The 288358-nt window shown below is 50.1% G+C and overlaps 1 protein-coding gene and 1 pseudogene across 1 annotated transcript; both read right to left on the bottom strand.

Moving 5' to 3' along the window:
• Positions 1-52722: 52722 nt before the first annotated feature.
• LOC119966504 lies at positions 52723-195765 on the bottom strand. Its single transcript, XM_038798307.1, has 22 exons — positions 195528-195765; positions 185419-185560; positions 123144-124084; positions 119730-121650; positions 116665-116712; positions 112578-112696; positions 110226-110403; positions 106742-106881; positions 105361-105487; positions 99599-99634; positions 97704-97840; positions 96162-96288; positions 93350-93501; positions 91970-92087; positions 76163-76195; positions 73914-74026; positions 70853-70982; positions 61182-61321; positions 59695-59818; positions 59208-59366; positions 56239-56401; positions 52723-53480 (listed from the first exon to the last, which is right to left on the bottom strand). The coding sequence occupies exons 1-22, from the start codon at positions 195707-195709 to the stop codon at positions 53392-53394; spliced, it is 5319 nt and encodes a 1772-aa protein (XP_038654235.1). The 5' UTR covers positions 195710-195765; the 3' UTR covers positions 52723-53391.
• A 2723-nt stretch (positions 195766-198488) lies between these two features.
• On the bottom strand, positions 198489-210462 carry LOC119966500 (annotated as a pseudogene).
• Positions 210463-288358: the final 77896 nt, after the last annotated feature.

Raw genomic sequence — 288358 nt, 5'->3', positions numbered from 1 at the left:
TGGACCAGTTTTGTGTGCCCGGGATGCTTCCGGAGGAGAACCGGGCCCAGTGTCTTCAACCAGGATGGGAGCGAAGCCCCCGTGGTAGTGCCCCTTGAAAAAACAAATAGCCATTCGTGAGGGGTCTGGTTGGTGGCTGTACATAGGAGGGTCCTAATAGCATGGAGCGCGTCGGGGAGGACCTCCTGCCAATGAGAAGTCGGGAGATTCCTGGACCGGAGGGTCAGTAGGACGGTCTTCCAGACCGTCGCGTTCTCCCTCTCCACCTGCCCGTTCCCCCTGGGGTTGTAGCTGGTAGTCCTGCTCAAGGCGATGCCCTTGTCGAGCAGGTACTGACGCAGCTCGTCGCTCATAAAGGATGAACCCCTGTCGCTGTGTACGTAGCTGGGGAAACCGAACAGGGTGAAGATACTGTACAGGGCTCTGATGACTGTGTGGGAGGTCATATCGGGGCACGGGATGGCAAAGGGATAACGGGAGACCTCATCGATGACGTTCAGAAAGTACACATTCCGATTGGTCGAGGGGAGTGGCCCTTTGAAATCGATGCTCAGGCGTTCAATGGGCCGGGAGGCCTTTACCAGGTGGGCCTTGTCTGGTCTATAGAAGTGCGGTTTGCACTCCGCGCAGATCGGGCAATCCCTGGTGATGGCTTTTACCTCCTCGGTGGAGAAAGGCAGATTTCGGGCTTGGACGTAGTGGGCGAGCCGGGTGACCCCCGGGTGGCAGAGGTCATTGTGGATAGCTTTCAGGCGATCGTCTTGCGCGCTGGTGCACGTGCCGCGGGACAGGGCATCTAGGGGCTCGTTGAGCTTCCCCAGTCGATACATAATATCATTTTTTAAAAAAATATAAATTTAGAGTACCCAATTATTTTTTCTATTAAGGGGCAATTTAGCGTGGCCAATCCACCTACTCTGCACATTTTTGGGTTGTGGGGGCGAAACCCACGCAGACACGGGGAGAATGTGCAAACTCCACACGGACAGTGACCCAGAGCCTGGGATCGAACCTGGGACCTCAGCGCCGTGAGGCGGTTGTGCTAACCACTAGGCCACCGTGCTGCCCCGATACATAATATCATAATTGTAGGTGGAGAGTTCGATCCTCCACCGCAGGCGGGCCTCAGCAAACAGAGGAAAGAGTGTGGCCTTAAATAGTGGGCGGGCTTTGTCCGCATACTGAGGGACACACTGGGCATAATACGAGAAAATCCCAGGCACCTTTTGAGGGCCCTGGGACAATGAGGGAGAGGGAGTTGTAAGGGGGGGGTCCGGGTCGGGGCCCAGGACTCTGTTTTCCACCACATAGCTGAGGGTGGCTAGCCTGGTCGTGCAGAAAATGCATTTCTCCGTGTTATATGTGAGGTTAAGTTTCTGGGCAGTCTGGAGAAATCGATGGAGGTTGGCGTCGTGGTCCTGCTGATCATGGCCGCAGATGGTGACGTTATCCAAGTACGGAAACGTGGCCCGCAGCCCGTACTGGTCCACCATTCGGTCCATTGTTCGTTGGAACACCGAGACCCAATTCGTGACGCCAAAGGGGACCCGGAGGAAGTGGAAGAGGCGGCCATCTGCCTCGAACACCGTGTAGTGGCGGTCCTCCAGGCGGATTGGGAGCTGGTGGTAAGCAGACTTCAGATCCACCGTGGAGAAGATGCGGTACTGGGTGACCTGATTCACCATGTCTGCAATCCTGGGGAAGGGGTACGCATCGAGGAGCGTGAACCGGTTAATGGTTTGGCTATAGTCCACTACCATTTGGAATTTTTCCCTGGTCTTGACAACCACCACCTGAGCTCTCCAGGGGCTGTTACTGGCCTCTATGATCCCCTCACATAGGAGCCTCTGGACCTCGGTTCTGATAAACACCCTGTCCTGCAGGCTATACCGCCTACTGCGAGTGGCTACGTGTTTGCAGTCCGGAGTGAGGTTAGCAAAGAGTGGAGGGGGATCGATTTTCAGAGTCGCTAGACTGCAGATAGTGAGTGGGGGCAGGGGTCCGCTGAAGCTGAGTGTGAGGCTTTTGAGATTACACTGGAAGTCGAGTCCCAGTAAGAGTTGGGCGCAGTGTTTGGGGAGTACGTACAGCTGGAAATTAGAGTAGCTGGCGCCATGAATCGTTAGGGTCGTGACGGTGCGCCCTTGGAGGTGAAGAGAGTGTGAGCCCGAAGCGAGGGAGATAGTTTGCCGTGCAGGGAAGATAGGGAGCGAACAGCGTCTTACCAGTTCTGGGTGTACGAAGCTCTCGGTGCTCCTGGAGTCGAAGAGGCACGGTGTACTGTACCCGTTGATTTTAACGGTCATCAGAGACTTCCGGAGGTATTTCGGACACGACTGGTCCAACGTTGCAGGTAGTCGGCGGCTCGATCAGCTGTGCTGGAGTGGCCCCGTGATGACTGTCCGCTGAGGTCGTAGTCTTCGAGATGAGTTTCAGAGGTTGGAGAGGATGGAGCCCAAGATGGCCACCCCCGTGGATCGCACGTGGCAGGCGGCGAGGAAGATGGCGTCCAAGATGGCGGCCCCCATGAGTCGCACGTGTCCGGCCGCGTGGAGGAGGGTTGCCAAGATGGCGGCCCCATGAGTCGCACATGTCGAGTGGGGGCGGAGTCGGCATACATGCTGCAGCATTACGGGGCCTGTGGGCCTGTGAGTTTGGGAATCGAGTGTTCTGGGCTGCGGGATGGTTTGGAGTTTTCTTCGCTAGGCATACCCGGGCATAGTGTCCTTTGCGACCGCAGCTGCTGCAGGTCGCGTTGCAGGCCGGGCAGTGCTGCCGTGGGTGTTGGGGCTGCCCACAAAAATGGCACACTGGGGCTGCGTAGTGAGTGGGTGGCCGCGCGGCGCAGGCCTGGGGCAGTCGCTGGTCGGGGGCCCATGATGGGGTCGCTTAGTCCGCGGGGAACGAGGTGAGGCTGCGGAATGAGACCTCCATGGTTGTAGCTAACCGTACAGTGTCCTCCAAGTTCTGGACCCCTTTCTCAAGCAACCGTTGGTGCACATAGTTGGACCTGAGCCCTGCCACTTATACATCACGGACAGCGAGTTCCATATGCTGGGCGGCTGATACAGCCTGAAAATTGCAGTCCTGAGCTAGGGCTTTTAAATTGCGCAGAAAGTCTTCCAGCGACTCCGCGGGGCTCTGGCGGTGGGTCGTGAAAATATGGCGCGCGTAGAGCTCGTTGATGGGCCGCACATACATTCGGTCGAGCATGGCCAGGGCCTCCGTATACGAGGTAGTACAGTTAAGTTGCGTAGAGATACGATGGCTCACCCTTGCGTGCAGTAGGCTGAGTTTCTGCTCCTCCGTAGTTTCTGAAGTGCTTGATTCAGCCAGGTAGGCCTTGAAACATCTGAGCCAGTGTAGAAAGATTTATTTCGCCTCTGCAGTCTGCGGGTCGAGTTCTAGTCGGTCAGGTTTGAGGGCTGATTCCATAGTAGTTTTCTTCAAGTTTTCTAAGACTATTAAATTGATGTGACCATCAATTCACTAGACACGTGATTGGAAGTAAACTGTGGTTTTAATAGTCTTACAACTAAGCCAGCCTGCTACCAGAGGAACTGAGAGCAGGCTTACAGCTGCAGTGTTTTATACTTTCGGTTAGTGGGAGGAGCCATGGGCGGAGCCATGGGCGGAGCCAAGGGTGGAGCCCAGTACAAACTCCTCATCTCCCCCTATGGGCAGAGCCGCGCAACGGCTCGTATACAGAACCCACAAGGACACAATATAACGCAAGGCAATACAGTGTGAATTACGATGGCATATAATTCACCACAGGGCCAATTAGCATGGCCAATCCACCTACCCTGCACATCTTTGGGTTGTGGGGACGAAACCCATGCAAATACGGAGAGAATGTGCAAACTCCACACAGACAGTGACCCGGGGCCGAGATTGAATCTGTGACCTCAGCGCCGTGAGGCAGTAGTGCTAGCAAATGCGCCACCGTGCCGCCCTTCTGTTTCAAATATTAACATGCTCCCAGAGATTGTAACACGCTCCCAAAGTCTGTGTCAAACACATTTTAAAAATAAATTTAGAGTACCCAATTCATTTTTTCCAATTAAGGGGCACTTCAGTGTGGCCAATCCACCTACCCTGCACATCTTTGAGTTGTAGGGGTGAAACCCACGCAAACACGGAGAGAATGTGCAAACTTCACACAGACAGTGACCCAGGTCCGAGATCGAACCTGGGACCTCGGCGCTGTGAGGCAGCAGTGCTAGCCTCTGTGCCACAGTGCTGCCCTCTGCGTCAAATATTAACAGGCTCCCAGAGTCCATGTCAAATGTTAACACGCTACCAGAGACTGTAACAACCTGCCAGAGTCTGTGTAAAATATTAACACACTCCCAGAGACTGCAACATGCTCCCAGAGTCTCTGTCAATATTAACACACTCCCAGAGACTGCAACATGCTCCCAGAGTCTCTGTCAATATTAACATGCTCCCAGAGACTGTAACAAGCTCCCAGAGACTGAGTCAAATATTAACACACTCCCAGAGACTGTAACTTGCTCCCAGGGTCTGTCACAAATATTAACACACTCCCAGAGACTGTAACATGCTCCCAGAGTCTCTGTCAATATTAACACACTCCCAGAGACTGTAACATGCTCCCAGGGTCTGTCACAAATATTAACATGCTCCCAGAGTCTCTGTCAATATTAACATGCTCCAGAGACTGTAACAAGCTCCCAGACTCTGTGTCAAATATTAACATGCTCCCAGAGACTGTAACAAGCTCCCAGAGACTTGAACACATTCCCAGAGTCTTTGCCAAATATTAACACGCTCCCATAGACTGCATCAAATATTAATACGCTCCCAGAGGCTGTGTCAAATTTTACACGCTCCCAGAGACTGTAACACGCTCCCAGAGTCTGTGTGAAATATTAACACGCTCCCAGATACTGTCAAATATTAACATGCTCCCAGAGACTGTAACAAGCTCCCAGACTCTGTGTCAAATATGAACATGCTCCCAGAGACTGTAACAAGCTCCCAGAGATTGTCAATTTAAAAAAATATATAAATTTAGAGTACCTAATTATTTTTTTCCAATTAAGGGGCAATTTAGCGTGGCCAATCCACCTACCCTGCACATCTTTGAGTTGTAGGGGTGAAACCCACGCAAACACGGAGAGAATGTGCAAACTTCACACAGACAGTGACCCAGGTCCGAGATCGAACCTGGGACCTCGGTGCCGTGAGGCAGCAGTGCTAGTATCTGTGCCACAGTGCTGCCCTCTGCGTCAAATATTAACAGGCTCCCAGAGTCCATGTCAAATGTTAACACGCTACCAGAGACTGTAACAACCTGCCAGAGTCTGTGTAAAATATTAACACACTCCCAGAGACTGTAACATGCTCCCAGAGACTGAGTCAAATATTAACACACTCCCAGCGACTGGAACAAGCTTGCAGAGTCTCTGTCAATATTAACATGCTCCAGAGACTGTAAAAAGCTCCCAGAGACTGTAACAAGCTCGCAGAGTCTCTGTCAATATTAACATGCTCCCGGAGACTGTAACAAGCTCGCAGAGTCTCTGTCAATATTAACATGCTCCCAGAGACTGTAACAAGCTCCCAGAGACTGTAACAAGCTCGCAGAGTCTCTGTCAATATTAACATGCTCCCGGAGACTGTCACAAGCTCCCAGAGACTGAGTCAAATATTAACACACTCCCAGAGACTGTAACATGCTCCCAGAGTCTCTGTCAATATTAACATGCTCCAGAGACTGTAACAAGCTCCCAGAGACTGAGTCAAATATTAACACACTCCCAGAGACTGTAACTTGCTCCCAGGGTCTGTCACAAATATTAACACACTCCCAGAGACTGTAACATGCTCCCAGAGTCTCTGTCAATATTAACACACTCCCAGAGACTGTAACATGCTCCCAGGGTCTGTCACAAATATTAACATGCTCCCAGAGTCTCTGTCAATATTAACATGCTCCAGAGACTGTAACAAGCTCCCAGACTCTGTGTCAAATATTAACATGCTCCCAGAGACTGTAACAAGCTCCCAGAGACTTTAACACATTCCCAGAGTCTTTGCCAAATATTAACACGGTCCCAGAGGCTGTGTCAAATATTACACGCTCCCAGAGACTGTAACACGCTCGCAGAGTCTGTGTGAAATATTAACACCCTCCCAGATACTGTCAAATATTTACATGCTCCCGGAGACTGTAGCAAGCTCGCAGAGTCTCTGTCAATTTTAACATGCTCCCAGAGACTGTAACATGCTCCCCGAGACTGTAACAAGCTTGCAGAGTCTCTGTCAATATTAACATGCTCCCGGAGACTGTAACAAGCTCCCAGAGACTGGAACAAGCTCGCAGAGTCTCGGTCAATATTAACATGCTCCCAGAGACTGTAACAAGCTCGCAGAGTCTCTGTCAATATTAACATGCTCCCAGAGACTGTAACAAGCTCCCAGAGACTTTAACACATTCCCAGAGTCTTTGCCAAATATTAACACGGTCCCAGAGGCTGTGTCAAATATTACACGCTCCCAGAGACTGTAACACGCTCCCAGAGTCTGTGTGAAATAGTAACACACTCCCAGAGACTGTAACATGCTCCCAGGGTCTGTCACAAATATTAACATGCTCCCAGAGTCTCTGTCAATATTAACATGCTCCAGAGACTGTAACAAGCTCCCAGACTCTGTGTCAAATATTAACATGCTCCCAGAGACTGTAACATGCTCCCCGAGACTGTAACAAGCTCGCAGAGTCTCTGTCAATATTAACATGCTCCCGGAGACTGTAACAAGCTCCCAGAGACTGTAACAAGCTCGCAGAGTCTCGGTCAATATTAACATGCTCCCAGAGACTGTAACAAGCTCGCAGAGTCTCTGTCAATATTAACATGCTCCCAGAGACTGTAACAAGCTCCCAGAGACTTTAACACATTCCCAGAGTCTTTGCCAAATATTAACACGGTCCCAGAGGCTGTGTCAAATATTACACGCTCCCAGAGACTGTAACACGCTCGCAGAGTCTGTGTGAAATATTAACACGCTCCCAGATACTGTCAAATATTAACATGCTCCCAGAGACTGTAGCAAGCTCGCAGAGTCTCTGTCAATATTAACATGCTCCAGAGACTGTAACAAGCTCCCAGAGACTGAGTCAAATATTAACACACTCCCAGAGACTGTAACTTGCTCCCAGGGTCTGTCACAAATATTAACACACTCCCAGAGACTGTAACATGCTCCCAGAGTCTCTGTCAATATTAACACACTCCCAGAGACTGTAACATGCTCCCAGGGTCTGTCACAAATATTAACATGCTCCCAGAGTCTCTGTCAATATTAACATGCTCCAGAGACTGTAACAAGCTCCCAGACTCTGTGTCAAATATTAACATGCTCCCAGAGACTGTAACAAGCTCCCAGAGACTTTAACACATTCCCAGAGTCTTTGCCAAATATTAACACGGTCCCAGAGGCTGTGTCAAATATTACACGCTCCCAGAGACTGTAACACGCTCGCAGAGTCTGTGTGAAATATTAACACGCTCCCAGATACTGTCAAATATTTACATGCTCCCGGAGACTGTAGCAAGCTCGCAGAGTCTCTGTCAATATTAACATGCTCCCAGAGACTGTAACATGCTCCCCGAGACTGTAACAAGCTTGCAGAGTCTCTGTCAATATTAACATGCTCCCGGAGACTGTAACAAGCTCCCAGAGACTGGAACAAGCTCGCAGAGTCTCGGTCAATATTAACATGCTCCCAGAGACTGTAACAAGCTCGCAGAGTCTCTGTCAATATTAACATGCTCCCAGAGACTGTAACAAGCTCCCAGAGACTTTAACACATTCCCAGAGTCTTTGCCAAATATTAACACGGTCCCAGAGGCTGTGTCAAATATTACACGCTCCCAGAGACTGTAACACGCTCCCAGAGTCTGTGTGAAATAGTAACACACTCCCAGAGACTGTAACATGCTCCCAGGGTCTGTCACAAATATTAACATGCTCCCAGAGTCTCTGTCAATATTAACATGCTCCAGAGACTGTAACAAGCTCCCAGACTCTGTGTCAAATATTAACATGCTCCCAGAGACTGTAACATGCTCCCCGAGACTGTAACAAGCTCGCAGAGTCTCTGTCAATATTAACATGCTCCCGGAGACTGTAACAAGCTCCCAGAGACTGTAACAAGCTCGCAGAGTCTCGGTCAATATTAACATGCTCCCAGAGACTGTAACAAGCTCGCAGAGTCTCTGTCAATATTAACATGCTCCCAGAGACTGTAACAAGCTCCCAGAGACTTTAACACATTCCCAGAGTCTTTGCCAAATATTAACACGGTCCCAGAGGCTGTGTCAAATATTACACGCTCCCAGAGACTGTAACACGCTCGCAGAGTCTGTGTGAAATATTAACACGCTCCCAGATACTGTCAAATATTAACATGCTCCCAGAGACTGTAGCAAGCTCGCAGAGTCTCTGTCAATATTAACATGCTCCCAGAGACTGTAACAAGCTCGCAGAGTCTCTGTCAATATTAACATGCTCCCGGAGACTGTAGCAAGCTCGCAGAGTCTTTGTCAATATTAACATGCTCCCAGAGACTGTAGCAAGCTCGCAGAGTCTCTGTCAATATTAACATGCTCCCAGAGACTGTAACAAGCTCCCAGAGACTGTAACAAGCTCGCAGAGTCTCTGTCAATATTAACATGCTCCCGGAGACTGTAACAAGCTCCCAGAGACTGTAACAAGCTCGCAGAGTCTCTGTCAATATTAACATGCTCCCGGAGACTGTAACAAGCTCACAGAGTCTCTGTCAATATTAACATGCTCCCAGAGACTGTAACAAGCTCCCAGAGACTGTAACAAGCTCGCAGAGTCTCTGTCAATATTAACATGCTCCCGGAGACTGTCACAAGCTCCCAGAGACTGTAACAAGCTCGCAGAGTCTCTGTCAATATTAACATGCTCCCAGAGACTGTAACAAGCTCGCAGAGTCTCTGTCAATATTAACATGCTCCCAGAGACTGTAACAAGATCCCAGAGACAGTAACAAGCTCGCAGAGTCTCTGTCAATATTAACATGCTCCTGGAGACTGTAACAAGCTCACAGAGTCTCTGTCAATATTAACATGCTCCCAGAGACTGTAACAAGCTCCCAGAGACTGTAACAAGCTCGCAGAGTCTCTGTCAATATTAACATGCTCCCGGAGACTGTAACAAGCTCCCAGAGACTGTAACAAGCTCGGAGAGTCTCTGACAATATTAACATGCTCCCGGAGACTGTAACAAGCTCACAGAGTCTCTGTCAATATTAACATGCTCCCAGAGACTGTAACAAGCTCCCAGAGACTGTAACAAGCTCGCAGAGTCTCTGTCAATATTAACATGCTCCCGGAGACTGTCACAAGCTCCCAGAGACTGTAACAAGCTCGCAGAGTCTCTGTCAATATTAACATGCTCCCAGAGACTGTAACAAGCTCGCAGAGTCTCTGTCAATATTAACATGCTCCCAGAGACTGTAACAAGCTCCCAGAGACTGTAACAAGCTCGCAGAATCTCTGTCAATATTAACATGCTCCCGGAGACTGTAACAAGCTCGCAGTCTCTGTCAATATTAACATGCTCCCGGAGACTGTAACAAGCTCCCGGAGACTGTAACAAGCTCGCAGTCTCTGTCAATATTAACATGCTGCCGGAGACTGTAACAAGCTCCCAGAGACTGTAACAAGCTCGCAGAGTCTCTGTCAATATTAACATGCTCCCGGAGACTGTAACAAGCTCGCAGTCTCTGTCAATATTAACATGCTCCCGGAGACTGTAACAAGCTCGCAGAATCTCTGTCAATATTAACATGCTCCCGGAGACTGTAACAAGCTCGCAGTCTCTGTCAATATTAACATGCTCCCGGAGACTGTAACAAGCTCGCAGAGTCTCTGTCACTATTAACATGCTCCCGGAGACTGTAACAAGCTCGCAGAGTCTCTGTCAATATTAACATGCTCCCGGAGACTGTAACAAGCTCGCAGAGTCTCTGTCAATATTAACAAGCTCCCAGAGACTGTAACAAGCTCCCAGAGACTGTAACAAGCTCGCAGAGTCTCTGTCAATATTAACATGCTCCCAGAGACTGTAACAAGCTCCCAGAGACTGTAACAAGCTCGCAGAGTCTCTGTCAATATTAAAATGCTCCCGGAGACTGTAACAAGCTCCCAGAGACTGTAACAAGCTCACAGAGTCTCTGTCAATATTAACATGCTGCCGGAGACTGTAACAAGCTCCCGGAGACTGTAACAAGCTCCCGGAGACTGTAACAGGCTCCCAGAGACTGGGGGCACGAAGCTCCAGTTTCCCGGAGACTGTAGCAAGCTCGCAGAGTCTCTGTCAATATTAACATGCTCCCAGAGACTGTAACAAGCTCCCGGAGACTGTAACAAGCTCGCAGAGTCTCTGTCAATATTAACATGCTCCCAGAGACTGTAACAAGCTCCCAGAGACTGTAACAAGCTCGCAGAGTCTCTGTCAATATTAACATGCTCCCGGAGACTGTAACAAGCTCCCAGAAACTGTAACAAGCTCGGAGAGTCTCTGTCAATATTAACATGCTCCCGGAGACTGTAACAAGCTCACAGAGTCTCTGTCAATATTAACATGCTCCCAGAGACTGTAACAAGCTCCCAGAGACTGTAACAAGCTCGCAGAGTCTCTGTCAATATTAACATGCTCCCGGAGACTGTCACAAGCTCCCAGAGACTGTAACAAGCTCGCAGAGTCTCTGTCAATATTAACATGCTCCCAGAGACTGTAACAAGCTCGCAGAGTCTCTGTCAATATTAACATGCTCCCAGAGACTGTAACAAGCTCCCAGAGACTGTAACAAGCTCGCAGAGTCTCTGTCAATATTAACATGCTCCTGGAGACTGTAACAAGCTCACAGAGTCTCTGTCAATATTAACATGCTCCCGGAGACTGTAACAAGCTCCCGGAGACTGTAACAAGCTCGCAGTCTCTGTCAATATTAACATGCTGCCGGAGACTGTAACAAGCTCCCAGAGACTGTAACAAGCTCGCAGAGTCTCTGTCAATATTAACATGCTCCCGGAGACTGTAACAAGCTCGCAGTCTCTGTCAATATTAACATGCTCCCGGAGACTGTAACAAGCTCGCAGAATCTCTGTCAATATTAACATGCTCCCGGAGACTGTAACAAGCTCGCAGTCTCTGTCAATATTTTTTTTTTTTAAATAATTTTTATTGAAAGAGTTTTTCCATACAGACATTTACCCCTACTAATTTTTAAATTATTTACAACACAATCCCTCTAGGCAAATGTCCCTCCCTCGCCCGCCCTCTCGCGCGCACCAGTCCTCCCCCCCCCCCCCCCCCCCCCCCCAGGCAACCTTAACAACCAAGGCAGCCTACAGTTTCAGACATGAGCAGCGAGCAGGCTTGCCCGCGTTACAGTCGTGCGTGTCCCCCCACGACCCTTGCTGCCCCCCCCTCCCCTCCCCCCCCTCCCTCCCCCCCCCTCCCCCCCCCCCCCCCCCCCCCCCCGGGTTGCTGCTGCCACGACCCCGAACGTCTATCTCTGATCTAAAAAGTCAAGGAAAGGTTGCCACCGCCTGGCGAATCCCTGTACCGACCCTCTCAGGGCAAATTTGATCCTTTCTAGCTGAATATAGCTAGCCATATCGTTAATCCAAGTTTCAACGCTTGGAGGCCTCGCGTCCTTCCATTGAATTAATATCCTTCGTCGAGCCACTAGGGACGCAAAGGCCAGTATTCCGGCCTCCCTAGCCTCCTGTACCCCCGGTTCTACCCCGACCCCAAAGATCGCAAGCCCCCATCCTGGTTTGACCCTGGACCCCACCACCTTCGACACCGTCCTTGCCACCCCCTTCCAGAACCCTTCCAGCACCGGACATGCCCAGAACATATGCACATGGTTCGCTGGGCTTCCCAGACATCTGACACACCTGTCCTCACCCCCAAAGAACCGGCTCATCCTTGTCCCCGTCATGTGAGCTCTATGCAGCACCTTAAATTGAATGAGGCTCAGTCTCGCACACGAGGAGGAAGAGTTGACCTTCTCCAGTGCATCCGCCCACGTCCCGTCTTCTATCTGCTCTCCCAGCTCCCCTTCCCACTTGGCTTTCAGCTCCTCCCCCGATGCTGCTTCCGCCTCCTGCATTATCTTGTAGATGTCTGATATCTTCCCCCCTCCGACCCAGACCCCCGAGAGCACCCTATCACTCGCCCCCTTACTGGGGAGCAGGGGAAACCCCTCCACCTGCCGCCTAGCAAATGCCTTCACTTGTAAGTATCTGAACATGTTTCCCGGGGGGAGCTCAAACTTCTCCTCCAGCCCTCCCAGGCTCGCAAACCTCCCCTCTATAAACAGGTCCTTCAGCTGCCGTATGCCCACCCTGTACCAGCTCTGAAATCCCCCGTCGATGTTCCCCGGGATGAATCTATGGTTCCCTCTTATTGGCGCCGCCAACAGACCTCCCATTTCACCCCTATGTCGCCTCCACTGCCCCCATATCTTGAGGGTGGCCGCCACCACCGGGCTCGTGGTGTACCTCGTGGGGGGGAGCGGCCATGGTGCCGTTACTAGGGCCCCCAGGCTTGTGTTGCCACAGGACGCCCTCTCCATCCTCTGTCAATATTAACATGCTCCCGGAGACTGTAACAAGCTCGCAGAGTCTCTGTCACTATTAACATGCTCCCGGAGACTGTAACAAGCTCCCGGAGACTGTAACAAGCTCGCAGTCTCTGTCAATATTAACATGCTGCTGGAGACTATAACAAGCTCCCAGAGACTGTAACAAACTCGCAGAGTCTTTGTCAATATTAACATGCTCCCAGAGACTGTAACAAGCTCCCAGAGACTGTAACAAGCTCGCAGAATCTCTGTCAATATTAACATGCTCCCGGAGACTGTAACAAGCTCGCAGTCTCTGTCAATATTAACATGCTCCCGGAGACTGTAACAAGCTCCCGGAGACTGTAACAAGCTCGCAGTCTCTGTCAATATTAACATGCTGCCGGAGACTGTAACAAGCTCCCAGAGACTGTAACAAGCTCGCAGAGTCTCTGTCAATATTAACATGCTCCCGGAGACTGTAACAAGCTCGCAGTCTCTGTCAATATTAACATGCTCCCGGAGACTGTAACAAGCTCGCAGAATCTCTGTCAATATTAACATGCTCCCGGAGACTGTAACAAGCTCGCAGTCTCTGTCAATATTAACATGCTCCCGGAGACTGTAACAAGCTCGCAGAGTCTCTGTCACTATTAACATGCTCCCGGAGACTGTAACAAGCTCGCAGAGTCTCTGTCAATATTAACATGCTCCCGGAGACTGTAACAAGCTCGCAGAGTCTCTGTCAATATTAACAAGCTCCCAGAGACTGTAACAAGCTCCCAGAGACTGTAACAAGCTCGCAGAGTCTCTGTCAATATTAACATGCTCCCAGAGACTGTAACAAGCTCCCAGAGACTGTAACAAGCTCGCAGAGTCTCTGTCAATATTAACATGCTCCCGGAGACTGTAACAAGCTCCCAGAGACTGTAACAAGCTCACAGAGTCTCTGTCAATATTAACATGCTGCCGGAGACTGTAACAAGCTCCCGGAGACTGTAACAAGCTCCCGGAGACTGTAACAAGCTCCCAGAGACTGGGGGCACGAAGCTCCAGTTTCCCGGAGACTGTAGCAAGCTCGCAGAGTCTCTGTCAATATTAACATGCTCCCAGAGACTGTAACAAGCTCCCGGAGACTGTAACAAGCTCGCAGAGTCTCTGTCAATATTAACATGCTCCCAGAGACTGTAACAAGCTCCCAGAGACTGTAACAAGCTCGCAGAGTCTCTGTCAATATTAACATGCTCCCGGAGACTGTAACAAGCTCCCAGAGACTGTAACAAGCTCGGAGAGTCTCTGTCAATATTAACATGCTCCCGGAGACTGTAACAAGCTCACAGAGTCTCTGTCAATATTAACATGCTCCCAGAGACTGTAACAAGCTCCCAGAGACTGTAACAAGCTCGCAGAGTCTCTGTCAATATTAACATGCTCCCGGAGACTGTAACAAGCTCCCAGAGACTGTAACAAGCTCGCAGAGTCTCTGTCAATATTAACATGCTCCCAGAGACTGTAACAAGCTCGCAGAGTCTCTGTCAATATTAACATGCTCCCAGAGACTGTAACAAGCTCCCAGAGACTGTAACAAGCTCGCAGAGTCTCTGTCAATATTAACATGCTCCTGGAGACTGTAACAAGCTCACAGAGTCTCTGTCAATATTAACATGCTCCCGGAGACTGTAACAAGCTCCCGGAGACTGTAACAAGCTCGCAGTCTCTGTCAATATTAACATGCTGCCGGAGACTGTAACAAGCTCCCAGAGACTGTAACAAGCTCGCAGAGTCTCTGTCAATATTAACATGCTCCCGGAGACTGTAACAAGCTCGCAGTCTCTGTCAATATTAACATGCTCCCGGAGACTGTAACAAGCTCGCAGAATCTCTGTCAATATTAACATGCTCCCGGAGACTGTAACAAGCTCGCAGTCTCTGTCAATATTTTTTTTTTTTTAAATAATTTTTATTGAAAGAGTTTTTCCATACAGACATTTACCCCTACTAATTTTTAAATTATTTACAACACAATCCCTCTAGGCAAATGTCCCTCCCTCGCCCGCCCTCTCGCGCGCACCAGTCCTCCCCCCCCCCCCCCCCCCCCCCCCCCCAGGCAACCTTAACAACCAAGGCAGCCTACAGTTTCAGACATGAGCAGCGAGCAGACTTGCCCGCGTTACAGTCGTGCGTGTCCCCCCACGACCCTTGCTGCCCCCCCCTCCCCTCCCCCCCTCCCTCCCCCCCCCTCCCCCCCCCCCCCCCCCCCCGGGTTGCTGCTGCCACGACCCCGAACGTCTATCTCTGATCTAAAAAGTCAAGGAAAGGTTGCCACCGCCTGGCGAATCCCTGTACCGACCCTCTCAGGGCAAATTTGATCCTTTCTAGCTGAATATAGCTAGCCATATCGTTAATCCAAGTTTCAACGCTTGGAGGCCTCGCGTCCTTCCATTGAATTAATATCCTTCGTCGAGCCACTAGGGACGCAAAGGCCAGTATTCCGGCCTCCCTAGCCTCCTGTACCCCCGGTTCTACCCCGACCCCAAAGATCGCAAGCCCCCATCCTGGTTTGACCCTGGACCCCACCACCTTCGACACCGTCCTTGCCACCCCCTTCCAGAACCCTTCCAGCACCGGACATGCCCAGAACATATGCACATGGTTCGCTGGGCTTCCCAGACATCTGACACACCTGTCCTCACCCCCAAAGAACCGGCTCATCCTTGTCCCCGTCATGTGAGCTCTATGCAGCACCTTAAATTGAATGAGGCTCAGTCTCGCACACGAGGAGGAAGAGTTGACCTTCTCCAGTGCATCCGCCCACGTCCCGTCTTCTATCTGCTCTCCCAGCTCCCCTTCCCACTTGGCTTTCAGCTCCTCCCCCGATGCTGCTTCCGCCTCCTGCATTATCTTGTAGATGTCTGATATCTTCCCCCCTCCGACCCAGACCCCCGAGAGCACCCTATCACTCGCCCCCTTACTGGGGAGCAGGGGAAACCCCTCCACCTGCCGCCTAGCAAATGCCTTCACTTGTAAGTATCTGAACATGTTTCCCGGGGGGAGCTCAAACTTCTCCTCCAGCCCTCCCAGGCTCGCAAACCTCCCCTCTATAAACAGGTCCTTCAGCTGCCGTATGCCCACCCTGTACCAGCTCTGAAATCCCCCGTCGATGTTCCCCGGGATGAATCTATGGTTCCCTCTTATTGGCGCCGCCAACAGACCTCCCATTTCACCCCTATGTCGCCTCCACTGCCCCCATATCTTGAGGGTGGCCGCCACCACCGGGCTCGTGGTGTACCTCGTGGGGGGGAGCGGCCATGGTGCCGTTACTAGGGCCCCCAGGCTTGTGTTGCCACAGGACGCCCTCTCCATCCTCTGTCAATATTAACATGCTCCCGGAGACTGTAACAAGCTCGCAGAGTCTCTGTCACTATTAACATGCTCCCGGAGACTGTAACAAGCTCCCGGAGACTGTAACAAGCTCGCAGTCTCTGTCAATATTAACATGCTGCTGGAGACTATAACAAGCTCCCAGAGACTGTAACAAACTCGCAGAGTCTTTGTCAATATTAACATGCTCCCAGAGACTGTAACAAGCTCCCAGAGACTGTAACAAGCTCGCAGAGTCTCTGTCAATATTAACATGCTCCCAGAGACTGTAACAAGCTCCCAGAGACTGTAACAAGCTCGCAGAGTCTCTGTCAATATTAACATGCTCCCGGAGACTGTAACAAGCTCGCAGAGTCTCTGTCAATATTAACATGCTCCCAGAGACTGTAACAAGCTCCCAGAGACTGTAACAAGCTCGCAGAGTCTCTGTCAATATTAACATGCTCCCGGAGACTGTCACAAGCTCCCAGAGACTGTAACAAGCTCGCAGAGTCTCTGTCAATATTAACATGCTCCCGGAGACTGTAACAAGCTCGCAGAGTCTCTGTCAATATTAACATGCTCCCGGAGACTGTAACAAGCTCGCAGAATCTCTGTCACTATTAACATGCTCCCGGAGACTGTAACAAGCTCGCAGAGTCTCTGTCAATATTAACATGCTCCCGGAGACTGTAACAAGCTCGCAGAGTCTCTGTCAATATTAACATTCTCCCAGAGACTGTAACAATCTCCCAGAGACTGTAACAAGCTCGCAGAGTCTCTGTCAATATTAACATGCTCCCAGAGACTGTAACAAGCTCCCAGAGACTGTAACAAGCTCGCAGAGACTCTGTCAATATTAACATGCTCCTGGAGACTGTAACAAGCTCCCAGAGACTGTAACAAGCTCGCAGAGTCTCTGTCAATATTAACATGCTCCCGGAGACTGTAACAAGCTCGCAGTCTCTGTCAATATTAACATGCTCCCGGAGACTGTAACAAGCTCGCAGAATCTCTGTCAATATTAACATGCTCCCGGAGACTGTAACAAGCTCGCAGTCTCTGTCAATATTAACATGCTCCCGGAGACTGTAACAAGCTCCCAGAGACTGTAACAAGCTCACAGAGTCTCTGTCAATATTAACATGCTGCCGGAGACTGTAACAAGCTCCCGGAGACTGTAACAAGCTCGCAGAGTCTCTGTCAATATTAACATGCTCCCAGAGACTGTAACAAGCTCCCAGAGACTGTAACAAGCTCGCAGAGTCTCTGTCAATATTAACATGCTCCCGGAGACTGTAACAAGCTCCCGGAGACTGTAACAAGCTCGCATTCTCTGTCAATATTAACATGCTGCCGGAGACTATAACAAGCTCCCAGAGACTGTAACAAGCTCGCAGAGTCTCTGTCAATATTAACATGCTCCCAGAGACTGTAACAAGCTCCCAGAGACTGTAACAAGCTCGCAGAGTCTCTGTCAATATTAACATGCTCCTGGAGACTGTAACAAGCTCCCAGAGACTGTAACAAGCTCGCAGAGTCTCTGTCAATATTAACATGCTCCCGGAGACTGTAACAAGCTCGCAGTCTCTGTCAATATTAACATGCTCCCGGAGACTGTAACAAGCTCGCAGAATCTCTGTCAATATTAACATGCTCCCGGAGACTGTAACAAGCTCGCAGTCTCTGTCAATATTAACATGCTCCCGGAGACTGTAACAAGCTCCCAGAGACTGTAACAAGCTCACAGAGTCTCTGTCAATATTAACATGCTGCCGGAGACTGTAACAAGCTCCCGGAGACTGTAACAAGCTCGCAGAGTCTCTGTCAATATTAACATGCTCCCAGAGACTGTAACAAGCTCCCAGAGACTGTAACAAGCTCGCAGAGTCTCTGTCAATATTAACATGCTCCCGGAGACTGTAACAAGCTCCCGGAGACTGTAACAAGCTCGCAGTCTCTGTCAATATTAACATGCTGCCGGAGTCTATAACAAGCTCCCAGAGACTGTAACAAGCTCGCAGTCTCTGTCAATATTAACATGCTGCCGGAGACTGTAACAAGCTCCCGGAGACTGTAACAAGCTCGCAGAGTCTCTGTCAATATTAACATGCTCCCAGAGACTATAACAAGCTCCCGGAGACTGTAACAAGCTCGCAGAGTCTCTGTCAATATTAACATGCTGCCGGAGACTGTAACAAGCTCCCGGAGACTGTAACAAGCTCCCGGAGACTGTAACAAGCTCCCAGAGACTGGGGGCACGAAGCTCCAGTTTCGGGACTGAGTGTTGCCGCCAGTGGGAAAACTGGAGTGGCTCTCAGAGCACTGCAGAGGTGAGAGTCAAAGCATGGAAGTGGGTTATCTCTGCCTGATTTCTTAGATGAGTGATTCGCGAGGGCCAGCACTGACCTTGTTAGCCTGAGAAGCTGGAGCAGCTTTTAAAGGCTCCACTCACCCCTGACTGTCACTCCAGCTAGGAAGATGGCCGCATGGAGACTAGCTGTAAGGAATCTGGGAGCAGATATTGTCCACATGCTGGACGCTGCAGTGGGGAGCAGGGGCGTCCTCTTCCCCAGGGTGATGGGAAGACACCTGTCAGTAGTGATTAACCAAGCCTGGGAGAGGGTAGCATGGTGGCACAGTGGTTAGCACTGCTGCCTATGGCGCTGAGGATCCGGGTTTGATTCCCGGATCTGGGCCACTGTCCGTGTTGAGGTTGTCCATTCTTCCCATGTCTGCGTGGGATCCACCCCCACAATCCAAAAGATGCGCGGGGTTGGTGGATTGCCCACCCTAAATTGTCCCTTAATTGGAAAAATTAATTGGGTACTCTGAAATAAAGAAAAAGGAAAAAAGAAAAAAAAATGGGAAAAGATGGCGGATGCTGTGAATGCTGACCTTTTCAACAGGAGAACCATGTAATGATATCTATATTGACTGGGATGTAAAGGGTTTTAATGATAATGAATCTACCACCAGAGGGAACCACAGAACACTCATATACATATCATGTGACTAGGGGATTCTGGGATTAGATTAGAAGATGATTAGATGATTAAGAGTTAATAGTTAGGAGAGAGCTGGATAGGATAGTCAGGCAGGGTTCTCTGAGCATCCGCGCCGATCGCGACTTTCTGGTCCCCGGAGAATTGCCGCAAATCTACACGGCGCGGGTAGGGGGCCATTGACAGAGGCACCCGCGGCGATTCTCCAAGTTTAACTGGCCGAGTTCCCGACGGCGTGGTTCTCTCATGGTCCCACCTGTTGGGAACTCGGCGTGGAGGCAGCAACACCAGGGCAGCCATGGGACCCTTCACCGGGGTGGGCCTCACAGACGGCCAGGCTATAGATTGGGGGCCATCGATCCGCGCACGCGCGATCTCGGGGAGGCCTATCTTTTTGGTGCCGGTCTGCGGAGTGGGTCTGCCGTGTCACGTGGGGTGGCCGACGCGGGCCGCTTTGTGCATGCGCGGACCCCCGACCGGAAGTGCAGGGCCCCGTATTGGCAGCCGGAGCTGCGAGGAGCACTCCGGGGCCCTGCTAGCCCCCTCCAGGTAGGACACATTTTCATGCTGGAGTGGGGACATAGCCCCGTTATTGGAGAATCCTGCCCCAGTTGTATACTTGAGTGTTCTGTCAGTTAGAGATAGCATAGTTTTATATAATAACCTTCTACTTTAGGAATGTGAACAAATCTTAGTAGCGTAATAAATTTATGGTTTTGTTTATTAACAAAGCTTTGTGTTCTTTATTCAACACAATACATCCGAGCCATCCAGGTAAAATAGAATAGAGAATACAACAGACTGGAATGCATTGTAGGAAGAGGATAAGTAACGTCCTTTGAGCTGATAAGTAACCACATGTGAGGGTGGCACAGGGACCCAGGTTCAATTCCGGCCTCGGGTCACTGTCTGTGTGGAATCTGCATGTTCTCCCTGTGCCTGCGTGGGTTTCCTCTGGGTGCTCCGGTTTCTTCCCACAGTCCAAAGATGTGCAGGTTAGGTGGATTGGCCAGGCTAAATTGCCCTTACTGTCCAAAAGGTTAGGTGGGGTTACTGGCTTCCGGGGATAGGGTGGAGGTGTGGACATAAGTAGGAAGCTCGTTCCATTTGTCGATGGGCTGAATGGCCTCCTTCTGCACTGTAAATTCTATGTATTCTATGTGTCTATGTGTGACCCTGGCATTACTCCCAGCCATCTGCCAAGACCCTAATATAGAACATAGAACATAGAACAGTACAGCACAGAACAGGCCCTTCGGCCCTCGATGTTGTGCCGAGGCATGATCACCCGACTCAAACCCACGTATCCACCCTATACCCAACAACTACCCCCTTAACCTTACTTTTTAGGACACTACGGGCAATTTAGCATGGCGAATCCACCTAACCCGCACATCTTTGGACTGTGGGAGGAAACCGGAGCACCCGGAGGAAACCCACGCACACACGGGGAGGACGTGCAGACTCTGCACAGACAGTGACCCAGCCTGTAATACTCCAGCCTATCCCTCAAACCCACCCTCCAGGAATCCTCAACACCACTACCCTATTTTGCCAGGCGCCTTGCCCATATATATCACTAGCTAGAAATCCCCCCCAAAACTGGCACGTCGGCATCTCACAATGTCCTTTCTGTGTCCCCAAGGATAAACCAGGACATAATTGAAGGGAGTGCCAGAAGACAGGCCTGGGCATGCCGGAGCTACGTGTCCACCTTCTCTTTGAAGAACAGGACATGGAACATGGAGGGCGAGGAGCGGTCTGTAGCTCACATAGGGGTTGGTACGTGCCGAGGTAGTGAGGGTCCAATGAAACTTTATCCAAATGTTCCATCTCAAGTGAGTCTTTCTCACAGACGAAAGTCCTGTCCTTTCCAAGCGGCGATCTCATGTCCTTTGTCGTTGAGTGGGCTTCATTGTACCCGGTCTCTGCCTTGATCTGGGGCCTCCGCCCAGGCGCTGTTAGACGTGACCTTAGTGGATAGGCCATATCATTGAATAGCTAACCCCTCACCCGAGGGAGTGCCTTGAAGGTGCCGGGAACCTCAGAGTATGCCAGGATATATGCATGCTACCTGGATATCGTGCACGTACATGCATGTGCAGCTGGTGATCACACACCACTGCACTTTCAAGAGTGCAACCCCTTTCTGCTGATGAAGAGTGCTCCCTATCGAGCCGATACTTCGAGGGCAACATGAGTTCCATCAATAACCTGGTGGACCTGGAGCATGGCAGCAATGGCTGCAAATCCTGCAGCCCGGGCATCCTGGTCAGCCTTGTCCAGGTTAAAAGTGATGTAGTTACTTCCGATTGCGGCAATGCGGAGCTAAGCCGCACGTTCGGAAGCTCCCGCTACAAACGGACTTTGGGGCTCTTTTCAGGGCCCCCAACGGAACTTCTTCGACGATTCCTGACATGGGAAGGGGTCTGGAGTAGATCCCTCGGGTCCTATGGTCCGGACCAGGAGTGGGGTGAGCAGTGAAGGAGTGGAAGCGCCCCTGGAAAAGCGGGGGAAGGGAGACAAAATGGCGGCCGGCGGAGCCCTCGAGGAGCTGAGGCAGTGGGCGCAGGAGCAACAGGAGACTCTGCTGCGCTGCTTCCACGAGCTTAAGGTGGAGTCGCTGAAGGCTACCTCCAGAGAGCTGATGGAAACCCAGACAGCCCAGGGGGCCGCGATCCGGGAGCTGCAAAAGCAGGCCTCTGAAAGGGAGGATGAGGCCGTGGCCGTCGCGGGGAAGGTGGAGATGCACGAGGCGCTCCATAAAAGGTGGCAGGAGCGGTTCGAGGAGCTGGACAACCGGTCGAGGCGGAAGAATTTGCGGATCCTGGGCCTCACGGAGGGGCTGGAGGGGTCGGACCTGGCAGCCTACATGGTTGTTGTGCTGAACTCGCTGATGGGAGCTGGGTCCTTCCAGGGGCCCCTGGAATTGGAGGGGGCCCACAGAATTCTGGCCAGGAGGCCTAAGCCGAATGAGCCGCCGCGGGCGGTATTGGTGCGGTTACACCGGTTCGTGGACCGTGAGTGCGTGCTCCGGTGGGCCAAGAAGCAGCGGAGCAGCAAGTGGGAGAACAGGGAGGTGCGGATCTTCCAGGACTGGAGTGCAGAGGTAGCTAAGCGGAGGGCCGGGTTTAACCAGACGAATGCGGTGCTCCACAGACGGAGCGTGAAGTTTGGCATGTTGCAGCCGGCGAATCTGTGGGTCACCTACAAGGACCGGCACCATTATTTTGAGTCCCCGGAGGAGGCGTGGACCTTTGTGCAGGCTGAGAAACTGGACTCAAACTGAGGGTCAAAGATGGGGGATGTTGTATGACAATGTAACTGTGTTTTAGTTTTGCTCTGGAGGGGGGGTTCTCTGTTTAATGCAAGATGTGTGTTGGCTTTAGGGTGGGTGGGGCGATGTATTTATGTCTTTTTGTATGGGTCTGGTGGACGGGTTCGGGCAGGGAGGTAAACTGGGAGTGCGGGGAGCTGGTGGTGGGGACTGGTAATGGGAGTTGCCCTAGAGGAGGCGAGGCTTGGCAGGGTGAAAACGCGGGATTTCCTCTGGTTTCCCGCGTTGCGGGGTGATGGGGGCAGGGTCGGGGCTGAGAAGCGCGGGCCTTTGCTGGCTGTTATTTTCCCGCGCAAGAGCGGGGGGGGGGGGGTCTGCTGATGGGCACGAAGGAGGAGGAGTAGTCCCACGTGGGGAGGGGTCGGAGGTATGGCGGGAGTCGCCGGGGTCAGCAGAAGTTAGCTGGCTCACGGGAGTGCTATGGAGGGAGGGGCGCGGCTAGGAGGGGTCCTAGCCTGGGGGCGGGGGGTGGGGGGTACCGGGTTACTGCTGAAATGGCCAGGAAGGAGCTGGAGAATGCCGGGAGTGCGGGGGGGGGGGGGGGGGGGGGGGGGGGGAGTTGATGCCGTGGGGAACAGGCCGAGCGGGGGACGCTGGCCAGTGGCGGGCAGAGGATGGGTTATGGCTAATCGGCAGGGGAGGGGGGCAGGGAGCCCTCTGATCCAGCTGATAACCTGGAATGTGAGGGGGCTGAACGGGCCGGTCAAACGGGCCCGGGTGTTTTCGCACTTGAAGGGACTGAAGGTGGATGTGGCCATGCTCCAAGACACACACCTGAAAGTGGCGAACCAGGTTCGGCTGAGGAAGGGGTGGATGGGCCAAGTATTTCATTCAGGGCTGGATGAGAAGAATCGAGGGGTGGCGATCCTGCTGGGAAAGAGGGTGTTGTTTGAGGCATTAAATGTGGTGGCTGACAGTGGCGGGAGATATGTGATGGTGAGTGGTAAGCTGCAGGGGGAGCGGGTGGTGTTGGTGAATGTTTACGCCCCAAATTGGGACGATGCGGGGTTTATGCGGCGTATGTTGGGCTGCATTCCGGACCTGGAGGTGGGGGGCCTGATCATGGGGGGGTCTTCAACATGGTGCTGTATCCCCCATTGGATCGATCCAGGTCCCGGACAGGTAGGAGGCCGGCGGCGGCTAAGGTGTTGAGGGGATTTATGGATCAGATGGGAGGGGTGGATCCCTGGAGGTTTGCGAGGCCAAGGGCCAGGGAGTACTCGTTTTTCTCCCACGTGCATAAGGCCTTTTCGAGGATTGATTTTTTTGTCCTGAGCAGGGGGTTGGTTTAGAGGGTGGAGGATGCGGAATACTCCGCCATTGCCATTTCAGATCATGCCCCGCACTGGGTGGACCTCGGGCTGGGGGAAGAGAGGGACCAACGTCTGCTCTGGCGCTTGGAGGTGGGGCTGCTGGCAGATGAGGAGGTGGCCGGGAGGGTTCGGGGGTGTATCGAGAGTTACCTTGAGGCCAATGACAACGGGGAGGTCCGAGTGGGGACGGTCTGGGAGGCATTGAAGGTGGTGATGAGGGGGGAATTGATCTCCATCCGAACCCATAGGGAGAGGGGGGAGCAGAGGGAGAGGGAGAGACTGATAGGGGAGATGGTGAGGGTGGATTGGAGATATGCGGAGGCTCCGGAGGAGGGATTGCTGGGGGAGCGGCGTAGCCTTCAGGCCAGGTTCGACCTATTGACTACCAGAAAGGCGGAAGCTCAGTGGAGGAAAGCACAGGGGGCGGTGTATGAATACGGGGAGAAGGCGAGCAGGATACTGGCACACCAGCTCCGAAAGCGAGAACCCGCCAGGGAGATTGGGGGAGTGACGGATAGAGTTGGGAAGGTGGTGTGGAGGGGGGTAGTTAATGAGGTCTTTAGGGACTTTTATGGGGAACTGTACCGGTCTGAACCCCCGGTGGATTGGGGGGGGGGGGGGGGGGGTGGAATGGGTCGCTGCTAAATGTAGACGCCAAGCTGCTGGCAAAGATCTTAGCCACAAGAATAGCGGATTGTGTGCCGGGGATCATTCACGAAGAGCAGACGGGGTTTGTGAAGGGAAGGCAGTTGAATACAAACGTACGAAGGCTCCTCAATGTTATTATGATGCCGGCTGTGGAAGGGGAGGCGGAGATAGTGGTGGCATTAGATGCGGAGAAGGCCTTTGATAGGGTTGAGTGGGGGTATCTGTGGGAGGTGTTGGAAAGGTTTGGGTTTGGGGAGGGGTTTGTCCGCTGGGTGAGGTTGCTTTATGAGGCCCCGATGGTGAGTGTAGCCACGAATAGGAGGAGGTTGGAGTACTTTTGGCTGTACCGGGGGATGAGACAGGGGTGTCCCCTGTCCCCCTTGCTCTTTGCGTTGGCAATTGAGCCCCTGGCCATGGCGTTGAGGGAGTCAGGGAACTGGAGGGGCCTGGTGCGGGGTGGGGAGGAGCATCGAGTGTCGTTTTATGCGGATGATCTGTTGCTGTATGTGGCGGACCCGGTGGGGGGGTGCCGGAGGTGATGAGGATGCTCAGCGAATTTGGGGGCTTCTCTGGGTATAAGCTGAACCTGGGCAAGAGCGAGTCGTTCATGGTGCACCCGGGGGATCAGGAGGAGGGGATTGGTAGGCTCCCACTGAACCAAGCACGGAAGAACTCCAGGTACCTAGGAGTCCAGGTGGCTGGGAGCTGGGGGGCCCTGCACAAGCTCAACCTCACAAGGTTGGTGGAGCAGATGGAGGAGGAGTTCAAAAGGTGGGATATGTTACCGCTATCACTGGCGGGGAGGATGCAGTCCGTCAAGATGACGGTGCTCTCGAGGTTTTTGTTCCTGTTCCAGTGCCTCCTCATCCTTATCCCGAAGGCCTTTTTTTAGGAGGGTCAACAGGAGTATTACGGGATTTGTGTGGGCGCATGGGACTCCGAGGGTGAGAAGGGTGTTCTTGGAACGGGGCAGGGATAGAGGGGGGCTGGCGCTGCCCACCTCTGTGGGTATTATTGGGCTGCCAACGCAGCGATGGTGCGTAAGTGGGTGATGGACGGGGAAGGGGCAGCATGGAAGAGGATGGAGATGGCGTCCTGTGTGGGCACGAGCCTGGAGGCGCTGGTAACGGCGCCGTAGCCGCTCTCTCCAACGAGGTATACCACGAGCCCGGTGGTGGCGGCTACCCTCAAAATTTGGGGGCAATGGAGACGGCATTGGGGAAAGCTGGGGGGCTCGATGGAGGCCCCGATACGGGGGAACCATCGGTTTGTTCCAGGGAGCATTGATGGCGGATTTCTGGGCTGGCACAGGGTAGGGGTTAGGAGGTTGAGGGACCTGTTTGTGGAGGGGAGGTTCGCGAGCTTGGGGGAGTTAGAGGGGAAGTTTGGGCTCCCCCAGGGGAACATGTTTTGGTACATGCAGGTTAGGGCGTTTGCCAGATGGCAGATGGAGGGGTTCCCCTTGTTGCCCCCACGTGGGGTACGGGACAGGGTGCTCTCGGGGGTGTGGGTTGGAGGAGGGAAGATTTCGGACATATACCGGGTAATGCAGGAGGCAGACGAGGCATCGGTGGAGGAACTGAAGGGAAAATGGGAAGAGGAGCTGGGTGAGGAGATTGAGGAGGGGACGTGTGCGGATGCCCTGGAAAGGATGAACTCCTCCTCTTCCTGTGCGAGGCTTAGCCTCATACAGTTCAAGGTGCTGCACAGGGCCCACATGACTGGGTCGAGGATGAGTAGGTTTTTCGGGGACGAAGACAGGTGTGCTAGGTGCTCGGGGAGCCCAGCGAACCACGCCCATATGTTTTGGGCGTGCCCAGCGCTGGGGAAGTTTTGGAAGGGGGTAGCAAGGACAGTGTCGAGGGTGGTGGGATCCAGGGTCAAGCCAGGCTGGGGACTCGCAATTTTTGGGGTTGCAGTGGAGCCGGGAGTGCAGCAGGCGAAACAGGCTGGTGCCCTGGCCTTTGCGTCCCTAGTAGCCCGGCGGAGGATTCTTCTTCAGTGGAAGGATGCGAGGCCCCCAAGCGTGGAGGCCTGGATCAATGATATGGCGGGGTTCATTAAATTGGAGAAAGTGAAATGTGCCCTGAGAGGATCAGTACAAGGGTTCTTTATGCGGTGGCAGCCTTTCCTGTACTTCCTGGCGGAATGGTAGGGAAATAGGCCGACAGCAGCAGCAGCAACCGGGGGGGGGGGGGGGGGGGGGGGGAGAGGGGGGGGAGGGGGGGGGGGGAGGGAGGAGGGGGGAGAGGGGGGAGATTGAAGTGTGGACCTGGGTGTGTGGGATGTGGCTGGTGTTATCTCTTTCCTTTCTGTTGTTTGCTTTTTTTTTTTGTTTTCGAGTTAATAGTTGTTTTTGTAGTGGGGTGGGTGTTGTTCTTGGGTTTTTACAAAGGTTATTCTATTAATATTGTTTTGTTGTTTATATTTTGTGAAAATCGTAATAAAAATTATTTTTAAAAAAAAATGAGATGTAGTTAAATGCCCGGTACATGGGGCATCCTGCACCTCGCTGATGAACCTGTGCGTAGATGTTTGTGATATCTCGCTATCATGACACCCTGGTAGAGTGCCCCACTGGACCCAGGGTTGCAACACAGGTGAAACAGGTTAGTTTAAAAAAAATAAATTTAGAGCACCCAATTCATTTTTTCCAATTAAGGGGTAATTTAGTGTGTTCAATCCACCTAACCAGCACATCTTTGGGTTGTGGGGGCGAAACCCACGCAGACACAGGAAGAATGTGCAAACTCCACACGGACAGTGACCCAGAGCTGGATTAAACCTGGGACCTCGGCGCTGTGAGACGGCAATGCTAACCAATGTGTCACCTTGCTGCCCCAAAATTAAAGTTAAGTTAAAAATTCAATGTCTTTGGTTTGATGCCGATTAAGTACTGGCTCCGGGTTTGTAAATTTTAACACAAATATCTTTTTATTATGTGTTCTCTGCCGTGCTCTATCAGGATGGCTTCGATGTGTAGTGTTGATCAGAGAACAACGAATCTTGGAAACTAACAAATCAATTTATTTAATACGACAATTGGATTCAACACTTATCCCTAAGAACTAGCATTTGATTAAACACACATTAAACTATACTCATCTAACATCTAACTCACTAACTCCCCTCTTGCTTTCTCACTCTCTTCAGTACTCCTAACTCAGCTCATGCTCCGACCACCTACTCCAACCTCCTGTCCCAATCGGCTCTGCATCCTCTCTTACATACCTCGGAGACTAGCTCCCTCTAGTGGCTCTCTGTATACAAATATTAACCCTTAATTTACTGGCATATATGATAATTCCACAATTATTTAACAGCAATTAGTATTAAAAAGGAAACAATACAACTGGTTAACAACTATTATCCAATTCCCAACTTTCCTAACTCGCCCCACTCTAACACACAGACAGACACAAACACACACACCGACAACAGAGGGGAAGGATTGTGGAAAAGAATAATAAGAAATAAAAGATACACCCCCAACACCTTTACCCCCATACCACACTCACCCCAGCCCCTACCATCCTAACCTCCACCACCCTCATCTCCCCCACCCCCCCCCCCCCCCCCATCCATCCCCCCCCCCCCCACCTCCCAACATGTGGTGGTCAAATCATGCATTTTGTCTTGTGCTTTGCGGGATCTGCTGGAGATGGGGCAGGCCCATCTGGTGGCCCCAGTCCCAGCAAGTGCCATAGCCGAAGACCCCAGTCAGCCGCCAAGGACCGACACTGAAAGCAGCTCAGGACACAGGACGCCCTGGAGCCCGAATCTACGGATGACACTGACTTTCCGTCACAGCTGCCTCCAATTCCCGATGGCGTGGGACACATGTGGTCTCACCCATCGGGAATTCGGCATGGCGGCTCCGGACTCAGTCCAGCGCCGCCACAGTCGGGGGAGGGCTGATCCACGGGTAGGGGGGACATTTTCTGAGGTTTGGGGCACTGTGGGGGGGGTGGTCAGGGCACATGAGCTGGCTGAAGGGGGGACTATTTAGCGGGCTGGGTCCGCGAGCAGCTGCCGCCATGTGGCACGTTGCGGCCGCTGCAGGCCACCGCCTTGCGCATGCACCACCATGGACCCGGCAATTCTCCGGGCCGTATCAGCAGCCAGAGCCGGGTGCTCCACGCTGCCAGCATGCTAACCCCCCAGCAAAATGGGGAATTGGTGGCAGTTGTGCGGCAGTTCTTCTGGCGTATTCCCATGTCGGCGTGGAGACATAGCCCCAGAAACGGAGAATCAAGCCCATGGTGTCCGTGCCCATTGCCAGCATCCCCTTCCACATCCTCCCTCCTAGTCGGTAAACCTGGAGGCGACCAGAGCATCCCGTGCGCAGAGGCTCTGGCGATAACTTCATGCGGCCTCTTCCACTCCCATATCTGAGGTGGCAGCCGGGTTGATGGGGGTGGGGGGGGGGGGGGTGGATGGCAGAGGGTGGGGTACGGGGATGGGGAACCCATACAGCCGGTGTCACTCTGCAGCACCAGGAGCCAAGCTGGGTGGTCAGTGGGGTGCGCAGCAAGATAGCTGCCTTACAGGCCATGGCAATGATGGTCCGTGACTAAGGGCAGCACGGTGGTCAAACTGGAACCGACTGATAAGAGAGAGATTACCCGGTGAGGTTGACCAGGCATCATGTATGAACTGTTGCAAAATAAATGTCTTTACTTTAATCTCGCTGTGTACTTACAACGCCTTATTAAAGATTCCATTGTTCAGCTCGTGGCCAAAAGCATGGCCTGGGACAGTGTTACATAAGAACATAAGAACGAGGAGCAGGAGTAGGCCATCTGACCCATCAAGCCTGCCCCGCCATTCAGTGAGAGCATGGCTGATCTTTCGTGGATTCAGCTCCACTTTCCCGCCCGAACGCCATAACCCTTTATTCCTTTATTCTTCAAAAAACTATCGATCTTGATCTTGTGTCCTGCCTGGAAACACCTGGGGCGGGAATCTCCACTTGCCAACTCCGAAATCACGAAATGCGATTGGGCGAATCCAGCACCGTTTCTCATTGGAATTGATTGTGTTCCACGTGGAGCTGGTGTGAGCCACTTAACAGTAGCTGAATCGGTCCAGGTGCGGCGTCAGTTTTGTTGTCCTGGAACTCCATGAATCCTGCGGCAACACTTAGCGCTGGATTCTTCGATTCTGCGGCCATGTCCGCAGGATCCATCTGACTTTATGACCAAAATGTTGCCACCACCCCCGGACCGATGCTCCACACGGTGGGGGTGCTAGCATCTTCGCCAAGTAAAGTCCCCAGCTTTACCTGCCGATACGGACGCAGAATGGATGAGGCCGTGGCCGCGCATGCGCACGATGGCAGCCTGCGGCGGCCGCACCGTGCAACAAGGCACCGGCCGCACGTGCACTCGGCCTACCAAAACCTACCTCCCTGTAACTCTCTTTGCCATCCCCGGACCACCCACCACCTATCCCCCCAGCGGCTGAGGCCGATTAGTGGCCCTTCAGGGAATCCCCTTCTCTGTATATAACATGGAGTGTCAGATCTTCTGCACTCCCAGCGTAGACAGCAAGCTGAATGCACCTGGTCGCACTGCAGTTGGTTTTGTAAATAAAAGATATTCTGGTGATGAGATTTCTGCCTCCGTGGACTTATTACAACCCGAAGGAACCTGCTCATTAGCAGCCACCACATATTGAGAGTAAGCCACTGACAGGCAAAATGCCTTTGTTTGTGAAGTTGGACTCTTTTGACCCTGTAGTGGAAGATTGGGCCCAATATGTAGAGTGGATGAAGTACTTTTTAAGAGCAAACAATATAGTTCCGGATGAAAAACAAGGGATCATTCTGCTGACCGCGTGTGGGCCAGCAGCTTTTGCCATTATGTACAGTCTCACTTTCCTGGAGGCATCGGATACGAAAACATTCCAGGAACTGACAGACTTAGTAAAAGAGTATTAAGCCACCATTGAAGGTACCGGTTTTACTCAGCATTCCGAGACATGGGGGAGTCAGTCACTAACTTTTTAACAAGATTAAGGCGATTAGCAGAGGCTTGCGCATTTGCCCTGACGCTAAATGAGATGCTCTGAGACCGGTTGGCATGCGGAATAAATAATTTAGCAATACAAAAACGTTTGCTAGCAGAGGCCGAGCTGGATTGCAAACAAGTATTGCAGCCTGCTTTGTCCTTAGAAAAAGCGGCAAGCAGAGCACATGAGTTACAGGGTGATGTACCATCAATTGGACACGAGGCATGATGAAGGTCCAAACTTAGGCTTTAATCAGCTAGATGGTGTTAGCCCGGTGGTCGACTACAGAGAAAGGCCAACCGCCGGGAACTCTGGGTACTTATACCCCGCCTCGGAGGAGGGGTCTACTTGCCTCTCGACCAATTGGTGAGCAGTCACATGACTAGTCCCAGCCAATCAGGCGAGAGGCACATGACTAGCCAGAGCCAATGGGAAACCAGTGCTCTGCACCAATGGAAGTGCTCCCATTCATACCACCACATTCACCCCTTGTGGAGAAAGAAGGCGGGGGGGGGTGTTGTAAGAGGGAGAGAGAGAGAGAGGGGGTGGGGGGGGGCAAGGACTGGTGGTATGAGTAGAGACAATAGAGAAGATGGGGGCTGCCCACTAGCTCGTGGCAAAATGAACAAAACTGAATACAGTAGGGTGCAAAAAAATTACAATAGAGTCCAATAAAGTCCCATGGTTGCATCAGATGGACACGATCAGCCTGTCGGGTGCCCGTGGTGTTCTGGTGGACCGTTGCAGTGGAGCCGGTGATGTCGGGCCGATGGTTGTCCTTGCCTCTGGGAGCGTCGGTCGTAAATGTGTCTCCGTACCCCGGGCCGGTGGTGGAGACGCTGTGATCGGGGAAGAGGGGGTCTGTGCGCTGGGTCGTGGGGGCGCGGGAGGCACTGGGGAGAATTGGGGTTGGGGGGGAGGTGTTGATGGAAGGAGAGAAGGCCTCATGCCGGCAGGTGCCAGGTCCCGAAACGAGACCGTATCCTGCCGACCGTCGGGATACTCCACGTACGCATATTGCGGGTTGGCGTGGAGTAACTGGACTCGCTCAACCAACGGGTCGAACTTGTGCACCCGCACATGCTTCCGGAGCAAGGTGGGCCCGGGGGTGGCCAGCCAGGTCGGGAGAGGGCATCCTGAGGCCGACTTCCTGGGGAAAACCAGAAGACGTTCATGAGATGTTTGATTAGTGGTTGTACAGAGGAGAGACCGGATTGTGAAGGGTGTCGGGGATGACCTCTTGCCAACGGGGGATAGGGAGATCTCTGGACCGTAGGGCCAGCAGGATGGTCTTCCAGATGGTGCCATTCTACCGCTCGACCTGACCGTTACCCCGGGGGTTATAACTGCTAGAGGCTATGCCCCTGCTGAGCAGGAACTGACGCAGTTCGTCACTCATAAAGGAGGACCCCCGGTGGCTGTGGATGTACGCGGGGTAACCGAACAGGGAGAAGATGGAGAGGAGGGCCTTTATGACGGTTGTTGTGGTCATGTCGGGGCAGGGGATGGCGAAAGGGAAGCGGGAGTACTTGTCAATAACACTCAAGAAATATATGTTGCGGTTGTTGGAGGAGAGGGGACCCTTGAAGTCTATACTGAGACGTTCAAAGTGGCGGGATGCCTTGATCAGATGCGCTTGTTAGGGGCGGTAGAAGTGCGGTTTGCACTCTGCGCAGATGTGGCAGTCCCTGGTGACGGCCCTGACTTCCTCAACGGAGTAGGGCAGGTTGCGGGTCTTGATAAAGTTGTAGAAAACGGGTGACCCCTGGATGGCAGAGGTCCGTGTGGAGGGAGCGGAGGCGGTCAATCTGCTCGCTCGCGCATGTACCACGGGATAGGGCATCCAGAGGCTCGTTGAGCTTCCCAGGACGATACAAGATATCGTAGTTGTACGTGGACAACTCGATCCGCCACCGCAAGATTTTGTCGTTCTTGATCTTGCCCCTCTGTGCATTATCGAACATGAAAGCTACTGACCGTTGGTCTGTGAGGAGGGTAAACTTCCTGCCGGCCAAATAGTGCCTCCAATGTCGCACAGCTTCGACTATGGCCTGTGCTTCCTTTTCCACCGAGGAATGGTGGATTTCGGAAGCGTGGAGGGTTCGTGAAAAGAAGGCCACGGGTCTGCCCGCTTGGTTCAGGGTGGCCGCCAGAGCTACGTCAGACGCGTCGCTCTCGACCTGGAATGGGAGGGACTCGTCGATAGCATGCATCGTGGCCTTTGCGATATCCGCTTTGATGCGGCTAAAGGCCTGGCGGGAGGTGGACTGGATGAGGGGGCGGGCTTTGTCGACGTAGTTGGGGTCCCACTGGGCGTAATAGGAGAAGAAGCCCAGGCAGCGCTTGAGGGATTTGAGGGTGTTGGGGAGGGGGAGCTCCATCAGGGGGCGCATGCGTTCGGGATCGGGGCCTATCACTCCGTTACGCACTACGTAGCCAAGGATGGCTAGACGGTCGGTGCTAAACACGCACTTATCCTTATTGTAAGTTAAATTAAGGAGTCTCGCGGTTCGGAGGACTTTTTGGAGGTTGATGTCGTGGTCCTGCTGGTCGTTGCCGCAGATGGTGACGTTATCGAGATACGGGAAGGTGGCCCGTAAACCGTGCTTGTCGACCATTCGGTCCATCTCCCGTTGGAAGACCGAGACCCCATTTGTGACACTGAATGGAACCCTGTGGAAGTGGTAGAGGCGCCCATCTGCCTCAAACGCGGTGTACTTGCGGTCACTCACGTGGATAGGGAGCTGGTGGTAGGCAGACTTAAGATCCACCATGGAAAAAACGTTGTACTTTGTGATCCTGTTAACCAGGTCGGAAATATGGGGGAGAGGGTACGCGTCCAGCTGCGTAAACCTGTTGATGGTCTGACTGTAATCAATGACCATCCGGTTTTTCTCCCCAGTCCGAACTACCAGCACTTGGGCTCGCCAGGGACTGTTGCTGCCCTTGATAACTCCTTCCTTAATGAGCCTCTGGACCTCGGACCCGATGAAGGTCCGGTCCTGGGCTCTGTATCGTCTGCTCCTAGTGGCGACAGGTTTACAATCTGGGGTGAGATTAGCAAACAAGGAAGGGGGGTCCACTTTGTGGGACGCGAGGCTGCAGACAGTAAGGGGGGGAATAGGGCCGCCGAATTGAAAGGTCAAGCTCTGCAGGTTGCACTGGAAATCCAGCCCAAGAGTGCCGGAGCGCATGGATGGAGGAGAATGAGGAGTTTGTAGTTTTTGAAAACCCTCCCCAGGACCGTGAGGTCCGCTATGCAGCACCCGGTGATCTGGACAGAGTGCGAACCCGAGGCTAAATCGATCTTATGTTTGACTGGGTGGATGGGGAGCGCGCAGCGTCTTACCGTGTCGGGGTGGACGAAACTTTCCGTGCTCCCGGAGTCCAGTAGGCATTTTGTCTCATGCCCGTTGAGCTGGATCGTTGTCGTAGTCTTGGCGAGTGTGCGTGGTCGCGACTGGTCGAGCGTGATGGAAGCAAGTCGTGGCGAGAGTTCCAGATCCTCCTCGGAGGCAGAGTAATCGGTGGCAGAGCCTTCTGTGTTGGCCCAAGATGGCGGCGCCCAGGACCCGCACGTGGAGCCGGGGCCCCAAGATGGCGGCGCCCATGACCCGCATGTGGCGTCCGGGGCCCAAGGTGGCGGCGCCCGTGGGAACCTCGTGACGGCTGGGGGCAATGTCAGCGGTGTCTGCGGGCTGGTCAGGGTAGCCGGGAGCGGGGGTAGGGACGACCGTGGGCCTGTTGCGGGGGCCGGGAGGCGGGTCGGAGAGGTTGGTGCGCGGTGCGGGGCCCTGGAGGGGCCCGGGGGGGGGGGGGGGGGGTGATCCGCGGTCGCTGCGCGGAACAGTAGCGACTGACTTGGTCTGGCAGACCACAGTGTAATGGGCCTTCTTCCCGCAGAGCGGGCTGGGCAGCACGGGCAGGGGTGTTCGGAGGGGCCGCAAAAATAGCAGCGGGGCCCCGTTAGCTTGTCAGAGCGTCCTGCAGCGCAGGCCTGGGGGGGGGTGTCGGGGTCAGCGGAGGACGGAGGTGGCGCGTGCCATGAAGTCCAAGGGGTTGCCGCGCGGCCGGGGGCGTATGCACGGGCGTTCAGGTCGGCGACCTCCAGGGAGGTTGCGAGGGTTCGTGCCTCAGCTAGGCTGAGGGCATTCTTCTCCAGCAATCGTTGGCGGATAGAGGAGGATTGCATGCCGGAAATGTAAGCGTCTCTAATTAAAAGTTCCATGTGCTCTGTCGCAGAAACCTGGGGACAGGCGCAAATTCTCCCTCGAGCCGTGAGGGCCTGGTAAAACTCGTCGAGGGACTCACCAGGGAACTGTTGTCTAGTAGTCAGGAGATGCCGTGCGAATACTTCGTTGACCGGCCGGAGAAAGTGTCCTCTCAGGAGATCCATGGCCGCATCATAATCATTTTCGTCCTCAATCATTGAATATACCGCCGTGCCCACGCATGAGTGGAGGATGTGGAGTTTCTGCTCCTTGGTGGGCTTGCTGGCAGCAGTTGTCAGGTAACTGTTGAAACACGCCTGCCAATGTTTAAAGATTGCAGGCGCATTTGAAGCATGCGGGCTGGTGCGGAGGCAGTCAGGCTTGATGCATAGCTCCATTTCAAAATTCTAGCTAATTAAATTGATGTACCATCAATTGGATGCGAGGCACGATGAAGGTCCAAACTTAGGCTTTAATCAGCTAGATGTTAGCCCGGTGGTCGACTACAGAGAAAGGCCGACCGCCGGGAACTCTGGGTACTTATACCCCGCCTCAGAGGCGGGGTCTACTTGCCTCTCGACCAATTTGTGAGCAGTCACATGACTAGTCCCAGCCAATCAGACGAGAGGCACACGACCAGCCAGAGCCAATGGGAAACCAGTGCTCTGCACCAATGGCAGTGCTCACATTCATACCACCACACAATGTACTCCGATGGAGGTAGACCCCCACACCAGTGAAACTGAGTTAAGAAACTACTGCTGGGGGATAGGCAACTGCATAGCCACCTTCAGGAACGACTCGGACACTAAGGAACCCATGCCCACTCGCAGAACTGCTCCCAAGCAAGGGTAAATTAGGTCCAGACAGGTGGCAGCCCCTGCAGCTTTTCACGCGGCAAGATATTATAATTGTTGCCAGAGATCGGAGCCAGAGAGAAGAAATAGAAGCCCAAAACCAACATTTTGGAGAAGGACATGTAAGCCGGAATACAGGAGAATGCACATCCTAAAAGCCCCACCTACCTCCGATGAGGAACAACTAAATTGTGTAACGACGGTTAAATCAAAACGCATTAAATTAACCATAAGGTTAAATGGACGTCCCACATTAATGGAAGTCGACACGGGAACAGCCGTATCAGTGATAGGGGAAATAGTATTTAATAAAATTCACACTGGACTCCAACCCTTATCCCTAACCATGACCTAGGCAAAACAGGACACACAGGGAAACCACTGAGAGTGTTCGACACAACCCATGTACCTGTGATTTATGGAGAGCAAATGTTTAGGCTGCCTTTAATGGTCGTGAAAGGTGCTGGACTGAGCTTATTGGGATGAAACTGGCTAAAAGGGATCCAGCTCGGGGCAGCACGGTGGCGCACTAGTTAGCACTGGGACTGCGATGCTGAGGACCTGGGTTCAAATCCTGGCCCCGGGTCACTGCCCGTGTGGAATTTGTACATTCTCCCTGTGTCTGCGTGGGTTTCACCCCCACAACCCAAAGATGGGCTGGTTAGGTGGATTGGCCACGCTAAATTGCCCCGTAATTGGGAAAAAAATTATTGAGTACTCTAAATTTATTTTTTAAAAAAAAGATCCAGCTGGATTGGGTAAACATTTTCCAGCTGGAAAATTGATCGCCTGAGCGAACTCTTGTGTAGATACCCAGAGGTTTTCCGAGAAGGGCTCGGAACAATAAAAGGAGCAAAGGCAACATTACATGTCGATCCAGAGGCAGTCCTAAAATTCCACAATGCCCGACTGGTAACCTTTGCGTTAAGGCAAAAAGTTGATACGGAAATCAAAAGATTGGAGCGTGAAGGAATAATAAAACCGTTCCAGTTTGCAGAATGGGCAGGACCCGTGGTGCCTATACTTAAGCCGGACGGCTCGATCTGCCTTTGTGGAGATTGCAAACAAATGATTATTCACCACTCACAACTGGGCAAATACCCAATTCCCCGGATTGAGGATCTGTATGCAAAGCTGGCTGGATAACTCCTATTCTCAAAGCTGGATATGAGCCACGCATATCTACAGCTGAAGCTGGACGAAAAGTCGCAAAAATTCTCGACGATAAACACACTGAAGGGCCTTTTTCAGTATACAAGATTATCCTTTGGGTATCAGCCTGTGCAATATTCCAGAGGACAATGGAGAATATATTGCAAGGGTTACCATAGGTCGCCATTTACCTGGATGATGTCCTCATTACAAGAAAAACAAAGGCAGAACACCTGCAAAACCTGGAGGAAGTCCTTAGGAAGTTTTCAGCAGCAGGCGTGCCCCGAAAGAGGGAGAAACGTGTTTTTCTGGCACCTCAAGTACCTTATCTGGGGTACAAGGTTGACAAGTCAGGGCTACACCCCTTTGGAGGATCGGGTTAGGGTGATTAAAGATGACCCGGCCCCCACCACAAATCAGGAGTTAAGGGGCGGGATTCTCTGGGTGGAAAATAAACAGAAATCGCGGCAACACATTCATTTTAACCGCCTGTACCCGACCCGCCAGTGACAGAGGGAGACCATCCCACCTTGCCAGGTCAGCTTTCACCCTCCCCACCAAACTAGTGATGTTGTACCTGCGAAGCCTTCCCCACTCCCGGGCAACCTGCACCCCCAAATACCTAAAGTGAGTCCCTGCCCTACGGAATGGCAGCCCCACCACCCCTGCCCCCACCCCCGGTTGAGACACCACAAAATACTCACTCTTGTCCAAGTTCAGCTTGTACCCAGAGAAAGACCTAAATACCTGCAGCAACTCCACAATTCCTCCTATTGACGCACTCGGTTCCGACACATACAGCAGCAAGTCGTCGGCATACAAGGACACCCAATGCTCTATCCCCCCCCCCTCACTATTCCTTTCCATGCTCCCGAACTTCTTAATGCGATGGCCAACAGCTCAATCGTAAGCGCAAACAGCAGGGGGGACATAGGACTCCCTGCCTCGTCCCACGGTGGAGAGAGAAGTATCTCGAACTGATATTGTTCGTGCGGACACTCGCCTTTGTCTCCTTATATAATAACTTTACCCAGTTCACAAATCTTGGTCCACTCCCAAACTATTCCAGCACTGCCATCAGGTACCCCCATTCTACCCGATCAAACGCCTTCTTGGCGTCCAGTGCCACCACCACCTCTGTTTCCTTCCCTTCTGCCGGTGCCATAACGACGTTCAAGACCCTCCTAATATTCAAAAACAGCTGCCTCCCTTTCACGAACCCTGTCTGATCCTCACCTATCATCTTCGGGAGGCACCCCTCCAGCCTACTCGCCAGTACCTTTGCCAATACCTTTGCGTCTACATTAAGAAGTGATATGGGCCTCTGCGACCCACACTCCGTCGGATCCTTATCCTTTTTAAGCAACAGTGAAATCAAACATCCCTACCATCACGGGTGCCAACTTATCCTTACATTTTTTATAATATTCCACCGGAAACCCATCCGGCCCTGCCACCTTCCCCGACTGCATCCTCCCAATAGCGTCTTTTATCTCCTGCTCCAGTATTGCTCCTTCTAATGTAGCCCTGTCCCCCTCCCCTAGCCTCGGGTACTCCAACCCATCTAGAAATTCCTGCATCTCACGGTCTCCCCCGGGTGGCTCTGACCTGTACAACTTCTCGTAGAATTCCTCAAAAACCTTGTTAATCAGCTCCGGAGCCACCACCAACTTCCCGGCCCTATCCCTTACCTGAAGCATTTCCCTTGCTGCTACCTCCCTCCGGAGCTGACCTGCTAACATGCCTTGTCTCCATGTTCAAAAACTGCACCCCTCGCTCGCCTCAGTTGGCGCACCGCCTTCCTGGTGGATAGTCGGTCGAAGCTCACCTGTAGTTCCTTCCTCTTTTCCAGCATCGCTGGGTCCCCCTCCTCCGCATAACTCCTATCTGCCTCCAACATCTCATCTATTACCCTCTGCCACTCCAACCTCTCCTCTTTGTCCACCCTGGCCTTAATCAAATTGACCTCACCCCTCACTACTGCCTTTAGAGCCTCCCAGACGACTGCCATTGACACCTCACCCGTACAGTTGAATCTTACATATTCCTTAATTACCTTTTCAATTTTCTCACAGAATACTTGGTTCCCCAAAAGCCCCACATCCAGTTTCCACCCCGGCCTCTGCACTACCTCCTTCTCCAACACCATATCCACCCAATGTGGCGCGTGATCTGACACAGTAATTGCAGAGTATTCCCACACCTTGGCACCAGCCAGCAAAACCTTTCCCACCACAAAAAAGTCAATCCGCGAGTAAACCCTATGGACTGCTGAGAAAAACGAGTACTCCCGTTCCCTTGGGTGCAGGAACCTCCAAGGGTCCACCCCTCCAATTTCCACCATTAGCCCAGCTAGCGCCTTTGCCCCCCCTGATGGGACCAGCGAGCACAGCCGTGATCTGTCCATCCTTGACTCCTGCACCAGGTTCCAGTCCCCCCCCACAATCAACTCGTGTGTGTCCAAGTCAGGAATGGCTCCAAACACCTTCCTCGCAAATCCCGCATCGTCCCAATTGGGACCGTATACACTTACCAGCGCCACTAATCTCCCGTCCAGCGCCCCGGCCACAATCACATATCTACCCCCCTGATCTGCCACTACCTTCTCCATCTGGAAGCGTACCCTTTTGCTGACCAACACCGCTACCCCACGAGCCCTTCCATCAAATCCAGAGTGAAACACTTGGCTAACCCAACCCTTTTTAAGTCTCACCTGGTCCTTCACCCTCAAGTGAGTCTCCTGCAGCATTGCCACATTGGTTTTCAAATTTTTAAGATGCGCAAGCACCCTTGACCTCTTGACCGGACCTCCTCGCCCTCTCACGTTCCACGTAACTATCCTTACTGGGGGTCTCTCACCCCCCCCCCCCACCTTTCTTATCCACCATCAACACACCGCCGGGCCCTGCCCCATAAGCCTGACCCGCCCCTGTCCGTTGTTAACATCGAACCCCTTTCCCCCCTCCCGAAAACCACCCCTACCTTTTCCCCAGAAACAACATCCCCCAGCATCCAACCCTTCCCCCCCCTCTCGCTCGCCTCATAGACCCATTGACGCCTGCTATCCAGGCTCCAATGTCCGCAGCCCTCCTCTCCTCTCACCTCCGTTTACTAGCTGACTGACTTTAGCTAGCTAGTGCGGGTGGCTCCCCCCCGCCAAGACATATCCTCCCCTTCCACCCAGTTCCAGAGAAAAAAAAACCAAACCCAACAATCCAACCCATACAATTCACTAACATAATATTTAACCGTCGCAACACAGAGCGCCCATCAACCCACCATTAACTTAAACTCTATAACAATACAAAGAGGAGTAGATTACAATACAAATCCGTAAAAAGAAAGTTATAATATTTATACATTTTCCGGCTGTTCAAACACAGTCCACAGTCTCTCTTCCAGCTCCGCTCTTCATCTCTGTCCCAAGCCTTCTTGCCTTCACGAACGCCTCAGCAGCATCCGCTGTCTCAAAATAAAGTCTTTGCCGTTATACGTTACCCTCAACCTGGCTGGGTACACCATACCAAACCGTACCCCCTTCTCATACAACGTCGCCTTCACTCGCCCAAAAGCTGCTCGTCTTTTTGCAAACTCCACCATCTAGTCCTGGTAGTACCATCCCATAGTATCTCCCGCTTCTGCTTTGCCCAGTTTAACACCTTCTCCTTCACGCAAAACTTATGGAAGCAGATAATTACTGCCCTTGGCGGCTCGTTCACTTTGGGTTTCGGCCTTAATGACCGATGGGCTCGGTCTAGCACGTACTGGGAGGGGCTCTCACCCTCCCCCATCAGCTCCGCCAACTTCTTAGCGAAGTATTGTGTTGGCTTTGGGCCCTCTGTCCCTTCGGGCAAGCCCACAATTCTCAAATTATGCCGCCTTCCAGCTTTGCTCGGAGACCTCTATTAATCTCCACAGCCCTTCGCAACTCATCTCCCATCGAGGTGACCTGGTCGGTGTGTCGTGACATGACTTCCTCCACTTCTTTCACCTTCTCGCCCTGCTCTCTCACCTCGGCCAATGCCACCGCCACCTTCAACGGGGCAATTATCGGGGCGATTGCATCCTCCACCAGTAACTTCAATGCGGCCACTGTCTGCTTTTTCCAGGCCTCCATGTGCCTCGCAAACTGTTTTTCCAGCTCCCCTGCCATCACCTCGGTCATCTTGTCCACCGTAAATAGTGCGGCCCCGCTTTGCAGTTCGGCTTCCGCCATCCTATCACCACTTTTATTCGTCTTCTCCTTCAGTGGTGACCCCGCGTTTCCTCCTTTCTTCGATGCTATTTTTCCCATCCTTCAGCAGCTTATTGTTTTTCACTTTCTTTCTCTTCTCCTTTCTCTCCCTCCACCCTTCTGTCCTTCATCAATCTGAATTATTCTTTTTTTTAAAGACAAAGGGGAGGAAAAAAAAAACTTCACCAAACTTCTTTAAATCTTCCAGCTCTCTTCCTTTCCCCTCTGTACTCATCCAGAGCTCCCCTGGGACCAGGTTCCAGCCTTCTTTCTTCCTCCTAGGTGGGAGCCATCTGTCGTGGGACACCGCTCTTACATGGTGTCCTGGACTCGGGCCTGCCTCCTAGTCCTCCTCGTAGCTCCGCCCCTGCTGCTCTGGCCCTGATGCCGCGCTGGGCCCAGGACCTCAGCCCCCGCCGCCCCAACACCCACGCGGGGTTCTTCACTGGTTTTTAAACCGGCCTCGCTGGCTGCTTGCGACGGCCCCAAAGGCCAACGGTAGTCGGTGGGTGCGTTGAAACTCGGGGATTTCCCCGAAATCGCCACGACTCGCGGCCACCGGCGGGAGCTCTTCACTTCACGCTGCCGGGGGGTGGGTATGTGTTAATGGTGACCATGGGTGATTCCTGATTCCTTTTTGTTATTTGTTTATGTTAACAAGCGGGCAATTGTTTGGGGGTTGTTGTTGTTGATATCGGGATTGACATTATATTCATTACTGATTATTGTTTATTGTTGGAGAGTGCAAATTTGGGAGAAAATGGGAAAAAGGAGAATAAAAATATTTACAAAAAAAAACCCGGCATTTGTTAAACATGGCCTCATGGTAGCATGGTGGTTAGCATCAATGCTTCACAGCTCCAGGGTCCCAGGTTCGATTCCCGGCTGGGTCACTGTCTGTGTGGAGTCTGCACGTCCTCCCCGTGTGTGCGTGGGTTTCCTCCGGGTGCTCTGGTTTCCTCCCACAGTCCAAAGATGTGCGGGTTAGGTGGATTGGCCATGCTAAATTGCCCGTAGTGTAAGGTTAATGGGGGGATTGTTGGGTTACGGGTATAAGGGTTACGTGGGTTTAAGTAGGGTGATCATTGCTCGGCACAACATCGAGGGCCGAAGGGCCTGTTCTGTGCTGTACTGTTCTATTCTATATATTATAATTTAAAAAAAAGCAATTTTAGAGTACCCAATTATTTTTTTTCCCCAATTCAGGGGCAATTTAGTGTAGCCAATCCACCTAATCTGCACCTCTTTGGGTTGTGGGGGTGAAACACACGCAGACACGTGTAGAATGTGCAAACTCCACATGGACAGTGACATAGGGCCGTGATTCGAACCCAGATCCTCAATAGGCAGCAGTGCTAACCACTGTGCCACATGTCGCCCGGTTAAACATTATAATGATGCCCCTGGAGGAACTGAAGTGGAGGCGACAGTCGCTATGGACACGGCAAAGGCCTTTGATTTTGGAGTTTGTGTGGGCAGGAAAGCCCCACGGGTAAAGAAGGTGCTGCTAAAGCAGGGAAGTGGGGGGTACGGGCTGGCACTGCCAAATTTGCTGAGCTATTACTGGGCAGCAAATATAGCCATGACGACGAATTGAATAGTGGGGGAGGGGTCGATATAGGAGCGGATGGAGGCAGCCTCTTGTAAGGGCACCTGTTTAGGGGCACGATTGACGGTGCCTCTGCCGTTCTCGCCAGCCAGTTACTCCACAAGTCTAGTATTGGTGGCAGCCCCGTGAGTGTGGGGACAGTGGCGGCAGCACCTGAGGCTGGAGGGGGTCTCAGTTTGGGCAACGATCTGCGTAAATCATAGTTTCATACCGGGTGGGCTAGAGGCTGGGTTCCGGGGCTGGCGGTGGGCGGGGATTGTCCGGTTTGGGGACCTATTCGTTGGGGGTAGCTTTTCGAGCTTGAAGGGGCTAGTAGAGGAATATGAGCTGCCCAGGGGGAACGGGTTCGGGTACTTACAGGTGAGGGACCACGTGAGGAAGCTGATGCAGTCCTTTCCCGGTCTGTCGCCCCTGGAATGTGTCAAAAACAGGGGTGGGTAAGGGCAGAGTGTCAGAGATCTACAAAGAACGAATGGACTGGGAGGGCAACCCGATGGGAGAAGTTAAGCGCAAGCGAGAGGAAGAGCTGGGGAGGGACTGGAAATGCTCTGAACACGAATGCCGACTCTAGCGAATCAGACGCCTGCGGGCTGGGAATTGAGCGGACTGCATGTAGGCAGCATGCTGGCCAATTTGGATGACATGAACTGCTCCTCGCCGGCACTCAGTGCAGTTACCCCCGTTTCTCCACCGGCGGCAGAACTTCTGCAGAATGGAGAATCCAGGCTAAAAGTTAAAAATTAATTTCTAAATTTAGAGAACCCCATTCATTTTTTCCAATTAAGGGGCAATTTAGCGTGTTTTAGGTTGTGGGGGCGAAACCCAAGCAAACACGGGGAGAACGTGCAAACTCCACACAGACAGTGACCCAGAGCTGGGATCAAACCTGGGACCTCGGCACCATGAGGCAGCAATGTTAACCACTGCGCTGCCATGGGGGGGAACATCTACAGGGAATCTTCCAGATTTGATATCCTGGAAGAGGTCCATCTTCCGCCCTCAGATTGTCCTGGAGATTCACCTGCTTTCACAGGAGGCCCAACTTCTTTCTTCAATAGTGGGTCAGTGATGTTGGCCCCTTTTCAATACGGCTCCCAGATAGGACAGGGGACCTTGCACCATCATTCCTGCTCATCATGGGATATGGAGCAAACCCCCAGGTGCATAATTAATGGAGTTGGGCTGGAACCTTGCCTCTTTAGTCAAGCATTTGGTCAAATGCCCTAACTCCCAATATCTCCTTGCGTCACTTGGTGTCAATGAAATCTGTGTAAGTTACATATATCTTCTTGCACAACTGGACCCAGTTAGAAGGAATACCGGATGGTTGGGGCAACCCTGGGTATTGGCCCTTGGATCTTTCCATATTTCACCTCAATGAAGAATTCTAGTTTTATTGTGGATACTTGCTGCCACCTTGTGGAGAATGTTGGCTAAATTTGAGACAATTTTATTGGTGGCAACACGGGCTTTTTAACACTATGGGCAGAATTGTCCCTTCCTGGGACTAAGTCCCACGCAGAGCAGGATCGTGGAGTGTTTCCCACTGTAAACGCTGGGCTTTTTCTCCATATTCCATGGTGGGCCTGGCCTGATGGAGTGTCCATTGTCCTATCCAGGCGTCTTATTGAAAGGGGGCCCAACATCACTGACCCACTACTGAAGTGAGAAGGTGGAGCTCCTAACGATGAAGATGGGTCTCTGGGACCCTCTGAGGCTGGAAGGTGGACCTCCTTCAGAAAATGAAATGAAAACCGTTTATTGTCACTAGTCGGCTTCAAATGAAGTTACTGTGAAAAGCCCCTAGTCGCCACATTCCGGCGCCTGTTCGGGGAGGCTAGTACGGGAATTGAACCGCGCTGCTGGCCTGCCCTGGTCTGCTTGAAAAGCCGACACTTCAGCTTGTGCTCAAGGACAACGAATCTAGACAATCCACCTGTAGATGCTACCCCCACCCCACTGCTGTGGTGTTCCCGGGGTCCAGGGTTGCCGGCAGGCTGCATCCTGAACGCCGGGGGCAGCCCCAGGCATTGTTCAGGTAAGTCCTGCCACCTGCACACCACATTGTTCCTGGTGTGTGTTGCGCCAACGTGTCTCCCCGCTGGCGCCACAGAGAATCAGGCGGGGGGGGGGGGGGGTGGGGGGCAGCGGGGTTCAGCTTTCATCTGCACCCCATGAAAGAGATTCAGGTGAGTTTCATGCCAGTTTTCAGTGGGTTTCCTGATTTGCGAAGGTGGGCACCAGCAGATATTTCCGCTGTGAATTCACACTGGCGTGACCTCTTAACCCCCCTGCCAAAGAACCCACCGGTAGGGCTTAGGCGAATTCTGGCCTGTTTTTTTCCTGAAAAAAATGAACCAACTGGCATTTCTCTGGTACCTGTCACACCCCTGGAAATCCCAAATTATTGAACAGTCACTGAATTACTTTAAGTGTTGTCCCTGATCAATGTCGGTTTAATTTCCAAATCCTTGGTGAAAGAGGTAAGTTATAGGTAGCATGTTGGCACAGTCGTTAGCACTGCTGCCTCAGTGCCAGGGACCTGGATTCACTTCTGGCCTCAAAAGGTCACTGTCTGTGTGGAGTCTGTAGGTTCTCCCCATGTCTGCGTTGGTTTCCTCCGGGTTTCTAAAGATGTACAGGTTCGGTGGATTGGCCATGCTAAATTGCCCAAAAGGTTGGGTGGGGTTATGGGGATAGGGGTGGGGGATTGGGCCTAGGCAGGATGCTCTATCAGAGCAAGGGTAGGTGCAGACTCAATGGGCCAAATGGCCTCCTTCTGCACTGTAGGGATTCTATGATTCATTCTGGGTTGTGAGCATCACTGGCAAGGCCAACATGTTTCACCCTTTCTTAGTTACCCTTCAGGATTGTGCTAGACCTTCTTGAACCACCCCAGACAGCCTGGTGTTGGTACATCCACAATGCAGTTGAGGAGGGGCTATCAAGAGGTTGACCCAGTGACAATGAAGGAACAGGAACTGGTGCCAAGTAAGGATGTTGTGTGATTTGGAGGGAAATCTGGAGGTGACGCTGTTTTCATGCATCTACTTTCCTTATTCATCCAGATGGTAGAGGTCGCAGGTTTGGAAGGTACTGCCTAAAGAACCTTGATGAGTTCTTTCAGTGCATCTTGTCTATGGTCACCTGTGTGGAGCGATTGAATGCTTAAGGTGGTGGATGGATGCCAATCAAACAAGGTACCATGTCCTGAATGGTGTTGAGCCTCTTGAGGTTTTGGAGCTCCAGTCATCCAGGCAAGTAGGTGGAGGAGTGGGCTTTGGGAGTCATGAGGGGAGTCACTTACAACAGAATTTCCAGTCTCTGACCTGCTTTTGTGGCTATTGTATTTATGTGGCTGGTGTGGTTACGTTGGGGACCAAAGAGGCAGCATGGTGGCGCAGTGGTTAGCATTGCTGTCTCACAACACCAGGTTCGATCCCGGCTCTGGGTCACTGACAGTGTGGAGTTTGCACATTCTCCCCGCGTTTGCGTGGGTTTCATCCCCACAATCCAAAGATGTGCAGGGTAGGTGGATTGGCCACAATAGTAAATGCCCCTTAATTGGAAAAAATGAATTGAGTACTCCAGATTTATTTTTTTTAAAGTTGGGGACCAAAGTTGATGCTGATGGTGGTGGAGATGTTTAACTCTCTCTTATTAGAGATGATCATTGCCGAAAAATCTTACAGTTGGTACAAATGATATTTGCTTATCAGTAGAAGCCTGAGTGTACAAAATGTGCAATGTGAACCGTGTGCAATTTCATGAAAGGTGTTTGTAATGAATATAGAAATTATTATATTTTACATTTTATGGACTTCCGGTGGTGACGTTGAGCTGAGTGGTCGCACGAAAGATGGCTCTCATCTAAGAACTTTGACGCTGTCTCTTAACCAACAGCACCAAAAGTACCCATAATCCCCCAGACTAACCCCCCCACCAACCGCACTGCCAAGTAGGATGGGAAAGAATCTGCCCCCCCAGCTGAAAAGACAGTAAAGACAAGGGGAGGGAATCCTCAGCCCCTGAGCAGGGACCCGCCCGTGGGAGTGCGGAGTCGGTGAGGGTCGGCCCCACAGAGCTCCCAGCACAAATCCAGGTGCTGATGGAGAAATTGACAAACTTCAGAACCTCCGAGCTCCAGCGACATAGGGAGGAGATGAGAAGAGACCTCCTGACAGTCGTCAAGGCGGCAATGGAAGGCGCAATGGCCCCCACGTGGGAGGCAATGGATAATTTGGAGCGCTGGCTCGAGGCCCAGATAAAGATGACACGAGACCATGAAAAAGCAGCCACAGGCCAAGGGGTTGGATTGCGGCACTCGAGGCCGAGGTAGTGAGCCTGGTCAAGACCCACAAGGAGTTGAAGAATAAAGTCGATAACCAGGAGAATCGATTGTGTTGGCAAAACCTGTGAATTGTGGGGCTTCTGGAGGAATTGGAGGGGAGAAACCTCACAGAAAACGTAGCAGCGATGCTTAGGAAGCTGGTTGGCGCGGAGAGCTTTGCCAAGCCCTTGGATGTTGACCGTGCCCCATCACAGGTACCAGGACAAAGAGCAGATCACGAGGTGGATGAAGAGTGTGAGAGGATGCAATGGGGAAGGACATTCCATCGCCTGCACCAGGACATTGGGGCTGACCTGGTCAAGCAGCGGCCAAAATTCAACAGTGTCAATCCCGCACTGTACAGAATGAGGTGTGGATTGGCATGCTCCGCCCTGCCAACTATTGGTCACATACCAGAGTAAAGAACACTACTTTGACATCCCAGAGAAAGCCAAAAGGTTTGTCCAGAAAAATGGACAGGGCAACAATGGCAAAAGGCAATGACCAGAACATAGACTGCAAGAATTCGAGAGGTCCTGCGGCGACCACAGGCACAGGCATGTAAGGATGGGCCGGGGGGGGGGGGGGGGGGGGGGGGGGGGGGTTTAATTAGGGGAATATGACTGTTCAAGGAGCTGCTACACTAATGAGCAGGCTGGTGCATGGCTGGACAGCAAAGAAGGAGGCCTGGCAGAGGTAAAGGAAAACAGAACCTCAGGGGAAACAAAAGGTGAAAGGGGGAATTCAGGGGAGGGGAGGGTGAAGACCACTGGTTGCAGCAGACAACACGTGAAGATGGCGAAAATGAGGAAGTACTGGGCGGCAACCTTGAATGGCCCCTGGGCAAGCTTGGAATACTGTGTTTCATGCCATTTCTCACAGATATCCGTAACGTTTAAGGCCCCAGTGCACTGCAGAGATCATTCCATATATCCTCCCCAATGAAAGCGCGATGGGAAAGCGAGGGAGGGCAACGGGCATGATGGGGAAGACAGGGCAAAGCGCACGATGGGGAACAGAGGGCGTGGACCGCGATACGGAACAGAGGGCGTGGACCGCGATACTGAGCAGAGGGCGTGGACCGCGATACTGAGCAGAGGGCGTGGACCGCGATACGGAGCAGAGGGCGTGGACCGCGATACGGAGCAGAGGGCGTGGACCGCGATACGGAGCAGAGGGCGTGGACCGCGATACTGAGCAGAGGGCGTGGACCGCGATACTGAGCAGAGGGCGTGGACCGCGATACTGAGCAGAGGGCGTGGACCGCGATACTGAGCAGAGGGCGTGGACCGCGATACAGAGCAGAGGGCGTGGACCGCGATACAGAGCAGAGGGCGTGGACCGCGATACAGAGCAGAGGGCGTGGACCGCGATACAGAGCAGAGGGCGTGGACTGCGATACAGAGCAGAGGGCGTGGACTGCGATACAGAACAGAGAGCGTGGACTGCGCGAGTAACATGACTCGGAACAGAGCGCGAAAAACACGACTCGGAACAGAGCGCGAAAAACACGACTCGGAACAGAGCGCGAAAAACACGACTCGGAACAGAGCGCGAAAAACACGACTCGGAACAGAGCGCGAAAAACACGACTCGGAACAGAGCGCGAAAAACACGACTCGGAACAGAGCGCGAAAAACACGACTCGGAACAGAGCGCGAGAAACACGACTCGGAACAGAGCGCGAAAAACACGCCTCGGAACAGAGCGCGAGTAACACGACTCGGAACAGAGCGCGAAAAACACGACTCGGAACAGAGCGCGAAAAACACGCCTCGGAACAGAGCGCGAAAAACACGACTCGGAACAGAGCGCGAGTAACACGACTCGGAACAGAGCGCGAGTAACACGACTCGGAACAGAGCGCGAGTAACACGACTCGGAACAGAGCGCGAGTAACACGACTCGGAACAGAGCGCGAGTAACACGACTCGGAACAGAGCGCGAGTAACACGACTCGGAACAGAGCGCGAGTAACACGACTCGGAACAGAGCGCGAGTAACACGACTCGGAACAGAGCGCGAGTAACACGACTCGGAACAGAGCGCGAGTAACACGACTCGGAACAGAGTGCGAATAACACGACTCGGAACAGAGTGCGAATAACACGACTCGGAACAGAGCGCGAAAAACACGACTCGGAACAGAGCGCGAGTAACACGACTCGGAACAGAGTGCGAATAATACAGACCATGAAGACTACTATACAGAAAAGAGCGCAAAGATCGTGATACAGAACAGAACTTGAAGATCGTGATATGGAACAGACACAAATAACACGATTCGGAACAGAGCGCGAGTAACACGACTCGGAACAGAGCGCGAAAAACACGACTCGGAACAGAGCGCGAAAAACACGACTCGGAACAGAGCGCGAAAACACGACTCGGAACAGAGCGCGAAAAACACGCCTCGGAACAGAGCGCGAAAAACACGACTCGGAACAGAGCGCGAAAAATACGACTCGGAACAGAGCGCAAGTAACACGACTCGGAACAGAGCGCGAAAAACATGACTCGGAACAGAACGCGAGTAACACGACTCGGAACAGAGCGCGAGTAACACGACTCGGAACAGAGCGCGAGTAACACGACTCGGAACAGAGCGCGAGTAACACGACTCGGAACAGAGCGCGAGTAACACGACTCGGAACAGAGCGCGAAAAACATGACTCGGAACAGAACGCGAGTAACACGACTCGGAACAGAGCGCGAGTAACACGCCTCGGAACAGAGCGCGAGTAACACGACTCGGAACAGAACGCGAGTAACACGACTCGGAACAGAACGCGAGTAACACGACTCGGAACAGAACGCGAGTAACACGACTCGGAACAGAGCGCGAGTAACACGACTCGGAACAGAGCGCGAGTAACACGACTCGGAACAGAGCGCGAGTAACACGCCTCGGAACAGAGCGCGAGTAACACGACTCGGAACAGAACGTGAGTAACACGACTCGGAACAGAACGCGAGTAACACGACTCGGAACAGAGCGCGAGTAACACGACTCGGAACAGAGCGCGAGTAACACGACTCGGAACAGAGCGCGAGTAACACGACTCGGAACAGAGCGCGAGTAACACGACTCGGAACAGAGCGCGAAAAACACGACTCGGAACAGAGCGCGAGTAACACGACTCGGAACAGAGCGCGAGTAACACGACTCGGAACAGAGCGCGAGTAACACGACTCGGAACAGAGCGCGAGTAACACGACTCGGAACAGAGCGCGAGTAACACGACTCGGAACAGAGCGCGAGTAACACGACTCGGAACAGAGCGCGAAAAACACGCCTCGGAACAGAGCGCGAGTAACACGACTCGGAACAGAACGCGAGTAACACGACTTGGAACAGAGCGCGAGTAACACGACTCGGAACAGAGCGCGAGTAACACGACTCGGAACAGAGCGCGAGTAACACGACTCGGAACAGAACGCGAGTAACACGACTCGGAACAGAGCGCGAGTAACACGACTCGGAACAGAGCGCGAGTAACACGACTCGGAACAGAGCGCAAAAAACACGACTCGGAACAGAGCGCGAGTAACACGACTCGGAACAGAGCGCGAGTAACACGACTCGGAACAGAGCGCGAGTAACACGACTCGGAACAGAGCGCGAGTAACACGACTCGGAACAGAGCGCGAAAAACACGACTCGGAACAGAGCGCGAGTAACACGACTCGGAACAGAGCGCGAGTAACACGACTCGGAACAGAGCGCGAGTAACACGACTCGGAACAGAGCGCGAGTAACACGACTCGGAACAGAGCGCGAGTAACACGACTCGGAACAGAGCGCGAGTAACACGACTCGGAACAGAGCGCGAGTAACACGACTCGGAACAGAGTGCGAATAACACGACTCGGAACAGAGTGCGAATAACACGACTCGGAACAGAGCGCGGAAAAACACGACTCGGAACAGAGCGCGAGTAACACGACTCGGAACAGAGTGCGAATAATACAGACCATGAAGACTACTATACAGAAAAGAGCGCAAAGATCGTGATACAGAACAGAACTTGAAGATCGTGATATGGAACAGACACAAATAACACGATTCGGAACAGAGCGCGAGTAACACGACTCGGAACAGAGCGCGAAAAACACGACTCGGAACAGAGCGCGAAAAACACGACTCGGAACAGAGCGCGAAAAACACGACTCGGAACAGAGCGCGAAAAACACGCCTCGGAACAGAGCGCGAAAAACACGACTCGGAACAGAGCGCGAAAAATACGACTCGGAACAGAGCGCAAGTAACACGACTCGGAACAGAGCGCGAAAAACATGACTCGGAACAGAGCGCGAGTAACACGACTCGGAACAGAGCGCGAGTAACACGACTCGGAACAGAGCGCGAGTAACACGACTCGGAACAGAGCGCGAGTAACACGACTCGGAACAGAGCGCGAGTAACACGACTCGGAACAGAGCGCGAAAAACATGACTCGGAACAGAACGCGAGTAACACGACTCGGAACAGAGCGCGAGTAACACGCCTCGGAACAGAGCGCGAGTAACACGACTCGGAACAGAACGCGAGTAACACGACTCGGAACAGAACGCGAGTAACACGACTCGGAACAGAACGCGAGTAACACGACTCGGAACAGAGCGCGAGTAACACGACTCGGAACAGAGCGCGAGTAACACGACTCGGAACAGAGCGCGAGTAACACGCCTCGGAACAGAGCGTGAGTAACACGACTCGGAACAGAACGCGAGTAACACGACTCGGAACAGAGCGCGAGTAACACGACTCGGAACAGAGCGCGAGTAACACGACTCGGAACAGAGCGCGAGTAACACGACTCGGAACAGAGCGCGAGTAACACGACTCGGAACAGAGCGCGAAAAACACGACTCGGAACAGAGCGCGAGTAACACGACTCGGAACAGAGCGCGAGTAACACGACTCGGAACAGAGCGCGAGTAACACGACTCGGAACAGAGCGCGAGTAACACGACTCGGAACAGAGCGCGAGTAACACGACTCGGAACAGAGCGCGAAAAACACGCCTCGGAACAGAGCGCGAGTAACACGACTCGGAACAGAACGCGAGTAACACGACTTGGAACAGAGCGCGAGTAACACGACTCGGAACAGAGCGCGAGTAACACGACTCGGAACAGAGCGCGAGTAACACGACTCGGAACAGAACGCGAGTAACACGACTCGGAACAGAGCGCGAGTAACACGACTCGGAACAGAGCGCGAGTAACACGACTCGGAACAGAGCGCGAGTAACACGACTCGGAACAGAGCGCGAAAAACACGCCTCGGAACAGAGCGCGAGTAACACGACTCGGAACAGAGCGCGAAAAACACGACTCGGAACAGAGCGCGAGTAACACGACTCGGAACAGAGCGCGAGTAACACGACTCGGAACAGAGCGCGAAAAACACGACTCGGAACAGAACGCGAGTAACACGACTCGGAACAGAGCGCGAAAAACACGACTCGGAACAGAGCGCGAGTAACACGACTCGGAACAGAGTGCGAATAATACAGACCATGAAGACTACTATACAGAAAAGAGCGCAAAGATCGTGATACAGAACAGAACTTGAAGATCGTGATATGGAACAGACAAAAATAACACGATTTGGAACAGACACAAATAACACGATTCGGAACAGACACAAATAACACGATTCGGAACACAGTGTGAAGACCACAATACAGCACAGAGCGCGAATAACACGATGCGGAACAGAAGGTGAAAACCACGATAAGGAACAGAGCATGAAGACCACCATATGGAACAGAGTACGAAGAACTCTATACAGAACAAAGCACGAAGGCCATGATATGGCTTGTTTAGAAAAGCCAATTGTTTCATTTGGATTCTTCCAGTGAACAGGCCTCTTCATGCAGGGTAATCTGTGCGAGTAACTCCAGCCCCACACTATGCTGCAAACTGTCAATAGCCTCAGGCAAGAAGGGAAGACAATAAATGCCAGTCTCACCCACAACCCAAGAAGCAAGTGGAGTTAACAACAGCGATTTTTGAGTTTGTTTAACATTCCTCTTTCATTGTATCCAAGTCAACAATGCATTTAAAATAAATGTGTTCAGTGTATTAAAATTACATTTGTAAGAAAGTTACACATGGCTGCAAGTAATTCTGACAATAGTTACTTCTGACTAGTACAGTTAAAAGGCCATAAAGTAAAAAAATATATATACAGAATTTCCTCTCACCCCTGGATCACTATCCAACTCCCTCTTCCAGGATCCAGGGATTCCCAAATTGCAATTCCTGGTAAGAAATTCGAAACTCTCAGTACATTAAAATATTAGTTTTAAAAACTACACAGGGCCCTCCTCTAGGTGTGTGTTCTGCCCCTTGTTGATACGCATTCCTTTGCCCAACTTCCTCCTCCAGCCACCCCCATTCCACATCAGCACCCTGAGGTGGGGGTGTCTCCACATGTGTCGAGGACAATAAGTTGGATGCAGTTGTAATGAGGGATGACGCACACGCACATCCAGGGGAGGAGGAGCCCAAATCTCAGGAGGTTGCCTGTTAGAAAATGGAGAACACCCTTGTCCCAAAGTGAGGTGGTACAAGGGTCAAAGGGATCAGTGGAGCGGGTGATCATGGGGGGGGGGGGGGGTCAAGAGTTCTTGTGTCAGCTTCTTTAATCTGCTCCTCAGTCATTTATATCGTTACATCATCTGAATATCCCACTGTTGAGTCAGTTTCTCCTCATCGCATTTACAGATCATCGCAGAGTCCCGGTCATAAGACTTGCCGCCTAAAGTGAAGGAGACAAGAATCATGTCAACAGGTTGATAAAAACAGCAAACAGCCACTCAAGCACACAAGACATCTTTCTGTCCCAACCCCACTCCAGTTTTCTCCTAAAGTCAATACTTAAAGTACATTGGCATAAATACGGACAGTTCCCCACTTAACTGCTATCCCTGGAGAGGATCAGTTGGTTTAGCACAGGCTTGGGGATTGTACTCCACAGAGATCAAAGGTTAGAAGGAATATTTCCACATCCCTGGAATCGGATGTTGGGAGAGGCAAACAGCAAGAGCAATGGAAGTGGAGAGGCTAAGTGAATTTGGTAACAGATTGGTGTGCGTGCGTGTGTGTGCGCGCAAAGGAGTTCAAAGGTTGTGAGGCACTTGACTGTTGATCAGATGACAATTCTGATCTACAGCATCTCATTTCAAGCCTAATCCACTCTTCTTCCTGTTAACCTCCACCTCAAAGTGGAGGTTGAGATATTGGAAGGGCAAAACAAAGTTCATTGTGGCATAGAAGGCGACACTGACAAGTATTTGGTACATTTGATGCAGGTGGCACAACGGTAACAGTGTGGTCTGCTGCAAAGGGCAAAAACATCCCGTACTGGCTATCCTGTAGCTGCCAAGCTGCCTAGACATCTTGGATCTTCCTCCATACTGGGATCATCCTATCAGCCAAGAGAATGGGGGCAGCAGCACACAACAGAATTAAATTCCTTGGAGTAAGTTTGGCTGTACTGTAACCTACAGACATTTTGTTCTGTGCACCCCCATGCCGATCTCACATTGGACATTTCAGTCATAAGATCACTGACAGCTTCGACATAATCGAAGAGTCAACCAACATGTGGAGGTTATGGGGGAGGTTAAATGGCTTGGCAGTGTCCATGATGGAACAGTGTGTACATAGGCTGTGTGGAAAGAATAGGAGTGATGGGCCGAATGTTTTTGACTCTTTGGATGTGATTTTACTGGCCACGTCCCACCGGAATCAGGATGGGACACGGCTGGGATGGGACGCGGCCAGTAGCTCCCGGGAGAGGCCTCTCCCAGGATTCCCAATGGTCACTATGCCTCGCGAGATCTAATGAGATCTTGTGAGACATCGCAATCTAGATCCCGCTCATTGTTTAAAAACTCACATCTCTGCCTTCGCCAGATTGAACTGGCTCCCGGGATCTACTGGCCTCACCAAGGAGATCCCAGCCGGGAGCCGATTAGTACCAGTCCCCACAAACGAGGTCTAGGCGCACCAGTATTTGAGCAGGTCTCCCAGGCAATCGGAGGCCCCATTGGTTGACTGCTGTCTGGGCAGGGGGGCATCCTGGCACTGATGCCACCTGGGCACCTTGGCACGGTACGCTTGACACCCTGGCAGTGCCACATGGGTACTGACAGGCCAGCAGGAGCACTGCCAGGTTGCCAGGCTGGCTGCGCCAGTGCCCAAGTGGCATTTTGCCCACAACCAGGACCCCCAAACAGTCGAGTTGGGGCATTGGGGGTTCGAGGCATCCCGATCTCTTCTTGCACGGAGGAGCGCCTCATGGCAGGAAATGTGGCTGAGTGCGGCCTTGGCGAGGCGTTCCGCATCGAGGTCCGAAGAAAAAGTGCTGTTAGATAGCGGGAGCAACCCCTTTAATCCCGCCCAGAATGGACGCTGTTTTATACTCCAATCAACTCATCAATTTGTCAAAAGCAGGAAGTGGCTGTGTTCGGTTGCTGAAGTGTAGCCTCTTCATTCCACTTTTGTTGACATGTAAAGTACATATGAACAAACAAATTAGAGGCAGGAGTGGGACACTTGGCTCTTTGAGCTGCTCCTCCATTCAGTAAGAATTGGCTAATCTGATTTTAACCTTGATTTCACATTCCCACGTACTCCTGATAACCTTTTAAACCTCGGCTTACCAGGATTTCTCTCACTTTGCCTTTGTTTTAATAAATTTAGATTACCCAATTATTTTTTCCAATTAAGGGGCAATTTAGCATGGCCAATCAACCTACTCTGCACATTTTTGGGTTGTGGGGGTGAAACCCACGCAGACACGGGGAGAATGTGCAAACTCCACACAGACAGTGACCCAGAGCCGGGATCGAACCTGGGACCTCAGCGCCGTGAGGCGGTTGTGCTAACCACTAGGCCACCGTGCTGCCCTTCTCTCACTTTGTCTTAAAAATATTCAGACTTTGCTTACACCAGCTTTTCCAGAAGCGAGTTCCAAAGGCTCGCAAGTCTGAGAAAAAAGTTCTCCTCGTCTGCGTTTTCAGTGGATGATCTGTTATTTTTAAACAGTGACTCACTAGCTCACAGTCGGGGACGGCCGATCCACGAGCAGGAAGAGCTTTAATATGGGGCTGGGGACACTGGGACACTGGGGTGGGGGGGGGGGGGGGGGGGGGAGAGGGGGGGGGTGGTTTGGGGCACGCAAGTGTCCGAAGGGTGATACTATTTTTGCAGTCCGGGTCCGCAGGCTACGTTCGCCATGCGCATGTGCAACCACAGACCCGGCAATGCTCCAGACCATATCGGCAACTAGAGCTGCCTCCCTGATCGACCCCTCCCCCCGGATCAGGGAAACCGGTGGTTGTTTTTCACCAGTTTTCCTGGCGTAAAACACCACAGTTTTCACGCCGGTGTGGGGACTCTTACAAACGGAGAATCCAGCCCAATGTTTTCGGTTTTCCCAATAGTTTGGGGCATTGAGGCTGGGCTCCAAGACACTATGTTCACAAAGTAACAGTTCAGACAACACTCACCTTTGATGTCAAGCACCAGCCCCTTGTACAAGAGACTCTGGATTGTGCCACTGAGTTCAAAAGTCCAGCAATGCCTCGACATCCGTTTCTCAGACCATAGAACAACCTTACTGCCGTCATCAGTCACTGTACCAATGGTTTGAAGGCTCATTTCCGGAGAAAACTGCAATACAGGGAGGAAAGGTATATTAAGTAGGAAATGGACAGAGGCACAATGAAGGTTTGTCTGTTGATCTATTGTCAAACAGACTTTGGTGCTTGTATTACAAACTCTTCTCAACATATTGGCTCTTGTTGGTTTCATAGAGGTCTACAGCACAGAAAATTCCCTTCAGCCAATTGCATCTGCGCCGTGTCAAAAACGATCACCTAAATATTCTAATCCCATTTTCCAGCACTCGGCCCATAGCCTTGTATACCTGGCATTGCAAACGCACATTTAAATACTTAAATGTTATGCGAGTCTCTGCCTCCACTGCTCTTTCAGGCAGTGAGTTCCAGATGGTTTTCCTCACGTTCCCTCTAAACCCCTTTGGCATGGATTCCCATGTTACCGAGCTGTTCTGTGACACTAAACAACTTTTCTTGATGATGCAAGTCTAGTGAGTGAGCATCATTGGATTACATGACTGTGGAGGGCATTATCTTTGAGGCCAATCATATTCTCAGCCAGCAATCAGCTGTGGCTCAGTGGGCTGCATTCGTGTTTCTGAATCAGAGAGCTGTGGGATCCAGCCACTCCATTGTGGTATTGGCTGCTTGCTGCACTGTTGGAGGTACTGCCTTTCAGATAAGATATCAGCTGCTGTGTCCTAAATGCAAGTAATGAATACAAACCTAAATGGTCGTGGTCCTCGTCCTGAACCCTGGGGAACACCACCGAACAGCCCCCTCCAATTTCAGAAACAGCCATTCCCGCGACTGTTTTCCATCCTGGAGCCAGTTTTTGTATCTGTGTTGCTGCTGCCCCATGAGTTTTAAATTTTGCTAAGAGGCTTAACATGTGACGCTTCATCAAAACCCTTTCAAAATCTCCATACATATCATCTACGCTACCCTCATCAAACCACACTTATCTCATCAGAACGCAATTTTCTCTCAACAAATTAATGCCAACCTTTCCTTATTAGTCCACATTTGTCAAAGTAACTGTTAATTTTCACCCAAATTATGGTTTCTAAAAGCTTCCCCATCACTAATGTTGGACTACCTGGCTTGTAAGTACAAGAATTATTCAGCTCCCATTTTATGAACGACAGTTAAATCCTGCAGCCCTATGGCACTACCCTTCTTCCTGGGTAAACATGCAATATGCTCATTTAGTACCTCGGACAGACCTTTGGCCTCAACCAACAGATCTTCATTTGGTCTCGAATTGGCTCTTGCATTCCTCTGGCAATAATTTATTTATGGGATCTGGGCATTGCTGGCAGTGCTAGAATTTATTACCATTCCCTAAACAACTGATTACAATGTCCTGGCAAGCCAGAGGACAGTTAATAATAAATAGCGTGTTGGTTTGGGACTGTAGTCACATATCGGTCAGACCAGGTAACAAACCTGTTTTTATGAGGAAACGGTACTTTCATGATCATCATTACGGATACTATCTTGTTATTCCAGATTTTCTAAAATGATCTGAATTTATGTTACCCAACGAACTGCCAAGGTGGGATTCAAACTCGTGTCTACAGATTATTTGCTCAAGATCTGGATTATTAGTCCAATAACAGAACGACTATGTTTGTTTGTTTGTTTTCCAGTTTGTTTTCCAATTCCTCCTTCATGTTGGGAGTTCTATTTTTCGATGCCCTCCCTTCACCCTGGTCAATGATTACCCTGACTGTACCCGGACACTATTTCTTGTCTGCCTTTGACTTCTGCCAGATTCCTCCTTGGAGAGTGTCCAGTTCTGGGTCAACATGAGGGAACAGGCTCTCGGGGCTGAATTGCCTACTCCCTGTCTCGATGTCAGCAAGGTGAAGTCATTGGCCTTGTTCTGCTTGTAGGGATACAGGTAGGGAGGAAGTAGGAACACAGTGTAAGGGTCCTTCCTGTTATTCCCTTATTTCGCCTTTCTTTTATTTTGCCATTATCATTTTTGATCCACGGGTGATTAATGGAGATGTGTTTCTTTAAGTCAAGTAGCAGAGAGAATCAGAAATTTGAAGAGGAGCATGGTGCTAAAAACCACCATCTGAATCAAAGATTCTTTTTTCTCTTTTACTTATGATTTTTACCCTTTTCATTCACTCTGTGTTTGTCTGTCTTGTGTGTGCGTGTGTAGAGGGTGGGGCAAGTTAAAGCAGGAAATTAGGAATTAGATAATAGTTAACCAGTTGTATTCGCTGTATGTTTCATTATAGTTCTTGTTATTAAAAAAAAATTGTGTTTACATTTAGGGCAGCACGGTGGCGCAGTGGTTAGCACTGCTGCCTCACAGCGCCGAGATCCCAGGTTCGATCCCGGCTCAGGGTCACTATCCGTGTGGAGTTTTCACATTCGCCCAGTGTTTGCGTGGGTTTCGTCCCCAAACCCAAAGCTGTGCAGGGTAGGTGGATTGGCCACGCTAAATTGCCCCATAATTGGAAAATATTATTTGGGTACCCTAAATTTATTTTTTAAAAATTGTTTACATTTACAACCTTGGTGACTGTAATTATTGGACAGCCAAGGGCCAAAGACTTTGAGTATTTTTCTAAGAATTATTGGTGAATTCACTCGTGAATGCGAGTCCGGGTCAAGTGTCCAGCTGGAATTCACCACGCACTAGCCCACGATGTTGTAACAACAGTCCGAATGCCCAGCGATTTTTAATTTCCTGCGTCGCCATGCCAACCCTACCGCACAGCTTGAGCATCACTGCATCACTCAAGCACCCCAAACTATGTGACATTCAAAGAAAGGTTGTCAATCATGATCCCCTCTTTATATGTGGGATCAGCATAACTGAACAGCAAGCATCTTACTTTGGGTTTCAGCATCCCTTTCTCATAGAACCAGAGCTGCTCAAGTTTCTTATTCTCAGGAGCAATGATGACTCGACCAGACTTTACATCCTCCAGACACACAGTAACCGATAGGAGACCCTTGGTCTCTTTATTCCTGATTTGAAAAAGTGCAGGTTTCTGTAAAGACAAAGACAAAGGATTTAACCTTGAGGATCAGCTGGAGTAATGGTCCCTCTTTGCTTCCCTCATACCTGTGTTGCAGCAGGAGTGAGGGAATCAGCACAATATAATTTAGGTCAGGGAACTTTGTACACTCGAAGGAGAGAAGCTGAAGTACTGAAACCTCTAGTCTGGGATCCCACGACTGGGAGAGAAGATCGGAGTCAGCAAGTTTTAATAGAGAGATAGCAAGATTTGGTTTTAAAAAGGACAATAGATTGCAGGTTGAGTTTTGGGCTTTAGGTTTGACTGACCATTGACAAGAAGCACCTAGCCTTGCACTAACCTGAGAGACTGGTGATATGGATCCAATCCTGGAGAAGCCGCTGTACTTTGGCCAGTTTGAAATCTCAACTGGCTCCAGGAGAACTTGCCGACCTCGAAAGTTGCTGTGCTCGTATACCACCCAGCTGAAGATTGCAAAGAGAAACAGGTGAGTCACAGCATGACAACATCAGCTCTCTTAATACCCTTTAACTTCTGGGCTTCCATGCCACCTGTCACTGACTGGTTCGCGGTGTGGAGCGCCTGGGAACCTTGTATCACGATGCAGTCACAATGGAGTTGTTGGGCCAGAGATGTTCGTGCCTGGGATCTTGGTAGTTCTGCCCACTGTGTTCATGTTAGGATACTACTCACTGTCACAATGCTCAGAAACTGCCACGTGGAACCAATCTCAGGCTGTATAACCAGCCACAGTTTGAAACTGTCTCAATTGCACAATAGGAGACTTTCCCCAAACTTCAACATTGTTCAGAGTCTCTGGAAATCAAAGAGCTAACCCCAGAACAGAGCTTCAGGCAACACAGGAGCGCATTCAGAACAGTGTTTTTAAAAAATATATGTTTTTTCCCATTTTTCTTTAAACTATTTTCCTCAATAGTTACAGAAATATAGAAACTGAGAAAGAAGTCCGTTTGACAGTCGAGAATATTCCAAACAGATAACAAGGAGCTTTTCTAATTGTCTGTGGGACACGTGCTCCATAAAACAATGCATCAGATAAGTGAGACAAAATTTGTCTCACCAATCATGTTGCACTCTTCTAAAATAACCTCCTTTAAAGTAGGAATAGTCCTTGCTTTGCAATTAAAAAGTGATGTGACCACAAGTTTCTGGTTTTGGGGTTTCTCCCCCAATTATCCGGTGGGTTGCCTGATATTGAACTTGGAAACGGGCTCTGCTCTCTCCCATAACAGGCCTTGTTGCAGAAGGAGGGACACTCAGCTGTGACAAAATCATTAATGCCACTGGTAGGAAAATCCCATTCCCTCCATTCAATACCAGCCTATTTAATGCGACTTAAATAGGAACTGGACAGTGAGCATCTCGTCGCTCATCTCTGTCACACTATCTGATCTGATCAACACAGGTGACTAATATATATATAAAATATATATATTCCAGGATGCAGCAATCACAGATGTCAAAGAAAAATATATTGTGACACCACAAACCCCTGTCACAATGGAGGTGAATGAGTAATTCCTGACACCCATGTCTGGACACTGGACTGCTGATTGATTTTACGCACATAACCCTTATTGTGTAACTATCCTCCACTAACAGCATTTTTGCTGGAGAAATAATCCTGCTTTTATTGGGATACTTTGCTGTAGTTTGGAAATTCTGTTTGCCGCAGTTTATGAGTAAATGTTCCACTCCCACCTCCAACTCATTGACTGACAATATTTGCTCCGCAAAATAAACAATTTCACTTTCCAAAAAGAGTCACCAAAGTATTATTATTCAGTAAAATCACTCAATACTTACACACCGCCACTGACATGGAGAGACAGAACCAGATTGTTGTAACCATCCGAAAGCAGATTCTTCACTTCCGAGTCCAGCTCAATCTCCTTTCCTTCCAAGTTCTCCAAACTATATAAAGTGAGTGATGGCTCAGAGAAGACCTACAGGAGACAGACTGTTATCAAATGGAGAACACACTAACTCCATTACTCTCTTTGATCCGCCATAAACAAATCCTGGTTTTCAGGCACGCTTTTCAACTCAATTCTTGTGAGAGATGAAGATATTTTTAAAATTTAACTGGGAAACTGTGGGACAACCGAGGCAAACACTGTCTCATCAAGAAAGAACTTGCTTAGAGATTTATTTTGTGTTTATTTAATAAGGACAATTAAATGAAAGACAAAATAAATCTCTGTACAATAAAGTACAAATGTGATGTACATATATGCACATTTGTTTATAAATAGGAGAAATGCCAATAAAAAGATTTAAAAAAAAAAGAACTTGCTTGAATATAGTGAGCTCAGATGGGCTCAAAGCCCTTCACAGTCAATTAAGTACTTAAATGTGGTCACTGTTGCCAGGTTGCTGAGGGCCACCTAGGTGGGATGACCCATTGGAGGTCTTTGGTGGGAGATACCATTATCTTCACTCAATACATACTTCCCCAATATGGCCGAGATAGGAATTGGAGAGGAAACTCTGAACCTTTCCCTTGCTCATCTTTGAGAAGCTGAAAAAATCTTATATTTCAGACCAAGCACTCAGTGGGATTTAAATTCACCTTGGGTGGTAACACAACACAGGAAGCCTGACATTTTGCTCTAATTCCTTTTCACGTTTCAATTCATTGTTGCCCGAGAGGAATTCATAGGCCAGCAACCTCCTGTACCTGGCGGTAATGGCTGAGTAAGTTGTTGCAATGTGTCGGTTTTAAGGCTAAATATTGACCAGGAGATCATTGAAAACTCCCCTCCTTTTCTTCAAAAAAGCACTGCCGTATATTTTTCAGCAATTTGGATGCAGACAAACCCTCAGCTTAAACTCTCATCCAAGGGACTTCCAGTTGCGGCTATGCGGAGCTAAGCCACACATTCGGCAGCTCCTGCTATTTAGGGACTTTTGGGCCGTTTCGAGGGCCCCAAACGGAGCTGTTTCTACGCATCCCGGTGGGGGAAGGTGCCTGGAAGAACTTGCCCCACACTATATGGTGCTCACCTGGAGTGGGAAGAAGAAAAAGGCTGCAGTAACTCCCCCAAAAAAACGGGGGAAGAAAAACAAAATGGCGGCCGGCACTCCTGCTATTTAGGGACTTTTGGGCCGTTTTGAGGGCCCCAAACGGCGCTGTTTCTACACATCCTAGTGGGGGAAGGTGCCTGGAAGAACTTGCCCCACATTATCTGGTGAAAAAGGCTGCAGTAACGCCCCCCAAAAAACGGGTGAAAAAAAACAAAATGGCGGCCGGCGCTCCCGCTATTTAAGGGCTTTTGGGCCGTTTTGAGGGCCCCAAACAGTGCTGTTGCTACATATCCCGGTGGGGGAAGGTGCCTGGAAGAACTTGCCCCACACTAGATGGTGAAAAAGGCTGCAGAAACGCCCCAAAAAAAACGTGGGAAGAAAAACAAAATGGCGGCCGGCGCAACACCCGAGGACTGGTGGAAGTGGGCGCAGGAGCAACAGGCCTCGCTCCTACGTTGTTTTGCTGAGCTGAAGGCTGAGCTGCTGGACTCCATGAATGTAACTGCGACCAAGCTGCTTGGGACCCAGGCGGCACAGGAGGAGTCTATTCGGGAGTTGCAGCGGCAGGCCGTTGAAAGAGAGGAGGAGGCCGTGGTCCTCGTTGGGAAAGTGGAGTTGCACGAGGCACTTCATAAAAAGTGGCAGGACCGCTTGGAGGAGCTGGACGTTCGCACGAGGCGAAAGAATCTGAGGATCCTGGGCCTGGCGGAGGGGCTGGAGGGGTCGGATCTCCCGGCGTATGTGACCACGTTGTTGAGCTCGTTGATGGGAGCAGGGTCCTTCCATTTGCCCCTGGAGCTCGAGGGAGCGCACAGAGTGATGGCCAGGAGGCCCAAGGCAGATGAGCCCCCGAGGGCGGTGCTGGTGCGGTTCCACCGATTCAGTGACCGGGAGTGTGTGCTGCGCTGGGCCAAGAAAGAGAGGAGCAGTAAATGGGAGAATTCGGTAGTGAGGATCTACCAGGACTGGAGTGCGGAAGTGGCTAAGCGGCGGGCCAGGTTCAACCGGACGAAGGCGGTGCTTCATGCTAAGCAGGTCAGGTTTGGAATGCTGCAGCCTGCGCGCCTGTGGGTGACATACAAGGACCGGCACCATTACTTCGAGTTCCCGGAGGAGGCGTGGGCCTTTGTACAGGCGGAGAAGCTGGACTTGAACTAGGGCCTGGGAACATACTTTGGCCGGCGTTGTTTCCGCTGTGGCTGTTTTGTTCCAACTGTTTCAACTTTTTCAACTTCGAAATGTGTGTTATGTATGCTGGTTTTCTTTTTGCTCTGTTTACGGGTGGGTTTGTCTGTTGGGTATGGTTGTGGGGTAGGTGGGGAGTGTTGGGGGTTTGTGTTCTATATGTTCTCTTCTGTACGGGGCTGGGGATTGAGGGGAAACTGGATTTTGGGGAACTGCGTCAGAAGGATGGGGTGTGGCATTGTGAAAGCGCGGGCTTTCCTCTGGTTTCCCGCGCTGCGGGGCAGGGGGGTGGAGCTTGCGATGGGGGAAGGGCCTCTACGGGTCTTTTTTCCCGCGCTGCAATAATGCCAAGGAGGTGTGGCAAGAGGGGGATGACCCCAAGCCGGGAGGGGATAGGTTTTGGCGGGAGCTGCCGGGGTCAGCAGAAGTCAGCTGACTCACGGAAGTACCATGGAGGGTGCGTCGCGGCTAGGAGGGGTCCTAGCCTGGGGGGGGGAGGGGGGTGGGGGGGGATACCGGGTTGCTGCTGGAACGACTAGGAAGGAGCCGATGAGGGCCGGGGGGGAAGAGGAGAGGCGCTATCGCCATGGGGAACGGGTCGAGCGGGGTATGCTGGCCTGGGGCGAACATCTGCCAAGCTATGGCTAGTCGGCAGGGGAGGGGGGCGGGTTGCCCTCTGATCCGGCTGATTACCTGGAACGTGAGGGGGCTGAACGGGCCGGTTAAGAGAACCAGGGTGGTCTCCCATCTAAGGGGGTTGAAGGCGGACGTGGCTATGCTCCAGGAGACCCACCTGAAGGTGGCGGACCAGGTCCGTCTGAGGAAGGGGTGGGTGGGGCAGGTTTATCATTCAGGATTGGACGCAAAGAACCGGGGGGTGGCGATTCTAGTGGGGAAGAGGGTGGCGTTTGAGGCGGCTGAGGTGGTGTCGGACAAGGAGGGCAGATATATCATGGTGAGGGGTAGGCTGCAGGGAGAGAAGGTGGTGCTGGTGAACGTATATGCCCCGAATTGGGATGATGCTGGCTTCATGAGGCGCTTGTTGGGCCGCGTCCCGGACCTGGAGGCAGGGGGCCTGATCATGGGGGGAGATTTTAACACAGTGCTGGATCCCACACTGGACCGGTCCAGTTCAAGGACGGGTAGGAGACCGGCGGCGGCCAAAGTGCTGAGGGGATACATGGACCAGATGGGAGGGGTGGATCCCTGGAGGTTTGGGAGACCGAGAGCGCGGGAGTATTCCTTTTTCTCTCACGTCCATAGGGTTTATTCCCGGATAGACTTTTTTGTCCTGAGCAGGGGGTTGATCCCGAGGGTGCAGGATGCCGAGTATTCGGCCATAGCGATTTCGGACCATGCCCCGCACTGGATTGATCTGGAGATGGGGGAGGCGCGGGACCAGCGCCCGCTCTGGCGCCTGGATGTGGGGATGCTGGCGGAGGAGGAGGTGTGTAAGAGGGTTCGGAGAAGCATTGAGGGGTATCTGGTTACCAATGATACGGGGGAGGTCCAGGTGGGGATGGTCTGGGAGGCTCTGAAAGCAGTGATCCGGGGGGAGCTGATCTCCATCCGGGCCCACAGGGAAAGGAAGGAGAGGAAGGAGAGGGAGAGACTGGTGGGAGAGCTTCTGGAGGTGGACAGGAGATATGCGGAGGCACCGGAGGAAGGGTTGCTGGGAGAACGGCGCAGGTTGCAGGCCAATTTTGACTTGCTGACCACCAGAAAGGCGGAGACACAGTGGAGGAGGGCGCAGGGTGCGGTATATGAGTATGGAGAGAAGGCGAGCAGGATGTTGGCGCATCAGCTCCGTAGGCGAGATGCGGCTAGGGAAATTGGGGGAGTGAAGGATGGGGGTGGAAATGTAGTGCAGAAGGGGACAGAAGTAAACGGGATCTTTAGGGACTTTTACGAGGGATTGTACCGGTCGGAACCTCCGAGGGGGAGAGAGGGGATGGAGAGCTTCATGAACAGGCTATGTTTCCCAAGGGTTCAAGAGAGGCTGGTTGAGGGGCTGGGGGCGCCGATAGAGTTGGAGGAGCTAGTCAGGGGGATCGGGCAAATGCAGTCAGGTAAGGCCCCGGGGCCGGACGGGTTCCCGGCAGAATTTTACAAAAAATATGCGGACCTGGTGGGTCCCCTGCTGGTGCGAACTTTCAATGAGGCGTGGGAGGGGGGGGCTTTGCCCCCGACGATGTCGCGGGCACTGATCTCTTTGATCCTAAAACGGGATAAGGACCCCTTGCAGTGCGGATCATATAGGCCTATTTCACTCCTTAACGTAGACGCTAAGTTGCTGGCGAAGATCCTGGCTACCAGGATAGAGGATTGTGTGCCAGAGGTAATTCATGAAGATCAGACAGGGTTTGTCAAGGGGCGGCAGCTCAACACGAATGTGCGGAGACTGCTCAATGTTATCATGATGCCGGCAGTGGAGGGGGAGGCGGAGATAGTGGTGGCGCTGGATGCAGAGAAGGCGTTTGATAGAGTTGAATGGGGGTACCTATGGGAGGTGCTGGAGAGGTTTGGATTTGGGGAGGGATTCATCAAATGGGTGAGGCTGCTTTACGCGGCGCCGATGGCGAGTGTAGTCACAAATGGAAGGAGATCGGAGTATTTTAGGCTTTATCGTGGGACCAGGCAGGGGTGTCCCCTGTCCCCCCTGCTCTTTGCACTGGCGATTGAACCGCTGGCCATGGCGTTGAGGGAGTCAGGGAAGTGGAGGGGTCTGGTGCGGGGGGGGGGAGGAGCACCGGGTATCGCTGTATGCAGACGACCTGCTGTTATATGTGGCGGACCCAGAGGGGGGAATGCCGGGGGTGATGGAACTGTTAGCGGAATTTGGGGGCTTCTCGGGCTATAAGCTGAACTTAGGAAAGAGCGAGGTATTTGTAGTGCACCCGGGAGATCAGGAGGAGGGAATTGGGAGGCTCCCCTTCAGGCGGGCAGTGAAGAGTTTCAGGTACCTGGGGGTGCAGGTGGCCAGGAGTTGGGGGGCTCTTCATAAGCTTAACTTCACCAGACTAGTGGAACAGATGGAGGAGGAATTTAAAAGGTGGGACATGGTGCCGCTATCGCTGGCGGGCAGAGTGCAATCCGTCAAAATGACGGTTCTCCCGAGGTTCTTGTTCCTCTTCCAGTGCTTGCCCATCTTTATCCCTAGGGCCTTTTTTAAAAGAGTGACCAGCAGCATCATGGGATTTGTTTGGGCGCATGGCACCCCAAGGGTGAAGAGGGTCTTCTTGGAGCGGAGTAGGGATGGGGGGGGGCTGGCGTTGCCCAACCTCTCGGGGTATTACTGGGCGGCCAACGTGTCGATGGTGCGTAAGTGGGTGATGGAGGGGGAGGGGGCAGCATGGAAACGGATGGAGAGAGCGTCCTGTGGGGATACAAGCCTGGGGGCCCTGGTAACGGCGCCGTGGCCGCTCCCTCCCACGAGGTATACCACGAGTCCGGTGGTGGCGGCTACCCTCAAGATTTGGGGGCAGTGGAGGCGACATAGGGGAGAAGTGGGGGGCTCGATGGAGGCTCCGTTAAGGGGGAACCATAGGTTCGTCCCGGGGAACATGGATGGGGGATTTCGGGGATGGTATAGAGCGGGCATTAGACAGCTGAAGGACCTGTTTATCGACGGAAGGTTTGCGAGCCTGGGGGAGTTGGAAGAGAAATTTGGGCTCCCGCCGGGAAACATGTTTAGATATCTGCAGGTAAAGGCATTTGCTAGACGGCAGGTGGAGGGATTCCCTGCGCTCCCCGCGAAGGGGGTGAGTGACAGGGTGCTCTCGGGGGTCTGGGTCGGGGAGGGGAAGATATCCGATATCTACAAGCTTATGCAGGAGAAGGAAGAGGCGTCAGTAGAGGAGCTGAAAACGAAGTGGGAGGGGGAACTGGGGGAACAGATCGAAGACGGGACATGGGCTGATGCCCTGGAGAGGGTAAATTCTTCCTCCTCGTGTGCGCGGCTTAGCCTCATCCAATTCAAGGTGCTGCATAGGGCCCACATGACTGGGACGAGGATGAATAGGTTCTTTGGGGGTGAAGATAGGTGTGCCAGGTGCTCGGGGAGTCCAGCGAACCATGCCCATATGTTCTGGGCATGCCCGGCATTGGAGGAGTTCTGGAAGGGGGTGGCGAGGACGGTGTCAAGGGTGGTGGGATCCAGGGTCAAGCCAGGATGGGGACTCGCGATCTTTGGGGTTGGGGTAGAGCCGGGAGTGCAGGAGGCGAAAGAGGCCGGTGTGCTGGCCTTTGCGTCCCTAGTAGCCCGGCGAAGGATTTTGCTACAGTGGAAGGACGCGAGGCCCCCAAGCGTGGAGACCTGGATCAATGACATGGCGGGCTTTATTAAGCTTGAGAAGGTTAAATTCGCCCTGAGAGGATCGGTGCAAGGGTTCTTTAAACGGTGGCAACCTTTCCTCGACTTTCTGGCTCAACGATAGGGTACTGGGACAGTAGCAGCAGCAACCCGGGGGGGGGGGGGGGGGGGGGGGGGGGGGGGGGGGGGGGTGGGGGGGGGGGGGGCGTTGATTATGTTAGCTTATTTTATTTAAATTTGATTTATCTAATTTTAATTTATGGTTAAGTTCTCTTGTTTGGGGGGGGGGGTGGGGGAATGTGATACATGTGATGTTACGGTATGGGGGGAATTGTGGGTGTTATGGGGCTGTTAGTTGCATATTACTGCTTTTTGCTATACTTTTTGTTATATTTTCTGCAAAAAATTCCAATAAAAAAATTTAAAAAAAAAAAAAAAAAAAAAAAAAAAAAAACTCTCATCCAAAGGATGGCATCTCTGCCAGTGCTGTACTAGAGTCAGCCTAGATGCTGTGTTCAAGTGTCTGGGGTGAGGCTTGCATTACTGATCCAGAGGCAAGTGCTCAGCAAACAGTGACACGTCTGTAGGTGAGCTGTGAATCTGTCATCCCATGCACTCTTCCTTCTTGTAGTTTCACAATGTTGAAATGAAGGGAGTTGTTAACATCTGGGCAGGGAACTGGTAGGATACCAAGGCCATCTTCTGAGGGGCAGTGGGAGATCTGGTCACTTCAATAGCCGAGCCTCACTGCATGAAGTTTACAGGACAGAAACAGGCCATTCAGCCCACTGATGTATAGAGCATAGATGTTTACAGCACGGAAACAGTCCCTTCGGCCCAGCTGGTCCATGCCGCCCAATTTCTACCACTAAGCTAGACCCACTTGCCCGCATTTGGCCCATATCCCTCTATACCAACCTGCCCATGTAACTGTCTGTTTTTTAAAAGAAAACAATTGTAATCCGCCTCTACCACCGTCTCTGGCAGCTCGTTCCAGATGCTCACTATCCTCTGTGTGAAGAAATTTCCCTTCTGGTCTCTCCCTTCTCACCTTAAACCTATGCCCTCCAGTTCTAGACTCCTCTACCTTTGGGAAAATATGTTGACTATATCCCTTATCAATGCCCTTCATTATTTTATAGACCTCTATAAGATCACCCCTAACCCTCCAACGCTCCAGGGAAAAAAGTCCCAGCCAACCCTGCCTCTCCTTATAGCTCAGACCATCAAGTCCTGGTAGCATTCTTGTAAATCTCTTCTGCACTCTTTCTAGTTTAACAATATCCTTCCTACAATAGGGTGATCAGAACTGAACACAGTAATCCATGTGTGGTCTTACCAATGTCTTATACAACTTCAACAAGACATCCCAACTCCTGTATTCAATATTCTGACCAATAAAACTTAGCATGCTGAATGTCTTGTTGATCTTTAATCTCAACAGAAGCCGCCTCACATCCTACCAGTATATCCTTCCACTCCTTTCTCCCATGTGTTTATAGCCAGCTTTTTAAGCTATGAAGAGAGGCTGGATAAGCTTGGGTTGTTTTCTTGGAGCAGAGAAGGCTGAGAGGGGACCTGATTGCGGTGTATACGATTGAAGGGCATGGTGGATAGAAAGCAGCTGTTCCCCTTAGTTAAAAGGTCAATAACCAGGGGGCATAATTTTAAGGGGAAAGGCAGGATATATATAGGGGATTTAAGGGAAACCTTTTTAGCCCAGAGGATGGTGGGAATCTAGAATGCACTGCCTGGGAGGGTAGTTGAGACAGGAAACCTCAATTTAAAAAAAGATACTTGGATGAGCACTTGAAATGTCATAACATTCAAAGTCAGGGCCAAGTGCTAGGAAGTGGGATTAATGTAGATTTAGTTTTTTTGTTGGTGCAGACTCAACAGGTCGAATGGCCTCTTCACTGCTGTATGATTCTATATATGCATTCTATTTGCTTTGTGGCAGTGAGGTCCATATTCTCAGCACTCTCTGGTTAAAGAGATTTCTCCCAAATTCCACGTTGGATTCATCAAAACAAAATCCAAATCCAATTATAAATCCAATCCAAAATTAGAAACTATCTTACAATTTATGATGCCAAGTATTTGTCTTCCCCACATCTACCCCTCAAACCCTTTCATTAAAGGAACCCTAGTCTAATCAACCATTTCTGACAATTCGTAACATCCCACCGGCCAGTTGTTTACTGGTTCTGGGCCTGTGAAGACTGTGTTACTTAATGCCTGCCACGTCTGCAATCAGGCCAGTCACAAGGGTTTGAGGGTTCAGGAGAACTCAGTGGGTCAGAATGAGGTGTGTGTGTTGGGGGGGGGGGGGGGGGGGGGGGAGAGAGAGAGAGAGAGAGAGAGAGAGAGAGAGAGAGAGAGAGAGAGTGGCCCTGGAGCAAGGGCAAAAGCCCAAACCTTTTTTGTGGGAACTCCTGGTTCCTGTTGACCTCAAAAATGCAATTTTTTAAGCTTAACCAACTGGGACTCCACCAGATGTGGCTGAGCAGAGTCATTGTTCAATAGGCTGTAATCAAGTTCCTAATGATTTCGTAGAACCCCAAGTTGCATTTACTAAGGAAGCTCCTGCTGGATGCCCAGGAAAACAGTGGTGTCAAAATAGCCATTGGGGAAGGGAAAAAACAGAAAGCTCATTGCTTGGATTTTAACTCCCATCCCATCAGATTTTCACTGGGGTGAGGGGGTTAAAATTGCCCCTCAAGTCATATTCGCTGTCTACAATTGTAAACTAAACCTTTAACCAACTGAGCCATTTAGTCAGGATAAATGAGCAAGTTTCTCTATTTGGAGATCCACTTTAAAAAGCACCTTGCATTTATATAGCACGTGAAACAAAGCAAAATGTCCCAAAGGTACTTCACAAGAGCATAATCTAGACTTGGTCAAAGAGGTAATTGCTTAAGGGAGCAAGTGAGCGATGGTGGATACCTACATGTGGTACGGCCTTGATACTTCGTACGTGAGTGGTCATCCTGCAGCCCATCGATTGGAGGTCTGGGTACTCTCCTTCACCAACCACAAAGACTTTCCCATTGTAGTCCTGGCCCTCATATAACGCCCAGCTGAAATACAAAGCATACTTGGATTAGTGCACACTGCACCAACCTGCAACATTGAACCGTAGCTTTCAGCAAGATCGCAAGAATAGAATTGTGCAGAAACCCATCGGGCCATGTCAGTAATTATGCATCACATGAGCCTCCTCCCAAAGGTTTCTTGACCTAACCCTATTAATCTGCACTTCGATTCCTTTCTCCCGTATGTACTTCACTAGCTTCTATTTAGTTACGAAAGGATTCAAAAATGAAAGGTCAATTTTACGTCAAAGGGGTTGCCCAGTTGAACAAGAGCCTTAGTCGGGGACCATTGAGTTTTATGTTACTGGACAAGAACCCAATCTATGTAAGAAAACCGGACGAGATCTCAACAATTTTTCAATTTGTGAAACTATGAGGAAAGGATACTTAATAATAATCTTTATTGTCACAAGTAGGCTTACATTGCAATGAAGTTACAGTGAAAAGCCCCTAGTCGACACACTCCGGTGCCTGTTCGGGTACATAGACGGAGAATTTAATGTCCAAATTACCTAATAGCACGTCTTTCGGGACTACTGGAAGGAAACCAGAGCACCCGGAGGAAACCCACACAGACACGGGGAGAACGTGCAGACTCCGCACAGACAGTGACCCAGCCGGGAATCGAACCTGGGACCCAGACGCTATGAAGCCACAGTGCTAACCACTATGCTACCGTACTTCGCCCCAGGAGTGATTCCATCTTTCATATTACAACAAACTTTATTATTAACATAGTATTAACCACATCATAGAAATATTACTTTTCAATCAACAGTTAAACAATTCTTAAAATAAAGGGAAACACTTTAACAACTAACTTATACTTTAGAATCATAAAGATTCTGCTATGTAGGGATTCTTCTATCTTCAATTAAACAAAGCCCCTCCATTTGCAAACACAGGGATACTTGTTTTTAAAAAAAAATATTTGTTATTCTCCTTTTTCACATTTTCTCCCAAATTTACACTCAACAATAAACAATAATCAGTAACGAATGTAATGTCAATTCCCATATCAATAACAACAATCCAATTCTCCCACCAAACCCCAGACATTAGCCCGCACGTTAACATAAACAAATGACAAAAAGGAATCAGGAATCACCCATAGTCACCATTAACACATACAGTCCCTCTCCCCCCAACCCTAACCCCCCTAATGTTCGATGTGATCCAATTCTCGAAAGTGCATAATGAATAACACCCATGAATTGTAGAAGCCCTCCATCCTTCCCCTCAGTTCAAATTTGACCTTTTCAAGCGTTAAGAATTCCAGCAGCCCCCCCCCCCCCCCCCCCCTCCCCCCGTCACGCCAAGGCACAGGGTGGAGAGATTGAACTCCACCCTAATAGGATCCGCCTTCGGGCGATCAACGAGGCGAAGGCTACAACATCTGCCTCCGTGCCCGTTTCCAACCCTGGCTGGTCCGACACCCCGAATATGGCCTCCCGGGGCCTGGGTCCAGTTTCACGTGCACCACTTTAGAGATTGCCCTAAAAACCTCCTTCCAGTAATCCTCCAGCTTTGGACAGGACCAAAACATGAACGTGGGCCCCGCAACTTTCACAGGGGTACTTGTTGTACCTTTCGGGCACAACCTGCTGCCCTTGTCAGACTAAACAAATCCCACAGCCAAAAACTGCTTGCAATATTGAAGCTGAGGTACAGGTCAACCAGAATATGATTATAAATGATGGAACAGTTGAGAGACTGAATGATCTTCTGTTGTTCTTACAAAATAGAAGATTAGCACTTCGAACACGCAGTGCTTTCGAATGCCAGTGTGGGGAGCCACAGAGCAGAGATGCAGATGACTGTGTCCTCCTGGGGAAGTGGGAAAATTCCAAAGGAGAGTTCTCACTGGGCATGAGAGTAATGAAAGAGCAACATCAGCAAAGGGCTTGGACCACAATTTAATGTTGCATTCTCGATCAGGGAGAAAAATTTAAAAATTACTATTTAAACACCAATATTCAAACCTCTCTGTCTTGGTTGCACTGCTCCACTATTAGCTGGCTGAAAACACTATTTTGCTGTCTGCTCATGTTTGAACAGTGTGAAGTTGCTATGTTTGTAGTTGATAGAAACTCAACTATTTACAGGTACTAGAGCCAGTAATCATGAGGTAAATAGTAAATACCAATGACAATTTGACACTGTACATATGGATTCTCATCCCTTCATGTTCAGAATCATTAAAAAAAATGTAGACATGTAAAATAATTTTTTTCAAATTTATTTTCTTATTTTGCCATCTCTCTTCCCCTCATTCTCCTTCCATCCAATTTTTAATTCCTCTTCCATTTATCTTTCTATATCGGATTTGACATTGAAATCAATCTCCTTCTCAACTCTTCCACTTTCTAAAACATTCAAGCTGATTGATTAAGACACCTAGTTGGACACAATGTTTACTCAGGTCTCTGATTCCGTGTTTCCCTCAGTGTGGCTTCCTTCACAGCTCACATTTCAGTAACTGGTGGGCAAGTAATCTTTGAACTGGAGGGAGCAGGGGGATAGTCTAACAGCAGACATTGTTATGGGGTCGGTGTATGAACCTGGTCCCAGATAGCAAACCAATGGGAAGAGGGAAGACCGTGAATGTAAAAAGACTTGCATTTATATAGCATCTTTCACAACCTCGTGACATTCAAAAGCGCATTGGCAGCCAATCAAGTACTTTTTTTTTGAAGTGCAGTCATTGTTGTAAAGTAGGAAACATGGCAGTCAATTTGCACAGAGCAAACTCCCACAAATATCTGTGTAATACTGAGTAGTAAATCTGTTTTACTGATGTTGATTGAGGGATAACTATTGGCCAGAACACCAGAGGTAACTCCACAGCTCACACAACAGGTCAATTTCATGATACACAGCGTGTTACAACATACGGGCAATCAAGTGCATATTTACCTGCCGTTTAGGACCCTGCATGACTGCACCTTAAAATCTTTTGGGATCCCCAGCTTTTTCTCTTCGAGTATCAGGCAGGATCCACTGAATTCAAACTCAGAGTAGACCTTGATCTTTGGAAGAAAATAATTTGTACTTTAATTTCATCATACCTGGATCAAGACAGCAACAGGGCCAAGGGAAAGATTAATACCAGCAACTAGCAAAATGAGTAATACAAGAGTGAAGGAAAATTCATGTGACCGATCACTAATCTATTGTGGCGCGTGGTCTCTTTGTTTTGTACTCTCTTGTGTGTGTCTAAGTGTGTCTTTGAGCTTGAAGAAAAAAAACATGACTTGCAGTTATACAGCACTGTCACATGTCCTCAGCAAATCCCAAAGCATTTCATAGCCCATGAAATATTGTAATGTCGTCATTGTTGTAAGGTCGCAAGTGGGAACCCAATTTGTATCCAGCAAGCTCCGGCAAACAACAATGTGACTTCGGTCAGATTATCTGCTTTTAGAGATGTTAATTGAGGATAAATATTGGCTGCCTATCAATCTAATCTTAAATGTTGACATAGTTTGAAACTAACTCAAAAAGTGAATGCCACAGTCTCATTGCTGTGCGTGTGTATTGGCTGTCTATCCAATTTAATCTTAAATGTTGACGTAGTTTGAAACCAGCTCTAAAAGTGAATTCCACAGCCTCATAGCTGTGCGTGCAAAGAACTTTATCTTGCTCCCTGGTCTCATTCTCTTAATATAATTTTCTATCTATGGCTCCTTGTTCCTGGTTCTCTCAGCTACTGGAAACAGTCTGTTTCGATTTTCCTTTATTCGTTCATTCACAATTTTAAACCCTTCTATTATATTGCCCAGATTTCCCCATAATCTGTTGGTTGAATGGTGGCCATTTTGGGGATAAATGCTGCGGTGGGGTTGAGGTAGTGACAGCCATAATGGTCTTGAGGGAGATCGTCCCACTTTGGGCGAGGTGCTGTCCATGTTCTGACACATCTTATGGTGTATGTGCTGCTTGTGAGCGATGGCACAGAGCCAGGGTACGCTGTCATGGGAATCTGAACTGTGCAAGGCCATGGTGACAATTAGGCTCCCAACCTAGTTCAACAATGGAGTTGGGACTTCGCCCAATTCAACATACCATTCCACATCTAATACTCTGTCGCACATCTCCTTTTCTGAGGAACCCAATGGTAGCATAGTAGTTAGCACAGTTGCTCCACAGCTCCAGGGTCCCAGATTCGATTCCCGGCTTGGGTTACTGTCTGTGCAGAGTCTGCACACTCTCCCCGTGTCTGCGTGGGTTGCCTTCCACAGTCCAAAGATGTGCACGTTAGGTGGATTGGCCATGCTAAATTGCCATTAGTGTCCAAAAAGGTTGGTGGGTTACAAGGATAGATTGGAAGTGGGGTGCTCTTTCCAAGGGCCGGTGCAGACTTGATGGGCCAAATGGCCTCCTTCTGCACTGTAAATTCTATGATGTCGCTCCAAAGGAGAAGTTTGCATTAGTGCAATACACCCAAGAAGTCACCTGAGATTGTGTGAACCTTGCAAGTGTAGGCTGGTTATGTAAGTGGGTTATCACAGCCAATGCTTATCCTGTCACCTATGTCCACACGTGCACTTTCTGCCAGAGAACATTCAGGAGTCAGATGGGTTCACTACAGAACCCGGGGACACTGAAGCTAATTGTAGCATCCCTACCCCTAACCTAATGAAAGTATCCAACTTATTAAAGACCCGGGATAAACCCCTGGTACCTCCCAATAGGTTAATTGAATCAAAACTGCACAAAAAGTGTTCATTTGGTCAATCATACATTTGTTTGCTTTTTGATTGGACTGCCTGGCTAGTTTCAGTCCTATGATCTTTCCCCCCAATACTCAATCTGGGGTCTATCTAAAACCAATGTTTTGTACAAGTTCAGTAAGAAGTCTTACAACACCAGGTTAAAGTCCAACAGGTTTTTTTCAAACACGAGCTTTCGGAGCACGGCTCCTTCTTCACCTGAAGAAGGAGCCGTGCTCCGAAAGCTCGTGTTTGAAAAAAACCTGTTGGACTTTAACCTGGTGTTGTAAGACTTCTTACTGTGCTCACCCCAGTCCAACGCCGGCATCTCCACATCATGTACAAGTTCAGCATACCTTCCTTGCTTTTGTACTCCCTGCCACTATTGACAAAGCTAACTTAACCTCACTTATAAAATAAATTCAGTGGGACAATCTGGAGAATGATACTTGCCTTCAGGCTCAGCTGCCGACCAATTGGCTCCACCTGAATACATAAAACACAAGATGGTATCACATTATCATTCAGTCTGTGCTTATGTCTCACTGCATTGCCCTTCTCCCCCCACTTTCCTGGGAGATGCACTGTGAAGCACTGTAAAGCATGGAAGATCAGGGCTTGTCCTTCCAAGGACCACCTCCAATATTGTCAAAATTCCACAATCCTCCCCAGAGCACAATATAACATTTTGTCGGTGTAAAATTTAGTTAGGCAATTAAAGATTATATATTCATTATTATTTAGTTTTCCTGAATGTGAAACTAAATGGGTCCGACATTTTCAACGGTTGAAAATACATGGCCACTGCTCACATGCAGACTGGTACAAAGCTGCTGGGGACAGCACGATGGAGGGCTCATCCACTCACACGAGACTGACTGCAAAGCGCCCATCAGTTTTCTGGCTTTGCCTGCACTGCCCGAGGAGTTATTGTCTTTTCCTCATGACAGAACATGGAAGGTGATGCACCATCAATTGGACTCGAGTCGGGAAAAAGTTCCAAATATCAGGCTTTAATGAACTAGTTGTGTGGCCGGCAGTCGGCCTTAGTCAACTTACAGAGAAAGGCCGACTGCCGGCTGATACGGGTTCTTATACCCCGCCTCGTAGGAGGGGCTACTGGCCCCTCGGCCAATCGGCGAGCAGTCACATGATTGACCTCAGCCAATTGGCAGAGAGACACATGACCTGCCTGAGCCAATGGGCAGCGAGTCCTCTGCACCAATGGCAGCACTACTCTGAGGTACCGTAAACCTCCTAATCATACCACCACATTCACCCCTTGTGGAGAAAGAAGCCGGGGGGGGGGGGGGGTCGAACTGGTAGTATGACTAGAGAGAACGAGGTGTACCGAGGTGTCTGGTGGCTGCCCACTGGCCCGCGACGAATGTACAAAAGAACAACAATACCGCGCACAATGCACTTATGAACAATCGAGGAACAAACAAGCAAAAAAAAAAGAAAAGGAAGATGCAACAGTGGATAAAGGAACGCTGAACAACACAAAGAATCCGACAAAAAGTCTAGTGGAACATCAAATCGACTCGATCAGTCTGACGGGTGCCTTCAATGTCCTGCTGGACCTGCGCAGTGGCGCCGGTGACGTTGGAGCGGTGGTCGTCCGTGACTCCGGGAGCGGCGGTCGTGGTCCTGTGTCTGTACCACTGGTCGGTGCTAGTGAAGCTCTGGCTGGGGGAGAGGGTTCCTGTGCGCTGGGTTGCAGGGGCGCTGGGGGTGTTGGTGTGGGGGGTTGTGGCCGCACGCCGGCGGGTGCCAGGTCCCGAAGGGAGACCGTGTCCTGCCGCCCGTCGGGATACTCCACGTACGCGTACTGCGGGTTAGCGTGGAGTAACTGGACTCATTCAACCAACGGGTCGGACTTGTGCACCCGCACATGGTTCCGGAGCAAGTTGGGTCTGGGGGTGGCCAGCCAGGTCGGGAGCGGGGATCCTGAGGACGACTTCCTGAGGAAAACAAGAAGATGTTCATGAGGTGTTTGGTTCTTGGCAGTAGAGAGGAGAGACCGAATCGAGTGGAGGGTGTCTGGGAGAACCTATTGCCAGGCGGAGATAGGGCGATTTCTGGACCGTAGGGCCAGTAGGACGGTCTTCCAGACCATACCGTTCTCCCGCTCGACCTGTCCGTTACCCCGGGGGTTATAACTGGTCGTCCTGCTGGAGACGATGCCCCTGCTGAGCACGAATTGACGCAGCTCGTCACTCATGAAGGAGGACCCCCGGTCGCTGTGGATGTATGCGGGGTAACCAAACAGGGAGAAAATGGAGAGGAGGTCCTTGATGACGGTTGTTGTGGTCATGTCGGGGCAGGGGATGGCAAAAGGAAAGCGGGAGTACTCGTCAATCACACTTAGAAAGTATATGTTGGGGTTGTTGGAGGGGAGGGGACCCTTGATGTCCATGCTGAGACATTCAAAGGGGCGGGACGCCTTTAGCAGATGGGCTTGCTCGGGGCGGTAGAAGGGCGGCTTGCACTCCGCGCAAATGTGGCATTCCCTAGTTACAGTCCTGACCTCCTCGATGGAGTAGGGCAGGTTGCGGGTCTTAATGAAATGGTAGAAGTGGGCTACCCCTGGATGGCAGAGGTCCGCATGGAGGGTGCGGAGGCGGTCTATCTGCGCGCTGGCTCGTTGAGCTACCCAGGATGATACAAGATATCGTAGTGGTATGTGGACAACTCGATCCGCCACCGCAAGATCTTGTCGTTCTTGATCTTGCCCCGCTGTGCATTATCGAACATAAAGGCCACTGACCGTTGGTCTGTGAGGAGGGTAAACCTCCTGCCGGCCAGATAGTGCCTCCAATATCGCACAGCTCCGACAATGGCCTGTGCCTTCTTTTCCACCGAGGAATGGCGGAGTTCGGAAGCATGGAGGGTCTGGGAAAAGAAGGCCACGGGTCTGCCCACTTGGTTTAGGGTGGCCGCCAGAGCTACATCGGACGCGTCGCTCTTGACCTGGAATGGGAAGGACTAGTCGATAGCATGTATCGTGGCCTTTGCGATATCCGCTTTGATGCGGCTAAAGGCCTGGCGGGCCTCCATCAACAGTGGAAACGTGGTGGATTGGATGAGGGGGCGGGCTTTATCGGCGTAGTTCGGGACCCACTGGGAAAAGAAGCCCAGACAGCGTTTGAGGGCTTTGAGGGAGTTGGGGAGAGGGAGTTCCATTAGGGGGCGCATGCGTTCGGGGTCGGGGCCTATCACTCCATTACGCACTACGTAACCGAGAATGGCTAGACGGTCGGTGCTAAACACGCAATTATCCTTATTGTATGTGAGGTTAAGGAGTTTTGCGGTACGGAGGAATTTTTGGAGGTTGGTGTCATGGTCCTGCTGGTCGTGGCAGCAGATGGTGACATTGTCGAGATACGGGAAGGTTGTCCGTAAACCGTGTTGGTCAACCATTTGGCCCATCTCCCGTTGGAAGACCGAGACCCGATTTGTGACACCGAATGGAACCCTTAGAAAGTGGTAGCGGCGCCCATCCGCTTCGAACGCAGTGTACTTTCGGTCACTCGCGCGGATGGGCAGCTGGTGATAGGCGGACTTAAGGTCCACCTTGGAGAAGACTTTGTACTTTGCGACCCTGTTAACCAGGTCGGAGATAAGGGGGAGAGGATACGCGTCAAGCTGCGTAAACCTGTTGATGGTCTGACTGTAGTCATGACCATCTGGTTTTTCTCCCCAGTCCTAACCACCAGCACTTGGGCTCGCCAGGGACTGTTGCTGGCCTCAATGACTCCTTCCTTCAGCAACCTCTGGACCTCGGACCTGATGAAGATCCGGTCTTGGGCACTGTATCGTCTGCTCCTAGTGGCAACGGGCTTGCAATTCGGGGTGAGGTTCGCAAACAAGGGGGGTCCACTTTGAGGGGGGAGAGGCTGCGCACAGTAAGGGGGGGAATAGGGCCGCTGAATTTAAAGGTCAAGCTCTGCAGGTTTCATTGGAAATCCAGTCCTAAAAGTGCTGGTGCGCAGAGACGGGGAAGGACGAGGAATTTGTAATTTTTAAAAACCCTTCCCTGGACCGTGAGGTCCGCTACGCAGCACCCGGTGATTTGGATGGAGTGCGAACCTGAAGCCAGAGCGATTTTGTGCTTAACCGGGTGAACAGGGAGCGCGCAGCGTCTTACCGTGTCAGGGTGGACAAAACTCTCTGTGCTCCCGGAGTCTAATAGGCAGCTCGTCTCGTGTCCGTTTAGGAGGGGCCGCGATTGGTCCAGTGTCACAGTAGCGAGTCATGGCAGGAGTCGGAGTCGTCTTCTCCCATGGAGTATTCACAGGTGGGGTCCTCCGTGCCGACCCAAGATGGCGGCGCCCGTCGGCCGCACGTGGAGTCGGGGTCCCAAAATGGTGGCGCCCGGGGCCCGCACGTGGAGTCGGGGCCCCAAAATGGCGGCGTCCGTGGGTCACTCATGGTGGCTGGGAGCGGGGGCAGAAAGGTCTGTGGGCCGCACGGGGCCTTTGGGGGGCGCGGGGGGGGGGGGGGGGGGGGGGTTGATCCGTGGTCGCTGTGCGGAACAGCAGCAACTGACCTGGACTGGCAGACCACTGAGTAGTGGCCCTTTTTACCGCAGCTCTTGCAGACTGCGGAGCGGGCCGGACAGCGCAGGCGGGGGTGCTTGGCCTTGCCACAGAAATAACAGTGGGGCCCCGTGGGCTTATCGGGGCGTCCCGCAGCGCAGGCCTGGGGGGGGGGGTCGGAATAGGCGGGGGTGAGGGGAGGTGGGTGCCAAGTTGCCCAAGGGGTCGCCGCGCGGCCGGGGACACATGCGCGGGCGTTTCGGTCGGCAACCTCCAGGGAGGATGCGAGGGTCCGTGCCTCAATGTCCTTCTCTAGGAGCCGCTGGCGTATCTGAGAGGATTGCATGCCCGCGCCAAAGGCATCCCTGATTAGCAGTTCAGTGTGCTCCACGACGGTAACTTGCGGGCAGGCGCAATTTCTCCCCAGGACAATGAGGGCCCGATAAAACTCATCAAGGGACTCACCGGGGAACTGTTGCCTTGTTGCCAGGAGGTGCCGTGCGTAGACTTGGTTTACAGGCCTGAGAAAATGTCCTTTCAGGAGATCCATGGCTGCGTCATAGTCCTGTTCATCCTCTATCATCGAATAAACAGCGGTGCACGTGCACGAGTGGAGGATGTGGAGTTTCTGCTCCTTTGTTGGTTGATTGTCTGTAGTGGTGAGGTAACTATTGAAGCACGCCAGCCAATGTTTAAAAGTTGCTGACGCGTTTGTAGCATGCGGGCTGACGCGGAGGCAGTCTGGTTTGATCCGAAGCTCCATTTCCAAATACTAGTTCATTATATTGATGCACCATCAATTGGACTCGAGTCGTGAAGAAGTTCCAAATATCAGGCTTTAATGAACTAGTTGTGTGCCCGGCAGTCGACTTACAGAGAAAGGCCGACTGCCGGCTGCTACGGGTTCTTATACCCCGCCTCGTAGGAGGGGCTACTGGCGCCTCGGCCAATCGGCGAGCAGTCACATGACTGACCTCAGCCAATTGGCAGAGAGACACATGACCTGCCTGAGCCAATGGGCAGCGAGTCCTCTGCACCAATGGCAGCACTACTCTGAGGTACCGTAAACCTCCTAGTCATACCACCACAGAAGGTTTGAGAGAATCCGAATGCGGTCAGAATATAACTTAGCCCAGAGATTTGACAGGTGCTCGCTGGTTCCCAGGATGCTGTAGCATCCCAAAATTGCACATACTAACCTCCAAAGGAAATTTTTGATCTTTTGGTTCCTCCCTTTTTAAAAAAAATTATTTTATTTGTTTTTTTTTCTCTGCACCATGCCTGCTTATATTTAAGAATGCCTCACTGTCATTTTAATTTCAAAATAAATTTAATTTCACTTGAGGCCCACTCTTTGTGTATTATTTCTAACCCTCTCCTCTGCCAACTACAGCAGCAGAGACTCTGTCAGTCATCGGCCAGCAACACTGCTTCCCTCCCAGGGGCGGCACGTGGCACAATGGTTAGCGCTGCTGCCTCGGGTGCGAAGGATCTGGGTTCGAATCTCGGCCCTGGGTCACTGTCTGTGTGGAGTTTGCACATTCTCCCCATGTCTTCGTGGGTTTCACCCCCACAAAGATGAGCAGTTTATGTGGACTGGCCATGCTAAATTGTCCCTCAATTGGAAAAATAAATAATTGGGTACTCTAAATTAAAAAAAAACTGCTTACCATGTGATTGGCACGTAGCTGCTGGAAGCCCAGTCTAAAACAAGGTCATCGTTGCAGGGAAGGAACCATTCTCAATCTTGCTCTTGGATCCCATGCAAACACATGATGGAGGTGATGAGTTCCTCCATCTCCCTTCCCCCCATTGGAACACCTTGAAACCTTTTCCTGGATCCCCACTTAACAGCCCCTGTGCAAGCAGTGAGATACACGCTTAAACCTGCTATAGGCAGGAGTATTGAGGAACCTGCATCAAAATGGGGATCAGGTACCAATGGTGAACTCAATGCTGGTATGGGATTGGGAGCAAGGGGGACTGAATGTCCTTCCCTCCTGATGACATAGAATCTACAGTGAAGAAGGAGGCCATTCACCATTATGTCTGCACCAGCTCGACTTCCGGTTGCGGCTATGCGGAGCTAAGCCGCACGTTCGGCAGCTCCTGCTTTAAAAGGACTTGTGGGCTCTTTTAAGGGCCCCAAACGGCGCTGATTTGACGATTCCCGGTGGATAAAGGAGTCTGGAGCAAAACCCCCCGGGATTTATGGTGCGGACTCGGAGTGGGGTGAGGAGAAAAACGGCAGCAGCTCCCCTGGAAAAGTGGGGGAAGGTGGACAAAATGGCGGCCGGTGGAGCCCCTGAGGAGTGGAGGCAGTGGGCTGAGGAGCAGCAGGCGGCCCTTCTGTGCTATTTCACGGAGCTGAAAGGGGAGTTGTTGGAATCACTGAAGGTGACGACGAGTAAGCTGCTGGAGACCCAGACAACCCAGGGTGCAGCGATACTCGAGTTGCAGCAGCAGGCCTCTGAGCGCTAGGAGGTGGTTTCGGCCCTCGTGGGGAAGGTGGAGATACACGAGGCACTTCATAAAAAGTGGCAAGATCGGTTCGAGGAGATGGAGCTTTGGTCACGGAGGAAGAACCTGCGGATCCTGGGCCTCGAGGAGGGGCTGGAGGGGTCGGACCTGCCGGCCTATGTGGCCGTGATGTTGAACTCGCTGGTGGGGGCAGGATCCTTCCATCTGCCCCTGGAGCTGGAGGTGGCCCACAGAGTACTGGCCAGACGGCCTAAGGCGAATGAACCCCCGCGGGCGGTGCTGGTGCGGTTCCATCGGTTCAGTGACCGGGAGTGTGTTCTCCGATGGGCCAAGAAGGTGAGGAGCAGTAAGTGGGAGAATTCGGTAGTGCGTACCAGGACTGGAGTGCAGAGGTGACCAAGCGGACGAAGGCGGTGCTCCATGGAAAGCAGGTGAAGTTCGGCATGTTGCCGCCTGCGCGCCTGTGGGTCACCTACAAGGACCGGCATCACTACTTGAGTCCCCGGAGGAAGCGTGGGCCTTTGTGCAGGCTGAAAAGCTGAACTCGAACTAGAGATTGGGGGCTGTGGGAGATTTTCTATTTATGTATCATTGTTTATGCTGTAGCAGGTTATTCTGTTTGTTTTTGTTTTTTCTCTCGCTTTCGGACGATGTGGGTTATGGTTTTGTGTTCTAACGGGGGTACTGGGGTTTGTGGTTGATCTGTGTCTCTGTTTGTACGGAGTTGGTGGATGGGTTGGGACTGCGGTTTGGGAGCTGCGTTGGTGGGGTGGGGCAGTGTAAAAGCGCGGGCTTTTCTCTGGTTTCCCTCGCTGCGGGACGAGGGGGTGGAGCTGGTGGTGAGGGGCATGGTTATTAGACTGGGTTTCCCGCGCTGAAGCGGTGCCCAGGAGCTGATGAGGGGACGAGGGGGACCTCATATTGGGAGGGGTCGGAGTTAGAGCGGGAGCTGCCGGGGTCAGCAGAAGTCAGCTGGCTCACGAGAGTACAGTGGAGGGAGAATCGCGGTTAGGAGGGGTCCTAGCCTGGGTGGGGGTGGGGGTGGGGGGGGGGGGGGGAGATACCGGGATTGGCTAGGGAGGAGTTGGTGCGGGTCAGGGGGGTCGGGGTGAGGTTCTATCGCCGTGGGAAACGGGCCGAATGGGTGATGGCCAGGGGCGAGCAGTCGATGGGCTATGGTTAGTCGATGGGGGAGGGGGGAGGGGGGGGGGGGGAGGGGGGGGGGGGGGGCGGGGGGGGGGGGGGGGTGCCCCCTGATCCGGCTGATTACGTGGAACGTGAGGAGGTTGAATGGGCCGGTTAAGCGGGCCCGGGTGTTTTCGCATCTGAAGGGGCTGAAGGTGGACGTGGATATGCTCCAGGAGACCCACCTGAAGGTGGCGGAACAGGTCCGTCTGAGGAAGGGGTGGGTGGGGCAGGTTTTCCACTCAGGGCTGGACTCGAAGAACCGGGGGGTGGCGATCCTGGTGGGAAAGAGGGTGGCGTTTGAGGCGTCGGAGGTTGTGGCTGATAGTGGCGGCAGATATGTGATGGTGAGCGGTAAGCTGCAGGGGGAGAGGGTGGTGTTGGATAATGTGTACGCCCCAAATTGGGATGATGCTGGTTTCATGAGGCGTATGTTGGGCCGCATTCCTGGCCTGGAGGTGGGGGGCTTGATCATGGGGGGGGGACTTCGATACGATGCTGGATCCCCTACTGGATCGTTCTAGTTCAAGGTCAGGCAGGAGGCCGCCAGCGGCCAAGGTGTTGAAGGTGTTTATGGACCAGATGGGAGGAGTGGATCCCTGGAGGTTCGGGAGGCCGAGGGCTCGGGAGTAGTCTTTTTTCTCCCATGTGCACAGGGTTTATTCCCGCATTGATTTCTTTGTTTTGAGCAGGGGACTGGCCCCAAGGGTGGAGGAGGCCGTGTATTCGATTATTTGGGATTTCGGACCATGCTCCGCATTGGGTGGATCTGGAGATGGGGGAGGTGCGCGACCAGCGCCCGCTTTGGCATCTGGACGTGGGGTTGTTGGCTGATGATGAGGTGTGTAGGAGGGTTCGGGGATGTATCGAGAGGTACCTCGAGGTCAATGATACTGGGGAGGTCCAGGTGGGGATGGTGTGGGAGGCTCTGAAGGCAGTGATTAGGGGGGAGCTGATCTCCATCCGAGCTCATAGGAAGAGGGGGGAGAGGAGGGGGAGGGAGAGACTGGTGGAGGAGCTGTTGAGTGTGGATAGGAGGTACGCGGAGGCACCGGAGGAGGGATTGCTGGGGGAGCGGCGTAACTTGCAGGCCAAGTTTCATTTATTAACCACCAGAAAGGCGGAGACACAGTGGAGGAAGGCGCAGGGAGCGGTCTATGAGTATGGAGAGAAGGCGAGCAGGATGCTGGCGCATCAGCTGCGTAAGCAGGACGTGGCTAGGGAGATTGGTGGAGTGAAGGATAGAGATGGGAATGTGGTGCGACAGGGGGCAGAGGTCAATGAGGTCTTTAGGGACTTCTATAGGGAACTGTACCGGTCGGAGCCGCTGGCGGTGGGAGGGGGAATGGAGAGTTTTTTGGACAGGCTCTGATTTCCAAGGGTGCAGGAGGAGTAGGTGGAGGGACTGGGGGCGTCGATCGAGTTGGAGGAGCTGGTCAGTGGGATTGGCCACATGCAGTCGGGGAAGGCGCCGGGACCGGATGGGTTCCCGGTTGAATTTTATAAGAAATATGCGGACCTGCTGGGCCCCCTTTTGGTTAGGACCTTCAACGAGGCATGGGAGGGGGGTGTTCTGCCCCCGACGATGTCTCGGGCACTAATCTCCCTGATCCTGAAGCGTGATAAGGACCACTTGCAGTGCGGATCATACAGGCCGATTTCACTGCTGAATGTAGACGCCAAGTTGCTGGCGAAGATCTTGGCCACCAGAATAGAGGACTGGGTGCCGGGGGTGGTACATGAAGATCAGACGGGTTTTGTGAAGGGGAGGCAGCTGAACACTAACGTGCGAAGGCTGCTAAATGTGATAATGATGCCGGCAGCAGAAGGAGAGGCGGAGATTGTGGCGGCATTGGATGCGGAGAAGGCCTTTGACAGGGTTGAGTGGGGGTACTTGTGGGAGGTGTTGGAGAGGTTCAGGTTTGGGATGGGGTTTGTTAAATGGATGAGGTTGCTGTACGAGGCCCCGATGGCGAATGTAGCGACAAATGGGAGGAGGTCCGAGTACTTCAGGCTCCACCGTGGGACGAGGCAGGGGTGCCCCCTGTCCCCCTTGCATTTTGCGCTGGCAATTGAGCCTCTTGCCATGGCTCTCAGGGAGTCGGGGAGGTGGAGGGGTCTGGTGCGAGGTGGGAAGGAGCACAGAGTGTCGCTGTATGCGGACGACTTGCTGCTGTATGTAGCAGACCCGGTGGGGGTAATGCCGGAGGTGATGGAGATTCTTGCTGAGTTCGGGAGTTTCTCGGGATATAAATTGAACCTGGGCAAGAGTGAGCTGTTTGTCGTACACCCGGGAGATCAGGAGGAGGGGATTGGTAGGCTCCCGCTAAAGAGGGCAGTGAGGAGTTTTAGGTACCTGGGGGTTCAGGTGGCTAGGAGCTGGGGGACTCTGCACAAGCTCAATTTTACTAGGTTGGTGGAGCAGATGGAGGAGGAATTTAAAAGGTGGGATATGCTGCCGTTGGCGGGTAGAGTACAGTCCGTTAAAATGACGGGGCTTCCGAGGTTTTTGTTTTTGTTTCAGTGCCTCCCCGTTTTCGTTCCGAGGGCCTTTTTTAGGAGGGTGAACAGCAGCATTCTGGGATTTGTTTGGGCGCACGGGACTCCGAGGGTAAGGAGGGTCTTTTTGGAGCGGGGCAGGGATAGAGAGGGGCTAGCGCTGCCCAACTTCTCTGGGTACTATTGGGCGGCTAACATTTCGATGGTACGTAAGTGGGTAATGGATGGGGAGGGGGCAGCATGGAAATGGATGGAGATGGCGTCCTGTGGAGGCACGAGCCCGAAGGCACTGGTAACGGCGCCGTTGCCGCTCCCTCCAACGAGGTACACTACGAGCCCGGTGGTGGCGCCTACCCTCAAAATTTGGGGGCAGTGGAGGCGACACAGGGGGGAAGTGGGGGGCTTGGTGGAGACCCCGATGCGGGGGATCCACCGGTTTGTCCCAGGGAACATGGATGGCAGGTTCGTGGGGTGGCACAGGGCGGGCATTAGGAAGTTGGGAGACCTGTTTATTGACGGGAGCCTTGGTGAACTGGAGGAGACGTTTGAGCTCCCCCCCGGGGAATATGTTCAGGTACCTTCAGGTCAAGGCGTTTGCTAGGTGACAGGTGGAGGGGTTCCCTTTGCTGCCCCCGCGGGGGGTAAGGGATAGGGTGCTTTCCGGGGTGTGGGTCGGGGATGGGAAGGTGTCTGACATCTACCAGGTAATGCAGGAGGTGGGGGAGGCGTCGGTAGAGGAGCTGAAGGCTAAGTGGGAGATGGAATTGGGGGAGCAGATTGAGGAGGGGACATGGGCGGACGCCCTGGAGAGGGTGAACTCCTCCTCTTCATGTGCAAGGCTTAGTCTCTTCCAGTTTAAGGTGCTGCACCGGGCCCACATGTCCGGACCTAGGATGGGTAGGTTCTTTGGGGGCGAAGACAGATGCGTCATGTGTTCGGGGAGTCCAGCGAACCATGCCCATATCTTCTGGGCATGCCCAGCACTGGAGGAGTTCTGGAAGGGGGTGGCGAGGACGGTGTCGAGGGTGGTGGGATACAGGGTCAAGCCAGGCTGGGGACTCGCGATATTTGGGGTTGGGGTGGAGCCGGGAGTGCAGGAGGCGAAAGAGGCCGATGTCTTGGCCTTTGCGTCCCGAGTAGCCCGGCGGAGGATCTTGCTGCAGTGGAAAGATGCAAGACCTCCGAGCGTGGAGACCTGGATTAATGACATGGCAGGATTCATTCAGCTGGAGAGGGTCAAGTTCGCCCTGAGGGGGTCGGTACAAGGGTTCTTTAGGAGGTGGCAGCCTTTCCTCGACTTTCTGGCTCAACGATAAGGTACTAGGTCAGCAGCAGCAGCAACCCGGGGGGGAAGGGGGGAGGGGGGGATAGTGTTTAAGTTAATTTACTTATTGTTAATTTATTTTGTTGTTTATTGGGGTTGGGGGGGGGGTTTGTTATATGCGTTGTTACGGATGCCGGGGGGGGTGTTTATTATTATTGTTTTGTTGATATATATTTTTCAAAAAATTCCAATAATAATTATTTTTAAAAACAAATGTCTGCACCAGCTCTAGGAAAGAGCACCATACTTAACCACAAACCTACAACCTATCCCCGTAACCCTGCAGCCCCATCTGACCCAAGGGCAATTTATCATGGCCAATCCACCTAACCTGCACATCTTTGGACTGTGGGAGGAAACCGGAGCACCCGGAGGAAACCCACGCACACACATAAGAACATAAGAACTAGGAGCAGGAGTAGGCCATCTGGCCCCTCGAGCCTCCTCCGCCATTCAATGAGATCATGGCTGATCTTTTGTGGACTCAGCTCCACTTTCTGGCCCGAACACCATAACCCTTAATCCCTTTATTCTTCAAAAAACTATCTATCTTTACCTTAAAAACATGTAATGAAGGAGCCTCAACTGCTTCACTGGGCAAGGAATTCCATAGATTCACAACCCTTTGGGTGAAGAAGTTCCTCCTAAACTCAGTCCTAAATCTACTTCCCCTTATTTTGAGGCTATGCCCCCTAGTTCTGCTGTCACCCGCCAGTGGAAACAACCTGCCCGCATCTATCCTATCTATTCCCTTCATAATTTTAAATGTTTCTATAAGATCCCCCCTCATCCTTCTAAATTCCAACGAGTACAGTCCCAGTCTACTCAACCTCTCCTCATAATCCAACCCCTTCAGCTCTGGGATTAACCTAGTGAATCTCCTCTGCACACCCTCCAGCGCCAGTACGTCCTTTCTCAAGTAAGGAGACCAAAACTGAACACAATACTCCAGGTGTGGCCGCACTAACACCTTATACAATTGCAACATAACCTCCCTAGTCTTAAACTCCATCCCTCTAGCAATGAAGGACAAAATTCCATTTGCCTTCTTAATCACCTGTTGCACTTGTAAACCAACCTTCTGTGACTCATGCACTAGCACACCCAAGTCTCTCTGAACAGCGGCATGCTTTAATATTTTATCGTTTAAATAATAATCCCGTTTGCTGTTATTCCTACCAAAATGGATAACCTCACATTTGTCAACATTGTATTCCATCTGCCAGACCCTCGCCCATTCACTTAACCTACCCAAATCCCTCTGCAGACTTCCAGTATCCTCTGCACTTTTCGCTTTACCACTCATCTTAGTGTCATCTGCAAACTTGGACACATTGCCCTTGGTCCCCAACTCCAAATCATCAATGTAAATTGTGAACAATTGTGGGCCCAACACGGATCCCTGAGGGACACCACTAGCTACTGATTGCCAACCAGAGAAACACCCATTTATCCCAACTCTTTGCTTTCTATTAATTAACCAATCCTCTATCCATGCTACTACTTTACCCTTAATGCCATGCATCTTTATCTTATGCAGCAACCTTTTGTGTGGCACCTTGTCCAACGCTTTCTGGAAATCCAGATATACCACAGGTGAGGACCTTGAGAGGATTGTTATCACTAAGGAGGGAGTGATGGGCAAGCTAATGGGGCTAAAGGTTATCTACTGCACTGGTAATGTCCTCAAAAAATTCCACTAAATTAGTTAGGCATGACCTGCCTTTTACGAACCCATGCTGCGTCTGCCCAATGGGACAATTTCTATCCAGATGCCTCGCAATTTCTTCCTTGATGATAGATTCCAGCATCTTCCCTATTACCGAAGTTAAACTCACTGGCCTATAATTTCCTGCTTTCTGCCTACCTCCTTTTTTAAACAGTGGCGTCACGTTTGCTAATTTCCAATCCACCGGGACCACCCCAGAGTCTAGTGAATTTCGGTAAATTATCACTAGTGCATCTGCAATTTCCCTAGCCATCTCTTTTAGCACTCTGGGATGCATTCCATCAGGGCCAGGAGACTTGTCTACCTTTAGCCCCATTAGCTTGCCCATCACTCCCTCCTTAGTGATAACAATCCTCTCAAGGTCCTCACCTGTCATAGCCTCATTTCTATCAGTCGCTGGCATGTTATTTGTGTCTTCCACTGTGAAGACCGACCCAAAAAACCTGTTCAGTTCCTCAGCCATTTCCTCATTTCCCATTATTAAAACTCCCTTCTCATCCTCTAAAGGACCAATATTTACCTTAGCCACTCTTTTTTGTCTTATATATTTGTAAAAACTTTTACTGTCTGTTTTTATATTCTGAGCAAGTTTACTCTCATACTCTATCTTACTCTTCTTTATAGCTTTTTTAGTAGCTTTCTGTTGCCCCCTAAAGATTTCCCAGTCCTCTAATCTCCCAGCAATCTTTGCCACTTTATATGCTTTTTCCTTCAATTTGATACTCTCCCTTATTTCCTTAGAAATCCACGGTTGATTTTCCCTCTTTCTTCCGTCCTTCCTTTTTGTTGGTATAAACCTTTGCTGAGCACTGTGAAAAATCGCTTGGAAGGTTCTCCACTGTTCCTCAACTGTTCCACCATAAAGTCTTAGCTCCCAGTCTACCTTAGCTAGTTCTTCTCTCATCCCCTTGTAATCTCCGTCTGCACACGGGGAGAACGTGCAGACTCCGCACAGACAGTGACCCAAGCGGGAGTTGAAACTGGGACCTTGGTGCTGTGAAGCCGTAGTGCTAACCACTATGCTACCGTGCTACCGTAAAATGAAAGACTAGTTTTAAAACACTAGAAAGATGATGTTCTGCTGGATTACAGTACTTGGCTTTGTTAAAAATTAACCATGCCTGCCCCCTTGGAGAAAATCTCACTAGAGTACCCAATTCATTTTTTCCAATGAAGGGATAATTAGGCGTGTCCAATTCAACCACCCTGCACACCTTTGGGTTGCGGGGCGAAACCCACACAAACATGGGGAGAACGTACAAACTCCACACGGACAGTGACCCAGAGCCGGTATTGAACCTGGGACATCGGCACAGTGAGGCAGCAGTGCTAAGCACTGCGCCAACCTGCTACCCCTGAACACTTCAATGATGCCCTAAGTGTCTCTTATCATCTGACTGAGCAAGTCAAGGCTGAGAAGGCCATGCACACAGCTTCTAAAATAGGATCCAATGGTAAATAAATATCCTGTTAGACGTCTGCTGTGCAGAAGGGATTTTTGAGAAGAATAGGCTTCTCAAAAATACAGGGCACGATCTACCGGCCGTTCACGGCGGTGGGATATTCCGGTCCCACACCGGCGCACGGGTTTACCGGTGACGAGTGGTGCAGTCACCGGGAAATACCATTGCCAACAACGGGGTCGTTAAATCTCGCCCACAATGTTTTCCTCAAAACTTTATTCCCCAATCTTTCCTCTCTTCCACCTTTGCTCCAACAAAGAATTGATCCCTTTCAGAGTGGAGGTTCTCCAGATAACAAACAGACCAGCTTCACCAGCTCACGCCATCTTAGCCTGGACTGCACTGTTAGCTGCCTATTCAGTGCTTGAAGGGGCATCAAGATCCGTTTGAACCCTCTATTTACCTGACGTCCATACAACACTTCTCCAGGGGGTCAATTTATAGCAAACGGGAATAGAAACACTGATTAATTCTTGTATCGCTTTTCCAAGACCAGGGTAGAGTTGCCAACTCCAGTTGGCAATTGTCCACCCAGCATGTCCACCTATGCGGTGTCCCTCCTTCCCACAGCCAACTGGAAGGCGAACAGACTCTTTTACCCGATTAGATAATTCTTGACTTTGACTATTTCCCATCAGCAATACTTTCCGCAGAAATAAACAGGAGACTTCCGAGAAAATGCAACAAAAAATATCAATTTTTTTAATGCCTCGTGATTTGTCTTCAGTACCTTGTTCATTCATTTTCAATTCTTGGAAGACCTCGAGGTAATCCTGGAGGGTTGGCAACCTCAATCCAGTAGTGCTGAGGCCAATGATGCTGCTCCTCATTACTTGCTGAGGTCAGCCAAATCTCACCCCAGACTGGTGATCGGGCTTCGGAGGCTCCATGTGTGAAGTAATCAGGTATAAAGTGGAGTGTGTATTTGCCATTGAGCCACTGTGGCAGCTCTGCACACATGGTTTAATCATCACAGGGCAAGGGAGTGCATTATCAAGATTATAAGATATACAGTATTCAGGTAATTATTCTGCTTACCAGTAAGATGGGGTGCAGGGAACTAATCTGGGCACCCCAGTCCTGAGGGTTCCGATAAGTTCCTTTCTCGACAATGTACTGTGATCCGGAATAATGGACACCCTCGTAAACTACCCACCTGAAAGAAGAAATTGTGAATATTTGGCAGCAAGGAAGCTTCTCAATGCTGAGCATTGAAAACAGGTTGTGGACCCCGACGCAGGGCGTTGATCCACAACCTCCGCAGTTGCCCGGATAAAAGTTCTTGAAACGATTCACTTTTACGGTAAGTCCATTTGTTTTTTTTGTAGGATTTTCTCCCTGGATTGTTGGCCCACCCCATACCACACTCAAGGTACCTTCTTTTTGCAGGTGTGGACAATCAGTGGTGACGGGTTGTTTGACTGTGGAGCACTTGGCAGTGTGTACCTGAATTCATCTGCTGCCACACCCATTGGCAGCGCAGGTCACTTTGTCGCAAGCAAGGGAAAACTCCACAGATCCCCTATCCATATACAAAAAGAGAAAACGCTGGACCATCTGAGCAAGTCTGATAGAATCTGTAGAGAGAGAACAGAGCAGAATATGTAGAGAGAGAACAAAGCTAAGGTAGAGTCTGGAACTTCCAGACTCGAAACGCTAAGCTCTGCTCTCTCCCCGCAGATGCTGTCAGACCTGCTGAGATTCTCCAACGTTTTCTCTTTTCTTTCAGACTCCAGCATCTGCAGTAATTTGCTTTTATCCCCTACCCACATACTGGAGACAGATTATGGTGCCCAACTTTAAAAAAAAATAGAATTTACACTGCAGAAGGAGGCCATTCGGCCCATCGAGTCTGCACCGGCCCTTGGAAAGAGCACCCTACCCAAGCCCACACCCTATCCCCATAACCCAGCAACCCCACCCAACACTAAGGGTAATTTTGGACACTAAGGGCAATTTAGCATGGCCAATCCACCTAACCTGCACATCTTTGGACTGTGGGAGGAAACCGGAGCGCCCGGAGGAAACCCACACAGACACGGGGAGAACATGCAGACTCTGCACAGACAGTGACCCAAGACGGGAATCGAACCTGGGACCCTGGACCCTGGACCACTATGCTCCCATGCTGCCCAAACTTGCAATCAGATCATTTAGCAACTGGTCAGAGATCAAACTGGAGACTATCCTGGTCATCCTGGCTGCAACATTGTATCCTTTGCTCTAATACAAGCGAGCAGTAGATTGAAACAGAGTTAAGGAATAGCAAACTTTGTGAAACAAAGGAAATAGCAATAACAGTGTGCATTATAATATCAGCTCTGTTGTATATTGCACACTTGCAGCCCAAGCCAACTCTCTTGTCATTTTGTTTAATTAACTTGTTCAGACTTCTGCAATGTGGTTCCAGTCACTTACACTCCGCTCAAAACATCAATGGATTGTATTACGTCCACAACATCAACTAGCTCCAGATCTGACACTGAATCATCTATCACGAAAGGATCTTTCTCCTCATGGTCACTTGTTTCACTTGTTTCTTTCAGAACAATGGCAGGGTTGGAAAAATCCTTTGAAAAAGAAAAGATATGAAACCAGGTCACCTGCAAACACACTTTCTGCTCAGTTACTGCCAATTAGCATTTTTTCTATGAAATTATTCCACACCCCTTCCATTCCCATTCGCCGTGCTCGATAGGACACGTGATTGGCGCAGACTTGAAGGGCCAGAGGGCCTGTTCCTGTGCTGCATTGTTCTTTGATGAAGGTGACATTGCTGGCAGCACAGGTCTACTCATCATCCTGGTATCCGAGCCTGGTCTATCAGTAGGTTGTTCTGACAATGTGGTCACCACAGTGGGCCATCAATCGACATTATGCACAAAACTACTCCCCTTCCTCCACACCACAACACTTGTGAAAGTGCCCCTGCACGCCCTACCCCAGCCCCCAATTGTTCTCTAAACAGCAGAGGCATCAAGAGCAGGAAGATAATTTCCACCAAAGCCCCAACCCAGAATCAAATTACATCCCGCCGAATAGAATCATTAAAAAAAAATAGAGTATCCAATTCATTTTTTCCCCCCCCAATTTTTTTTTTTTAAATTTTAGATTACCCAATTATTTTTTTTTCTATTAAGGGGCAATTTTAGCGTGGCCAATCCACCTACTCTGCACGTTTTTGGGTTGTGGGGGCGAAACCCACGCAAACACGGGGAGAATGTGCAAACTCCACACGGAGAGTGACCCAGAGCCGGGATCGAACCTGGGACCTCAGCGCCGTGAGGCGGTTGTGCTAACCACTAGGCCACCATTCTGACCTGCCTAATAGGATCATACGACATGGTCCAACGGCCATGCTGCGTCTGTAAAGCAGCGCACCACAGCACAGCATGGTCAATAAAAGCCGGGATCCTCTGCGCACGGGATCTACCTGGCTCGTAACGTCTCGCAAAATTTAATGCGATCTCACAGGATGTTGAGATGTAAATCCCGCCTATTGTGGGTGAGAACACATTTTAGCAAATCTGCATATTAAAGTAAGAAGTCTTACAACTCCAGGCTAAAGTCCAACAGGTTTGTTTAAAATCCCTAGCTTTCGGAGCACTGCTCCTTCCTCAGGTGAAAGCAGTGCTCCGAAAGAAAGTGATTTGAAACAAACCTGTTGGACTTTAACCTGGTGTTGTAAGACTTCTTACTGTGCTCACCCCAGTCCAAAGTCGGCATCTCCACATCATGGCTGCACATTAAAGTGAGACAGCTCGTTTCACTTTAGCGTGTAGATTTCTTAGGTACCCTAGCCATTGGGATCTATCCCCTTCACTGCCATTCAGCGCTGGTCTCCATAAATGGGAAACAGATGGAATGGCACTCATGGGGGGGGGGGGAGGGCTCCCAGGGGATTGGAGGCCCCCCTAGTGCATGCCCTTTTGGTGGAGTGGTACCCTGGCTCTGCTGGTGTCAGCCTGGCACCCTTGCACTGCCAAGGTGCCCAGGTGGCATTGTCAGCTGGCAGGGATACTGCCAGGTTGGCATTGCGAAGGAGATCTCTTGGGAGATCGGGATGCCATCTCCCGCTACAATGAGGGGTTCTGGCGAGTGGAGCTCCTCGGTGTAGAAAACAGGGCTATGTGCAGCCTTGACCACCCGTTCCCCGCTGAGACCCCTTAATTAATTTCAGTGCTGTTGTGTAGCCATGTGTTTCTTGGTGCTGCAAGCACTGGGAAACACAGCCAAACGCGCTCCCTATGGGACATTGTTCCCTTTAGTTAAATCACGATCATAGAATAATACAACACCATCATTTATGTGATGGCTCTTTGAAAGAGATATCCAGATAGTCCTATTCCCCTTGAAGTTTCATAGTTCAGCAGATAATGTAATTTCAAGTGGATATCCAATCCCCCACTGAATGTTTCTATTGGATCCATGTCCAACACCCTTTCCAGCGCATTAATCCATGTGGCACTGTAGTGCTACACGGCCAAGATAGCAGGCTGGATATTGATTATGGAGCACCTCTTCTCCATGCCAGGGCAATTCTCCAGCTAAACTGGTGGGGGAGAAGCTTGGGCGGAATTCTCCGACCCCCCGGAATCGGCGGGTGCAGGAATCGCGCCGCGCCGGTCGGCGGGCCCCCTGCACCAGTTGGCGGGCCCCACGCGGCGATTCTCCGGCCCGCGGTGGGCCGAAGTCACGCCGCTGACAGGCCAATCCCGCCGGCGGGAATCAAAACACTTCTGGTGCCAGCGCGATTGGCAGCGCGGGTAGGCTCTGGGGTCCTGAGGGGGGGGGGCGGGGCGCCCCCACGTGGTCTGGCCCATGATCGGGGTCCACCGATCAGCGGGCGGGCCTGTGCCGTGGGGACACTCTTTTTCTTCTGCGGAAGAGACCTCCCCCCCTGCGCAGGTATGACGTCAGCAGCCGCTGACGCACCGGCGCATGCGTGGACTTCCGCCGGCCGGCGAAGGCCTTTTGGCCCCAGCTGGCGTGGCGCCAAAGGCAGTTTGCACCGGTCGGCGGAGCGGCAACCACTCCGGCGCGGGCCTAGCCCCTCAATGTGAGGGCTTGGCATCTCCACACCTTTGGGGAGGCCAGACGCCGGAGTGGTTGACGCCACTCCAATACGCCGGGACCCCCCGCCCCGCCGGGTAAGGGAGAATCCCGGCCCAGATCTTTCAGCATAGCTGTCCCTTTGTAAGAAATGTCTCTCTCAAATCCCAATACTTACTGCCCGGATGAGGCGGAGTGACTTTAAATCCTCATCGCAGCCACCCCAAGACCTCCAGTCCAGAAACTCGCCTTCTTCCAAGAGATACTGATGACCCCTGTATCCTTCCTTCGAGTAGCCAACCCAACTACAAAAAATGTTAAAGAAAACAGAAAGCAGCTAGTCAGTGGAAAATAATTAAAGAGCAGCATCTTCGTGAGCGAACATCCAAACAACATTTTGAGGACAGCATCGGAGAAAAAGTTCGCATTTGCACTTCCACTGCACCTTCCATGACCTCAGGGTGACCCAAAGCACTTCACAAGTAATGAAGTATTCTGGAGGTGTAGTCACTCTTGTAATATAGGAAACATAATTGCCAATTGCACAGTGAGATCCCACAATAGGGAATGAAAATGTGCGATCAGATCGATTATTTTAGTGATGTTGGCCGAGGGGTAATCAGTGACTCGGGATATCGAAGAGAACTTTTAGTTCTTCGAAACAGCACCCACGACCTTTTACATCTTTTAAAAAAAATTTAGAATATCCAATTATTTTTTCCAATTATGAGGCAATTTAACATGGACAATCCACCTACCCTGAGCATTTTTTTGGGTTGTGGGAGTGAGACCCATGCAGACACAGGGAGAACATGCAAACTCCAGGGCTGGGATCGAATCCCGGTCCTCAGCGCCGTGAGGCAGCATTGCTAACCACTGCACTACCATGCCGCCCTGGACCTTTTACATCTGCCTCAGGGGGGCAGACGGAGCCTTTGTTTAACATCTCATCTGAAAGACGTCATCTTTTAAAAAAAAATAAATTTAGAGTACCCAATTATTTTTTGCCAATTAAGGGGCAATTTAGCGTGGCCAATCCACCTAACCTGCACATCTTTGGGTTGTGGGGGTGCATAAATGGGGAGAATGTGCAAACTCCACACGGACAGTGACCCAGGGCTGGGATTCAAACCCGGGTCTTCAGCGCCGCCGACGTCACCTCCTTGAGTGAAGCACTCAGTCGATGCTGCACTGGATAGATCAGCCTAGGGTTGGTCAACCGTCAGACCCAGGGTGAGTGTGTGATCCACCAAGCCACCACTAACACAAATATCAGGAATGCATCACCTTTCTGGAAACCATTACCCTGTCAGTAATGAACAATTATACAGGATACACTGTGCAGAAACAGGTCATTCAGCACAAATAGTCCATTCCAGTGTTTATGCTTTACTCAAGCCTCCTCCCTCCTTTCATCAGCTAAATTTATCATTGTAACCATCTATTCCTACTCCCTCACAGTTTCTGTTTAAATGTAGCCAAACTATTTTCTTCAACCACTCCTCCTGTGGTAGTGAGTTACTCACTGCCAGCCCTGCTTTGCAAATAGCTGCTGACCTGAGATAATGGATCAGGCAGTGGGAAGGGAGATGTTGGAAATCTCAGTCTCAACCCCTCGCTTTCCCGAAGTGGAAAATCCCGGCCGAACGATCAGTGATTAGCAAGCTGTACTCCCACCCAGGCCATTTTAACCCTTTCTGTACTGTGCCGAGGTACTCACATTCCTCCAAGCACCTTTATGGAGCCAGCGTTTGAGAGAGCAGCACCATTGTTCGGATATCTGGACAGGAAATCTGGGGAGTCATTGAACACTTCTCTGCTTCTCCCTGTAAAGTACGGTTTCTCAAAAATGCTGACCTGGAAGAAAAAGCATGTATATTTTTTAAACCAGGAATGCCAGGTGAAGGGTAAGGGATCCATTCTAGAGGAGAGCAGCGAGGCTGGAGAGTGTAGCAGAGAGTACATGTTACAGCTGTCTGCTCCTGGAGACTCCCTGCATCAGGCCAGCGTGGAGCACAAAGGGGTAATATTGTGGTACTGGTATTGTAGAAATAATCAAAAGAAGTGGGCTAATAACCAAAAGAAGGGGAGGCAGTGGCGTAGTGGTATTATCGCTGGACTAGTAATCCGGAGACCCAGAGAGTCATGTTCTGGGACCAAGGTTCAAATCTCACCATGGCAGATGGTGAAATTAGAATTTAATACAAATCTGGAATTAGAAGTCTAAAGGTGACCATGGAACCATTGTTTTTTTTTTATAAATTTAGAGTACCCAATTCATTTTTTCCAATTAAGGGGCAATTTAGCATGTTCAATCCACCTACCCTGCACATCTTTGGGTTGTGGGGGTGAAACCCACGCAGTCACGGGGAGAATGTGCAAACTCCACACGAACAGTGACCCAGAGCCGGGATCGAACCTGGGACCTCGGCGCCGTGAGGCTGCAGTGCTACCACTGTGCCACCGTGCTGCCCTGCATGGAACCATTGTTGATTGTCGTTAAAAACCCATCTGTTCACTCATGTCATTTAGGGAAGGAAATGTATCATCCTTAAAAGGTCTGGCCTACATATGACTCTAGATCAGGGGTGGGCAAACTACGGCCCGCGGGCTGCATGCGGCCCGCCAAAGGTCTTTATGCGGCCCACCAAGTCATTAAAAAAAAAATTTTCTTTTAAATTTCTTTTTAAATTTAAATTTTTTTTAAGGTTAATGGGGGGGGGGGGGGGGTTGTTGGGTTACTTACTGGTATAGGGTGGATACGTTGACTTGAGTAGGGTGATCATTGCTCGGCACAACGTCGAGGGCCGAAGGGCCTGTTCTGTGCTGTACTGTTCTATGTTCTATATGAGGCGCCCAGAATCATAACCGGGTGAAGTAATTATTTTACTTAATATACTATGCGGCCCTTTAAAATTGTGAATTTCTGAATGTGGCCCTTGCACGGAAAAGTTTGCCCACCCCTGCTCTAGATCCACAGCAATGTGGTGGACTCTTAAATGTTCTCAGGGTCGGGCAATAAATGATGGCCCAGCCAGTGACGCCCACAACCCACAAACACATTTTAAAATAGTTTGAGGATCTTAAAAAGAATCTAGAAATTAAAATATAATATCAGTGAAAGTGAATACAAAGCTGTCAGGCTGCAGTTTAAAAACCAAAGTTCTTTCACAAATGTATTTTCTGGGAGGGAGACCTGCTGTCCTTATTCAGTCTGATCTCAATCCTTCTGAATGTGGTTGTCATGTCATTGCCCTCTGAAGAGGCCTAGCAAGACCCTGAGTTATATCAAACTGCTACATTGCAGACATTCAAGGCAATGATTCACTACTACCACCGCCATCAGGGCATCCAGTGATGGCAAATATATGGTGAAGTTGTGAGAAGAATGAGGGAAGATAGAGAGCGCGAGAGCAGTAAAGGAAGAGACAAGGCTGAACGGAGGAAATGAGAGGGACTAGAAAATAAAAGGAAAACATTTCCTCCAATGGCACTCACAATTTTACAGGGATTTTATGTGTAACATTTTCCCCCAAGAGCCGCCTCCCCCAAGCTGCATAAACATAACAAATCTGTAATGACAAACACGATTAGCTCCATTCGCTGTTTTCATACCTTGGGTTCGAAAGGTTTCTCCACCCTGGGAGCTCCCTGAAAATAAACCACACAAGACATTAAATCCTAGGCAGTTCAACCGGGAACATTTGACCTGTTGGACTTGATAAGCAACCTAGGCTACTGAGTGGGTCGCATGAGTGACCCTCCTTCTTTGTGGGCGGCAAGATTGAAATCAGGCGTGTGCACTAACCATGACCACATGAATAAGATTGAAAACATTCAATATATGCCAAATATTTTGTAAAGAATTATAGGAACTGCTTAATCATTCATATACTAATAGAGCTGTCATTGTTTCCAAATGGTAAAGATAAAAGGAAAATATTTATGTTTACTTTGCCTGCACCACGTTTTGATTAGACACACAGCTCTCACAATGTTGTGTAAAATCAGCATGCACCTCACTTCATGTGCCCTTGTTTTACGTGCTTTAGTAATACCAGTAGGAAAAGAAGTACATGGACAAAAACCAGCAGAATCTGTCAACCCTGCATATGGGCAACGGTCAACAAAATATCTTGCAGGCTGTACTCAGAAACCGGATGGGCCATGGGTTGCCCACCACTGTGTTAGAGGGCAATTATATTTAAGGCAGCTTTTTCAGGTCTTACCTGCAAATGGGTTCAATTTCTCCACAGCCCCCACTCAGCCCCCTCCCCACCTTTATTAAACTGCTTCATAATTTTGAAGAATTCTATTTGGTCTCCTCCCAGTCTTCACTTTTTCAGAGACAAGGACCCTAAGGTGCTCAAATATTCCAGAGAGATTGACTTCCTGGGATTGTTTGTTCCTCCCAGTTGGTGATATCGAGGGAGCAAACCAGAGTTGGTCTCCTAATGCATGTTTGTTCCTATATTAATATGCTGGGGAAATTGGCCTGGATTGACACCTCTTTTGCCATCTCTGCAATTATATTTTTCTGTTGCTTTTAATTGCACATGTACCATGTGGTGATCCACTGTGTTAACTGTGTGCATCTGTATTAGGGGATGTACGGTAGTACCTATACTACAGGTTCGCCGGTAGCCCCTGCCGGCTAGCTCCACCCACAAGGAGCCGTATAAATATGCATGAGTTCTCCTGATCAGCCATTCTGCCAGCTGCAGTAGGAGGCCACGCATCTGACTGTAATAAAGCCGAGTTGCATCAATTTATTACAGTCAGATTTTCTGCATTATAGACATCAGGATCAAACCAGATCGCCTGCAGCTGGATCCGTACTCGCCAGACGTCAGAAAGGACTTTAATCACTGGCTGGCTTGCTTTGAGGCCTATATCAACGCTGCGACCCCCGCGCCGACGGAAGCTCAGAAGATCCAAGTTCTATACTCCAGGTTAAACTCCAGCGTGTTCCCGCTGATCCAGGATGCCCCGAATTACGCAGACGCCATGGCACTCCTTAAAGAGAACTACATTCAGAAGACGAACACTCTCTTCGCAAGGCACGTACTCGCCACTCGCGTACAACTACCTGGTGAGTCGATCGAAGACTTCTGGCGGGCACTTATGCAACTCGTACGGGACTGTGACTGCCAGGCCTTTACGGCCATGGAACATTCCAATCTCCTCATGTGTGACGCATTCGTGACGGGGATTGCGTCGGACCCCATCCGACAACGACTGCTGGAAGGGGCCACGCTCGACCTAGCGGAGTCGAAAGCTTTAGCGCTCTCCACGATGGTCGCATCTCGCAACGTCCAGTCCTACCCCGCTCACCGCGCGGCCCACCCCTCCTACTCCTCTTGGACCCCGCAAACGACCCCCCCCCCCGACTGGGGCCCCTCCTGCTCAATATGCCTGCGCTGCCTGCCACGCCATGCACTCTGGGGGTCCCCGCTGCTACTTCTGCGACCAACAGAAGCACCCCCACCAGCGCTGCCCAGCCCGCCTCGCCACCTGCAGATCATGGGGTAAGAAGGGCCACTTTGCGGCAATGTGCCAGGCCCGCGCAGTCGCCACTATCGCGCCCGGATTTGCTCCCTTCCCCCGCCGATCGCACAATGGGCACTGCCATCTTCTGCTCCCGGGACCATGTGCGACCAATGGGCGCCACCACCTTCTCCCCTCAGGTCCACGTGCGGCCCGTCGGCGCCGCCATCTTGCCCCGCGCCCGCAACGTGCGCTCCATGGATGCTGCCATCTTGCCCCACCCCTACAACGTGCGCTGCATGGGCACCGCCATCTTCTCCCCCACAGGTCCTCCGGACATCACCATCACCGCCATTTTGTATCCCCCTCGGGACTGGAACACTGGACCCGGATCGCCGTCACTCCCCATCTGACTTCTTGGACGACCACCCGCTGCTCGCCTCTATGATGCTGGACCAGTCCCGTTCTCACAACCTGGCCACTGCTTCGACGACAGTGCTGATCAACGGCCACGCGACCTCCTGCCTACTGGACTCCGGGAGCACCGAAAGCTTCATCCACCCGGACACGGTAAGGCGCTGCTCCCTCGCGGTCCACCCCGCTAAGCAACGGATCTCCCTGGCCTCCGGGCCCCACTCTGTCCTGATCCGAGGTTTCTGTGTGGTCAATCTCACTGTCCAAGGCGTAGAGTCCAGCGGTTTCCGCCTCTACGTTCTCCCCAACCTCTGTGCTGCACTATTGCTGGGTCTGGACTTTCAATGTAACCTCCAGAGTCTCACCCTCAAATTCGGCAGGCCCCTACCCCCACTCACCGTTTGCGGCCTCACGACCCTCAAGGTTGACCCTCCCTCCCTCTTTGCCAATCTTTTTTTTTTTTTAATTTAGAGTACCCAATTATTTTTTCCAATTAAGGGGCAATTTAGCGTGGCCAATCCACCTATCCTGCACATCTTTTGGGTTGTGGGGGTGAAACCCACGCAGACACGGGGAGAATGTGCAAACTCCTCACGGGCAGTGACCCAGAGCCGGGATTCGAACCCGGGTCCTCAGCGCCGTAGGCAGCAATGCTAACCACTGTGCCACCGTGCTGCCCCTCTCTTTGCCAATCTGACTGTGGATTGCAAGCCCGTCACCACCATGAGCAGACGGTACAGCACCCAGGACAAGGCCTTCATCAGGTCCGAAGTCCAGCGGCTGCTTCAGGAGGGTATTATCGAGGCCAGCAACAGTCCCTGGAGAGCCCAAGTGGTAGTGGTTAAAACTGGGGAGAAACACAGGATGGTCGTGGCCTACAGTCAGACCATCAATCGGTACATGCAGCTCGACCCATACCCCCTCCCTCTCATATCTGATATGGTCAATCAGATTGCACAGTACCGGGTCTTCTCAACGATTGACCTTAAATCCACCTACTACCAGCTCCCCATCCGCAAATCGGACCATCCATACACTGCCTTCGAGGCGGACAGTCACCTCTATCAATTTCTTAGGGTTCCCTACGGCGTCACTAACGGGGTCTCGGTATTCCAAAGAGAAATGGACCGAATGGCTGACCGGTACGGACTGCGGGCCACGTTTCCGTACCTCGACAACGTCACCACCTGCGGCCATGACCAGCAGGACCACGATGCCAACCTTGCCAAATTTCTCCACACCGCCTCTCTCCTCAACCTCACCTACAACAAGGAGAAGTGCGTGTTCAGCACCAACCGCCTAGCCACCCTCGGCTACGTAGTCCAAAACGGACTCCTGGGGCCCGACCCCCACCGCATGCGCCCCCTCATGAAGCTCCCCCTCCCCCACTGCCCCAAGGCTCTCAAACACTGCCTTGGGTTCTTCTCCTACTACGCCCAGTGGGTCCCAAACTACGCGGACAAGGCCCGCCCACTTATACAGTCCACTCAATTTCACCTCATGGCCGAGGCACAACATGCCTTCGCCCGTATTAGAGCAGACATAGCCAAGGCTGGGATGCACCTGTAGATGAGACACTCCCCTTTCAAGTAGAGAGCGACGCTTCAGATGTCGCCCTTGCCGCCATTCTAAACCAGGCAGGCAGACCCGTAGCATTCTTTTCCCGCACCCTCCATGCCTCTGAAATTCGACATTCGTCTGTTGAAAAGGAGGCCCAGGCTATCTTTGAAGCGGTGCGGCATTGGAGGCATTACCTGGCCGGCAGGAGATTCACTCTCCTCACTGACCAACGGTCGGTAGCTTTCATGTTCAATAACACACAGCGGGGCAAGATCAAAAATGATAAAATCTTGCGGTGGAGAATCGAGCTCTCCACCTACAATTACGAGATTTTGTATCACCCCGGCAAGCTCAACGAACCCCCAGACATCCTCCCCCGAGGTACATGTGCCAGCGCACAGGTAGACCAGCTCCGTGCCTTGCACGACAGCCTTTGTCACTCGGGGTTCACTCGGTTGTACCACCTAGTCAAAGCCCGCAATCTGCCCTACTCCGTCGAGGAAATGCGGACAGTCACCAGAGACTTCCAGGTCTGTGCGGAATGCAAGCCGCACTTCTACCGGCCAGACCGCGCGCGCCTGGAGAAAGCGTCCCGCTCTTTGAACGCCTCAGCGTGGATTTCAAAGGGCCCCTCCCCTCCACCGACCACAACACATATATCCTCAGTGTGGTCGATGAATTCTCCAGGTTCCCCTTGACCATCCCATGCCCGGATAGGTCGTCTGCCACCGTCATCAAGGCCCTCAACTCCATCTTTGCTCTGTTCGGTTTCCCCGACTATATCCACAGTGACAGGGGTTCCTCATTCATGAGCGATAAGCTGCGTCAGTTCCTGCTCAGCAGGGGTATCGCCTCCAGCAGGATGACCAGCTACAGCCCCCAGGGAAACGGGCAGGTAGAGAGGGAGAACGGGACGGTATGGAGGGCCGTCCAGCTGGCCCTATGGTCCAGGAACCTCCCAGCCGCTCGCTAGCAGCAAGTCCTCCCGGATGCACTGCACTCCATCCAGTCTCTACTGTGCACCGTCACAATAACACACACCATGAACGTGTTTTTACCTTCCCTAGGAAGTCCACATCCGGGGTGTCGCTCCCGACTTGGCTCGCAGCTCCAGGACCGGTTCTACTACGTAGGCATGTCCGACTCCACAAGGCGGACCCCTTGGTGGACAGGGTACACCTGCTCCACGCAAACCCCCAGTATGCCTATGTGGAGTTCCCCGGCGGCCGCCAGGATACCGTCTCACTCAGGGACCTGGCCCCATCGGGTTCCAATCCCACACACTTCCCCACCCACGCGCCACCCTCCCCTCCCCCGGCACTCCCATCATCAGCCCCACCAGGTCCATTCCCCCTTCCCCTGCCCACGCTAGAGGACAAGGAAGATTTTGGCACGCTCCCGGAGTCAACCAACTACTGGCCAGCACCAACACCGCCAGCACCGATGCCGTTGACGCCGACACCGCCAGTACCGACATCGCCACCACCACTATGTCGCTCCCAGCGAACCGTCAAACTACCGGAGAGGCTTAACCTCTGACGGGCACCAGACTACAAGATGGACATCTACTTTTCCCCTCCCCTCTGTAAATAATTCACAATTCTGTATATAGTTCCACGCCACCCCCGCCGGACTCATTTTTTAAACAGGGGGTGAATGTGGTGATCCACTGTGTTAACTGTGTGCACCTGTATTAGGGGATGTACGGTAGTACCTATACTACAGGTTCACCGGTAGCCCCTGCCGGCTAGCTCCGCCCACAAGGAGCCATATAAATATACATGACTCCTCCTGATCAACCATTCTGCCAGCTGCAGTAGAAGGCCATGCATCTGACTGTAATAAAGCATCTGTTGTACCAATCCGAGTCTTTCGTACAATTGATAGTGCATCATACCATTTGTAGTGCATCATACCATTTGTACTGGCATCAGAGAGCCCACTTCTGCTTTTGTTGCTCCCCATTCCTCCAATGTTCGATAGCCACCTATTTCCAAAGCACATTGCTGGCCTTCGAAGAAAGCTCCAGCGTAAACAAGCCACCTGTGGAGATAGAGACACATCAGTGTGGATCCTTTTAAATCCATTTCAAAATTCTCATTCTTGTACTCAAAATTCTCTCAATAGCTTTCACCCAACCCCTGCCCCCCAACTCTGGAACCTCCTCCAGCCTTACAACAATTTGAGATATTGGTGTTCGTCCTATCTGACCTACCTCCCGATTTCTATCGCTCCACCATCAGTGACCTTGCTTTCAACTGCTTAGGCCGCAATCTTAGAAATTTCCTCCTTAAACTTCTCCATCTTATTGCCTCCTTCAAGATGCTTCTGAAACTCTGTGGGCAGAATTTCTCAAATGGTGGATTTTCCCACCCAAGAATCAATGGGGAATGCAGCCTTGCCAAGCACAAGCCCCACAATCATTTGACGCTTCAAGGAGGGTTAATTGGCACGAGATGGAACCTCTGTACCACACGCAGGTGGAAGTCCCATCTCAGAGAGCTGCCAGCAAATCTGCTTGGTCATTGGCTCTGCAGTCCCAGAAGCACCAGTGGTCAGGACTGGAACTACAAGCACTCCAAGATTTTAAGCCATGGGGTCCAGTGTGTGCGGGAGGTTTCATGGCAGGAAGGAAAGTGAGACCCGAGGGAGGGTGGGGACAGAAGATTGGAAGTTTCGATGCAAAGTCCATGGGGAAAGATGTGGAGGGCGCTCAATGTGGAAAGGGAGTCCTTGATGGAGACTTTCACGTGAGGGATAAGCAGGGTGACCTGCTGTGCTCCCTCCTCTGCCCCTGAACCTCGCCTACCAAACTCTAAATTGAGGCCAGGGTGGGAAGAGGCCCTAAGTGGGCAACGCTCGAGTTATCCTAAATGTCATGGCTAATGCTTTACCCCTCAGTCAACATCACGTAAAACAGATTACTTGGCCATTATTGTAGTGCTGAATATAGGAGCTTTCTGTGAGTAAATTGACTGCCACATTTCCTACGTTACAAGTGTGACTAAACTTTAAAAAGTGCTTTATTGGCTATGAGGCACTTTGGGATTGCCTGAGGTTGCAAAAGGCACTGTGTAAATTTAAAGTTTTTTTTCCTTTGCTTCCACTGCCCACACACATCTCAATGGCATGGACATATGTTCGGGTGATGCAGGACAGTGTATGGTAAAAGGGACATTTGTAGGAATGAGAGAAGATACAAACAAGAAGGCACACTTGGCGCACAGTTAAACCAACTTGAGCCATCAATACTCATCCAATGAGACCCTTTAATAACAAGAGTGCAGAGAGACTCACAGTCCAGAATTCACAACGACTGAGGTTACTCTTGGGGGATACCCATATATCCGAATATCCTCGGATTCACCATAAAATGACATCTTCTTCCCCTCACCGTTGGCATCTGAGAACAGAGATATTTGTGGTCTGGTGTAGTCCTGAAAAAGAGCAACCAAAAAAACGATGAGTGATGGAATTGCTCTGATTAATGAAGCTCAATCAGAATGGAAGGACAGTGAACGATCACCTCGTGGTCGACCTTCCTCTGGTTACAATGCTGCGTATCAGTGTGTACATCCCTATACCACTCTGCAGAAGCATAGAAACAGGAGACGACCATTCAATCTAATTTCACAATGAAATCTAACGAGAGAGAGAGAGAGGTAACGTTCCTCTGTGCACTAACTGCCATCAATATTCTTTGCCAGACAAGTAGGAGGAGGCCCTTCGGCCCTTCAAATCTGCTGCCATTCAGATTTGTACCTTCATCCATCCCCATGCCTCGGATTCATAACCCTGAAAACTTGCCTAACAATAATCTATCAATCTCAATTTTACATTTTTCAGCTGACCCTTAGAGTCAACAACTTTTTGGGTGGTGGGGAACATTCCAGATTTTCTCAATCCTTAGTGTGAAGAAATTCTTCCAGAGATCACCACTGAATGGACATTGCTTAAATTCTGCCTCTTCGGAAAAACCTCGCGTCACCAGTCTTCGTATTTCGGTGTGGGTTTGTGCCTGAATACTGCACAATATTTTACATTCTTCAAGATGCTATACAAATGCAGGTTGTTATCTTGCAACCATAGTTTGGGGATGTGATATTGCAGATTCCTAAATTCAAGTCCCACTGCAAGAGAGCAGCCAGATTTTAAGGACTTTTGAATAACACTCCAATAGGGGTGAACAACACTCCAATAGGGGTCCTGCACTAACCCTTGAATGGCACCCTTTTCACAAACACTTTTTTTTAAATTTAGATTACCCAATCTTTTTTTCCAATTAAGGAACAATTTAGCGCAGCCAATCCACCTTCCCTGCACATCTTTGGGTTGTGGGGCTGAGACCCACACAGACACTGTGACTCAATGCCGGGATCGAACCCAGGTCGTCGGCACCGTAGGCAGCAGTGCTAACCACTGTGCCACGGTGCTGCCCACCTTTTCCACAAACATTCACCCCCTCCACCCCGACGCACAGTGTTAGCAGCGTGTACCATCTACAAAATGCACTGCAGGAGCTCACCAAGGCTTCTTAGACAGCACCTTCTAAACCCATGACCATTACCACCGAGAAGAACAAGGGCAGCAGACACATGGGAACACCACGTCCTGGAAGTTCCCCTCCAAGCCACTCACCGTCCTGATTTGGAAATATATCGCTGTTCCTTCACTGTTGCTGGATCACAATCTTGGAACTCCCTTCTCAACAGCACTGTGGGTGTATCGACAACTCAGGCACTGCAACGGTTCAAGAGGCAGCTCACTACCAACATCTCAAGGGAAATTAAGGATGGACACTAAATGCTGGCCTAGCCAGCAATGCCCACATCCCATAGAATAATTAAAAAACGTTGGGACAGGGCAGCATAGTGGCACAGTGGTTAGCACTGCTGTCTCAGCCGAGGACCCAGGTTCGATCTGGGACCCAGGTCACTGTCCGTGTGGAGTTTGCAAATCTTCCAGAGTCTGATGGGTCTCACCCCCAAAACCCAAAGATGTGCAGGGTTCGTGGATTGGCCACGCTAAATTGCCCCTTAATTGGAAGATAGATAGACAGACAGACTGGAGGGTTTAGCTGCAGTTTGGGAATTGTAGTGAAGGGAGTTGTGTTCATTCCAAGTTAGCTATTGTGCTGGATGGTGTTTGTCAACTGTCTTGCTCAGTCCCACTCTCTAGCATACTGGCCTCGCTCAGCCCCACAGTGTCCTGCTCCCTGATGGGCATTATCGGTCTCATGTGAAATAGTTAAGATACCTCAAAAATCAAATGTCATAGGAACACAAGTCAGCCATTCAGCTCCTCGAGCCTTTTCTACCATTCAGTTACGTCATGGCAGATCTACATCTGACCTCCATTTACTTGCCTTATTCCATATTCCTCAATACTCTCATCCATCAGAAATCTATCACTCACAGATTTGAAATTTTCCATTGACCCTCAGCATCTGCCTTTTGGGGAGAGCAATCCAGTTTGCCACAAGTTTGGATATTAAAAATGTTTCTCTTCACTCCCAATTTGCCTCATGTTTGTTATGCCCCTCCCTACCTCCAGCACTGAATCCTCAGAGATCGCTGTGTTCCTCGAATTCTGGCCTCTTGAGCATCCCCAATTTTAATCACTCTACCATTGGCTGCAATGTCCTCAGCTGCCTAGGTCTCAAGTTCTGGAATTCCTTCCCCAGGTCTCTCAACCTCCCCCTTTGCTTTCACGTTCGTCCTAAAACCTTCCTCTTTGACCAAGCATTTTTGGACCCCTGTCCTGATATCCCCTAATGTGGGTCAGGGCGAATTTTACGAAATTTATCAGAGTCAGACACAGACTAGAAACTGGTGTTTATCTCTCCAGCTGCACAGCCAAGTTTTCAATCCAGATTTTCTGGCACTCTGTGCATGGTTCATGCTACCACTCTGGTGGGGCAAGGTCTGATAGTGTGGGCAAGACTGGCTCCATAGAGATCGGCCACCTTTAAAGGCACCACAATCTGCACTGAAAATATACTCACTCCCCCCCAATGGACACGGAGGACACCCACTAAAAGCATCGGAGCGACTTCCCCCAACACAGCAGTATCGGGGGCAACCCCACCCCTGCCTCCCAACACCCAAGCAATGCAGATATCAGGGTGCAGCCTCCAAGAACTGTGAGACAGTGCCACCCGACCAGCCTCAGTTGACATAAAAACACTCAAAGGCCCTCCTACACCCTCACCCCATGCCCCATCTGTGCCACCTCATGACACCCACCAACCCCTCTTATGGTTCCTCATAATCTTATGCCAAGCTATGCTCCCTATCCACCCCAATGCTCCTCATGCTCCGTATTCCAAACCATGACCACCCTCACCCATTCCCTACAGGCCAAGAATCGGGACCCACCCTGTCATTTTAAAAGAATTCCTTAATCATCTGGACCCAATAAAAATTCAACCCATAGAGCTGGTGACTGTAAAAACCACCATGAAACTATTGGATAGTTATAAAAACCTTACTGACTCAGTCATGTCTCTTTAGGGAAGATAACCTGCCGTCTGTACCCAGCCGAGGTCCATATGTGACCCCAGTCCCACATGGATGTGATTGAAGGTAAATGATTTCCGAAGTGACAAAGCAAGTTGTTTGGTTGTGCCAAACTGATGCACAGAATGACCAGGTTGCAGTTGTTCATGGCACTGTCTCCCACCTCTAAGAATGGCCAATAATTATGGCCTTGCCAGTGATACCCATTTTTTGAGAATTTAAAAAAAAACACAAAAATAAATCAGTTTTCATGCTTCTCTTACCCTTACTCCTCTCCTGAGGGAGCCGATGATGATGGGGTTGGTAGGAGGTGGCTTAGAGTCAGGGTCTTCAGTCTCTTCTTCACCAGCTTCCTCTGACCAGGGATCTTCCAACTCTATATCCTCCTCTCCAAATACGAACTTCTTCCCTTTATAATCTGGCTTCTCGTAGGCCACCCAGCTGAAGGTGATCAGAACAAGGCCAAAAGCTTTAGTAAGCTATTTATATTGTCAAATGTTTCGTTTGACAATCACATGACCTCCCAGTGATGGGATCCAATATAAATGCATTCACTTATTCCACCTCTCTGTTCATCTTTCATTGCTTTGGGAGAGGGGGAAGCAGGCTGGGTATAAGTTGCATTCCCAACTTTGATTGGATGTATTTTAAATCACATGACCACCTGCCACCACCAACTGTCCCCTCCCCCTTCCGCCATTGGCCGTCTATCCTCACGGTCATCCCATTTTCCCCTGGTTAATTACCCGACTGTGACTAATGTAGTGATATGCATCACTGTATATACACAAGGGGTTAATGTAAATACACTACAACTAAGTAACCACTAGAGGGAGTACCAGAGATGTCATGACATGCAGACGTGCAACCAATGGGTCATTAGAACAGGACACAACCAATGGGTAATCAGGACACCGAGAGGTGGCATTACCACGAGGGGGCACTACACGACCCTTATAAAAAGGACAAGGCACACATGCTCTGCCTCTTTCACTGGCAGAAACCAACCTATTGGTCGACTGTCTGTGTCATGATATCTCTGGTGCTCCCTCTAGTGTCTATCGTCTATCTAATCTACGTGTATTTACATTAACCCCTTGTGTATTTACAGTGATGCATATCACCACAAGCAGGACAGGGTTGATTATCAGCAACATCACACCCTAGCACATGGTCGAGAGCAACTTGGACAGTTCACAGAATAGACTGAATTACTAGAGGCAGATTAGTAGTGTTGAACTCATTTAAGAGCGTTGTTAATCATTCAATAAATACGTTAAATTTATCTCCGAGTCTGGAGCATCTTTCAGCAGAGCCTACATCAATTGGTAGCTTATGTTACCAGCAATAACATAACACAACAACTAACACTACTTTTTCCATCTCCCAAATATTTGAAATTAATAAACCGAAGTGTTGAAAGAAAATGAAAAAAAGGTATATTTTTAAAAACACCCCTGTGATTTTTCTCCTGGGTTTTAATTGCAGCAGCATTCTGAAGATTACTCTTTGATTCCTGGAGATTCCAGAACAATCCTGGAGGGAGTGTTAACCAACATGATTGTGTTCTTCACAATGTTATAAATTTCAGCATCCATTCATCAAAAAACAGACTGACATTCTGTGTACTATGATAGGCCTATGATCCCAGAATGACATTTGTTGTGCCATTAGATGTCCCTTTAACATTTACTGAACATCTGGAATTCTATATCTGTTTCTCTCTCCCTCAGCAAATTTCCATTTCCTCTCTGAAAGGGATTGATATTTACTAGGTACAGCACACCGGGATCTTCTGGAATGTAATGGTGACTGACGCAGCACCAGATACCTGCCTTTTTACCCCAAACACTTTTGTTTTTAAATTAACTGATCTCACATAATCTTCCAATTGGAGAAGAGAGCTCCAAACTTCGATACCCTTTGGTGAAGTGTTTCCTGAAAGGCCCCCCTCTAACTTGGTGGCTCTGTGCCCTATCCAAAATCCTCAACTGACAGAAATAATTAATTTTCATCTATCCTCTGTCCCTCTGGATTTCTTCAAAACATTGATTGAACATGTAAGAGCAAAAATGCAGGAGCATGAATGGGGAATACAACCTATTGATTGAATCAATGTACTTTATTCCCTGGTGCACATACAATGGAGGTCCAAGGAGCTCTGAGCATTGAGTTTCAGATACCATCATAGTGAAGCCAGGGCTGTGGGAGGATGCAACAACAGTTGTTGCAGTGAAAACCTGAAGCAGGCTTCTGGTCCCTTACTTTCATATACAGATGGCCTAATGACTGCAGTGCGGTGAATCAAGGACACCTCATTTATCCTTTTGTAATATGGCAAGCAGTTCACTTTGAGGTCAGGTGTGGCAACACTTCTAACCCATTATGGTGGAACCTTAGAAGGTTGTGTGGTACTTGAGAAATGAGTGTTGCATACCCCAATTTAATCCCCTTAAATTTAACAATGAATTCAAAATTATTTTTTTGAAACAAGAGAGGGGAAGGGGAGAAACAAAAAATTGGTGGAGCCACAGGATTAACAGTTAACATACCCCCTCCCCCCAAAATATATAATATGACAGTAATCAATTGTGAAGTGTTTGTTTGGCACTTACCACCCTCGAATAACTCTGACTGAAATGACAGCAGGAAACGTCCATGACGAGCAATCAGACACATCACAACTAATTTCTCTTTGAAAACCAGAGAAGTTTGGCTTGTCGTAAATGATGATCTAAATCATGAACAATGGGAGGTTGAAAAGAAAACAAGTCAGAATTAAGAGGAGTTGATCTCCACAGACAGGACCAGTTACAGGCTTCATCACCCACCTACCAACAAGTTTGTGAGTCTTTGCCCATCGCAAACAATGTAGAGTTATATAAAATTTATGGTACATAAATAAGTCATTCAACCCAACTACGCTGGATCAGTGTTTATACTCCATGAGAGCTTACTCCCACCCTTGTCCATTTTTTTTAAATATAAATTTAGATTACCCAATTATTTTTTCCAATTAAGGGGCAATTTTAGCGTGGCCAATCCACCTACACTGCACATTTTTGGGTTGTGGGGGCGAAACCCACGCAGACACGGGGAGAATGTGCAAACTCCACACGGACAGTGACCCAGAGCCGGGATCGTACCTGGGACCTCAGCGCCGTGAGGCGGTTGTGCTAACCACTAGGCCACCGTGCTGCCCTACCCTTGTCCATTTTAACCTCATCAACATATCCCTTATTTATTTCTTCCTCATGTAATCATCTAGATGCCCCTTAGATGCATTTGTGGTGCTTGCCTTAACCACATGGGTGGTACGGTTAGCACTGTTGCTTCACAGCACCAGGGACCCAGGTTCGATTCTCGGCTTGGGTCATTATTTGTGCGGAGTCTACACATTCTCTCCGTGTCTGCGTGGGTTTCTTCTGGGTGTCCCGAAAGATGTGCTTGTTAGGTGAATTGGACATTCTGAATTCTCCCTCAGTGCACCCTAACAGGCGCTGGAGTGTGACAACATTACTTCTGGAGAAAGTAATGGGATTATGAGCTGACTAATCTTATGGACCTGATATCGAAGGGTCAAAAATAGATGGTTGCCAAGATTCATGGTTGTGATCTTTCAAAATTGCTTGGATCCTAGAATGGTCCCAATGGATTGCAAGGTGGCAAATGTAACACCAGTATTCAAGAAAGCAGAGAGAAGACAGGAAACCATAGGCCAGTTAGCCTGACATCTGTCATGTGGAAAATGCTGTAATCCAATATTAAGCAGGCTACCAACGCTCTTGGGAAACCATGATTAGGCAGAGTCAACATGGTTTTAGGAAAGGCAAATTGTATTTGAAATATTCCATAAATTTACTGGAGTTTTTTGAGGATTTAACGAACAGCATATTTAAAGGGGAAATTACAACATTTAAGAAGCATTTAGATGAGCATTTGAAATGCCACAGCATACAGGCTACGGACTAAGTGCTGGAAAATGGGATTAGAATAAATAGGTGCTTGATGACCTTTGCAGTCACGATGGGCGAGATCTTCCGGCTCTTCAAGCCAGCAGGATCTTCTGGGATTCTCAGTGGCTTAGGGTGGATCCAATGAGATAATCCACCAATGGCTATGCAATCAGAAGATCCTGCTGCTGACCAATGGCGAGCCGACTACCAACGCCGAGAAACACTCCACAGGGAGGCCAGAGAATCTCGTCCCATGACTCTAGAAGTAGTACATCTGGATTTCTAAAAGGCATTCGATATGGAGCGATATAAAAGGTTATTATACAAGATAAAGGTTCATGAGGTGTGAGGTTTTTGCCTGCAGATTTCATTCCTCATCATCGCTGGTTGACTGGAGTAGCTCACCTTCCTGTGGTTTGGAGGGGAACGGGTTCAAGAGCCATTCCAGTACTGGAGGAGGCATGGAAGTAGCACTCATCTGGATTCATTTTCTTTAGCTACAGTACTCATTTTTGAGAAGTTGTTGGTTTCATCTCCTTCACCAACTGGCTACAAGGAGTTGAACACCTGCCTGATTGAGTGGAGGCAAAAAATGCCCAAGACACGATTGAAAGAAGAACAAAATTGACCTCCTGTTGATGAGACAAACCCTCCTCCTTCAAAATGTTAGCTGCTGATTTGCTTCACCCCAAAAATGGGACCTTGATGCACGCAAACTGGCTTACCATGTTTATCCACAAAATAACAATGAATAGACAAAGTGATGACACTTGGGAAGTCCTGAGTGGGTGAAAGGAACTATGCTTCATTTTGATAAACTTCAATTGCCCATAGGCCTGTATAAAATAGAAACTCTTTAACAAATACAAATGTTTCGCATTTCCCGATTCGGCTTCAAGTTTTAGCCTTGTTGCCACTTATTTCACTCATAAAATCTTACAACGCAGGAAGAGGCCATTTGGCCCATTCTGCCTGCTCCAGTTCTTTGAATTTGTCCCATTGCCCTACTCCATTTCCAAAAGCCGTGAAATTTTCCCCCAAGTATTTATCCCAATTCTTTCTGGAATGTTATTGCTGATATTGCTCCTGCCATTCTTTCAGGCAATGCATTCCCGATCATTATGACCTACTGCATAAAGAGCATTCTCCCAGTCTTCCCTCTGACTCTTTTGGCAATTACAATATATCTGTGTCGTCTGGTTCCTAAAACTTCTAACAGCAGAAACGTTATTCAAAACCGTTCATTATTTTCAACATTTATCTTAAATATTCCCTTATCCTTATTTGCTTTAAGGAGAACAATCCTAGTTTCTCCAGTTCCTGCATGTAACTGAAGTCCCTCGTCCCAGGGCATCATTTTGGTATATCTCCTCTCCACTCTCTCCAGGTTTCTGACAACCTTCATGGAGTTCAGAAGTATTTCACTGATCAAATTGCTCCAGGGGAGATGCTGGGGTATGGGTAATGTCGGTGGATCAGTAATCCAGAGGCCTAGTCTAATGTTCTGGGGACATGGGTTCAAATCCCACCATTGGCAGCTGGTGGAATTTAAATTCAAATAATAAATCTTGAATACAATGGTGACCATTCCAACTATCACTGATTGTAATTAAAAAACCATCTGGGTCACTAATGGCCTTTAGGGAAGGAAGTTGGTCGTCCTTACTCAGTCTAGCCTACATGTGATTCCAGACCCAGGTCGTCCTTACTCATTCTGGCCTACATGTGACTGCACAGTGGTTGTCTAGCAAGCCTCTCAGTTCAAGGGCAAATAGGGATGGGTAACAAATGCTGGCCTTGCCCATGATGTCCATATCCCATGAGAAAATAAATTTCTCTGAATGGCATCAATTTGTCTTCTTAATGCTACTTAGTCTTCTTAAGACTACTTAATGGAACCAGATTATCAAGACTGCTGTAGGCCAAGAGCAGGTGTTAACATGGACCTAGGCCATTTCTCTTATAAATTAAGAAACCTCTCAATGCCATTGGTCAAGCAGAAGACCACCTGCTTGAAGAATGGGCATGGTGGCAAGGTAGGTCAAAAAGTGAAGATTATTGAAGTGCAAAGTGTTCAAGATCCTGAGGCTTTGGCCAGGGTAAATAGTGAGAAATTGTTCCCGCTCAGGAGTACATCAAGAACTAGAGAGCACAGGCTAAAATATTGGACAAAAGGAGAAATGATGTGAGGAATAAAGTTTTCACCCAGAGGTTGGAGTCTGGAGCAAACTTCCTGAGAGTCGGAGATGCAGGTTCATTCGAGGTGCTTGAAAGGGAATTTGATTGCTTTCTGAAAAAAGAGAATGTGCAAGGTTATGGGATAAGGCAGGGGAGTGGGACTAGGCAGAATGCCCTTTCAGAGAGCCAGTGCAGATTTGATGGGCCAAATAGCCTCCTGCTCTGCAAAGATTATGAGAGTTGTTTGTTTTTTTAAAAACAGGTCCTATGGAAGGAAAGTGATCAGAAGGGTGTTGCAGGGGGACAGGCAAGTTCCTGGGAAAGGCCAAGCCAGAGTAGAAAATAGAGTGATGAGATTGGGTTTCAACACACGGAAGAGGGTTTGTATAGTGTCACTGGGGCCCATAGAGGGTCATCAGATGAAATCTCCAAGGGCCACTGATCTTTGTAGCATCAATGAAAGAAGCAACAAATATTGGCATAAAGGAATAGTGCACTGAGACAACATGTACATTTAATTTGAGCTGAGCGGGTTTAAGAAACTTTTTATGCAATTTATAATCCTTACCTTGCTAGGTCGTGGGTTAATTTTTCCTTGGTCCTTTGGCACAAATTTCTGTAAAGCAAAATATATATATTACGTTTTTGATAATTAGAGCTGTTTCACAGTGAATGACACACGTACCTGTCAAATGGGCAGTCAGGGTTGAAGTAGAGGGTGACTATAGCATGCACGATCAAAGAATTAGCATAGATATCAATATTAACTATTTGCCTAGAAAATTGAATACACAGAAAAAAAATGAAAAGAATATCCATTACTTGCTTTAAGCTACATTGGCATTCCACAGAGCCTGACTGATGGTTGAATCATTGAAATTAAAAGAGCCTGAAGTGATAATTGGGATTGGTTAATTAATACAAAATGGAGCACACAATGGAATGGAGCACACGATGGAAAGTAAGAGTGGCTGATCGCCTGCTCAAGAGTTCAGCGCAGTGAGTGAGATGACAAAATTAGCCATGATTAAAAAAAGAGGATAAAAAGGCAAGTCAGAATTCTTGCTCCTGATTACAATCAAATGACTCCTGACAGAGTGTGCACAAGTGAGGATGTTGCAGGAACGACAGGATTAGGCTCAGTAATGATACGTTTCAGAGCCTGTCAACACTTAGTATCTAGGTGAATACCTGAAGAATGATCACTTAGATGTGGTATGGGAAGGGAGCCATCACTTATGAGGCGTATTAAGAGTTAATATCTGAGGTTGCATGAAATGGACACTGATGCTATTCAGCTTCCCCAGACATTTTCCTTTTGAAAAACCCACAAATCCGTCAAAATAAACAAGCTCACATTATCCTTGACAGCTGCACCAACAAACCCTCATGAGCAGAATTTATTGGCATCCTTGAACACATCCAGAGCTCAGCATATCTGGCAAATATGTCAAAAAGTGAAACAGGTGGCAGAGCTAAACTTCAAAGAGAAAATTGAAGCAATGGAACATTTCACACTCTCAAAACGAATTTCAGAATTGTACAATGCATTATAACACTTTTTCCAGTGGATAATATACAATGTATGGTGGAGTGGATCCTAATGCATCTGAACATTTTTGCCCTAAAGCCCATCTGACACACAATCGGCCTTGTGTTGGGACAGGAAATCTAGGCCTTAGGAGACAGTTTGCTGGGACACAGGGATCCAGTGGAGTGGCAATTTATGGAGTGGCATGGGATTGGTAAAAAAATCTTGAGGGAGGATTGGATCTCAGGCTGAAAACAGAACAAAGTAACCCGGGAACAGTTTCAAAATAATTCCCCTCTTTTCCTTTATTTTGATTCCTATCTTCTTCTCATCTTCCCTGAAAGCACACAATGAAACTTTCAATCTTGATGGGGAAGTAGAGCCAGCAGTAACTGACTGGCCACCTATTATACACCCTTGCCCATTTCAGATTGTGGATGGCATTCTGGGATGCCTATTGGTGGAGTTCTGAAAAAATGAACGGTCTTGTTTGTTTTTGTTTCCCGTGTTTATTGAACAATGTCAAACTCAATGAAGCCATTTTATAGAGCAAAACTAACCCCATGTTCTGTCAGCTTGTCTGCCCCTTCCAAGAATTGATTTTGGTTCTGCTCTTGGTGTGTAGCAGTTTACCCATGTAGAAATCCAGCTCCATAACACGAATTGTTTAGTGACTGATGTATTAACACTGGGTGATGAATGCGGAGAAGGTATGGGGTTGGAATAGGGAAGCGGAGGCTTTGTGGGTAAAGAGGGAGGCGGGTTCGTGTAGGGGGTTGGGGTTGCATTCACTGGCGATGGTGCCACTCCGTTGGCTCCAGGCAAAGTATTTGGGAAGTCCGGTGGTGATGGCCACACTGAATTTTTGGAGGCAATTCCGGCAGCACTTTAGGTTGGGAGCGGGGTCAAGGGTGATGCCAATCAGGTGGAATGACGGCTTCGAGCCGGGGAGGATGGATGTGAGGTTCCGGGGATGTGAAGAGAGGGGATTAGGGAGATGAAGAATCTGTTTCTAGGAGGGCAGTTTGCGAGCTTGGAGGAATTGAATGAGAAATTTAGATTGGCGGGAAGGAGCGTTTTCGGTACATGTGCGTGCGGGACTTTGAAAAGCAGGTTTTTCCAACCTTTCCAATAGTGCCCACCTCCTCATTGCTGGAGGAGGTGCTGTCAGTGGGTGTCTGGAAAGGGGGGTCATCTTGGCGATTTATAGGAGGATTCTGGAAGAGGACAAGGTGTCCATGGAGGGGATTATGGCCAAGTGGGAGGAGGAGTTGGGACTGGCATTAGAGGAGAGATTGTGGTGTGAGGTGCTGCAGAGCATGAATTAGCACCATTCGGTGGTCTTATATGTAGATGTAGAGGCCGGTCCCCTGGAGGCCATATTCGGGTTGCCGGACCTGCCGGTGTTGCAGATGAGTGTGGAGCCAGATGTTTCAGCCTTTACCTCACTGATTGCTCGCAGGCGTGTTCTGTTGAGGTTGAGGTCAGTTTCTCTACCCTGTACCTTGGCGTGGCTAGGGGACCTAATGGAGCTCTTAGCACTGGAGATGGTGAAATTTGCCATGGGGGTGGGGAAGTGATGGATTCCACAAAAGTTGGGTTTGTTCATTTTGCATTTTGGAGAGCTGGTTACCATCGGCCTTTAAGGGGGGAAAAGGTGATGGGGTCTTCCTGTGTAGGAAGTTTAATATGATAGGTATGTGTTTTTGTTCTCGTAAAATGTTGAAAATTGGAATAAAAATACATAATTAAAAAAAAGTAGTTTGACATTGATATATTAAATGTTGAATGCAGTCCTCCAGGAATTGTTCGATCCTGTCCCCCGGTCACTATCCGTGCGGAATTCGCACATTCTCCCAGTGTCTGTGTGGGTATCACCCCCACAACCCAAAGATGTGCAGTATAGGTGGATTGGCCACGCTAAATTGCCCCTTAATTGGAAAAAAAAGTATTGGGTACGCTAAAAAACTTTTTTTTTTATATAAAAAGGAAATGGGAATAGGCAGATTATTAGGAAAACGCATCGAATCCCTGTATGGTGATCAGGAATAGGAATTGTCAGGGGGAAAAAAAAGAAGGGAGGGTGTACACTTTCTACTCACCCGTGCATCTGGAAAAGCCGTGACTTTTCTTGGATATCCATTGGCTGAATGCTGATCTAAATTAGAAGGTAAAGAAATTCTGGGGAACTGAACATTCTTGCCAGTATCTGACAGACTATGGTACCCGGTCATCAGCCTGTCAGGGATGCTGGAGGGCAGACTGGGACTCTTGGTACCCTCTTCAAACATGCCAGCAAGGAAAGTTGTTGTTGGAAGGGGGCTAGGGACCATTTCTTTTGTGCCAGTATCCTCAAGAGACAGAGTTCTGCGTACAAGGTTTGGCAGTGTGGTCGATGGACCCGCAGTTGTTGATTTCAAGTTACGATCCAATGACCTGCTGGAGAAAGATTCTATGGGTTTTTTATACTCGGAGTACAACATGCTGCTATTAATTCGAGACCACCTGTTTTCTGCACCCAGCGCTTCTTTGTTTTCTAAATCTGTATTTAACTCCAGCTTGGTCTTTTCCAGAAAACTCAAATGGAAGGCTGTGCTGCTCTCTGCAGAGGAACGTTGGGTGCCAATTATCGGCTTATCCTTGAGTTGCATCTTCATCATCTCTAAAGGGGTGAGACTTTCTTTTTTCGGAGTTTTTGAGAAATCTTTTCGAGGGACTGGTGAAACAGGTTGGGAGGGGAGGCTTGGCAAAGGTTTTCTACTGAGAGCCAGAGTGTCCGACAGCTGCTGTGGTGCCTCAGCGCTTGACGACAAAGGTAGAGGATTCTTTGAATTGGTTTGATCTTCTTCTATTGGAGGCAGCATGGAAAAAGGAGGAGGGATAGGATGTGCCCTCTGGCTTCTCGGACTTCTGTTACGATTCAGGAGCATGGGAGAATCCAAGTTACGAATGGCATCCACAAACCCATCTATTTCCGACAGACTATCAGGGTCGTCCGAGACATTTGTGGGCCATTTCTCACTTTGATTCTGACTGAAGGAGTCAGTAGAAGACCATTCATTCTCCAGAATGAGATTTCCAGATGGTTGGAGTCGTTGCTCATCACTTTTCTCTTGTCTTGGTTTATTGGATGTGTACTGGATTGTCTGTACTGGAGACTCTGGATTGACTACAATGGAACTTCCAGCCTGGAAATCTTTTGAATCTTCAGCAGGGTCTTGAACAAGAGCATTTCTTGAATGAAGACCAGATTTTTCAGTGGTGTCTTCTTTGAAGGAATCCAAAGAGTATTTTGGGGTGCTTTGAAGGGACCCATTTTCAGGATTAAGAAGAGGGGTTCCAAGCAGCTGTGGTCCAGGAACTTGATCAAATTTCAATGCTGCTGGTACACTTTCCTCAGTGGCTGGAGTTTGAAGTTTTTCAAACACAAGACCATTCTGGTCAGGGTTCTGTTGATGGAGAGTATTTATCAGTTGAATATGTCCAGAGGAATCCACATTCTGCAACACATCACCTCGGCCTTGAGACTCTATACTGGGCTGTTGCGCCGAATCACTTCCAATTCTCCCACTGTACAGAGGTGAATTCACAATGCTTTGGCTGGCAATGTTTTCTGCAATGTTACACTGTGCTGGAATGCCTGACAGAGGGAGATCGCTTCCATTCACAACACTGCCTTCATTCGGAGTGGATATTTGAGAAACTTTGTGTTTCGATTCTGCAACGCTCTGTTGCAAGGAGCTATTTTGAGATTCTGACACTCCGCTCCTGGTGTCACCGAGCCCTCCATTACTCTGTTGCTGCACACTGCTGTTTGAAATGGCAGATGAGTCAGGACTCACTACAGTATGAAAAGACACATGTGTGGAGAGGGGCTCCGCAGTTTCAGCTCCTATTTGGCTGCTGCTGTTCATTGTCCCAAAGTTACCAACTGCCACTCTTCTTGCACTCTCTTTGTTGCTTTCTGAGCCTCCTGCTTGATGAAGTGGCCCAGGAAAACTCACCGACTGCAGACTTGTTTTGCTGGGAAACAAAATTGGCAATGTGTTTTTAGAAAAAGTGTTGTGACAGAGACTTCAAGACACAAGCAATCTAGGCACAATGCTTCAAAACGGAAAAGAACACTTAAATTTATTGAAAGAACAATGTCAAAAGCCTGGAACTTTTTTAATAAAATGAAAAATGCTGTGGAGAGACCTGACTGTGCTGTTGAGATTCAGCGGAGAATCTCTAAGGTACATGTGAAGAAAATATTCCCACTTGTGGGGCATCCAATGCTGGAGGCAATAAATGTATTAGTGACTGTCTGTAAAGCTGCATTGTCAAATTAAACTAGGCGAGCTCAGTCCAAGCACAAAATATTTTCACATTCAACAGACCCTCCTCAAACTCTCACACAGACTGTCAATCCCTCTTTAAAACTCTCACAGGCCCTCATACTCTCTCAGACCCACAATCCCTCTTCAAAACTTTCACTGATCCTCAATCCCTCCTCCTACTCTCAAACCCGCAATCCATCCTCAAAACTCTCACACGGACCCTCAATCCCTCAGAATTCTCAGAGGCACTCAGTTCCCTCCTTAAAACTCACAGATCCTTAATCCCTCCTCAAAACGTTTTCAGACCCTCAATCCCTCCTCAAAACTCTCACAGATCCTCAATTCCTCCTCAAACTCACACAGACTTTCAATTCCTGCTCAAAATTCACATTGACACTCAATCCCTCCTCAAAACTCACAAAGACCTTCAATTTCTCCTCAAACTCACACAGATCCTCAATCCCTCCACAATCTCACACAGATCCTCAATCTCACAGACCCTCAATCCCTCCTCAAACTCACACAGATCCTCAATCCCTCCACAATCTCACACAGATCCTCAATCTCACAGACCCTCAATCCCTCCTCAATCTCACAGACTCTCAATCCCTCCTCAAACTCATACACACCCTCAGTTCCCTCCTCAAACTCGCACTCCACCTCAGCACCTCCTCAAACTCTCACACCGACCCTCAACAAGTGCGCCCTCAAACTCTCACACAGGCCGAGGCAGTAACTCTTCCAAACTCACCCTTAGTTCCCCACCCCCCCCCCCCCCCCCACCCCCCACAAAAACTCGCAGACACACCCAGCAACAAATGCGCCCACGGATCCCTTATCCCATTAACACCAAACAGCAACTTCCTCTGACAGCCAGGCAGGTGTATTTTTCCGTAAAGTTTCTTTGGACACATTCCGGGTGCTGGCAGGGTAGGCAGGAAGCTCTCAGCGAGAACACGGTCACCGCCTCAGCACCCCACCTCGGTAGCAGCAATCAGGTAGCAGGTATCAAAGTGATGGGACAGCAACAATGGTATCACCAGTAATACCTCCTCGGAGCTTTCCAACTAACAAAAGCTGACAGAAGCAGAGAGTGAAACAGAAGCAGAGAGTGAAACATCACCAGAGGTCAGACCCAAATAAACCAGTGTCTTTAACAGAGGATGGTGGTGGGTTAGATCAGTGTGGAGCACTCACCTTGCAGTCTGTTTGCTGGGGGTTTGCTGTAGGAAGCGGCTGTAACCCGGTTCCCTCACTCTGGGAGCTGGTTGGAAAGCCTGTCCCCCGGGATGTGTGGAATTCTCTCCTCTTATTCCGTATCCCAGGCCGGTGTAATGACTGAACACACCGAGAGGCGTGTCCGGTACATTCCTCTGACATTCCTCAGCACGGCCAGTGGGAACTGGGCTGACAGGTTTACCCTCTCCCTGGAGGTGTGCGTCTGCCATCGGTACCAAGTGGGATCCCGCTCTCTCCGGAACACCTGTCTCCTCCTGGACTAAGCCACCCGCATCCCAGTCGTCCTCCCTACAATCTTCCTCCTTGGTCAGGGTGATGAGAATGTCGTACTTAGTCCTTGCACTGCCTTTATTGCGGGGCTGCCTCTCTGGGAGCTGGAGTGACTCTCTGTACTGGGCAGATAGAGTTGTGGATTGCTCCAACTGGGGGGCAAAAGGCAGCAGTCGGGACGTGTGACTGTGTCCCTCCTCCTGTTTACCTGAGCAAATATTTAAAACATCCTCGGCCCAGCCAGGGAGTTTCTGCTCAGCAACCGAGATTATTGGAGAACTGGTTTGGTGTTGGCTGACAGGAATGCGGTCGTTGCTGCTTTCGGGGTGTGACTGGAGCCTTTCGGTCTCCCAAACCCGCTGCTCACAACTACCACCATCTTCAAAGTCCCCGCCCCGGCTGTGTGGCCGCTGACCCCGCTTTGACCTGGTGTGTGAGCGTGCCTCCTCCTTCCCGGATTGTTTGCCTCGCCTGGCTGCAGCTGCGGCCGCCTTGCGGGGTAAGGCAGCGAGGGAGCCCAGGGCACTGGCGCCGCTCTCCCGCCACCTCTGCCCACTCGCACCTCCAAACACGCTCAAAGTATCCCTCCCGCTTCTCAGGTCCGACTCGGACAAGCTGAAGTAACGTTTCTGTGTAGGCAAAAAAAATAAAAACACAAGAGCATTAAAAGTGGGTTTTTAACAAAAAAAATCAACACATTCCTCCTGGGGGTAATTTGTCTGTCTCGCTACGCTGAATTTCCTGTTGATTGTCAGTAGTGCTGTCAGAATCAATTAGGTAATTATCAATATCATGGTGGGTGTTGTCACCCTTCCAGTATGGGCGTTAACCATTTCACTCACCAATCTAAAACGTTTCAGAGAGTCAGATTTCAGCAACAAAACTCCCTCTCTTCAGACCTGCTTGTTAGGTAATTTGGACATTCTGAATTCTCCCCGTGTACCCAAACAGGCGCTGGAGTGTGGCGACTGGGGGCTTTTCACAGTAACGTCATTGCAGTGTTAATGTAAGCCTACTTACGACCCCAATAAAGATTATTATCCTTGCAACCTCCTCCAGATCTACAAACCTCCAGGTTTTCAGCCCTCCAAATTCAGACTGCTTGTACATTCCCAGTTTTAATCCCCTCGCTTTTGGCAGCCAATGCCTTCAGTTGTGTGGGTCCTAATGAAATCCCTCCCGAAACCTCTGTCCCCCCACTCCAAGCCAGTGTACCTCACATCACTGAAGAAGAAGAATACATACTCGCACGTGAGCTCTGTTTCGCTCTCCACAGAAGCTGCCAGACCTGCCGTTTTTCCCAGCATTTTTGGTTTTTATTTCAGATTTCCAACATCTGCAGAATTTAACTTCAGATCTACCTTGGTGACCAGGTTCCTCACTTCTTCTCATATATCATGTGGCCTTGTGTCAATTTTTTAAATCATTAAGCTCCCTTCCGAATGTTTGGCTGTGTTAAGCATGCTGTATACATGCAGGTTATTGTTGGGCGAATGGGACTAATTGTATATGATGGGGCTAATCTGATGGCCGCAAATAACAGAAGGTATTTGGACACACTGGGTACCATATTAGTGTCGTTCTCCTCTTTACAGCGGGTAAGGCCACCAGGTTTCAACAGCTAATCTAAGCTAGTAGCACAGATCCCGTATTGGTCCTCCAGGTTTTTGGATGACTTACATTCCAAACCCATGTGTCTGTGGGCATATTTAGCTGTAGATTCGATGAAAGTGGAGAAACTGTTCCTGCCCATGTGTGCATTCAGAATAAATACTGGGGAATAGATACAACAACATCCTTGGGGTTACCATTAACCAGAACTGGATTAGCCATTTAAATACTGTGACTTCAGAACATGTCAGAGGTCCATGATCTGAGGCGAATAAATCACCTTCTGAAAGCCCGACCACCATCTACAAGGCTTAAGTCAGGAGTGTGATGGAGTACTCTCCACTTGCCTGGATGAGTGCAGTTCCAACAAAAGAACTTGGACACTATCCAGAACAAAACAGTCTGCTTGATTGGCACCCAATCCACAAATATTCACTCCCTCCACCACCAACGCACATTGGCAGCAGTGTGTACCATGGAGGACTGGAGTTCAAAGGAAACCTGTGGTGGGGTTCAGGGGAGTCTCTGGTTATGTGCTGCTGCTCGCGTATAGAAATGGAAATTGAGGTGCAATATCGTAGCCATAAATTGGTTGGTTGGTGAATATTACTGCTTAGGGACCGAATCCCAATAATGGGAGATTAAAACTGATAAGAATATTAAGGAACAAATAACTGGTGCATCTAATCTTTTTTTGTGTAACATTTATTACAATTAGTAAAGTTAATAGCGTGTGTTCAGTATTAATAGGAATAATCAGTACGAGCAAGGTTTATTAATACTAGTAAGCTGTATTAGTATTGGCAATATTTTTATTTTCACAGTGGCAAGAGGAACTAAAACAAATAAATGACAGCACTGCTCCAAACCTGAGAGTGCCCATTCTTGCTACGTGGGAATTCCAGGACGCTTCCTATATCCTGGATAACCATTTGTGCAGGAAGTGTTGTCAGTTGCAGCAACATGAGCACCAGGTTTCAGAACTTAAGCAATAGTGTACCATTGAGGTGACGAGTTATGATGGGGGATGTGAACAGCCAGCAGTCATGGTTCACATTGATACCAACAATATAGTAGAAAGAGGGATGTGGGCAACTGAAGGCATTGGCTGCCTAAGGAGGGAGATTCAATGCTGAGCAATGTGAAGTGATTTATCATAGTAGAAAGAATGTGGGAGAGACAATACGAAATAGGAGGTACAATTCTAAAGGGCTACAGGAGCAGAGGGACCTGTGAGTATATGTCTATAAGTCATTAAAGGTGGCGGGACAGGTTTAGAGAGTGGTTAATAAAACTTACAGTATCCTGGGCTTTATTAAATGGGGAATAAAGAACAAGGGCAAGGAGGTTATGTTGAACTAAGTCACCAGTTTTGCCTCAGCTGGACTATTGCACCCAGTTCTGGGCACACATTTCAAGAATGATGTGAAGGTTTTCGAGAGAGAGTGCAGGGAAAATTAATGAGAATGGTTACTGAGAAGAAAAACTTCAGTTATAAGGGTAGTTTGGATAAGTTAAGGATTGTTTTCCTTGGAGAAGAGGACGCTGAAAGGAGATTTCATAGAGGTGCTCAAAATCAGGAGGGGTCTGGACAGAGTCGGTAGGGAGAAATTATTCCCAGTCATGAAAGGATTGCTAATGAGAGGGCACCAATTTTAGAAATATCTCTCGCGATTGCATGAGGGTATCAATTACGTTGAAACTTTTCTGGTTGGAGTATTCTCTTGAACTTAATATCATCACTTATACAAGCAGATATTAGTGAGGCTTCTAGACAATATAGCTTTGCATTTGATAAGTATTACAGGTTGAAAATGGCAACCAGGTGGAGAAGGCAGTCAAGAAGGCAGACTGCATGCTTGCCTACATCGGTTGTGGCACTGAGTATAAAAATTGACAAGTCATGCTGCAGATGTACGGAACCTTAGCTAGGCCACACTTGGAATATTGTGCACAATTCTGGTCACCAAACTACCAGAAGGATGTGGATGCTTTGGAGAGAGTACAGAAGAGGTTTACCAGGATCTTGCCTGGCCTGGAGGGTATTAACTATGAGAAGAGGTTGGATAAACTCAGATTGTTTTCACTGGAACGACGGAGGTTGAGGGGCGACTTGACAGAAGTCTACAAAATTATGAGTGGCATGGCCAGAGTGGATAGTCAGAAACTTTTTCCCAGGGTGGAAATTGATGTGTTGGGCAGGCTGGGTCTATGTGGATTGCATTTGATGCAGTGTAGCGAGAGACAGACTTCCAACACTTGATGAAATGCAACACGATTTTATTTAACATTTAACTATTTTACATGATCAACTGTGGGTTGACCCTATGCTGACTTGACTGGAGACCTGAGGCTAGCCTGACCAGACTAACTGACTACTACATGGGTGTTTAGCACTGACTAATGCTCACGAGCTCTGACTGTCTCAGAGGCTGGATCCCTAGAGAGCGGGAAAACTGGTGCCCTCTGGCTTTATAGTGGTCATGTCTTGTCTGGTGATTGGCTGCTGTGTTCTGTGTGCTCACTGGTCATCCTGTGTGCCAATCACTGCCTGTCTGCACTCCATTATATACATGGATGTATATTATGACAGAAATGTCAATTACGAGAGGACTTTGGTTTAAGGTTAGAGGAGAAATGCGAGGCAAGTTTTTTTTTTACACAAGAGGGTACGGAGTGCCTGGAACTTGCTGCCGGGGAGGTGGTGGAAGCAGGTACAATAGCAACGTTTAAGAGGCATCTTGACAAATACATGAATAGCATTGGAATAGAGGGTTATGGACCCTGGAAGTGTAGCAGGCTTAGAGAGCCAAAGGGCCTGTTCCTGTGCTGTACCTTTCTTTGTTCTTTGCTGTTCATTCCCATGGACTATTTCACATTCTAAAATGAAAGGGAGATATTTGTGTAGTACTAGCCATGTAAATACTGGTTACAACAGCAAATCAGAGGCTGGGAACCCAGCAGCAATAACTCACCTCCTGACTCCCCAAAGCCTGCCCATCATCTACAAAGCACAAGTCAGGAGTGTGATGGAATACTCTCCACCTACTTGGATCAGTGAACTCCACCAACATCCAAGAAGCTTGAAATTCTCCTAGACAAAGCAGCCATTTGATTGGCACCCATCCACCACATTATTCACTCCCTCCACCACCAGTGTAGTGACAGCAACATGTACCTTTTACAGAATGCACGACAAATCTCACAACCCTCGGTTACCTAGAAGGACCTGTGGCAGCAGGCGCATGGGTTTGGAGGGTGCTGTCGAAGGAGCCTTGGTGGCAGCAGTATGCACCAACAAGATGCACTGCAGCAGCTCACCAAGGCTTCCTCAACAGAACTTTCCAAACCCATGACCTCTATCACCTTGAAGGACATGGCTGCAGATACGTGGGAATACTATCGCCTGCACAGTTCCCATCAGGCCACTCACCACCCTGACATGGAACTATGTCAGCTGTTCCTTCACTGTCACTGGGTCAAAATCCTGGAACTCTCTTCTTAATAGCACTGTGGGTGCATCCACACTAGATGGACTGCAGCAGTTCAAGGCTCACCACCACCTTCTCAAGGGCAATAAGAGATGGGCAATCAAACCTGGCCTTTGAAACAACAGCCACATCCCATGAATTAATTAGAAAGATCTCCTATATTAATCTTCCCAGTTTTAATGACAAACGTTTTTAAGCGATGTTGGCTGAAGGATAAACATTGGCTTGGACTCTGCCAAGAACTTTCCCGCTAGGTTTCAAATCGTGTCAGGGAAATCTTTGATATCCACCTGGGAGGTTTAGTGTTTCAAACTAACAACATTGTTGTCCTTCCTGATTACAACTCTGAAGTGTCAACCCAGATTGGGTCACTAAAAAATACAATAATCACTGGCCAGGGTGTCACTGGCTGGCTAGGCCAGCATATTTCGGATTTCTAATTGCCCTCGTGAAGGTGGTGATGAGCTACCATTTTGAAGCGCTGCAGTTCATGTACTAGGTACATCCACTGTGCTGTTGGGGAGGGAGTTCTAGGATTTCGACCCAGCAACAATGAAGGAATGGCTGATATAGCTTCAAGTCAGAATAGTGAGTGGCTTGGAGGGGAACGTGCAGGGGGTGGTGTCCCCATGCATCTGCTGCCCTCGTCCTTCATGGTGGTTACGCTCATGGGTTTGGAAGGTGCTGTCGAAAGAGCCTTGGCGAGTTGCTGCAGTGGATCTTGTAGACATTACATATACCCTGCTGCCATTGTGCGTCAGTGGTGGGGGGAGTGAATGTTGGAGGTGATGGATAGGGTAAGCGTCTGCTTTGTGCTGGATGGTGTCGACCTCGAGCGTTGTTGGAGCTGTACTCATCGAGGCATGAAGTGACTATATCAACACACGCTTGTCCAGACTTCAACTCACAAACTTCTGAATTAGATGTCCATGTGCTGCTACTGAGCAGGAGAGCCACACTCAATAAAATGAAGCAGAAATGGAAAACATCAAAACAGAACCATGATCACAAACTATTGTGTCTTTGCAAATCTATAACATAATCAAATTAGCAACAGCAAAACATATCTTGCTCTCACTTGTGCATGACACTGGTGAAAATGGCACATGCTTGTGTTCTGTCCGTATGAAGAGTTTGCCTTTGGTTTTGCGCACTGGCTCTTTAAATACGCTTATCCGTAATGGTCAAGAGATAATTTCTCATCAACTTGGTAGTTTATGAATCATGTCATAAAAACTCTGCAGTAAAATTCTCAGCATAACCTACGTCTTATGGCAGTGTCTGGCGTCACAGGAACAAAACCATAACTAGCTGGATCCCATTGGGAGCACTCCGCAAAGTTTGGTGTTTTGGGTTCCACTTAGTAAGCAAATTCAAAACTGGATTGAAATGAAGATTCAACTGAGAAGTAACTGGGGAAGGTAAGATAACACCCAACACCAATAACACCCACAGAACCTTGACTAGCTCCAAGCACGTGCTCCTAGCAGCTGATACTACCTCCTCCTGCGTGTGACAAAATGCATCAACCTGTCCTCCTTCATCAGCATTTATTACTATCTGTCAGCAGCTCGTCAATGGCAGATTAGTTGCAATTTTGTATTGGGCAATCTGATTGAGAAACTCTGAACATTGACGTACGGGGGCGTGAGCGGGGTGATAATTACAGCCCGCAGGCAACCATTTGGATTTCTGATGTTCATAGAATCATAGAGTTTACAGTGCAGAAAGAGGCCATTCAGCCCATCAGGTCTGCACCGGCCCTTGAAAGTGCACCCTACTTCAGCTCAGACCTCCACTCCATCCCCATAACCCAGTAACCCCGCCTAACCTTTTGGACAGGGCAATTTAGCATGGCCAATCTACCTAACCTGCACATCATTGGACTGTGGGAAGAAACTGGAGCACGCGGAGGGAACCCATGCAATCACGGAGAGAAAGTACAAATGCCACTCAGTCACCCGAAGACGGAATTGAACCCCGGACCCTGGAGCTGTGAGGCAGCAGGGCTAACCCCTGTGTCACCATGCCGCAAGAACCTCCTCCTGCCCCTCTTCTTCATCACACCCTTTCTCCCCACTCAGCTTATCTACAACCCACTGAAATACAGCCATTGCTGTTCACCTTAATTATGTAATGTTTACAGGTATACATGTTAATTTTTGCGTGTTTTTTTTCCTAATAATTTGTAATTTGTTGGATATAAAATATGAAAACTCAATAAAAAACATTTAAAAAAAACTATGTAATGTTACCGTTGTTTAAATGGAAAAAGGGCGATGCAAATCTGGGTTTTAAAAATGAGGAAAGGGAGTTAAGCGAAACCTGCCCAGATCACCTAGTTAGGCAGCAGCTGGAGTGTTGTATCCAGTTGTGGGTGCTGGAAGGATGAGAGGAAAAGAAGAATGAATTCAATGAGATAATCCAAGGCTGTATTCGTCAGACTGGAGTAATTGGTAATAAACTGTTGTTGATAAGCGAGAGAAAGGCATGATCAGATCAGATAATGTTACTAATTGAGGCATTTAGACAGAGTAGGAGAGAAGTAGTTTTCACTGCTTGGTGAGTCGGTAACTGGATGGAATGAATTTAATGACATTGACAAAAGTAAAGGGGAGGGTTTAGGAGGATCATTTAATTTCATTTCAGATTGTTTGAATGCCCAATGAGAAATGGCACTGGCAGCAGAATATATCAGAGGGGTATCAGATAAATATACAAAAAAGGAAACACAGGACTACGGGGAAAGTACGTTGAAGTGGGGTTGATGGATAGTCCTTCAAAGAGACACAATGGGCACAATGGGCCAAAAGGCCTCCATTCTCTTTTATTTCATTCTATGAGAGCTAGGAACCAAAAGACAGGTGAGTGTCAACCCCAGGGTCATCTGGAAAAAGGAGAATATCCCATGTAACTAAAGTCAAATTTTGTTTAATCAGAGATGATTGGTTTTGCCCCCGACACTTAATGAGCCATCAGTGCCACCAGGTGGAGCCAATGAGCACAGCAAGATGGCTTACAGAATTGCAGGGGGCCACTTGGCCCTTCCTGCCTGTTCTGGTTCAGAGGGTTAATCCCCCCCCCCCCCGCCCTTGTCTTTGCCCATGGTCTTGTTTAAAAAAAAAATCCCTTTCCTGTATTTACCTAATTCCTTTTTGAAAGTTATCGCTGATTTTGGTCCACAGTATTTTCAGATGTGTGTATTCCAGATCATTAAATCTCACTGGGGAGTTGATGGGGTGGGGGGCTGGATTTTTAACCCCAAAATTAAAGTTTGATTGACATTGCGAATGTGGGATTTAGGATGGGTGCAGCAGTGTTCTTGATGAATTCAACTTTACAGCGGGTGGAAAGTGGACAGGTGTGTGCGAGGGAGTGAGTCTGTCCGGGATACAAGACTCAACACAAAGCATTGTTTTCTATAAATGCAAGGCTAGCTAAATCGGTGATTCAGCTGCCTCACTCTTAACGCCATCAGCTGTGACTCAAGAGGGTCGCACTCAGAAGCTTATTGGTCCAAAACCCACTCCAGAAACGGAGCACATAATCCACATTGACACTCTCCCAGTGCTGCTTTGAGGAAGTGCTGCATTGTCGGAGGTGCCACCTTTTGGCTGAGGTATTAAACCAAGATTCAGTCTGACTTTTCAGATGGATATGAAAGCTTCTGTGGACCTACCTAAAGACAGGAGTCCTTCACCTTGGCCTGGAATGATACTTTCCCCTCAACATATTGTGTCATCTATCTTACTGCTATTGGGAGCAGATTCCAACAGTATTTACGTTTCAAAAGTGCTTCATCAACTGGTTTGGGACATGCCGGGGTTGTGACAGGTGCTACATAAGTGCAAGTCCAGTCTTGCTTCATCATTCCCACACTGTGCTCCTGTGAATTTGTCCACCCTGCTGATTATCAATAGTGAACAAATCTCGAGTGGGATAATTCTAGTGAAGCAGCTAATGTCAAAGCATAAACACAACTGCAAAACAAATAATCAAAATGGACTGCAGGGGTTGGCCACATGGTATTAATAGAATCTTCAACTCTCGATTCCTTTCTCCCCTTATAACTTCATAACCAATCTGCTGAATTTGGGATGTTTTCTCTCTCCAAAGAATGGAGAAAATTAGAGACAGCAATGGAGGTGAGGCTCTCCCAGAATTCTAAGCAGCAGAGAAAGTGCTCTATTAAAACCGAAAGGCAACTCTCCACGATTGTCCAGCAGTTTAAAATGTTGGACCGTAATTACAGGATGGTCTCGAGTTCAATCATCGCACATACTTGCTATCCAGTGGCTCCTGCTGTTAAATGCACAGGATATTACAGCGGTCTAGTGACTAGCCTCCCACTTTCCACCTTCATCCAAAACTTTGGTGCATCTACTCTAAATGGCACCAAGCCCTGCTCATCTGTCATCGGCAATCAGTCTAGTTGTGTTGTGTGTGTGTTCAAATCCCTCCTCTAGGCCCTCAAACGTCCGGTGATCCTGCACCCCTCCAATTCAGACCTCTTGCGCATTCCTGATTTCCTTCACTCCACACAAATGTCTGGTAGAGTTGGAGGCATCAAACCTGGACAGACAAAACCCAACAAAGGGACTGGAATAGTCATTCTTTTAAAAAAAAAAAAAACATTTTATTGAGGTATTTTTGGTATAGTAACAACAACAAAATAAACAATATACATGAAACCATAAACATAGTGCAAATGCCATTTACCTCTCATACAGGCCCCACCCTTATTGACCCCCTACTCTAATCTAAACTACTCATCCCCCTCCTGCTGATGATTAATTTTCCCTCAAGAAGTTGACGAACGGTTGCCACCTCCGGGAGAACCCTAACAGTGACCCTCTCAAGGCGAACTTAATTTTCTCCACACAGAGAAAGCTAGCCATGTCCGATAGCCAGGTCCCCGACTTCAGGGGCTTTGAGTCCCTCCAAGCTAATAGTATCCGTCTCCGGGCTACCAGGGAAGCAAAAGGCCAGAACATCTGCCTCTTTCTCCTCCTGGATTCCCGGGTCTTCTGACACCCCAAAAATCGCCACCTCTGGACTCAACGCCACTCTTGTCTTTAACAGCGCCGGCCCTAGGGTTGCTGGCGCCCCGGGCAAGCTGAACTTCGGCGCCCTTGGGGGGGGGCGGGGCCGAGGGGGGGGCGGGGCCGCGGACCCGAGGGGGGGCGGACCCGAGGGGGGGGTGGGGGGGACCGAGGGGGGGGGGAGGGGGGCCGAGGAGGGGGCGGGGCCGCTGGGGGGCGGACCCGAAGGGGGACGGGGGGGGCGGACACCGCGCATGCGCTGGTTGGCACCGGCCCAACTGCGCATGCGCGGGACACGAGTCTCTGGCGCCCCCTAGCACATGGCGCCCCGGGCGACTGCCCGAGTTGCCGGTGCCTTGAGCTGGCCCTGGTCTTTAACACTGTGGACATGACGTCCGCAAAGCCCTGCCAAAATCCCCCAAGTTTTGGACATATCCAAAACATGTGGACAGGTTCACCGGTCCTCCCGCACATTTTGCGCACCTTCCTCAACCCCAAATAACCTGCACATCTGGGCCACTGTCATGTGAGCCCAGTGAACAACCTTAAATTGTACCAGGCTGATCCTGGCACATGTTACGGACGCGTTGACTTTACTCAACACTTCTGCCCATAGACCATCTTCTATCTCACCTCCCAGATCCTCCTCCCACTTGCACTTCACTCCTCTGTCTGCGTCTCCTATGACCACATAGATAAGCTGCAGAGCTGGGCTGAGAGGTGGCAAATGGAGTTTAATGTGGAGAAGTGTGAGGTGATTCACTTTGGAAAGAATAACAGGAATGCGGAATATTTGGCTAATGGTAAAATTCTTGGTAGTGTGGATGAGCAGAGGGATCTCGGTGTCCATGTACATAGATCCCTGAAAGTTGCCACCCAGGTTGATAGGGTTGTGAAGAAGGCCTATGGTGTGATGGCCTTTATTGGTAGAGGGATTGAGTTCCGGAGCCATGAGGTCATGTTGCAGTTGTACAAAACTCTAGTACGGCCGCATTTGGAGTATTGCGTACAGTTCTGGTCGCCCCATTATAGGAAGGACGTAGAAGCTTTGGAACGGGTGCAGAGGAGATTTACCAGGATGTTGCCTGGTATGGAGGGAAAATCTTATGAGGAAAGGCTGATGGACTTGAGGTTGTTTTCGTTAGAGAGAAGAAGGTTAAGAGGTGACCTAATAGAGGCATACAAAATGATCAGAGGGTTAGATAGGGTGGACAGCGAGAGCCTTCTCCCGCGGATGGAGGTGGCTATCACGAGGGGACATAGCCTTAAATTGAAGGGTAATAGATATAGGACAGAGGTCAGAGGTGGGTTTTTTACGCAAAGAGTGGTGAGGCCGTGGAATGCCCTACCTGCAACAGTAGTGAACTCGCCAACATTGAGGGCATTTAAAAGTTTATTGGATAAGCATATGGATGATAAGGGCATAGTGTAGGTTAGATGGCCTTTAGTTTTTTTTCCATGTCGGTGCAACATTGAGGGCCGAAGGGCCTGTACTGCGCTGTATCGTTCTATGTTCTATGTTCTATGTTCTATAAGTTCCTTGTAAATGTCCGAGATGCTCCCCGCTCCCACCCATCCTCTGGAAACTACCCTATCCTGAATCCCCCTTAGTGGTAGGAGCGGGAAGGTTGACACCTGTTTACGTAGCAAGTCCCACACCTGCAGATACCTGAATTCATTTCCCCTCATCAACCCAAACTTTTCCTCCAGCACCTTCACACTCCGAAAGCTCCCCTCTATGAACATATCCCACATCCTCTCAATCCCCGCTCTCCGCCATAACCGGAAACCCCCGTCCACACTCCCCGGGGCAAACCGGTGATTATCACAGATTGGGGCCCAGACCGATGCTCCCACATGCCGCCTCCACTGGCCCCAAACTCTCAGAGCCGCCACCACCAGTGGACTGGTGGAGTACCGTGCCGGTGGGAACGGCAGAGGAGCAGTTACCAACACTCCCAGACTGGTGCCCTTACATGAAGTCGCCTCCATGCATACCCATGCCGACCCCTCCCCGACCACCTCTTCCTGATCATGGCTATATTAGCCGCCCAGGAATGGTTACTAAAATTTGGCAACGCCAGCCCGCCCTCTGCCCGACTCCGCTCAAGCATTACCTCCTTACTCGCCCAGACAAAGCAGATGATCATTCTGTTGACCCGCTTAAAAAAGGACTGCAAAATAAAAATGGGGAAACACGGAAATGCAAATAGGAATCTCGGGAGGACCGTCATCTTCACCGTTTGCACTCTCCCAGCCAGAGACAGTGGAAGCGCATCCCATCTCCGAAAATCGTCCTTCATTTGGTCCACCAGCCAGGCCAGATTCAACTTATGCAGCCGGTCCCATTCCCGCGCCACTTGGATACCTAAGGTGGATGCCAGGTTGGTGGCCAAAATCTTGTCCGCCAGGATTGAGGATTACGTTCCGGACGTTAACAGGGGTATCGGCCTGCAGGACCCACACAGCTCCAGGTTCTTGACCAGCTTCAGAATCAGCTAAATCGTGGCCTGTGACATCGTCGGGGGCAGCACCCCTCTTTCCCTTGCCTCATTGAACATCCTCATCAACACCGGCCCCAATATCCCAGAGAACCTTTTGTAGAACTACACTGGGTACCCGTCTGGCCCGGGGCTTTACCCACCTGCATGGCCTTCAGACCCTCCACTATCTCCTCCAACCCGATCGGAGCCCCCAGCCCTTCTACCCACCTTTGGGAAATTCAGCCCCTCCAAGAAGTGCCTCATCCCCTCCATCCCCGTTGGGGGTTCCGACCTGTACAGACAGCTATAGAAATCCCTAAATGCCTTATTCACCCCTGCTGAATCACCAACCAGGTTCCCATCTCCATCCTTTACTTTCCCTATCTCCATGGCTACCTCCCTCTTCCGAAGCTGCCGTGCAAGCATTCAGCTGGCCTTCTCTCCATGTTTGTAGATCGCCCCCCTTGCTTTTCTCAGCTGCTCCACCGCCCTCCCTGAGGTTAGCAAGCTAAACTCCGCCTGTAACCTCCGCCGTTCCCTTAAAAGCTCTGCCTCTGGGGTCTCCGCATACCTCCTATCGATCAGTAGTATCTCCTTTACCAGTCGGTCCTTCTCTGCCCTCCACACCTTCTCCCTATGGGCCCGGATCGAGATCAGCTTCCCCCTGACCACCACCTTCAGTGCTTCCCACACAACTGCTGCTGACATTTTCCCAGTGGCATTGACCTGCAGGTAGCTCTGAATACCTTTCCTCAGCCGCTCGCACACCACTTCATCCACCAAAAGTCCCACAGCCAACCTCCAGTGTGGCCGCTGGTTACTGTATTTACTAACTTGCAGGTCAAGCCAGTGTGGAGCATGGTCTGAGATTGTGATCGCCGAGTACCCTGTGTCCACCACCCCTGCCAGCAAGGCCCTACTCAAAATAAAGAAATCAATCCGAGAGTACACTTTATGCATGTGTGAGTAGAAGGAGAACTCCTTCACCCTTGGCTGCCCAAACCTCCATGGATACACCCCCCCCCCCCCCCCATCAGCTCCATGAACCCTCTTAGTTCCTTTGCCATTGCTGGCACCCTGCCCATTTTCGAGCTTGACCGGTCCAAGCCAGGGTCCATAACTGTGCTGAAGTCTCCTCCCATGACCAGCCTGTGCGTGTCCAGGTCCGGTACTGTCCCCAGCAACCTCTTTATAAACTCCACATCATCCCAATTTGGCGCATACACATTTACTAATACCACCTGCACCCCCTCCAGTTTCCCACTGACCATAATGTACCGACCTCCCACATCCAAGACTATTCTAACCACTTCAAACACCACCCGCTTATTGATCAGGATAGCGACCCCTCTAGTCTTTGAATCTAATACCGAGTGAAAGACCTGACTGACCCAGCCTTTCCTCCGTCTAACCTGGTCCGTTACTCTGAGGTGCGTCTCCTGCTACATTACCACGTCCGCCTTCAGTCCCCTAAGATGCGCGAACACACGTGCCCTTTTGACCGGCCCATTTAACCCTCGAACATTTCTGGTGATCAGCCTAGTTGGGGGGCTCATTGCCCCACCCCCCCCACCCTCCGCCGATCAGCCATCCCCTTTTTTAGTCCCACCTCCAGCCCGTGCTCCGCGCCTCTACCAGTCCATCCCCAGGCAGCCCCCGCTCTCAACCTCCTCTCTGTCCCTCAGCTCACGTCCCTCCCTCGTCAGCAGAACCCCTCCCCCCGAGTAAAACACCCTGTAACCCAGCCCCTTAACTAAAACAAACATATGCACACCCCCCACTGCGCTTCTGTGAGCTAGCTCACCCAGCTAGCTTGGTGGCCCCCATCCCCAGATAGTCTCCCACCTATTTTTCTCTCCCCACCCTCCCCCTGCCACCTCTTGTTCCCACCCCCCCTCCTCCAAACAAACTCCAGCATCAAACAATCCTCACACAATTGCCCAACAGAAAAACACCAAGATCAAAAACAAGCACACCTCTATTCCCCAACAGTGCAAATGAAAACCTTAACTCACTCAGCTCTACCGCTGGTTCTAAATCAATGCAAACGGCATCACAAACAGCTTCCATAAAATGCAGAACGAGAAACTTTTTACAAAAAGAGAAACAAAAAGAAAAAAAACCCAAAAACATGAACGTTGCAGCCAAGTTCAAAAGTTCTCAGTCTTTCACCAGCGCTTTCTTTTTCGCCTAGTCCAATGTGTCCTCAGGCGACACAAAGTAGAAGTGCTGATCCTCCTGCGTGACCCAGAAACGGGCTGGGTATAACAGTTCAAACTTCACCTTTTTCTTAAAAAGGATCGACCTGATCTGGTTGAAGCCTGCTCGCCTCCTGGCCACCTCTACACTCAGGTCCTGGTAAACCCGCAGGATGCAATTGTCCCATTTACAGCTCCGTATCTGCTTGGCCCACTGTAGAATGCGCTCCTTATCCGAGGAGCTGTGGAATCTCACCACCATTGCCCTCGGGGGGTCTCCTCATTGCCCTGCCGATCAGCCATCCCCATTTCTAGGCCCACCTCCAGCCCATGCTCCGTGCCTCCACCGATCCATCCCCAGGCAGCCTCTGCCCCCAACCTCCTCTCTGTCCCTCAGCTCAAGTCCCTCCCACATCAGCAGAACATTTGCCCCCCCCCCCCCCAGTAACAACACCCTGTAACCCAATCCCTTTACTAAAACAAACATATGCACACCCCCCACTGCGCCACCATTGCCCTCGGGGGGTCTCCCATTCGCAGCTTCCGTGCGAGTGCTCCACGAGCCCCATCCACCTCCAAGGGCCAAGAGAATGTCCCAAATCCCAGCAGCTTCACAAACATGACTGCAATGTGTGCCCTAGTGTCCGTTCCTTTGAACCACTCCGGGAGCCCGACGATTCTTAGGTTCTGCCGGCAGGACCTATTTTTAAGTTCCTCCACCTTCTCCAGGAGCTTCTTCTGCTGGTCCCTCAGCATCCCCTCCTCCATTCCACCGCAGTCTGATGTTCCTCCTGCTCAACCAGCGCCTTCTCCACCTTCTGGATCGCCCGATCCTGGGCGTCCAATCTATGCTCCAACCGTTCAATCGACTCTTATCGGGTCCCGTTTCTGCGTAGCAAAGCCTTCCTGAATGACTTGCATCAGCTGCTCCATAAACTGCTGGGTCGACAAGCCAGAGGTCCGAACCTCTGCCATGCTGTCTTCTGCTGCGGCTACAGCCCAAGTCTTCTCTATCTTTTTGTTTCTGCCATTACGAACAATTCTAGCCCTTCTCTCCATGCACTGAAGTGGGAATTCAGTAAACAATTGCCACCAACATCCGTTTTACAATTCAAGACCGGTAGAAAAACGGGGGAAAGTCCAAAAGTCCGACCAGGCCAAATGTGTGACTTACTCCTCCATAGCTGCCACTGGAAGCTGCTGGAATAGTCATTCTTAACAAGTGTATCACCTTCTGCTGTTTGGAGCCCTAGAAATTTGGAATTCCCTCTCTGTACAGCTCCTTAAAATCTAACACTATTGGCAGGTGTGCAAATATCTATGTCGTTAAGTGTCAATTTTTGTTTAATAAACGTTCCTTTGAAAATGCCTCGCAACACTTCACCTCACTGAAGACTCTATGTAAATGCAAATTACTATTTGTGGGACTGGGCACTGCTTTCCAGTGTCCAGCTATTTGTGTACAAATATCCTGCTGACATTTACTGCCTGGGCTCACACACGAAGAGCAGCCCCTTGGCCGAGGGACCAGAACGGTCTGAGAGTCCCATTTCCCAACAAGAGCCTTGATCTTCAGCAAGGCGGTGGCTTTAACCCCAAGAGGCTTATTAGGAGTACCAGAGAGGGGAAATGAACCAAAATTTGTCACATAAAATCAATCAATTAGATCAGGAAGTAAGAAAGAGTGATAAATCCAAAGCGGAGAGTACATGTTAATCACACGCAAACTATACCTCACCCCCCTCCACACACACACACACACACACACACACACACACACACACACACGTGGACATCCACTGACACACATACACATGCACAGATACACATATTCCCACACAGGTAAATAAACCATACCTTTTCCACATTTCAAATGCACAGGATATTCATTTTCATTTTCACAGGGGCCAAAGTTTAAAGACCTGGTATCATCCAGCAGTACAGAGTGGTGTTCGGCAGATATCAAATCAAGGAAAGACTGCTGATCCTTATTACATTGAGAGGAGGAAGTGAGCACAGTTCATTCTTAAGCTTTGTTGGTAGTTACGGAGTAGAAACACTATTCATTGCTCCACATTGACCTTCCTGTTTTACTCTGGAGAATTTGCTTGCGGATTGAGCTTTGATTTATTGTCAATTACGAGAAACCCCACAAACTGATCCTGTGATTACTTCCCACTTTCCCTCTCTGAGTCTATCTGAGGTGACAGTGGATAGTCATATCCATTTGATCATTGAGTGCAAGCAGCCAGCTCTTCTGGCTCTGCTGGGCTGGAGGAAAAGAACAAATATCTCACAGACAATCAGGTCTGCCTCAGTGAATAATCCATTTACCACATACTCCAGCATCTCTGCACTGCTCCCATTCTGGCCTCTTGTATATCACAGGCTTGCAGTAATCACCATTGACAATCAGCTGCTTAGACGCAAAGCACATGTGTGTCTGTGTGTGTGTGGAGGGGGGGTGAGGTATAGTTTGCGTGTGATTAACATGTACTCCCCGGTTTGGATTTATCACTCTTTCTTACTTCCTGATCTAATAGAGTTGTGCAGGCATCCTCTCTGTAAATTTCTCCAAGTCTCTTCCTTCCTTAAAACCTTCCTCTTTGACCAAGCTTTTGGTCATCCGTCCTGGTATCTCCTCGTATTATAATAGTCTTTTAATAGTAATCTTTATTATTGTCACAAGCAGGCTTACATGAACACTGCAATGAAAAGCCCCTATTGCCACACTCCGGTGCCTGTATGGGTACACAGAGGGAGAATTCAGAATGTCCAATTCGCCTAACAAGCACGTCTTTCAGGACTTGTGGGAAGAAACCAGAGCACCCGGAGGAAACCCACGCAGATGTGGGGAGACTCCGCACAGACAGCGACTCAAGCCCGGGAATTGAACCTGGCGCTGTGAAGCAACTGTGCTAACCATTATGCTATCGTGCCGCCCGTGCAGCTCAGCATCAAATTTGCTTCTTAATCATGCCTGAAGGATCTCAGGTTGTTTTAATTATGTTAAACACTGTTATGTAAATACAGTTTGTTGTTTGTCACTGATGGAACCACCTGAAGCTACAGTTTTCTCACAAGCCTAGATGCAGAGTGATTTTTTTCCTTGCCAACCTTCCCCGATGGCTGGCGACGCTTCCAGGTATACGGGCAACTGCGCCACACTCCAAATGGCCAGTCAGTCTGCACAGTAAAATTGGGAATCCAGAAGACTCCAGTGGTGGAGGATCAGAGGGATCTCAGAGGGTTGGAGGAAGTTACAGATACAGGAAGAGGTGAAGTACTTGGAAAAGAAGAATGACAATTTTAAAATCCAAGCATCACCGACAAGACGGCAATGTAGGTTCGCAAAGACAAGAGCGTTGGGTGAACTTGATGCAAGTCAGGGCACAGCTCGCAGTGTTGAATGATCAAGTTTACAAATAGTATCTGGGAGTGTGGCTCAGAGTACATTGCAATAGTCAAGCCTAAATGTAACAAAGGCATGGATGAGGGTTTCTGCAGCACATGAGCTGAAAGGGTCAGAGTAAGGTGATGTAACGGAGACAGGCAAGTGCCAAGCAATAACTATCTCCAACAAGAGAATCCAACCATGGCTCTTTAATGTTCAATAATACTTATCATTGCTGAATTCCCACACCAGGAGTATCCTGGATCAACCTTGGAAGTATGGTGGTTACAAGAAGTGGTCAAAACTGGGAATTCTACAGAGAGTAATTCACCTCCCGAGTCCCCAAAGCATGTCCATCATCTACAAGGAGCAAGTCAAGAGTGTGGTGGAACACCCTCCACTTGCCTGGATGAATGCAGGTCCAACAACACTCAAGAAGTTTGACACCATCCAGGACAAAGCAGCCTGCTTGATTGGCGCCCCATTCACCATCTTAGGCAGTCATTCTCTCCATTACCAGTGCACAGTCGCAGCAGTGTGTACCATCTACAAGAAGCACTGTGGCAACTAATCAAAGCTCCTTTGACAGCCCATTCCAAATTGGTGACCTCTGCACCTAGAAGGCAAGGGCAGCAGATGTATAGGGACAGCAGGATGACAGGTTTCCTTCCAAGCCCCACACTATCTTGATTTGGAACTATATTGCCATTCTTGTACTGCTGTTGGGTCAAAATCCCACAACTCACTTCCGACACCACATGGACTGCAATGGTTCAATTCCTCTGATGGGCCACGTTCCCGACAGTGCAGTTCACTTGTGCTTTTAAAAATCGGGAAACCGGTGTTATGGCTGATGAGGGAGGGAGAGAGAGAGGAGGTAGGACACAGAGAGAAACGACTATGAGCTGCCGGACAGGGCGCTGGTTGGGCTGGCTGGGGGGGGGGGGGGGGGGGGGGAGACCTGTTCGGGTACACTGAAGGAGAATTCAGAATGTCCAAATTACCCAACAGCATGTCTTTCAGGACACGTGGGAGGAAACCGGAGCACACGGAGGAAACCCACGCAGACATGTGAAGAACGTGATGACTCTGCACAGACAGTGACCCAAGCTGGGAATTGAACCCGGATCCCTGATGCTGTGAAGCAACAGTGTTAACCACTGTGCTACCATGCTGCCCAAAGACACCAGATGGGGATAAATCTTAAATGCAACCATCAGCTTCAAAGTGATGATGCAACAATTCCTTCATCATTGCTCCCCAGTGGCTGGAGACACCCAAGGAGATGCAGATGTGAGTAAAAGATACCATTACCTACCCTTGAGAATGTAAGGAAATACAAAGACAGCTACTTAAATTTCAGTTTTATTTATGGAGATGTAACTGAATCACAGTGCACAATTTGAACATGAGTACTGTATTTGAAATGTACACATTTAATTACAAAACATGAAATATATAAGGATAAGCAATATTTGTTTTTCAGCACTCTGCCCATGTCCTAACTCACAATAAGTCCCATTCACACGTCATCCCCTGTGCTTGCTTTGGGCAGCACGGTAGCATAGTGGTTAGCATCAATGCTTCACAGCTCCAGGGTCCCAGGTTCGATTCCCGGCTGGGTCACTGTCTGTGTGGAGTCTGCACGTCCTCCCCGTGTGTGCGTGGGTTTCCTCCGGGTGCTCCGGTTTCCTCCCACAGTCCAAAGATGTGCGGGTTAGGTGGATTGGCCATGCTAAATTGCCCGTAGTGTCCTAAAAAGTAAGGTTAAGGGGGAGTTGTTGGGTTACGGGTATAGGGTGGATACGCGAGTTTGAGTAGGGTGATCATTGCTCGGCACAACATCGAGGGCCGAAGGGCCTGTTCTGTGCTGTACTGTTCTAAATTCTAAATTCTTGCTGAACCTCGGACTCCAGGTTAGGCAACACCGCAAATTTTTAAATTCTCAATTTTGAATTCTTACTACCTCTAGGGCCATGCCCCTCCCTATCTCTGCAGCCTCCCCTAGCACCACGCTGCTTGAACACTCCCAGCTTCTCTCATTCTGATCTCTCGCACGTCCTTGATTTTTAACAGCTCCACCCTCGACAGCTCCTCTTTATTTGCTCCAAAGCAGAAATATCGCAAATTCATGAACCACTATAAACTTTGTTTAAACCTGCTCTCTTTTTCCACCCTCTTGAGGGGACAGGTGAGGCCTCGAAAGGCTGTACCTCTGACGGTACATCTCTGCCTCGGGTCTGTACTAAACATGCCTGCCTGGGTTGTGTGCTCACTTCCCTCGAGTGGAACATGAGATCAAAACTTTGAATGAGAGGGAAGCCATTATTCAAAGTTGGTATTAGAGGCTTGGGCTTAAAGGTATCTGTCTGTCATCCACTCGCCCCAAAAGGGCTGCAACAGGCGGGTGAGGGCTGCTGTATGGAATAGAGCTCCAGAGGTGTGGCTTCTGCTGCAGGGTTCCCTACTCAAAAGGAGTCAAGCCTGTGGGAACACGACTTGTCACCGAGCAGGCACGCAGGGCCTTGGACACCTGAGGGCAAAATATTTGTTCCCTGTTGTACTCCAAGTTAATTGTTGTGTTCTACCGTGGAAAGCATTTTTTACATCATGATCCTAAAATGAACTGAGTTGAAGGACCAGTGATTTGGTGATGTCTCAAGAGTGAAATTTGGTCAGGAAACGAGAAACATTCTGTGTTACTCTGTGATGTACCATCGATTGTACGCGAGGCGAGTGATTTACCAAAGTCTGGCTTTAATTGACTAGAACACAGCTCTGCGATCGTCTACAGTGGAAAGGGACGATCGTCAGGCGTCTGAGCATTTATACCTCGTTAATAGAGGCGTGGTTAACTCAGCCTCTCGGCCAATCGGTCGAGAGGCACATGACCGACCAGGGCCAATGGTAAGCCGACGTTCTGGCCCAATGGCAGACGAGTATGCAGATCATATCACCACACTCTGTCATCTGTTAAACGGGAATATAGGTGGTCTTTCAACACTCTGAGCCAGTTCCACCTTTCAATTAGATCATGGCTGATCACAATTTAACTCTATCTACCTATCTTGGTTCTATTACCCGTAAAACTTAATCTGACAAAAATCTAATAATAATAATAGCTTATTGTCACAAGTAGGCTTCAATGAAGTTACTGTGAAAAGCCCCAGGTCGCCACATTCCGCCACCTGTTCGGAGAGGCTGGTACGGGAATTGAACCCGTGCTGCTGGCCTTGTTCTGCATTACAAGCCAGCTATTTATCCCACAGTGCTAAATTCATGTTTTAAGAAATTTTCAATTGACCCCTTTAGCCTCAAAACAACATTTAACTTGACATGAACAGGCAGCAGGGGCCACTGTTTAATGTCTCTTCTGAGAGTGCAGCACTCCTCCGACACTGCACTGTGGTGTCAGTCTAGTTTAGGTGCTCAAGTTGAACCCACTACTTTACTGGGTCTGCAATTAGTGAGAATATTACTAATTTAGTTGAGATACCCACTAATTAATAATAATTTTTATTGTCACAAGTAGGCTTACATTAACATGGCAATGAAGTTACTGTGAAAACCCCTAGTCGCCACATTTCGGCGCCTGTTCGGGTACACAGAGGGAGAATTCAGAATGTCCAAATTACCCAACAACATTTCTTTCCAGACTTGTAGGAGGAAACCAGAGCACCCAGAGGAAACCCACTGAGACACAAGGAGAACATGCAGGGCACGATACTCCCAGCCCCATGTCGGGCCGGAGAATCGGCGCAGCCGTGCCATGCCGCCCCGATGCTGGCGCACGATTCTCCAAGGTGCGGAGAATCGGCACTATTTGCGCCGGCGCATTTGCCGCAGCGCTGGTCGCGGGCTGCTGTACGCAGCAGGGCCTCCGATTCTCCGGCCCGGATGGGTCAAGCGGAAAAAGCAGAGTCCCACCGGCGCTGTCCAAACCTGGCTGCTGCCAGCGGGAACTCCGCACGAAGGGTCGGGAGGCGGCCTGTGGTGGGGGGGGGGGGGGCTCCGACGAGGTCTGGCGCATGATCGGGGCCCACTGATTGGCAGGCTGGCCTCTCTCTTCCCCCCCCCGGGCCTACTTTGTTACGCGTCCGGCCCCAGAACCCCCACGCCATATTGCGTCGGAGCCGGAGCGTTCAGTAAGGCCACCGCGCATGCACGGGTTGGCGCTGCCCCCAGTGCGCGCCAGGAAGTAAGACTGGAGCTGCGTGAACCACTCCAGTACTGTGCTGGACCCCGGTGAAATGTGACGGCATTCACAACGGCGCGGACACTCTGTCCTGCGGTCAGAGAATCGTGTCTGCAGACTCCACATAGATAGTGACGCAAGCCAAAATCGAATCTGGGACCCTGGAGCTGTGAAGACCATAAGACAAAGTAGCAGAATTAGGCCTCTTGGCCCATCGAGTCTGCTCAGCCATACAATCATGGCTGATATTTTTCTCACCCACATTCTCCTGCCTTCTCCCCATATGCCCTGATCCATTATTAATCAAGAACCAACTATCTCTGCCTTAAAGACACCCAGTGAATTGGCCTCCACAGCCCTCTGTGGAAAAGAGTTCCATAGAGTCACCACCCTCTGGCTGAAAAAAATCCTCCTCATCTCTTGTTTTAAAGGACCGTCCCTTTAATCCGAGATGGTATCCTCTGGTTGTAGTTTTTCTGACAAGTGGAACCATCCTCTCCACGTCCACTCTATCCAGGCCTCGCAGTATCGTGTACGTTTCAATAAGATCCTCTCTCATCCTTCTAAACTTCAACGAGTACAGACCCAGAGTCCTCAAACGTTCCTCATATGACAAGTTCTTCATTCCAGGGATCATTCTTGTGAATCTCCTCTGGTCCCTTTCCAAGGCCAGCGCATCCTTCCTTAGATATGGGACCCAAAACTGCTCACAATACTCCAAATGGGGTCTGACCAGAGCCTTATACAGCCTCAGAAGTACATCCCTGGGTCTTGTATTTTAGCCCTCTTGACATAAATGCTAACATTGCATTTGCCTTCCTAACTGCTGACTGAACCTGCACGTTAACCTTAAGAGAATCGTGAACAAGGACTCCCAAGTCCCTTTGTGCTTCTGCTTTCTGAAGCATTTCCCCATTTAGAAAATAGTCTATGCCTAAATTCTTCCTTCCAAAGTGCATAACCTCTCACTTTTCCACATTGTAGTTCATTTGCCACTTCATTGCCCAATCTCCTAGCTTGTCCAAGTCCTTCTGCAGCCCCCTTGCTTCCTCAATACAAACCTTTGTATCATTCGCAACAGTGCTAAGCACTGTGCTACCGTGCCGCCGTAAATCAATAAAAGCAAATTACTGCGGATGCTGGAATATGAAACGAAAGAGAAAATGCTGGAAAATCTCAGCAGGTCTGGCAGCATCTGTAGGGAGAGAAAGCTTTGACAACGGGTCAACTGGACTCGAAACATTAGCTCTTTTCTCTCCCTCCAGATGCTGTCAGACCTGCTGAGATTTTCTAGCATTTTCTCTTTCGCCCCAAGTCAATATTCTCTCTAAGCTGCACGAGTGTGTGGCCATGCAACAATTGTGTTGTGGGGTAACAGACAGGCCATGACATTCCTCTGAAGCTGCAAGCATGCATAGCCAAAGGTGGCACGGTGGTGAACACAGCTGCCTAACAGCGCTGAGGACCCGGGTTCAATCCCGGCCCCGGGTCACTGGCTCACTGTCCATGTGAAGTTTGTACATTCTCCTCGTATCTACTTGGGTTTCACCCCCACAACTCAAAGATGTGCAGCCCAGGTGGACTGCCCCTCCAAATTGCCCCTTCATTGGAAAAAAAAAAATAATTGGGTAAATTTATTTAAAAATGCACGCATAGCCATATCCAATCTTAAGCGGTATGTACAGTGCAAGAAGCCAGCCAACAATGAGAAATTTGAGGGAACATTTTCCGCAGTTCCCCAACACCAAGTAACATTAACCCTCTGTCCTTACTTGGTGTCATGGCAGGTGAAAGGCTCAGAAATGTGTTGGGATGCTCAGTAATTCACAGAGCCCAACTTGTTCTTGAAACATTCACAAATCACCAACTGGGCACCCATATCCCTTGAAAGAATATCATTTTTTGAAAGCAATTGAAAAGGCCTTACTAAACAGGCAACGCCTTGCTGAACTTTTAAGTTGCTGACACATTGGATTTCATTAATAAACAGATTAACGCTGGAAATTATAAAGCTGAATGTCAGCCAAGTGACTCACTAAGGATCTGTCACGTCCAAAGGGAAGACATGAGATGAAACTTTTGCAACAGTTTGATTTATTGTTCAACTCACCAAGTATCCCCATGGAATGCCTACAGTGCAGGAGGCCAGTCAGCCCATCAGCACCGACCCTCTGAAAGAGCACCCTAACCCAGGCCAATCCCCCACCCTATCCTTGTAACCCCACCTAGGAACAATTCAGCATATCCAATCCACTTAACCTGCACATCTTTGGACAATGGGAGGAAACCGGAACACCCGGAGGAAAGCCATGCCACCCGCAAACATTTACTTTTTTACATGGGATGTGGGTACACTGGCAAGAGTGGCATTTGTTGCCCAACCCTAATTGCCCCTGAACTGAGGGGCTTGATGGGCCATTTCCGAGGGCAGTTAAGAGTCAACCACATTGCTGTGGGTCTGGAGCCACATGTAGGCCAGACCAGGTAAGGGTGGCAGATTTCACTCCCAAAATGATAGGAGTGAATTAAATGTTTTTTTTAATGACAATCAATGATAGTTTCATGGTAACTATTACAGTGGCCATGACTTTTGATGGCGGCCATGGAGTGAGCAGATGCATGTTTGGCGGCTCACACTCAAGGCAGTATTTTATGGTCTTTTCCCCACCCGAAGGGCAAAGTATTTGACGGTAAGAAGTGCAGGAATGCTGAGGAAGGTTTTGCTGGTGTGGTTAGTGGATGGATCCACAGACCAGGAGTGGGGCAAGAAGGAAAGAGCTGCTGGAACAGGAGAATCTTCGTGGTACACCACAGGATAAGATGGCGGAGGGCAAGGCGGCTGTGCCTGCCTGCCCAGTGGTCAATGGAGCAGCTATGGAGTTTCTGAACACAAAGTTCAGCCAGCAGAGGAAGGAGGCCCTGGAAGACCTGACCAAAGTGGTGGAATCAATTAAGTCAGGGATCTGAGCGCGGAGCAGAGCTGAGAGTAGAGCAGAGGCTGAAGCTGATGGGGGAGGGGGCCTATGACTGGCTGGTGGAGGTCGACCGAGCGCACAGGGCACTGATGAGGAAACTGCAGGCGGACGAGCCACCAACGGCTATGGTGGTGCTGTTGCTCCACTTTCTGGACAAGGAGAAAATCCTCTGGGGGGGCGAGGCAGATGAGGAGGTGCAGCTGGGACGGGAACGAGCTGCGAGTATACCAGGACCTGGGAGCAGATCTGGCAAAGAGGAGGGCCGGGGTTGAACGGGGGCCAAGTCGGCCCTCTTTAAAAGGAGGGTGAAGTTTGGAGTATTGTGCCCAGCCCGCCTGTGGGTGACCTTCCAGAAGTGAGAGTACTATTTTGGCACATCCAGATGAGGCAAAGGAGTTCATGAGTGACAATGGACTGGGAGTAGCACGGGAACATTGAACTTGAGGAGTTTGTGCTTCTTTTTTTGAAAAGTTTTCTCTTTGAAGAGATTTTCTTCAAAGGATCGATGACAGTGGACATTAGAGGGTGGGCCTGGAGGTTCATGGGAAACAGGCCGGGGGCTGGCCTAAAAAAAGGATATGGTGCAGCTAGGGGGCGCCCTAGCTGGGGGGTGGGGGGGGGGTGGGGGGGAAGAGAAGAGGGTACCGGGTTGCTGCTGGAAGGGCCAAAGGGGAACTGATAGTATTAGGGGGGGTCGGGACGAGGATCTACCACTGTGGGGAACGGGCCGTACGCGGACTGCGGGCACATGGTTGGCCGAGGAAGAGTTATGGCTGACCGGCAGAGAGGGAGGGTGAATAGCCCCCCGATTCGGCTGGTCACACGGAATGTAAGGAGGCTGAATGGGCCGGTCAAGCGGGCCTGGATGGTCGCACATTTGAAGGGGCTGGGGGCAGATGTGGCTGTGCTCCACGAGACGCACCTTAGGGCGGTGGATCAGGTAAGGTTGAGAAAGGGGTGGGTTAGGCAAGTGTTCCATTCGGGGTTGGATGCGAGGAACCGGGGTGGCAATTTTGGTGGGGAAGAAGAGTATGTCGTTTGTGGCGTCGAGTGTGGTGGCGGATAGTTGTGTCAGATATGTGATAGTGAGCGGTAGGCTCCAGGGGGAGCGGGTGGTGCTGGTTAATGTGTATGCCCCAAATTGGGACGATGCAGGCTTTATGCGGCGTATGCTGGGCCGGATTCCAGACCTCAAGTCGGGGGGTTTGATAATGGGGGGAGATTTCAATACAGTGCTGGACCCAGCACTGGATCGCTCCAGGTCCAGGACGGGTACGAGGCCGGCGGTGGCCACAGTGCTGAGGGGGTTCATGCACTAGATGGGAGGGGTGGATCCTTGGAGGTTCCTGAGGCCGGGAGGTAGGGAATTCTCGTTCTTCTCCCATGTCCACAAGGCTTACTCCTGGATTGACTTTTTTGTCTTTAGCAGGGCGTTGATTCCGAGGGTGGTAGGTGCGGAATATTCGGCAATAGCCATCTCAGATCACGCCCCACATTGGGTGGATCTAGAGCTGGGGGAGGGGAGGGACCAACGCCCGCTGTGGAGGTTAGAGGTGGGGCTGCTGTCGGACGAGGAGGTATGCGGGCGGGTCTGGAGGTGCATAGAGGGGTATTTAGAAACTAATAACAATGGGGAGGTGCAGAAGGCGGTGGTTAGGGGGGAGCTGATTTCCATCAGGACACACAGGGAGAGGGACGAGAAAAGGGAGAGTGAGAGGTTGGTGGAGGAGATGGCGAGTGTGGACAGGAGGTACGCGGAGGTCCCGGAAGAAGGGCTATTGAGGGAGCGTCGTAGTCTCCAGGCGGAGTTTGATATATTGACCACCAGGAAAGCGGAGGCGCAGTGGAGGAGGGCGCAAGGGGCGGTATACGAATACGGGGAGAAGGCAAGTCGGATGCTGGCGCACCAGCTCTGAAGAGGGAGGTGGTGAGGGAGATAGGGGGGTGTTAGGGATGGAGGAGGGAGTCTGGTGCGGAGTGCGAGGGGCATTAACAGAGTGTTCAGGACCTTCTATGAGGAGTTATACCGGTCAGTGCCCCCAGGGGAGGGAGGAATGGACCGCTTTCTGGGCAAGCTGGAGTTCCCGAGAGTGGAGGAGGAGCAGGTGGAGGGTCTGAGGCCGCCAGTTGAGCTGGAGGAGTTGGTCAATACGATGGGGAACATGCAGTCAGGGAAGGCACCGGGACCTGATGGGTTCCCGGTTGAATTTTATAAGATGTTTTTAGGCCTGCTGGGCCCGCTGCTAGTGAGGACCCTGGATGAGGCAAGGGAGAGGAGGGTGTTGCCCCCGACGATGTCCAGGGCTTTGATCTCATTGATTCTGAAGCGGGATAAGGACCCCCTCCAGTGTGGATCAAATAGGCCGATTTCGCTCCTCAATGTGGATGCGAAACTGCTGGCCAAGATATTGGTCAGGAGGGTGGAGGATGTGGTGCTGCAGGTTATTCACGAGGATCAAGCGGGGTTTGTGAAGGGGAGGGAGTTGAACGTTAACGTGCGGAGGTTTCTCAATGTCATAATGATGCCGGCGGTGGACGGGGAAGCGGAGATAGTGGCGTCGATGGATGCGGAGAAGGTCTTTGACAGGGTGGAGTGGGGATACCTTTGGCAGGTTTTGAAGAGGTTCGGGTTTGGTGAGGGATTTATCAGGTGGGTGAGGCTGTTGTATGATGCCCCGGTGGAGAGTGTGGTGACGAATGGGAGGAGGTCGGAGAACTTTCGGTTGTACAGGGGGACGAGGCAGGGGTGCCCCCTGTCTCCCCTGCTGTTTGCATTGGCGATCAAACCCCTGGCCATGGCGCTGAGGGAATCGAGGAACTGGAGGGGGATAGTGCGGGGGGGGGGGGGAGGAGCATCGGCTGTCGTACACAGACGATTTATTGTTGTACGTGGCAGATCCGGTGGGTGGATGCCGGAGGTGATGAGGATTCTTGGAGAGTTCGGGGACTTCTCTGGGTATAAGCTCAATGTAGGAAAGAGTGAACTGTTCGTGGTGCATTCTGGGGACCAGGAGAGAGAGATAGGAGAGCTTCCGCTGAAAAGGGCAGAGAGGAGCTTCAGATACCTATGGGTCCAGATAGCCAGGAGCTGGGGGGCCCTGCATAGGCTCAACTTTACGAAGTTGGTGGAGCAGATGGAGGAGGAATTTAGGAGGCGGGATGTGTTGCCACTCTCCCTAGCGGGCAGGGTCCAGTCGGTCAAAATGACGGTGCTCCCGAGGTTTCTGTTCCTATTCCAGTGTCTTCCCATCATGATCCCAAGGTTTTCTCCAGGAGGGTCAGTAGGAGTTGATGAGCCATCAATTGCACGCGAGACGAGTTGCTGTACAAAAGTTAGGCTTTAAGAAGCTAGAACTTAACCCTGCGGTCGACTACAATAAATGGACGACCACCGGGCATTCTGACTATTTATACCTCGTATGGAGGCGTGGTTAACTCAACCTCTCGACCAATTGGAGAGCTGTCACATGACTGGTCTCAACCAATCGGTCGAGAGGCACATGACCGACCAGAGCCAATGGTAAGCTGGTGTTCTGCACCAATGGCAGACAGCTATGCAAATCATACCACCACAGGAGTATTACGGGGTTTGTGTGGGCGCAGAAGATCCCGAGGGTGAGGAGGGTATTCTTGGAGCAGGGCAGGGAAGTGGGCGGGTTGGCGCTGCCCAACCTGTGTGGGTACTACTGGGCTGCGAACGTGGCAATGATACGTAGGTGGGTGATGGAGGGGGTGGGGGCGGTATGGAAGAGATTGGAAGCGGCGTCCTGCGTGGGCACGAGCTTAGTGGCACTGGTGACGGCAGCGTAGCCGCTCACCCCAGCAAGGTATTCTATGAGTCCGGTAGTGGTGGCTACCCTCAAAATCTGGGGGCAGTGGAGGAGGCATAGGGGGAGGTGAAAGCTTCAGTTTGGTCCCCGATACGGGGGAACCACCGGTTTGTATCAGGGAGGATTTGAGCTGGCACAGGGCAGGTATCAGGCGGATGGGGAACCTCTTTCTCGATGGGAAGTTTGCGACCTTAGAGGAGTTGGAGGGGAGGTGGGGTCTCACCCCAGGGAATACCATCAGGTATATGCAGATTAGGGCGTTTGTTAAGCGGCAGGTGGTGGAGTTTCCACTGTTGCCGTCAAGGGGGATTCAGGACAGGGTGTTCTCGGGGACGTGGGTCGGTGAGGGGAGGATCTCGGCAATCAACCAAGTGATGCAGGAGGGGGAGGAGGCCTCGGTGGAAGAGCTGAAAGAGAAGTGGGAGGAGGAGCTGTTAGAGGAGATCGATGAGGGGACGTGGGCGGATGCTTTGGGGAGGGTGAATTCCTCCTCCTCTTGCGCACGGCTTATTTTAATCCAACTAATGGTGCTGCATAGGGCGCATATGACTGGGACAAGGCACTGAGCCAGTTCTTTGGGGGAAGAGGACAGGTGTGGGAGGTGTGCAGGGAGCCCAGCAAATCACACCCACATGTTCTGGGCGTGTCCTGCGTTGGAGGGGTGTTGCTGGGACCTTGTCACGGGTGGTTGGTTCTAGTGTGGAGCCGGGCTGGGGGCTCGCAAATTTCGGGGTAGCAACGGAGCCGGGAGTGCAGGAGGCGAAAGAGGCCGGAATTCTGGCCTTTGCATCCCTGGTAGCCCGGCGCAGGATTCTTTTACAGTGAAGGATGCGAAGCCCCCAAGCGCGGAATCCTGGATCAACGACATGGCTGGGTTCATCAAACTGGCGAGGGTCAAGTTTGCCCTAAGGGCGTCGGTGCAAGGGTCCTTCCGGCGGTGGCAGCCGTTTCTAGACTTCCTGGCGGAGCATTAGGGGTTGGTCAACTTCAGCAGCAACCCGGGGGGGGGGGGGGGAGATGGGTGGGGGGCTACGCGTTTGCTATAGAACATTACAGCGCAGTACAGGCCCTTCGGCCCTCAATGTTGCGCCGTCCTGTGAAACTCCTCTCCCTCTACACTATTCCCTTATCGTCCAGATGCCTATCCAATTATGGGGGATGGGGGTGTGGTTTCATGGTTTCATGCTCATTCTTTGCGTTGTTACTGCTGTTGTATTTGGGGGTTAAAATTTGTTGAAATTTTGAATACAAATTATTTTTTAAAAAAAGGATATGGCTGATCAGCGGGGGGGGGGGGGGGGGTAGCTGGGAGCCTCACGGAGCTGGTCCCATGGAACGCGAAGGAGCTGAATGGGCCGGTCAACGGCACAGGTCTTCGTGCATCCGAGGAGTCTGAAGGCAGATGTGGCCTTCCTGTAGGAGACGCACTTTAAGATAGGGGCCCAGACAAGGTTGAGGAAAGGATGGATGAGGCAGATGTTCCACTCTGAACTGAATATGAAGAAGATGTCATGCGGCCTCTCGTACCTGCCTGGGCCCTATGTCCTCGCCCTCCCCTGCATCCTCCTCGTTGGACGAGGCCTGGTATTCCTCCTCCACCTCTAGCACATCACCCCTCTACTCTGAGATATTGTGGAGGATGCAGCAGGTCGTCACGATGCGGGCGGCCCTCTCAGCATCATACTGAAGGGCTCCTCCAGAGTGGTCCAGGCACCTGAACCGCAGCTTTAAGATGCCGAAGCATCGCTCGATTACGGTCCTGGTCGCTGCATGGGCGTCGACGTACTGGGTTTCGACATTGGTCTGTGGCTTCCTGGTTGGTCTGTGGCTTCCTGGTTGGTGTCATCAGCCACGTCCGCAGTGGATAACCCCGTCGCCCTGGAGCCAACCCCAGGACATGTCAGGAATCGTCGAGTGTGCCAAGATGAAAGCGTTGTGCGCACACCTGGATATGAGGCGCATCTGATGGTTACTTATCAGCTGCATGTTCATCATGTAGTACCCCATTCGGTTTCTGTAGAGAGGCCTGTCATCTGCAGGTGCTCATGTCGATCACCCCTGGTCCCGGCGATGGTGGCGGAACCCATTGGCCGGGCATCCTGGTGGACTCGGTCCACATAGAAATGGATGTATTGAGCCGCCTGGGTATATACAGCCTCGTCATTGAGCCGCCTGGGTATATACAGCCTCGTCATTGAGCCGCCTGGGTATATACAGCCTCGTCATTGTGCCGCCTGGGTATATACAGCCTCGTCATTGAGCCGCCTGGGTATATACAGCCTCGTCATTGTGCCGCCTGGGCATATACAGCCTCGTCATTGTGCCGCCTGGGTATATACAGCCTCGTCATTGAGCCGCCTGGGTATATACAGCCTCGTCATTGTGCCGCCTGGGCATATACAGCCTCGTCATTGAGCCGCCTGGGTATATACAGCCTCGTCATTGAGCCGCCTGGGCATATACAGCCTCGTCATTGTGCCGCCTGGGTATATACAGCCTCGTCATGGAGCAGATGCACCTATGCACCGAGCTCTGTGAGATCCTAGACAGGTCCCCACTTGGCGCCTGGAAGGACCCCGTCACATAAACGTTCAAGGGGACTGTCACCTTGATGGCCACAGGGAGCGGGTGTCCTCCCCATAACCATACGCCCACAGTGCCAGGTGTGCCATCAGCTGGCAGATATGTCACACTCTCTCTCTGTTTATCCAGAGTCATGGACGACATGCCAGGTCTGGCAGGTCCTCGAATGGCAGGTAGTGCAGGTACACACGAGGCCTCATGCGGCACCTCCTTGACACCTCCTCCTCGGCCTGTTGGGTGGCTGCTCCTGTCCCTCTGCTGCCTGCTCTGCTGCTGCAGCTTCCTCCTCCTCGAGCAGCTCCAGCTTGTACAGCTGCAAGGAATCCCCCAGAGCTACAGCAACTAGCAGGAAGGCCACCATTACTGGTTGAATTCCAACTCCATTGTCTGCAGAGGGTGAAAGGCATGTTAGCATTGTGCGTACCCCCATGCCTAAGCAGGTCCACCGGGCTACAGGGTGGTCCCATTTGGCACTGCGGGCTCTGCCCCCACATGTTCCCCCCTGCGCTCATCCCTCCTCCCCTGGCTCCATCGGTGGCCAGCACGATGGGGCCTCTGGCTTTGGCGCCCGTCCCTGATGTCAGGGGTACCATCAGCTGGCATTGCTCTCGCCGGGTATATGCACCGTGGCAACTACAGGGGCCACTGTGGGCTTTACCGTGGGTGGGCCGCCGGCAGATGGCAGCCAGGTTCGGGACGGTGGGGGGGGAAAAGAGTGGAGGCGAAGAGTGGCAGGAGTTGGGGGCACCAATACTGCCGGTGTCACTCTGCAGAACCTGGAGTGAAGGTGGGAGGTCAGTGGGGTGCGCAGCAAGATGGCTGCCTTGCAGGCCATGGTAATGGTGGTCCGTGCCTGGGCACCGCCCCAGTCCCATGGGGTCATCGCAGCCACTCAGCTGGTTCCCCCGTCCACCCCCCCCACACCCCAGGCCCTGGCAGGGACTCCCACCTGAGGCAGCAGGCGAGCCTAGTCGCTCTTCTGTGTCCTAGCTCTTCTCTCTCTCCCTCATCAGCCACAACACCGCTTTCACAAATTTTAAAAGCACAAGTGAACTGCACCATCAGAACTTGGCCCATCGGAAGAGGAGAATCCCGGAAAATACTGGGTCGGGCCCACTAATGATATGCAAACGGTTTTTACTGTACGGGATATCCGGTACGCATTGACACCGCTGTCGAGGTGACAGAGATTTCCAATTTGGCGTCAAATCAGCGGCCGCCGCGATTTTGGCATTGGAACCTATTCTCCGCCCAATCATGTTTTACAATATCGGTATCAGCCAACAGAAAATCCCACCCGAGATGTACGAGTCCCGGAGATTGCTTTAATAGTAGGATCAGAGTCTAAAACTTGGGTAAAAATGATCTTTCTTGCTACCAGTCATAACAAAACTGGGGAGTATAGATTGGGGATTGACATGAGTTTTAACTTCCACAAAGATTCCACTGTTTGTACCAGAATTGTGAATATACAATCGGTAGTATATCTCCAACACAAGGTAACTCGACAGCAAGAGGCTTAGGATTTGTTTACTGCTGTTCTTGAACATGAGCATTTTACCTGGAGGGTTTATTTTGTGGAAATGAATAGTTCCTCAGTTGTAAACCTGGACAGACCAGTTTGAATATGATCCTTGCAATCAAGCAGCTGGGACAGAGTTTAACGAGATGCCAAAACATTTCCATCTCACCCAAGATTAGTTGAACAACACAAAACAAAAACATATAATCCATCCCGTTGACATGGTGCATGCTAATAGTTTTTAGCTATAGACGTTGAAAAACCTTTGGCTGGATTCTCTTACAGCTGGGTCGGAGACTCGCCGGGGGGGGGGGGGTTTGTGCTACGCCAGTCGGCGGCCGCTAGCAGTGGCACCCCGGCGATTCTCCGGCTCGCAATGGGCCGATCGGCCACCCGTTTTCGGCTGGTCCCGCCGGCGTAAATCAAACCAGGTCCGTACCAGCGGGACCTGGTTCTACGGGCAGCCTGCAGAATCCTTGGGGTGGGCGCAGGGGGATCTGGCCCCAGGGGGTGCCTCCACGGTGGCCTGGCCCGCGATCGGGGCCCACCGATCCGCTGGCGGGCCTGTGCCGTGGGGGCATTCTTTCCCTCCACACTGGCTGCTGTCAACCTCCACCATGGCTGGTGCCAAGAAGAAACCCCCTGTGCATGCGCTGGGATAACGCCAGCACACGCTGTCACTCCCGCGCTTGCGCCAATTCGTGCCGGCCGGAGGCTCTTCACCACCAGCTGGCACGGCGCCAAGCCCTTCCACGCCAGCTGGCGCAGTGCCAACCACGCCGGCACCGGCCTAGCCCCTGAAGGTGCCAGGCGGCCCGATGCCAGAGTGGTTCACACCACTCCTTGGCACTGGTAAGGCCCATCCCACCGGGTAGGGGAGAATCCAGTCCCTTGTTTCCTCGCTGCAGTTAGGGACTGTCTCCAAAGTTATCTGAACTTCTAGTTAGTGGTTTAGAGACCAGGGATGGGATTCTCTGTTGGCTGACGCCGGAATTGGGAACACTATTGAGTGGAGTTGGTTTTGGTGCCAAAATCGTGGCGGATGCTGGTTTTAAGCCAAATCCCAATTCTTTGCTGCCTGAACAGCAGCGTCAATGTGTTCCATCCACATGGCCAGTAAACACACTTGGTATATCATGAGCGGGCCTGACCCGATATTCTCTGGGGCCACCACGATTCTCCGCCTCCACCCGGGAAAATCACCGACAGAGAGGTACACTTGTGCTTTTAAACATCGTGAAACAAGCGCCATGGCTGCTGACAGAGAGAGAGGTTGGGTACGGAAAGTGTCCTACATTGCCAGAGTTTTCTGACAGTTGTTTCGCTGGCTGGGAGGCTACTGCCAGGACTGGGCTGGATGGACATTGCCTTGGACTACAAGGCAGCCATGCAGCTGCACAAGTCGCTGACTGACCATTGTAAACTTAGGGTCACAGGTCGTATGGGTGTCCCCCCAGGCCACCCCGCTAGGAGCCCTCGGGCCCCAGCCGACCCACGAATGGGATGGGCGCACTCCAGCACAACTAATGCCATATTGTTGGCTGGGATGGTGTGTGTGCGTGGGGAGTGAAGTGTGTATGTGCGCCTACAGCTTGTCAGCCTCCCGAGTGTCAATCACAGACCCGGCGGATCCAGCACTGTTTTTCATTGGAATCGATTGTGTTCCAGGTGGTGCTGATGCTAGCCCCTCAACAGTGGTTGAATTGGTCCAGGTGCTGTCGCGGAAGTCCATGACGCCTGCCCCGGCGTCAACACTGAAGTCTCAGGAATGGAAAAGTCTGCCGCAGATGTTTTTCTCCTTTTCTCCTCAGGTCAGAAACACTTGTCGATCTATGGAGGCTGCTCACTCTTCAATAGACTCACAGTGAATGATACAGCGCAGGAGGCCATTCACCCATCATGTCTGCATCTAACCAATAATCCTCAACCCTCTTAATGCCCTCTGCAATGCCTCAATTGTACCAGCCTCCACTGAACTTCCAGGCGGTACGGTGACACAGTGGTTAGCACTACTAACTCACAGCACCAGGGACCCAGGTTAGATTCTTGCCTTGGGTGACTGTGCGGAATTTGCACATTCTCCCAGTGTCTGCATAGGACTCCTCCGGGTGCTCCAGTTTCTTCCCAGTCTGAAGATGTGCAGGTTAGGTAGGGTTAAGGTGATAGGGTGGAGGAGTGGGTCCAGGTGGCGTGCTCTTTCGGAGGGTCGCTGTAGACCCGATGGGCCAAAGGACCTCCGTTTGTACTGTAGGAATTCTATGGACCCAAGCCAAATGTTTGTGAGAAAAAAAACTTTTCTCACATCACGTTTGTTTCTTTTGTAAATCACTTAATCTGTGCGTGACTTTATTCTTGGCAATTCCCACATTCAGCTCCTCAGGCATCACCAACATTCCCTTTCAGATGGTTGGCATTTGAGGCAGGGAAGGTCTGTGTTGAAAAGCGAGATTAAATGACAAAAGGTTTCTTGGGCGCAAGGGCTAAGGGACTGAACATGGGACAGGAAATAAAAAGGTGTGGCGAGCCGAGAGGGGTTGTTTCAAAATCGAGGAGAGTGGTGATATTAATGAGCAGGAGATGGGTTGTTTCAAAATCGAGGAGAGTGGTGATATTAATGAGCAGGAGATGGGTTGTTTCAAAATCGAGGAGAGTGGTGATATTAATGAGCAGGAAAATGGGGTTTGAGAGTGCGAAGGAGGTGAGGGATCCAGGTGGGAGATATATGATTGTGAGTGGGGTATTGGAAGGGGCACCGGTAGTGTTGGCAAATGTGTATGCCCCAAATTGGGATGATGTGGGTTTTATCAGAGGGTGCTGGCAGCGATCCCGGATTTGGCCACACACCAGTTGATCACTCCCACGGTGAAGATATGGAACTAGGTAAGGAGGCATTTTCGGGTGGAAGGGATGTCGGTGTTAATGCCACTGTGCGAGAATCATGGGATGGATACATGATTTCCCGTAACAGCCTCCCCGAACAGGCGCCGGAATGTGGCGACTAGGGGCTTTTCACAGTAACTTCATTTGAAGCCTACTCGTGACAATAAGCGATTTTCATTTTCATCATGGGAAGAGATTTTAACTGTGTCCTAGAGCCAAGGGTGGACAGGTCAAGCTCCAGTTTGATGGGTAGGGCACAAATGGCAATGGAGCTGGGGGGGGGGGGGGGGTGGGGGGGTTTATGGAGAGGATGTGTATGGTGGATCCATGGCGCTTTCAGAACCCAGGGTGCAGGGAGTATTCCTTCTTTTCACACATGTATAAAAGGTATATTCAAGGATTGATTACTTTTTAAGTGAGTCGGGAGATTTTGGTTGGGGTGAAGGAGGCAGAGTATGTGGGGATAGTTATCTCAGACCATGTGCCCAACTGGGAAGGACCCTGTTACAGAGGCAGCAGGGGGGGGGTTGGCATTGCCGAACTTGCTTCATTATTATTGGGTGTCGCATGTGGACAAGGTGCGGCGGTGGTGGGAAGGAGACGGGGTAGAGTGGATGGAGGAGGAATCTTGTAAGGGGTCTAGTTTGAGGCTATGGTGACGGCAGCATTGCCAATGGCTCCGAGTAGGTATTCAGGGAGCCCGGTGGTGCAGTCCACGGTGAAGATATGGAACTAGGTAAGGAGGCATTTTCGGGTGGAAGGGATGTCGGTGTTAATGCCACTGTGCGAGAACCATGGGATGGATAATGTATACAGGAGGTGGAGGGAAGTGGGACTGGTCAAGGTGAGAGATCTGTATTTGGAGGAAGAGTTTGCCAGTCTGGAGGAGCTAAGGGAGAGGGTAGAGCTGCCGAGGGGTAGTGAGTTCAGTTATCTGCAGGTTAGGGACTTTGTGTGAAAGGTCTGGAGGGTGTCCCCCACTTTGCCGGGTTACAACTTGCTGGAGCGACTGCTGCTTCCGGATGTGGAAGGGGAGGGAAGAATTGGGGATATATACAAGTGGCTGGGGAGCAGGGAGGCGAGCGGGTGGTGAAGATCAAGGAGAAATGGGAAGCGGAGTTGGGAGGAGAGATCAAATGGGGAGTATGGAGTGAGGCACTGTGTAGGTAAAAGGGACCTCCTCTTGTGCAAGGATGAGCCTGATACAGTTTAAGGTGGTGCACAGGGTGCATATGACTCGGGCGAGAATGAGTGGGTTCTTTCAGGGGGTAGCAGATGAGTGTGAGAGGTGTGGGCGAGGGCCAGCGAATCATGCGCAAATATTTGGGGGTTGCGAAAAATTGGGAAGATTCTGGGCAGGAGTGTTCGCATTCTTAGCCAGGATAGTGGAGGAGGATGTGGACCCAGACCTTTTGGTGGCGATATTTGGGGATTCAGAGAAGCCAGAGCTCATGTAGAGGAGGAAGGCTGATGTTGTGGCCTTCGCCTCTCTGATTGCACGGTGGTGAACTTTGCTGGAGTGGCGGTCGGCATTGCCACCGGGGGTAGCAGCATGGTTGGATGACCTGTATGACTTTCTGCGGTTAGAGAAGATAAAATTTGAGCTAAGGGGCTCTGCAGGAGAGTTTGAGGAAAGGTGGGGGATGTTTGTGACCGTGTTTGAAGAGCTGTTCGTCGTGGTGGTGGACAAAGGGGAGAAATCCGTACAGACGGTATATTTGATTGTTGGGAAGTATGTTTCCCGGGATGTTTATTTGTTGCAACCTGTTTTGATACATGTATGTAATAAAATACATTTTACATCAAAAATAAAAGATGTGGCCAGAGGAGGTATGAATGGAAGGTCGGCAGCTGTCCGAATGCAAAGTAACGGAACTCAAATGGAAAATAAACACAACCCAGCAAAAAAACAACAAAGGCAGAAGTCCAATGATCCAAAATTATTCAATGTCCGAAAGGCTGTAAAGTGTGCAGTTGAAAGAGGAGGTGCTTGTGCTGAGCTACATTGGAATACTGGAGCAGGCCAAGGACAGAGGTCAGAGTCAGTGCAAGATAGAGAATTAAAACATCAGACAACTGGAAGCTCAGGATCATACAGGCCGACTGAACCGAGGTGTTCCACTAAGCGGTCACCTAATCTGCCTTTTGTAGCGGAGATCACATCCTGAGCACCAACACAGTTCAGTATACAAAATTGAGCAATATACTAAATTGCAGAAAGTATCAGTAAATGATGGAATGAAAGGAATGTTTTGGGCCTTGGACGATGACAAGGGAGGAGATAGAAGGGGAGGAGTGTCATCTACTATACTTCCAAGGAATGTGTGGAGTTGTTGGAGTCGAAGGAGTAGACAGACTGTCATGGAGGGAGCAGCCCCTATGGAATGTTGAAAAGGGAGGGAATGTGTTTGACAGTGGCATCACGCTGGAAGTGGCAAAAATGGCAGAGCATGATCCATTGAGGACAAGGTGAATCCCATCATGGATTCAGCATTAGGATCAACAATTTTAGATCATAACCCTAATCAAGTCAGCCATGATCTTACTGAACAGCATGGCAGTCTTCTCTGAGAAAGCATCTGATGCTGCTCCCACGTATAGATTCGGATGGCAGTCAACATCTCTTCGGGTCATTAACCATCTTAATCCTGGCTCCTATTATTCTCACAGCAATTATAAATAATCCATTTGACTTGACGTGAATTTAGTATACAAACCCAAAATTAGAGTTTGGAGGTATTAATCTGGGCATGTAATAAATTTATGTTAATTATGAATGCTGCCACAAACTTATCATAGAATCCCTACAGTGCAGAATCCCTACAGTGCAGGAGGCCATTTAGCCAATATAGTCTGCACCGACCCTCCAAAAAAAAAAGCATCCCACCCATGCCACCCCCATAGCCTCAGCTAACCGTTGGATACAAAGGGTCAATTTAGCATGGCCAATCCACCTGGACTTTGGAGGAAACCCATGCAAACACGGTGGGAATGTGCCTCCACACAGACACAATTACCCAAGGTCAGAATCTAACCTGGGTCCCTGGCACTGTGAGGCTGTAGTTCTCACCACTGTCTTACTGTGCTGCCCGAATGTTATGATCTCAGCTATGTTAATCCTGGAAAATCAGATCCCAGAGTAACCTAGCTTGATAGATCCTGGCGGGATTGTCCACCCCACTGCACCCACTCTCTGGCGAGCCGCCCCCCGCCGAGATCCTCCATCCCGGCAGCCGGCCAATGGGGTTTCCAATTGTCGGGAAATCTGCAGACGTGTGCGTGCTGCCAGCAAAATGGAGGATCATGCCAACGGAGAACTCCATCCCCTAACTGTTATTGTTTTGAAAGAAATCCTGGAGGAAAGTTATTAAACACATTCACAAGAGGCTGCTGATGAACTTTAAGAGAAAGAATAAAACATTCATTAAGCAAGAAAAATTAACTGCAATAAAAGGTCGGAGGGGTGGTATGTTGGCATAGTGGTTAGCACTGCTGCCTCACGGCACTGAGGACCCAGGTTCAATCCCAGCCTCCGGGTCACCGTTTGTGCGGAGTTTACACATTCTCCCAGTGTCTGCGTGGGTTTCACCCCCACAACTCAAAAGATGTGTAGGGTAGGTGGGTTGGCCGCACTAAATTGTCCCCTCATTGGAAAAAAAAATAATTGGGTACTCTAAATGTATAAAAAAAAGCACAAAATGTTTGAAAGATCTCAATATAAACAAAAGATTATGATTAAAATACTCATGAGTCCTTCACCCAGCTACCTCTTCAGATGTATACAAATATGAAAAGACAAATCAATTTACCATATCTGCCTTATACTCTAATATTCAGGGTTTAAGTGTGCAGCACGTGACCCAGCTGGCAAACTATAGGCTCCAGACTCCAAAGTAAATGACAGATGTGACCAAAGCAGGTTCTATGGATTTCCACCCAGCCATTACTATGCTGTGAGCCAAACAGTCTCACTGAAACTCTGGGCACAATCTGAAAGAAATGTTTCTAAGTACCATTTGTGGCAGGTTTTACTGGGAATTTCCCCATCAACTCGGTGGGAAGGTTCTCCACCGCTATCTAATGACGCTTGGGGCACGATTCTTTGGCAACGTTGTGCTCGAGCAAGAGATCAACGCGGCCGGAGAATCCCGGGAGAGCCCTCTTGCGGGCTTCCCGGCTGCCTCTGCGCCTCACGGGATTCACCAAGTCCCACGAGGCATCGGAATTGGAACTCCGCTCGTAAGTGCTTTCGGAAGTAAGGCTTAAACTTATTTAAAAACCTACTCACTCGAGATACACCGGCCTCCCGAGGGAGGCTGCAGCCGGGGCACGGATCAGTGCTGGTCCACTAAAACGTGGACCAGACAGAGCGACATCCCAGTGGTCTCCCGGGACATCGGACACCCCTGGCTGGTCAGGGTCAGTGCAGGGTGGCTTCCTGGCCCTCCCCCTATAAAGTGGACACCTTGGCACTGCCACATCTACCTTCAGACTCCTCAGGTGAGCGAATACATGTGACCGTTTGATCAGCCCAGTCAGCCCCCTCATGCTCCACGTGACCAATTCCCCTCCCCCGTCTGTACCCCCAAAAGAACAAAAGGCACACTCACCCTCACTGTTACGCCATGAAAACCCTGCCCTCCAGAAAGCCCGCCATCATAAACACTTCAAAGAAAAACCTTTCCAAAAAACAAAGAAATAAACATACGCAGAAACTCCTCCAAAGTTCAACGTCCTCACTCTCCACCCAGTCCATTGTCCCTCATGAACGCCATCGCATTTTCTCGCCATCGCATGCGAAAATAGTACTCAAGCTTCTGGAAATTACCCACAGTCAGACCGGGTACATTACTCCAAACTGAACCTCTCTTTTTAAAGAGGGCAGCCTTAATCCAGTTAAACTCAGCCCTCCTCTTCACCAGTTCTGCTTCCAGGTCCTGGAATGCTCGCAGATCATTTCCCCGCCCCCCCCAGGCACATTTCCTGGTCTGCCTCGCCCACCTGAGAACCTTCTCCTTGTCCAGAAGGCGGAGCAACAGCACCACCATCGCCATTGGCGGTTCGCCCGCTTGCGGCCTGCTCATCAGCGCCCTGTCGCTCAGTCAACCTCCAGGGGCCTGTAAAAGGCCCCCTCCCCCATCAGCTTCTCCAGAATCTTGGCCACGTACATGCTGGGCTCCATACATTTGATGCCTTCAGGCATCCCCACGATCCTCAGGTTCTTTCTTCTGGAGCGATTCTCCAGGCCCGCCACCTTCTCTTTCAGCCTCCTTTCGGTTCTCCCACATCACCCCCACTCAGCCACCAATGAGACCAACTGCTTCTCATGCTCCCTCATCCGCCTCCTCCACCTTCTGGATCACCCGGCTCTGGGACTCGGCCGTGGGCAGCATGGTGGCATAGTGGTTAGCACAGTTGCTTCACAACTCCATGGTCTCAGGTTTGATTCCCAGCTGGGTCACTGTCTGTGCGGAGTCTGCACCTTCTCCCCGTGTGTGCGTGGGTTTCCTCCTGGTGCTCCAATTTCCTCCCAGGAGGTCAAAGAAGTGCAGGTTAGGCGGATTGGCCAAGCTAAATTGCGCTTTGTGTCCAAAAAGGTTACGTGGGTTACTGGGTTACAGGGATAGGGTGGGCTTGGATCGGGTGCTCTTTCCAAGGGCCAGTGCAGACTTGATGGGTTGAATGGCCTTCTTCAGCACTGTACATTCTATGGTTCTATGATTCCAGCCTCTGCTCCACTCTTTCAATCCGTGACTTGATCGGTTTCACCACTTTGGCTTGGTCTTCCAGGCCCTCTTTCCTCTGCTGGCAGAACTTTGCATTTAGAAACTTGATTAGCTGCTCCGTTGTCCACTGGGCAGGCAGGCACAGCCCCAGTACCCTCCGCCATCTTATCCCGTGGTGTACCATGAAGACTCTGCTGTTCCAGCAGCTCTTTCCGTCTTGCCCCAGTCCTAGTCTGTGGATCCATCCACTAACCACACCAGCAAAAACCTTCCACAGGCACTCCTGCACCTCCTGCCATCAAATACTTCACCCTTCGGGCGGGGTAAAGACCACAAAATACCGCCATGAAACTATCATTTGATTGCCATAAAAAGCCATCTAGATCACTCCTATTTTTTGGGAGGGAAATCTGCCACCCTTACCTGGTCTGGCCTACATGTGGCTCCAGACCCACAGCAATGTGGTCGACTCATAACTGCCCTCGGAAATGGCCCATCAAGCCCCTCAGTTCAAGGGCAGTTAAGGTTGGGCATCAAATTCCGCTCTTGCCAGTGACATCCACATCCTATGAAAGAAAGTAAATGTTTGCGGGTGGCATGGGTTTCCTCCGGGTGTTCTGGTTTCCTCCCATTGTCCAAAGATGTGCAGGTTAAGTGGATTGGATCTGCTGAACCCCTAGGTGGGGTTACAGGGATAGGGTGGGGGATTGGCCTGGGTTAGGGTGCTCTTTCAGAGAGTCGGTGCTGATTGGCTGACTGGGGGGATTCTATGGGGATACTTGGTGATTTGAACAATTAATCAAACTGTTGCAAAAGTTTCATCTCATTTCTTCCCTTTGGACCCAACAGATCCTTAGTGAGTCATTTGGCTGACATTCAGCTTTATAATTTCCAGCATTAATCCGTTTATTAATGAAATCCAAGTATCAGCAACTTCCCAGGTTCAACAGGGTGTTGCCTGTTTAGTAAGGCCTTTTCAATTGCTTTCAAAAAAATGATATTCTTTCATGGGATGTGGGTGCCTAGTTGGTGATTTGTGAATGTTTCAAGAACAAGTTGGGCTCTGTGAATTACTGAGCATCCCAACACATTTCTGAGCCTTTCATCTGCCATGACATCAAGTAAGGACAGAGGGTTAATGTTACAGAATGTTAACGGAGTACAGACCAGGGGCGAAATTCTCCGACCTCACGCAGGGTTGGAGAATCGGCCGGCAGCGGCGTTAATCCCGCTCCCGCCGGGTTTTTTATTCTCCGACCGGCCAAAAACCAGCGTTGTGCAAATCCCGCCGGCAGCCTCTGAAAACAGCTGGCGCCGGCGGGATTTCATTATATTTTTCTTTCACCAAATCTCCAGCCCGGATGGGCCGAAGTCCCGCCGACGTGGCCACGGGTCACGTCGGCGAAAAACAGAGTAGCTTTAAAACGGCGTCAACCATTGATGCAGGTAACCCCCCTCTCCCCTACGCCGCAACCGCTCCCCTCCCTCCCTCCCTCCCTCTCCCTCAACTCCGCAACCCCCCCCCACAAAAGCCGGGTCTCTCTTCCTCCCCCCCCCCAAACGCTGGGTCTCTCTTCCTCCCCCCCCCCCCCCCACCAACGCCGGGTCTCTCTTCCTCCCCCCCCCCCCCCCCAACGCCGGGCCTCTCTTCCTTCCCCCCCCAACGCCGGGTCTCTCCTCCTCCCCTCCCCCCCCCAACGCCGGGTCTCTCTTCCTCCCCCCCCCCCCAAACGCCGGGTCTCTCTTCCCCCCCCCCCCAACGCCGGGTCTCTCTTCCTTCCCCCCCCCCCCCCCCAACGCCGGGTCTCTCTTCCTCCCCCCCCCCCCCCCCCAACGCCGGGTCGCTCTTCCTCCCCCCCCCCCCCCCCAAACGCCGGGACTCGCCACTTCCGCAGCGGGTGAAACTGACGCGTATCGCGTCAGTCCGCTGCTGGCCCTTTCGGGAACGGAGATTACCGGCTTAAAAGAAGGCCCTGACGCCGGAGTCATCCGCACCGCTTTTCCCCGCCGGAAATGGGCGTCACGTCGGTCCGCGGAGAATTTCGCCCAATGTTCCTTCAAATTTCTCATTGTTTGCTGGCTTGTTGCACTATACACAACGCTTAAGATTGGATATGGCTGTGCGTGCTATTTTGAAATAAATTTGGAGTACCCAATTATCTTTTTCCAATTAAGTGGCAATTTAATGTGGTCAATCCACGTATCCTGCGCATCTTTGGTTGTGGGGGTGAAACTCAAGCGGACATGGGGAGAATGTGCAAACTCCACACAGACAGTGACCCAGAGCCAGAATCGAACCCTGGTCCTCAGCGCCGTGAGGCAGCAGTGCTAATCACTGTGCTGCCTTTGGCTATGCATGCTTGCAACTTTAGAGGAATGTCCTGTCCTGTCTGTTCCCCCACACAAGATAATTGTTGCATAGCCACACACTGATACAACTTACAGAACATTGGCTAGTGGGTATCTTAACTAAATTAGTAATATTCTCACTAATTCCAGACTCAATAAAGTGGTGGGTACAACTTGCGCACATAAACCACACTGACACCAAAGTGCAGTGTCGGAGGAGTTCTCTCTCAGTGGCACTCACCCACTATCCAGACGTGGACATGTCCACAGAGATGTGCCCCATCCCCTGGGTGTTCGGATGTTGGCTGCTGCGTGCGTGGTGTTGCTTCCCGCTCTGTTCAGGCGCGATGTCCAGGCATCGGTGTGTGACTGGGAGGTTAGGCAATGACTCCCACATGCTACATGGCCCGCCCACCCACGGGAACCCATTTGAGTTGTGTGAAGTGCTGACTTAACCATGATTGCATAATCCCCATCAGCAATGTCTTTAGCCGAGCTGCCAGAGGCCTCGGCAGTCGGCAGGGGTTATGGATGTTCGGTAGGGCGGAGAGGCAGAGACAAGGGTTGCCCTGGAAGGGTTGGCATGGTGGTGCTGCGAGTGGTTGCCTCCCGGTTGTCCCCTCAAACGATTTCACCCCCCCCCCCATGGCAGTCCACCCAAGCTAAGGGTCCCCCACCCCCAGCCGAGCACTGGGGAAACCCCCGGGCTCTTTGACTGTGAGTAAAGATGGCTACTCACCTCCTCGGCTCCCCCAAGCAGCCCTTTCATAAGGATCATATTTTGAAAAAGGTGGCCTAATCAGCGGCAACGTCAACACTTGCTGGGGATGTCGATGAATGGCAGGAGGCCATTGGCTATGGGGTGGCTTCCGTTAATAAATAAAATAAGAAATAAATTGTATGGAAATTGGGCTTAAGTGGTGATAATTGGTTTCTCGCCTCGCTACGACGAGATCCTGATTTCGCCTGCAGGAGCAGCTGGTTGCATCTCAAACCACTTGGCGCCTGGTGCAAATCTCAGTTTTGGCCTCTCCCACTGTTCACTGGCCTTGTTTCGCTTGAACGAGAGTGTAACGAGGCCAGAGAATTGCATCCTATAAATGATCTATTTGATTTGACATGAATTTGGCATACAAACCCAAAATTAAGGTTTGGTCATATTAATCCGTGCATGAATGGGCACGTGATAAATTAATGAATCTGTGCATGAATGGGCACATGATAATTTAAATTAATGTTAATTATGAATGCTGCACAAACTGATCACAGTGCAGAAGGAGGCCATTCAGCCAATAGAGTCTGCATTGAGCCTCTAAACATCACCCAGGCCACCCTCATAACCTCACCGAAGGGATACAAAGGGTCAATTTAGCATGGCCAATCCACCTAAGCTGCACATCTTTGGACTGTTGGAGAAAACTAACGCAGACACGGGGAGAATGAAATGAAATGAAAATCGCTTATTGTCACGAGTAGGCTTCAATGAAGTTACTGTGAAAAGCCCCTAGTCGCCACATTCCGGCGCCTGCCCGGGGAGGCTGGTACGGGAATCGAACCGTGCTGCTGGCCTGCTTGGTCTGCTTTAAAAGCCAACAATTTAGCCCAGTGAGCTAAACCAGCCCCCTGTGTGCCTCCACACAGACATAGTTAGCCAACGTCAGAAGCGAACCCAGGTCCCTGGCGCTGTTCTAACCACTGCGATACCATGCTGCCCGAATGTTACGATCTCAGCTATGTTAATACTGGACAAGTCAGATCCCAGAGTAAAACCTGGCTTGATAGGTTCTGGGTGGGATTCTCCACCCTGCTGCACCTGTTCTCTGCTGCAGGCACCCCCCCCGCCGGCAGTGGAATCCTCCATACCGGCAGCTGACCAGTGGGGTTTCCCATTGTGGGCACCCCACGCCTTCGGGAAATCTACGGACGTACGTTCACTACCAGCGAAACGGAGGATCACGCCAACAGTGAATTCCACCCCCTAACTTTCATTTTTTTTAAATCGTGGAGGCATGTTATTGAACAAATGCACAAGAGTCTGCTGATGAACTTTAACAGAAAGAATAAAACATTCATCAGACAAGAACAATTAACTACTATAAAAGGTCGGAGAGGTGGCACGGTGGTGCAGTGGGTGGTACTGCTACCTCATGGCGCTGAGGATCTGGGTTCGTTCCCAGCCCCAGGTCACTGTCTGTGTGGAGTTTACACATTCTCCCAGTGTCTGCGTGGGTCTCACCCCCACAACCCAAAAAGATGTGCAGGGTAGGTGGGTTGGCCATACTAAATTGCCCATTGGAAGAAATTAATTGGGCACTCTAAATTTATTTTTAAAATTGTATAAAAGGTTGGAAAGATCTCAATATAAACAAAAGATTATGATTAAAATATTCACAATTCCTTCACCCCAGCTACCTCTTCAGATGTATACAAATATGAAAAGATAAACCAATTTACCATATCTGTCTTATACTCTAATATTCAGAGTTTAAGTATGCAGCACGTGAGACCCACCTGGCAAACTATAAGCAGACACACCAGACTCCAAAATAAATGACAGATGCGACCAAAGCAGATTCTATGGGTTTCCATCCAGCCATTACTATGCTGTGAGCCAAACAATTGGGTGCAATCTGACAGAAATGTTTCTAAGTACCATTTGTAGCAGGTTTTACTGCAAATTTCCCTACCGACTCTGCCGTCATGTTCCCCACTGCTATACAATGAGACTTAGGGCATGATTCTTTGATAACGTTGTGCTCAAGCAAGAGATCAACGCGGACGGAGAATACCGGGAGAGTTCTCTTGCCCACGAGGTGTCGGAATCGGAACTCTGCCCAAAAGGGGCGGGACCAAACGGCACTGCCAGAAGGAGGTCTTAAACCTATTGAAGACCTACTCACTCGGGATATACCAGCCTCCCTCGATTCCCCAGCCTCCCTAGGGAGGCTACAGCTGGACACCCATCTGTGCTGGTCCACATGAACGTGGAAAAGGGATACCAGGGTTCTCCCGGGCTATCGGAGACCCCTTGGTGGTCAGGGTCAGTACAGGGTAGCTCCCTGCCCCACCCCCCATAACATGGGCACCTTGTCACTCCACAGCTGCCACCGTCACCCTGGCATTGCCAAAGTGCCCGGGTGGCCCTGTCAAGCTGGCTGGAGCACTGGCTGGGTGCCAGGGTGGCAGTGCAAGGGTGTCCAGGTGCCACTGCCAATCATCAGTGCCCGAGGGGAGCCATGCCCATGAAAGGAGGGTGGAGAGGGGTGACAGGTGGGGGTGCTGTAAGGGGGTCCTGAAGAGGGCGGTCCCCAAGGACCCCATACCGGGGTGTCCTCACTTGGGGAGTGTGGGGTAGTGACCTTGTGTATAGGGGGTGGGAGACCCACAAGCTCACTTAGAGATCAGGGCACCCTTTCAAAATGGTGGCCCAATGGGTTCAGCACCCCAGTGCTAACACAAATTCGAAAGGGCGTGATTCTCCGGCCTCGTTGCGCTCTCCCTAGAGCAAAATGTGGCCGGCGAATAGCGGGAGAGGCCGGAAATGAGAACCGAACCAGGCGGCAAGCAGTTTGTGATGCAAGCGGTCTGCTCCCGTAGGCAAAATCGGGATTGAGGCGAGTAGCCATCTTTACTCACAGGAAAGAGCCCGGGGGTGCTGGCCTTCCCACCCCAGTGTTTGGCAGGGGGTGGGGGACCTTTTGCAGGTGTGGTCCACCATGGGACGGTGGGTGGGAACCACATGTTGCACCACCATACCAACCCCTGAATCATGTGTACCCATTCTGGGGGCAATCATTGTTCTTGCCAGTCTGCCCGACCGACCACCCATAACCCCCTCTGGCCGTGCGGCTAAAGGCTGTTGCTAATATGGAATTGGCAATCGTGGTGAAGTGAGCATTTCACACAACCCATGTGGATTCCCGTGGGTGGGCGGCCCATGTAGCATGTGAGGGTCATTGCCTAGCAGCCCAATCACACCTCGAGTCCTGGACACTGTGCCTGAACACTGCAGGAGGCTTCACCATATACGCAGCAGCCAACATCTGAACACCCAGGGATGGGACACAGCTCCGGGCCCACATCCATGGCTGTAGGGTGGGTGGGTGCAATGGGGAAGGGGAGATGCCTTAAGAGATGGGCCAAGGGTTTGGATTGTGGAAGAAAGCGACAGAGGCATCATACTGGTTGTTCACAAAGATGTTTATTGTGTGTAACTCTTCCTCACTTTCCCAATGGTGCAGCCCCCCCCCCCCCACCCCCCCACCCCCCAGTGATTCTCAACATGCTTTGCATTCCTAGCTCTACCGTTACATCTAGGTGTATCCCCAGAATTCACATCAGAGGTGGAGGCAACCAGCTGCTTACCTCGTCCCGTGGCCTTCAATGCCCCTGACGGGTCTCCTCTGGGGGCTCTGGCTTGTCGGCAGCACATGGACAGCCATGATGCCCTGTTCCATGTGCTGACTGCGAGATGCATCCTCATTAAAGGGGTCGAATTTGGAGGAGCTGGTGGCCACCATCGCCCCTCCGTTGGACAGATCCGGGTCGGCACCCTGCAGGCCCTCCTCCCACCCGCACCCATAGGGCCCTGGGGTTTATCGTGGAGCAGAGGGGCAGCTGCTTTGTGTCCTGGCGACCCCTGCATCATCTGGCTCTGCCAGCCCTGGCAGTTCCCCATGGTCCATTGCATCGTGTTGATGCCCTCGGCGATGCTCCTCAGTGACTGGGACAAGCTCTGCAGCACCTCTGGCATGGGCATCAGAGAGCGGGACATCTCCCGCAGAACCTCATCAAGGTCAGCTTGATACTGGGTGACATTCCCCAGCGAGGCAGCCATTCTGCAGAGACCCTCAGCCATGGCCGTCATGCGACTGTGCGGCACTTTGGACGCATTCATCAATGGTGCCGACGTTGTGCACCAAGCTCTCCATTATGGTTGCCATCCAGCTGTGTTGGCCTCAGTGCCATCCCCTGCACCTGTAGCATCTGGAACTCCTCCAAATGGATATGGACCTGCTGGAGTGTCGCTGACATCTCCCTAACGTCTCCATCAGCTCCGGGTAACCCACTTCCAGAGGCTCAACATCTGGCTGGAACACAGCTGGGTCCTGGGATCCAGCAGATATCTGACTGCTGTCTCACCGGATGTCCACCAGCAGCAGTGTGGTGCTCACCGGATTGTACCCAGAGAGACCGACCGACCGGCTGAGACGGTTATGACAGTTGCCAGCGAAACAGATATTGTTTTTTCTTTCGTTTTAATAAAGTTTGTTTATAAAATAAACAAGCCCTATTTCTTATATATATTATCTCTCCTGGAACAAATTGATCTTTCCATTCCGTCTAAGCTTAAAAATGTTATGGCTCTGATTCAGCATTTTAGCCACTGTCGAGAGCGATTGAGGCTTCCCTGTTCTTTACTTGGGCTGTCTTCTGAGACTACCTTCTGTCCCACTCCCTGGTTTGCGACTGGTTTGGGATTCTCCCCATGTCCCTCCCAACTTCCTGCTCCCTAGGTCACCACCTCTGCAATGTTGCCCCTCCAGGTCACCTGACCTGCAGTTTCATTGTTGTTCTGGACGGGTATCAGATCGAAGATGCAAAATGGACGTACTGCGGACTTGCCCCCCTACCCTGGCCAGCACACTTGCAGAAACCCCGATGGGGAATGTGGCTCCTGTTTAAAACAGAGACGTGGTTTTGGAGATGTTTTTTCTTTTTTTTTTGTTTCATTGTACTGAAAGCTGCCTTTTTCCAACCATCTTGCTCAAACATGGCCCTCTGCTGCCATTGAAACTCTTATCCATGTGTTTGTTACCTCCACACTGATTATTCTAATACCTCTCCCTGGCTAGTGTATCCAAGTTCAAGATTATTCAAAACTCTGCTACCTGTGTCTTAACCTGCACCAAGTCTTATTTACTCTTCAGCCCTGTGCCCAACGACCTATACCAACTCCCGATCCAGCAACACCTCTACTTCACATCTTCCCATTCCAATCCTTGCCCGACTTCACCTATCCCCACCTCTAATTTCTTCCAGCCGAACACCCATCGAAGACTCTGCACTTCTCCAATTCAGGTCTCTGACACTCCCAATTTTAAATTGTTTCATCTGTAATGACCCTACATTCTAAAACTCACTCCATAAAGCGCTCAACGTTTCTCCCGCTACACCTCTCAGTAGCTTTTAGGATCAGATTCGGAAAAGAAAGAGGCAGGAGAATGGATACAGCACAATATTCCATAACCAGATTGGGAAAATGGAGGCTCCAAATAGGATTCCTCGCCCAGGACTCGGTATCTCTGCATGGTGACTGTGTCTAGCCTAACCTTAACGACTGTGCACATGACCTGGCTAGAAACAGGATTTTTTGACGTGGCATTTCCTGGTTTTCACTTTGAACAGAATGTCACGCAGAACCACAGAAGGCCCACAGCAAATAGCTCAGTGATTGATGAAAGGAAGTGTGAACGCACCGAGCGGAGAGCAGCCTCTGCTGGCAGCTAAAGCAACTGCACCCAGGCCTGACTCTTTAGCTTCAGAGATCAGGTGTGTTTAAGAAATATTTCTTTGATTTATTTAACATTAGGGTGGCACGGTGGCGAGCACTGCTGCCTCACGACGCCAAGGACTTGGGTTCGATACTGGCCCCGGGTCACTGTCTGTGTGGAGTTTGCACATTCTCCCTGTGTCTGCATGGGTTTCACCCCCACAACCCAAAGAGGTGCAGGGTAGGTGGATTGGCCACGCTAAATTGCACCTCTATTGGAAAAAAAGGATTTGGTACTCTAAACTTACAAACAGAAAAAACATTTATTTAACATTAAACATGTTTGTGACATTATGAACCTTCCTTTGTACCACAACAATAAATTTCTTTACCAGTTTTTAACTGCAGAAATTAAAGACATAAACATCTATCGGTATACTGTGCACTCGTTAATTTCTGAAACTATTACAGTTCAATTTGTCCAGCAGAACATATTAATCTGTTGAGCTTCAAAAACTGCCACACAATGCCATCTTTAACTTTTTCTTCCCACAGTGTTTGGTCATTCGCTATTTGAAACACTCATTGATTATCCTTCCCATACAAATCAGAGCATTCCTTTGTTGTAAAGCCACAAAGCTGGCCACATCGAATGGTGAATTAATTGCTGCTCCACTAGATTCTGGCAAACTCTGCTATAACCAGAGAGCCATGGGGGTCTTTCCTGCTTTCAACCTGCTGAAACATGATTTAGCTGCAGACACCGGTAAGTGGGGCAGAACTGCATACTGTATATCACATTGACTGGTCTTCTCTATACAGTTCTACCACTATCGGTGCTACTTTCCATTCCCCCCCCCCAACCTTCACCTATAGCAGTCACTTCCTTCCCAATAACTGCTCTGTCTGCCAAACTACAAGTCCCATCTTACGTAGTCTTCCCTTTGTCTCAACCTTCAAAACTCAGTAAATTATCTCACCTCACACACTGCTACAGAAGCCACACTCCTGGTGGCTCCCAATGCACACAGTCCCCTCACCCAAATACTTTTATAAGCTCCACTTCACATTCAAACAGCTCAGATAGATGGAAAGATAAGGGTGTGGATACTCCGTATCTGAGACTAGGTGTTGATGCCGAAGCAGGATTCGTGGAGTTCCACGACAGCAAACCTGGCTCCGCACCTAGACCGATTCTGCTACTGTTGAGGGGCTAGCACTGGCGCCACGTGGAACACAATAGATTCCAATGAAAAATGGTACCAGATTCACTGGTTTCGCAACTGACACTTAGGAGGCTAACAAGCTGCAGCCACATATACACACTTCACTCCCCACACATATCATCCCAGCCAACAAGATGGCAGCAAGACGCGCGGCACTACATATCGCAGACAACGAGCTCGAGACCATCCTGGATGCCATTGGGGAGAGGCAGATGACATTGTGCCATGGCCCGGGATGGAGACTGCCAGTAGCCATCACTCGCCATGGTACAGGGTGTCTGCACCACTAGCAACAAGGTCCAGAACAGCCAGCAGTGCTGGAAGAAACTGCACAACCTCCTCAGGGCGGCCAAGGTGAGTAGGCATCACTGTGCCCATGGCATCAACCCCCGTCTCACACACCCGGATCCCAACATCCGCCGCCACCCAGAGGGCGGCCAAACTTCCACCATGCACGACATACCAGCATCCATAGCAGTCGCCGTGGCCGAGTGCCCTGGCCAATGTGGTCACCAGCTACCCACTCCCTGTACAGCATGTGGACTGTCTAACACTATTGTTTTCTGCACCCCCCCACGAGAAGGCCGCCCAGAGCCCCAGGGAGTGGGAGAAGACAGGATGGGAACCGACGGACCTGCGGCCCCTAACCAAGGCAGAGCAGGGTCACTGGACATGGTCAGTGGTCTGAAGAAAATGGAGATTGCCGGGTGGAGATTGGCCATGAGTGAGGAAGCGAGACCCTGCTTGGTTGCGGTTCCCCATGACAAGTGTGGCAACACCCACCCCCAACCCCGCTTCCCACATAAACCGAGCAGCGATGAGCAGAGCAGCTCGGACGGCAGCCCTCTGTCCGGAGACCCAGGAGATCCCGGAGCTCAGATCAGAGGGTGACAGTGATTTTCCATCACAGCTGTCTCCAACACCCTCCACCATCCCAGAGACTCTCATCTCGGTTGGGCACGTCAGTGAAGAGGCTCCTGGGACACTATCTGGTGCTCACCATCTAGCTGATCCGGTACATGAGGGGGCGGACGGTCGGAGTGCAAGCCAACCTCAGGGACTAGCTGCCGTCTAGATGGGTTTTGAGCTTGTGGAATGGACAGTTCCATCCACAGTGGAGATGCAGTCGCAGAGCCAGGGACTACATGAGGGGTTGTCAACGAGCATTCAGGTGCAGTTGGAGGAGCTCAACCGTGTGCAGGAGCAGGTTGTAGTGCCGGCCATTTGTGCCACCCAGGCCACCACCACACAGGTGGCATCTGCAGTGGAGGCATTTGAGGGTTACAGTTTTGGCTACAGATCAGCATATCCAAGGCCTGGGGCACTCTGTGCAGGCCAAGGCCCAGGACAGGGCTGCTCTCTCGAAGGCAACCATGTGAGAGACCCATCTGGACATGGCAGCAGTGCTCCTGAGCCTGACCCAGTCACAGCAGGCCATGGATGGGAATGTCAGCGGCATTGTCCAGGCGCTGGCTGACGTGGCACAGACACAGAGGGAGGTGACCAGAGCTCATCGCAGAGTGGGTTGTCAACATCCTCCATCCCATGATCCAGGCCAGATATTATTGCCAACCCAGAGCTGACACGTCTGTAGTGCGGTAGATGGTGTGTGCCAGAGGGAGTTTCAGGTGGTGGTGGTGATGGGGGGGGGGGGGATGCGGTGTCGCTAGTTCCCCCTGTTGGTGAACTTTGAGGCGATCCGAGCATCCTGTGCACGTTGGCCCAGGCACACACATCGTGCGGCTTCCCATGCCTGCCTGGGTCCCATGTCCTGCCCATCCTTCCCCCTCAGCCACATCCTCCTCCTCCAGCACTTCACCCCTCTGCTGCGTGATGTTGTGGAGAACGCAGCAGGCACCACGATGCGGGCAACCCTCTCAGCATCACACTGCAGGATCCCTCCAGAGGGGTCCAGGCACCCGGAGGCTGAAGCACTGCTTCACTGCCACAGAGGATGAGATGGGGAGTCACTCGCCCAACAGGCGGAGGAGGTGGTGCCAAGGAAGCGACGCCCGGTTAATTGAGTGGAACCCCTCTCGGTTTGTGTAGAGCGGCCCGTCATGTGCAGGTGCTCATAGAGTGACATGCATCCAGTCAACCACCCCCTGGACCCAGGGCAGGTTGCCGATGGCGGCAAACCCCATCACCCAAGCATCCTGGTGGGCTCAGTCCACATTGAAGTGGATGTATTGAGCCGCCTGGGCACATACGGCCTCCGTAATGCCGTGGATGCACCTGTGCACTGAGGTCTGTGAGATCCCAGACAGGCCCACCATTCGGAGCCTGGAAGGACCACATAGCGTAAAAGCTCAGGTCGGCCATCACCTTGACGGCCACCGGGAACGGGTGACCTCCCCCATACCCCTGCAGTGCCAGGTGCGACATGATCTGGCAGATATGTTGCACTGTCTCCCTGCTCAGCCGGAGTCTTTGACAGCATGCCCGGTCCGGCAGGTCCTCGAATGACAGGCACTGCCAGTACAGGCGAGGCCTCTTGCGGTGCCTCCTTGGCACCTCTTCCTCCACCTTTTGGGCGACTGGTCCCCCTATCCTGGGCAGCTACCTCCTGCCCCTCCATGGCATGCTTCACTGCTGCAGCTTCCTCCTCCTATGGTCTTATTAGGTTCTTCATTAATAAAGGGGTCAGGGGTTATGGGGAGAAGGCAGGAGAGTGGGGATGAGAAAATATCAGCCATGATTGAATGGCGGAGCAGCCTCGATGGGCCGAATGGCCTAATTCTGCTCTATGTCTTATGGTTTCCTCAAGCAACGCCCACACGTACAGCCACAGGGCTGGTGGACTCACAGGAAGACCACCATTGCTGGTTGAATTCCAATACCCATTGTCTGCAGGGGTTGAAAGGCAGATGTGTCAACATGGTGCATACTCCCGTGCCCAACCAGGTCCACCGGGCAACATGGTGGCCCCGGTTGGCACAGTGGAGTCTGCACCCGCCTGTTTCCCCCCCCCCGCACACATTCCCACATCCTGGGTCAGTCCGTGCCTGGCCCTGTGGGGGCCTCTGGCATTGGTGCCCGTCTGTGTTGCCAGGGGTACCATCAGCTGGGGCTGCCAGCGGTATGCTCCACGACCCCTACCCGGCGCCTCCGTAAGGGCTACAGTGGGTGTTGCCCTTGGGTGGGCGGCCTGATGCCCCACTGGCGGGTGGCGACCAGGTGGAGAGGCCACCCATATGGCCGATGTCACTGGGGGCTAAGGTGGATGGTCACAGCAGCAGCAAGATGTTTGATTTGCAGGCTGCAGTGAGGGCTGTTTGTGACTGGACACCAGCCCAGTCCCATGGGGGATCACCCTGACCACTCGGCTCGCTCCCCTGGGCAGGGCAGTGCCCTGGCAGTCCAGATGCCAATGGGCACCGTGGAACTGGCATCCTGTCCAAATGGCACTGCCAGGCTGGTAGAGGCACTCAGTATGGCATCTTGCCTGTGCCAGAAATCGGGCCCAGGATGCCCTGCCCTAATGAGGTTGGGCACAGGGGGCTCAAGGACCCCTTAACTGTTAAGTTGGGTGCTGCAAGAGTCTTAGGACATGGTGGGAGGGGTCCAGAGATCTCTTCCTGCACTGGCAAGCTGAGCTAATTAGCACAGAAAATTAGCCGAAGTGCAGCGCAGCCTTGGGGATTCCTCCCAGAGGTTCAAAAATGAAGCAGACTCCAGTTTAATAGCGGGGGTATTTTCGGCACTGCAAGCCCAAAACAGGACGCTGTCATTTCCATTAAATCACACCTTTTTATTTCTTTCTCCCTCAGCCCGCCTTCTTTTTCTTCCTTTCTTCACCCTTACTCCCAGGTCTAGCCCTCATCGTCTTGCCTTCAGCTTCACCAGTACATTACACTCACTGAAGATTTCATTATTGACACTCAGTCCCCCCCAAAACCCACCAACGCTCACCTCTCCCAGGGCGTGATTCAACTAAATGGGAACAGAATCCCATTGCGAGCACGCTTAGCCACGTGTTTCCTGGTGCTCGTAATGCCGAGAATCACATGGCTATTCAACACAACTCGCATTGTATAAGGGCTCTCAACGGGGCTATGCGTGGCTTTGTACACTGTGGGCAACGTTCACCAGAACACCCCAGTGTAGCGCAAGATCATTTCCTTGAAGCAGAATATGGAACACACAACTTTCTGACCCAAACGCCAGTACTACCCAATACATCCAATCTCCGAGGCCCCCGAAGCAATCCCAAACCCTGCCTGCCTCAAGCCCAAAAGCACTATGGGATGGTCTCCAGCTTCCCCAATACCCATGTAGGGCACCTACAACATAGAACATAGAACGATACAGCGCAATACAGGCCCTTCGGCCCTCGATGTTGCACCGACATGGAAAAAAACTAAAGGCCATCTAACCTACACTATGCCCTTATCATCCATATGCTTATCCAATAAACTTTTAAATGCCCTCAATGTTGGCAAGTTCACTACTGTTGCAGGTAGGGCATTCCACGGCCTCACCACTCTTTGCGTAAAAAACCCACCTCTGACCTCTGTCCTATATCTATTACCCCTCAATTTAAGGCTATGTCCCCTCGTGCTAGCCACCTCCATCCGCGGGAGAAGGCTCTCGCTGTCCACCCTATCTAACCCTCTGATCATTTTGTATGCCTCTATTAAGTCACCTCTTAACCTTCTTCTCTCTAACGAAAACAACCTCAAGTCCATCAGCCTTTCCTCATAAGATTTTCCCTCCATACCAGGCAACATCCTGGTAAATCTCCTCTGCACCCGTTCCAAAGCTTCCACGTCCTTCCTATAATGAGGCGACCAGAACTGTACGCAATACTCCAAATGCGGCCGTACTAGAGTTTTGTACAACTGCAACATGACCTCATGGCTCCGGAACTCAATCCCTCTACCAATAAAGGCCAACACACCATAGGCCTTCTTCACAACCCTATCAACCTGGGTGGCAACTTTCAGGGATCTATGTACATGGACACCGAGATCCCTCTGCTCATCCACACTACCAAGAATTTTACCATTAGCCAAATATTCCGCATTCCTGTTATTCTTTACAAAGTGAATCACCTCACACTTCTCCACATTAAAATCCATTTGCCACCTCTCAGCCCAACTCTGCAGCTTATCTATGTCCCTCTGTAACCTGCACCATCCTTCCACACTGTCTACAACTCCACCGACTTTAGTGTCATCTGCAAATTTACTCACCCATCCTTCTGCGCCCTCCTCTAGGTCATTTATAAAAATGACAAACAGCAACGGCGCCAGACAGATCCTTGTGGTACGCCACTCGTAACTGAACTCCATTCTGAACATTTCCCATCAAGTACCACTCTCTGTCTTCTTTCAACTAGCCAATTTCGGATCCACATCTCTAAATCACCCTCAATCCCCAGCCTCCGTATTTTCTGCAATAGCCGACCATGGGGAACCTTATCAAACGCTTTACTGAAATCCATATACACCACATCAACTGCTCTACCCTCGTCTACCTGTTCAGTCACCTTCTCAAAGAACTCGATAAGGTTTGTGAGGCATGACCTACCCTTCACAAAACCATGCTGACTATCCCTAATCATATTATTCCTATCTAGATGATTATAAATCGTATCTTTTATAATCCTCTCCAAGACTTTATCCACCACAGACGTTAGGCTCACCGGCCTATAGTTACCGGGGTTATCTCTACTCCCCTTCTTGAACAAAGGGACCACATTTGCTATCCTCCAGTCCTCTGGCACTATTCCTGTAGCCAATGATGACCTAAAAATCAAAGCCAAAGGCTCAGCAATCTCTTCCCTGGCTTTCCAGGGAATCCTAGGATAAATCCCATCCGGCCCCGGGGACTTATCTATTTTTACCTTGTCCAGAATTGCCAACACTTCTTCCCTACGCACCTCAATGCCATCTATTCTAATAGCCTGGGTCTCAGCATTCTCCTCCACAACATTATCTTTTTCCTGAGTGAATACTGACGAAAAGTATTCATTTAGTATCTCGCTTATCTCCTCAGCCTCCACACACAACTTCCCACCACTGTCCTTGACTGGCCCTACTCTTACCCTAGTCATTCTTTTATTCCTGACATACCTACAGAAAGCTTTTGGGTTTTCCTTGATCCTACCTGCCAAAGACTTCTCATGTCCCCTCCTTGCTCGTCTTAGCTCTCTCTTTAGATCCTTCCTCGCTTCCTTGTAACTATCAAGCGCCCCAACTGAAACTTCACGCCTCATCTTCACATAGGCCTCCTTCTTCCTCTTAACAAGAGATTCCACTTCTTTGGTAAACCACGGTTCCCTCGCTCGACCCCTTCCTCCCTGCCTGACTGGTACGTACTTATCAAGAACATGCAATAGCTGTTCCTTGAACAAGTTCCACATATCCAGTGTGCCCAACCCTTGCAGCCTACTTCTCCAACCTACACATCCTAAGTCATGTCTAATGACATCATAATTGCCCTTCCCCCAGCTATAACTCTTGCCCTGCGGGGTATACTTATCCCTTTCCATCACTAACGTAAAGGTCACCGAATTGTGGTCACTGTTTCCAAAGTGCTCACCTACCTCCAGATCTAACACCTGGCCTGGTTCATTACCCAAAACCAAATCCAATGTGGCCTCGCCTCTTGTTGGCCTGTCAACATATTGTGTCAGGAAACCCTCCTGCACACATTGTACAAAGAACGACCCATCTAATGTACTCGAACTATATCTTTTCCAGTCAATATTTGGAAAGTTAAAGTCTCCCATAACAACTACCCTGTTACTTTCGCTCTTTTCCAGAATCATCTTCGCCATCCTTTCCTCTACATCCCTAGAACTATTAGGTGGCCTATAGAAAACTCCCAACAGGGTGACCTCTCCTTTCCTGTTTCTAACCTCAGCCCATACTACCTCAGAAGAAGAGTCCCCATCTAGCATCCTTTCCGCCACCGTAATACTGTCCTTGACTAGCAGCGCCACACCTCCCCCTCTTTTGCCCCCTTCTCTGAGCTTACTAAAACACCTAAACCCCAGAACCTGCAACAACCATTCCTGTCCCTGCTCTATCCATGTCTCTGAAATGGCCACAACATCGAAGTCCCAGGTACCAACCCATGCTGCCAGTTCCCCTACCTTATTTCGTATACTCCTGGCATTGAAGTAGACACACTTCAAACCACCTACCTGAACACTGGCACCCTCCTGCGAAGTCAAATCTGTGCTCCTGACCTCTATACTCTCAATCTCCCGTACCCCAAAACTACAATCCAGGTTCCCATGCCCCTGCTGAATTAGTTTAAACCCCCCCAAAGAGCACTAACAAATCTTCCCCCCCCAGGATATTGGTGCCCCTCAGGTTCAGATGTAGACCATCCTGTCTATAGAGGTCCCACCTTCCCCAGAAAGAGCCCCAGTTATCCAGAAATCTGAATCCCTCCCACCTGCACCATCCCTGTAGCCACGTGTTTAATTGCTCTCTCTCCCTATTCCTCATCTCACTATCACGTGGCACGGGCAACAACCCAGAGATAACAACTCTGTTTGTTCTCGCTCTGAGCTTCCATCCTAGCTCCCTAAAGGCCTGCCTGACATCCTTGTCCCCTTTCCTACCTATGTCGTTAGTGCCAATGTGGACTACGACTTGGGGCTGCTCCCCCTCAAGGACCCGGAAAACATGATCCGAGACATCACGTACCCTTGCACCTGGGAGGCAACATACCAAACGTGAGTCTCTCTCGCTCCCACAAAATCTCCTATCTGTGCCCCTGACTATTGAGTCCCCAATTACTAATGTTCTACTCCTTTCCCCCCTTCCCTTCTGAGCAACAGGGACAGACTCCGTGCCAGAGGCCCGTACCCCATGGCTTACCCCTGGTAAGTCCCCCCCCCCACAAGTATCCAAAACGGTATACTTGTTACTCAGGGGAACGACCGCAGGGGGTCCCTGCACTGACTGCTTCTTCCCAGTCCCTCTTACAGTTACCCATCTATCTCCAGTCTTTGGTGTAACTACTTCCCTGAAGCTCCTATCTATGACCCCCTCTGCCTCCCGAATGATCCGAAGTTCATCCAGCTCAAGCTCCAGTTCCCTAACACGGTTTTTGAGGAGCTGGAGTTGGGTGCACTTCCCACAGATGAAATCAGCAGGGACACTGACGGCGTCCCTCACCTCAAACATTCTGCAGGAGGAGCATTGTACTGCCTTCCCTGACATCACTTCTAGATTTAAAAAAAAAACAAGAAAAAGAAAAAGAAAGGAAGAGCTTACCTGATATTCCCTCAAACCGTAACTGTCACTTGACAACAGCCCCTCCACAAACCACCTTCAAATTAGGCTGACCGCACTGCACGCATGCAAATTTCCCCAGAACAGCTGATCAGTAGCTCTGCTCTGCTGGATGCTTGCCTTCACTCAAACTCCTTGGGTCTCCTTCACAGGTTCACCTTCAAATTAGGCTGACCGCACTAATGCAAATTTCCCCAGAACAGCTGATCAGTAGCTCTGCTCTGCTGCCCTCTGCTGGATCCTCCATCCCTATCATGTACAGAACATGCTAGCTTGGCACCTTTGCAGTGCCAACCTAGCAGTGCCCATGTCAGCTGGCAATGCCATCTGGGCTTTGCCAGACTGGCACCAGGTGTCACTGCCAGGGTGCCAAGCAGACACTGTCAGGGTGGCATCAGCAGTGCCAGAGCATCATCCTGTCCAAAGAACATGCAGCTGGGGGCCTCCGATCCTCTGGGAGACCCCCACACGTGCCATTTCATAGTCCCTGGGACCAGTTTTTTTTTTTTTTCGAAAAATATACTTTATTCATAAAATCTATATTAAACATTACAGAACATTTCAAATTTTGTTGACTACATTTCCAAAGTTACACATCAACTTGACATTCTTCCATTCAATTGGGATAGCATTACACACATATCCCTCTTTACGTTACAATCTTTCTTAAATATTTACATAGTCATGTTTCTTCTTTACATTGGAGTGTTGATGACCCAGACCGAGGGGTTTTACACTGTTACCCACCCCTCAGTGTACATTTGTTGGAAGACCTTACACAGTGGCCTTTCCCCATTGCGCCTTGGCGCAGGGACCAGTGCTAAACAGCACTCACCTGAGGTCTCCAAATTGAAGGAAATGAATCCCAAAGCTTCAGGTACCTCGGAAATCTTCACATTACAGCAAGACTAACTGTTTCGCGCTAATATGCAGATTTGCCAAAAGTGATCCCGCCCACAATGGGTGGAATTTACATTGCAAGGTCTTGTGAAATCGTGTTGGATCTCATGAGGCGTTGTGAGCCGGGTAGATCCCAGGAGCGGGGTCTCACAGCTTCAGCCATGCTGTACCGTGGCGAGCTCCTTTTCAGGCGCACCGTGGCCTTTTCAGGCGCACCGTGGCCACTGGATCGCGCCCCCAGTCTCGCCAAAATCCCATCCACCCTCGGCGCATTGAACTGGTATCCATCCCACCGTGGGGTAGATGCTCAATTCCCTGGAGCAGAACATGGAACACAATTTTCTGACCCAAACACCAGTGAGCAACACCTGACAGTTTAGCATACTAATAGTGGGTTCTAGCATTAGTGGTGCCTGGTTGTTGCGTTTAGTGGCGCCTCCTACTGCACAGGTCACATAATCCTCTTCTAGACATGGGGAGGGACTTTAGTGTATCAGTTTCCTTCCTCACCCATGCAAAAAGACATTCGGGAGATCTCCATGGACTCTCTTAGCAAGAGGGGGAGGTGGGAAAGTGCAGACTTGGAAACATTTTTAAAAACCTCATGATGATCCAGGGTACGGCCTAGTTTCTATGATACATTTACAAGATAAAAAGGAGACAGGTGCATAAACACGGATTTCAAATACCCAACCAACTAGTTTAATCCTGTGTGGTTTATATACATACACAAATGGCCACAAGCAGGTGCTCTTACAGTTTCTTTGGTTACACTGAAACTTTCAACCTTCATTTATCCTGCTTTCTTACCTCTGATTTTGGAACTGTGTTCAAACTGGAAGCATCCACTGACGCCAACATTTCCAGCGATTGATTTGTTCTAAGTGGAGGTTTTGCATAACTGTCTTGTGCACACTTGTCATCCTGTTCTCTCTGGTTCGAATTCAAACACCTGAAAGGGTTAAAATGGAAAACAATTCCTTTAACCCGTTAGTCTCGACTTTTATTAATTCAGGGTAAAGGTCACAGTAGATCAGTGTTCATGTGAACTGTGATGGGTCTATATTGAACTGAACTGAACAGACAAGCAAGGCTTCAGGATTGATCCATGGCCGATGCTTAAGGTTAGACATACTCCTGAAAGTGTCGATGAATGACATCTTGCCCCCACCACACCACTCCCGCCTCCCACTCTCCCACCACTGCTCACCCAAAACATCCCATCCTCAGTGCCCCCCACCCCATACAACCAACCAGGAAACTGACTGATGGTCATGAATCATCCGATCAGTCTCTTATCACCATGTCCAATATATTTATGATTAGTTAACAGAGGTCAACCAGGGGCAGCACGGTAGCACACATGGCTAGCATTTTGGCTTCACAGCGCCAGGGTCCCAGGTTCGATTCCTCGTTGGGCCACTGTCAGTGTGGAGTCTGCACGTTCTCCCCATGTCTGCATGGGTTTCCTCCGGGTGCTCCGGTTTCCTCCCACAGTCCAAACAAAGATAAACATATGGGCAACTATGACCCATCAGTACCATGCATTGTCATGGAGAGTTATAAATGGGTGTGTGGTTCAAGGGAACACATCCAGCACAGATAGTGCAGTCGGCAATCTTTAACTTAATTATAAATTGCTGTTAAGCAGGAAGTTGGGAGTTAAAGACAGGATGGGTTGATACCAATATTGACTCTGTGTGACAGATTGCATCAAAGCGAATTGCTTTTTGCATCTCTTCCCTGCAACCTGTTGTATACAATGAGGAATGCAGTTTCTTGCAAACGTAACCACACTCAAACACACCGACCCACAGGAGCTCAGGGTCACAATTTCCCTGTTCACTCAGCAGCCAAATCAGACTGACTCGCAGCATGGGTGAGGCAATGTCAATCCAACTCTGGGATAGAGCAACTCTCACACCAGAGCAAGGCTCCGCCTCCCAACTCTTCTTCTTAAAAGAGCCCATGGCATTATTTCATCATTGTTTTTTTTGAAAGTGCTGGCACAAACGCGATGGGCAAATGGCCTCTGTCTGCTGCACTATTCTATAATTCTAACCCAGATCCAACAGAATATACCGATGTGTGAATCACACTTACAATGCCGGCATCGGTAATTGCAGCACTATTATTCCACAAATTTTCAACATGTTTACAATTTACAGAAAAACCTGCAGACCCCAACCCATTAGTCCCCCCCCCTCCCTTAGCAGTCAAGGGTAACCAACTCCCCAAAATGAACAAACCAGAACTATTGTTGAACCCATCACCAGCCCCTCTAAGCAAATTTCACTTTCTCTCGGGCCAAAAACCCCAACTGGCCCCCCCCGTCATGCTGGAACACAGGGTGGAGAAGCTGACCTCCACCCCAATAAGGCCTGCTGCGAGCAATCAGCGAGGCAAAGACTAAAACATCTGCCCCCGCAGCCTCCTGGACATCGGCCAACCCGTCACCCTGAAAATGACTTTGAGGGGACCAGGCTCCACATCCACATGCAAGACCCCTGAAATGGTGCTGAACACCGTCCTCCAAAACCTTTCCAGCTTCGGGCAGGACGAAAACATATGTACATGGTTCGTGGGGCCCTCCCACAACAGACATCCTCTACCCCTTCAAACAGCTGGCTCATCCTAGACTTGGTAAGGTGCGCCCTGTTCCATACCTTGAGCTGCATCAGCACCAGCCTCGCACACAAGGTCGAGGCGTTTACCCTCCAGAACAACTCATACCACAACCCCTCTTCCAGTGCCACCTCCAACGCCTCCTCTGCTTCGCCTCAACTCCCTCCATGAATACCCATTCCTCCTCTAAAATCCTTCCATAGATAGCAGAGACAACCACCCTTTCAACAACCCATTCCCCTCCACCAGCTCCCCCCACCCACAGCTAACAGCACTGCCTCCAACAATGAGGCAGGCACTGATGAGGAAGACCTTCCTCACAAAGTCCCTCACCGGCATATACCTAAACCTTCACCCCATACCAGCCCAAACTTCCTGCTCAGCTCCTCCAAACTTGCAATTTGCTGTCCCAGAACAAAATCCTTAAATTCCTTGATCCCCTTCTCTTTCCATCCCTGGAATCCTGCATTCACTCCCGGATCGAACCCAGGATTCCCCCTAACCAACACACAATCCCCTTTCCCCCCACCCGGATCGAACCCACGTTTCCCTCAAACTGACACAAACACCACCCTCCCCACCCACCAACCCAGCTCCCAACCTAAAATGCTGCCTAAACTGCCTCCAGATCTTCAACATGGCCACCACCACTGGTCTCACCAAGTACTTCCCTGGAACCATCGGGAGCGGTGCCATTGCCAGCACCCACAACCCCAACCCCCTCCTAGAGCCCCCTCCATCCTCACCCACAAAGCTCTTCTCTCCCTATTCCATCTCTGAATCTTCTCTGCAATCGGCGCCCAATAGTAATACATTAAATTTGGGAGGACTAGCCCCCCTGTCTGCCGTCCCCAAATACCCAAAAATATCCCCCCCTCACTATCCCCTTTCTCAAACCCAAAGTTCCTCAGGACAATGGCCAAGGGCTCTATAGCCAATGCAAACAGAAGGGGGGACATGGGGCACCCCTGCCTCGTACCCCGGTGTAATGCAAGATATCCGGAATTCATATTATTCATGCGTGCACTTGCCATCAGCTCCTTGCACAATAGCTGCACCCATGCCACAAACTTCGGCCCAATCCCAAATTTCTCCAACACTGCCATCAAATAGCTCCACTCCACCCGATCAAATCCCTTCTCTGCATCTAACAACACCACTGCCTCCGTCTCCTTCCCCTTTGCCAGAGAAAGCACCATGTTCAGCAACCTCCTCACTTTGAGGACAACTGTCTTCCCTTTACGAACCCAGTCTGATCCTCCCCAATCACCTTCGGGAGGCACTCCTCCAACCTTAACGCAAACACCTTTGCCAATATCAAGGCATCCACATTCCACCGGATCCTTGTCCTTCTTAAGCAACAATGAGATGGAGGTCTGCCCCATGGTTTGCAGCAAGGCTCCCCTATCCATTGTGTCCTCAAACATTCCCACCATCAATGGCACCAGCCTATCCTTAAATCTTTTCTAAAGTTCGACTGGAAACCCATTTGGCACCGCTGCCTTTCCTGCCTGCATCCTCACGATTGCCACCTTCACCTCCTCCACCCCCATTGGGTCCTCCAGCCCTGCCCACTTCACCTCGGGGCTACAACACACCCAAAAACTCCCTCATCTCCCGCTCATCCTCTGGTGGCTCTGACCTATACACGTTCCTATAAAACTCCTCAAACACCTTATTAATCTGTTCCGGATGCCTCACGGCTTAGAGGACCCGGGTCACTGTGCGTGGAGTTTGCACATTCTCCTCGTGTCTGCATGGGTCTCACCCCAAACTCAAAGATGTGCAGGGTAGGTGAATTGGCCACACTAAATTGCCCCTTAATTGGAAACAAAAAAGAATTAGCCACTTTGAATTTTTTTTTAAAATTCATCGGTTTTGGAACCACCACCAACTCTCCCGTTTTGTTCCACACCTGAACGGTCTCCCTCGCCATGGCCTCCCTACGAAACTGGCCGGCCAGCATATGCCCTGCATTCTCCTCATGCCCTGCCTTCTCCTCAGACTCGTAAACAGCCCTCAAAGGGCTGGTCAGATTGCAGTCAATTGAAAATTTTAAACACAAGATTGATAGATGTTTTGTCGTGTAGGCGTATTGAAGGGTTATAGAAACAAGATGGATCGGTAGAGTTAAGGTGCTGATCATCACACTCTAACTCAGGGGTGGGCAAACTACGGCCCGCGGGCCGCATGCGGCCCGCCAAAGGGATTTCTGCGGCCCACCAAGTCATTTAAAAAAAAAAAAAAAAAAATTTTTTTAATTTTTTTTTTTTTTTTAATTTTTTTTTAAGGTTAATGGGGGGGGGGGGGGGCTTTTGGGTTACTTACTGGTATAGGGTGGATACGTTGACTTGAGTAGGGTGATCATTGCTCGGCACAACGTCGAGGGCCGAAGGGCCTGTTCTGTGCTGTACTGTTCTATGTTCTATATGAGGCGCCCAGAATCATAACCGGGTGAAGTAATTATTTTACTTAATATACTATGCGGCCCTTTGTGAATTGTGAATTTCTGAATGTGGCCCTTGCACGGAAAAGTTTGCCCACCCCTGCTCTAACTGGAAGGTAAAAGAGGCTGAAGGGGCTGAATTTCCCAGCCCTCCTCCTGTGTGCCTTCCGATGAGGGCAGGTGATGGTGGGCTGTCTCAAAACACAAATCTATATATTTGTTCAGCTTCTTTTAATTCTTGCATAGGATGTGGATGTCACTGGCAAGGCCATTATTTGTTTCCTATCCCTAATTACCCTGGAGAAGTTAATGCAACTGCTGATATCAGTGTGTGCCAGCTGGTTACACTCTCACCTTGGAGCCAGGAGATTGTGGGTTCAAATCCCACTGTAAAACATGAGCATAACAATCTCTGCTGGCAGAGGCGCCATTTTTCTGATGGGCCATAAATGGTCATTTGATGAAGAGCCGGGTTCTTTTCCCTGATGGCCTGTGATGAGTGATCATCGGGACATCCATTGCAGCCGTATGGGAGAGCTTCTGTTTACAGATTTGTTCCACAGCAATATCTACATTTTTGAGTGGAAAGGCCTTCAGAAAAAGGTGTAATGATAGTGAAAGTCTGTGCTTTACTCTTTCAAAAAGGGTTAGTAGCTGCTCATGTCTCAGATTCAGTGGCTGGTATTCATGTTTGAACCAAATTACTATCTCAGTTTGCTGGATCTTTGGGTGTGGGCGGCAGGCAGGGGCAGTACACACACGTGGGATGGAGGGCAGTGAGCTTGGCTAATGACTTTACCAAGGCCAACATTTCACTCCCATTGCTGCCCTATCTGCTCCATCCTGGAGGCTCATCCAGCCAATTGAAATGCGTGATGTTTGCTTAAGTAATGTTTATTGTTCACACCCATTATTTAACAGCCAGCTGTGTGCAGGCAGTTCCACGCACTTGTCTCTTATTTACTCGACTGACTTTATTGCGTCAGGCAGGTGGAAGGCGAGGAGGAACATGTATTTCTGTCGCACACATTGAGAGTTCTCTTCTTTTGGAGGAGACATCAAGCAGAGGTCTCAAGTGAATGTAAAATCTACACAGGTGCTGTGGAGCTGAGCAGCAGCTCTTTCCCCACCAATCCTTCAATGTCCCTCTAAGGGATTCCAGTAAAAATAATTTTTAAAACGGTCAGCGATAGCCCATGGCTGCACGCCACCTGTTTTTTTCCCCCCAAGTTTTTTTTAACAAAGGCATCCTGAAACAGACCCAGAGTCCTTCTTTGCTGATTTAAGTTGATACAGTGCGAATTTCGGATCGCGGCTAGGGACGATCAAAAATACTGGGGACCAGTATAGCGCCACTGGTTAATATTAGGTACAAGACATCACACTGAGAAATTGTTTTAAATTGCACCCATTTTACACCCAATAGACCAAGAATAAAGCATCGTGATTCCTACCCTGGTTTGTCCACATCATCTTTGCTGAACCAGATCAAGTGGGCCACATCAAATGCAAGGATGTCAGTTCAGCCCCACAAATAGGGTTTTACTCCCAATGTGTTAATCTATTAAAAGGAATTGGGGGTGGAACTAAAATGTCTTTGGAGATCTCTCCTCATGCATATGTACACACAGTGGCTAACTCCACCACACAGACCTGGAATTCTTTCCCTAAATCTCCATTCTTCTCACACAGTATTCAAACACTTTCTTGCCTGGGAGGGACCCACCACATCACACACTACCTCCAGATGATTGAGAACTTTTTTCATATTAGCTGTTTCAACAAAAGCAGCAAGTTACTGTCGAAAACGAAGGAGGTTTCCAGCATTTAGGGAAAGGCCCAGAGAATTGTTCTGTGAATGACTTTTGTGCTTTTGGCTGTGTCCTGGGTGATAGGTCTCAACTTGGAACCATTGCTTGCTGCAATTATTCGATTGTCCCACTAATGATTGACTCCCTCATCAGCTAACTCAAACAGACGTGCTCTAGTTGCATTTAAACAGATTGCGATCACTTCCCTGCAATTTGTTTTTGTGAAATCAGGAGACTGCTATTTGCATATGACGTTGAACAAAGAACATTTTCCAGAAGCACTTCACGTGGGCACGATGGAAGAGCTGAAAAAATGATACCGAGCCTAAAAAGGGAGACGTTAGTAGAGGGTGACCAAAGGTTTTTCCAAAGAGGTAGGTTTTGAGGAGTAATTAGACATGGAGGAGTTCAAGGACGGAATTCCAGCAGATGTGCTGTACACAGCAGAAAGCACAGTGGTCAAGGGTCGTGTGATGGAAGAGTTGGTGATCAAACTCAGTGAAGGGCCAAGGCAAGATAACATCAAGGAGGAGTGAAGGAGATGTTGGCAGGGTGGTATTTGGTAATAATAGTTTCGGACCATGCCCTGCACTGGGTGGATTTACGAGTGAGCGGGGTGGGGGGAGGGGGGGGGGCCTGTGCCCGCAATGGAGGCTGATGTGGGCAGATTTAAAGGACCAAGGGATACCAACATCCCTACAGGGTGGCACAGTGGTGAGCACTGCTGCCTCAAAGTGCCAGGGACCCGGGTTCAATTCCAGCCTTGGATAACTGTCTGTGAGGAGTTTTCACATTCTCCATGTCTGCGTGCATTTTCTCCCACAGTCCAAAGATGTGCAGGATATGTGGATTGGCCCAAAGGTCAGGTAGGGTTACAGGGATGGAACAGTGGAGCTGGCCTAGGTACTCTTTTGGCTGGTCAGTGCAGACTCAATGGGCCAAATAGCCTCCTTCTGCACTGTAGGGATTCTATGGAGGCTTCACTCAAATGGGTTTGCATTTCACCAAATTAACCAGCTCAACTAGGCAGCATTCCAAAACCGGTCGTGAAAAGCAATTTGTTTTGCTTTGAAACATATTTCTAGATGCATTTAAGAGCTGTAACTTGGTGTGGAGTGATTAATACAACTGAAATCATTTTCAGAAAGAAAACATTTGAAAATCACAATGTCTATCCACTACCTGTGAAAAATCTGATTCTTAAATCACTCAATTACTTTAAAAAGTGCTGTACAGAACCATTTGGTATAATGGATTACAGTGGACAGGAGGCTTTGGCAAATTAAAGATTGTTTTGCAATGCTTCTAAAAGATGCTGATTAGTTTCCTTGGGCCTAAAAGGAAGCATAAAATTAAGACAAAAATAGAAAGTACAAAGAATGATCAGCAGTTCAGACAACATTGTGTGGAGAGAAAAAAAATCAAGTTTGATGACTCTTCCCCCATTTGAAGGCTCACCATGACCACAATCATTGGAAAGCCACATAGTAATTCATTCTATCATAGAGCAGCCAGGTTTCCAACACCCTGTTTATTTAAATGAGGGTGAAAGATCCCAGAAACTCAATGGGTGCTAAAACTAATCCTGCTCGAAATCCAACAACCTTTATGCAGCAATTTAGGGCAAATTGAACTGGCAAAAACAATGTTAGCAAGTGGAAACAGCAGGCTGTTTTAGTTCAAAAGTGCATGAGTTTAGTGGAGTTTTGGTCCTGAAAGTGTTGGAACTTATTTGGATCACCCAATCTAATGGATACAAAGCAGGTTCAAACCGAAACGGTTGACAGAAGCAGAGATGCAGATTAACCTATTGAGTAGTTGTGTGGTTTAACTGGATTAAACAGCATTTGTTGAAATTACTTTAAACCTACCAGATTAATAACTTCACTGAACAGGTGTATAATCTCTTAACCGCTTTTAATTCTGGACATCAACCCAAAATGGTAACCCTGTTACTCTTTCCACGGATGCTGCCTGATCTGCTCAGTGCATGCAACATGAAACAATCCTGTAGGCTCTTCCTTTGGAGACATTCCTGTGAGGTCTCGTCCCTGGAATTGGATGGAGGCATTCTGGCACACAGGGAGTGGCCAATCAGCCACCTAGCATGAGGGCATATGATAAGAACAGTAAACAATAGCCAGAAAGGCAGATAAGACCTAGATCCAGAACCAGCCAGTGTTCCCTCATCAACTCATGAGGGAAATCTACGTTGGAACAGCGTTGATGTTAGCATCTGGTCAGGATTCTTTGATCTCTTGTTTGGAAATAGTAGGGCTTACTGGCATATATACACTGCCTTTCCACTTTGGATACTGGGAGTGATTACCTAGATGTCAATGCCAGGATTGATCTGGTAAAGAGCGACCCGAGGTTATTTTAGGAACAGAATTGACGGGCGATCTTAATGGAGGTCCAAAGAAAGGTCAGTCAGACTCAATGTCTCAGTTTGTCTCTTTCCATATGCTACCATCCTGCTGTATCCTTCTAGTATTTAAAAAAAACGTTATATTCTATTGATGGGGTTAGTTGAACAGGAGTAGGAGAAGGCTTCCAGAAGGACTGGCATAGACTAATTGGGCCAAATGGCCTTTTCCTGTGGTACAGTTCAGTCCTCATATAGAACAGAGCAAAATACAGCACAGAACAGGCCCTTTGGCCCACAATGTTGTGCCGAACCTTTGTCCTAGATTAATCATAGATTATCATAGAATTTAGGAGGCCACTCGGCCCATCGAGTCTGCACCGGCTCTTGGAAAGAGCACCCTACCCGAGGTCAACACCTCCACCCTATCCCCATAACCCAGTAACGCCACCCAACACCAAGGGCAATTTTAGACACTAAGGGCAATTTATCTTGGCTGAATTACTATAGATTCAGTGTTGTGTGTAAGGGCCAAGGCAAAAAACAATGACTGAGTATTATCGCTTCAAAATTGAAGAGAAACTTTTGACACCAGATTAAAGTTAGGACTATTTAGTTATTGATCCAGTAAATGGCAGAAGGCCCAAAGTGAAAGTTTGCAGGAGGCCACTCTGAGTGATAAAGGCCACTATTGACTAGAGAAGGTGATTACGACACCGGACTGTAAAAGGAGCAGTAGGGAAATGCAAAGACCTATACCTTCATTTACAACGGAGAAATTAGTAGGCCTGAAGGCAAAGGCCAGTCAGGGAGAACGTTGGTGAAGATATATGAGGTTGAGGGTGATGCCCACTGTTGGCGAATAGCCAGTTGACATTCACTGTCTAAAGTCACACATGAAGATTGGCCACTTAGCTGATGCACCCCAAGCCCATTGGTCCACCACATGGCAACCATAGACTAGTCAGTGGGTGAAGAGGAACATCCTCAACATTACTGTGTCACCCCGAGAACATGGAGAATACGAGGCAGTCACCCAGCCTGCTCCTCCATTCAATGGCATCATGGCTGATCTGTATCGTCTTTCCACTTACCCGCCTTAAAATCCTTACCGAATAAACATCCATTAAAGTCTTGTTTGAATTGTTCCATTGATCTTGCCAGCCTCAACAACTACAATTGGGGCGGGGAAGAGGGAGACTGTCATCACTCGGAACAATCTCTTGAATTCACAAATCCTTTAATCATTTTAAACACCTCGATTAATCTTAATCTTCTAAACTCGAGAGATTTAAATTGAATCTATACAACCCGTTCTCATAATTTAACCCGGAGCCTCCAGATAGACTGCGATGCCCCAAACAACAGAGTTGCAGATGGGCTTATGACTGACTTAACTTCCCCCCATTTGCCATTGAGATAAAGACTAATCCAGCAGCCTCTTGAAATTATTATTTTTTGCAGCTGTCCAATAACTTTCAGCGCTTCCTGCACTTGGAACCCTGAATCTCTCCGGTCCTGCACGGTTCCCATCTCCTCGATGTTATTATTATTTGAGGGTTGCAGTCAGCGCTGATATAGATGGCATTTAAGTCACATCCCGGACAAGGGATGTTCGCTTTAACCCGCGGAGTTGAATCAGAGATAAGAGGACAGCAGACCGATTCGTTACCCTTGTGCCGTGGTAGCCTGGCCATCTCTCTTTTTCTCGGCTCCCCTTTGCGTTTCCTTCGCTTTCGACCCTCCCAAACGTTTCTCCTTTAGTTTCTCCGCCGCGTCGCGCTCCCCGAGGCTACTGTCACTCTTGGAGAACAACTTGGAGATCGACTTTCGGACGGAAACTCTCCTGGGCATTGTAGAGATTCCGAGAGGCCAGCGGTCATAATTTTCTTTTTGTTGTTTTTTTTAAACTTGCTTCACAGCAGCATCCGCGGTGCCCCGGCGATGACCCTGTGTCTGGAAGCGGGAGTCAAATGAAACTGACAAGGTACCTCACCTGGGAAATTAACACGGGCCAGGCGGAGGGGCGGAACTGGCTTGCTATCAATTCAAAGGCAATAGTCATTTGCAAGTTAAATACTAGAGGGAGAAATAAACCGGCAAAATGTGGCGGAACTGGGTTATCAACTCCAAAGCAACAATTAGTTATTTGCAAGTTAAATAACAGACAGCTTTGGAATGAGAGACACAAACACATCCGAGGGGCGGATCTGGGTTGATATGGCCTGTGATGAGGGTGAGAATGCCATACACACATCAAGCACGCACACACACCAAAAAAAAACACTTTGGCAGCGAAGGCCTGCTGGAAACTTCATATTTTTATTTGTGAAGATTCTCTCTGCATACCTCTTGTTTCGTGAGGTTGCATTAAAGTTCGGGGTCCCTGCAGGCAGCCACTGCTTCCTGCGTGTCCCTCGCATTTCTCTGGTATGAAGTTTGGAGGGTGACGCCCTGGCATACGCTGACAGATGGCAACATCAGGCATCCTTGTAATCTGCATCAACCTCAATGGGTGCAACTATTGCCCCTGAGTCAGAGGTTGCAGGTTCAAATCCCACTCTGGTTCGGAGGTAACGTGAAGTTTTTTTTTCCAAGAATTTACAGTGCAGAAGGATGCCATTCAGCCCATAGAGTCTGCACCGGCTCTTGGAAAGAGCACCCTGCCCAAGGTCAACACCGCCACCCTATCCCAGTAACCCCACACAACACTAAGGGCAATTTTGGACACTAAGGGCAATTTATCAGGGCCACTCCACCTAACCCGCACATCTTTGGACTGTGGGTGGAAACCGGAGCACCCGGAGGAAACCCACGCACACAGGGGGAGGACGTGCAGACTCCACACAGACAGTGACCCAAGCCGGAATCGAACCTAGGACCCTGGAGCTGTGAAGCAGTTGTGCTATCCACAATGCTACCGTGTTGCCATAGTCCCAGATGACCACGGGCTGCTTTCCCCTTTGAGGCAGAGAGCTGACTGGTGGTGATTTAGCCTGAGGATCACCACAGCTCAGGCGAGGGGCAAGGTTGAGAAGGTGGGCCTTCATGGATAACCTCAGCAGTATGGGAATTGAACTGGCCCTGCTTCAGAAACCCCAGCCAACTGAACTCATCCGGCCCCCTCTAGCTAGAACGGTAAAGGTAGGCTGACACCGTTGTGTAGTGCTGAGGGAGTGAAAGAGAAATGTCTTTCGAATGAGATGTTAAACTCGGGTAGATGTAAAAAAAACAAGGGCCTGTACAATTATCTGCTGAAGAACAGAGACATTATCTTCATTGCCTTCAGGAGAGGTAGTAAAACTCTGCAGGCACTTGAGGGATTGGATCGGATTTGTTTATTGTCACGTGTACCGAGGTTCAGTGAAAAGTATTTTTCTGCGAGCAGCTCAACAGATCATTAAGTACATGGGAAGAAAAGGGAATAAAAGAAAATACATAATAGAGCAACACAAGGTATACAATGTAACTACATCAGCACTGGCATTGGGTGAAGCATACAGGGTGTGGTGTTAATGAGGTCAGTCCATAAGAGGGTCATTTAGAAATCTGGTGACAGCAGGGAAGAAGCTGTTTTTGACGGTTATTTGAGTTCTTATGTTTTATTTGTCATTGTATTGTCCTGGAGCCAGTCACAAGAGTAAGGGCGGAATGGATTGAAACAAAAATATTCAAATAGTTCAGGAACTGAGCCTGAGCTCGTCAATATTTCTGGTGACTGGAGGAGAGTGGCACAGAATGTGATCTGCTCGGAGATAAAACAAAACAAACCATGCTGCAAACATTCAGCAGGCAAGGCAGCAGCGGGGAAGAGGGAAGCAGAGATAGCATTTCAGATCAATAACCTGTCTTCAGAGCTCAGCTCTGGTCTGTGCTGCTCACAGAGGATAGTGTGAACACACTACAAGAACAAGGTGTAAAGCTGGACTTTACACTACCCTGCTGGTGGGCCTGAAGTTCAGGAGAGGCTTGTAAAGTCCAATGGATGAACTTCCTATTGCTTACATGTCTGCTCCCAACCTGTCTGACGTTTTACAGTAGGTGGGTGGGGACTGGGTGGGATGTTGGGCATCAGGTGGTTGATCCACCCTGTGCCTGTTGAGTGTTCCAATTACTTATCACTTAAGGGCCTCATTCCATATTTTACCTGCAGAGGGGGAGGGGCGATCCCATCCCATCCCATCCCATCCCATCTGGTGTTGGGTAAGGAGGAAGGAACTACCTTTTGGGGTCTCCTGGGACCATTGGAGGCATCCACCCCCAACCAGGTCATTCTCCCCCTTTAACCTGCCCCCCAACCTCTTGAAACTGGTCTCCCATTTTGACAACCCCGCATGCAGCCTTACATGGGCTCCTTGGCTTCTTGGGGTTGCCTGTCGTCCCAGCAATGGTCACTGCTCCAGTCTGTCACAGCTGGGATTACAGAGCTGCCGGCCGATCTGATCCAATCTAAGACTGGATTTCCAAACAAGTGTAATAATAATGGACAAAAAACACGGAAATGTTGAACTTTGAATAAGACTTGAGTCTTTTAAGATTGGACATACAAACTGAGAATGGCTGACAATGGCTGGTGGGTGATATTCTTGAGACAGACAATGGAACCCTACCTGTTCCTCGACAAGGATTCCTCTTTTTTTTCATGGGCAATAGATCTTTATTTCATTCTTTGCATAAACGTTTTATGTTGCTGGAGCAACAGCCCACTGGGACCTTTGGACTGATACGTGGGTGTGGGTCTTGGCCAGATGATCAGTGAATTCCTGGTATGGGGCCTTGGTAAACAGTCTCTTTCCACAGATCTGGAGTCAGATAACTGTAGGTCTGAGAGATGGCATCAAAAGTAGCTTTAGCAAAGTTTTTTAAAAAAGTATTTTTATTCAGGTTTTGCAGAATTCTTCATAAAAGAACAGTAATAACAATAATAACAAAACTAACTAGAGTGAATATTAACATAGTGTAAAAAGAGAATATAGAATAACAATTAAATAGACATTACCCCATGCGACCCAGTCTTCCCACACCATCCCAATGAAGCACTCACCCCTCTCATCCCCACGGTGCCTTTTAAAAAAAATATTTTTTTGAAATAATTTTTATTCAAGTTTTCAACAACAAATTTTATCACAACAGAGAAAAACAGTAACGCCTCCCCTCCAATACAAAAACAATAAATTAACAAGAAAAAGAAATAAGCATAAAACCATGAGAACAAACCCCCATAACGAACCCGTAGCCCCCCCCCCCCTCCCCCGGCTACCGTCCTCCGATTCCCATCCATTTTCCCCTGATTCTTGGCTACCTGGCTATTCTTCCTCTTGTACATTGGCCACAAATAGGTCCCGGAACAGTTGCGTGAATGGCTCCCATGTTCTGTGGATGCCGTCGTCTGACCCTCGGATGGCGAATTTGATTTTCTCCATTTGGAGAGATTCCGAGAGGTCGGACAGCCAGTCTGCAGCTCTGGGCGGTGCTGCTGACCACCAGCCAAACAGGATTCTACGGTGGGCGATCAGGGAGGCAAAGGCAAGGGCGTCCGCTCTCGCGCCCAGCAGGTCTTCCAGTAGTGTCTGTCGTGGCAGTTGTGGGTACGTCCTTGTCTCCTTTCGTAAGAAGTTTTTGAGCTGCAGATACCGTAGCTCGTTCCCCCTGGCTAGCCGAAATTTCTTTGTCAGTTCGTCCAGTGTTGCGATCCTGCCGTCCGTGTATAGGTCCCTGACTGACAGTGCCCCTCCGTCCTGCCTCCACCTTTTGAAGGTGGCGTCAGTCAGTGCTGGTGTGAACCTATGGTTGTTGCAGATGGGAGCTTTGTCCGACATTTTGGTCAGGCCAAATTGCTGCCGCAGTTGGTTCCAGGATTGGAGGGTGGCTGTCACCACTGGGTTGCTGGAGTGTTTTTTGGGTGGGGATGGGAGTGCTGCCGTGGCGAGGGCCCGGAGGGAGGTCCCCATGCAGGAGGCCTCCTCCGCACGCACCCACTTGGCCTCTGGCTCCTGGATCCATCCCCTTACTCGCTCGGCTGTTGCCGCCCAGTGGTAGAATTGTAGGTTTAGAACATAGAACATAGAACAGTACAGCACAGAACAGGCCCTTCGGCCCTCAATGTTGTGCCGAGCCATGGGAGGGCTTACCCCCCCCTGGATTTTGTTTTTTGTAGGACCTTCTTTGGGATCCTAGCATCTGGACTCTCCCTGCGAGGGAGGCCACAAACAGCCCCCCCCCCCCCCCCCCCCCCCCCCCCCCCCCGCCCCCTTGCGGGTGTACTGGGAAGATCTCGCTTTTGCTCATGTTGAGTTTGTAGCCCGAGAAGGCTCCAAACACTTTCAGGAGCGCGATGATTCCGTCCATGCCGCTCTGTGAGTCCGAGATGTAAAGGAGTAGGTCATCTGCATAGAGTGAGACTCTGTGCTCTCTGCCTCCCCTTCGGATCCCCCTCCAATTTTTTGCTGCCGTGAGCGTGATTGCTAGCGGTTCGATTGCTAGTGCGAACAGCAGCGGGGACAGTGGGCATCCTTGTCTGGTGCCCCTGTGCAGCTAGAAGTATTGGGAGTTGGTATTGTTGGTCCATACGCTCGCCATGGGAGCGTTGTATAGGAGCTTTACCCAAGTGGTGAACCATGTTCCAAGCCCGAACCGCTCCAGTACCTCGATGAGGTATTTCCATTCGACTCTGTCAAAGGCCTTTTCTGCGTCCAGGGAGACGATCACCTCTTGCGTTCTCTCCCCAGAGGGGGTCATTATCACATTCAACAGGCGCCTGATGTTCGAGGTAAGCTGTCAACCTTTGACGAAGCCCGTCTGGTCCTCTGCGACCACTTCGGTACACAGTCTGCTAGCCTTTTGGCTAGGATTTTGGCCAGTATTTTGGCGTCTGCGTTCAGCAGTGAGATGGGTCTGTATGACCCACATTCCATTGGGTCTTTGTCTTTCTTAGGTATCAGCGAGATTGAGGCCTGTGCTAACGTGGGTGGCAGTGTGCCCCTAGCTAGCGAGTCTGTGAACATCTCCCGCAGGTGCGGGGCCAGCGCTGTCGTATATGTTTTGTAGAAGTCCGCCGGGAATCCGTCCGGTCCCGGCGCCTTCCCCGTCTGCATGGAGCTAATGCTGTCCATGATCTCTCCCAGTGCTAGTGGTGCTTCCAGGTCCCGTTTTCTGCCCTCTCCCACGACTAGTATGTCCAGTCCATAAAGGAACCGGTTCATCCCAGCCTTCCCCGTTGGGGGCTCTGTGGTGTACAGCTCTTGGTAGAAGGCCTTGAAGGTTTTGTTAATCTTTTCTGGTTCTGTTTCCAACGTGCCTCCGGTACCCCTGATTTGCGCAGTTTCTCTGGTGGCTGCCTGCTTTCTCAACTGGTGTGCCAACAGGCGGCTGGCTTTGTCTCCGTGTTCGTACAGGGTCCAGCGCGCCTGGCGGAGTTGGTGCACTGCTTTCCTGGTGGAGAGCAGGTCAAAGTTCCTTTGTAGTGAGAGACTTCCGGTGGCGGCAATGCGGAGCTAAGCGGCATGTTCGGCAGCTCCCGCGGATAACGGACTTTGGGGCTCTTTTCAGGGCCCCCAACGGAACTTCGTCGATGAATCCCGACGTGGGAAGGGGACTGGAGTCGATCCCTACGGTCCTATGGTCCGGACCAGGAGTGGGGTAAGAAGAAAAATGGTGGAAGCACCCCTGGAAAAGCGGGGGAAGAGAAACAAAATGGCGGCCGGCGCAGGCCCGGAGGAGTGGAGGCAGTGGGCGCAGGAGCAGCAGGCGACTCTGCTGCACTGCTTCCAGGAGCTTAAGGTGGAGCTGCTGGAGTCGCTGAAGGTAACCAACAGGGAGCTGATGGAGACCCAGACAGCCCAGGGGGCTGTGATCCGGGAGCTGCAGCAGCAGGCCTCCGAAAGGGAGGATGAGGCCGTGGCCGTCGAGGGGAAGGTGGAGATGCACGAGGCGCTCCATAAAAGGTGGCAGGAGCGGTTCAAGGAGCTGGACAACGGGTCGAGGTGGAAGAATTTGCGGATCCTGGGGCTCACGGAGGGGCTGGAGGGGTCGGACCTGGCGGCCTATGTGGTCGTTATGCTGAACTCGCTGATGGGGACTGGGTCCTTCCAGGGGCCCCTGGATCTGGAGGGGGCCTACAGAATTCTGGCTAGGAGGCCCAAGCAAAACGAGCTGCCGAGGGCGGTGTTGGTGCGGTTTCATCGGTTTGTGGATCGCGAGTGCGTGCTCCGGTGGGCCAAGAAGGAGCAGAGTAGCAAGTGGGAGAACACGGAGGTGCGGATCTTCCAGGACTGGAGTGCGGAGGTGGCGAGGCGGAGGGCCGGGTTCAACCGGACGAAGGCGGTGCTCCACAGACGGAGCGTGAAGTTTGGTATGTTACAGCCGGCGCGTCTGTGGGTCACCTACAAGGTCCGGCACCATTATTTTGAGTCCCTGGAGGAGGCGTGGGCCTTTGTGCAGGCCGGGAAACTGGACTCAAACTGAGGGTCTAAGATGGGGGATGCAGTATAATACTGTACTTGTGTTTGCTCTGATTAATGCAAGATGTGGGTTGGCCTTAGGGTGGGTGGGGTGATGTCGTTATGTCTTTTTTGTATGGGTCTGGTGGACGGGTTCGAGCAGGGGGGTAAACGGGGAGTTCGGGGAGCTGGTGGGGGGGGGGGGACTGGCAATGGGAGATGCCCTAGAGGAGGCGGGGCTGGGCAGGGCGAAAGCGCGGGCTTTTCTCGGGTTTCCCGCGCTGAGAGAGTGTGGGGGCGGAGTCGGGGCTGAGAAGCGCGGGCCGTTGCTGGCTGTTTTCTTTCCCCGCGCAAGAGCGGGGGGGGGGGGGGGGGGGGGGGGAGGACCTGCTGATGGGCACGAAGGAGGAGGGGTAGTCTCACGTGGGGAGGAGTCGGAGGTAGGGCGGGAGTCGCCGGGGTCAGCAGAAGTTAGCTGGCTCACGGGAGGGCTATGGAGGGAGGGGCGAGGCTAGGAGGGGTCCTAGCCTTGGAGAGCGGGGTACCGTGTTGCTGCTGAAACGGTCAGGAAGGAGCTGGAGGATGCAGGGGATGCTGGAGGGGGGGAGTTGCCGCCGTGGGGAACTGGCAGAGCGGCGGACGCTGGCCAGTGGTGGGCAGGGGGTGGGTTATGGCTAATCGGCAGGGGAGGGGGGCAGGGAGCCCTCTGATCCGGCTGATAACCTGGAATGTGAGGGGGCTGAATGGGCCGGTCAAACGGGCCCGGGTGTTTGCGCACTTGAAGGGGCTGAAGGTGGATGTGGCCATGCTCCAAGAGACACACCTGAAAGTGGCGGACCAGGTTAGACTGAGGAAGGGATGGGTGGGCCAAGTATTTCACTCGGGGCTGGATGAGAAGAGTAGGGGGGTGGTGATCCTGGTGGGGAAGAAGGTGACGTTTGAGGCGTTAAATGTGGTGGCTGACAGTGGCAGGAGATATGTGATGGTGAGTGGTAAGCTGCAGGGGGAGCGGGTGGTGTTGGTGAATGTTTATGCCCCAAATTGGGACGATGCAGGATTTATGCGGCGTATGTTGGGCCGCATTCCGGACCTGGAGGTGGGGGGCCTGATCATGGGGGGGGACTTCAACACAGTACTGGATCCCCCATTGGATCGATCCAAGTCCCGGACGGGTAGGAGGCCGGCGGCAGCTAAGGTGTTGAGGGGATTTATGGACCAGATGGGGGAGAGGTGGGGGGGGGGGGGGGGGGGGGGGGGGGGGGGGGTGGATCCCTGGAGGTTTGCGAGGCCAAGGGCCAGGGAATACTCGTTTTTCTCCCAAGTGCATAAGGCCTACTCGAGGATTGATTTTTTTGTCCTGAGCAGGGGGCTGGTTTCGAGGGTGGAAGATGTTGAATACTCTGCCATTGCCATTTCAGATCATGCCCCGCACTGGGTGGACCTCGGGCTGGGGGAGGAGAGGGACCAACGTCTGCTCTGGCGCTTGGAGGTGGGGCTGCTGGCAGATGAGGAGGTGGCTGAGAGGGTCCGGGGGTGTATTGAGAGGTACCTGGAGGCCAACGACAATGGGGAGGTCCGAGTGGGGACAGTCTGGGAGGCATTGAAGGCGGTGACTAGAGGGGAGTTGATTTCCATCCGAACCCATTGGGAGAGGGGGGAGAAGAGGGAGAGACTGATAGGTGAGGGTGGATAGGAGATATGTGGAGGCTCCTGAGGAGGGATTACTGGGGGAGAGGCGTAGCCTTCAGGCCAGGTTCAACCTATTGACTACCAGAAAGGCGGAAGCTCGGTGGAGGAAAGCACAGGGGGCGGTGTATGAATACGGGGAGAAGGCGAGCAGGATGCTGGCACACCAGCTCCGGAGGCGAGATGCGGCCAGGGAGATTGGGGGAGTAATGGATGGGGCTGGGAAGGTGGTGCGGAGGGGGGTAGATGTTAATGGGGTCTTCAGAGACTTCTATGGGGAACTGTACCGGTCTGAACCCCCGGTGGAGGGGGGTGGAATGGGGCGCTTATTGGACAAGCTGCGATTTCCGAGGGTGGAGGAGGAGCAGGTGGAGGGACTGGGGGCGGCGATCGAGCTGGAGGAGTTGGTTAAAGGGATAGGGAGCATGCAGTCGGGGAAGGCGCCGGGGCCGGATGGGTTTCCGGCGGAATTCTATAAAAGGTATGCGGACCTGTTGGGCCCCCCTGTTGGTCCGGACCTTTAACGAGGCGGAGAGGGAGGGGGGTGGGGGGGGGGGGGGGGGGGCTTTGCCCCCAACTATGTCACGGGCGCTGATTTCCTTGATCCTGAAGCGGGACAAGGACCCTCTGCGGTGTGGGTCACATAGGCCGATCTCGCTGCTAAATGTAGACGCTAAGCTGCTGGCAAAGATCCTGGCCACAAGATTAGAGGATTGCGTGCCGAGGGTCATTCATGAGGACCAGACGGGGTTTGTGAAGGGAAGGTAGTTGAATACAAACGTACGAAAGCTCCTTAACGTTCTTATGATGCCGGCTGTGGAAGGGGAGGCGGAGGTAGTGGTGGCATTAGATGCGGAGAAGGCCTTTGATAGGGTTGAGTGGGAGTATCTGTGGGAGGTGTTGGAGAGGTTTGGGTTTGGGGAGGGGTTTATCCGGTGGGTGAGGCTGCTCTATGAGGCCCCGATGGCGAGTGTAGCCACGAATAGGAGGAGGTCGGAGTACTTTCGGCTCTACCGGGGGACGAGACAGGGGTGTCCCCTGTCCCCCTTGCTTTTTGCGTTGGCAATTGAGCCCCTGGCCATGGCGTTGAGGGAGTCGGGGAACTGGAGGGGCCTGGTGCGGGGTGGGGAGGAGCATCGAGTGTCGCTTTATGCGGACGGGCTGGAGGTGATGAGGATTCTTAGTGAATTCGGGTGCTTCTCTGGGTGTAAGCTGAACCTGGGGAAGAGCGAGTTGTTCGTGGTGCACCCAGGGGATCAGGAGGAGGGGATTGGAAGGCTCCCACTGAAACAGGCAGGGAAGAGCTTCAGGTACCTTGGAGTCCTGGGAGCTGGGGGGCCCTGCACAAGCTCAACCTCACAAGGTTGGTGGAGCAGATGGAGGAGGAATTCAAAAGATGGGATATGTTACCGCTGTCACTGGCGGGGAGGGTGCAGTCCATTAAGATGATGGTGCTCCCGAGGTTTTTGTTCCTGTTCCAGTGCCTCCCCATCCTTATCCCGAAGGCCTTTTTTAGGAGGGTCAACAGGAGTATCACGGTATTTGTGTTGGCGCATGGGACTCCGAGGGTGATAAGAGTATTCCTGGAATGGGGCAGGGATAGGGGGGGCTGGCGTTGCCCAACCTCTGTGGGTACTATTGGGCTGCCAATGCAGCGATGGTGCGTAAGTGGGTAATGGACGGGGAAGGGGCAGCATGGAAGAGGATGGAGGTGGCGTCCTGTGTGGGCACGAGCCTGGAGGCGCTGGTAACGGCGCCGTTGCCGCTCCCTCCAACGAGGTATACCACGAGCCCGGTTTGGGGGCAATGGAGACGGCATAGGGAAGAAGTGGGGGGCTCGATGGAGGCCCCGATAGGGGGGAACTATCAGTTTGTCCCAGGGAGCATTGATGGCGAATTTCTGGGCTGGCACAGGGTAGGGGTTAGGAGGTTGAGGGACCTGTTTGTGGAAGGGAGGTTCGTGAGCTTGGGGGAGTTAGAGGGGAAGTTTGGGCTCCCCCGGGGGAACATGTTTAGGTACATTCAGGTGAGGGCGTTTGCCAGGCAGCAGATGGAGGGGTTCCCCTTGCTGGCCCACGAGAGGTGCGGGATCGGTTGCTCTCGGGGGTGTGGGTTGGAGGAGGGAGGATTTTGGACATATACCGTGTAATGCAGGAGGTAGACGAGGCCTCGGTGGAGGAGCTGAAGGGTAAATGGGAAGAGGAGCTGGGTGAGGAGATTGAGGAGGGGACGTGGGCGGATACCCTGGAGAGAGTGAATTCCTCCTCTTCCTGTGCGAGGCTTAGCCTCATACAGTTCAAGGTGCTGCATAGGGCCCACATGACTGGGACGAGGATGAGTAGGTTTTTCAGGGGCGAAGACAGGTGTACTAGGTGCTCGGGGAGCCCAGCGAACCACGCCCATATGTTTTGGGCATGCCCAGCGCTGGGGGAGTCTTGGAAGGGGGTAGCAAGGACGGTATTGAGGGTGGTGGGATCCAGGGTCAATCCAGGCTGGGGACTCGCAATTCTTGGGATTGCAGTGGAGCCGGGAGTGCAGGAGGCGAAAAGAGGCCGGTGTTCTGGCCTTTGCGTCCCTAGTAGCCCGGCGGAGGATCTTGCTTCAATGGAAGGATGCGAGACCCCCAAGCGTGGAGGCCTGGATCAACAATATGGCGGGGTTCATTAAATTGGAGAAGGTGAAATTTGCCCTGAGGGGATCAGTACAAGGGTTCTTTAGGCGGTGGCAGCTTTTCCTGGACTTCCTGGTGGAACGGTAGGGAAATAGGCCGGCAGCAGCAGCAACCCGGGGGGGTGGGGGGGGGGGGGGGGGGGGGGGGGGGGGGGAGCGGTTTGGTTCGGTGGGAGGGAGAACTGTGTACATGGGTTTATGGGATGTGGCGGGTGTTATCTCTTTCCCTTTTGCGTCTCTTGGAGGAAGACTATGTCGGCCCTCATATTTCTGAGGTGGGTGAGGACTCTGGATCTCTTCACTGGGCCGTTAAGTCCCCTTACGTTCCAGGTGACTATCCTGGTGGGGGGCTTCTGCCCCCTCGCTCCTGTGGGATTAACCATACTTATCTGGTGGACGCGCCACTGCCCTCCAGGGTTTCCCTTTGTTAGGGGGCCGTCCAGGATGGCCGCTGTCACTGCTCTCCCCATGCGGTCAGGTCTCTGCGCTCCGGGGTTTCCCCTTGTCCCGAGGGCACCCGCCATGGCCGTCCACTGTGTGTCCGCCACGCGGGTAGTCCCCTGCACTCTGGGGTCTCCCCTCACCTGGAGACCGTACTGGGTGGGTGCTTGCAGCAGTTCCTTGTTTCGAGCCCTCGGTTGTGGCACTTTGTAGCCCTGTTCCTTTTCTGGCCTCTTTTGTCCGTCCGTCCCTGCATCTCCCCTCCCCGGTGTCTCGCTCCCTGTGTGCCCCCCCCCCCCCCCCCCCCCCCCCCCCCCCAGGCTCTATCCGCTATTCCTGTCCCCATTTGCTCTCCTGGCTCTGACGGGTGTTCCCCCCCATCCCCTGCCTGGCGCCTTCCCCCCTGTTGGGGGCGCTCTGCGGCCCTGCTTTGTCGCGTGCCCCCGGCGCTAGCTTTCCTGCTGGTACGGTGGCTCCCCTCTCGGGGGTTATTGTCTCTCTTCTCCCCTGCCTGGCCTCTACGTTTTCTGCCCGCTCTTCCCCCATCCTACCCTGCACCCCTCTCGCCTGCTCTCCCTTCTCCATTACTCTCGTTCCCTCGTGCTGGGGCCTGGCCTCCCACCTGGAGAGGTCCCTCGGGCAGTGGTTTGCTCTTTGTTCTGGGTGTTCCTGCCGGGGGGGGGGCCTGGCATTGCCTCACCCCTCCCCACCCTCCCATCGGCGTGTTGTTGCCCCTTGCCAGGTGCCCCTCGTCCCTACCCCCACTGGTGGTTTTCCGCCCGTGCTCCTCGACAAACTTGTTTGCCTCAGCGGGGGCTGTAAAGAAGTATTCCCTTTTTTGGTATGTGACCCAGAGTTTTGCTGGGTACAGCATACCAAAACGCACTTTGCTCCTTTGAAGAGCTGCTTTCGCTCTGTTGAACTCAGCCCGTCTCCTAGTTATATCTGCCCCAAGATCCTCATAGATTCGAATGGCGTGTCCTTCCCATTTGCAGGCTCTATTTGCCTTGGCCCAGCGCAGGATTGTCTCCCTATCCCGGTACCAGTGCAGTTTAGCTATGACTGCTTTCGGTTGTTCCCCTGCCCTGGGCTTCGGGCTCAGCGACCGATGTGCTCTGTCCATTTCCGGTGGGTTGGGGAAAGTTTCCCTCCCCACTAAGTTGCCCATCATCTCAGCCATGTATGCTGTGGGGTTTCTACCCTCGCTCCCCTCTGGCAGGCCCACTATCCTTACATTTTGCCTCCTTGAGCGGTTTTCCTGGTCGTCTACTCTGCCCTTCAGGCTCCCCTGTGTTGTGCCCAGTCTCGTCACCTCCCTCTCCAGGTAGGTGACCCGGTCGCTCATGTCGGTCGCTGCTTTCTCCAGTTCCTTAATGGCCGCTTCTTGGGCTTCCAGTTTCTCCCCTTGGGTATCCAATTTCTCCTCTAGTCTGGTCAGAGCCTGCTGCACCCTGACATGACCCTGGCTACTGCTGCCTGCACTGCGGCCTCTCTTTCTGCCTTCACCTCTGCCTTGTTTACCTGCTGATGCTCCCTCAGCTCCTCAGTAAAGGCTGCCTTTCAGTTCCCGCTCCCCCCTGGCCCCAGGGGAGAGGGCACCTGTCAGTCCAGCTCTTTTCGATGCGGCGATACTTTCGTTCCGCCGCTTCGCTCGCCTGAGCTGGCTCGCCCCTTGCCCGGTCTGTATCTGGTGACCCTTCTCCCTCTGCTCAGGCTCTCTTCTGGCATTTTTTCCTCCCACTTCCCTTTCTTCTTCCCTTGTTTTTCTTTTCCCCCCTTTTCCGCACCCTATCTTTATTCTTTGGCTCTTCCCTTTTTCTCCCCTCCTCCCTCCTTTCCTTTGCTACTTTATTTTTCCTCCTTTTATACAACTCCTCTTAGGTGGGCTTGTTTTGGATGGGACAAGAGAGTGCAAGAAGAGAGAGAAAAAAAATAAAAAATAAAATAAAATAAAAAATAATAAAAATATACAGTCCAAAGATGTGCGGGTTAGGTGGATTGGCCATGCTAAATTGCCCGTAGTGTAAGGTTAATGGGGGGATTGTTGGGTTATGGGTATACGGGTTACGTGGGTTTAAGTAGGGTGATCATTGCTCGGCACAACATCGAGGGCCGAAGGGCCTGTTCTGTGCTGTACTGTTCTATGTTCTATGTATATATTTCCCCCTCCCTCTCTTTAACAGTTTTCTTTTGAGTTTTGTTTTTGTAAAAGTTCTTCTCCTTTTCTTCCTTTCCCCTCACTCACCCAGGGTAGAGAGAGAGAGAGAGTCTCTTTGTTCTTGCCTAGTGGTGGTCGCTGCCGGATGGGGGGTTGGGTGGTCCCCGCTGCTCCGTTCGGGTCGCCGCTGGTTGCACCCCGTGCTCTCCCGGTGGGGGTGCTTAGGTCGCTGCTCCTCCGCGCCCTCCTTGCCGCAGGCTGGGCCCCGTTTCGGACCGGGTCGCTGCCGCTCCGCTCCTGGCCTGCGCTCTGGTGCCGCTGGGGGGGTGGGGTGGACCTGGGTGGACCTGCCGCTGCCACCGCCGATGCTGCCGCCGAGGATCCTCTGCTGGCCGTATCGTTGGAGGTGGGGGCGGGGGGTCCCCTTCCCTGCCCTGCCCTGCTCTCTCCGCTGCGGAGATAAAGGCCCCGGCTTCTTCACTGTGCGGGAGCCCCCTTTTAGCGTGACCGCTCAGCTCTCCGCCTGGAAGTCGAATCGAGCTTTAGCAAAGTTGCCCAATGTGGCTGTGCAGCCTCTGGCTGAGGTGTAGCAATCGTCAATACCAGCCATCTGTAGCAGTTTCTTGGGTACAGGAGCTGAGACAATACCAGTACCACGAGGTGCAGGGAGTAGACGCACCAAGACTGAACCACAACGGCCAGTCACCTTGCATGGTACAGTGTGGGGCTCTCCAATTTTGTTACCCCAGTAGCCCCTCCTTACAGGGATGATTGACAGCTTTGCCAGAATAATAGCTCCACGAATGGCAGTGGCCACTTCCTTGGAGCACTTGACACCCAATCCAACATGTCCATTATAGTCACCAATAGCAACAAAAGCCTTGAACCTTGTGCGTTAATCGGCACGAGTTTGCTTCTGTACAGGCATGATCTTGAGAACTTTATCCTTTAAAGCAGATCCCAGGAAAAAGTCAATGATTTCAGACTCCTTTATAGGAAGGGAGAAGAGGTAAATTTCCTCCAGCATTTTGATCTTCATATCGTTTACCAGATGCCCAAGCTTAGTTACTAGCACCCACTCCTTATCTTCAGCCTTTCCACCACGGGCACCACGGCCTCTGCCGCGTCCCCTAGCATGGCCTCGGCCCCGCCCTTCGGGAGACAAAGCACCATGGAAACCTCCTCTACCACCGGCGTCGTCCGCCATTTGATGATGATTTTCAATCAGAAGGACGGCGTGCGGCCTTCTTGACAAGGATTCTTCTGAAGCAGACATAAACTAATCGCTATCTCTGGTGGAGACAATGGGAGATCAATATCATCTCATCAAGAACTACCCTGTCTGTAATGTCTCAGATGGATTTCACCTTCCTGGAATATGGAACGGCTGTGGTAAAAGATGAGCAGAAAACCTGCCCCAGGTGTGTGTGTGTGTGAACTAGTGCTGGGATGTCAGAGTATGAATGTGACACAGAAACAAAAGGCCAGCCAGCAGCAGTGCCTCTGCAAAAGCTTTTTGCACAAATATCTCCCTCCAGGTCATAGCTGAAGAGAAAACCTGGGAAGCTTCTCTGCCAAACTGCAGATTATTGGAATTGGTTTGGGAGCGGCGTTTTCAGAATCCCAAAATGTATCATGGAGTTCAACCAACCTCTCCCTTTAATGGATTGTTGCTTTTGAAGCACATGGCTTGTTCTCCAGGTGTGGTATTACAATAATGGACTCGTGGGTTTTTAAACTCAGCTCCCCCCACCCTCTGACATCACTTCAGTAATATGAGCTGCTTCATTTCTTAAAAGTACATTGCTTAAACATCCATTTCTTAAAGGTACTTTCACATGACAGACTCTCAAAACTAACTTCGCCTGTTGAAGTCAACGGCATTTGAATCCCGAATTGCGATGGCCACAACACTCAATCACCCACACCTCATGAGTTTCGAATATCATATAAAAAATTACTTACTTTGGACTCGATGCTCATTTCTCATCTGTATGAATGGCTGGAATTCTCTGGCCGTTCATGCTGGCAGGATTCTCTGGTCCTGCTGGCAGCGTAGCCCCCCCCCCCCCCCGTGGGTTTCGCGGTGACGTGGGGTGGGTTTCGCGGTGACGTGGGGTGGGTTTCGCGGTGACGTGGGGTGGCTTCAATGGGAACTCCCATTGACAGCGGCAACAGCAGAAAATCCTGCTGCCAACAAACAGTGTGACATCTCCCGCCGCCAAGAAACACAAATCCCGCCCAATGTACAGACATGTTTTTTATAATTTCCTTTCCTTCAGCAGTTAATAAACTTTCTCTTTCTTTATCTCAAGAAAGACTGGTTAAAATTATTCATTTTAAAACATAAATATTGTCTCTGGGAAATAGAATCAGCGAGAGGGAGTCAGTTCATCCCTCCTCACCCAGGCATATCAATTTTGGGGTGTGCAAAGAGAGTTCCCACCAAGGGGACCGTGGCTAACCAACCAGAGATCTCATCCAGGTTAGCAAACTTGGGGAACTTCACCTGGGAACCAGTCGTAACACAAGAAAATTTCAGGAGGCCTGCCTTAAAGCAATTAATGCTGCTACTAGCATTAACTTGCTGTGGGCCGGGCAGCATGGTGGCGCAGTCATTAGAACTGTTACCTCACAGCGTTGAGGTCGCAGGTTCAATCCCGGCCCTGGGTCACTGTCCGTGTGGAGTTTGCACATTCTCCCCGTGTTTGCATGAATTTCACCCCCACAACCCAAAGATGTGCCGTTGATTGGCCACACTAAATTGCCCCTTAATTTGAAAAAATGAATTGGGTACTCTAAATTTAATTTTTAAAAACTTGCTGCGGGCCAATTATCAGGATGATGGGTAAGCCAAGGGTAGGAATGGTAACAGGAAGGGCACAGTATTCAACCTGCAATGTTATATTCTCCCATGGTTGACACTGACTGGTATTGACAACAGTGCTAATCTCTTTTTCCTTGCTACTCCCTCCTATTGCCCTAGGCTTCAATCCTCCTTGGGTAGGCCCATGCTTTCCCTCTATGCCTCTCTCTACAATCTCCAAAGGGGTCATAGAGGCCCTTGCCATGCCTCCTTACAGCAGCCCCATTTGCTGCGTGCGTCTCACCAACTTTCTCACCCAGCATACTCGCAGTTGATGAAGCCACCCTCCCATTCCACTGCCCCAGCCTACCAACTGACTATGACAATAAATAGTAAATACTCTTTGCATTTCTCTCTGGAACTGGTGTGCACTTGCGAGCAAATCCCTTTCAGAATTTATTCTCTGATTACATCAACATCATGGCCTTGATGGAAACCTGGCTCATAAATGGGGGCAAGTAGCTCACCAAGGTTCCTTCAACAGCACCTTCCAAGCCCACATCTGTTATCACCTTGAAGACAGGCATTTTAAAGTACTTATTCTCCATATCCTGCAGTTTCTCATTAAAATATCCTCATTCTCTTTTCCTTAGCCTCTTGTCATGGATCTGCTTAGTAACAGCAGTAAAGTGAATTTAACAAGGCATGATAGGATGCGAACTGCCCAACAGCAGTTGGAGATCTGCCTAAGAACAGCAGTAGCCAGCATTCAAAAGGGATGATAAGATGAAATGTTCCCAGTAATGAGATTAGCAGACATCTAGACAGAATCGGGTGTAAATCGCCCTATTAGTAGAAACAGTTTACCTAGATGACTGAAAGATCAGTGATGTGCTAATTCCTAGTCTAGGAATTTGAGAGTGGCAGACAGGCAAATACACAGGGGAAAAAATGGTATAATTGCCAGCTCCCCAGTTCCTATAGAAAGACATTTTCAACCTGGTAACTTCCAGGCCTGAAAACCTCCATTTGTCACTGATTATTTCCATCAGTGATCTATCTCTCTTCTGTTGGAACCTTGTGACAGAATGGAGTCCCTCAAATATGTCTTTGTAGCTTTCAATAGTTTAACAGCAAATCTCTGTTATCTATTTTTATCAAACTTGCCACAGCCCGAGATACCCATAGGCTGCTCTCCCCTTTGAGGGTGGAGAGTTGACTGGTGGTGATTTAACCTGATGATCACCACACCTCAGGCGAGGGGCAAGGTTGAGAAGGCGGGGCTTCGTAAATAACCTCAGCCGCTACGGGAATTGAACCCGCTCTTTTGGCCTTGCTCTACATACATATCTATATCCATACAACAATACAGCACCAGGTCGACCCAGAAGTGGGAGCGAAATGTGCACATTCATGCTAGCTGTCCAATTAATGGCCAGTCAGTGTGAAAGGCGTGCTGTGAAAGGCTAAGCACTGCCGGAGAGAGTGGGACGAAGGCAGGTGTTGAGAAAAGGGGGTATGTGGATTGGTGCTCCCAATGTGCTCCCTTAAGGGGACAGCTGTTGGGAGTTGTCTCAGGATGCTGCTATCCCATGAAAAATAAATATCAACGGAAAAACAATGCCATAATTGTCAAGGCAGCACAATCATACACAGACCTCAGTCCCCAGACATATTTGTTCATTCTTTTTGAGTCCTAGATTCATCGAATCCATACAGTTGAGAAGGAGTCCATTTGGCCCATCGAGTCTGTGCCGACCCTCCGAAAGGGTACCCTACTTAGGCCCAATCCCCCACCCTATCTCAGTAACCCCACCAAAACTAACCGAATACTAAGGGGTAATTTAGCATAACCAATCCACCCAACCTGCACATCTTTGGACTGTGGCAGGAAACCGGAGCACCCGGAGGAAACCCACGCAGACAAGGAGAGGAAGTGCAAACTCCACACAGACAGTCACCCGAGGTCGGAATCGAACCTGTGTCTCTGGAGCTGTGAGATCACAGTGCTAACCACTGTGCCATCATGCCACCCCATGTCCTGACCTTTCATCGTGCCCTGGATCAAGGTTGCAGCTTAAAAGTAATGGCAACATTGCCAAATGGCCCACCTGCCAACCATAAAGGCAAACGGGCAACCTAAAATCCAGTCAGTTGGTGTATAATTAATTAAAATTGGCTTCTTGGTTGTCAGCAGGCGCACTTTCAACTCTTGCGCATGCCCGGTGACCAAAATATCGCACAAGTGCAAGATGATAAAGGACATAAGGACGCGCACCCAATGTCTTTTTGCATGATCTCTTCTGGGTTGGGCGCGCATCTGAACTGTACTTAAATTTCTTTCCCATGTCTTTGCAAGTCTCTGCTCCAAACTACACTGACCCTGGCTCTGGGTCATGCACCTTCTTACATCACTGTGTTGGTGGTACTGTACTCAGTCCCACATTAATCCTGTATGTGCCAGACCCTTAAACTACAATCTCCACCCTTGTCCCTCAGTAAAATCTTTACTCACTGTCACTCTGGGATGGCACATGAGGGGAACGTCATACTATATGAGATAAGAAGAAATGAAAAAGAAGAACGAGAAATGCAAGGACAATCTAAAATGCATAAAGTGTGGTGAATAATGTTGGATGAGCTGCAAGGACAAAAGGCTGTTGAGAAAATGGTGGAAACATGATGAAGTTGCAATAATGGAAACATGACTTAAAAATAGTGAGAACTAAATAAAAGGATAAAAGTGTTCCAAAAAGATTGGAAAGGATAAAAAGGTCAGAGCGCAATACTAATTAGGGAAGACATTGGAACTTTGGAAATAGAGGATATTCTCAATCCATTTGCTTCAAGTTAAGAAGCAAAGAAGTTATGATCATGCTACTGAGGGGTATTCTACAGGCCTCCATAGTGAGAAAGAGAAATCACACAAATGTACAAGAACTATACAGTGGTGATATTGAGATGTTAAATAAAATTGTGTTGAATCTCATCAAGTGTTGGAAGCCTGTCTCTCTCTACACTGCATTAAACGCAGTCCACAAAGACCCAGCTTACCCAACACATCATGGTACCAGGTCTGGATGTTGAGAATTGACGGACTCACCTTGAGGTAATTTGCGTTGACCAGCAATCAGCCATCCGGTAACATGGACAGCGTCCGCCGTCCTCCGCAGCTCCGCATCGCCGGCAACCTCGGTGCAAACTGGAAGATTTTCAAACAGAAGTTACAACTCTATCTTTAACCCACCGACCTCGAAGCCGCATCAGATGCCAGGAAGATCGCACTATTCCTTTCTACAGCCGGTGACCACGCTATCCACATCTACAACTCCCTCACATTCGCTGAAGGCGAAGACAAGACAAAATTTAAAACAGTCCTGCTGAAGTTCGACAGCCACTGCGACATTGAGGTGAATGAGAGCTTTGAACGGTACATTTTCCAGCAGAAGCTTCAGGGTAAGGATGAACCTTTTCAGTCCTTTTTGACCCATCTCCGCATCCTCGCGCAGTTATGTAACTATGACTCGACAACTGATTTCATAATCCGGGATCAGATCGTTTTTGGGGTCCACTCCGATTCCATTCGGCAGCAGCTCCTGAAAGTCAAGCAGCTCACCCTCACCATCGCCATCGAAACGTGCGTTCTCCACAAGCATGCTAACAAACGGTACTCCCACATCAGGGTGGCAGAAATGGCAAAGCTAAACCCCCACGAGGCACAACGGGTGCAGGCCATCGCACAAATGCAGGGCCTGATCTTGATGAGAGTGGCCATTTTGCGCACTTTTCCTGGGCTCCAGCGCATGCGTGCCACGACCGAGGGGACGGCGAGACCAATGACCAGCCTGCACAGGTGCGTACGTCATTCGACCGCACTGCGCATGCGCGTTGGCGCACGGAACGTGCCGCCATCGGCGTCATGACATGTCCAAAATATGGCTCCCCTCATTTAAAGCAGCAATGTCTGGCAAAACACGACGCTGTCTCCAGTGTGGCAAGCTTGGCCACTATGCAGCCCTTTGTAGATCTGCTCCACTGCCCACCATCCAGCGATCCCAGCCATGGCGCAGAAGCGTCCGTTCTGTATAGCAGGCCGTGACAGACTCCGACCCCGACAGCCCACCAGATCCTGACGCCGAGTGCCTCAAATTCCCATTCCGGGTGGGCATCATTACTAAGCATGCGCTGCCTCTCTCAGAGAGCGTTGATCCGGACGATGAGTGGTGTGCTATCCTCACAGTTAACAAGGCTCGCATCGTTTCAAGCTTGACACCGGCGCTTCAGCGAACCTCATTTCAAAATCTGACCTCGACACCATCCGTGTCAGACCAAACTTTCTTCCACCGGCCTGCCAGCTCCACGACTATAATGGCAAAGCCATTGCTGCCAGTGGCTCATGCCAACTTGGGGTATCCAATAGGTCACTGAAGGCGACGCTGCGATTTGAGATCATAGGACCTGACAGAGCTTCCCTGCTCGTGCTCGGGCCTGCAAACTCCTGAACCTGGTTCAGCGAGTCCACACCATGTCATCCTCACAGGTGACGGCCTCACCTGATGAAAACTTCCAGGCTGAAATTGATGACATCATAGCGCAATACGATAGCGTGTTCGAAGGTATGGGCACACTCCCATACCGATACAAAATCCTGCTCAAACCAAACGCCACCCCTGTGGTTCATGCACCCCGTCGGGTGCCGGCACCCCTCAAGGACCGCCTCAAGCAGCAATTGCAAGACCTCCAGGACCAGGGCATCATATCAAAGGTCACGGAACCCACGGACTGGGTTAGCTCCATGGTTTGTTGTCAGGGGAGCTTCGAATCTGTATCGAACCCAAAGATTTAAACCGCAACATCATGAGGGAACATTACCCGACACCAAAATGAGAAGAGTTGACCAGTGAGATAGCTCATGCCAAATTCTTCACAAAGCTGCACACCTCCAAGGGGTTTTGGCAAATACAGCTGGACGCATCCAGTCGCAAGCTGTGCACATTCAACACCCCGTTCAGTTGCTACTGCTACAACCGGATGCCCTTTGGCATCATCTCTGCCTCAGAGGTATTTCACCGCATAATGGAACAAATGATGGAGGGCATCGAGGGGGTGCGAGTGTACGTCGACGATGTCATAATCTGGTCCACAACTCCTCAAGAACACATCGATCACCTCAAGCGGGTGTTCCACAGAATCCACGAGCATGGCCTCCGACTCAACAGAGCCAAATGCTCATTCGGTCAATCAGAAATCAAATTCCTTGGCGATCACATCTCGCTGCAAGGCGTGCAGCCGGATGCTGACAAGGCTTCGGTGGTGACCCTGTCATAATATACACACAAGTATATGATGGTGCACAGACAGACATTGATTGACACACAGGATGACCAATGAACACACAGAACACAGCAGCCAATAACCAGACAGGGCACGGCCACTATAAAGCCAGAGGGCACCAGTTTTCCCGTTCTCTTGGGATGCAGCCTCAGAGACAGTCAGAGCCTGTGAGCAACAACTAGACCATCCACCATGTGGTAGTCAGATAGTCTGGTCAGGTTAGCCTCAGGTCTCCAGTCAACTCAGCATAGTGTCAACCCACAGTTAAAGTATGTTTAATAGTTAAGAGTTCAATAAAATAGAGTTGCATTTCTTCAAGTGTTGGAAGCCTGTCTCTCTCACTGCTGCAGTAAACGCAATCCTCGCAGACCCAGCATACCCAACACATCAGACCCCAAAGGACAAGAAGGCGGTCCTCCGCTTTCTCAGGATGGTCAACTTCCTTGGGAAATTCATTCCCAACATGGCATCCCATATCACAGCCCTCCGCCATCTCGTCAGAAAATCAATGGATTTCCAGTGGCTACCCGCTCATGAGAAAGAATGGCGTGAGATGAGGGCAAAACTCACCAAAGCCCCGGTGCTGGCATTTTTAGACCCTGCCAAGGAGACAAAAATATCCACTGACGCGAGCCAGGCTGGCATTGGGGCGGTGCTCCTCCAACGGGATGACTCCTCCTCCTGGGCCCCAGTTGCATATGCCTCTAGAGCCATGACGCCCACTGAGCAACGGTACGCTCAGATTGAGAAGGAATACCTGGGCCTCCTTACAGGAATCGACAAGTTCCACGACTATGTGTATGGCCTCCCAAAATTCACGGTTCAGACGGACCACAGGCCATTGGTTCACATCATCCAAAAGGACCTCAATGACATGATTCCACGGTTACAACACATCCTTCTCAAGCTACGCCGCTACGATTTTGACCTGGTTTACACCCTGGGCAAAGAGCTCATTGTTGCAGATGCCCTTTCCAGGTCTATAACCACACCGTGTGAGCAGACCGACATTGTCTGTTAAATAGAAGTACAGGGGCAATTCTGTGCCTCCAACTTTCCGGCCTCTGATGAGAGGGTCATTCAAATTCGTGAGGAAACGGTCAGGGATCCTCTGCTCCAGCGGGTGATGCAGCACCTCACGAATGGCTGGCAGAAGGGACAGTGTCCCCAGTTTTACAATGTCAAGGACGATCTGACGGTGGTAGACAGCATCCTCATGAAGCTTGGCAGAATTGTGATCCCGCAGAGCATGCGAGATATGGTGCACGGCCAAATCCATGAGGGTCACCTGGGGGTCGAAAAATGTCGCCGTCGAGCTCGAGAGGCAGTATACTGGCCAGGCATCAGCCAGGACGTCGCCAACATGGTCCTCAATTGCCCTATGTGTCAAAAATTCCAGCCGGCTCAGCCTAAAGAAACTCTACAGCAACATGAAATGGTGACCTCCCCATGGTCCAAAGTCGGTGTTGACCTGTTCCATGCCAAGGGGCGTGACTATGTCCTCCTAGTGGACTACTTTTCCAATTACCCTGAAGTAGTCAGACTGTCTGAACTCATGTCGGCGGCGGAGATCAAGGCATGCAAGGAAACTTTTGCCAGACATGGGATACCACCCACGGTGATGTGTGACAACGGCCCCTGGTTTTTCAGCCAGGAGTGGTCAGATTTTGCCCGGCTATACAACTTCCGGCACATCACAACCAGCCCCCACTACCCCCAGTCAAATAGGAAGGCCGAAAAAGGGGTCCACATCGTGAAAAGATTGTTCTGTAAGGCTGCAGACTCAGGCTCCGATTTCAACCTGGCGCCGTTGGCATACAGAGCGACCCCTCTGTCCACTGGGTTGTCTCCAGCACAGCTTCTCATGAACCGCACACTGCGAACGACGGTTCCAGCCATCCACATTCCGGACCTTGACAACTTCCCGGTCATACAGAAGATGCAGCAGTCTCGGGCCCAATGCAAATCAGCATACGACGCCCATGCCACAGATCTCCCCGAGCTGGTCCCTGCTGATTGAGTTCGTGTTCAGCTGCCTGACAGTGGCTGGTCCGCCCCAGCTGTGGTGGTCAAGCAAGTGGCCCAGAGATCGTTCCTCGTTCGCATGGCTGATGGCTCTTTTCTCCGGCGCAACAGGCGGGCACTGCGCAGACTTCCACACCCGCCACCTGACCGTGACGTCCCACCTCACACACTGCTTCCTCCGGACGCGCCCTGCCACGAGGCCACCGATCTACCAGCTATCCTACCGAACTCTGCGACTACTGCATTGGAGGCAGTCCCGTCCAGGTGCACGCGACCTCTGATCCACCCTTGAGGAGGTCAACCAGAATTTCTCGCCCGCCACAGAGACTAAATTTATAGACTGACTGTTGCATAACCTTGTTATCTCATCGTTTTGACATCTGTACTTATCGTTTCTTAATGCTTTATCTGCCCTCTATCTGAACTAGACATCTTCCCATGTATATAAGTTAGCACGTTCTGTATATAGTCAAGTACCTATACACACCTTCACGTACACGCACCTCAATATTTATTACCCAATTTTTTTTTTTTAAATGGGGGAGATGTCATAATATACATCCGTGTATATGATGGAGTGCAGACAGGCAGTGATTGACACACAGGATGACCAGTGAGCACACAGAACACAGAAGCCAATCACCAGACAGGACACGACCACTATAAAGCCAGAGGGCACCAGTTTTCCCGCTCTCTCGGGATCCAGCCTCTGAGACAGTCAGAGCTCGTGAGCAGCAGCGAGTACAAACACCATGTGGCAGTCAGTAAGTCTGTTCAGGTTAGCCTCAGGTCTCCAGTCAAGTCAGCATAGTGTCAACCCACAGTTAAGCATGTAATATTGTTTGATGTTAAATAAAATCGTGTTGCATCTCATCAAGTGTTGGAAGCCTATCTCTCTCTACACTGCATCAAACGGAATCCACAAAGACCCAGCTTACCCAACACATCAGGGGTTACTGGGTGCTCCTTGTAAAGCCCGGTGCAGACTCGATGGGCCGAATAGCCTCCTTCTGCACTGTAAATTCTGTGATTCTACATCGTAAAAGGGCTAATTTCAATGGGATGAGAGGGGATTCAATTAGGGTAAATTGGACTGAAAGACTGGCAGTACAATGACAATAGAGTAATGGGTGATCTTTAAGGAGGAGACATTTCAGGTGCAGGCTAAGTATATTCCAACGATGCTAGAAGATGGGAGCACCAATGTCTGGACTCAGTGGGTGATAAGAAAAAAAAAAGAGTATGATGAAACAAAAAAAGAGTGTGTATGATATATGTTGGGCAAATTCTTTAAGTTAGACCCATGTCAAATATAATAAGGATGATTTGGATGAGGGAACAAAATGTAACATCTCAAAGTTTGCAGATGATACCAAATTAGGTGGGAGGGTGAATTGTGACGAGGATGCAGGGATCCTACAGCAAGATGTGGACGGGATGGATGAGTGGGCAAATCAATGGCAGATGCAGTATAATCTGGATAAGTGTGAGGTTATTCACTTTGGAAGCAAATGCTGGAAGGCAGATTACTACCTGAATGGTTGTAAATTGGGAGAGGGGAGTGTTCAGCGGGACCTGGGCATCCTTGTGCACAATTCGCTGAAGGTAAGCATGCAGGTGCAGCACGCGGTAAAGAAGACTAATTGTATGTTGGCCTTCATTGCGAGAGGTTTCGAATATAGAAGCAGGGATGTGTTGCTGCAATTGTACAGGGCCTTGGTGAGGCCACACATGGAGTATTGTGTGTAGTTTTGGTCTCCATCTCTGAGATAAGGAAGTTCTTGTTCTCGAGGGAGTGCAGCGAAGGTTTACCAGACTGATTCCAAGGATGGTGGGACTGTCATATGAGGAGAGATTGACTAGGTTAGGATCGTTCTCGCTGGAGTTCAGAAGAATGAGGGGGGATCTCAGAGAGACTTATAAAATTCTAACGGGATTAGACAGGGTAGATGCAGGGAAGATGTTACCAATGATGGGTGTGTCGAGAACCCGGGGTCACAGTCTGAGGATTCAGGCACAACCATTTTGGACAGCGATCTGGGGCGGGATTCTCCCCTACCCGGCGGGGCGGGGGGCCCCGGCGGCATGGAGTGGCGTGAATCACTCCAGCGTCGGGCCGCCCCAAAGGTGCAGAGGATTCCACACCTTCAGGGGCAAGGCCCACCCCCGCTGGTTTGCGCCCCGCTGGCCGACGGGAAAGGGGCTTGGCGTCATGCCAACCGGCGCCGAAGGGCCTCCGCCGGCTGGCGCGAGTTGGCGCATGCGCAGGAGCGCCAGAGTGCGCTGGCACCATCCCCGCGCATGCGCAGAGGGACTTGCTTCCGCACCGGGAATGGCGGACTGGTACAGCCTGGAAGGATAGATTGCCCCCACGGCACAGGCCCGCCCGCGGATCGGAGGGCCCCAATCGCGGGCCAGGCCACTGTGGGGGTACCTCCCAGGGCAAGATCCCCCCATGCCCCCCAAGAACCCCGGAGGCTGTCCACGTCGCCAGGTCCTGCCGGTTAGGGACCCATACAATTTATGCCAACGGGACTGGCAAAGAACGGGCGGGACTTCGGCCCGTTGCGGGCCTGAGAATTTGGGGAGCGCCCGGGCCCATTGAGTCATGCCGGTCCTTGCCATTCTCTGAGGCAGGCAGTGCGACTCACACCAGGCCGATTTACGGGGGGGGGGGGGGCAGGAGAATTTGGAGGACCCCCCGGCAGGAGGTGGGAGAATCCCGCCCAAGGTAAGCCTGTGGAATTCATGAACACAGGATGCAGTTGATGCTAAACTTTGAATATATTCAAGAGGCGGCTGGATATAGCACTTCGGGGAATGGGATCAAAGGGCAGAAAGCAGGATTAGGCTATTGAGTTGGATGATCAGCCATGATTGTGATGAATGGCGGAGCAGGCTTGAAGGGCCAAAAGGCCTCCTCCAGCTCCTATCTTCTATGTAACTATGTAAGCTGAGAAGGAAGATGAAGAGGAAAATACCACTGGGTAAGAGAGAATGGGATCAGAAAGAGGGTTAATATAAATGTGAACTCAAAACATTTTCTCCTAGCATGTAATTAGTATATGGGTGGGGCTTACTAGGGACAAAGAGGGTAATATATGTTTAGAGGCCCAGTATCAGGCTCAAATACTTCTTGACTAAGGAGGTGACTTGGGGCAGCACGGTGGCGCAGTGGTTAATACTGCTGCCACGTGGCACAGAGGACCAACGTTCGATCGCGGCCCCATGTCACTGGCCATGTGGAGTTTGCACATTCTCCCCGTGTGTGCGTGGGTCTCACCTCCACAACCAAAGATGTGCAGGGCAGGTGGATTGGCCACGCTAAATTGCTCTTTTAAAAAAAAGACTAAGGAGATGAATGCTGAAAAAACATCAGGTAAATCGGCGATGGTAGTGGCCGTGGATGGAGTGAAAATGAATAGTTAGCATGTGCTGGAAAGGCTGGCTACGTTTTGAGTAGATAGATCACCTTGTCAGGATGGCATGCATCCAGGTTACTGAGGCAAGAGGGTGGAGATAGGGGAAGGACTTGCTTTAATCTTCCAGTCATCTGAAGATATGGAGGAGGTGCCAGAGGATTGGATAATGCCAAATTATTTAAGAAAAGGTGCAAGAACATTTCCAGCAGCTTGCAGGCTGGTCAATTTAGCATCAGTAGACGGTAAGTTTTTTACATCTTTTCATTTATTAACGATTTCACAGTACAAAAGAACAAAACTGAATATAAAAGAAAACCAAAAAACATCAGCAACCTGCACGGCAGGGGCAGCATATAGTCACAGATACAGGAGGTCGCCTATAGGTTACAAGACACCCTGGTATGATCTCTGAGTTACACAGTCAATTGGGCCACCGCCCTGCCTCTCCCATAGTACTGGCATCTAGTCTCCTGGCATCATCCAGTTCAATGACTGCATGAGGGAGCTTCTCTCCATCTTCAGCCCGGCAGCAGGCCCATTCCAACCAGACACTCCTCCAAATCCACCACCAAACCACACTGACAAGCTGGTCCTCCCCCCGGCGCTGGCAGCAGGTTGGTTCCCGTCCTCTGGGCCCTTCCCCCGGTCATGACAGCTGCAGAGGTGGCAGCTACCCGGCATTGACCTCCAGGCATCAGCGCCCCTCAGGAGCGGGCACACGGAGCAAACCACAGCTACCTGCAAGAGAGCGGGAAGGGCAACCAAGTAAATCAATTCAAAATAAGGGATAAAGCAAAAAGGGCTGCTCCTGATAGGGGCACTGCACAAAAATAACAAAGGTCAATGAAACCTTAAAAAAACGTAAAATAAGAGTATAGTTAAAAGGGTCGATAAAGCACTCCAACCCCTGCGGTGCCCACCGAGTGCGGAAGGAAACCTTTTAGCAACAATACTCAGGGAAGAAAGCAAAGGGTTCTTCGAAAGGTAATTAAGGAATTAGCTATTTTTAAAAGCTAGATCATGTTTAATCAATCTCATTGAATTACTGATGAAGTAACAAGGAAGGTTGATAAAGGGAATGCAATGGATGTTCTTCATAAAGATTGGAAGAGAGCATTTGTCAAAGTATTGCTTGAAAGGTTGATGAACAAAATTGAGGCTCATGAAATAGGAGGGTCAGTGTCAGCTTGGATTAAGAATTGGCTCCAAAGAGAAAATGCTGGAAAATCTCAGCAGGTCTGGCAGCATCTGTAGGGAAAGAAAAGAGCTGATGTTTCGAGTCCAGATGACCCTTTTTCAAAGCTATAAGTCAGAGAAAGTGGACAATATTTATACTGTGGAGTGAGAATAAAAGATTAGTCATAGTCACATAAACCCAGGGAAACGGAGTGCTAATGGACAGAGAAACCATGGGGAAAGAGTGCCAATGGCAGTCCCCAGAGAGAACAAAAGGTGTGATTGTGTAGGTGGAGCTGGGCTGTGGCTCTGGGTTTTACTTTCGTTTTTGAGCTGGGAGCTGTTCTGTGGTTCTGAGTTTTTTTGCTTTCATTTTCACATTTGGCTGCTGTAGGATCTGCAAGAGAAGTATTTTGGCCCGTCTCTCTATTTTCTATTTTAAAGGTCATTCAAAGGAAGAAAACCAATGATCACAGTTTGGAAAGACTCTTCAAAATAGTTTACTTTGTTTGGTAAAAGGGTTTTTTGGTTTATGGGATGTTGTTATTAAATTGAAACAGTTTAAGGGGGAATTTATTAAGAGTTATATATAGAGTACAGTAGCTGTGTGGGGTATTTATGTTTGTAGTTGATAAAAATGTTTATTGTGTGTTTATAAAAATGTTAACTAGATTCGTTAAATAAACTTTGTTTTTGATTAAAAGTCCTTAAGGCCTCTGTTGGATAACACCTGAAAGGCAGGCACTTGTGCTTCTTGTAAACAAAATTAATAAACAGTTGAAGGTCAGGTGAACTCAATGTTATACTTCGGAGTTTTCTAAACCATGGCCCATAACTTTGCAGACTTCAAAGCGCACTTTTAAAAGGTAGCAAGGGATCTGGCCTAAATCTCTGACAGTATCAGGACATATTGAGAGAGTAATTGGCAAAGCATTTAAAATCTTTGGTTTCATACATGAAGGTATTGAATACAAATGCAGAGAGTGTATGCTGGTTCTTTTATAAAGCTCTGCTTAGGCCACAGCTAGAGTATTACATCCAGTTTTAGTCACTTGAGGAAGGATGTGAAGGTGCTTTAGAGGGAGCAGAGGAGATTTACCAGAATGGTTACAATGGGTGAGGAATCTTAGCTGCAAGGTTAGGTGGGAGAAGCTGAGGTTGTCCTCCTTGGAGCAAAGGAGGTTGACGGGAGATTTGATAGTTGCGTACAAGAGAATAGTTTTAGAAAAGGTAGACAAAAGGAGCTGGGTGAGGAGATTGAGGAGGGGACGTGGGCGGATGCCCTGGAGAGAGTGAATTCCTCCTCTTCCTGTGCGAGGCTTAGCCTCATACAGTTCAAGGTGCTGCATAGGGCCCACATGACTGGGTCGAGGATGAGTAGATTTTTCGGGGGCGAAGACAGGTGTGCTGGGTGCTCGGGGAGCCCAGCGAACCACGCCCATATGTTTTGGGCGTGCCGAGCACTGGGGGAGTATTGGAAGGGGGTAGCAAGGACGGTGTCGAGGGTGGTGGGATCCAGGGTCAAGCGAGGCTGGGGACTCGCAATATTTGGGGTTGCAGTGGAGCTGGGAGTGCAGGAGGCGATAGAGGCCGGTGTTCTGGTCTTTGCGTCCCTAGTAGCCCGGCGGAGGATTCTTCTTCAGTGGAAGGATGCGAGGCCCCCAAGCGTGGAGGCCTGGATCAATGATATGGCGGGGTTCATCAAATTGGAGAAGGTGAAATTTGCCCTGAGGGGATCAGTACAAGGGTTCTTTAGGCGGTGGCAGCCTTTCCTGGACTTCCTGGCGGAACGGTAGGGAAATAGGCCAGTAGCAGCAGCAACCGGGGGGGAGAATTGTGTACATGGGTTTGCTGGATGTGGCGGGTGTTATCTATTTCCTTTTTGTTGTTTGCTTTTTTTTTGTTTTTGTAGTTGCTTTTGTAGTTGGGTGGGTGTTATTCTTGGGTTTTTACCATGGTTGTTTTGTTAATATTGTTTTGTTGTTTATATTTTGTGAAAATCTTAATAAAAATTATTTAAAAAAAAAGAAAAGATAGACAAAGAAAGTCTGTTCTCACTAGTTGGTAGTACAAGGCCCTAGGTCATAGACTTAAGGCTTTGGGCAAGAGATGCAGGAATATGTGAGGAATAATATTTTTACATAGTAAATGGTAATGACCTTGAACTCGCTGCCTACGAGGATGGAAACAAAGACAATCGATAAGACCATAAGACATGGGAGCAGAATTAGGTTACTCAGCCCATCGAGTCTGCTCCACCATTCAATCATGGCTGATATTTTTCTCATCCCCATTCTCCTGCCTTCTCCCCATAACCCCTGATCCCCTTATTAATCAAAAACCTATCTATCTCTGTCTTAAAGAGACTCAGTGATTTGGCCTCCACAGCCTTCCTCGGCAAAGAGTTCCACAGATTCACCACCCTCTGGCTGAAGAAATTCCTTCCCATTGCTGTTTCAAAGGATCGTCCCTTTAGTCTGAGATTGTGTCCTCTGGTTCTAGTTTTTACTACAAGTGGAAACATCCTCTCCATGTCCACTTTATCCAGGCTTCAGAGTACTCTGTAAGTTTCAATAAAATCTCCCCCTCATCCTTCTAAACTCCAACGAGTACAGACCCAGAGTACTCAACCGTTCCTCATACGACAAGTTCTTCATTCCAGGGATCATTGTTGTGAATCTCCTCTGGAGCCTTTCCAAGGCCAGCACATCCTTCCTTAGATACGGAGCCCAAAACTGCTCACAATACTCCAAATGGGGTTTGACCAGAGTCTTATACAGCATCAGAAGTGCATCCCTGGTCTTGTATTCTCACCCTCTTGACATGAATGCTACATTGCATTTGCCTTCTCAACTGCTGACTGAACCTGCACGTTAACCTGAAGATAATTGTGAAGAAGGCCTCTCAAGTCCCTTTGTGCTTCTGCTTTCCTAACCATCTTCCCCATTTAGAAAATAGTCTATGCCTAAATCACTCCTTCCAAAGTGCATAACCTCACACTTTTCCACATAGCAGTTCATTTGCCACTTCATTGCCCACTCTCCTAGCCTGTCCAAATCCTTCTGCAGCCCCCTTGCTTCCTCAATATTACCTGTCCCTCTACAGATATTTGTATCATCTGCAAACTTAGCAACGGTGCCTTCAGTTCCTTCTTCCAGATCATTAATGAATATTATGAAAAGCTGTGGTCCCAGCACAGACTCCTGAGGCACACCACAAGTCACCGGCTGCCATCTTGAAAAAGACCCCTTTACCCCCACTCTCAGCCTTCTGCCAGTCAGCCAATCCTCTATCTATGCCAGGATCGTACCCTTAACACCATGGACTCTTAACTTATTTAACAATCTCCTATGCGGCACCTTGTCAAAGGCGTTCTGGAAATCTAAATAAATCAAGTCGACTGCTTCTCCTTTGTCTGACTTCCTTGTTACCTCCTCAAAGATTTATCTAGCAGATTTATCAGACATGACCTCCCTTTGACAAAGCCGTCCTGACTCACTCCTACTTTACCATGCACTTCCAAGTACTCCGCGATCTCATCTTTAATAATGGACTCTAAATTACCAATGACCGAAGTCAGGCTAACCGGCCTATAATTTCCCGTCTTCGGCCTCCCTCTCTTCTTAAACAGTGGTGTTACATTAGCCACTTCCAGTCCTCTGGGACCCTTCCGGCCTCCAGTGATTCCTGAAAGATTATTACCAATGCCTTCACAATCTCCTCAGCTAGCTCTTTTAGGACCTTGGGATTTAGTCCATCCGGTCCAGGTGATTTATCCACCTTCAGACCTTTCAGTTTCCCCAGAGCCTTCTCCTTGGTGATGGCCACTGCACTGACTTCTGAAAATGAAATGAAATGAAAATCACTTATTGTCACGAGTAGGCTTCAATGAAGTTACTGTGAAAAGCCCCTAGTCGCCACATTCCGGCGCCTGTCCGGGGAGGCTGGTACGGGAATCGAACCGGGCTGCTGGCCTGCTTGGTCTGCTTTAAAAGCTAGCGATTTAGCCAAGTGAGCTAAACCAGCCCCCTGATTCTCCTGGAACTCTGGCATCCCACTGGTGTCTTCCACTGTGAATACTGATGCAATTGATGATTTCAAAAGGAAAAATTGAATGGGTACTTGAGAGAAATAAATTTGTAGGAATAGAGCAGGGAAATGAGATGGACTGGGTAGCTCTAGAGACTTAAAGGGTTGAATGCCCTTCTGCACGTAATGATGCTTCAACACTTTAAAAGTAGATCCCATTCACCTGTAGCTTTAGAATCCTTCCTGTTTAATCTTTGTATTTGGAATTCATCTCTCTCCCTTCTCGTATTGTACACCAGTGTTGTGTGTTGGGATGTGGGAGGTGTATTTTTATGAGTTCTTCTTGCTCTGACAGTGTGACCTCAAACTAGGAAATGTTGTTAACTGAACGGTAGTCAGCAGATGGGGCTGCTGCACTATATACAGCCTATAGAAAGGATTGTGTGTTTTTCATTTTTAATCGAGGCCATTGGATTCTGCCCATAAAGCAAACAAACAAGCTTTCATTGAAACAGGACCTTTCCTGACCTCAGGTCATCTCAAAGCTCTTTATACTCAATGAAATACTCTTGCAATGCAGTCACTGCTGTAATGAGGAAACAGGGCAGCCAACAGCGAGGTCCCACAAACAGCATTGTGATAAAAGACCAACACTCTGATTTTGTGATGTTGGTTGAAGGGTAAATATTGGTGAGGGTGCCAAGGAGAATTCACCAGCTCTCCTTTCAAAGAATGGCCATGGAATCTTTTATTGCCACTGAGACAGGCACACCAGGCCTCAGTTTAACGTCAACCTCACTTCTTCGGCAAGTTCATCAGGTTTTATTTTCAGTTCCACATCGAAACCCTTCACCCAATGTTACAACCCCTTTGGGGGGGGGGGGGGGGGGCAAGGGCTATGCTCTATACAATTTCCCCCTTACACCTCAGAGTATGAAGTTCCCCAGTAATTGGGGCGGCGTTTTCCCTAAACAAGGGGAACCTGGTTGCACGTCGGGGAGTGTGGCCCTTCGAGGAGAGGAGTGGTAGTTTTATGATTTTGTATATATTGTAATAAACCTTTGTTTATTCCTATCCTACCTTGTGTTCTTGCATTTCTTCCATCGGATTCTGCACCCAAATGTTATATGGTGATAAGCCAGGTATGTGTTATGCCTGAGTTAAGTTACATTGTTTTTGTATCATCATACTCTTGAGAGCAGAGTAAAGCAGTTGATTCACGGACTGACCAGTTATGTAGACAGTAAGAAGTCTGACAACACCAAGTTAAAGTCCAACAGGTTTGTTTCGAATCACTAGCTTTCGGAGCACTGCTCCTTCCTCAGGTGAGTCACTTACCTGAGGAAGGAGCTGCGCTCCGAAAGCTAGTGATTCAAAACAAACCTGTTGGACTTTAACCTGGTGTTGTAAGACCTCTTATTGTGCCCACCCCAGTCCAACGCCGACTTCTCCACATCACAGTTGTGTGGGGGGCAGTGGTGTAGCGGTATTGTCACTGGACTGGTGATCCAGAGGCCAGGATAATAACCCTGAGGACCCAGGTTTGAATCCCGCCACGACAGGTGGAGGAAATTGAATCCAATAAATATCTGGAATTAAAAGTCTAATAATGTCCATGAAAGCGTTGTTGGTTGTCATACAAAACCCACCTAATTCACTAATGTTCTTTAGGAAAAGAAGTTTGCCATCTTTACCTGGTCTGGCCTATATGTGACCTCAGACCCACAGCAATGTGGTTAACTCTTAAATGCCCTTTGAAGTGGCCTAGCAAGCCACTCAGTTGTATTCAACTGCTACAAAGTCAATAAAAAGGAACGAAACCGGAAGGACCACCTGACATCGACCCAAGCTAGAAACGACAACGGCAAACCCAGCCCTGTCAACTCTGCAAAGTCCTCCTTACTAACATCTAGGGACTTGAGCCAAAATTGGGAGAGCTGTCTCACAGACTAGTCAAGCAACAGCCTGATATAGTCATACTCACAGAATCATACCTCACAGACAATGTCTAATATCACTATCACCATTCCTGGGTATGTCCTGTTCCACCATCAGGATAAACCCAGTAGATTTAGCGACACAGTGACATACAGTTGGGAGGGAGTCAACATTGACTCTGGACCCCATGAAGTCTGATGGCTTCAGGACAAACACCACATACCGTCCAATCTCAGCTGATGAATCAGTGCTCCTCCATGTTGGACACCGCTTGGAGAAAGCACGGAGGTTAGCAAGGGCACATAATATTCCTTGGGTGGGGGACTTGGATTGTCCATCACCAAGAGTGGCTCGGTGGCACCATTACTGACTGAGCTGGCTGGGTCCTAAAGGACATAGCTGCTACACTGGGACTGCGATAGGTGGTGAGGGAACCAACAAGAGGCTAAAACATATGTGACCTCATCCTCACCAAACTGCCTGCCGAGATGCATCTGTCCATGATAGTATTAGTAGGAGTGACAACCACACAGTCCTTGTGGAGACAAAGTCCCATCTTCACATTGAGCATACCCTCCATCGTGTTTTGTGGCACTACCATTTTGCTAAATGGGATAGATTCAGAATATATCTAGCAACTCAAGACTGGGCATCTATGAGGTGTTGTGGGCCATCAGCAGTAAAAGAATTATACTCAGCCACAATCTGTAACCTCATGGTTCTGCATATCCGGGGAGGTGGTGACATAGTAGTAATCCAGAAATCCAGAGTACTGCTCTGCAGTCCCAGGTTCAAATCCCGCCACTGCAGATGGTGAAATTTCAATTCAATATAAATCTGGGGATGGCTATGAAACTATTGTCGCATGTCATAAAAACCCATCTGGTTCACTAATGTCCTTCAGGGAAGGAAATCTGCTATCTTTACCTGGTCTGGCCTATATCTGACTCCAGACCCACAGCAATATGGTTGACTCTCAATTGCCCCTCAAGGGCAATTAGGGATGGGAAATGAAAGCTGGAACAGACTGCAACGTCCATATCGCATGAACAAAATGACTCTACCATTACCACCAAGCCTGGTTCAATGAAGAGTGCAGGAGAGCATGCCATGAGCATCACCAGGCATACCAACAAATGAGGTGTCAGCCTGGTGAAGCTACAGCGCAGGACTACTTGTGTGGCAAACAACATAAGCAGGAGGTAATAGACAAAGCAAAGCAACCCCATAACCAACGGATCAGATATAACCTCTTCAGTCCTGCCACATAATAATAATAACAATCTTTATTAGAGTCACAAGTAGGCTTACATTAACACTGCAATGAAGTTACTGTGAAAATCCCCTAATCGCCACATTCCGCCGTCTGTTTTGGTACACAGAGGGAGAATTCAGAATGTCTAGTTCACCTAACAAGCATATCTTTTGGGACTTGTGGGAGGAAACCAAAGCACCCGGAGGAAACCCACGCGGACACGGGGAGAACATGCAGACTCCGCACAGACAGTGACCCAAGCCGGGAATTGAGCCCGGCTCCCTGGCACAGTGAAGCAACAGTGCTAAGCACTGTGCTACCTTGCCGCCCTGATGTGAATGGTGGTGGACAAATAAACAACTCACTGGAGGAGGAGGCTCCACAAATATCCCCATCCTCGATGATGGAGGAGCCCAGCACATCTGTGCAGAAGACAAGGCTGAGGCATTCGCAACAATTTTCAACCAGAAGTGCAGAGTGGATGATCCATCTCAGTCTCCTCCAGAGATCCCCAGCATCACAGATGTCAGTCTTCAGCCAATTTGATTCACCCCACGTGGTATCAAGAAACGGCTGAAGACACTGGATACTACTGCAAAGGCTATGGGCGCTGACAATATTCCGACAATAGTCCTGAAGACTTGAGCTCCAGAACTTACCTGCCCTCACAAAGCTGTTCCAGTACAGCTACAACACTGGCATTGACCCGGCAAAATTGCCCAGGTGTGTCCTGTATATAAAAAGCAGGACAAATCCAACCTTGCAATTACCATCCTATCAGCCTACTCTCAATCATCAACGGTGCTATCAAGCGGCACTTAACTCAGCAATAACCTGGTCACTGGCACTCAGTTTGGATTCCGCCAGGGTCACTCAGCTCCTGACCGCATTACAGTCTTGGTTCAGACATGAACAAAAGAGCTGAAGTCCAGAGGTGAGGTGAGAGTGACTGCCGTTGACATTAAGGCAGAATTTTACAAAGTAAGGACCCCTCGTGGAACTGGGGTCAATGGGAATCAGGGGGGAAACTCTCCATTGGTTGGAGCCGTACCTGGCACAAAGGAAGGTGGTTGTGGTGGTTGGAGGTCAAACATCTCAGCTCCAGGACATCACTGCTGGAGTTTTTCAGGGTGATGTCCTCAGCTCAACCATCTTCAGCTGATTCATCAACGACCTTCATCCCAACACAAGATCAGGTGTTCGCTGATGATTGCGCAGTGTTCACCATTCGCAGCTCCTCAGATATTGAGGCAGTCCACTTGCAAATGCACCAAGATCTGGACAATATCCAGGCTTGGGATGACAAGTGGCAAGTAAATTCTCCTTCCATTGTTGTTACAATCTTTATACCAGCTGGTAGGGAGGATTAGTCTCTGCACTATTGGTTCCCATTACCCATACGATGAGGAGGGGATGACCCACATTCATCGTCTGGGATTATTGCACTGGTTGTCAGTCAGAATTCAGAGCCAGAGCTCTCTTTTCCACCCATTGGAATTGCTTGGAGTGGGATTTGATCTTACATATATAGAACATACAGTGCAGAAGCAGGCCATTCAGCCCATTGAGTCCGCACCGACCCACTTAAGCCCTCACATCCATCCTATCCCCGTAACCCAATAAACCCTCCTAACCTTTTTTGGTCACTAAGGGCAATTTATCATGGCCAATCCACCTAAACTGCACGTCTTTGGACTGTGGGAGGAAACCGGAGCACCCGGAGGAAACCCACGCAGACACGGGGAGAACGTGCAAACTCTGCACAGACAGTGACCCAGCGGGGAATTGAACCTGGGACCCTGGCGCTGTGAATCCACAGTGCTATCCACTTGTGCTACCGTGCTGCCCACGTGCTTTACCTTTGGACTTGACTATTCCAGCCCACTCCTGCCAACCTATAATAGTATCCCTGCACTGCAGAAGGAGGCCATTCGCCTGCCGTATCCCTGGTGCTGAGGCAGCAGTGCTAACCACTGTGCCACCGTGCGGGCCTGCATTTTATCCACTGTAAACCGCACATCATCTAACTCAGCTGCCCATGTGTTAACTCGCACCAAGTCCTGTTCCGCTAAGACTCCCACGCTCACCATTGATTCCCATGAGCAAAGCATCATTTTAAAACGTCTTCTTGTTTCAAATCCTTCCATGGCCCCCACCGTCTTGATCCCTTTAATCTCCCCTAACCCCATGACCCTTTGAAAAATGTATGCTCATCTAATTCTGGCCTCGTCAACATCCCTGGCTTAATTTTACCTTTGACTGTGCCCTCAGTTACTCCAGGCCTAAGCTCTGAAAGTTCCTCTATTAACCTCTCAGCCTCTCCATCTCCCTCTCTCTATCCTCCTTTAGACACCCCTTAAAACGTAGCCCACGATCAACCTTTTGAGCATCTGCCTAATATGTGTAAGACCTTCTGACTCTGAAGTGAAAATGGCTACCACTGAGCTAAAGGCTGGCTCCCTCCATCAGTGGTATCTCCTTATAAGAACATTTCACTGAGTGAAACAGTGGTAAATTAGGCAAGCAAACTAAATTTGCTTAAAGGCCTTCCTCAGGAACTGCTCTACTTTAAGTTTCAGCTTGTGAAATTTGAACAGTGCGAGGAGTTATTTTTAGTTTAGCTTCCTTTAATGCTGATTGTTTATTCTGATCTACCATCAGTTTCAGTCTCACCCTTAGAACAAAGAGTGGCATTTTACCCCTGTCCTAATAGTTTTATTGACCCAGATTTCTAATTGACAGAAAAGGTGCAGTCTCCTGGAACCAGCTGTGTTTGTCATGCTGCATGCAAATTCTGGGGATAAAATGAAATGAAAAATGAAATGAAAATCGCTTATTGTCACAAGTAGGCTTCAAATGAAGTTACTGTGAAAAGCCCCTAGTCGCCACATTCCGGCGCCTGTTCGAATTAAATGCTGTGATCAGACAGTGTACTGGAGCACAGGTAGACAAGGACAAGCAAGAGTTTTAATCGAGTGAAGAGGAGGTACTGTTTCCACGGTAGGAGGCTTGGTAGCGAGTGCACCCAGTTTTAAGGTGTTTGGCAAAGTACCAGAGGAAACATTATTTTCTACACAGCAAATTGTCATTTCCTAGAATGCAATGCCTGAAATGATGGTAAAAGTAGATTCAACAGCAACATTCCAAAGAGAATTGGAAAATATTTGAAAGGCAAAACATTGACAGGCTATGAGAAGAGAACAGAGGAGCAGGATAAACTGGTAGTTCAACCAAAAAGCCTTTACAGGCTCAATGGACCAATTAACCACCTTCTTTATTCTCTCACCTGATGAGGGTTGATAACCAGGGAATGCAAATTTAAGGTAATCAGTAAAAGTGCCAGAGAGGAATTGGAGAGCATTTTTAATGCAGCAAGTTGTTACAACCTGGAATATGTTGCCTGAAAGGATGGCTGGAAGCAGACTCAATCGTAACTTTCAGAAAGGATTTGAATTTGTGTTTGAAATGAAGAAAATATAGAAATATTGGGAAAGAACAGGGAGTGGGACTAACTGGATAGCTTTGGAAGAGCTGGCATAAATAAGCTTGATGGGTCAAATGGCTTCTCATGCTGTAAGATTCTGTGAAAAGGTTTGAGCACCTGTGCGCATTGGCATGAGATGAGCATGTCACAGATTGGACTTTTCCTCCATCGCTCTCCGTCATGTCCTCACTCCAGGTACCAAGGAAACATGATGATAATAATAATCTTTATTGTCACAAGTATGCTTACATTAACCCTGCAATGAAGTTACTGTGAAAAGCCTCTAGTCACCACATTCCGGCGCCTGTTCAGGTAGAATTCGGAATGTCCAGAAGACCTAACAGCACCTCTTTTGGGACGTGTGGGGGGAAACCGGAGCGCCCGGAGTAAACCCAAGCAGACACGGGGAGAATGTGCAGACTCCGCATAGGCAGTGACCCAAGCCACGAATCAAACCCGGGTCCCTGGCATGGTGAAGCAACAGTGTTAGCCACTGTGCTGTTGTGCTGCCCTCTGTGCTACCATGCTGCCCTCATGATGGCTGGTGTGACACTGACAGTGTGGGTGAAATCCTTCTTGGAATCAGAAGGTGAGAGACCCACAGACAGGAAGTGAGTAGCTAAAAGAATATGTAACACATTGCGCAATCAATTTACTTCCATCAATTTACTTTGCATAATATTTAGTTTCTAATTGCTCAATGTGTTTGTGTAAAAGTATCTTTCTGTGAGATAGTACTTTGGATGCAGGCAAAGTTGACAATGATTAATTTATTACTGCAGGATTTCCTAAGAAGGTGGTTGTTGGAGACAGAAATGCCCGAGGCTCAATTCCAGCTAACCTAATGACATTTGATTTTATGCCACCATCCCCCCAGTTAACTTAATGAAAAGCAAATCATAGGCTACTGATCACACAAGCAGAAAACCCGAGTGTCTAACTGACCTTGTTATTCGGTCTCCTATTAACAGTAATCACTTGCATTTACACTGTGCCTGTAACTTGGTAAAAATTCCCAAGGCATTTCTCAGGAGAATTAGTCTGACACCAAGCTACAAAAGGAGATATGAGAGTTGGTGACTAAAGGCCGAGACAAATAAAGAGCATTTTAAAAGAGAGACAAAATTCGAGAAATTATTTAAAAGTTATTTGGCACGATTTCACAGAAATTAAACAGAGTCTCGTGTCGAGCGTGTTTAGCTGGGTGTTTCCCAACTCCCGGAGTGCTGAGAAAGACCACGCTATCGAACGGAACTTATTTCAGGGGCCGCGTGAGGAACACCCCGCTGAGTCGCACTCAGTCCCATTTACCGCACTAACAAGCTCCTCTCGCCCAGTCTTTCGACTCCCCACCTTGGCCTCCGGACCTCCCCAGTTCACGTTTAAGGGGGTCCTGGAGCACCCCATACGGGCAGGGTAGCCCTTGGCCTGATCACTGACATGGGTGGCATTCTGGCACTGCCAGGGTGCCCAGGTGACACTGGCAGTGTCCCTGCCAGTGTCACCTGGGCACCCTGGCAGTGCCAGAATGCCACCCTGGTGGCACTGCCAAGGTGCCCAGGTGAATTGTCAGGGTACCAAAATGACACTCCCAGGTGACACGGCCGTTAGATTGCACCCATTGATTCATAGGACATTGGCTTCTGTTGCCCATCCCTAACTATCCTTGAACTGAGTAACTTGCAAGGCCATTTCACAGGGCAGATAAGTGTCAAACACATTGCTGTGGGTCTGCAGGTCAAACTGGGCAAGGATTGCAGATTTCCCTCCCTAAAGAATATGAGCCACCCAGATGGGTTTTTATGACAATCAATGATAGTTTCATGATCATCATTTTTTTTGGAAAATATTTTATTGAGGCATATATAATTTAAATAATTTTCAAGAGGAAAAAGCAACAGAACAAATAACACACACCCAACCAAAAACCAAACCCAGGCAATGTGGCTTACATACACAGTTCCCCAGTCCCCTTTTCCCACCAACATGTTCATCATCATAATAGTAATAATCTTTATTGTCACAAGTAGGCTTACATTAACACTGCAATCAAGTTTACTGTGAAAAGCCCCTAGTCCACACATTCCGGCGCTTTTTTGTGTCCACTGAGGGAGAATTCAGAATGTGCAAATTACCTAACAGCCCGTCTTTCGGGACTTGTAGGAGGAATCCGGAGCACCCGGAGGAAACCCACGCAGACACAGGGAGAACGTGCAGACTCCGCATAGACAGTGACCCAAGCCGGGAATCGAATCTTGGATCCTGGAGTTGTGAAGCAACAGTCCTAACCACTGTACTACCGTGCCGCCCATACTGAGATGTGCTTTCAATTCCAGATGTTGGGTGCGATTTAACTGGAAAAAAAGTCGATGTCTGATTTTGGGCATGTTTAGCGGGTGTTTCTCAGTGAATGCAGCGCCGAGAAGCATCTTGCTATTTAACGGTACTTTGTTTTTTTTTACCGTGGGGAGTTTCTGTCGGCCGAGGCCGCACAGGGTAATTTCCTGTTGGCGAACTGAAGCTCACCAGCAGGAAAGGTTCCTCGCAGATCAGGGCCCCATTTTGTCTGACTCCCTGACCTTTACCCCTCTTTGAACCCCCTCCCCCCTGAACTTCAACCCCTTTCCTCCCTCAACCTTGGGGAGGCCTCCAGGAACATCCCCTCATCCCCCCAACCTGGTAAGGCCACCCTTGGCTGGATCCCTGGCAGTGTCAACCCGGTACCCAGGAAGCCTGGCACTGCCACCATGGCAATCTGGTAGTACCAGGTTGGCACTTCCATGGTGTCTGGGTAGCACTGCAAGGGTGTTAGTCTGGAAGTGCTAAGGTGCCGGGGAAATGCCAGAGTGCTACCCTACCATGTCCCCGACTGCTTGAGGGTCTCTAATGATCTGGGAGACCCCAAGGTGCCATTATAACTGGTCCATGTTTGTGGAAACCAGTACTATACATCGCCCAAGCGAAGTTTCCCAGCTGCCGTCTAATGGCTCATTTACATATGCTGATCTGGATCACGGCCAGTGAGGCCGAGTTTAAAATTGCAACATCTCGTGAGCCTCCGTTAAATATGTCGTGATGTTTCGAAAGTCGCAAATCTTACCAGAGGCCTCTCGCAAGATTAAACGGCCTCATCGTGCCCAACTTCCGATCAGGAAATTGGTACCAAATGCGATATCAAATCACGCCTGTTATGAATTGCATTTAAAATCCACTAGCTGCCGTGGTGAGATTTGAACCCATGTCCCCAGGCCTAGGCCTCGGGATTATTTGACCCCTTACATTATCACCACACCATCATCTTCTCGCCATCAGGGCTGATGCAGCAGAAGGCATGTTTTTTTTTAAAATTTAGAGTAGCCAATTATTTTTTCCAATTAAGGGGCAATTTTAGCGTGGCCAATCTACCTAACCTGCACATCTTTGGGTTGTGGGGGAGACCGTGCAAACTCCACACGGACAGTGACCCAGGGCCAGGATTTGAACCTGAGTCCTCAGCGCCGTAGGCAGCAATGCTAACCACTGTGCCACCATACTGCCCTGCAGAAGTGATGGGTGCGAACAGAGGAGAGGTTAAAACTGGTGACGCACAAGAGGCCAGAATTGGAAGAGTGCAAAGGTGGCAGAGGGCTATAGGCCTGGCTTATATTGTAATGGTTTATGGTGATAGAGAGGTGCAACACCATGAAGTTTTGAAAACAAGGACCAGGGCTTCAAAAATCAGACATTGCTGGACCAGGAACCAATATAGGTCGACGGGCACAGGGATGATGGATAAACGGGACTTGATTTGAATTGGTATCTGGTGATCAGAGTTTTGGGTGAGCTATAGTTCATGGGGAGTGGAAGCTATGAGGGTGGACTGGGGAGCAATAGAAATGAAATGAAAATGGCTTATTGTCACGAGTAGGCTTCAATGAAGTTACTGTGAAAAGCCCCTAGTCGCCACATTCCGGCGCCTGTCTGGGGAGGCTGGTACAGGAATCGAACCGTGCTGCTGGCCTGCTTGGTCTGCTTGAAAAGCCAGCAATTTAGCCCAGTGAGCTAAACCAGCCCCTATCATCAAGTCTGGAGGCAACAAAGGCATGGATGAGGTTTTCAGTTGAGTTGAGGCAGGCTGGAGATGAATAATGTTTCAGATTTGAAAGTTACCCATGAAAAGTGACAAGCAGAGACGCAAGAGAACCTTAATTTTAACAGCAAAACAATAAGTGCATAGTTTTAGAGAACAGTCATGCCCTTGTTGTACAGACTCAACCTAAAGCCCTTCAACCACAGGTGAGATGTACAGAAATAGACAATGACTAACTGCAAAAACAATTCTGTAAACACTCGAGGACTTGAAGAGCAAGCTTTTATGGTAAAACCTGTCAGATTTATATTTCCCCTCACAAGCAAAGGATTTTATTTTCAGTATTTGTTTTTCATTTCAAGTTTATAATCATCCTACAGAATGATAGTCACTGTATCTCTCTGTCCTGTTAACCCTGTGAGATCTGGTATACACACAAATCCTATAAACAGGACTTTAATTTGATTTATTATTGTCACAAGTATTAGTATACAGTGAAAAGTATTGTTTCTTGCATGCTGTAGAAACAATGCATACCGTACATAGGGAAGGAAGGAGAGACAGCAGAATATAATGTTACAGTTATAGCAAAGTGTAGAGAGAAGATCAACTTAATACGAGGTAGGTCCATTCAAAAGTCTGATGGCAGTAGGGAAGAAGCTGTTCTTGAGTCGGTTGGTACGTGACCTCAAACTTTGGTATCTCTTTCCTGACGGAAGGAGGTGGACGAGAGTACGTCAGGAGTGCATGGGGTCCTTAATTATGCTGGCTGCCTTTCTGAGGCAGCGGGAATTATAGATAGAGTCAATGGATGGGAGGCTGGTTTGTGTGATGGACTGGGCTACATTCACGACCTTTTGTAGTTTCCTGCGGTCTTGGGCAGAGCAGGCTCCATACCAAGCTGCGATACAACCAGAAAGAATGCTTTCTATGGTGCATCTGTAGAAGTTGGTGAGGGTCGTAGCTGACATGCCAAATTTCCTCAGGCTTCTGAGAAAGTAGAGTCGTTGGTGTGCTTTCTTAATTATAGTGTCGGCAGGGGGGGACCAGGACAGGCTGTTGGTGATCTGTACACCTAAAAACATGAAGCTCTCGACCCTTTCTACTTCGTTCCCATTGATGTAGACAGGGGCATGTTCTCCACTACGCTTCCTGAAGTCAATGATAATCTCCTTCGTTTTGTTGACATTGAGGGAGAGATTATTGTTGTGGCACCAGTTCACTAGATTCTCTATCTCATTCCTATACTCTGTCTCGTCATTGTTTGAAATCCGACCCACTACGGTGGTGTCATCAGCAAATTTGAAAATTGAGTTGGAGGGAAATTTGGGCACACATTCATAGTTGTATAAGGAGTATAGTAGGGGGCTGAGGACACAGCCTTGTGGGGCACCGGTGTTGAGGATGATGGTGGAGGAGGTGTTGTTGCCTATCTTTACTGATGTGGTCTGTGGGTTAGAAAGTTCAGGATCCAGTCGCAGAGGGAGGAGCCGAGGCCAAGGCCACGGAGTTTGGAGATGAGTTTCGTAGGAATGATGGTGTTGAAGGCTGAGCTGTAGACGATAAATAGGAGTATGACATAGGGGTCTTTGTTATCTAGGTGTTCCAGGGTAGAGTGCAGAGCCATGGAGATGGCGTCTGCTGTGGACCTTTTGCAGTGGTAGACAAACTGTAGTGGATCAAGGCAATCTGGGAGGCTGGAGTTGATTTGTGCTGTGACTAAACCTGTTCTGCAAATGCTGCACAGTCATACTGGAGATTGGCCTATGCTGCAATCGTTAAACATTTTTATTATTTTTATTCTCAGAATCAAGTCGCAAATCTTTCCTAAAAAGATAATGATGTGTGAACGAACACCTTTGTTAAATTGTAAATCTTCCAGCTAGTTCAGCAGGCCAAGAGATAAAGGGGGCACATCTTCAATAAGTCATCAGCGTGGGAGGTGGGAGTGACATAACGCTGCCACTCACACTGCACAGGGACGAAGCACCAAGTGTGAGCGGGGGTTTGTGGATCTTGGGTCCATGAAATGACAGGGTGGAGGATCTGGTGGTGAACAAAGTGAAATTTATTACAAGTGCTATATTACAGTGATGCCCTATCTAAACCTGTGCCCACTAGGTGCCAAAGTGTCCTACTCTTCTTTACTCTCAGACCATGTCTAGGTGAGTCTCCAGGATTCACAGCTGAGGTTGAGGTGGGCTGCTGCCTTCCACACCCTGATGCCTGTCCCCTGGATGGAGGGCCCTACTCCTGCTGATCCTTTTCCATTCGGGTGCCCAGGGGCTCCTGTGCTGCTCCATGGGATAGATGGCAGCTGGAGTGAGAGACAGAAGTCCCGCCGTTTCTAAAGCTGACACTGGTGGATTCTAACCAGTGCCTGCACCGTGTGGTTGAAAGCATGGAGGTCATGCCCTGAGTCATGGAGCAGACATCCCATACCAGAGAGTGCACATCGTGCACTAAGATCTCCACTGAGGATGCTACCCTTGCAGTGTTGGCCTTGATGCGTTGGAGTGTTGGCACCATCTCCTCAGACAGAAGGCGATTGGACAATCTTGCAGCTCGAGGATGACCGGACCCAGGGGCTCTTGATCGGCCAGGGGCTCAGCAAAGTCCTCGGTTCCGGCATTCCTCCAACTGCTGGATCCCTGGGATGTCCGTGCCTCCGCCCTAACCTAATGTTTCCTTATTTAGCTCGGTGTCATATTTTATAATGCTGCTATGAAATGCCTCAGGACGTTAGAAGATGCTTTATAAATATAAACTGCTGTTATAATAACTGTTTTTCTTTCTGTCTCAACTTTCTCTCTTACTTCTTCCAATCTTTCTTTCCCCTCCTTATTTCTTTCTGTAGCTGATTTGATTCAAATTCACTCTACTTCCTGTCTGTCATTCCTCAGTCCCTGTCCCAATTCTTAAACCCCATTGGTTAAGCAGATGGACCATTGGTTAAGCAGATGGACCATTGGCTAAGCAGATGGACCATTGACCCAGTCATTCACTGAAGCCCCCAGTTGTCCTCTTGCCCTGCCAGTAAATCACAATGCCGATTATTCTTATGCACCTGTCCCTTTTTATTCTCGCCGTCCACAAAAGTTCTGAAGGAGAGTCACATTGGACTCAGAACATTAACTTTGTTTCTCTTCCCACACATCCTGCCAGACCTACTGAGTTAATGCAGCATTTTCTGTTTTTATTTTGGATCTCCAGCAGCCGCAGAATTTCGCTTTTCTTGCCCGTAAACGGTTTCTGGTTTGTGATCCCTCTGCAAAAGCTTCAGATGGATTCCTCAATTTGAACAATTCGGGATCTCAAATACCTTAAAAAAAATTTAAATAACTGTCAAATTCAAAAGAAAAGCTGCCCATCAAACAACTATTCAAATAATTCTCAGCTTCTCAACTTGAATTAATTAACTTGTTCTTGGACAAAAATAATTAAAATCTGTAATATTTATAGAAAAATTAACTGGGCATATTTCTCCACGTCAGGTAGCTAGTTTTAACCCCTTGTGTAACATGCCAAAATTAATTATGCCAACATCATACTGAATCTTAGAATAAAACACTTAATTTCTCATCAAGTCCCATTGAACCACTGTGGCTGTGCTCACTAATCTATACGGTTTGTTGCCCGGCAGTACGTCAATTTTAAAATGCTCATCCTCATGTTCAAATCCCTCCAAAGCCTTGCCTTTGCCTTTTCCTAACCTCTGTCACCTCATGCAACTCGACAATATTCTGAGATCTCTGCTCCCCTCCAAGTCTTACCTCTTGAGCATCCCTGCTGGGCCTTCAACTACTGAGAGCCTAAGGCCTAGAATTCCCTCTAAATCTCTTGGCCTCGTGTGGTAGTATGACTAGGGGTATTACGGTACCTTGGAAGTGAGCTGCTATTGGTGCAGAAGACTTGCTGCCCATTGGCCCGGGTAAGTCATGTGCCTCTCAGCCGATTGGCTGAGAGGTAGGTAGCTCCGCCTACAAGGCGGGGTATAAGAACCCGTGCTGCCCTGCAGTTGACCTTTCTTCTGTACGTCTGTTGCCGGGCACACATCTTGTGCATTAAAGCCTATCGTTTGGATCTCATCTTCGTCTCGTGTCCATTGATGGTGCATCACCTCTAAACCTCATTCTTCAATTAAGATGCTTCTTAAAATCTACTTCAATCACCAAGCTTTTGGGTCCCTATCTTAATATCACCCAATATGATGTGGTGTCAAATTGCATTTAATAATGTGTCAGTTAAGGTGGGAGGCTTCAGAGCCTTCGAGGCGGTGTAAATACTAGTTTCTGTTAATTAGCTTAAGTGCGAGGTATTTTGTTGAGAGTCTAGTCCAATCCACTCCTTTTTAAAAAATAAATTCAGTGTACCCAATCATTTTTTTTTTCCAATTAGGGGCAATTTAACGTGGCCAGTCCACCTACCCTACGCATCTTTAGGTTGTGGGGGTGAAACCCACGCAGACACGGGGTGAATGTGCAAACTCCACACAGACAGTGATCCAGGGCCAGGATTGAACCTGGGTCCTCAGCGCCGCAAGCAGCAGGGCTAACCCACTCCACCACCGTGCTGTCCTCACAAATCCACTCCTTAACAGGGGAAAGAAAATTCCTCAGAATACCTACTCCTGTTTATTGCTTGTGTTCACTATTTCTGCACTTATGATTCAACCATTCTTACATCCAAGTTACCCATTCATTACTCCACTTCTCCTTTGCTACATTGTGCACTGTAATTTTTTTAAAATCTCTCTTTTAGGCCACTTTGCACCGTAGCTGTGAATGCGCCATCAACAAATACCTGAAGCAACAAGCTTGTAAATATAGGGGCTTCAGCATAGAATCTTAGGACATGGAGGGAGGCCGTTTTGTCTATGCTGCCTCTGCAAGCTCTTTGAATCAATTATCCACCTCATCCCACTCACCCCATTTTTCCCCTTCCAAGTACTTATTTATTTCCCCTTTGAAAGACACTATTGGGATTCATTCATTATCTCCTTGCTGATGCTGAATGTTAGAATTGAGGCACGTGAGGAAAATATATGACCCCACACGCTCAGGGGGATATATTTGAGGAAGAAAGATTTGCATTTATGTTGCGCTTTTTTGAGTTCAGTTCTCTGCTGGGAGGAAAATATCGAACATATATTGCTCCGTGGCTGTGAGTCTGGATTCTGTGCCCTCACCCCTCCCCAACGACAGGTGTGTTCTGGGTGGTGGGGGTGGGCATGTAACATATGTTAGTTGGTCTGTGACCAATTAAACAATAATGTGATCTCATCTAGACAGTCGTGGGATACTTGCTACCAGGAAGAAATGGCCTGTTATTTTTTGAAGAACGCTATCGGATCTTTTAGAATGAACCTTTGTTCTGTACCAACCTATTCTATACCTGAAGTAAAAACAGAGAACGCTGAAAACACTAAGCAGATCTGGCAGCATCTGTGTCGGGAGCAACAGAGTTAACATTTCAAGCCTGTATGAATCTTCTTCAGAGCTTCCATTTGATGAGCCATCAATTGCACGAGAGACGAGTTGCTATACAAAAGTTAGGCTTTAATAAACTAGAACTTAGCCTTGCGGTTGACTACAATAAAATGGACGACTGCCGGGCGTTCCGACTATTTATACCTCGGTATGGAGGCGTGGTTAACTCAGCCTCTCGACCAATCGGAGAGCTGTCACATGACTGGTCTCAACCAATCGGTCGAGAGGTACATGACCGACCAGGGCCAATGGTAAGCCGGTGTTCTGCACCAATGGCAGACAGCTATGCAAATCATATCACCACACCATTAGAACATAGAACAGTACAGCACAGAATAGGCTCTTCGGCCCTCGATGTTGTGCCGAGCAATGATCACCCTACTCAAACCCACATATCCAACCTATACCCATAACCCAACAACCCTCCCCCCTTAACCTTACTTTTAAGGACACTACGGGCAATTTAGCATGGCCAATCCACCTAACCCGCACATCTTTGGACTGTGGGAGGAAACCAGAGCGCCCGGAGGAAACCCACGCACACATGGGGAGGACGTGCAGACTCCGCACAGACAGTGACCCAGCCGGGAACCGAACCTGGGACCCTGGAGCTGTGAAGCATTTATGCTAACCACCATGCTACCGTGCTGCCCCGCTTTAGGAGTGTCTGATTGGGCAGTTTAGCGGAAGCTTTTCTCTGTATCTAACCCATTTTGTACCTGCTCTGGGGGCTTTTGATGTCATAAACTTAGAAGGCCACTTTAGGATTGGTGACCAAAATTAGGCCAAAGAGAGGCTTTAAAGAAAATGTAAATAAGCAGTGTGAGGTAGAAAGGCTGAGAGGTTTGGGGAAATAATTCAGAGTTCTAACGCATATGGAGCTGAAAGCATGGTCACCGACAGCGGAGCAGTTATAATTGGGAATGTTTATGTGGGCAGAATTAGAGGAGCAAAATGTAGAAACGGAGAAGGGTACAGATATAGGGAGGGGTGAGGCTTTGGGGGCATTTGAATACACAGCTGATATTTTTTTAATGGAGGCCTTGCTCAACTGGAAACCAATTAAATGGGTGAACATGGAGGGGTGATGGGTGAATGTGACTGAATGTGAATTAGGATACGGTTGAGCTGAAGTTGGCAGAGCGTGAAATGTGGGTCAGGACAGCACGGGAGTAGTTGTGTCTAAAGTTGCAGAGGGAGGGATGTGCCTGGGTTAAGCTGACACACAGAGAATGGCTCCCCGAGTGAGATTCCAGTTGCAACAGGCCTTCCAAAATTCCATGCAATGTCTCAACGACTCTAGTTGAGCAAACACAAAAAACGAAAACAAACACCCTTAGCAAGTGCTCCTCATTGCATCAGGCTCAGAGAAAGCTGATTATAGATCGAGCAAGACAGCTGGCCACTCCCTGCTCGGAGCAAAGGTCCAAGAGAAGACAAACAATTTTTTCATGATAATTTTAGCGGTTGTTGATCAAGCTCCAGCCCTTTCTTTAAAACTCTGCTCAAGTGGCTGCAGCTTGGAATTGTTGTTCGTCCAGGAGACAAATGTTTATTCTCCTGGAGAAAAAGATTCTGATTCATTTTCACTGTTCATGGAACAGTAGAGAAGGGTTTAACAGTCTAATCTCAACATTTCAGCCTTTCTGCACTGACAGCACCGCAGCAGACAGAGTAATGAGTGCCATATCCTGGGGGCTATTAAATAAAACTAATCTTTCACCAAACAAGTGGTAATGAAAACAAAACACATTATTGGCTCAGGTGGTGTGAGTTGCAGGCCTGAACAATGCCTAGATTACAGAGGTGATTCACTGAACATTAGACCAGGGTTCTGGTATAGGCTACCACTTGTCTGGAGGAACATCGCCCTGGGCCTACAACTGAGGGGCAATTTAGGGTTGTCAACTCTGATTGGATGGATTCATGAAAGTTTTGTCACATGACCAACCCTCCACACTCCCGCTATTGGTCGCCCATCACTTTCCCCTTTATTGTGTCTTGCTTTCCCATGCTCGCAGCAGTATCATGGAGGTTGATCTATAATCCCTGGTACCTCCAGGGCAATCCTTGAGTGGTGGTGACCATGGGTTAATTAAAGTTTATTCAAAAATTACAATTGCTTTTCCATCTTTGCATGTGAGTGCCATAACCCCACAAGGACCACAAGCCCCTGGTGACCCAGCTGTTCGGGTCACAATGTCTGTTCCAGCAGGAGGAGGATGACTTTGAATTCGACATGGAATCAGAGGAAACAATTTCAGCAGACGGCGGCATGTCACGGACTGAGGTCGCAGCGGTAACACTTTGGCGGTCAGCCAGGAAATGACAGCCGGTGAATCGATACACTCCATCCGACCCAGAGCCGCAACAGGGGGAAGCCCCGCTGGTGGCAATGTGGCACAGAAGGCCCCAAACCATTGGTGTCTGAACGGGGCCTTCCGGATTTTGCCCAGGAGGGGTGTCAGAATCCCCATGAGGACCACGGAAAAATCATTATTGATCTTCCCGTGGGACTCGTGGAGTACAAACTTCTCAGATAGGGGACGGAGGCCACCCACCTGGGGCTCGTTATGTACTGATATAAAAGCTGGCCCATAGCAGGACCTGGGGTGGTCAGTTCTCTCAGTAAGGACTGTACTGGGAGAAATATGCTATTTTGAACTCTGCAAACAGTTTAATAAATTACTGTTCATTTACCACCGCCGTCCTCAAGTTACTAAAGTGAGCCAAAATTTTAACTGGGTGATGGGTGGGTGGGTGAGGCACAGATGTTGGGTAATAAGCTTGGAGGGTGGTGTTGGCAAGTTTGTAACCTCCTCCCAGGCCTCCTCCTCATCTTCTAAGAAGAGTCTCCTGCCTAAACCCAATCAGAAGCTCAGCCTGGTTGGCTGGCAGAGGAGGCCTGGCATCATGGTGTGGCAGTGGCCGTTCAAGCAACAATGGTCAGAGGGAGAGAATCACAGGGCAGCGGAGGCCCAATATTATCTCATGAGGTCTTCAGGAACATGCCTACCCATTTCTGGCCCAGGCGGAAACCACTGAATTACACTGAGATCATCACATCTCCCTGACAGGGTAGTATCTGCAACATCGGCCTGGGGACGCTCACAGCTCATTTCCCAATCTCCATCAGCATTTTATGTGTGACTCTAAGCTACTTATTTATGTTTAATGGAAATGGATGCTTACTTTCTCCTCTCCTATAGAGACTGGGGCCCCGGAACAAAAGAAATGACAGCAGAGAGCTCCACACTGGCCTGATTGAGTTAGCAGATGAGAGCATTTTCAATGTGGGAAAGGGACTATTAAACAGGATGGGAGGAAAGTCACATCCAACTGCTGCAGTTCAACAGTTTCTGCAGTATTGAGGACCAGAAAGGACGTCCAATCATGGGGAGTGGTGCTGGTGGGGACAGGGGTGGGGAAAGAGAAATTAAGAAGTGAAGGGCAACATGAGGTTAGGGAGCTTTGGGGAGAGGGATTGGGAGTGGTGGAGGAGGGATTGGAGAGTGGGGGAAGAGGCTTTAGGGAGTTGGGGAGTGGGGTGGAGAGGGGTTGGGGTGGAGAGGGGTTGGGGTGGAGAGGGGTTGGGGTGGAGAAGGGTTCAGGTGAGAGGGGTTGGGGAACAGGGTGGAGAGGGGTTGGGGTGGAGAGGGGTTGGGGTGAGAATGGTTGGGGAGCGGGGTGGAGAGGGGTTGGGGTGGAGAAGGATTGGGGCGAGAGGGGTTGGGGTGGAGAAGGGTTGGGGTGGAGAAGGGTTGGGGTGAGAAGGGTTGGGGAGCAGGGTGGAGAGGGGATGGGGTGAGAGGGGTTGGGGTGGAGAAGGGTTGGGGTGAGAAGGGTTGGGGTGGAGAAGGGTTGGGGTGAGAAGGGTTGGGGAGCAGGGTGGAGAGGGGTTGGGGTGAGAGGGGTTGGGGAGCAGGGTGGAGAGTGGTTGGGGTGAGGGGTTGGGGTGGAGAAGGGTTGGGATGAGGGGTTGGGGAGCAGGGTGGAGAGGGGTTGGGGTGAGAAGGGTTTGGATGGAGGAGCGTTGGGGTGAGAAGGGTTGGGGAGCAGGGTGGAGAAGGGTTGGGGTGGAGAAGGGTTGGGGTGGAGACGGGTTGGGGTGAGAAGGGTTGGGGAGCAGGGTGGAGAGGGGTTGGGGTGGAGAGGGGTTGGGGTGAGAGGGGTTGGGGTGGAGAAGGGTAGGGGTGAGAGGGATTGGGGAGCAGGGTGGAGAAGGGTTGGGGTGAGGGGTTGGGGAGCAGGGTGGAGAAGGGTTGGGGTGAGAGGGGTTGGGGTGGAGACGGGTTGGGGTGAGAAGGGTTGGGGAGTAGGGTGGAGAGGGGTTGGGGTGAGAGGGGTTGGGGTGGAGACGGGTTGGGGTGAGAAGGGTTGGGGAGTAGGGTGGAGAGGGGTTGGGGTGAGAGGGGTTGTCGTGAGAGGGGTTGGGGTGAGAGGGTTGGGGTGAGAGTGGTTGGGGAGCAGGGTGGAGAGGGGTTGGGGTGAGGGGTTGGGGTGGAGAAGGCTTGGGGTGAGGGGTTGGGGAGCAGGGTGGAGAGGGGTTGGGGTTAGAGGGGTTTGGGGTGGAGAAGGGTTGGGGTGAGAGGGGTTGGGGAGCAGGGTGGAGAGGGGTTGGGGTTAGAAGGGTTGGGGTGGAGAAGGGTTGGGGTGAGAGGGGTTGGGGAGCAGGGTGGAGAAGAGTTGGGGTGAGAGGGGTTGGGGAGCAGGGTGGAGAGGGGTTGGTGTGAGAGGGGTTGGGGAGCAGGGTGGAGAGGGTTGGGGAGCAGGGTGGAGAGGGGTTAGGGTTAGAGGGGTTGGGGTGGAGAAGGGTTGGGGTGGAGAGGGGTTGGGGAGCAGGGTGGAGAGGGGTTGGGGTGAGAGGGGTTGGGGTGGAGAAGGGTTGGGATGAGGGGTTGGGGAGCAGGGTGGAGAGGGGTTGGGGTGAGAAGGGTTGGGGTGGAGAAGGGTTGGGATGAGGGGTTGGGGAGCAGGATGGAGAGGGGTTGGGGTGAGAAGGGTTGGGGTGGAGAAGGGTTGGTGTGAGGGGTTGGGGAGCAGGGTGGAGAGGGGTTGGGGTGAGAGGGGTTGGGGTGGAGAAGGGTTGGGGTGAGGAGGGTTGGGGAGCAGGGTGGAGAGGGGTTGGGGAGCAGGGTGGAGAGGGGTTGGGGTGAGAGGGGTTGGGGTGGAGAAGGGTTGGGGTGAGGAGGGTTGGGGAGCAGGGTGGAGAGGGGTTGGGGAGCAGGGTGGAGAGGGGTTGGGGTTAGAGGGTTTGGGGTGGAGAAATGTTGGGGTGAGAAGGGTTGGGGAGCAGGGTGGAGAGGGGTTGGGGTGAGAGGGGTTGGGGTGGAGAAGGGTTGGGGTGAGGAGGGTTGGGGAGCAGGGTGGAGAGGGGTTGGGGAGCAGGGTGGAGAGGGGTTGGGGTTAGAGGGTTTGGGGTGGAGAAATGTTGGGGTGAGAAGGGTTGGGGAGCAGGGTGGAGAGGGGTTGGGGTGAGAAGGGTTGGGGTGGAGAAGGGTTGGGCTGAGAAGGGTTGGGGAGCAGGGTGGAGAGGGGTTGGGGAGCAGGGTGGAGAGGGGTTAGGGTTAGAGGGGTTGGGGTGGAGAGGGGTTGGGGTGGAGAAGGGTTCAGGTGAGAGGGGTTGGGGAACAGGGTGGAGAGGGGTTGGGGTGGAGAGGGGTTGGGGTGAGAATGGTTGGGGAGCGGGGTGGAGAGGGGTTGGGGTGGAGAAGGATTGGGGCGAGAGGGGTTGGGGTGGAGAAGGGTTGGGGTGGAGAAGGGTTGGGGTGAGAAGGGTTGGGGAGCAGGGTGGAGAGGGGATGGGGTGAGAGGGGTTGGGGTGGAGAAGGGTTGGGGTGAGAAGGGTTGGGGTGGAGAAGGGTTGGGGTGAGAAGGGTTGGGGAGCAGGGTGGAGAGGGGTTGGGGTGAGAGGGGTTGGGGAGCAGGGTGGAGAGTGGTTGGGGTGAGGGGTTGGGGTGGAGAAGGGTTGGGATGAGGGGTTGGGGAGCAGGGTGGAGAGGGGTTGGGGTGAGAAGGGTTTGGATGGAGGAGCGTTGGGGTGAGAAGGGTTGGGGAGCAGGGTGGAGAAGGGTTGGGGTGGAGAAGGGTTGGGGTGGAGACGGGTTGGGGTGAGAAGGGTTGGGGAGCAGGGTGGAGAGGGGTTGGGGTGGAGAGGGGTTGGGGTGAGAGGGGTTGGGGTGGAGAAGGGTAGGGGTGAGAGGGATTGGGGAGCAGGGTGGAGAAGGGTTGGGGTGAGGGGTTGGGGAGCAGGGTGGAGAAGGGTTGGGGTGAGAGGGGTTGGGGTGGAGACGGTTGGGGTGAGAAGGGTTGGGAGTAGGGTGGAGGGGGTTGGGGTGAGAGGGTTGGGGTGGAGACGGGTTGGGGTGAGAAGGGTTGGGGAGTAGGGTGGAGAGGGGTTGGGGTGAGAGGGGTTGTCGTGAGAGGGGTTGGGGTGAGAGGGTTGGGGTGAGAGTGGTTGGGGAGCAGGGTGGAGAGGGGTTGGGGTGAGGGGTTGGGGTGGAGAAGGGTGGGTGGTGAGGGGTGGGGAGCAGGGTGGAGAGGGGTTGGGGTTAGAGGGGTTGGGGTGGAGAAGGTTGGGGTGAGAGGGGTTGGGAGCAGGGGGGAGAGGGGTTGGGGTTAGAAGGGTTGGGGTGGAGAAGGGTTGGGGTGAGAGGGGTTGGGGAGCAGGGTGGAGAAGAGTTGGGGTGAGAGGGGTTGGGGAGCAGGTGGAGAGGGGTTGGTGTGAGAGGGGTTGGGGAGCAGGGTGGAGAGGGGTTGGGAGCAGGGTGGAGAGGGGTTGGGGTTAGTGGGGTTGGGGTGGAGAAGGGTTGGGGTGAGAAGGGTTGGGGAGCAGGGTGGAGAGGGGTTGGGGTGAGAAGGGTTGGGGTGGAGAAGGGTTGGGCTGAGAAGGGTTGGGAAGCAGGGTGGAGAGGGGTTGGGGAGCAGGGTGGAGAGGGGTTAGGGTTAGAGGGGTTGGGGTGGAGAAGGGTTGGGGTGGAGAGGGGTTGGGGAGCAGGGTGGAGAGGGGTTGGGGTGAGAGGGGTTGGGGTGGAGAAGGGTTGGGATGAGGGGTTGGGGAGCAGGGTGGAGAGGGGTTGGGGTGAGAAGGGTTGGGGTGGAGAAGGGTTGGGATGAGGGGTTGGGGAGCAGGATGGAGAGGGGTTGGGGTGAGAAGGGTTGGGGTGGAGAAGGGTTGGTGTGAGGGGTTGGGGAGCAGGGTGGAGAGGGGTTGGGGTGAGAGGGGTTGGGGTGGAGAAGGGTTGGGGTGAGGAGGGTTGGGGAGCAGGGTGGAGAGGGGTTGGGGAGCAGGGTGGAGAGGGGTTGGGGTGAGAGGGGTTGGGGTGGAGAAGGGTTGGGGTGAGGAGGGTTGGGGAGCAGGGTGGAGAGGGGTTGGGGAGCAGGGTGGAGAGGGGTTGGGGTTAGAGGGTTTGGGGTGGAGAAATGTTGGGGTGAGAAGGGTTGGGGAGCAGGGTGGAGAGGGGTTGGGGTGAGAAGGGTTGGGGTGGAGAAGGGTTGGGCTGAGAAGGGTTGGGGAGCAGGGTGGAGAGGGGTTGGGGAGCAGGGTGGAGAGGGGTTAGGGTTAGAGGGGTTGGGGTGGAGAAGGGTTGGGGTGAGAGGGGTTGGGGAGCAGGGTGGAGAGGGGTTGGGGTGAGAGGGGTTGGGGTGGAGAAGGGTTGGGGTGAGAAGGGTTGGGGAGCAGGGTGGAGAGGGGTTGGGGTGAGAGGGGTTGTCGTGAGAGGGGTTAGGGTGAGAGGGTTGGGGAATGGGGTGGGGGAGTTGAGGAGGAGACGGGTTGGGAAATGGTGTTGCGGATTGGGGTCAGTGCCAGGCATTGGCATCACTGAGCCATGTACCACCTCAATCACTGAGAGCTCAATGGGAAAATCCCAGCCATTCTCATGGCAATGAGATAGCATCAGTGACGTAACGGTAAGAGATTAGGCTCCACATGAAACCAGTTAAGCAAGCAGTTAAAATGACCACAGAAATGAACTAGCATTGAATCTATTGCGTCTCATGGGTCACAATCTTAACCTGCAGTTCTCAGTGCAATGTTCTTGCTGGTTGTCCGGATTTATATTAAAGAATGCTTGTAGCTAAAGCTGTAAACAATTTCTTAACATTAAATGTGGATAAATTATGTACAAAACAATAGAAAAAAGCAGTATGATCATGCACAAGCAACCTCTCTCTCCAGCTCCCTTCAGTCAGTCTCAGGTGACTTGACTCTAACATTCATTTATATACTAGTGATGCTCCGAGCGGTCAGTTGGTGAATTACAATACAACCATGATATCACTACATGTCCTTTCCTTTGAAAGAATAAATTAATACATTATCATAAGTATATTTATATGTGATATCATGAGCCTGTGAGTCGAACAGTATTCATTTTTTAAATTTGTGAATCTGGTTTAACAAATACATATATACATACATACAAGAATAGTGAAAATATTATGCACAAATAGTCCAAATTTACAAATTGAGTCGATGATGTTTTCTTCTGACTCTGGTTGATCTTCTCAAAGTTTGACCTTGCTGCTCAGAACTTGTAGATTCAATGTTCTCCATGACATTCTCAAGCTCAGGAACTGCTGAACTATCCGACACTGCAGCTGACGTTGATTCTCATGTAGATTCATTATCCATCACATTGTTGTGAAAGTCTTCTCTAGTTTTCAAGAGTGTGGAATGATTTCTTCTTAAAACCAACCCATCCTCTGCGTGCACATTGTAGGAACGAGGTGCTACTTGTTCAAGTTTCAGCACAGTAGGGTAGCACAGTTGATTCACAGCTCCAGGGTCCCAGGTTCAATTTCCGACTTGGGTCACTGTCTGTGCGGAGTCTGCACGTTCTCTTTGTGCCTGTGTGGGGTTCCTCCAGGTGCTCCGGTTTCCTCCCACAGGCCAAAGATGTGCAGGTTAGGTGGATTGGCCATGCTAAAATTGCCCTTAGTGTCCACAAAGGTTAGGCGGAGTTACTGGGTTACCGGGATAGGTTGGGTGTGGTCTAAAAAGGGTGCTCTTTCAAAGGGTCGGTGCAGACTCGATGGGCCGAATGGCCTCCTTCTGCACTGTAAATTCTATGATTCTATGATAAGTACAAGGGTTTGCCTGAATCTTTTAGTCTCACAATGTCATCACTACTCAGAGGTGGTAAAGTTCTAGACACTCTATCATAGAACTGCTTTTGTTTTGCTTTAATGTTTTGCATTTTCTGCAGTACCATTGCATTCTCCTCCTTCTTTTCCAAGTATGGAAGTGTGGCACGCAACCTTCTATTCATGAATAACTCTGCTGGCGATCTACCATGTGACTATGGTGATGCTCTGTAACTCAATAATGTGAGATATGGATCAGATTGGCTGTCCATTGCTTTCTTTAACAATTGCTTGACAATATGTACACCTTTCAGTTTCTCCATTGGCTTGTGGGTACAACGGTCTTGCCCTGACGTGATTAAAATTACACATGACTGCGAAGTGTTGCCACTCTTTACAGCAGAAGCAAGGAGTGTTATTGGATTAGATTTGATTTGTTTATTATCACGTGTACCGAGGTACAGTGAAAAGTATTGTTCTGCGTGCAGATCAGACAGATCATTCCATACATGAGAAAAAATACATAATAGGGCAAACATAAAATACACAATGTAAATACATAGACACAGGCAGCGAGTGTAGCTCTACTTGGTAGAAATGATGTGAGAAGAGAACAGATCAGACCATAAGAGGGCCGTTTCGAGTAACAGCGGGGAAGAACCTGTTTTTGAGTCTGTTCGTGTGCGTTCTCAGACTTTTGTATCTCCTGCCCGATTGAAGTAGTTGGATGAGTGAGTAAGCCAGGTGGGAGGGGTCTTTAATTATGCTGCTGGCGATCTACCATGTGACTATGGTGACGCTCTGTAACTCAATAATGTGAGATATGGATCAGATTTCCCAAGACAGCGGGAGGTATAGACAGTCAATGGATGAGAGGTGGGTTTGTGTTATGGGCTGGGCGGTGTTCACAATTCTCTGCAGTTTCTTATGGTCTTGGGCTAATCAGTTGCCATAACAGGCTGTGATGCAGCCAGATAGGATGCTTTCTATTGTGCACCTGTGAGTTTTGGTCAGAGTTAATGTGGGCATGCCGAATTTCCTTAGTTCCCTGAGGAAGTATAGGCGCTGTTGTGCTTTCTTGGTTGCATTTTCGACGTGGGTGGACCAGGACAGATTTTTGGTGATGTGTACACCTAGGAATTTGAAACTGTAAACCATCTCCACCTTGGCCCCGTTGATGTTGACAAGGGTGTGTAGAGTACTTTGCTTCCTGAAGTCAATGACCAGCTCTTTAGTTTTGCTGATACTGAGGGAGAGATTGTTGTCATTACACCATATCAGTAGGTTCTCCGTCTCCCTCCTGTGTTCTGACTCATCGTTGTTTGCGGGGGCCCGGTACTGAGGACTATCGTGGAGGTGATGTTGTTGTTTATTCTTACTGATTGTGGTTTATTGGTCAGAAGATCGAGGATCCAGCTATAGAGGGAGGAGCCAAGTTCTAGGTTTTGGAGCTTTGATATGAGCTTGGCTGGGATTATGGTGTTGAAGGTAGAGCTGCAGTCAATAAATAGGAGTCTGATCTAGGAGTCCTTGTTGTCGAGATGCTCCAAGCATGAGTGTCGGGCTAAGGAGATAGCGTCTGCTGTGGACCAGTTGCGGCGGAATGCAAATTACAGTGGATCTAGGCATTCTGGGAGTATGGAGTTGATGTGCCCCATACCAACCTCTCGAAGGACTTCATTGATGACGACTTGCGGAATTCCGTGTCGAGCAAAAATTGACTAAGTACGCAGTATTACACTGCTTGCCATTATGTTTGACAGTGGAGCCATTTCGGGACAGTTTTAAAAATAGCTCAATGATCATTCAATCATCTTTCCCTCATAGGTTAAAGAGATCCAAATGTACTTTTTGCCATGATGCCGTAGGTAAATCAGATATTTGTACAGATTCTCTTGCTTGCTTGCAACAATGCATCTGGCATATGTCACAATAACTGACCATCCTTTCAATATCCTGGTTTATACCTGGCCTAGTAAACAGAGCCACAGCTCTCCATTTACATTTTTCAACCCCTGGGATGTCCTTCATGTATGCTCTTTAGCACATCCTTGCGAAGAGATTCAGGTGTGACTATAGTGTTCAAACAAAGTACTACTCCACTGATGATACATGAGTTAAGATTTTATATTGTAAAACTCTATATAGTGACCTCTGGGCCAGTGTGAGTAGATGTTCCTCATCACCTCTTGAAGAGGTTCATCCTTCCTGGCCTCTTCTTGGGCCTCACATAGTTTCACATCTGATACTGGTAGTAATGTGGAAATAAGACTGACATGCAGATATACATTTGCAGCAATTTCACTGCTAACATTTTGTATTGCCGCTCTCGATAATGCATCTGCTAAAATATTTGCATGGCGTGTATAGAATTTATAGTGCAGAGGGAGGCCATTTGGCCCATCGAGTCTGCACTGGCTCTTGTAAAGCGCACCCCAACTAAGCCCACACCTCCACCCTATCCACATAACCCAGTCACCCCACCTCACCTTTTTGGACACTAAGTACAATTTAACATGGCCAATCCCCCTAACCTGCACATCTTTGGACTGTGGGAGGAATCCGGAGCACCCGGAGGAAACCCACACAGACACGGGGAGAACGTGCAGACTCCGCATAGACAGTGATCAAGCCGGGAATCAAACCTGGGACCCTGAAGCTGTGAAGCAACTGTGCTGACCACTGTGCTACCATGCTGTCCACTAGATGAAATTGATGTCATAGCATTGTAACTTCATTATCAACCTCTGAATGCGCGAAGATGTCTGGTTGAGATTTCTTTTGATGATATTAACAATAGGACGATGATCTGGCTCAATTGTAAAAGTTGGAAGCCCCCACATGTAGTCATGGAATTTCTCCAAGCCTACAACTATACCCAGGCATTCTTTTTCGATTTGATCGTACCTCTGCTCTGTTGTCGTCATGGATCGTGATGCATCCGTGACTAGTTTCCAATCGTCATGCGTGAGTTGCAGAAGAACTGCTGTAGCCACCTAAGATGGACACTGGGCTACCAAAATGGAGAACTGCTAAGGCTGCAGGGAGAAAACAGTCTTAGCCAGGACAAGCAGTTTGCAAAGGCTAATTAGCATTCTGCACGTACAAAACCAGTTTATGGCCAGGTGCAGGATCTCAGCTTAAGGTGTAAATGGCAACAACGATTTGCATAGTAATAAGGTGATCCAGATCTAGGCCCACACAAAAGAAACATTTGGGTTTGAATGGATACTTTGAGTGGACGCCCAGACGAAACGGCACCAGAAGTATCCATCACAAAGAACCCTAGAGACCGCCCCACCCATCGAGAAGAGACTCTCAGATTGGGGGGTTTGGAAAATATCGATTGGGAGAAGACCCAATCGATATACAGCAGGTGAAAGAGCCCGCCCCAAAGGGCACGGACCTCTCAGACCTATAAAAGTAGACCCCGCACATGGTCCGTTCTGTTTTGCTCCGGCTCTGTTGTTTGGCTCCGACTCTCTGCTGTCTTCATCGCTTTGCTGATACATCGCATCCTGACTCCAGTTCCATCACCAGCCGTTGAGCACCAGCCATCGTTCAGTAAGTGCCAAAACAACGCTCGCTACATGACCCCGGCATTGCTTATACTCTAGCCGACTATTAGTGAACAGAAGGTGCAGTCCAGAAAGGAACAAAAGGCCTTGTCCCCTGACCTTGCTGGTTCCTACTTAGATAAGTATTTAGTCGTTTAATAGTAGAAATAAGTATTAGTCTTTAGCGTATGCATGCGTATTTATTATATTGGTTATAATAAATATCAATCGTTTGAACTTACTAAACAGTGTACAGTTTTATTACTTTGAACCTGACCTTGATATACTTGTGAGGTGTCTAAATACGGCACTTGGCGACTCTGAGCAGAATTACATACACAGAGCTGTAGTAGTGTTAAGCACACGGCCTTTAAACGGAGGCGTGTTAATACACTCCAATAAACGCGTAATACACTCAAGTAAAACGTGCAACACTGCTCCCATACCATCTTTGGACTCGTCTGATGACACATTAATCTGCTTAGATGGATCAAAAAATGTGAGAATTGGCATGGTGGTTAGTGAAGCCTTGAGCTTCTTCCACTCTTGCTCATGTTGCTCAGTCCAAGTGAAATCTGTTGTTTTGTGCAGGAGATCACGTAGATGTGTTGTTTTTGCTGACAGGTTTGGAATGAATTTCCCTATAAAATTGATCATACCCATCACTCTTAAGATGGCTTTCTTGTCGTGTGGTTTTGGCATGTTGAGAATTGCTTGGATTTTGTCCTCACCAGGTTCAATGCCATGCGATGAGAGCTTGTCACCAAGGAATGTCACCTCAGTTACTCCAAATTGCCACTTTTTCTTGTTGACCTTCAACCCATTTCTCCTGACGTCCTGAACTTTAAGCAACCTCGTATTGTGCTCTTCTATGGTTGAGCCCCAAAAATGATATCATCCTTGTACACACATCCACCTTCAATGCCTTTGATTATGTGCTCCATGGCACGGTGAAAAATTTCTGATGCTGAAATTATGGCAAACAGCATTCTCAGAAAGCAATATCATCCAAATGGCATATTAAAAGTGCTGTATTTTGTACTTTGTTCCTCTAGCTTTAGTTGCCAGAAACCTTGAGATGCGTAAAGTTTTGTAAAGAATTGTGCATCAGCCATCTCAGATGTGATTTCCTCATGCTTTGGTATTTGGTAATGTTCTCTTTTGATATTCTCGTTAAGAGCTTTAGGATCCATACATCTGTGAATACCACCATTCTTTTCCTGTACACATACCATAGAGTTTACCCAGTCAGTAGGTTCTTCTATCATTCCGATTACTTTTAATTTGCCATTCTGTCAAGCTCCTTTTTGAGTCAATCCTGAAGAGGTGCAGATACTCTTCTTGGTGCCTATGTAACAGGTTTTGCATCAGTTGTATCTTGTAGGTGAATGGCAGTGTACCAAAATCTGTGAGTACATCACTGAATTTGCTGCTAATGTTCTCAGAATTATCAGCGTGTTGATCCAATCCTTTGTGGATGCTATCTACCAACTGTACTAGACCTAATTCTTCACAGGACCGTTCACCGAATAATGAATCCTTGCCCTCAGATACAATACAGAATGGGACAGAATAACCTGTGCTCTTCACCACGACACTCAGGTCACGAACACCATAACATTTAATGCTTGAACCATTATAATCTCTCAGCAGGGGCTGGTTTAGCACACTGGGCTAAATCACTGGCTTTTAAAGCAGACCAAGGCAGGCCTGCAGCACGGTTCAATTCTCGTACCAGCCTCTCCGAACAAGTGCCAGAATGTGGCGACTAGGGGCTTTTCACAGTAACTTAATTGAAGCCTACTTGTGACAATAAGCCATATTCATTTTGTGATTTTTCTTTTACTCAGCTGAATTTTTAGATTTTTTAAATCAGTCATGCTGATTAAATTGGCTTTGGCACCAGTGTCTAACTTCAATTGGACCACTGTACCATTAACAAGTGGTAGCAGCCATTTGTCCACATCAAATGGCAGGCAGCAAGGTAGCACAGTGGTTAGCACAGTTGCTTCACAGCTCCAGGGTCTCAGGTTCGTTTCCCTGCTTGGGTCACTGTCTGTGGGAGTCTGCACATTCTCCTCATGTGTGCGTGGGCTTCCACCGAGTGCTCCGGTTTCCTCCCACAGTCCAAAGATGTGCAAGTTAGGTGGATTGGCAATGATAAATTGCCCTTAGTGTCCAAAAAGGGTAGATGGGATTTCTGGGTTACGGGGATAAAGGGGATAGGGTGGAGGTGTGGGGCTTAAGTGGGGTGCTCTTTCCAAGGCCGGTGCAGACTCAATGGGCCGAATGGCCTCCGTCTGCACTGTAAATTCTTTAATACTCTATGATCAACCGCATTTATATTAAATGGAGCATCAGTTTACATTTTCTAAGTGCTGGAGAATTTTCTGATGTCTCCAAAAAATTATTCTTCTCTGTTATTACTCCAACAAACAGTGATGTTTCATCACTGGAGACTGTGGGCGGGTTTCTCCATCCCGCCACACCAGATTTCTGGTTCAGTACGTCGGGATTCTCCATTTCGCCGGCTGATCAATGGGGTTTCCCATTGTGGGGCAGCCCCACACCATTGGGAAATCCCCAGGGCTACCAGCAAATCTTCAAATCTCTGCGGACCTCATGGCAGGCTTTCTCAGTGTTTAATACCATCCTACCCTGGTACCATGTAATGTTATTGATGGATGGCCTGATTTATTTCACAAGAACACTTGTAGCTAAAGGTATAAATGATTTATTGACATTAACTGTGGGTAAACTATACACAAAACAGCAGATGAATAACAGTATGATCATGCACAAGCAACCTCTCTCTCCAGCTCCTTCTAGCCGGCCTGAGGTCACCTGATTCTAACATTCACTTATGTACTAGTGAGATTCCTAGTGGTTAGTCAGTGAATTGCAACACAACCATGATATCACCACACTCAGCAGGCGAGAGGGAGCTAAACGGGTGGGTAGTAGATCCTTTTATATGATAGCGAATCATAAACCAACATTGTCTGGACCTTTGTGATTGTACCAATTGGAAAGCGATGTTACTTTTATGCTGCCTCATTTACACAATGAAAGAAGCCTGCACAAAGCCACTGGTTCCTCCTTATGTCTTCCTCAGATGGTTTCTCTTTTTCCCACCCTCCCACCCCATCAGTCATCTATATTTGACTCTCTCCTCTTCCATATCTATGTTACTTTTTGTAACTTCAGGGACTTAGGAACATTCAGAGTCCAAGACACGAGAGCGTGTGTATTGACAGTGGAAGGCTGTTAAATGGATGGGCAGAGTTCATGTTAGTGCAAAGTGCACAAAGGCTGTGGAAGTTGTTGAATGGTCATTAGTCATTCTGGGTTTTCTTTATTTTTATACCGGAGATCTTGACAATATCTGTGTGTGGGTTTTGATTTGTAATGTTTAACATTTTAATTTTGCAGTGTTTAGTTCTGTGCATGAGGCTAAATGCAACTGAACCGCGGTTGATTTCAGAGTTTTGTAGCTATTCAGTGAGCAATGGTTGGAGCCTCCCGTGTCATAATGTCACTCCCTGCTCAATGCAGCAGGCCGCATACAATAGGCAAGGTTAACATTGTGCTAACAGAGCTCCGAGGGCACACAGCTTGTATTTTAATCAGGTTCCTGGTGCTGTGGGGAATAAGCAGCCGTGCAGCGCTGAATCCAGCCATTATGGAGAGGATGAAGGTGATTCATGGGGTAGGGCTGGGGGAGTGGGGGGTGTGTGCACTAGGGCCAGAGAGAAGAATGGAGAGGACGAGACAGATGTCACATTTTGTGTTAATTCAAGCTTGTAAATTTATCATGAGCTGCACTATAGTGCAGGTTAAGACAAATAGCTAGCACACAGTTTCTGCTGTTAGTCATCCTTTCACTTTGAGTCATAGCTGCATGCTCCCTTTATTAACACCGAGTTAAAACTCAATTCCATGCCATCATGTGATCCATTGCCTCAATCTCTTCTGCACTGACGTCAGACGATCTTACTTCAGGGTCAGAGGTCACTGGAAGGATGTCTCTGTGCTGGCATTGAGCTAGAGAGGCACTTAAAGCTCACCTGCTCTAACATTCAACAGGCCTACTCTCTCGCACGCTGACCTTCTGTGTTTCTCTCTACCTCTCGCTCTGTCTCTATTTCTGTATGTCTGCCTTTCCCATGTCCTCAGTCTCGCTTTCTGTTTTCTCTTCCTCTTGGATTGTCTCTCTTTGTCTCTGTTTCCATGAGAGTCCAAACATGTTGGACTTTAACCTGGTGTTGTAAGACTTCTTGCTGTGCTCACCCCAGTCCAACGCCGGCATCTCCACACCATGGTTTCCATGAGAAAATGATATACAACACATTGTGTGACAGGACTCGACACAAACCTTTGGCCTTGCAGCCTCAGAGTCCTTCCCTGCTCTTCTGACATTGACCTCTGAGAAAGACTTAATTCAGACCTCTGACTCTCAAAGAAAAATATTGATGAGCCATGCTATATTCTTCCCCCATACCACATCCTCTCCTGGCTAGGCCATTTTATTTTCTTGATGATAAGGATTTCTTTTAACATCTTATCATCTCAACCACTGACAGTCCTAGTTGCCAATGTAATGCAGCAGCAAGTGTGCAACATTGCACACAGAGATTGCAATGCAGGAGATAAAAACCCATTGCTGCTCACTCTCACTGAATTCCATGTCATGGCTTCAAGGACCCCTCTGTGAAATAAGTTCCAATTCCAAGTGGACACAGGAGTATAACCACCCCTATCTAACTAGAACTGACATTAATGCACATAAAAGTGACAGGACGTTTTTTATGAAAGTGCACATTTGCTAAATTGGGACTGAGACATGACACCAAGAACCTGTGCCCGACAAACCTTGCCCTGCAGATTTTCAGAGCGATGGACAGTGTAGAGGGAGCTTTACTCTGTATGTAACCCTGTAGTGGGAGTGTTTGATGGGACAGTGCAGACCAGTGGTGGAGAACCTACGGCACTGGGGTACCATACAGCCCATCTGGGTTCGGAGTGTGGCGCATGAGACATTTTGTTGACTGTTGCCCACATGCAGGGTTGCCACATTCCATTCATTTTGATCCGCAGAGTTTTTTTTTCCTATCAGTGTGACTGAAGTGGTTCACATGTAAAGCAAGGGCAAGTGAAGTCAGGTGCACACTGATTGCCCACAACAGTGACTGTGAGAGTTGCGTATTTCCTCTATGCCCAAAGTGTAAACATTTATTTTGATTTTACCATTTGAAGTTAATGACAGAACTACAAAGACTCAATGAAGAGGTAAATGTTGTCACCCAGAATATGGCAGCACAGTAGCACAGTGAGTAGCAATGTTGCTTCACAGCACCAGGGCCCCAGGTTCGATTCCTGGCTTGGGCCGCTGTCTGTGTAGAGTCTGCGCATTCTCCCTGTGTCTTCGTGGGTTTCCTCCGGGTGCTCTGGTTTCCTCCCACAAATCCTAAAAGACGTGCTGTTAGGTAATTTGGACATTCTGAATTCTCCCTCTGTGTACCTGAACAGGCGCCGGAATGTGGCGACTAGGGGTTTTTCACAATAACTCCATTGCAATGTTAATGTAAGCTTACTTGTAACAATAAAAATTATTACTAATATATAAATGATGAATAATTTTCTATAAATTGTAATGAAATATTCAACGTGTACTAAATATATTCAATCTTACTCATGGGGTCATGGTTAGTGAACAAGCTGATTTCAATCCTGCAGCCCACTGAGATGAAGGAGGGCCACTCATGCAGCCCACTCACTAGCTTGGGTTTCTGCCACTGATATAGAGGAAGATTTTACACTGTTCCCATATTTTAAATGTATCTAAGAGGAATTTGTTAAGATCCAGGGTTTAGAGAACCTCAAAGTGTATCATGGAGTTCACCTAACCCTTAACTTTGAATTTATTGTGGTTATGGGGAGCACATGGGCCTGCCTTTTAGGTGTTATTCATTTAGCTGTACTTTAAAATTAAAATGATGTTTATTCATGAAACCAGTTAACGGTTTATAAAACCATAGTAAACATCTCAACAACTATCAACACCAAAAAACCCCCAAAGAATACAGTACTCGACAGATAACCCTTGATAAATTCCCAAACAACATCCAGAAGACAAAAGACCCTTTTAAAAGATCAGGTTTAAGTTGTCTAATGAGAGCAGTTATCCTGTTGAAATTACCCAAATGAACACTCTTTAGCTTGTACAGAGATCCATGCATATCTGCTGGCTTTCACTGCAGCTCTTCTCTCTGAAAATGAAACTAAAAACTCACTCTGTAGCAGCCTGCTCAAAAACGAAAGTAAAGCAGACAGCCCAGCTCCACCCACACTCTGACATCACTGATAAACATCCATTTCTTAAAGACCCATTTCTTATAGGCACTCTCTCATGACACCTCCCCCCAAGAAAAAAAAACTTCAAGATGGTTTCATTTTTCACCGTTTCACTTTCCTTTAAGAAATATGGACAGTGAATATGCATTTCTTTTTTAACAAAAAAAACACACAAATATTTATAATAACAGTCCATTTTAATTTTTCTTCCTCCACCGAACCTGCTTCTGTTCATCACATTCGTGACAAAGCATCGGCTATCACGTTTTCTCGTCCTGCCGCATGTACTATTTTAAAATGAAATGGCTGTGACAATAAACTCCATCGAAACAGTCTGGCATTGTTATTCCGGAATCGCTCCAAAAACGTCAACGGATTATGATCAGTATATATAATGGTATCCGACAGATTGCTGGTCACATAAATGTGAAAATGTTGCAAAGCCAGCACCAAACTCAAAGTCTCCTTCTCAATCGTTGAGTAATTTTTCTGGTGAGAATTCCATTTCTTTGAAAAGTAACCAATAGGCCGCTCTAGTCCTTCATCATCGTCTTGTAGAAGCACCGCACCTACGCCCACATCACTCGCATCAACAGGCACTTTGAATGGTTTGGTATAATTTGGGATGACTAACACAGGAGCAATGGTTAACACAGCCTTCAGGCAGCCAAATACATGTTGACACTCCATTGTCCACTTAAATTTGCTCTGCTTCTTTCGCAAGTCCATCAGTGGAGCAACCGTGCTACTACAATTTGGCACAAATTTCCGGTAGAATCCACTCATGCCAAGAAATTGCATTATTTCCCTTTGTTTCGAGGGTATTGGAAACTCCCCAATAACTTTTGTTTTCACATCCCGTGGGACCATTCGACCATGTCCAATTGTCTGGCCAAGGAAAGTGACTTGGACTTTTCCAAATTCACTTTTGGCTTGGTTTATCACAAAACCCGCCTCCTGAAGTCGATCGAATAACTACATCAGATGCTTTAAATGTTCTTTCCATGTCTGGCTGAAAATTACCAGATCGTCGATGTATACCGCACAATTGGGTAATCCTAAAATGACTTTGTTAGTTAATCGTTGAAATATGGCTGGTGCGTTTTTCATGCCAAATGGCACAACTTTGAATTTATATATACCATCTGGAGTCACAAAAGCTGAAATCTCCTTCGGCCTGTCAGATAAAGGTACCTGCCAGTAACCTTTAAGTAAATCCAGTTTGGAAATAAAAGCTGATTGTCCCACTTTCTCAATGCAATCCTCCAAATGTGGGATAAGATAAGAGTCCGTTCTTGTAACTGCATTAACCTTTCTATAGTCCACACACAACCGTTGGGTACCGTCTGGTTTTGGTACCATCCCTATGGGTGAGCTCCATTGGCTGCAACCCACTTCAATTGTGCCATTTTTAAGCATACTCTTAATCTCTTTGTTCACCTGTGCCAATTTTAAAGGGTTAAGTCTATATGGATGTTGTTTGATTGGAATAGCATTTCCCACATCTACATCATGTATAACCATTTTACTGCTTCCCAACTTATCTCCACAAATTTGCCCATGTGATATCAATAACTCCTTCAGGTCAGTCCATTTTTCCTCTGGAAAGTAACAATTTATCCCAATTTTTAAGAACATCCTCGTTTTCCAATTTAATATGAGGTATGTCAAATTCAAAATCATCTGGATTTTACTTTGAGTTAGAATCGTTACAACCTCCTCCTTTTGCTCTCCTTCCCTTTCAAAGTACCTTTTAATCATATTCACATGACACACTCGGTGAGTTTTCCTTCTATCTGGCATTCTTACACATAATTCACCTCACTTAATTTCCTTTAAATCTGATAAGGTCCACAAAACCTTGCTTTAAAGGTTCACCTACCACTGGTAACAATACTAAAACTTTATCTCCACTGGCAAAACTACGAACTTTGGGTTTCTTGTCCGCTACCCGTTTCATCACATGTTGTGCAATTTTTAAATGTTGTCTAGCCAATTCACCTGCTCTATTTAATCGTTCCCTAAAATTTGACACGTAATCTAATAATGTAAGTTCCGACTTCTCACTAACCAATTTTTCCTTAATCAATTTAAGTGGTCCTCTTACCTCATGATCAAATATTAGTTCAAAAGGACTGAATTTGGTTGACTCATTAGGTGCATTCCTAATTGCAAACAGTACAAATGGAATTATTTTGTCCCAATCCTCTGGATAATCTTGACAATATGCCCTCAACATTGTCTTTAATGTCTGATGCCACCTTTCTAACGCTCCCTGCAATCCTGGATGGTACGCAGTTAATTTAAATTGTTTTATTCCGAAGCTATCCATAACTGCTTTGAATAACCTTGAGGTAAAATTTGATCCTTGATCCGATTGTATTTGTGTGGGTAGTCCATATCTAGTAAAGAATTTAAGTAACTCCTCCACAATCTTTTTAGCTGTAATATTATGTACTGGAATGGCCTCTGGAAACCGAGCAGACACATCCATTATAGTCAAAAGATATTGATTGCCACTTTTCATTTTAGGAAGCGATCCTACACAATCAATCAAGACCCTTGTAAAAGGTTCCTCAAATGCTGGAATGGGTATTAAGGGTGTTGGTTTTATCACTACTTGAGGTTTCCCTATCACTTGACATGTGTGACATGATCAACAAAATTTAACTACATCTTTATGTAGTCCAGGCCAATAAAAATGTTTTTGGATTTTAGCTTGAGTTTTCCCGACTCCCAAATGACCTCCCACTGGTACCTCATGTGCAACTTGCAACACCTCCTTCCTATACCCATACCGGCAATACTACTTGATGAACTTTCATCCGTCTACATATGTAAAGTTCTCCACTTTCTCATCAAGACATAATTTTTACGGTAATAACACTCCAGTATACACTCAGATTCCTCCTCTGTGTATGCTTTCTGATACATCCGTTTTAGTTCTAGATCTTTCTGTTGTAACTCTGCCAATTTTCCTGAACTAAAACTATCCGCCTCACCCTCCACCTGTTAGAACATAGGACATATAGTGCAGATCCACTTAAGCCCTTTCTTCCACCCTATCCCCCGAACCCAATAACCCCATCTAACCTTTTTGGACACTAAGGGCAATTTAGGATGGCCAATTCACCTAACCTGCATGTCTTTGGACTGTTGGAGGAAATTGGTGCACCCGGAGGAAGTCCATGCAGACACGGGGAGAACGTGCAGTCCTGGGAACCTGGGTCCCTGGTGCTGAAAAGCCACAATGCTAACCACTATGCTACCATGTTGCCTGATCTTGTTCTTTTTCAACCATCTGACCAAAAATTGTTTCTGATAATTCTACTTCAACTTTACCTTCACTCTTTGATTTCTCCTCTTGTCTTAACCTGTGACTTTGCGACCTTGTTACTACACAATCTGGAAAAATCCCAGGATATTCGTCCTTCAACACTTCAGTTGGCTGATTTTCCACTGGCTTATCAACCACAGTAGGCATCACACCCATCTGCGATCCTGTTATAGCATTACCCAAGATAAACTGTATTCCTGGACAAGATAGTTTTTCTATTACTCCTACCACTTCACCACTCTTCCCTGGACTTTCCAACCTTGCCTTATATAATGGAACATTACTGTTCTCACCCTAAATTCCACATATTACCACCTTTTCTGGCAACATTCTTCCCAAACTACATAACTCCTCATCTCTTACCATTAAAGATTGACTAGTTCCTGTATCTCCAAAATTGGGACTTCTTTACCTGCTGCTCCTGGTACACATGGGTGAACTTTAGCCACACAAGTAAATTCTTTAAAGACACCTTCTTATCAATCACGTCTTGATCAGGCTGTACAATCTTTTGCACCTCCTTTACTTCACTCGGGCTTTCCTTTACCACTTTAACAAACCCCAGTGTCTTATCCTGTTTTACCACATCAGCCTTCCCAGTGCTTTTCTTCAACCATCAACATTGTGACTTTACATGGCCTAGTTTATTACAGTGAAAACATTTGAAACTTTCATCTCTCTTCTACCTTCCTGGATTTCTTTTTTAGTCTGAGGTACACTCCCCTTATTATCTCCCATCAGATCACCTTTACTTTTACCACTTGAGTATTTCTCATGTCCTCAGTTTCTGTCCCTCACAGGCTGAAACTGATGTCGGAAACCAAACTTTGATTTATGAACAAATTCATAATCATGTAATTTCTGCTGCGAATCTCGCAGTTTTAACCCTGCCCTGTTCCATATGTGTTCTCACTACATCAGGAATTGAATTTTTAAACTCCTCCAAAAGTATAATTTCTCTGAGAGCTTCATAGGTTTTGTCTATTTACAGAGCCCTTATCCACCTATCAAAATTACTCTGTTTGATCCTTTCAGCCTCCATGGATGTTTGACCCAGTTCTTTCCTTAAATTTCTAAACATTTGTCTGCAGGCTTCAGGCAGTAGTTCATATGCACCTAAAATGGATTTTTTTCGCCTCCTCATATGACCCAGATACCTCCTCCAGTAGTGATGCAGACATTTCACTAGCCCTATCTACCAGCTTTGTTTGAATCAGTAATACCCACATGTCCTGTGGCCATTTCATTTGTTTAGCCACCTTCTCAAATGAAATGAAAAAGGCTTCTACCTCCTTCTCGTCAAACCTTGCAATGCTTGGACATATTTAAATAGATCCCCATCAAGCCTTCGTCTATGACGCTCTTTCTCACTATCCTCATCGCTATCATCCAACTGTACGTTTCCCTTTACGTCCACCAATTTTAACTGACTGTCATGTCAAGATCCATTTCTTAAAGGTACTCTCACATGACAAATTTCTAATCTTTACTGAACCTCTGAGAATGCCTTAAGGTGATATTGACAAAGCAGAAACTGTTCAGCTACCCAACAGTTAATCAATGTAAAATGTACCAAGCTATATGATTACTGTATCCTTAAAGCTTGAGGCCAATTCTCTGGCATCTATTCTTATTACCCAGGCACAGAAGGACAGGCAGGGAAAATTCAGAAAATTGTTAAAAGTTCCAATATTTCTTGGCCCACTGTTCTTAAGACCATGCATGCAACCTCTGAAATGGTCTGGTGCACCGAGTTACATTGCTGTATCATGAAAAACACTGAGCCAATCTCAAAGCTCCTAGACCAGGAAGAGCTCTACATCATCGTCTCCTTTTTTCCTCGATCTTCTCTGACACGTATCTTCCCTGTTCCTTCCTCTATCACTCCCTCTTTCCCTGACTTGTTGATAACCTGTCCCAACGTTTTTCATTGCTGTTCTGCTGAAAGGTCAGTGACCAAAATCATTGGGCACAATTGAAAGGCCGCATTGCGCGTAGCATTGGTTCGAGCAGGTTAGATCGTGGGAGATACCACAATCAGGATTCGGGCCACGTGTCGATCAGTTTCCAGCCTAACTGGCCCACTTCCAACAGTGGGTTCCAGATCCCGCCTAGACGTGGCGAGTTTCCGAGTAACACCAACTGAGGGAAATCTACACTTCATTAACGGGACAGGCGACCTATCTAAAAGCTTACCGAGATCTAAACTTCTCCCCAGTGGGAGGTCATGCGGGAGCCGTTGAGCGCAACTATTTAAAAACGAGAAAAACCATTGGCAAAATGGCTGCTGAGGGGATCGGAGGAGGTGAGTAGCCATCTTCAGAAATGCAGCCCAGGGGTTCTTGAACTGCTGCCCCAGTGCTCAAGGAGGGTGGGAGCAGCGGGGGGTGGGGGGAAAGCCCCCGGGGCAGCGGGCCTAGTAGAGGGGCTGGGTGCCATCAGTGAGGTGTTGCCCCTGGACTGGAGGGGTGAGGGGCTTGGCGCCTACGGGTCCTAAAGGCCACCCTTCAGATCGTGTATACCCATCATAGGAGCAACTTTAGCTACTGCCCATCCGTCCTACCGAACACCCACAGGGTAGAACCCTGGCCGTGGTAATATGGTGAAGGTTACTTTAACTTCCTCTGATGGTGAGAAGCCTCTGGCTGCACAGCAGTGGGCTAATAAAAAAGCAGAAGGCTTTTCACAGTAACTTCATTGCCGTGTTAATGTAAGCCTACTTGTGACAATAAAGATTATTATTATAGGGAATTGACATTGTGAGTTATATGAGCACTTCACAGCTCTGAGTGGAACAACGTGGTCACAAGTGCCATGTCTCAGAAGAGTGTTATTTCTGAGCATCCTAATCAAACCATGAAGCCTGGACACTTTGCCTGAACCCTGAAGGCGAGATGGCCACAGAGGAAGCAGCCAACCTAGAGCTGGGAATCAGCACTGGGGATATCCCCATGACCAGTGGGTGAGTGTATGTGACTCAGGGAGGGAACCTAAGCCCTGTCCAAGTAATGTTCCCGGCAGGAGTCTGGGGTGCAGTGTCCAGAGCCTCTGCTGTGGCTGGGGTGTGTGTGCAGGGTGGGGTCCCATCAGCACAACCGGCTCGTTGGATGATGCTCTGAGAGAAGGCGGGGAACATAAGGGTGGGGGAGACTTGTGGGACTCGAGGATCCTGGGGTGGAAGCCATAACTGATTGTCGGTCTCTCACCATCGCCAATTCCTACAGATATCATGGATGGTATCATGGACCGCGCAGCAGTTGCCCTCGCGGTGCTGTTGGCAGGCCAGGTGGCCAGACACCGGAGAAGGCAGCAGCAGGAGCGTTGTTGGAGACTCGAGCTGGAAGCCATGTGCAGGGCCCGCCCCACACCCTGAGGACCCATCAGGCCGTGGAGGAAGCCAGAGGCGGAGGCCAGCAACGGCCCAAGGTGTACAAGCGTCTTTGGTCGTTAGATGAGATGATGGACAGCTTATGCCGCAGGAGGCAATGTTTAACAAAGGAGTAGGTGCTGCACCTGTGTCATGACCTTGCAGACTTGGCACCATGTGAATACCCCCTTCTGGTAGCCGTGAAGTTCACTGTGTGGTGTTTGGTCCCTTGTACTTGGTGAAGTAACTCACCAAACACTTTGTCCAAACCAGAATCTGTTATTGAGTCTCGAATGGTAAGATAGCAATCTGATACAGAGCACGTTATCACGGAATCTGCTAACTACTCCTCTGGAACTTGCACCGAGCACTGACCATTCACATGTATGTCTTATTACCCTCGCAATCTTCTTCTGAATATGGTCGGATGTGTCTCCCTTTATATCCAGGTCCCAGGTCACCTGACCTTGGTCTGGAGACCGCATGGTGTGCCTGTACCGCCACCTGCTGGTTGGACGTCGCACACCATCCAACTATGATATAGCCCACAGGCATATCACCACACACCGCAGCCATGAACTTCTATGCTTCATGTTCATTCCAGGGCTCGAGTGGGGACTTGTGTGGCATTTCCCAACCTACAGCCTACAAGTACATCCATAAAGTCATGGATGTCCTGTGTGCCCGGCAACAGACTATGCAAATGTCAAGCTAGACTAAGCCCATCAAGATGACCAAGCAGCAGGATTCTCCACCATCATCGTGATGCCCCAGGTCCAGGGGGTAATTAATGGATCTCGCCTTGTGTCTAGGGAGTGCCCATCACCAACAGGAAGAGGTTCCAATCCCTGAATGTTCAACTCATGTGCGACCACCACCTCCACATCATGCTCGTGTGTGCACACTTCCCAGGGAATATGAATGACAGCTACATACTGGGACACTCAGAGGTCGACGGTGTCTTTGAGGACCACCCCAGGATGGTGGGCTGACGCTTGGCAGATAAGGGCTGAGGTCCTGACTAAGGAGGCCAGAGGCTGATGCGGAGACCCGGTGTAATGAGGCCCATGTGGGTGCCAATGTGTGTTGGGCACAGGCATGAAATTGTGCTGGGCGGTGTGGTGTGCAGCTGCCAATTTTTTGTTGGGGCGAGGTCCAGGGTGGCATGCAGGACTGGTGCCAACTCATCGTGCGGCCCGGTGAAGATCATTGAGCTTCATACGACACTGGACTGAGGTTCTCCTTGTAATTTTCCCAAGCTGACGGCCGCTTCCACTGCCTCCCAAGCGGCACAGGCTGACCTGTGGCTCACCCTCCTACCTCTTTGAGGAACAGGGGGTTAGCTTCTCCGATCCCTGACGTCAAATTTGGGGGTGGTGCCGCTTTCACGATGCTCCGCCCGCTGAAAAGCGGCGTACTCGCAGAATATGCCGCACGCAGTATCCACACCCTCTTTACGTTGGCGATGCTCCGTCCCCAACCGGCTGGGTTCCCGACGGCGTGGGACACGTGTGGTCTCACCCGTCGGGAACTCAGCATGGCAGCTGCGGACTCAGTCCAGCGCCGCCACAGTCTGGGGAGGGCACTGTGGTGGGGCTGTCCGGGTGCACGAGCGGTATCTGCCATGAAGCGCGGCACAGCTGCTGCAGGTGGCTGCCGTGCGTATGCACGCCCATGGATCCGGAAATTCTCCAGGTCGTATCGGCAGCTCGAGCCGGATGCTCTACGCTGCCTCCCTGCTAGCCCCCAGCAAAACAGGGAATCGGTATTTTGTGCCAGTTCTCCTGGTGTAACCATTCCCATGCCGTCGTGGGGACATAGTCTCCAAATTGGAGAATCCAGCCCCTGGTGTCCCATCTTGACTCCACCACGTCCAACAGTCTGGCCAGGTCGGCATCTCCGAAACGTGGAGCAGATCTGTGCAGTGGCATGGTTGCATGCTATCTAGGGTTTGCTCGGAGGGAACGGATTATTTGCTGTTCCCCTTTCATTAGCCTGGGCCTGGGGGGCCGTTTTCGGGGTCCACGGGGGGTAGGACGGGTGGGCCGAGTGGCTAGTGGAGTAAGTTCGCGCACTACGGGAGGCGGCCGTCTTGGAAAGCACCAGAGCCTTTGCGACCGCGAGGTCGGGGGCGGCCCCTTCCAGCAGTCGTTGCCGGATGGGGTCCGATGCAATGCCTGTAACAAAGGCATCGCGCATGAGTAAGTCAGAGTGTTCCGTGGCTGTGAGGGCCCGGCAGTCGCTGTCGCGTATCAGAGGTATAAGGGCCCTCCAGAAGTCCTCAATCGACTCACCCGGCTGCTGGACGCGAGTAGAGAGTTGATGCCTCGCAAACAGGGTCGCCGACGGTGCATAGTTCTCCTTGAGCAGTTCCATAGCTGCGGTGTAGTCAGCCGCATCTCGAATTAGCGGAAAGACACTGGAGCTAAGTCTGGAGTACAGGAGTTGCTTTTTCTGAGCCTCCGTCGGGGGAGGGTCAGCTGAAGAGATGTAGGCCTCGAAGACTGCGAGCCAGTGAACAAAGTCTTTTCTGGCGTGAGGCGACTGCGGATCCAGCTGCAGACGGTCAGGCTTGATTCTGATGTCCATGGTGAATGGGAAATCGTCCAACAATAAATTGTAGCGCTAACAATTATACTCAAAGCCGAGAGACTAGTACAATAGAGGCTTTATTGTTGTACAATGCTGTCCCTCCATCTGCAACTGTAGACTAAAGGTCTGAGTGACTCACATGCATATTTATACACAAGCTCCCTGTGGGCGGAGCTAGCCGGTAGGGGCTGACCGGAGGAACCTGTATTACAGGTACAGCCATACATCTCCCTACTGCAAGTACATATCACTACAGTGGTTATCACCACAGTCCCCACACATCGATGCTACCACCAAGAAAGCACAACAGCGCCTATATTTCCTCAGGAAACTACTGAAATTCGACATGTCCACATTAACTCTTACCAACTTTTACAGATGCACCATAGAAAGTATCCTATCTGGCTGCATCACAGCCTAGTATGGCAACTGCTCGGCCCAAGACTGCAAGAAAATTCAGAGAGTCGTGAACACAGCTCAGTCCATCACACAAACCTGCCTCCCATCCATTGACTCTGTCTACACCTCCTGCTGCCTGGGAAAAGTGGGCAGCATAGTCATAGACCCCTTCAACTTACTCACTCTTCCAACTTCTTCCATCGTACAGGAGATACAGAAGTCTGAGAACATGCACAAACAGACTCAAAAACAGCTTCTTCCCAGCTGTTACCAGACTCCTAAACGACCCTCTTATGGACTGACCTGATTAATACCACACTCCTGTATGCTTCACCCGATGCCGGTGTCTAAGTATTTACGTTGTGTACCTTGTGTTGCCCTATTATGTATTTTCTTCTTATTTTCTTTTCATTTCATGTAATTAATGATGTGTTCGAGCTGCTCGCAGAAAAATACTTTGCACTGACCTTGGTACACATGACAATAAACAAATCCAAATTTTGATTTTGTGCCGCTCTCATCAAGCTCTCTGAGGCACTCTCAATTACGACGTGAAAGTTAGGTCAGTAATCAAAGGCTTTAATAAGCAGTGAACAATGGCAGCATCCAAGACAAGTGTGCTCGCAAAATGGAGTCTCATCTTAAATATTGTTTCCCAGGGGGCGTAGCCAGAGGCAGAGTCCCCCACGGTTCCAAGCCTCTTAAAGGGGCAAGGTATTCCGATCATCACATTCACCCCCTGTTTAAAAAAAACACATAGTCCATCGGGGATGAAGTGTTTTTAAATTATAAGTTCAGTCTTTGTGGGGGTCTGATAGTCCGTGCTGACTTTCGCCGCTCCGGTGGTGGCGCCGTGGATGCGGTCGGTTCCGATGGTGGTCTATCCGGGAGCACGGTTGACTGAGGCTTTGTCCGCCTTGGAAAGGGGGGAGGTATCAGGAGTGATTAGGGTGGTCGGTGTCGGCTGGGGGCGCTATGGAGGGGGCGCTGTCGAAGTCGACGTTCGGTGTAGGGCCGGGAGTGTCGGTAGAAGGGGGGGGTCGGTGGGAGGATCGGTGGGGTCGGTGGGAGAGCCAGCGGGTGCCAGGTCTCGTAGGGAGACAGTATCCTGCCTGTCATCGGGGTGCTCGACGTAGGCGTATTGAGGGTTTGCGTGCAGCAGGTGGACCCTCTCGACTATGGGATCCGTTTTATGGCTCCTCACATGTCTCCGGAGTAGGACTGGACCCGGAGTCGTCAGCTAGGGTGGAAGCAAGACTCCAGAGGTGGACTTCCTGGGGAAGACAAACAAACGATTGTAAGGTGTATCGTTCGTGGCCGTACAGAGGAGCGACCTAATGGAGTGCAGGGCATCGGGTAGGACCTCCTGCCAGTGGGCGATTGGGAGACTCCTTGACCGTAGGGCTAGGAGGACAGCCTTCCAAACTGTCGCGTTCTCCCTCTCCACTTGCCCGTTTCCCCGCGGGTTATAGCTCGTCGTCCTGCTCGAGGCGATGCCCTTGCTGAGCAGATATCGACGCAGCTCATCGCTCATGAACGATGTACCCCGGTCGCTGTGAATATAAGCGGGGAAACCAAACAGAGCGAAGATGCTGCGCAGTGCCTTGATCACGGAGGCCGAGGTAGTATCGGGGCAGGGGACAGCAAAAGGGAAGCGGGAGAATTCATCGATGACGGTGAGGAAATAGATGTTGCGGTTGTTGGATGGGAGAGGCCCTTTGAAGTCCACGCTTAGTCGCTCAAAGGGCCCAGAGGCTTTTATCAGGCGGGCCTTGTCTGGTCGATAGAACTGCGGCTTGCATTCCGCACAGATCTGGCATGCCTTAGTCATGGCCTTGACCTCCCCTGTGGAGTAGGGAAGGTTGCGGGACTTGATGAAGTGGGCAGGCCGGGTGACCCCCGGGTGGCAGAGGTCATCGTGGATGGCTCTCAGGCGGTCCAATTGCGCGTTGGCGCACGTGCCGCGAGACAGGGCATCTGGGGACTCGTTGAGCTTCCCCGGGCGATATTTAATATCGTACGTATAGGTGGAGAGCTCTATTCTCCACCTCAGAATTTTGTCATTCTTTATTTTGCCCCGTTGTGCGCTATCGAAGGCGACCGACCATTGGTCGGTGAGGAGGGTGAACCTCCTACCGGCTAGGTAGTGCCTCCAGTGTCGCACGGCCTCCACTATGGCTTGTGCTTCCTTCTCGACTGCAGAGTGTCGAATATCCGAGGCGTTGAGGGTTCGGGAGAAGAACGCTACCGGTCTGCCCGCTTAGTTGAAGGTAGCAGCCAGGGCGACGTCTGATGCATCGCTTTCTATTTGAAAGGGGATGGCTTCGTCCACCGCGTGCATGGCGGCCTTGATGATGCCGGCCTTGATACGGTTGAAAGCCGACTGGGCCTCATCCGTCAGGGGAAAAACCGTGGTCTTAATGAGTGGCCGGGCTTTGTCCCCATATCTGGGGACCCACTGGGCGTAATAGGAGAAAATCCCCAAGCACCGTTTGAGTGCCTTGAGGCTACGGGGGAGAGGTAGTTCCTTAAGGGGACGCATGCGATCGGGGTCCGGGCCTAGGACCCCGTTCTCCACGACGTAGCCGAGGATGGCTAGCCGGGTTGTGTGGAACACGTATTTCTCTTTGTTATATGTGAGGTTGAGGGCCCGGGCAGTCTGGAGGAACTTCCTCAGGTTTGCATCATGGTCCTGCTGGTCATGGCCGCAGATGGTGACGTTGTCCAAGTACGGGAAGGTTGCCCGTAAGCCCTACTGGTCCACCATTTGATCCTTCGCCCTCTGGAAAACGGAGACTCCGTTTGTAACACCAAAGGGTACCCTGAGGAAGTGAAACAGCCGACCGGATGCTTCAAAAGCCGTGTAGGGGCGGTCCTCTGAGCGAATAGGGAGTTGGTGGTAGGCCGATTTGAGGTCAACCGTGGAGAATACCCGATACTGGGCAATTTGGGTCACCATTTCAGCTATGCGGGGAAGTGGGTACGCATCGAGTTGTGTGAAGCGGTTTATTGTCTGGCTATAATCCACCACCATGCGTTGCTTTTCCCCAGAGCGGACTACTAATACCTGGGCCCTCCAAGGGCTGTTGCTGGCCTCTATGACCCCCTCTTTTAGTAGCCGCTGAACCTCCAACTTGATGAAAGTCAAGTCTTGGGTACTGTACCGGCGACTCCTGGTGGCGATGGGCTTACAGTCGGGAGTGAGGTTCGCAAAGAGGCGGGGTGGCGCAACTTTGAGTGTCCCCAGGCTGCAGACTGTGAGTGGGGGCAGGGGTCCGCCGAACTGCAGTGTCAGGCTCCGGTGGCTGCACTGAAAGTCGAGGCCAAGCAGCAGGGGGGCGCAGAGTTGAGGAAAAATGTAAAGTTTAAAACGGGAGTATTTCGCGCCTTGAATTGTGAGGTCCGCGACACAATACCCCGTGATTTGAACCAAATGGGACCCTGAGGCGAGGGCGATAGTTTGGGAGGCGGGATGGGTGCACAGGGAGCAGCGCCTTACCGTGTCTGGGTGGATAAAGCTCTCCGTGCTCCCAGAGTCGAACAGGCAGGGAGTGTCTTGGCCGTTGATTCGCACCCGCATGATCGTGTTTCGCAGGTGTTTTGGCCGTGATTGATCAAGCGTGATCGCTCCTAGGTGCGGGCCGTCAGAGTCGGACTCACAAGATGGCCGCCGCCGCCGGTCGCATGTGTCGGGTTTCGAAGGTGGCCGCCACCAAGATGGCCGTTCCCATGACTCGCACGAGGTCGATGACGCGTCAGAAGTGGGCGTGTCTGGCCGCAGCGCAGCCGCGTTGCGGGATCTGTGAGGCCGGGAGCTTGATTTCTGGGCCCGGTGAGACTTTTGTTTGTGGCCTTTCGGCCCAGCCAGGCAGACTTTCGCGAAGTGCCCTTTCTTCCCGCAGTCATTGCAGGTCGCGGATTGGGCTGGACAACGCTGGCGTGGGTGCTGGCCTTGCCCACAGAAATAGCATGGGGAACCCCCGGAGTGAGTGGATCGACGCGTGGCACAGGCCTGTAGCGTGGCCGAGTCTGGAGGGGATCGAGAGGGATTCGTAAGGTCCGCGGAGTACGTACGGAGGTTACGGTGGGCCGTTTCGAGAGAAAAGCCGAGCGTTACCGTGCCTTGGAGATCCTTCGCCCTGTCTTCTAGGAGCCGCTGCCGGATGTACGATGACCTGATGCCAGACACAAGGGCGTCGCGGATGTGTAAGTCCCTGTGTTCTTCAGCCGTCACTGCTTTGTGGTCGCAGTTCCTCGCGAGCGCGGTGAGTCTTTCCACAAACTCATCCAGCGTTTCCCCGGAGTGCTGGCTGCAGGTCGAGAGCAAATGCCTGGCATGTACCTCATTGGTAGTCTTTATGAAGCCTCTCTTCAATATTCGATCCCCGCCTCATAGGTCGTAGCGGTTTCGATCATGGCGGAGATTCGGTGGCTCACCCGGCCATGTAGGAAGCGCAGCTTGCGAGCGCTGTTGACATCAGACGGCGAGGAGTCCAGATAGTCCTCAAAACACCGGAGCCAATGTTTAAAAATTTCCGAAGCTTCAGGCGTCCTGCCATCCAGGTTGAGTTTCTCTGGTTTCAGACCGCTGTCCATCTTGATGTGCACTGCTTATTAAATTGAGGCACTCTCAATTACGACAGGAAAGTTAGGTCAGTAATCAAAGGCTTTAATAAGCAGTGAACAATGGCAGCATCCAAGAGAAGTGTGCTCGCAAAATGGAGTCTCATCTTAAATACTGTTTCCCAGGGGGCGTAGCCAGAGGCGGAGTCCCCCAGGGTTCCAAGCCTCTTAAAGGGGCAAGGTATTCCGATCATCACACTCTCCAATGTTGATTGAATGTGAGTTAGGTGTGGGGCATTCAAGTGAAAGCTTTTTAAACTCCCGGGGAACAAAAGAATAAAAGGTTTTGCTGGTTGGACTAGATGAGAAAGCTCATTTCGAACATGAACACTCACTGGCTTGCTTCAGTGCTGTGAATCCTTTGTGAAACCTGCATGAGGTGAGCTCCAGGATCAAGTTGAAAATCTAAATATCGTGTTGAATTAATTCTATGAGAAAATGCCTTGAAATAAAGTTGTGGTTCAAAGTCTTAAGCTGTCAACTTGAAAATTAGCTCTTTAGCTGAATTGTTCACAAGTAGCTCAGTTCATATAAGTTGCCCTGCGCTGTCTAAGTCTCCAATCAATTGTCCCTTCCTGCGGACAGATACTCTGGTGTCTCTGTGTTGTTGAGCTATGCTCTCCCCTCTTTATCCTCCACTATTTATGTATGTACAATTTTCCCCCTCCCCCATCTTTCCATTGTTCTCAGGATGTGATACAATGAGGTTAACGGTGGCCCCGTTTGTTGTGGTCCCTTTCATCGTTTTGCCTGTTGTTCCTCAGACAGGAAGTAGGTCTGACTGGGTGTGAGCTCGGCTGTTTTGCAGCAAGTTGGGTGAATATTAAATTTTAGCTAATATTGTGAGCATTGTGCGAGCAAACCTCAAAGCCTGGGACAGTGAGAAAGTGAAGCTGGTCTCATCTGCAGTATTATATCTAGGAGCACTAACAGCAGCTATCCGTTTAGGAACTTTCAAGCGGTTTTTGGATAGGCACATGGAGCACACAAGAATGACAAGGAGTGGGATAGCTTGATCTTTGTTTCGAACAACGCTCAGTACAACATCGAGGGCCTAAGGGCCTGTTCTATGCTTTACTGTTCTATGTTCTATGTTCTATAATAACAGTGTAGGGGTGACAATGGTCATCAGGAGAAATGTGATAGTGGCAAGACAGAATGGACAGCTCTTCGATGCACTATCCTTCTGATTTCCATGGGTGAAAAGAAATATCAAAAGCATTTGGAAGGTGACTGACCATCACTGGGGTACAGTTCCACACACACTGATTCTCATTGGGGTACAGTTCCACACACTGATTCTCACTGAGGTACAGTTCCACACACATTGATTCTCACTGGGGTACTGTTCCACACACACTGATTCTCACCGGGGTACTGTTCCACACACACTGATTCTCATTGAGGTACTGTTGCACACACACTGATTCTCACTGGGGTACTGTTGCACACACACTGATTCTCACTGGGGTACTGTTCCACACACACTGATTCTCATTGAGGTACTGTTGCACACACACTGATTCTCACTGGGGTACTGTTCCACACACACTGATTCTCATTGAGGTACAGTTCCGCACACACTGATTCTCATTGAGGTACAGTTCCACACACATTGATTCTCACTGAGGTACAGTTCCACACACACTGATTCTCACTGAGGTACAGTTGCACACACACTGGTTTTCACTGAGGTTTCACACACACTGATTCTCACAGGGATACAGATCCACAAAGACTGATTCTCACTGCGGTACAGTTCCACACACACTGATTCTCACTGAGGTACAGTTGCACACACACTGGTTTTCACTGAGGTTTCACACACACTGATTCTCACTGGGGTACAGAGCCACACACACTGATTCTCACTGCGGTACAGTTCCACACACACTGAATCACACTGAGGTACAATTACACACACACTGATTCTCACAGAGGTACAGTTCCACACACACTGATTCTCATTAGGGTACAGTTCCACACACACTGATTCTCATTAGGGTACAGTTCCACAAAGACTGATTCTCATTGGGGTACAGTTCCACACACACTGAATCTCACTGAGGTACAGTTTCACACACACTGATTCTCACTGAGGTACAGTTCCACACACACTGATTCTCACTGAGGTACAATTTCACACACACTGATTCTCACTGAGGTACAGTTTCACACACACTGATTCTCACTGAGGTAAAGTTCCACACACACTGATTCTCACTGAGGTACAGTTCCACACACACTGATACTCATTAGGGTACAGATACACACACACTGATTCTCACTGAGGTACAATTCCACACACACTGATTCTCATTAGGGTACAGATCCACACACACTGGTTCTCATTGGGGTACAGTTCCACACACACTGATTCTCACTGAGGTACAGTTCCACGCACACTGATTCACATTAGGGTATAGTTCCACACATACTGATTCTCACTGGGGTACAGTTCCACACACACTGATTCTCATTGGGGTACAGTTCCACACATACTGATTCTCGCTGGGGTACAGTTCTGCACACACTGATTCTCACTGGGGTACAGTTCAACACATATGGATTCTAACTGGGGTGCAGTTCCACACACACTGATTCTCATTGGGGTACAGTTCCAAACACACTGATTCTCACTGAGGTACAGTTCCACACACAGATTCTCAATGGGGTGCAGTTCCACACACACTGATTCTCACTGGGGTACAGTTCCACACACACTGATTCTCATTGGGGTACAGTTCCACACATACTGATTCTCACTGGGGTACAGTTCTTCTGCACACACTGATTCTCACTGGGGTACAGTTCTTCTGCACACACTGATTCTCACTGGGGTACAGTTCTTCTGCACACACTGATTCTCACTGGGGTACAGTTTCACACACACTGATTCTCGCTGGGGTACAGTTCCACACACACTGATTCTCATTGGGGTGCAGTTCCACACACACTGATTCTCACTGGGGTACAGTTCCACACACACTGATTCTCACTGAGGTACAGTTCCACACACACTGATTCTCATTGGGGTACAGTTCCACACACACTGATTCTCACCGAGGTACAGTTCCACACATACTGATTCTCATTAGGGTACAGTTCAACATACACTGCGGGCGATTGTCCGCACCCCATGCCGGGGGGGGAGGAGAATCGCAGGAGGGCCGGGCGAATCATGACATGCCGCCCTGGCACCCCCCGCGATTATCCCCCCCCCAAATGGTGTGTCACGTTTTTCGACAGGCCGCTCGGAGAATCGCCGCTCGCCCTTTCTCACGGCGAGCGGCGATTCTCCGGCCCAGATGGGCCGAGTGGCCTGCCGAACCCGACCGGTTCACGCCGGCGCCAGCCACACCTGGTCGCTGCTGGCGTGAACAGTGCGCAACCTCTGTGTTTGAGGCCTGTGGGGGGCGGAGGGTGGATCGAGCACCACGGGCGTGCTCAGGAGATGTCTGGCACGCAAACGGTGCCCACCGATCGTCGGGCCAGTGTCTCTAAAAGACGCACTCTTTTCACTCCGCCGCCTCACAAGATCAAGCCGCCATGTCTTGCGGGGCAGCGGAGGGTAAGATGGCAACCACGCATGCGCGGCAGACGTCACTTAGGCTCTGCTCATTCCCGGCGTGCCGCCTTGACGCAAGCGTCAAAGCCCGACGCCCGAGATTCACGCGCCACCGCTCCTAGCCCGCTGTGGGGGGGAGAATAGGGGGTGAGGAGCGGCCTCCGTGTTTCACTCCGGCGTTGGCTGTTTGTCTCCCTTTGAGAGAATTCCGACGACTGATTCTCACCGAGGTACAGTTCCACACACACTGATTCTCACCGGAGTACAGTTCCACATGCACTGATTCTCACTGGGGTACAGTTCCACACACACTGATTCTCATTGGGGTACAGTTCCACACACACTGATTCTCACAGGGGTACAGATCCACACACACTGATTCTCATTAGGGTACAGGTCCTCACACACTGATTCTCATTAGGGTACAGTTCTACACATACTGATTCTCACTGGGGTACAGTTCCACACACACTGATTCTCACTGGGGTACAGTACCGCACAGACTGAATCTCACTGGGATACAGTTCCATACCCACTGATTCTCACTGGGGTACAGTTCCACACACACTGATTCTCACTGGGGTACAGTTCCACACACACTGATTCTCACTGGGGTACAGTACAACACACACTGATTCTCACTGGGGTACAGTTCCACACACACTGATTCTCACTGGGGTACTGTTCCACACACACTGATTCTCACTGGGGTACAGTTCCACACACTCTGATTCTCACTGGGGTACAGTGCATCACACACTGATTCTCACTGGGGTACAGTGCATCACACACTGATTCTCACTGGGGTACAGTGCATCACACACTGATTCTCACTGGGGTTCAGTGCATCACACACTGATTCTCACTGGGATACAGTTCCACACACACTGATTCTCACTGAGGTACAGTTCCACACACTCTGATTCTCACTGGGGTACAGTGCATCACACACTGATTCTCACCGGGGTACAGTTCCACACACTCTGATTCTCACTGGGGTACAGTGCATCACACACTGATTCTCACCGGGGTACAGTTCCACACACACTGATTCTCACTGGGGTACAGTACCACACACACTGATTCTCACTGGGGTACAGTTCCACACACACTGATTCTCACTGGGGTACAGTTCCACACACTCTGATTCTCACTGGGGTACAGTGCATCACACACTGATTCTCACTGGGGTTCAGTGCATCACACACTGATTCTCACTGGGGTATATTTCCACACACTCTGATTCTCACTGGGGTACAGTGCATCACACACTGATTCTCACTGGGGTTCAGTGCATCACACACTGATTCTCACTGGGGTACAGTGCATCACACACTGATTCTCCACTGGGGTACAGTGCATCACACACTGATTCTCACTGGGGTTCAGTGCATCACACACTGATTCTCACTGGGGTACAGTGCATCACACACTGATTCTCACTGGGCGTACAGTGCATCACACACTGATTCTCACTGGGGTACAGTGCATCACACACTGATTCTCACTGGGGTACAGTGCATCACACACTGATTCTCACTGGGGTACAGTGCATCACACACTGATTCTCACTGGGGTACAGTGCATCACACACTGATTCTCACTGGGGTACAGTGCATCACACACTGATTCTCACGGGGCGTACAGTGCATCACACACTGATTCTCACTAGGTTTCAGTTTCCCACACTGATTCTCGCTGGGGTACAGTGCATCACACACTGATTCTCACTGGGGTACAGTGCATCACACACTGATTCTCACTGGGGTACAGTGCATCACACACTGATTCTCACTGGGTACAGTGCATCACACACTGATTCTCACTGGGGTACAGTTCCACACACACTGATTCTCACTGGGGTACAGTGCATCACACACTGATTCTCACTGGGGTACAGTTCCACACACACTGATTCTCACTGGGGTACAGTTCCACACACACTGATTCTCACTGGGGTGAAGTTCCACACACACTGATTCTCACCGGGGTACAGTTCCACACACACTGATTCTCACTGGGGTACAGTTCCACACACACTGATTCTCACTGTGGTACAGTTCCACACACACTGATTCTCACTGGGGTACAGTTCCACACACACTGATTCTCACTGGGGTACAGTGCATCACTCACTGATTCTCACTGGGGTACAGTTCCACACACACTGATTCTCACTGTGGTACAGTTCCACACACACTGATTCTCACTGTGGTACAGTTCCACACGCACAGACACTCAGTGGGGTAAATCTGTGACAGAACATTCAAGAAGGAAATAGGAAGAGTGCCGGGCCAACATGTTCCGATCAAGGAACAGGTGTGACAAACAAATCCAGTGAACCCTGGAAATCAAGGTGTATACAGAATTGGATAAGGAAAAAAAGAGAGGCGTGTGGCAGATATTGAAGGATCCATACAGCTGGATCCCTAAAGGCGTATTGAGTGTTCAATAGGGATCTTTAAAAGGAAATTAGGGGAGCAAAAAGGGTACATGAAAGAATACAGGCAGGTAAAACAAAGCAAAATCCTACGTTGTTTTACCAGGATATTAAGGGGAAAAGGATGGTTCGGGAAAGAGTAGGGCCTATTCCGGACACAGTGATACGTGTGTGGAGCCGGAGGATGTCGGTGGGATTCTACATAAGTACTTTGTGTCAGTGTTCACTTGTGAGAGGGACAGTGTGGGTATAGAAATCAGGGAGACGGACTGTAATAAAATTAAAGAGATTAACATTGACAGAGAGGAGGTTTTGAGTCGTCTGCAGGCTTAAAAGTAGACAAATCTCCAGGGCCGGATGAAATGCAGCCTGGGCAGCTGAGTGAAGCAAGGAAGAAAATAGCAGAGGACCTGGCAATAATTTTCAATTCCTCTCTGGTCACAGGAGAAATGCCGGAGGTCTGGAGGATAGCCAATGTGGTACCATTATTCAAGAAGGGAGGAAGGGATAAACCAGGAAACTACAGGCCAGCCAATCTAACCTCAGTGGTGGGGAATCTATTGGAAGCAATTCTGAGAGACAGAGTTAGTCTGCATTTGGAGAGGCAGGGATTAATCAAGAGTTCCGCAAACAGACTCTGGAATACAATTCCTCAGATAATGGTCCTCACTGGAATACAGTTACCCAGACACACACAGAATCTCACTGGGGTACAGCTCCACCACACAGTCTCTTATTGGGGTACAGTTCCACAGATACTGGTCCTCACTGGAATATAGTTCCACACCCAAAGACACTTTTTGTCGTGCAGTTCCACACACACAAACACTCTCATTGGGGTACAGTTCCACACACAGAGACACTTACTGGGGTGCAGTTCCACACACACATTCTCACTGGGGTGCAGTTCCACACACACACACACTCTCATTGGGGTACAGTTCCACACACAGAGACACTTACTGGGGTGCAGTTCCACACACACATTCTCACTGGGGTGCAGTTCCTCACACACACAGACTCTCACTGGGGTACAGTTCCACACACAGAGACACTTACTGGGGTGCAGTTCAACACACACATTCTCACTGGGGTACAGTTCCACATACAGAGACTCTTACTGGGGCACAGTTCCATATACACAGATTCTTATTGGGGTACAGTTCCACAGACACTGGTCCTCACTGGAATATAGTTCCACACCCAAAGACACTTTTTGGCGTGCAGTTCCACACACACACACACTCTCACTGGGGTGCAGGTCCACACACCGAGACTCTTACTGGGGTATAGTTCCAACCACACAGACCTTCACTGGGGTACAGTTCCACACACTCAGACCCTCACTGGGGTACAGTTCCACCCACACAGACCCTCACTGGGGTACAGTTCCACACACTCAGACCCTCACTGGGGTACAGTTAGGCACACACAGACTCTCACTGGGGTACAGTTCCACACACTAACAGTCACTGGGGTACAGTTCCACACACAGACTCTCACTGCTGCACAGTTCCACTAACACAGGCTCTCACAGGAGTACAGTTCCGCACACAGACTATTACTGGGGTAAAGTTTCCACACACACTGATTCTCAATGGGGTACAGTTCCACACACACTTACTCTCACGGGCATCAGTTCCGCTCGCACAGCTACTCATGGGAGTACAGTTGCACACACAGACTCTCACTGGTGTACAGTTCCACTCACACAGGGACTCACTGGGGTACAGTTCCATACTCAGACTCTTTAATGGGGTACTGTTTCACAAACACTGATTCTCACTGCGGTACAGTGCCACACACACTTACTCTTACGAGAGTCAGTTCCACTCACACAGAATCTCACTGGTGTACAGTTCCACTCACACAGACTCTCACAGGAGTACAGTTCCACTCACACAGATTCTCACTGGGGTACAGTACCACACTCAGACTCTTACTGGGGTACTGTTTCACACAAACAGACTCTCACTGGTGTACAGTTCCACACACACTGATTCTCGCTGGGGTACAGTTCCACACACACTGATTCTCACTGGGGTACAGTTCCACACACACTGATTCTCGCTGGGGTACAGTTCCATGCACACTGATTCTCCCTGGGGTACAGTACCGCACACACTGATTCTCACTGGAGTACTGTTCTACAAACACAGACTCTCACTGGGGTACTGTTCCACAAACACAGACTCGCACTGGAGTACTGTTCCACAAACACAGACTCACTGGAGCACTGTTCCACAAATACAGACTCTCAATGGAGTACTGTTCTACAAACACAGACTCTCACTGGAGTACTGTTCCACAAACACAGACTCTCACTGGAGTACTGTTCCACAAACACAGACTCTCACTGGAGTACTGTTCCACAAACACAGACTCTCACTGGAGTACTGTTAAACAAATACAGACTCTCACTCGGGAACTGTTCCATAAACACAGACTCTCACTGGCGTACTGTTCCACAAACACAGACTCACTGGAGTACTGTTCCACAAACACAGACTCTCACTGGAGTGCTGTTCCAGAAACACAGACTCTCACTGGAGCACTTTTCCAAAAATACAGACTGTCATTGGAGTACTGTTCCATAAACACAGACTCTCACTAGGATACTGTTCTCCAAACACAGACTCTCACTGGGGTACTGTTTCACAAACACAGACTCACACTGGAGTACTGTTCCACAAACACAGACTCTCACTGGAGCACTGTTCTATAAACACAGATTCTCACTAGGATACTGTTCCACAAACACAGACTCTCACTGGAGCACTGTTCCACAAACACAGACTCTCACTGGAGCACTGTTCCACAAATACAGACTCTCACTGGAGCACTGTTCCACAAACACAGACTCTCACTGGGGTACTGTTCCACAAACACAGACTCTCACTGTAGTACTGTTCCACAAACACAGACTCTCACTGGAGCACTGTTCTATAAACACAGATTCTCACTAGGATACTGTTCCACAAACACAGGGCGCGATTCTCCCAAAACGGGAGAAATCGTAAAGCTGGCGTCAAACCCGGGCAGGTTTGACGGCAGTGCGCCCTTTCCCGACCGGGAACCGATTCTGGTCCCCAGTTGGGGCTAGCAGCCCGACGCCGTAGGCTCCGGCATGACGGGCTTAACGAATATCGTTAAGCCCGCTTGCCGGAGTTAGCGCCGGCTGACGCGTCATATGACGTCAGCCGCGCATGCGCGGATTGGAAGACTCCAACCCGCGCATGCGCGGATGACGTCATCGCGTATTTGCGCGAAACACGCGCATGCGCGGGCCGGGTTGCCCCTCAGCCGCCCCGCGAATGGATACTGCGGGGTGGCGGAAGGAGAAAGAGTGCGCGGGCATCGGGCCCGCTGCCCGCGATCGGTGCCCACCGATCGCGGGCCCATGGCACCCTTGGCACGGCATTGGTACTGCCGTTCCAATCGGTGCCATGGTTATGAAAAGCGAGTTTGTGACACCGTTTTTACGAACGGCCAGACCAGGTGTGTTTGCCGTTCGTAAAAACTACGTATAGGGCTGGGACTTCGGCCCATCGAACAGCTGTGAATCGCTGCCGGCCGTAAAAAAACGGCGGCAGCGATTCGGGTCGGGAGTTGGGCGGGGGGTGGGGGAGAATAGCGGGAGGGCGGGAAAAATGTCGGGAAGGCCCTCCCGCTATTCTCCGACCCGTCGTGGGGGTCGGAGAATTTCGCCCACAGACTCTCACTGGGGTACTGTTCTATAAACACAGATTCTCACTAGGATACTGTTCCACAAACACAGACTCTCACTGGAATACTGTTCCACAAACACAGACTCTCACTGTAGTACTGTTCCACAAATACAGACTCTCACTGGGGAACTGTTCCACAAACACAGACTCTCACTGGGGTACTGTTCCACAAATACAGACTCTCACTGGAGTACTGTTCCACAAACACAGACTCTCACTGGGGTACTGTTCCACAAACACAGACTCTCACTGGAGTGTTGTTCCACAAACACAGACTCTCACTGGAGTACTGTTCCACAAACACAGACTCTCACTGGAGTACTGTTCCAAAAATACAGACTGTCATTGGAGTACTGTTCCATAAACACAGACTCTCACTAGGATACTGTTCTCCAAACACAGACTCTCAGTGGTGTACTGTTTCACAAACACAGACTCACACTGGAGTACTGTTCCACAAACACAGACTCTCACTGGAGCACTGTTCCAAAAATACAGACTGTCATTGGAGTACTGTTCCATAAACACAGACTCTCACTAGGATACTGTTCTCCAAACACAGACTCTCACTGGAATACTGTTCCACAAGTACAGACTCTCACTGGGGTACTGTTCTATAAACACAGATTCTCACTAGGATACTGTTCCACAAACACAGACTCTCACTGGAGTACTGTTCCACAAACACAGACTCTCACTGTAGTACTGTTCCACAAATACAGACTCTCACTGGAGTACTGTTCCACAAACACAGACTCTCACTGGAGTACTGTTCCACAAACACAGACTCTCACTGGAGTGCTGTTCCACAAACACAGACTCTCACTGGAGTAATGTTCCACAAACACAGACTCTCACTGGAGTACTTTTCCAAAAATACAGACTGTCATTGGAGCACTGTTCCATAAACACAGACTCTCACTAGGCTATTGTTCTCCAAACACAGACTCTCACTGGGGTACTATTTCACAAACACAGACTCTCACTGGAGTACTGTTCCACAAATACAGACTCTCACTGGCGTACTGTTC

The sequence above is a fragment of the Scyliorhinus canicula genome, chromosome 1, assembly GCF_902713615.1.
Source record: "Scyliorhinus canicula chromosome 1, sScyCan1.1, whole genome shotgun sequence".
Taxonomy (NCBI): Eukaryota; Metazoa; Chordata; class Chondrichthyes; order Carcharhiniformes; family Scyliorhinidae; genus Scyliorhinus; species Scyliorhinus canicula.
This window is presented reverse-complemented; position numbering and strand designations above follow the sequence as displayed.

Excerpts from the sequence above, each read along its gene's own strand:
- LOC119966504 (XM_038798307.1), bottom strand. The coding sequence starts at position 195,709 with ATGCCCAGGAGAGTTTCCGTCCGAAAGTCGATCTCCAAGTTGTTCTCC. Across the intron at positions 121,651-123,143 it reads CCCAGCAAACAGACTGCAAG|CAAAACAAGTCTGCAGTCGG; the intron begins GTGAGTGCTCCA and ends TTTGTTTCCCAG. Across the intron at positions 96,289-97,703 it reads ATAAAGGTGCTTGGAGGAAT|TTGGGTTGGCTACTCGAAGG; the intron begins GTGAGTACCTCG and ends CATTTTTTGTAG.